Source organism: Pinus tabuliformis, chromosome 4_2 (genome assembly GCF_031772625.1).
Source record: "Pinus tabuliformis cultivar Carrire ecotype Pingquan chromosome 4_2, CPIR1, whole genome shotgun sequence".
NCBI classification, from domain to species: Eukaryota; Viridiplantae; Streptophyta; class Pinopsida; order Pinales; family Pinaceae; genus Pinus; species Pinus tabuliformis.
In genome coordinates, this window is record NC_142304.1 from 314,528,932 (window position 1) to 314,817,289 (window position 288,358).

Here is a 288,358-nt window from a genome sequence, read left to right on the forward strand (position 1 = left end):
CAAGTAGATTAGCTTCCTTCAAGTTAGCTTTCATCCATCAATTAAAAAGCTTCTTCTAAGAGCTCATAGAAGTTGGCTTAAGCTCCTAGCGGACTTGTGCTAGCTGACCAAGTGACAGCTGCGGCAAGAGCTAGTACTTGTGCATACAACACCGTCGCTTCCAAGTTTGTTATGAACTACCGGGTTGATAAAATTAAAGAAGGGAGTTCCAGGAGTTGTAGCATTATTGCTACAGTACAGGGGCCCACCAGTAGGTATTAGTTTTAGGCTCCACTTCCTTAAGTGGAGCTAGGACGTCAAATTAGGTCCTAGTGGTATATTATGTCACACATGCCTGGAGGGCTTGTAAAAGTCAGTAAATATGGGGTGGGGGGTTACAGATTGGTATCACGGCACGGTTCAAACAACTATGCTAAATGGGAAGAAAGTGTGTGTCAAGCATGCATGAAAATGTCTATGTGGTTGTTATGCATGTAGTTCCATATTTATGGTTTTCATGCATGATTTCATTATATGAAGATGGTGTTATCATGCACGATGTCGATATATTGATATCATTATATATATACATGTATCATGCTAATATGGATTGATTTTGTAGATGGGATACCCTCCCCTGAATTTCAATGAGGTATATTGATTGTGTTTATATTTGGTTTATCTGACGTGGTATGTTTGAAGGAAGAAGAGGATAAGAGATGATTAGCAAAATGGTGGATTATAGTTCATGAGACTCTCCTTATAGGTCAAATGAGAAACATAGAGATGGGTAAACTCTTGACATAACAAACACCTTGATAAGTGTAAAGGCAGATATCAGAAGTTGCGAAGAAGATAATGACAAGATCACTCAATTATAGGAAAGGCATACCAGGGAAAAACAAAAGCAAGAAAAGGTCAATGTGATTATCATTTATATTTTTTTAGACTTGTAGTGATAGGGAGATCCATGGATTTGTTATGGATAGGAGGAAAAGACTAATGGGGGATATGGTAGCAGGTCTCATGGAGGGCACATTTCAAACATGAAGGATGCACTCATAGGTAACAGGTTCTTAGATATACCTAATAGGAGAAGCAATGGTTTTTGGTTCTATTCTAGCTTTGGTTCAAATAGGTATCATGGTCATCATCACTATTATCCCAATAGGAGGAGTGAGAGGGGATACTTGCCCAACGAGTTTAAGAAATTGAAACCACCTACATTCAATGGAGAGTTGAATAAGTTAAAAGATTCATAGGCATGTTTATCTGGAATGAATAAGTTGTTTGAGTTGTATGACTTTACAGAGAAGATGAAGGTCAGGATAGACATTTTATGCCTAAAAGGGATAGTAGACATTTGGTGGGAATATGTGAAGCATGTCAGAGAAATTATGAGAAAGGATTTGAGTTGGCATGAATTCAGGAGAATCTTTGTGAAGAAATACATGTCCCTGAGATACTATGGTGAAAAGGATAAGAAATTCTATGAGTTGAATATGATATCTATGAAGGATGAGAACTACACAACTAAATTCCTATAGTTGTTGAGGTATGCTCCTTATCTTAAGGATGAGAAGACCAAAGTTTAGAGATTTATATTTTGACTTCCATTAGCCTTCAAGGATCACATTGAGTATAATGAGCCTCGGTCATTGGAGGATGTCATTAGGAAGTTGAAGCACTGTTATGAGTAATCAAAGCGTAAGAGTGAGTCTAAGTAGGGTTGGGAATGGAATGACAAGACTAAAGGTAAAAGGCTAGTGAAGCAAGGATGACCTGAAGATGTAGGTGAGAAATAGTGTTGGATTTATGGGGCCTGACCCAGGTTCAGCATTAGTTAGCCAAAAAAATCCCTACACTACTGGCTCTTTCGACATCAGTTCGCGGAGCGCAGACCGAAGTCTCACCCGAACCAGTATGCCGGGATGTTGGAACCAAGTTTCCACACCCTGAGATGGTAATGATTTCGGTTTATACCCTGTATTCCTACTTTCACCCATGTCACTAAGCTTTAGGGTTCTGATAGTCTACCCTTTATTCCACCCTTTAGTACCTTTGTGAAGGTGTACTATTGAGCTTTTCATAGCCTCAACCCATGATCCAACTACTTTCGCACTGCTATAGTAGCATATTGTATAGGTTCCCAAGTTATCTTAAGTGTTTTACTTATCTTACTGTTCAATCAGAGTTAGCACTATGTAAACATATATTCTTACTTGCATTCAATTAATCAATACAGTCACATACATTCATGCATCACATGAATACTATAAATTAAACCCAAAACACAATATAACCAGATGCATTAGCAGGAAATAAATACATAGAATTTGCAGAATACTTATCTTTATTGATATCTTCAAGTTAATACAGACTTTATACGCCCTGTGCACACAGCTGCAGGGTTCCTTGCACTCAGCTATGGACTTCCACCCTAGGCCTCTACGCACTCAATTGCAGAGCGTCTATCTACGCTAAGACCCAAAACACTTAGACTTCTCTACCAAGACTCTTGACTTCATTCTTCATTATCTTCTTAAACTCAAAAATTATCTAGAGCTTACTTACTTACCTCCTTTTTATACAATCCCATGGGTGGATCTTTACAGCCAACTTTACACTCTACAAAAAAATGGTGGACAACCCTTTATGACTCATGACACCTTTGCGCTCCGCGACACAAAATTCAGAGACTTGACAACTTTATTACAAAATTGACCCAAAACATGGGCTTTTAGCCCAAAAAATATCATTGGGGCATCCCATTCCCAACAAGCCCCAACAAAAACATGGTAGCTCGCCCTTGAGTCACTTTGTGGGCATAGAGATCTTGGTGTGAAGACCTCCTAGCTTGACCTGTATGACCACAACCTTGACAGTGCACTATGCGGCTGTCTGCTTTGCTTCTTCCACCAACTGCTCTATCACTGGTCCTGAACTCTCAGCCTGAAGCTTCTACTGAGTTGCTTGCAAATGAGCAAGCTTACCTTCAATAGAGGCTGTGACTGAATAAGCCTCATTTTTCTAGGGCTTCAATCGTGCCTTTAACACTACCTACTTGTGCTACGTGACATCTACCTGTTCTTTCAATTGCTTGGCCTCCTGTAGCTTCGCCAGTCTCTGGGTAAGAGTGATGGTTAGCACTATACCTTTTACTTTGTCATAGCGTTTCTGAAGTTCTCACTCTTCTGTCTCCTGCCGCTACATTAGGGTCCTCCTGTAGGCTCATTAAGACCTCGAACGTCTATTCAAAAAGTTGTGTGCAGTCTGCTACTGCACTGTCTACTGCTGCTATTGCCTCTGTGACAGAAGTCACATGCTGTTCCATTACTTTTGGCAGAGTTGAAGGCTGGGCATTCAACTTTGAATCTGCAATCTATAGGTTCAGCTCCAGCAGAATCCTAGTAATGTCTGTGTGAGCATTGCACACCCCTGTAGAAAGCTTGCAGACCCACACCTCAACCAGTTCTTCCTCATGAATGGCCAACTCTATGACCATTCAATATGCCTCCTCCGTGACCTAAACTATGTGCTTATTGTGGTTAGTTAGCTCAGTCATGACAGTAATGGTAGAGTCTCATTGTAGGGCCATATGTTCATTATTAATCCTCTATTTACTGATCACTTGCAAAGCACGGTGTTTGTAGGCCCTCAGCTCAATGATCGCTCCATCCTGTAATAGCTGGAGTAGCTCACTAGGGAGCGCTTCTAAGTTCAACCCAACTCCCTTGAGGGCACTTATAGTGGGCCTGTGATCTTCATTCTTTTTGGTTAGTGCTCCATCTAGCAGCATCTCGGCAGCTTCTGAAGTGCCAATAGCGAGGCTGGTGGGCACCGTGCTAGCTTGTGATGTGTGGGTCTGCAGCCCCTGCAGAACTATCTGGTTGGCCCCCAATAGTAGTTGCCGCTACTCAAACTGTTGTAGTGCCTCTGTGGTGACATCCCACACGGTGTCTCCAATGCCATGCAAATCACCCTCTCTGAGGCTGATTGGGTCTACCAATGCTTTAGTGGCCTTGGATTTCTTCATCAACCTCACCTTCTCTTGTTGCCTTAGATGCTTGATGTGGGCCAATGTTTCTTGTGGGTTCACGCCATGCTGCTCTGTTTTCTCGTCGATTTCTTCCTCTGTTTTGGGTGAAGGCAACCTCGTGCCTTTGTCAGAGCCTCGCTCTATTTTTCTTGTATGCTTTTCCTTCTTCTGGGCGGCATCACGCTCTGCCCAAGCCTTATCAATAGCCTCCTTCTTCCTCTTCTCAGCCAGTTATGCCATATTGAGCTTGTCCTCCTCCTTTTTGCACTATGTGACAGACTTGCTCGACCCCACTTCCAAGTCTGAGGTAGTGTGCCACTCTGTCGGCCAGCGATCAAGTACTGCATCAATTGCATCATCCATTTCCAAGTAAGGCAAGTCATACGATGTCTGCATAGGGTCCTTCTGTGCCCTAATTGACACATGGTGAAATTCTACCTTGAACTCCACATACCCCTGCAGGTTGGTAAACAAAGGAGGCTACAACCACAGTTTACGATTGATATCCATGCAGATTTTCATTTCCATCAAGATCCAGAAGATCTTGATATCTTTGATGTGCTGAGCTTCCTTGGTCACCCAATGCAAAGCGTACTTCACTACTTCTGGCAGGTCCAGCGAGATTGAGGGGAATTGACTGTCTTCCGGTAGCTGCCATGCTACGAGCATAATAGATAACAAGAGCCACACATAGTGGAAAGTCTTACTGAGCTCGTGTGCCTCATGACAGTTTGCAAGGAACTCACCACAGAGATAGTGTGCCCAACTGAAGTAGACTCCTTTAGCACATTGGGCTGCAAGAGTAACGATTGGTACCAGCACTTAATCTATGTGACACTTCCTCATAACCTTTCCTGCCAAAATCTGCATGGCCACCTTGATTGTAGGGTCACTCATACTTGAGATGGCATATCCTCGCGGCTTCTCCACGAGCTTGAATTTCTCCTTCATGGCCTCCACGAGGGCCTTCTCATCAACTTTTCCACCGAACACCATGGCCAGATTTTGTCCTTTGTAGGGAAACCTTGTGACCCAATGGATCAATCTGTCGATGATGGGTATTGGCTCCTCCAGCCATAGACACCCATCGTGCACCAAGCATAGTAGTTGCTTGATGACCAATACTGTAATAGGGGTGTGGCTGTAGTGAGGCACCCATAGTAGGTTGAGCAGATCTGCCTTGTCTACTCCTCTGAGCCACCTCTGTGGTTCCAATGTAATCATCCCGATGGTTGTGTCAATAATGCAGCACATTAGCTACTCTGTCTCTAAGTGCAGGAACTTTTCATGGTCAGCTAAGTCCCAATATTCCAATTTTAACAGAGGAACCTACCCCAAGTGTGGTCTTTCAAAGAAAATCTAGTCCGGTAGCAGAGGAGTTTGCAAAGGGACCTTACTCTCGTCAATGTCCTTTGGTACCTTGGTCTTGTCCTTGCGCGGAGGGATGTACTCAGGAAACTTAGTGATATGGTCAGCACCCTGGACTTCAAATTTCTCCATTTCTACCCCCAAGTCCTCATCATCCATCGAGATGTCCTTAATTATTCCTCCTTTAGCTCCAAGTTAATGGCTTTGCCCTTTTCTTGTGTGGTGGGCTTGTCTTTTGGTGGGTTTCTTCTTGGCGACACGCGCATCAGTATCATAACCTGCTTTCCATTTTTATCCTTCGAACTCTCCTTTGTTGTGGTTGGCTTCGGTCTAGGTGTTCATGGTGATTTGGGAAATTTAGGTAATACTTCTGCAACCTCTGGGGCAGCTCCCTCTACCTCCTTAACAACCTCCAGCACAACCCCCTTGGTTGTCACTACTTCGGTGTCCATAGCTTCTGTGGGTGTCGACATGATGCTATTCAACAGTTCTTGTGTTTCCTTTGGTAATTGCTCAAACTCCGAACTTGCTATCAGAGCTTCAAAGAATTCACGGTTCATGTGCACCTGAGAGCTCAGTACCTCAATTCTCAAAATGGCAAGTGTTTTTTGCTGAGCAACCACCTGTAATTTATACGGAATTTGGAATTCAAATCTGACTGTTCCCCCCACATTTGGTTCATTAATGCTGGATTGGTGGAATATTTCCAAGGATCTTACCCATAAAGTTCATCTTAGATGTTGACCACCCACTCCATTTGGCCACATTTTTGTCATCAAATCATGAACAGTGACTTTAACGGTCACTTTCTAGCTGACCTGTGTGAATTATCCTTGGGTAGTGCAACTCCCTTTGTGCTGTCGCAAACCCCATGAAATTTCCTCACTCCGCACAATCCTCTATTCATGTAGTTCCCTAACTCAGGCAGTGTAGTTTATAGTCCCGCATCTAATTTTAGCTACTTGGAGTGCTAAGAGTATGCTACGCTCATATAGTCACCTGGTTGGATCACTGGTGTATGGCTTCAATTGACTGCCATTCGCCTTTCTTGGGAAGGGATCTCCATTCAATTTAACCAGCTAGACTGCTCCACTGTCGGTAATCTCCTTGATGACATAGGGCGCTAATCAGTGCATTCTAAATTTCCATAGAAATTTTTCAAACTTTCTTTTATATAACAAAACCAGATCATTTACCTTAAAGGTGCATAGCTTAATGTGTCGACCATGCCATGCTTTTTCGAGCTACTTTTGGATATATTGGTGAAATAGAACTGGAAATCTCTCTTCCTCAAGCTCAGTAAGCTCCATGAGCCTCTCTTCTAGGGCTCTGCAATCCATCATACCCGTGATTGCTGCTATGTGTAGACTAAGCAGAATGTATTCCATGGGCATCACTACTTCAACGTCATATACCAGCCTAAAGGGTGTCTTTCCAGTCAACTTTTTGCATGTCATCCAATAGGCCCATAGAAATGCGAGTATGTGTAGGTCCTAATCATTTCACTGAGCAATGTAAACCTTGGTTAGTGCATTCTCCAGCACCTTATTGAATGCTTCCACTGTCCCATTAGCTTGTGGATGATGAGGCATGCTTTTCTAGTGATATACCTGAAATTACTTCGTAAGCGTGCTAATTGTTTCATTCAGAAAGTGCGTACCGCGATCACTCACCAAAATCTTTGGACATCTAAATCGTGTCAACACATACTCAAAGAGGAACATCGCAGCAGTCGGGCCTGCGCAATCCATCACAGGCTATGCCTCTGCCCATCAAGTCAAATACTCAGTCATAGTGATAATGTACCACGCTCATGTCTTCTTCCCTTAGGGCTAAATGGGTCCCACAAAATCTATCGCCCATTTCCCAAAAGGTTGTGGTATCATCTGTAGGTTCAGAGGAAACTCATCTCTCTATGATGATCTTCCAGTCCTTTGACACACATCACCCACCTTGCAGTAAGATTTTGAATCGTGATGGAGGGTTAGCCACCACAACCCTGTGTGTATAATCTCTTGCGTGGTTTCTCTTTCGGCATAATGGCCTCCCGTGGTGCCCCCATGAGCATCCTAGAGGATAATTCTCCTTTCAAACTCTGGTACATATCATCGTAATACTTCATCAGACCCCATTTTGTATAGATGCCCGACGATGACGGAAAAATTTTCCGTGTGCACCACTGACTCCTTCTTTTGTTGGACGGTGTAGCCTTCCAGGGAAGTTCCTATCATTAGGAAGTCTATGATATCTTCAAAGTGACCATCCGTGTCACACATTGCAAATAGATGCGTGTCAGGCAATCCCTCCTCCAAATTAGTGGGCTCCTCCGTTGTTTCGATGCACGACAGATGGTCTGGTCCCATGTTTAGTCGTCCAGGCTTCACAATGACCTCAAAATCATATTCCTGGAACAATAACAACCACCTACATATTATCCCCCCCAACATGGGCTTATAGATCAGATATTTCAACACAGAATGATCCGTATACATCTTAAAATGTCCACCCAGCAAATAGTTTCTAAAATTCTGGAGCGCGTATACCATGGATAACCCTTCGTGCTTGGTGGTGGAATAGTTCTTCTTAGACTTGGATAACCTCCTGCTTGCGGATGCTATAGGATTGTCCAATTCTCCTCCACCAACCTGTGTCAGTACTGCTCCCAGCTCTATACATGATGTGTCTACATGTATATGAAACTCGTTTTTCCAATCTGAGAAGACTAAAATCGGTGCAGTGACCATTTTCTCTTTCAATACATCCAAGTTTTTCTTACAGTCCGCATTCCAACAAAACATGACATCCTTTTTCAACCACTTCTCCATAGGAGTGGTGATCTGGGCATATCCCTTGATAAACTTCTGGTAATACCCAGTATGTCCTAGGGCTGCACGTAGCTGTTTTACAGTTCTTAGTGCTTCCAAGTTAAGTATCACTGCAATCTTCATGGGATCTACCATCAGTCCCTGTCTATAAACCACATGACCCAGTAAAGTCCCAAAAGGAACACACAACAGGCATTTCTTCTAATTGAGTGCAATCTGGTATCTTTGACAAGTATCTAGAATTAGGTGAAAACTTGCGACATGGAGTTTCACCAACCCAAACACAGTCCAGTCATCAAAGTACATGTTTAGAAACTCATGAATGAATTCTTTGATTGCAACAATGACTACGCGTGAAACAATCGCAGGCACATTCTTCAATCCAAAAGGCATTGTAGTGTATTGAAAACATCCCCACTCAGTCGTGAAGGTCATCTCGCTTCTATCCTGCAGAGAGATTTTGATTTGATGGTACTGAGAGAACCCATCAGTGAAGGAGTGTGCTTCCTGGCCACCTACATTATCCAATACCTCATCAGTGAATGGATTCGGGAAAGGATCATGTATGCAAGCATCATTGAACTTCTTGAGATCTACACCTATCCTTATTTCATCCTTTTGCTTCTTTTCTTGTACCACCATTGGGCTTACCTAATCAGATTCTTCTATGAGCTCAATGATTCTTGCCGCGAGCATCTTGTCTAGCTCTAAGCGGACCTTCTCCTTATACTTCAGATTGAGATGGTAAGGTCTTTGCTTAACTAGCTTCGCGTCAGGTTTTAATGTGATCTTTATAACGCCCAGGTCTCCTATTATCCTCTTCATCTCCATAAACTTGTTAGTGAACAAATCCTAGTATTTGCAGAGAAATTCGGCGAACTTATCCACCGTCACGTCATCCTAGTAATCTCTAATCTTCAGAAATTTGGGCTCTACCTTTGTACCAATATTTACCTGTTTCATTTTCAGTGGCGCGGTTATATTAGGATTCTCAATTTGTGGTCCCTCAACCTCGTAGTGACCCTCGATTTCATGGATAGTAATCTTTCATGGATCCTCATATTCTTCTTTAGCATTCACATTATAGCATTCCATCGCATGGCTCAGTTGAGTAGTCTAATATGGTTGAATCAAATCCAAAGGATGTTGCGGTATCCTAAATATTGCTGCTTTAACTTCTTGTAGCGCTTCGTCAATACAGTCAAACCCATCTTCGAAGTTGAACATCAGTATGAATCCTTCGCGTATAGTATCCCATTCACCTATGCCATGGCAGAGCTCTCTTTCCAACTACCAGTTCATCGGGATGACATCCATGGTGTGACAGAACAAGTGGGGGCTTCGTTCCATAAGCCTTAGCCCATTTGGCCAAGTGTGCATGCAAATCATCCTTTCTGTCATACTTGTCTGTCATTCATACCTTCGGCTTCCCAAAGCGTGTTCTCATCATCCTCCTACACTCATGCCAATCATGAAAGCTACCCTTATGTGCACCCCACCACCTTGTAGGCATACCATGCAGTGCCCAGTCCAGAGCCTGGAAGTGCTACTTTTCTGGTACCTCTTGCTCAAATGCATCCAAAAATACATCTACATCATGCAAGCCATCATAAGTGGGCAAATTTCTTACCTCTGATGATACACAGTGCAATGACCGGGTCATCATGTTATAGCTTAGCATCGTTACTTCATGTAGCCGATTCTACCAACGCTGTAATTGTTCGTCAGAGTCTGAGGTGTAGGAACTCTCGTGATCCCATGTAATCTATCCCTCTGTTGTCAGATTCACCCAATCTTGGTCTCGCACTATTATCTTATATATGCAGTCCAAATCACATCGCTTTCGTAATCATGGATTGGTTCAGTATAGCACGATCCTTTAGCAAGATCTAGGGGTACTATTATGAGGAGTAATTTCTTTTCAAATATCTTCTTTCGCTTCTTTAGGTTGATTACCCCATTCATGTCAGTAGCCCAATCAATATAAAGAAGCGCAAGGTAAGGGTTGCTATCATCCACAATTTCTATCACTTCGAAGTGATCCAATGCACTTGCATCCTCAATATCTATAGTTACTCCTTACAGCCATCCCATGGGGAAGATCTTCTTCTGATTTCCATCCTTAACTGAATCAGAGACCACTGCAGCGCGAGTCTCCCCATCCGCTCTCAAGTCTGCCTTGGTAAAACATTCACGTTTGACACCAAATCCAAAATAACTTGATCCATCTCATATTCTCCTATTCGTACGGTTAGTATATCTCTCGTCCTGTCCTTGCTTTATGCTTACCAATATTGTGTGCCACGAGCGGTTCACCCAGAGTGTTTTTGGTGCATCTATTTATAAGCTCATGTAACCCCTTCACAGCCTTACTATCATGTAACAACTTCATGCAGGTCTCTAGAAAGGTGATAAGCATAGAAGGGTCCATTTCATGATCAGGCTTATCCTTCCTCCCTTAGGTAAAGGCCTGAGTGAAGCTCTTCTTTGCTTCCATGAACATTTCATGTGTGTGCTCCAAATCAAATTCAGCTTGCTTCGCTGGAGCTTTGCGAACCCATGCACTGTCTTTGAGCTGTTTCCCATTATCATCGCCCATTGCAATTACACTTTGGAGCACTATATTCACATTCAGGTCTTCTTTGTGAGGCTCAAACCTCATCATCTACAGGATTTGAGTTAGCTAAGGTGGTAGCACCCCTTTGTCACGTATCCTTGCTATCAGCGTATGCCAGTCTTCTATCTCATGATCAAACTGAGTACAATATGTACATGATGATCATGTTGGGTTACTGCATTCACAGGCATAGTGTCCTAGTCCTCCATAGTTGTAGTAGATTAGCTATCCCCAACCTCTGCCAGGTCCTCCTCCACCTCAGGCTCGTCTGTGCCCCAAAATTATTGTTCACGTCATCCCAACACTCTGGTAATGGGGCCGCATTTCTGCCTGAACCCTATAGGCGAGTGTTTTTTCCATAAAAAATTCATAACTTATGTAGTTGTGCTCATCATGCCCTACCGACCTGCAAAAGTTTTCGAATAGTTGTTACGATGTTTGCACAAATTTCTGCAGCAAATGACAATTATCTGTCATATGTTCCTTGCTAACTGACATATAGCACACCACAATGCAGGCCCTGCACTCGGTCTTGCTTGGGCTCCTGACCTCAAAGGATTTGGTCCTCCTCTTGCAATATAGTTCGCAAAGACTGAGCAATGTTCTTTTTCATGCCCCTGACCTTTACATTTCAGGCACCACACCTCTTCACGCACCTTCAGTCAAACTGTTCTATCCTGCTTCAAACTTTTCATTTGAAGGTAAATATTTTGCAACTTGCCATGGATCTGTTGAAACCCCAGATTCAGCGCTTGCATTAGCATTTCATGTAGTCACATGGCAATATCAAAGGCCTCTACCTAAGTCATAATCTTTTGTTGTGACAGTGCAACCCTAAGGTGTGGTAGGAGCGAAGCCATGAACCGCTCGTGGTGATGTCCATCTCTTAAGTTCATATTAGCTTCGTAGATTTTACACTTCAACCTCTGATCCAATTCCCAAGGTGTCTTGCCTAGTTTCATCACAACTTCCTTGAACCCCACAAGCAACTGTGCCTCAGATTTAGGCCTACTGAACTCTTTATTTAGTGCAGTCTAGATGTTTGCTAACCCAGCATTTGGGTTATCGTTAGGGTACTTGATGTACCAAGTTAGAGTGGGATCCTGCGAAGCACTAACCAATGTCACCTTCTTCGTATGGTCATCTGTGATGCCCTAAGATTCCCATACAACTTTCGTAATGGACCAAAACTGATCCAGGTCCTCATTTCCCAAGCCCTTAAACAAAGGTTTCTTCACTGAATTTACCATTTTGAACTGCGGTGGAGGTGGCAGTGATGTGGGTGATGTTGCAGGTGATGGTGGTGAAGTTGGAGGTGGTGTAGATGGAGGTGGAAGTCGTGGGAATCCCTATTTCATTAACTGAACTGCACTTTGCAGAGAAGCTTGCACTACTCCCTCTTTGACACCCAGCAGAGGTTAAATCAGTGGGCTATATTGATGACCCTTTCTTCCTTCAATTCTATAAGTCTTTCCACTTTGCGTAGCTCCGAACATCATGGTAGCTGCATAACCTATTTTTCACACAATGACATCTTAATCCAGGTATTTAAAGACTTCAAGTACTTACCTCGTGGACCTTTGAAAAAATGTTGCTCCACATCGCTATAACTAAATGAGGTATCGACTGCGAATTCAGTAACAAATCCTCCTATCACGTGATCAAGCCAATGATCGACAACACAGGATATCTTATCCTTTGAGGCTTCCAATCTCTGTACGAGCTCCAGGGTCTAGAAAATAGGATCGTCAAGTGTCCATGTTCCTTGGCTATCTACTACTTTCATGATCCACTCGTATAACTCAATTGGAAAGGGACATAAAAAGATCTCATGGATTTCTGTATATAGGTACTTATCCGTGGATTTCTATTCTCCTGCACCGTGAATTCGTGGATCTTCCTATAGACCCAGTCTTTGACCTCTTTCTTAGTTGTATTCTAGTGATACAACATCACACATCTCTCATGCAGATTCTAGTCCCTAAAATGAAATGATTTTTTCGCTTTATGGGGCCTGACCAAGGTTCAACGTTAGTTAGGCAAACAAATCCGTACACAACTGATCCTTTTGGCATCAGCCCACGGAGCGTAGACCTAGGTCTCACCTAAATAAGTATGGGGAGATGTTGGAACCAAGTTTCCACACCCTGAGATGGTCGTGATGTCGGTTTATACCCTCTATTCCTACTTTCATGCAGGTCACTAAGCTTTAGGGCTCTAACAGTCTACCCTTTATGCCAACCTTTAGTACCTCCGTGAAGGTGTATGATTGACCTTCGTGCAGCCTCAACTCGTGATCCAGGTACTTTCACGCTTCTATGGCAGTGTATTGTATATGTTCCCAAGTTATATTAAGTGTTTTACTTATCTTACTGATCAATCACAGTTAGTGCCATGTAAATAGATATTATTACTTGCATTCAATTAATCAATACAATCACATACATTTTCACATCACATGAATACTGTAAATTAAACCCAAAACATAATATAGCCAGATGCATTAACAGGAAATAAACACACAGAATTTGCAGAATACTTCTCTTTATTGATATCTTCAAGTTAATACACACTCTATTTTCCCTGCGCACACAATTGTAGGGGTTTGCACACTCAGCTGTGGACTTCCGCCCTAGGCCTTTGTGCATTTAGCTACAGAGCCTCTACCTACACTAAGACACAAAACACTTAGACTTCTCTACCAAGACTCTTTACTTCATTCTTCATTATCTTATTAAACTCAAAAACTATCTATCTGAGCTTACTTACAACTCACTTCAGACTTTACAAAATAAGGGAAGACAACCCTTTATGACTCATGACACCTTTGCGCTCCGCGACCAAAAAATGCAGAGACTTTACAACTTTATTAGAAAATTGACCCAAAACATGGGATTTTTTCCCCAAAAATATCCTTGGGGGATCCTATTCCCAGCAGAGAGAGTGTTTCTCCCTACAAGAAGTTTAACGTACTTAAGAAGGGACACGGGTCACAATATGGAAAGCAGCATAATAGAGGTAGTATTCCTTTGCAGTGTTGGATATGTGGCAAGGATCATCACAAGAAGAATTGTTTCTAATATCAGGGTGGTAGGCCTCAGATCTATAGTTCTCAGGAGGCACATACATTCATGGATTTTGGATAGAGAATTCCTTAGATCTACAAAAATTTTGATAAAAAGTAGAGGGATCACCAAGAATCCATCATTGAGATGGAATGTAAGCTCTATGATTGAGTTATTTCCATTTTGATTGACCATGTTTATAATTATAGTTATGTTAATCCTGACTTGGTGGATAAGTGTGGTTTGAGAAAAGAAGTGCATGTATAGTATTGGTTGGTGTAGCTGGATACATGTACTAAGAAAATAGTTCATCATTGGTTAAGATCTTGTGCATTTGAGTTGAACGGTATGCCTACATCAACACATCTAAATGTGCTTCCATTGGGATCATACAATATGCTTCTTCGTATGGATTTGTTGTACCTTCATAGGACTAAGATGGATTATTATGACAGGGCTAGCAAGTGCTTTGATGATGATGGAGAAAAGAGAATCTTGCAAAGGTAAGAATAAGCCTACATTGGTGAGAATGGTTACAACTATGCAGGCAAAGCATGGTTGGAGGAAAGGGTGTGCATTGTTTGTAGTGCATGTTTCCAGTAATAAACCTAAGGATGTTGAGGATGCATAAGTATTCAAAAGGTATCTAATTTTACAATTGTTTCAATGTGTATTTCTAGTAGATACCGCAGGGATTCCTTCTCACAAGGAAGTGGAATTTTCTATTGAGTTGGTACTAGGAGCAACACCAACATCAAAGGCACCTTGTAGGATGAGCACTCTAGAATTAGTGGAATTGAAGTGGCAGTTGAAGGAAATATTTGACAAGGGATACATTAGGCTAAGTGTATCGCCTTGGGGTGCACTAGTGTTCTTTGTGAAGAATAAGGATGGTACTCTCATGTTTTTTATTGATTATAGGCAGCTAGAAAAAGTGACAACCAAGAATAGGTATCCATTTCCAAGGATTGATTATTTGTTAGATTTGTTCAAGGGAGTAGCAGTGTTCTCAAAGATTGATTTGAGATCAAGTTATCATCAGGTATGCATCAAAGAAGAGGACATATAGAAGACTAATTTCCAAACTATGTATGGCCATTATGATTTTGTTCTGGTTTCTTTTGGTTTGACTAATGCTCTAGCTACTTTCATGTGTTTGATGAATAGTGTGTTGTGTCCTTATCTGGACAATTTTTTGATACTATCCCTTGATGATATATTGATATATTCTAAGAATGAGGAAGACCATGTAGAACACCTAGAAACAATGTTAAGATTGTTGAGAGAGAATTAGTTGTAAGCCAAGCTTAATAACTATAGTTTCTTTCAGAAATAGGTACATTAATTGGGAGATGTTGTTTCCAAGGAAGGTATAAAAGCACTATAAAAGTGGACCTGGAAAAGATCAAAGCTATCATGGAATGGGAATATCATAGAAATGTGGATGAGGTCATATCATTAATGGGGTTATCATTTTATTATATGAGTTTGATCAAGAACTTCTCATGCATTTCCTATTAAATCACATATTTTCAGAGGAAAGGAAAGAAATTTGAATGGATAAAGGAATGTGCAACCAAATTTGAGTAGTTGAAGCAGTTGCTTAAAAATGCTCCAATTCTGAATATTGTAGATCTAGATGAAGATTTTGTGGTGTGAAGACTTTCTTGCAAGAGAGGAATTAGTGGAGGCCTAATGTAAGAGCAATGGGTGGTATGGTACGAGTCAAGGAAACTGAATGATCATGAAAGAATCATGTGAATCATGATCTTGAGTTGGAAACGATCATTCATGCATTGAAGATGTGGAGAGACTATCTTCTTGGTGGGATGTTTTTTTGGATGAGTGATCACAGTGGACTGAGATACTTGTTTGACCAACCTAATTGTAATTCCACGCAAGCTAGATAGTTAGCCACACTTAGTGAGTTTGACTTCAAGACTAAGTACATTAAGGGTAAAGATAACATGGTTGTAGATTCTCTTAGCATAAGAATTCTAGTAAATCACATAAAAACTATGAGTTCATATGGGACAAATTTACATGATCTTATCTTACAAGAAGGGAAATAGGATGACAGGTACCAAAAACTTAAGCACAGGTTATAGCAGTAGGGTACATGTGAATATGATGTGGATTATCATCTCGCGGTAGATGGTTTGGTGAGATTTAGGGACATGATCTATGTGCCAAACAAAATTGAATTGAAGAAGTTTACTTTTAGGTAATTTCATGTTAAGTCATATTTAGGTAATATGGGATATCAAAAGACTCTTACAACTATGAAGATGTTTCATTATTGACCAAATCTGAGGAAAGAGGTGGTTGAGTTTGTTGCAAGGTGTTTGGATTTTAAATAGGTGAAAGTAGAGTGCAAGCATCCAAGAGGCTTATTACCTCCATTTCCAATTCCATAATAAAAATGTGAGGTAATTTACATGAAACTCATTATAGGTTTTCCAATCACATCAAGACAACATGATTACATCATGGTTTTGGTTGATATGTTAACCAAGGTAACTCACTTCATTCTAGTGAAGTCTACTAATTCAGCTAGTGAGGTAGATTAGGTCTTCATCAGCAACATATTGGGATTGCATGGTATTACTAAGAAGATTGTATCCGACAAAGATGTCAAGTTTACCTCTAGGTTTTGGAAAGATTTATTTGTAGCTTTGTCTACATAGTTGGCCTTCAATACAACTTATCATCTATAGAAAGATGAACATACAAAAAGGGTCAACGTGATTCTGGAGGACATGTTGAGAATGTATGTCAGGCACTAACAGAGGATGTGGGAGGAGTATATTCCACTGGTTAAGTTTTCTTACAAAAATGGGTATCATGAGTCACTAAGGATGAGTCTATTTGAGGGACTTTATGGGTGAAGTTGTAACACTCCCATTAGTTGGAGTGATCTAGTGAACATGGCACTGATTGGACTAGATATGTTGTTAGAGATGTAATGGGAGATGCAGGGTATCAATAATAATCTAAAGGTAACACGGGATAGATAGAAGATCTATGGATATCATCATAGGGTGTTTAAGCAATTTCTAGTTGGGGAGCATGTGTATTTTTTCATCAAGCCCAAGAGGAGATCCTTCAAGGTTGGGTCATGTGCCAAAATTGTACCTCTGTATTGCAGGCCTTTCGAGATCCTTGAGAGGATTGGACCAGCGACATAAAAACTTGCGTTGGCTCCAACAGTGAATGTCCATGATGTTTTCCATGTTTCATTGCTTAAAATATATGTGAAGGATGTTGATCATGTGATTGATCAGTATGTATTGCAGGTGGATCATGAAGGATAATTCTAGTCATAACCTCAATGCATAGTGCAGCGGAAACAACTTGTTCTCTGGATCAAAGAAATTGAGCAAGTTAAAGAGCAATGAAAGAAAATTAGTCCTAAATAAGTTACATGGGAGATGGCTGATCAGATGCGGGCTATGTATCCTTCATAATTTTTCAATTGAGGAAAAGGAGTTTTTGTCTATGCACATATTTATGTATGGTTGTTATTATAAGTATTACATCAAGCTAAGTTATAAAGATCCATAGGAAATATGTTTTTGTTTTCAATGCTCTTGCTAGGTATAGATGTCATAAAACACCGAGAATAGTGTTCCCCTAAGGGGATGTGTTTGTAATAGCCCCGGGTTAAAAGTTCATGTAATAAAGTTAATAAATGAAAAATAATACCAAGGTCATCGGACACGTATTACAAGATGGATGTTTGGAAAAACATGCTAGTGGGTGTCATTTCAGTTTATTATGACTGAGGAAATTGGAAAAGGCACTGGCAAAGGAAAAGAGGCATTAATTGGCATTTTATTTATGAAAATAAAGGAAAATAGGAGAAAAGGGAGATGAAGGGTCACAGGTTTGCATGGCTAGAAAATTGAAGAAAAAATAGAGGAAATTGAAGATAATAGAGGCCTCAATGATAAAAAGGCTTATGAGGATCAATTCATAGTTCTTTGTAAGTTCTGTCTTTTGAATTAGTTTTAGAGAGAGAAGAGAACGAAGAGGAGAAAGAAAGCAAGCAAGCAAAGGAAGGATAAAGGAAGTAAAAGGAAAGAAAGGGACAAGGAAGGAAGATTGGATTAAGTAGCTTCAGCACAAGGATTTACAGGTAAAAGGTTGCATCTGTGATTTCCTATTTAGGGTGCGAATGCATGGTACATGCATTTCTTTAATTGGTTAATTTTTTGTCATTGACATGATTTTTTCCTAGTTTGATAATGGTTTCAGCCTTGCCTTGTCATGTTCATATAGCCATGGTTGTTGCCATTTTGGCACAGGTGTGGCGCTACGGTACAGGTGTTGTCCTTGATGGCAACTCTCTTTGATGACAGATCTCAGTCCAGACTACAAGAATGAAGAGAAATTTCATATACGTAGTTTCATTAAGCCCAAGTTGCATATACACGCTGGTACGCTATATACTAAGTCGCGGATACGTAGGCTCGCTATATACGAAGTCGCGTATACATGCAGTTTCATGAACAGAAAAGAGCGTACATGTCGAGAAGCTTCCCTTTGGTCCGTGGTAGTTAGTCCTCGGTACTTGAGCCTATGTTTTTGGACCAAGGTATCTCGACAGTCGTGTTGATCCCAAGTTTTGAAGTTGATGGTATTGTATTACTATGGTTTTGGACCGTGGTATTGAGAATGGCCTAAGACTATATAAGGAGAAGAAGATCATTAGGCAAAAGTATTGAAAAGGTCTTGAATATCTAATGAAGAAAGAGATCTAGTATGCAGGTTCTGGGTTGATGATACATTGCTTGATCTGAGCTAAGGAGAGATCACACCGGTTGATGGAAGATTAGATCTAAGGATAGATCAGGATCAAATTGTTTGAAATGAACTATCTTTATATGGTTGATTATGCATATTTTTTACTGACGCAATGTTATGTTCTGGGTATGACTGATGTCTGGTACAGTTGCGAAGTTTTAAGAAAATACTTTTAGATCTGTACGCATGTTGGCTTCGGTAAAAGCGCGTGTATACGCGGGTTTGTTTCATTGAAGTAGCGTATACCTTTTGAAGCTTAATTTTTGGGGTTGCAGTTGGGTCTGACTGTTATTGCAGAGTTCTGTAGTCTGCTCTGTGTTCTGGTGACTGAGTGTTGACAGGGTTTCAGTGGTTCAGTGATTCAAGGATTGATGATGCTAGTATTGGTTGTTTTGTGCTTCAATGATTTGTTATGAAAAGTGAATGAATTGTGGTCTTCAGATTGTAATGTTGTGCTTCAGGAGTATCCAGACTGAAAATTGATGAAAAGTGGTACCTGAAGGAAAGAAGATTGTAGGCCAGCACCTACGTACTAGTATCTTAGCTAGTACAAGATCAAAGGGGGTTGGAGCTCCCTTCCAGGAGAGTTTGGGAAACGAGAGAAGGTTGTAGCCTTATGCAGGTTGTAGCCTGCATACTGGTATAAGGCTGCACCAGTACAAAAGATTGTAAACTGACGTTTCTTATTAAAGAATGATAGAGACGACTTGCAGCAGGTGGTTTTCACCCACATTGGGTTTCCATCTTATATCATGGTGTTCATGTGTGTGGCTTTTGTGTGATGATCTGTTCTATTATACTGCACCTGTTTACTTTTAATATGGTTAATAATGTTCTAATGCATTTACTGAAGATAAACTAACTGAATCATAATATTTCTGGTTATACGCTGGTTGCTTTAGACACAGTAGCGTGTACACGCTGGTTAATTTAATTGAAGTAGCGTATATGTTTCTGAGTATTAAAAAGTTTTATTGATCTGATAATACTGATTCACCCCCCGCCCCCTCTCAGTATTATTTCCACCAATTGGTATCAGAGCAGGTCCTTTAGAGAAGCTTGATCGCTTGAAGGTAGATCGTTCATCATGAGCAACTACGAGAGAGAAGCATCAATCAGGCCACCGATTTTTGATGGGACAAACTTCAATTATTGGAAGGTAAGAGTTACTGCCTATCTTCAATCTCTTGGTACAGAAGTTTGGGACATTGTAGAGACAGGCTACACTTTTCCTTCAGCTACTCCTACAGATCCAGCCGAGAAAATGAAATATGAAACAAATGCGAAAGCAGTCAGTACTCTATTAGGATGTATATCCCAATCGGAATTCATGAAGGTAATGCATTATAAATCTGCAAAAGAAATATGGGACAAAATTGTCACGAGCTATGAAGGAGACGAACAGGTAAAACGTGCTAAACTTCAAACTCTCAGGATTAAGTATGAGACTCTCAGAATGTATAATGATGAAAGTGTGGCTAACTATTTCCTTAGGGTAGATGAGATTGTTAATTGCATGAAAAACTTGGGTGAAGAAATAAAAGAGGCTATTGTGGTTGAAAAGGTTCTAAGATCATTGTCCCCCAAATTTGAATCTAAAGTGTCTGCAATAGAAGAAAAGGAAAATCTACGAATTCTTACTATGTCTCAGCTTCACGGAATTCTAACTGCTTATGAAATTATAAAAGGAGGTCCATCAGACAGAAGAGAAGCTGCTTTCAAGGCTTCAGGCAAAGAAGATTATTATGAAGCAAGTCACGTGCCAGAAGATGAAGAAGAAGAATCAAATTTTGTCAGAAATCTTCAAAGGGGTTCTGGAAGGTTCAGAGGTAAGTTACCTTTTAAATGCTTTGCTTGTGGACGAGTAGGTCATTATGCTGCCAAATGTCCTCACAAAGATAAGAATGACAAGGGAAAGGAACCTGTTAAATGGAACAAGAAACATAATGAAAAGAAGAAAAGCTATTACACTCATGAAGATAGTGATGGTCTTTCAAATAGTGACGAAGATGAACAGGGTAATAGATATAAACTTTTAATGGCTTTTGAAGATGATCACTACATGGATGCTATAGATGTAGAAGGCTTTTGTGAAGAAATGAATATCTCAAAGTTTGCTTAGAAGAGAAAAATGCTATTATTGATTCTCTACAATGTCAACTGGCGGAAAAGGAAAAACATCTTGAAAAATTGGAATGTGAGATTGTTTGTCTTAGAAAGGAGATTGAGAAAACAAAAGCGATTAATCTTAAATTTGTTAAAGGATCTGAAACCTTGGATGAGATTATCAATGTGCAGCGTTCTCCTTTGATCAAGACAGCTCTGGGATATAATGGAGAAACATCTCAAGCTTCTACCTCTAAAGGTTATTTTGATGCAGCAAGGAGGAGCGAGCAAAGACCAAATAAAAAGCATCAAGTGAATCAGGGACAGTTTACCTCAAGAAAAAATAAAGACTATCAAGAAATTCGGGGACAAGCTGCCTTAAGGACAAACAAAAGCTACAATCAGCCACAGGTAAAATCTTCCCAATTTGCCCCAAGAATGGATGTCAATAGAAGCTAGAATCGGTTGGATGATAGATCTGATTATTGCATAATTTTCTTTAATGGCCAATGTTTTTCTTGCCATAACTTCGGTCACAAAGCAGCTTAATGTGTTGCCTACAAGACAATCATGACTAGAGAAGCTCAAAAGCAAAGAAGTATGACTGGAACCATGAAAAGGACTTATAACAACTTTTCGGTTCTTGAAAATGAAGTTGAATGCTCTATTTGTAATAAATTTGGTCATGAAGACTCTGAATGCAGGAGCAGGTTCTAGAAGACAACTCAGAAGGAACAAACCTCAAATGTCAGAACATGGAGAATAAAGGAACCGCAACCAGAAATATGTGGGATAACCTTTTATGCAGAAGGTCAAGAAAGTCTATGGTACATTGACAGCGGATGTTCGAAGCATATGACAGGGGACAAAGAAAAACTTGAATCATATACTGCATTAGAAAAGGGAAAGAAAGTTTCTTCTGGAAACGATATCTCTGCAGCCATAAAAGGAAAAGGCGTTGCTCCATTGAAAGAGAAGGTCAAAGCTGGAAATGTTTTGTATGTTGATGGATTGAAGCATAATCTTCTGAGTGTCAGTCAGATGTTCGATCAAGGAACAGATGTAATATTTAGATCAAATGGATGTTGTGTTCGTGATCTTGATACAGGTGAAACAGTTATCAAAGGAAGAAGGACTCCAAATAATCTATACATATTTGAAGAAAGACAACAACAATGCTATTTGAGCAAGGATGACAAACACTGGCTATGTCATCGGAGGTTGGGGCATCTAAGCTTTCCACAAATAATGAAAGCATGCAAATATCAGGCAATTCGTGATCTTCCAGATATCAAAATTCCAGACAACACCATATGCAAATCATGTCAGTTTGGAAAGCAAACCAGAAATAATTTTCCTGAGAAGGAAGGATCAGCTAGCATGCCTCTTGAGCTAGTACATACAGATACATGTGGTCCATTCAGAAAAAGAACACCTCGAGGAGAAGAATATTTGATATTATCCATTGACGATTTCTCCAGGTTTGTCTGGTTAGGACATATGAAGCACAAAGATGAAGCATTCGAAAAATTCAAATCCTTCAAAGCCTTGGCTGAAAATGAATCAGGACACAAAATTAAGTGCCTCAGATCTGACAGAGGTGGGGAGTTTACCTCGAATGAATTTTTCGATTTTTGTGAAGAACATGGGATAAGAAGAGAATTCTCTACAGCTAGAACTCCTCAGCAAAATGGAGTTGTGGAAAGAATGAACAGAACAGTCCAACAAATGGCTCGTGCTATGCTTGATGAATCAGGTACTCCCGTAACTTTCTGGGGTGAAGCTGCACATGCTGCGGTTATTATTCTCAATAAAACAAATGTCCGAGTAAACAACACTCAAACTCCTCATGAGGTCTGGTGTGGTAAGACTCCTTCGGTGAAGCACTTCAAAATCTTTGGGAGAAAATGTTATATTAAGAATACTGATGAGCAACTTGGCAAACTTGAACCAAGAGCAGATGAAGGAATTCTTCTTGGTTATTATCCACATAGCAAAGCATACAAGTGCTACAATAAAAGACTTGGCAGAATTGTTGACAGCATTGATGTTGTGGTTGATGAGAAGGGATACATTCCTAGGCAAGTTCATCATGAAGACATCGAAGAAGATGAAGGCTACCCTCAAAGACAGAATGATGAAGAAGAACCTCAAGAAGAAGTAGAGGAGCAGACAAGAATAGAAGAAAAGACTCCATCCAGATATGTTCAGAAGAATCATCCAGAATCTCAGATTGTGGGGCAGAAAGAAGCAGGAGTACAAACAAGAAGAACAATTGCAGAAGCTTCAAGCTATTTGGCATTACTCTCTTCCACTGAACCACAAAATGTGAAAGAGCTATGCAAAGATGAATGTTGGGTCAAAGCAATGGATGAAGAACTTGAGCAGATCGAAAAGAACAACACTTGGGAATTGGTTCCTAGACCAAAAGATAAGAATGTCATAGGGACAAAATGGGTCTTCAAAAATAAATTGAATGAAAATGGAGAAGTAATTAGAAACAAGGCCAGACTTGTTTGTAAAGGGTATGCGCAGCAAGAAGGAATAGATTTTGAAGAGACCTTTGCTCCTGTTGCAAGACTTGAGGCCATCCGAATGTTCCTTGCTCTCTCAAGCTTTCAAAACTTCAAGGTATTTCAAATGGACGTGAAATCAGCCTTTCTGAATGGAGACTTAGAAGAAGAAGTATATATTCAGCAGCCAGATGGTTTCATTCTTGGGAATGATCCAAACCTTGTATGCAGATTGAAAAAGGATCTCTATGGCCTCAAACAAGCTCCAAGGGCTTGGTACTATCGTTTGGACAAATATCTTCACCAACAAGGTTTTTCAAAAGGATCACCAGATAGCAATCTCTATATGAAAGTTGAAAATAACAAATTGCTAATACTTTTTGTGTATGTAGATGATATTATCTTTGGCAGCAATGAAGAGGCTATGAGTCAAAAATTTGCCTTGGTTATGCAGAAAGAATTTGAAATGTCATTACTTGGAGAATTGACATACTTTCTTGGATTGCAAATCCAACAAAATGAAGGAGGTATTTTCTTGTCTCAAACCAAGTACCTCAAGCAGATATTGAAGAAGTATGGCATGGAAGATTCAAAGCCAGTTTGTACCCCCATGGTTACAGGATGCAGCCTCAGTGCAAATGATGAATCAACAGCAGTTCACCAACCAACTTATAGATCCATGATTGGGAGTTTGCTTTATTTGACAGGTACCCGACCAGATATTATGCATGCAGTAGGAATTGTTGGAAGATTTCAAGCCAACCCAAAGGAAACTCATCTTCAGGCAGTCAAAAGAATCTTCAAGTATCTTCAAGGGACTCAAAACTATGGCTTATGGTATCCTAGAGATACAGATCTCACTCTTCATGCTTACACAGATGCAGATTGGGCCGGAAGTGTGTATGACAGGAAAAGCACGAGTGGTGGTGCTTTCTTCATGGGTTCCAGATTAGTATCTTGGTTCAGCAAGAAACAGAGTTCGATTGCTTTATCTACAGCTGAAGCAGAATATGTGGCTGTGGCATCTTGTTGGACACAACTTCTTTGGATGATGTAGACCTTGCAGGATTTTCAAATCACTTGCACTCCACCAGTCTCTATCTTATGTGATAATACAAGTGCAATCAACATTTCAAAGAATCCAGTCATGCATTCAAAGACCAAGCACATACCAATCAAGTATCACTTCCTCCGGGAACAAGTGCTTGAGCAAAAGGTCAAGTTGGAGTATGTTTCTTCTAAAGAACAAGTTGCTGATATTTTCACAAAACCACTGCCCAGGGAGACTTTTGAATATCTCAAACAATAGCTGGGAGTAGTTGATGCTTCATCCTGCTGTTGAAGCTTGTCTGTTCTAAAGAAACGTTGGTATACGCGAGTTGTGTAAGGGATATCCGCGTACATACGCCGATTTATGCAGGTGAAGTCGCGTATATGGAGTTCTGAACAACAAGGGCAGATTCTGGTTGGAGAAGGTCTGAGATGGGTATGCCAGAGTCCTTCAGGCACAGTTTCAGGGGGAGCAGTAGGCACAGTTTCAGGGGGAGCAGCTTAAAGCATTGTTGGCATTTAGATGCTTTTGGTTCTAGTTCACAACTGTTGTTGGTTTCAGGAGAAGGAAATCTTGGTTGCTGATCTAAAAGATGATTATCAGATGCTGCTAGTGACTTTCATAAGTCTTGGTCTAGAGTTTTAGTCTCTATGCCATGTATCTCTTTTGTGATATCTCTTCTCTGATGTCAAGGTCATGTAATGGCCTTTGTTGGTTTCCCCACTATGCCTGGGATGAATGATGTAACGTAATTGGTTTTTATATGTAAATTTCTGATGTATCCCCTCTTGGTTGGGAGTATGGATGTATATATTGGGTCTTTTGGTGATAGGAAGGTCCTTTATGATGTATAAGTCTTGGTTCTTTTTGAAGGACATCTTTTGCAGATCTTGCTTACAGTCAGGGGGAGCATGTTCAGCACAGCAGAGCAGAGATATCAGCATGTACTCAGGGGGAGCACAGCCCTTTGCCCTTGATGACAAAGGGGGAGAATGATTCTAAGGATCTTGAGGTTGCCATCAAGTCCAAAGGGGGAGATTGTTGGCATTTTGGCACAGGTGTGGCGCTACGGTACAGGTGTTGTCCTTGATGGCAAATCCCTTTGATGACAGATCTCAGTCCAGACTACAAGAATGAAGAGAAATTTCATATACGCAGGTTCATTAAGCCCAAGTTGCGTATACACGTTGGTACGCTATATACTAAGTCGCAGATACGCAGGCTTGCTATATACGAAGTCGCGTATACATGCAGTTTCATGAACAGAAAAGAGCGTACATGTCGAGAAGCTTCCCTTTGGTCCGTGGTAGTTGGTCCTCGATACTTGAGCCTATGTTTTTGGACCAAGGTATCTCGACAGTCGTGTTGATCCCGAGTTTTGAAGTTGATGGTATTGTATTACTATGGTTTTGGACTGTGGTATTGAGAATGGCCTAAGACTATATAAGGAGAAGAAGATCATTAGGCAAAAGTATTGAAAGGTCTTGAATATCTAATGAAGAAAGAGATCTAGTATGCAGGTTCTGGGTTGATGATACATTGCTTGATCTGAGATAAGGAGAGATCACACCGGTTGATGGAAGATTAGATCTAAGGATAGATCGGGATCAAATTGTTTGAAATGAACTATCTTTATATGGTTGATTATGCGTATTTTTTACTGACGCAATGTTATGTTCTGGGTATGACTGATGTCTGGTACAGCTGTGAAGTTTTAAGAAAATACTTTTAGATCTGTATGCATGTTGGCTTTGGTAAAAGCGCGTGTATACGCGGGTTTGTTTCATTGAAGTAGCGTATATCTTTTGAAGCTTAATTTTTGGGGTTGCAGTTGGGTCTGACTGTTATTGCAGAGTTCTGTAGTCTGCTCTGTGTTCTGGTGACTGAGTGTTGACAAGGTTTCAGTGGTTCAGTGATTCAAGGATTGATGATGCTAGTATTGGTTGTTTTGTGCTTCAATGATTTGTTATGAAAAGTGAATGAATTGTGGTCTTCAGATTGTAATGTTATGCTTCAGGAGTATCCAGTCTGAAAATTGATGAAAAGTGGTACCTGAAGGAAAGAAGATTATAGGCTAGCACCTACGTACTAGTATCTTAGCTAGTACAAGAGCAAAGGGGGTTGGAGCAACCTTCCAGGAGAGTTTGGAAAATGAGTGAAGGTTGTAGCCTTCTGCAGGTTGTAGCCTGTGTACTGGTATAAGGCTACACCAGTACAAAAGATTGTAAACTGAAGTTTCTTATTAAAGAAATATAGAGACGACTTGCAGCAGGTGGTTTTCACCCACATTGGGTTTCCACCTTATATCATGGTGTTCATGTCTGTGGCTTTTGTGTGATGATCTGTTCTGTTATACTGCACCTGTTTACTTTTAATATGGTTAATAATGTTCTGATGCATTTACTGAAGATAAACTAACTGAATCATAAGATTTCTGGTTATACGCTGGTTGCTTTAGTCACAGTAGCGTGTACACACTGGTTCATTTAACTGAAGTAGCGTATATGTTTCTGAGTATTAAAAAGTTTTATTGATCTGATAATACTGATTCACCCCCCCCTCTCAGTATTATTTCCAACAATTGGTATCAGAGCAGGTCCTTCAAAGAAGCTTGAATGCTTGAAGGTAGATCGTTCATCATGAGCAACTACGAGAGAGAAGAATCAATCAGGCCACCGGTTTTTGATGGGACAAACTTCAATTATTGGAAGGTAAGAGTTACTGCCTATCTTCAATCTCTTGGTACAGAAGTTTGGGACATCGTAGAGACAGGCTACACTTTTCCTTCAGCTACTCCTACAGATCCAGCCGAGAAAAAGAAATATGAAACAAATGCGAAAGCAGTCAGTACTCTATTAGGATGTATATCCCAATCGGAATTCATGAAGGTAATGCACTATAAATCTGCAAAAGAAATATGGGACAAAATTGTCACGAGCTATGAAGGAGACGAACAGGTAAAGCATGCTAAACTTCAAACTCTCAGGATTAAGTATGAGACTCTCAGAATGTATAATGATGAAAGTGTGGCTAACTATTTCCTTAGGGTAGATGAGATTGTTAATTGCATGAAAAACTTGGGTGAAGAAATAAAAGAGGCTATTGTGGTTGAAAAGGTTCTAAGATCATTGTCCCCCAAATTTGAATCTAAAGTGTCTGCAATAGAAGAAAAGGAAAATCTACGAATTCTTACTATGTCTCAGCTTCACAGAATTCTAACTGCTTATGAAATGAGAAAAGGAGGTCCATCAGACAGAAGAGAAGCTGCTTTCAAGGCATCAGGCAAAGAAGATTATTATGAAGCAAGTCACGTGCCAGAAGATGAAGAAGAAGAATCAAATTTTGTCAGAAATCTTTAAAGGGGTTCTGGAAGGTTCAGAGGTAAGTTACCTTTTAAATGCTTTGCTTGTGGAAGAGTATGTCATTATGTTGCCAAATGTCCTCACAAAGATAAGAATGACAAGGGAAAGGAACCTATTAAATGGACCAAGAAACAGAATGAAAAGAAGAAAAGCTATTACACTCATGAAGATAGTGATGGTCTTTCAAATAGTGATGAAGATGAACAGGGTAATAGATATAAACTTTTAATGGCTTTTGAAGATGATGACTACATGGACGCTATAGATGTAGAAGGCTTTTGTGAAGAAATGAATAATCTCAAAGTTTGCTTAGAAGAGAAAAATGCTATTATTGATTCTCTACAATGTTACCTGGCGGAAAAGGAAAAACATCTTGAAAAATTGGAATGTGAGATTGTTTGTCTTAGAAAGGAGATTGAGAAAACAAAAGCGATTAATCTTAAATTTGTTAAAGGATCTGAAACCTTGGATGAGATTATCAATGTGCAGCGTTCTCCTTTGATCAAGACAGGTCTGGGATATAATGGAGAAACATCTCAAGCTTCTACCTCTAAAAGTTATCTCGATGCAGCAAGGAGGAGCGAGCAAAGACCAAATAAAAGTCATCAGGTGAATCAGGGATAGTTTACCTCAAGAAGAAATAAAGACTATCAAGAAATTCGGGGAAAAGCTGCCTTAAGGACAAACAGAAGCTACAATCAGCCACAGGTAAAATCTTCCCAATTTGCCCCAAGAATGGATGTCAATAGAAGCTACAATCGGTTGGATGATAGATCTGATTATCGCAGAAATTTCTTTAATGGCCAATGTTTTTCTTGCCATAACTTCGGTCACAAAGGAGATCAATGTGTTTCCTACAAGACAATCATGACTAGAGAAGCTCAAAAGAAAATAAGTATGACTGGAACCATGAAAAGGACTTATAACAACTTTTCGATTCTTGAAAATGAAGTTGAATGCTCTATTTATAATAACTTTGGTTATGAAGACTCTGAATGCAGGAGCAGGTTCTGGAAGACAACTCAGAAGGAACAAACCTCAAATGTCAGAACATGGAGAATAAAGGAACCGCAACCAGAAAGATGTGGGATAGCATTTTATGCAGAAGGTAAAGAAAGTCTATGGTACATTGACAGTGGATGTTCGAAGCATATGACAGGGGACAAAGAAAAACTTGAATCATATACCGCATTAGAAAAGGGAAAGAAAGTTTCTTTTGGAAACGATATCTCTGCAGCCATAAAAGGAAAAGGCATTGCTCCGTTGAAAGAGAAGGTCAAAGCTGGAAATGTTTTGTATGTTGATGGATTGAAGCATAATCTTCTGAGTGTCAGTCAGATGTGCGATCAAGGAACAAAGGTAATATTTAGGTCAAATGGATGTCGTGTTAGTGATCTTGATACAGGTGAAACAGTGATCAAAGGAAGAAGGACTCCAAATAATCTATACATATTTGAAGAAAGACAACAACAATGCTATTTGAGCAAGGATGATGAACACTGGCTATGGCATCGGAGGTTGGGGCATTTAAGCTTTCCACAAATAAGAAAAGCATGCAAATATCAGGCAGTTCGTGATCTTCTAGATATCAAAATTCCAGACAACACCATATGAAAATCATGTCAGTTTGGAAAGCAAACCAGAATTAATTTTCCTGAGAAGGAAGGATCAGCTAGCATGCCTCTTGAGCTAGTACATACAGATACATGTGGTCCATTCAAAAAAAGAACACCTCGAGGAGAAGAATATTTGATATTATCCATTGACGATTTCTCCAGGTTTGTCTGGTTAGGACTTATGAAGCACAAAGATGAAGCATTTGAAAAATTCAAATCCTTCAAAGCCTTGGCTGAAAATGAATCAGGACACAAAATTAAGTGCCTCAGATCTGACAGAGGTTGGGAGTTTACCTCGAATGAATTTTTCGATTTCTGTGAAGAACATGGGATAAGAAGAGAATTCTCTACAGCTAGAACTCCTCAGCAAAATGGAGTTGTGGAAAGAATGAACAGAACAGTCCAACAAATGGCTTGTGCTATGCTTGATGAATCAGGTACTCCCGCAACTTTCTGGGGTGAAGCTGCACATGCTGCGGTTATTATTCTCAACAAAACAAATGTCCGAGTAAACATCACTCAAACTCCTCATGAGGTCTGGTGTGGTAAGACTCCTTTGGTGAAGCACTTCAAAATCTTTGGGAGCAAATGTTATATTCAGAATACTGATGAGCAACTGGGAAAACTTGAACCAAGAGCAGATGAAGGCATTCTTCTTGGTTATTCTCCACATAGCAAAGCATACAAGTGCTACAATAAAAGACTTGGCAGAATTGTTGACAGCATTGATGTTGTGGTTGATGAGAAGGGATACATTCCTAGGCAAGTTCATCATGAAGACATCGAAGAAGATGAAGGCTACCCTCAAAGACAAAATGATGAAGAAGAACCTCAAGAAGAACTAGAGGAGTAGACAAGAATAGAAGAAAAGACTCCATCCAGATATGTTCAGAAGAATAATCCAGAAGCTCAGATTGTGGGGCAGAAAGAAGCAGGAGTACAAACAAGAAGAACAATCGTAGAAGCTTCAAGCTATTTGGGATTACTCTCTTCCACTGAACCACAAAATGTGAAAGAGCCATGCAAAGATGAATGTTGGGTCAAAGCAATGGATGAAGAACTTGAGCAGATCGAAAAGAAAAACACTTGGGAATTGGTTCCTAGACCAAAAGATAAGAATGTCATAGGGACAAAATGGGTCTTCAAAAATAAATTGAATGAAAATGGAGAAGTAATTAGAAATAAGGCCAGACTTGTTTGTAAAGGGTATGCGCAGCAAGAGGGAATAGATTTTGAAGAGACCTTTGCTCCTGTTGCAAGACTTGAGGCCATCCGAATGTTCCTTGCTCTCTCAAGCTTTCAAAACTTCAAGGCATTTCAAATGGACGTGAAATCAGCCTTTCTGAATGGAGACTTAGAAGAAGAAGTATATATTGAGTAGCCAGATGGTTTCATTCTTGGGAATGATCCAAACCTTGTATGTAGATTGAAAAAGGATCTGTATGGCCTCAAACAAGCTCCAAGGGCTTGGTACTATCGTTTGGACAAATATCTTCACCAACAAGGTTTTTCAAAAGGATCACCAGATAGCAATCTCTATATGAAAGTTGAAAATAACAAATTGCTAATACTTGTTGTGTATGTAGATGATATTATCTTTGGCAGCAATGAAGAGGCTATGAGTCAAAACTTTGCCTTGGTTATGCATAAATAATTTGAAATGTCATTACTTGGAGAATTGACATACTTTCTTGGATTGCAAATCCAACAAAATGAAGGAGGTATTTTCTTGTCTCAAACCAAGTACCTCAAGCAGATCTTGAAGAAGTATGACATGGAAGATTCAAAGCTAGTTTGTACCCCCATGGTTACAGGATGCAGCCTCAGTGCAAATGATGAATCAGCAGCAGTTCACCAACCAACTTATAGATCCATGATTGGGAGTTTGCTTTATTTGACAGGTACCCGACCAGATATTATGCATGCAGTAGGAATTGTTGGAAGATTTCAAGCCAACCCAAAGGAATCTCATCTTCAGGCAGTCAAAAGAATCTTCAAGTATCTTCAAGGGACTCAAAACTATGGCTTATGGTATCCTAGAGATACAGATCTCACTCTTCATGCTTACACAGATGCAGATTGGAACGGAAGTGTGTATGACAGGAAAAGCACAAGTGGTGGTGCTTTCTTCATGGGTTCTAGATTAGTATCTTGGTTCAGCAAGAAACAGAGTTCGATTGCTTTATCTACAGCTGAAGCAGAATATGTGGCTGCGGCATCTTGTTGCACACAACTTCTTTGGATGATGCAGACCTTGCAGGATTTTCAAATCACTTGCACTCCACCAGTCTCTATCTTATGTGATAATACAAGTGCAATCAGCATTTCAAAGAATCCAGTCATGCATTCAAAGACCAAGCACATACCAATCAAGTATCACTTCCTCCGGGAACAAGTGCTTGAACAAAAGGTCAAGTTGGAGTATGTTTCTTCTAAAGAACAAGTTGCTGATATTTTCACAAAACCACTGCCCAGGGAGACTTTTGAATATCTCAGACAAAAGCTGGGAGTAGTTGATGCTTCATACTGCTGTTGAAGCTTGTCTGTTCTAAAGAAAAGTTGGTATACGCGAGTTGTGTAAGGGATATCCGCGTACATACGCCGATTTATGCAGGTGAAGTCGCGTATATGGAGTTCTGAACAGCAAGGGCAGATTCTGGTTGGAGAAGGTCTGAGATGGGTATGCCAGAGTCCTTCAGGCATAGTTTCAGGGGGAGCAGCAGGCACAGTTTCAGGGGGAGCAGCTTAAAGCATTGTTGGCATTTAGATGCTTTTGGTTCTAGTTCACAACTGTTGTTGGTTTCAAGAGAAGGAAATCTTGGTTGCTGATCTAAAAGATGATTATCAGATGCTGCTGGCGACTTTCATAAGTCTTGGTCTAGAGTTTTCGTCTCTATGTCATGTATCTCTTTTGTGATATCTCTTCTCTGATGTCAAGGTCATGTAACGGCCTTTGTTGGTTTCCCCACTATGCCTGGGATGAATGATGTAATGTAATTGGTTTTTATATGTAAATTTCGATGTATCCCCTCTTGGTTGGGAGTATGGATGTATATATTGAGTCTTTTGGTGACAGGAAGGTCCTTTATGATGTATAAGTCTTGGTTCTTTTTGAAGGACATCTTTTGCAGATCTTGCCTACAGTCAGGGGGAGCATGTTCAGCACAGCAAAGCAGACATATCAGCATGTACTTAGGGGGAGCACAGCCCTTTGCCCTTGATGACAAAGGGGGAGAATGATTCTAAGGATCTTGAGGTTGCCATCAAGTCCAAAGGGGGAGATTGTTGGCATTTCGGCATAGGTGTGGCGCTATGGTACAGGTGTTGTCCTTGATGGCAACTCTCTTTGATGACAGATCTCAGTCCAGACTACAAGAATGAAGAGAAATTTCATATACACAGGTTCATTAAGCCCAAGTTGCGTATACACGCTGGTACGCTATATACTAAGTCGCGGATACGCAGGCTCGCTATATACGAAGTCGCGTATACACGCAGTTTCATGAACAGAAAAGAGCGTACATGTCGAGAAGCTTCCCTTTGGTCCGTGGTAGTTAGTCCTCGGTACTTGAACCTATGTTTTTGGACCAAGGTATCTCGACAGTCGTGTTGATCCTGAGTTTTGAAGTTGATGGTATTGTATTACTATGGTTTTGGACCGTGGTATTGAGAATGGTCTAAGACTATATAAGGAGAAGAAGATCATTAGGCAAAAGTATTGAAAGGTCTTGAATATCTAATGAAGAAAGAGATCTAGTATGCAGGTTCTGGGTTGATGATACATTGCTTGATCTGAGCTAAGGAGAGATTACACTGGTTGATGGAAGATTAGATCTAAGGATAGATCGGGATCAAATTGTTTGAAATAAACTATCTTTATATGGTTGATTATACGTATTTTTTACTGACGCAATGTTATGTTCTGGGTATGACTGATGTCTGGTACAGTTGCGAAGTTTTAAGAAAATACTTTTAGATCTTTACACATTTTGGCTTCAGTAAAAGCGCGTGTATACGCGGGTTTGTTTCATTGAAGTAGCGTATATCTTTTGAAGCTTAATCTTTGGGGTTGCAGTTGGGTCTGACTGTTATTGCAGAGTTTTGTAGTCTTCTCTATTTTCTGGTGACTGAGTGTTGACAAGGTTTCAGTGGTTCAGTGATTCAACGATTGATGATGCTAGTATTGGTTGTTTTTTGCTTCAATGATTTTTTATGAAAAGTGAATGCATTGTGGTCTTCAGATTGTAATGTTGTGCTTCAGGAGTATCCAGTCTGAAAATTGATGAAAAGTGGTACCTGAAGGAAAGAAGATTGTAGGCCAGCACCTACGTACTAGTATCTTAGCTAGTACAAGAGCAAAGGGGGTTGGAGCTCCCTTCCAGGAGAGTTTGGAAAACGAGAGAAGGTTGTAGCCTTCTGCAGGTTGTAGCCTGTGTACTGGTGTAAGGCTGCACCAGTACAAAATATTGTAAACTAAAGTTTCTTATTAAAGAAAGATAGAGACGACTTGCAGCAGGTGGTTTTCACCCACATTGGGTTTCCACCTTATATCATGGTGTTCATGTGTGTGGCTTTTGTTTGATGATCTGTTCTGTTATACTGCACCTGTTTACTTTTAATATGGTTAATAATGTTCTGATGCATTTACTGAAGATAAACTAACTGAATCATAAGATTTCTGGTTATACGCTGGTTGCTTTAGACACAGTAGCGTGTACACGCTGGTTCATTTAACTGAAGTAGCGTATATGTTTCTGAGTATTAAAAAGTTTTATTGATCTGATAATACTGATTCAGCCCCCCCTCTCAGTATTATTTCCAACAATTGGTATCAGAGCAGGTCCTTTAGAGAAGCTTGATCGCTTGAAGGTAGATCGTTCATCATGAGCAACTACGAGAGAGAAGCATCAATCAGGCCACCGGTTTTTGATGGGACAAACTTCAATTATTGGAAGGTAAGAGTTACTGCCTATCTTCAGTCTCTTGGTACAGAAGTTTGGGACATCGTAGAGATAGGCTACACTTTTCCTTCAGCTACTCCTACAGATCCAGCCGAGAAAAAGAAATATGAAACAAATGCAAAAGCAGTCAGTACTCTATTAGGATGTATATCCCAATCGGAATTCATGAAGGTAATGCACTATAAATCTGCAAAAGAAATATGGGACAAAATTGTCACGAGCTATGAAGGAGACGAACAGGTAAAGCGTGCTAACCTTCAAACTCTCAGGATTAAGTATGAGACTCTCAGAATGTATAATGATGAAAGTGTGGCTAACTATTTCCTTAGGGTAGATGAGATTGTTAATTGCATGAAAAACTTGGGTGAAGAAATAAAAGACGCTATTGTGGTTGAAAAGGTTCTAAGATCATTGTCCCCCAAATTTGAATCTAAAGTGTCTGCAATAGAAGAAAAGGAAAATCTACGAATTCTTACTATGTCTCAGCTTCACGGAATTCTAACTGCTTATGAAATGAGAAAAGGAGGTCCATCAGACATAAGAGAAGCTGCTTTCAAGGCTTCAGGCAAAGAAGATTATTATGAAGCAAGTCACGTGCCAGAAGATGAAGAAGAAGAATCAAATTTTGTCAGAAATCTTCAAAGGGGTTCTGGAAGGTTCAGAGGTAAGTTACCTTTTAAATGCTTTGCTTGTGGAAGAGTAGGTCATTATGCTGCCAAATGTCCTCACAAAGATAAGAATGAAAAGGGAAAGGAACCTGTTAAATGGAACAAGAAACAAAATGAAAAGAAGAAAAGCTATTACACTCATGAAGATAGTGATGGTCTTTCAAATAGTGACGAAGATGAACAGGGTAATAGATATAAACTTTTAATGGCTTTTGAAGACGATGACTACATGGATGCTATAGATGTAGAAGGCTTTTGTGAAGAAATGAATAATCTCAAAGTTTGCTTAGAAGAGAAAAATGCTATTATTGATTCTCTACAATGTCAACTGGCGGAAAAGGAAAAACATCTTGAAAAATTGGAATGTGAGATTGTTTGTCTTAGAAAGGAGATTGAGAAAACAAAACCGATTAATCTTAAATTTTTTAAAGGATCTGAAATCTTGGATGATATTATCAATGTGCAGCGTTCTCCTTTGATCAAAACAGGTCTGGGATATAATGGAGAAACATCTCAAGCTTCTACCTCTAAAAGTTATCTTGATGCAGCAAGGAGGAGCGAGCAAAGACCAAATAAAAGTCATCAGGTAAATCAGGGACAGTTTACCTCAAGAACAAATAAAGACTATCAAGAAATTCGGGGACAAGCTGCCTTAAGGACAAACAGAAGCTACAATCAACCACAGGTAAAATCTTCCCAATTTGCCCCAAGAATGGATGTCAATAGAAGCTACAATCGGTTGGATGATAGATCTGATTATCGCAGAAATTTCTTTAATGGCCAATGTTTTTCTTGCCATAACTTCGGTCACAAAGGAGCTCAATGTGTTGCCTACAAGACAATCATGACTAGAGAAGCTCAAAAGGAAAGAAGTATGACTGGAACCATGAAAAGGACTTATAACAACTTTTCGGTTCTTGAAAATGAAGTTGAATGCTCTATTTGTAATAACTTTGGTCATGAAGACTCTGAATGCAGGAGCAGGTTTTGGAAGACAACTCAGAAGGAACAAACCTCAAATGTCAGAACATGGAGAATAAAGGAACCGCAACCAGAAAGATGTGGGATAGCCTTTTATGCAGAAGGTCAAGAAAGTCTATGGTACATTGACAGCGGATGTTCGAAGCATATGACAGGGGACAAAGAAAAACTTGAATCATATACCGCATTAGAAAAGGGAAAGAAAGTTTCTTTTGGAAACGATATCTCTGCAGCCATAAGAGGAAAAGGCGTTGCTCCGTTGAAAGAGAAGTTCAAAGCTGGAAATGTTTTGTATGTTGATGGATTGAAGCATAATCTTCTGAGTGTCAGTCAGATGTGCGATCAAGGAACATAGGTAATATTTAGATCAAATGGATGTTGTGTTCGTGATCTTGATACAGGTGAAACATTGATCAAAGGAAGAAGGACTCCAAATAATCTATACATATTTGAAGAAAGACAACAACAATGCTATTTGAGCAAGGATGATGAACACTGGCTATGGCATCGGAGGTTGGGGCATCTAAGCTTTCCAGAAATAAGGAAAGCATGCAAATATCAGGCAGTTCGTGATCTTCCAGATATCAAAATTCCAGACAACACCATATGCAAATCATGTCAGTTGGGAAAGCAAACCAGAACTAATTTTGCTAAGAAGGAAGGATCAGCTAGCATGCCTCTTGAGCTAGTACATACAGATACATGTGGTCCATTCAGAAAAAGAACACCTCGAGGAGAAGAATATTTGATATTATCCATTGACGATTTCTCCAGGTTTGTCTGGTTAGGACTTATGAAGCACAAAGATGAAGGATTCGAAAAATTCAAATCCTTCAAAGCCTTGGCTGAAAATGAATCAGGACACAAAATTAAGTGCCTCAGATCTGACAGAGGTGGGGAGTTTACCTCGAATGAATTTTTCGATTTCTGTGAAGAACATGGGATAAGAAGAGAATTCTCTACAGCTAGAACTCCTCAGCAAAATGGAGTTGTGGAAAGAATGAACAGAACAATCCAACAAATGGCTCGTGCTATGCTTGATGAATCAGGTACTCCCGCAACTTTCTGGGGTGAAGCTGCACATGCTGCGGTTATTATTCTCAACAAAACAAATGTCCGATAAACAACACTCAAACTCCTCATGAGGTCTGGTGTGGTAAGACTCCTTCGGTGAAGCACTTCAAAATCTTTGGGAGCAAATGTTATATTAAGAATACTGATGAGCAACTTGGCAAACTTGAACCAAGAGAAGATGAAGGCATTCTTCTTGGTTATTCTCCACATAGCAAAGCATACAAGTGCTACAATAAAAGACTTGGCAGAATTGTTGACAACATTGATGTTGTGGTTGATGAGAAGGGATACATTCCTAGGCAAGTTCATCATGAAGACATCGAAGAAGATGAAGGCTACCCTCATAGACAGAATGATGAAGAAGAACCTCAAGAAGAACCAGAGGAGCAGACAAGAATAGAAGAAAAGACTCCATCCAGATATGTTCAGAAGAATCATCCAGAATCTCAGATTGTGGGGCAGGAAGAAGCAGGAGTACAAACAAGAAGAACAATTGCAGAAGCTTCAAGCTATTTGGCATTACTCTCTTCCACTGAACCACAAAATGTGAAAGAGGCATGCAAAGATGAATGTTGGGTCAAAGCAATGTATGAAGAACTTGAGCAGATCGAAAAGAACAACACTTGGGAATTGGTTCCTAGACCAAAAGATAAGAATGTCATAGGGACAAAATGGGTCTTCAAAAATAAATTGAATGAAAATGGAGAAGTAATTAGAAACAAGGCCAGACTTGTTTGTAAAGGGTATGCGCAACAAGAAGGAATAGATTTTGAAGAGACCTTTGCTCCTGTTGCAAGACTTGAGGCCATCCAAATGTTCCTTGCTCTCTCAAGCTTTCAAAACTTCAAGGTATTTCAAATGGACATGAAATCAACATTTCTGAATGGAGACTTAGAAGAAGTAGTATATATTGAGCAGCCAGATGGTTTCATTCTTGGGAATGATCCAAACCTTGTATGCAGATTGAAAAAGACTCTCTATGGCCTCAAACAAGCTCCAAGGGCTTGGTACTATCGTTTGGACAAATATCTTCACCAACAAGGTTTTTCAAAAGGATCACCAGATAGCAATCTCTATATGAAAGTTGAAAATAACAAATTGCTAATACTTGTTGTGTATGTAGATGATATTATCTTTGGCAGCAATGAAGAGGCTATGAGTCAAAACTTTGCCTTGGTTATGCAGAAAGAATTTGAAATGTCATTACTTGGAGAATTGACATACTTACTTGGATTGCAAATCCAAAAAAATGAAGGAGGTATTTTCTTGTCTCAAACCAAGTACCTCAAGCAGATCTTGTAGAAGTATGGCATGGAAGATTTAAAGCCAGTTTGTACCCCCATGGTTACAGGATGCAACCTCAGTGCAAATGATGAATCAGCAGCAGTTCACCAACCAACTTATAGATCCATGATTGGGAGTTTGCTTTATTTGAGAGGTACCCGACCAGATATTATGCATGCAGTAGGAATTGTTGGAAGATTTCAAGCCAACCCAAAGGAAACTCATCTTCAGGAAATCAAAAGAATCTTCAAGTATCTTCAAGGGACTCAAAACTATGGCTTATGGTATCCTAGAGATACAGATCTCACTCTTCATGCTTACACAGATGCAGATTGGGCCGGAAGTGTGTATGACAGGAAAAGCACAAGTGGTGGTGCTTTCTTCATGGGTTCCAGATTAGTATCTTGGTTCAGCAAGAAACAGAGTTCGATTGCTTTATCTACAGCTGAAGCAGAATATGTGGCTGCGGCATCTTGTTGCACACAACTTCTTTGGATGATGCAGACTTTGCAGGATTTTCAAATCACTTGCACTCCACTAGTCTCTATCTTATGTGATAATACAAGTGCAATCAGCATTTCAAAGATTCCAGTCATGCATTCAAAGACCAAGCACATACCAATCAAGTATCACTTCCTCCGGGAACAAGTGCTTGAACAAAAGGTCAAGTTGGAGTATGTTTCTTCTAAAGAACAAGTTGCTGATATTTTCACAAAAGCACTGCCCAGGGAGACTTTTGAATATCTCAGACAATAGCTGGGAGTAGTTGATGCTTCATCCTGCTGTTGAAGCTTGTCTGTTCTAAAGAAAAGTTGGTATACGTGAGTTTTGTAAGGGATATCCGTGTACATACGCTGATTTATGTAGGTGAAGTCACGTATATGGAGTTCTGAACAGCAAGGGTAGATTCTGGTTGGAGAAGGTCTGAGATGGGTATGCCAGAGTCCTTCAGGCACAGTTTCAGGGGAAGCAACAGGCATAGTTTCAGGGGGAGAAGCTTAAAGCATTGTTGGCATTTAGATGCTTTTGGTTCTAGTTCACAACTATTGTTGGTTTCAGGAGAAGTAAATCTTGGTTGCTAATCTAAAAGATGATTATCAGATGCTACTGGTGACTTTCAGAAGTCTTGGTCTAGAGTTTTCGTCTCTATGTCATGTATCTCTTTTGTGATATCTCTTCTCTGATGTCAAGGTCATGTAACGGCCTTTGTTGGTTTCCCCACTATGCCTGGGATGAATGATGTAATGTAATTGGTTATTATATGTAAATTTCTTTTGTATCCCCTCTTGGTTGGGAGTATGGATGTATATATTGAGTCTTTTGGTGATAGGAAGGTCCTTTATGATGTATAAGTCTTGGTTCTTTTTGAAGGACATCTTTTGCAGATCTTGCCTACAGTCAGGGGGAGCATGTTCAGCACAGCAGAGCAGAGATATCAGCATGTACTCAGGGGGAGCACAGCCCTTTGCCCTTGATGACAAAGGGGGAGAATGATTCTAAGGATCTTGAGGTTGCCATCAAGTCCAAAGGGGGAGATTGTTGGCATTTTGGCACAGGTGTGGCGCTACGGTACAGGTGTTGTCCTTGATGGCAACTCTCTTTGATGACAGATATCAGTCCAGACTACAAGAATGAAGAAAAATTTCATATACACAGGTTCATTAAGCCCAAGTTGCGTATACACGCTGGTACGCTATATACTAAGTCGCGGATACGCATACTAAGTCACGGATACGCAGGCTGGCTATATACGAAGTCGCGTATACACGCATTTTCATGAACAGAAAATAGCGTACATGTCGAGAAGCTTCCCTTTGGTCCATGGTAGTTAGTCCTCGGTACTTGAGCCTATGTTTTTGGACCAAGGTATCTCGACAGTCATGTTGATCCCGAGTTTTGAAGTTGATGGTATTGTATTACTATGGTTTTGGACCGTGGTATTGAGAATGGCCTAAGACTATATAAGGAGAAGAAGATCATTAGGAAAAAGTATTGAAAGGTCTTGAATATCTAATGAAGAAAGAGATCTAGTATGCAGGTTCTGGGTTGATGATACATTGCTTGATCTGAGCTAAGGAGAGATCACACCGGTTGATGGAAGATTAGATCTAAGGATAGATCGAGATCAAATTGTTTGAAATGAACTATCTTTATATGGTTGATTATGTGTATTTTTTACTGACGCAATGTTATGTTCTGGGTATGACTGATGTCTGGTATAGCTGCGAAGTTTTAAGAAAATACTTTTAGATCTGTATGCATGTTGGCTTCGGTAAAAGCGCGTGTATACGCGGGTTTGTTTCATTGAAGTAGCGTATATCTTTTGAAGCTTAAATTTTGGGGTTGCAGTTGGGTTTGACTGTTATTGCAGAGTTCTGTAGGCTGCTCTGTGTTCTGGTGACTGAGTGTTGACAAGGTTTCAGTGGTTCAGTGATTCAAGGATTGATGATGCTAGTATTGGTTGTTTTGTGCTTCAATGATTTGTTATGAAAAGTGAATGAATTGTGGTCTTCAGATTGTAATGTTGTGCTTCAGGAGTATCGAGTCTGAAAATTGATGAAAAGTGGTACCTGAAGGAAAGAAGATTTTAGGCCAGCACCTACGTACTAGTATCTTAGCTAGTACAAGAGAAAAGGGGGTTGGAGCTCCCCTCCAGGAGAGTTTGGAAAATGAGAGAAGGTTGTAGCCTTCTACAGGTTGTAGCCTGCGTACTGCTATAAGGCTGCACGAGTACAAAAGATTGTAAACTGAAGTTTCTTATTAAAGAAAGATAGAGACGACTTGCAGCAGGTGGTTTTCACCCACATTGGGTTTCCACCTTATATCATGGTGTTCATGTGTGTGGCTTTTGTGTGATGATCTGTTCTGTTATACTGCACCTGTTTACTTTTAATATGGTTAATAATGTTCTGATGCATTTACTGAAGATAAACTAATTGAATCATAAGATTTCTAGTTATACGCTGGTTGCTTTGGACACAGTAGCGTGTACACGCTGGTTCATTTAACTGAAGTAGCGTATATGTTTCTGAGTATTAAAAAGTTTTATTGATCTGATAATACTGATTCACCCCCCCCTCTCAGTATTATTTCCAACAATGGTGTGATGTGATTCTCTTGTTTGGTTGAGCTTTGGATTACCAAAAGGTTTTGGAATTGGGTGAGGTGGTCTCAAGAAAGTTCCCAAGGGTTCGGTGTGGATGTGGTTTAATAGTTTGGAAGCCCTCAATAGGTGGGTGGAGACAGGAAAATTCCTCAAGATATTGTAGAAGAAACTCTGAGGCATCCACCCTTGTTTTGGGCACTCTAATCTCTTAACCAGTTTTGGCGGGATTGCGGTAGCTTGAGGGTGGAGGTGGTTTAATGTTCGATAAGTCTATTTGTTTATGTCTTGGTTTGGTTATGTGATCTGTTGTCCAGTTTTTGTGAGATTACAGGAGCATGAGGTGGAGGTGGTTTAATCAATGGGAGTCCATATTTGTTTATGTCTCGAGTTTCCACATTCATGTTTTGAGTATAGCGCGTGGGCGATTGGCTGAAAGAAATACTTGATTAAGCTCAATCTATGGCCGGGTGGTACATGGAAGTCCCTGAATTGATTGGATTTTGCATCAATTAACAAGAGCTATTTTCCTATTTTATTCTATTATTACTTGTAATTTTTATTATGTCACTTTTACAGTTGTTCTATCATGGTTATCATTCTAGTTATATGGTGGTTATAAGCATGGTTCCATAATAGGTTCTAGTTATGGATCTTGAAATGTTTTGATTATTTGATGAATAGTTAATGAATGCATGTGATAACAAATCTTATTGCATCTATTATGAGAGGAAATTATACCTTCTTGCTAAATATTAGGTAAGTTTCAGACTCCTATACTCATATATGCATTCATGACTTGTATATTACATGTTCATCATATGTTTGATGAAATGACATTAATGGTTAGGCCTGGTGAGGTCAAGTTTTTTTATTTAAGTTTATATGTTTACCCTTTACATTGAGTTTCTTATCATTCTACAAAGTCTCAAGAAGTTATACGTAGTGGTATGGAGGTGGGCCTGGAATTGTGGCTTAGATCATGGGACCGCATGCAATGAGCTCAGTAATTTGGGTCACAACCGCATGGAGCAAGGTTTGTAAGTGCGGTTTGAGGCCTTCGACCACATGCAGGTAGTGTTGACGGTCTGGTTGGGAGTCTAGGTTAATGGAATGAAGTTCTAGATCATGGAGTGACCACCTGGGATGTTTCTTCAACTCCTAGGTGATTTGCAGTCCCTGGTCTCAGTTGTAGGCCCCACTTCCTTAACTAGAGATACGAGGTCATGTTATAGTGTCACTTCATTTCACATTTACCAAAAGGGCTTGTAAAATTGGGTAAATGTAGGTGGGGGTTACACCTCCCTCTCTCTCTCCTCCTCCCCTCCTCTCTCAATATATCTCTTTGTCCTTCTCTCTCACCCTCCATCCATATGATCAAGAATTTCCCATTTGTTTAATCAATAATATATGTAATTTATAAAATAATATTACTGATAATGAAGAATATTATTGTTATAATATAAAGGAATATCAATAATCAATATTATTGATTATTATACCAATAATAATATATAAAGAAATAACTTGTTAAAGAACAATAATATGTCAACTTTATGTGATAGAGAAACCAATTTCTTGATCAAATTGGTAACTACATGACTTACATTTTATATTTCACATTTTACATTTTACATTTCGCATTACATTTTACATTACATTTTAGTTTTTACATTATATTTTACATTTTACATTACATTACATTTATATATGTTTTAATTTGAATATTAATTAACACATATGAAGGTGACATTTAATTTTGTTTTGTTTTTAATTTTCTATATATATTTTTCTTGACAATTAAAAAATATTGACATACCAACATTGTGTCTAACATCTAATCCCTATATTGTCACGTACTTTAAAAATCTAAGATAAGCTACTTCTTTCTTGTGAAATTTGAAATGTAAGATATAATGTAAATTGTAATATGTGAAATGTGAAATGTAATGTAAAATGTAAAATGCAAAATCTAAAATATAAGGAGAAATATTTTATTCTTATTTCCAAATGTAAAACATAATGTATAATGTAATGTAAAATGTAAAACATGAAATATACGTTAACAATGACTATTTGTTATTGATTGCATTATTAGTATTCACAATTTCTATCATTCAACACTATTACATTGTCTCTTTGCATTCAAAATTTGTATTCATAATTTTTCATCATTTACGCTATTAATTTTAACATCCCTTGATAACTCGCAGGAAAATACATGGAGTTAGGTATTTTTTACAACGTTTACGAATTTGTAAATTTGTAAATTACTTTCTATATTCCCTCAATTACCATTAGATAAACCATCATCATTACATAGAGAAACATTTAGTACAAGAATAGTGAGTTACACAACCATGAACTTCTATTGTTGTAGCATATTAACATAAACTTCTTAATGTAACCATGCATCAATTCCATTATTATTTTGACTTCATTAGTAAATAACATACTTGATAATATAAACATCATATGGCACAACAAACATTCACATCATTAGACACCGATATACCCTAGAAACCCCATAGTGTGAAAACCAACAAACATTTAGTTTTATTATTAGACCCTTGTGAAGGTGTTCACCTCTCACTCAATGGCTTGTAGGGGACTCCATCATCTAACCATTGTCATATAATATTACATAGAAATTATTCTTAAAATAGACATAACTAGTTATAAGTTATTACAATCATTATGACATAATTTACCAACAAATCCTTGAACATTAAGTCTTTGATATCTAGTTCTTCCCATTAGTGGATTATCCTGTTGCTGGCTTTCCTTCATGTGCATGTAACACTAGTTTATTTCCTAACACAATGTTAAGTACAATCCATCTTTCACATATGTCCCAGTCTTTTCTCCAACTGCTTCTGTCTGTAAACTTTGATATCATGATTAGATCAAATAATAATCAAGCCAATAATAATTCTTTATCACTGATGCTTCAACATCTATTCATGTGCATACATAAAACATAAACATAATATCATGCTATTCCTTCTTTAATATCACTCTACGAACATTAATAAAAAACATATAATATATCAAACACCACATTAATTGTTATTCCCCTCACACAAGCACACCTTCCTTTCCAAGAGGAAAACCACTGCCACTTTCCTTATTCTTCTGAAGTAAACTAGCATATTAGCTATGGTTTTTTAACACGAATACATAAAATTTCCACAATAGTTGTTAGTCCTACATATAGATACATAATATTTTCTCAAAAGGAGGCTAAAATACTCTTGCATGCAAATACATAATCTTTCTAGAAGTACGCTAAATTAATCTTATATGTACATGTCTAATATTTCGAGAGGATAGTTAATATAATCTTGTATGGAAATTCATAATATTTCCAAAGGAAAGCTAACATAACAAATGTTGTTTTTGTTCATAAAAATATTTATTTTTGTATCTCAATAGTTATTATCTTTATGCATGCAATTACATAAACTTTATCAATTATAGAACTAGCCCCCTTAGCTATTATTTTTGGTGAATGCAAATATGGAAACTAAAGCTAACACAATGGACAATTTTACTATGCATGAAAATCCATGTTCTTTCTAGCAACATCTTTTCCAAATGATAGTTATTCACAATAACTATTGTAAATTAAAGTACATGCTCTATTCCAAGTAAAGCTAACAAGATAATTATTATATTTTGTGTGTAGATACACGTACTTATCCGAAGGAAAGATAACATATTTATCGCATACATTTACATATTTCTTTTCAAAAAAACTAACTTAATAACTATATTCTCCTCTACATGCATATATATATATATATATATATATATATATATATATATATATATATATATATATATATATATATATATATATATATCCTTCATTCCATGAAAGATGTCATAGTGACTTATCCTTTTCATGCAAGATCAATATAAATAACTGAGCACAAAGCAATACATTCTATTTGAATAACACTAACACATTATCTATCTCTATATGTACATAAAAAAGTATTCTTATCGTGCTAACAAATCAAATGGAAACATTCTATTTTACTATGTTTTTCCTATTTTATTCATCAACTTTGGGCACTGTTTTTGAACATCTCGAAACAAGTTTTTGAAAACAAAATGTTTTTTTTTGTTGGGAACAGAATTGTCTCAGTTTTTACACAATTTTCATGGTTTGGAATACTTGAATGAATCACTGGAGGCCATTTTTCTAGATCTAAATATTAAATAAGTTTTTGTTTTAGACATAAACTTTGGGTGCAGTTTTCGAGAGGTTGAAAGCAAATTTTTCAAATTTGAAAGAGGATTTTGTCAAAAGCTGGCTCATTTACAAAAAGTTGTTTCCGTTTTTACAAAAATATAATGGTTTGAGAGGTAAGAAGGAATATATGGACCCTATTTTTCAATAACCCATGCAAATATTTTCCAAGATTAGTCTAATTAAATTATCTTCGTTTTTCAATAATTCATGCAATATTTCTGAGAAATCGAACCTCTAGATGTGTGGAAGCTATGTTTTTAATGCAGATATATGATTCTTTTCATGATAGCTATTTTTCATACATGAAACCATATACTTTTTTGCACAATAGATATTTTTATGCACGCAAAAATTTACTTCTTTTCTAAAAGAAATCTAACATAACATATATTAATCTCATGCATATGCAATTTATTTTTTAAGAGAAAGCTAATATATTAGATATTAATCTCACACATATGCAAATTATTTTAGTAAATTGATGCATAGATAAATTATCTTTTAAATTCTTGGAATCCTTCAGGCCAACAACATTCCTCACACAATATTCTATGTCGAATTGATAATTTCTGCCACACTACTATAGCCAACATTGGCTAGGTGAGAGACGAAGCAGTCCTGCATTTATTTCTCCATAGGAACAAACTTTAGTCTACAAATTTTGTGAATACAATTATTCAAAAACAATTTTTCCTTTCTTTTGGCCCGATTCTACATGCATTTGGCCATTAGTTCTCATTGCCCATAGGTTTTCAATAAGTAAAGTTAAGGAAATGAAATAGATTTTATAAATACTAAAAGAACTCCATAAATAATCCATAAATGGTATTTTTATAAATTCTAAAATCACTCAATAAATCATCCATAAATCACTCCATAAATAACATTTCTAAATTCTAAAATCATTCATGATTTTTTAGTGTAGATTTGCTTTTGTTTTATGTACAAAATATCACCTATCCATAGTTATTATAAAACTATGATTCATTAACTCGAAAACCCATAAAATATACCAACTTGGAAAATACAATTGCTTTACATAGAAGAATATAAATTATTCTCAATATAATAATTAAGAATTACTTCTTGTAAAGTTCTTGTAATTAAGAATTAGAAGAATTTTCTTCTGGTAATATCAATATAAGAATTAATAATATTCAATTATTCTAGAAAGCTCATTTTAAGAGAGTTTTTATGGTAGGTTACACCAAGGATATTACATACTCCCCCACTTTAAAGAGAAGACCATCCCCGGTGTTCTTCTCTCATTGGAACTTTAACTTTTACACATGATGTAAGAATCTAAACAACCCAAAAGTGAATCTTTCCACTTTAAAATGAAGAATTTTATTTCCAAGAAATGCTCGTACAAATACTCATTTACAACTACAAATATGCAACATATAATTTTAACTACTTAGCCATTATTACTAATCATAGAAACAAAATAGAATCTCTATACTAACTTACCATTACTCTTGGAATTCATGGTAGCTATATGAAATTTCTTTTTGTACTATAGGTGGTTTCTCAATTGTGGTAAGCACTTTAAAAGTGGTTTGAAATCCCAACAAAAAACACCTAGGGTGGTTTGCACAACCTTCATGGAAGCACCCGACAAGGTATGATGAACAAATCTAACATGGTCACATTAGTCACAATCACATTACTTGTATTCATGGAATTTTCAATCAAAGGAAACACTTTTAACTATAAATCATTCATGTAGTGTCGGTGATATTTTAGTCTCCATACTTCTATAAGTACTTAGAGATCACTTAGCTCTCTAATCATAAAAGTGATAAATCATTGCACTGAAGGTGCACTGTATTAGCCCCCACTAAAGACATCCACATAATACATTTACAAGTAATCAGATAGCATCTAGCTCTCTAATCATAAGAATGAATAATAGTTTCATAAAGTGCATATTTTTGTAGCCCCTGCTAATGACATTTACAACATTGGTAATACAGTAGAGGAAATTACATTTCCAGTAATTCCTTTCTGAGCACTAGGCTCCTTTCTTGTCAATATGTACATAAAATGCTTACACAAATATATATAAAATCAACCTTTATCACAACATTTATCTGATTAATGAACTTGTTCTACTATGACAACTACATCAGGAAAAATACTCAGGAATCAAGCTTGTTATTCCCATCCATAGACTGCTTCTACAAGCCCCCGTTGAGCTAAGATTTACTTGCTACTAGAAACAACAACCTCCTTGATTCCTTGGTGGTTTATTTAATAATTTTTTCCCTTCCTAAGATATTTTAGCAGTGTCCCACTTTTGGGTCTACCAAACCTTTTTCCTAGGCCTTTTTTTTTTTATTTAAAAAAAAGTTTCTTTGCTTTTTCCTTAAAGCCTTCCTTTTTCTCCTGCAGTGGCTTTAATTAACCTATACTTTGTATCTTTGTCCAACTAAGTGATTTAATATGATATTTCTCTCCCATCATATTAAATCCATTTATTTCTACTTATATTTTCCTAGGGATTTTTAGCATATTTTTAGGGAAGGTCCATCTTGGACTTGACCACCAACCACTACAAGAAAATGACCTTCTAGTGGGGGTTTTTGTGGAGGCCCCTATAGAAATAGCCCAAAAATACATTTTTAGCAGAGGTCACTAACAAAGGTGGGTAGGTAGATATTTTAGCATATGTTACTTTGATGGTGCATCTCAATTACTAAAATCCAACAGTGCTTTCTTATTAATGCATGCATCAGAGTTGCATATAACATGGTGCACCGTAGATTTAATTTTTGAAAAATAGAAAACTGTAGTCCTATAAATACCCTAATGCACATATGCTTGAATATTCACTAGCACCAAACTCCTTAATATAATAAAACATATTGGCGCTATTAAAAAATTGAGGTCCTGGTGTGGTAAACATAGAACAATGCCCAGGGGAGTGATACAAATCATACCAATAGATGATTTCTAATTTCTAAAAAAAGACCAGTGCTATTGTAGAACCACAACACCAGTGAGTTACAAGTAAATTAAAGCCTCTTTGCCTGTTGATAAAGCACCAAGGTAATTTTAAATTTACAAAAAACATGATGCTTTTGGATATAGCTCGCCCTAATGCACTTTGAGACACACACCAAAGGAGGGTTAGATAAAAAAACGCTCCCGACTGTAACTTTCATTTTTACCATCTACAATGTAGGAGAGATTTGAAGCCCCAGTGCCACTCTTACCATGTGGAAGCACCTTGGTTTCGATTCTTATCTTTCTCACCACCTTTCAGTACTGTGCTCATTGTTTGAGTTTCCAATTTTTTCTAACGGTGTGAAAATTTGCTTTTCTCCATTATGTGTCCACAATTCCTCCCCGATAACCAAATGTGCAAGTAATCTCTATGTTTATTTATAATTTAATATTTTATCATATTATAATTGTAGTTATTTTGAATTCATCATTTTTTTTGCAAAAAAATTAATTGACACGCAGTGCACTTGAACTGTTTAGCTCGCACCGGCATTGGTGCGCCCTGTAAATTTACACGGTGCATCACGTTTCAGTGCATGAACATAATGAACTACCATTGTGGTGGTGCATTTTTTAAATATAAATGCACTGGGAATGATACGAAGTGAGTACCAATGCACAACTATGCCACACCACTACAAAAAGTTAAATTCTTGAAATACCTGCAATGCATCATACTTATGTGGGCACTGTCACATGTACAATTAAAGTTTAAAATGCACCCGAGCTGATAATATTTTTCCCTTTTTTTAGATTGGAAGTTATGTTTCCATATTTATAAATACATGTTTCATTTAGTTAAAAAATGTATTTTTTGTATGAGGCTGATTTATTTTATATGTTAATCATGTAGTAGAGATGTCAATGTAGGGAGAGGCAGTAGCAAGAGGAAGACCCATAAAATATGTCCCGACCATGGTAGGCTAGAGAGAGGGAGAGGGAATTATACTCACACTCTATTACTGTAGTGACCTAATGCTCTTGAGGAATGTAGGCCCCCTCAAGTACTATGAGGAAAATATATCCCTAAAGGCACACTCAGTCATATTGGCACATCTGATTCGCCAATGGAATGTCTAGCAATGGGCTTTCCATGCTGGTCCTGAGTTTTGGTATAGGTCCACTGAGGAGGATATGTACTTTATCACTCTACTATAAAGGAGAGGGAAGGATTTTCCCAGTTCCATCATGTCCCCCATGGTGTTGCAACTGAGAGTCATATTGCATACACTTTGTGATATGTCAGGCTTCATGCGGTCCGTCCAACATATTTTCAAGTCTATTGTGGAAAGCTACGTATATTATCTTTTTCTACAGAGGAGGTTAAGTATCTCTCATTATTAGTTAGCATCATTTCCCATTCTTGTGGTGATGGGTAACACATTAGTTCACCTCTTTTATATTATCTTGATTCTTTAATTTATGTGCTATGTTGCATCAAATGGTCTAAAAAAATTTGATGCAGTTTTGGACGACTTAAAATAGATGTCATGCATTTTCGAGACATGGGAGGGAGACCTTCCCTTTTTCTTTTGAGCGCTTTTGTTTAATTTTTGAGAGTTTTTTGAATATGAGACCTACATTTGATTGTCATCCTCCTAGGCTGATCATTGAGGCTTGGATGCATATGTGGGAGAAGACGATGCCAAAGAGGGGCATGCTAGAGTTTTCGGCTAGGATTTTGAATAAGGCACTAAAACTATTGGCCGGTGTAGATGAAAATGCATTTGTCATGTTGAGGTATTTGTACGTGGGGATTGATTGGAGAGGGTGTGCCAACATCTCCTTCACAACAGATGAGCCTGCAAATGATAGACATAATATTAATGTTTTATTTAAATTAATCTAGTTTCATTTTCTTGTTTTAATGAATGAAAATAAAATTTATTCTAGCACATCCTTTAACTTGTTTAATTAAATTGTTTAATGAAATTGTATAATTATTTTCTCGTGCTATATATTTTGTAGACATTGATACATTTGATGCGGACATGCCTCCTCCTCGAATATATGTCTTAGGAGATGAGGAGATGGGAGAGGCCCAAGAGGGTGAGGGTGAAGCACATCCTCATGGGGGCATGTGAATCTAGGGGTAGAGGGTTGCTATGCAATTTTGAATGGAGGATTGTGATAGATTAGTTAGAGTTTTGGTTTGGAAGGGAGTCTACCCTGCAAGGCCTCAAGATATTAGCATGAATTTGATGTTCGTGGATCTCCACATGACCTGTCTGTGGGATTTGATGTCTCTTATGAGGCATATCATTGGAGCTAGTAGGATGCTAGAAGCGATGAGGGCTGCAGGGAATCATGCAGAAGCACATCCATCAGATGATGAGAGTGGTCATGATGATGATGAGGGTGATGATGATGATGATGATGATGATGATGATGATGAGGGTGATTATCATGATCACGATGATAAGGTTGGTGATGAGGATTCTTCTAGTGGCCATGCCACCCCATCGTATCATGGTCGTAAGGGTTTTGGTGATCATTCTGGTAGTATAGTTTCTCTTTAGTCACCTGACGATGTCGAGATTTTAGAGCTAGAGGATGTGCTATATATTTATCCTGATAAAGAAGACTGACCATCTTCTTCTGCACACCAACCATCTCTTAGTCCTCCACCTTTTTGAAGCCTCAAAAATCATTGTGACAACATAGGGGAAAACCACCTGGTCCGAACCTTGAAAGCAACTCCTTTTCCATTTGGTATAGTGGCTCTGACTAGGGATAATGGGACTAGTTTCCTAGAAAATATTTGGTAGCGTTAGTGGGATGATATATGATGTAATAGGAAATGATTAAGCTAGCTGTAATCTATTATAACTAATAAACACATGCATATATCCTAGTTTAACACTATTTAGCTATAAGTATACCCCGAGAATCAAATACAATATGCGATCTACAATGATGTCTTACAACAATTGGTAATAAAGATCATTCAAATGCAACAAGAAATTAAATCATTTAACAATAATTGTTTTGGATAAATAGTTAGACAAAATGTTTTGAGAAAAATATATTGCATATAAAATCATTCATATATTCAAAACATAATCAGAGCTAACATCATATAGAAGTGCAATAATGCTAGACTATAATTTAGACTTTCATACATGAAACAATTTAAAGAATAAGTATTGCTTAATACATAAATATAAAATAATCATACGATAAAAGTACCATATATGATAAGTCCTGCTCATGTGCTTCAACAATATTGACCAAATTTCAGTCAACCCAACACATTCTAAGAGTATAGAAGTGCATTTCAGTAGAGCATGCTATATATTTAAAAGAAAATAGATCTTGTTCAATTCATTTCATCAAAGCCTATTCAAAAGTACAGAAGTGCAATGCTTTGAAAAGCTTTTTTGATAAAATTTTTGGACCTCTCTCTAAATTCATGAGAGGGTTTTAAATACTAAATTATATGTCTTAAAAGAGATTATTACAAAAATATATGAGGAGGTTTCAAACAACCTTCCTCAGAATATGCAAAAATAAAACTAAGAAAAAAATAAATTAATGACTAACTCCTTTGAACTTTATCTCTAAGGTCTCAAATATCGGGAATTTTCCTGAGATAAGGTGGTTGGCTGACTATAGATTTTAACTGCCCAACAAATATGGCATCTGTTAGTGCTAGCACCATATTTTGTGTAGAGGTTGTTAAACACCTCAGAGTCATCCACTAGCTTTGTGGTTTCACTAAAAACTACCATTATGCTTCCCAATTCAGCCTGTTTAACTATTTGATTGCCTCGTCCTTTTCCTGTGCTACCTGTTTCCATTGTTGCTCTAGTTGTTTGAAATTCAGAAGAAATCACGGTACACATTCCTTGACAATATTGGTGCCATGAAGATTTTAATTAATGGATTTTATTATGCTGTTTGTTGTTGTCATTGCTATCATTGTTGTCATTTCCGTCTGTTTCAACCGAGAATCCCAATTTGTGAATAAAATATCTTTATGAACCTCTTCCAAATTTGGTAGATTGAACTTTCTTCCATCCTCTGATTCTTGCCAGGTGATAAATTTAAAAATCCTTTTACGGATTTCATCGTACTCAAAGCTCATATCAATAACTTGGTTTGTTAATTTATCGGTGGTCTCGCAATAAGGATTATTTGTGAGATTTTTTGGAAAAGTACTTCCTTTTGTTGCATTAGTAGGGAATTGAGGCTGAGTGCTTCATTTATGAATTTGTCAATTTGTGTATTATCTTTAAATTTATCTATCATGGCTTGTATCCGTGAATCCTTTTCTGCTAAGCTGGCTTGGTGTTGTATTCTCATCTGTTTGAATTCCTTTTGGAGCTGGGCTACTTGTAATTTTGCTTGCTGATTAGATTTTTCATGGGCTAATTGTTGTTCTAGAAGCAAAATTCTCTGTTCCTTTTCCTTGAGCAGCATTTGGATCTCTGTCGCCTCATCAATAGTTGTGTGGCATAAGCTCCTGTGAATTGCAATAAATTTGTGAGATTCTCAGATGGGTCGATAGGCGAGTCATTCCATACGATGTCCATTGGTTCCTTTTCCGAAGTCGTAATAGCCACTTCATCCAGTTTTCTTTTCTTCCTTTCTCTCTTGACTATAGCTTTGTGGGTAGGACTATAAAATACATCTAGATGAGGTATTTCCTCAATTCTTAAAACAATTTATGAAGTAGGAGTAGCAGGAATGATCTAAACATCCTGAGTTCTTGTAGCTCCTTCCCCTGTTGTTTCTGGATTTGACTTATGTTAGGTTTCTTTAGGATTTTTCATTCCAGATGTTTGCTTAGGGTTTGTATCTACGTGGCGATTTTTGTTGAACTGTTCCCAATCTCGTTCTAGGTCAATAATTGCAGTTTTACGTGATTGAGTTGAAGTAGAGGAAACCTTTGCTTATTTCTTTGATAAGGCTTGCTTGACCATCTCCTCTATAGTTCTAGCTATGTCTTTTTCAGATTCTTTATTTGTCTTTCCTCCCCCATTCTAAGACTGCTACTCTGAGTGCTCTGACTCATGTGTAGATCTGTATTGGGTTTCTTCTTCAGAGTTTTCTTTGGAGCTGCCCTCCAAACTTATGCTAGGATTTGGCTCAATTATTGGTTCAATCAATAGTTGTTCCAATGGGACCTTTAATAATCTCTTTTTCTTGTACACATGAAAAGCCTTCACATCTTCCGGGGTCAAAAATAGTGATGTCATATGCAAAACTTGTGAAAATTTTCTGCCTATAGGAAGAGGTCATCAAACGCGTCCTCTTCATGGGTGAACTGTTTTACTTTTACCATGGTGGTAAATTACTTCACAGTTCTATTTGGGTTGTATTTCTTTCCCAGAACTATAGCTAATTTCAGATACTTACTAATATCTTCTTCTTTTAATGCATGTCCATAATCATGTAGTGAAAAGGAACCACATTGTAATGGGAATGTAGGCGAAATTTCCTTCTTCTGCTCTTTTAGTCTCCTGCTTAATCCACCTTCCCCTATTGTTTGGTAGGCTATTTCTCTGGCCATTATTTTGTTGAGGACATAATATGGGAGGACATGCAGGGAAGTAGTTCTCCAAAAAACTCTGATGTAGGTGAATCTCTCTTCTCTAAACCATCTGGATCCTGGCAAGATATCTACTTTGGCCTCTTTAGAAAACCTAGGGGTGGATTTCTCGTACCCTAAATGGGTAGCATAAACCCTTGATATATTTTATAAAAATGGGGGTGGAATTGAGATTCCCACAAAAATTTATGGTATATATGGATGGAAAGCGGGTTTTGTACAATCCATTTCCATCCCATATTGGGAAATTGAGAAAAACACCAGATTGCATCCATAACAAAAGCACTCATGAAGAAAGGGGGCAAAATCCTTAAAGAAGAACTTCTTTTCCTTCTATATTCTATAATGGCCTTCGCCAAATTATTTGATAAAATTTGGGCCAAGTTCATTATTGTTACATTCACTGTTGAATCTATTAACGAGAGCCATTCCATGGAAAATTTGGTGCTATTGGGTCTATCGAATAACTTTCATACCATTTCTCCTGTGAAACTATGAGGGGGAGAAATGTATACCATTGATTGCATACCAATTTTATCCTGTTTGAGCTTTCCTTCACTTGATTCTAGGTCTACGTGACGTCTGACAGGTCCTCATTTTCTTTGGTAAATTGCTCAAGGAACTATTTGTTGTAAAGCTTTTGAGGCTCTGGTAACTGGTACATTCGTAGTAGGTTGTCTGTTGAGAAATACCCCATGATCTCTTGCCTGTGATTATTGAAGGTTCTCTCTGTGATATCTACCTCGTCAATTACACATTTCACCATATTCATATATGTGATTATCTTTGGTCTCCCAACTATGCGATGTAGGAACAAACATGTTGTTTCGAAATAGGAGGCGTCAAATGACTCCTGAGCATCTGTCATGGCCTTTGTTACCAGGGGCCTATGCTGTTCTTCTTCTAACAAGTTATACATAGCCTCCCACATCAAAGATCCTCCATCCTTGTTGCATGTGGTATCAGAGAAAAGAGGCACCATTTCTGATTTCTCAGATGCAGTCGACTTTCCCTTCTTTCCCATTGTTTCTAATGACGTTCTCTGTGGAGATTTCCTAAAGAGGAGCATAATGGAAGTTATCGAATAAACACAAGCGAGAATGACAGTGAGAATAAATGATACAGTTAACCTCAAAAAGGTGACAAGAAAGGATCTTTTAATCAAAATGTAGATGAAAAGATATTGTATCACGTCAAGCTACTCTTTAACATCAATGCCATTAAATTTATTAAATAGCCTCTAAGATCTGTTATTGATGTCTTTATTACTCATTAAAGTACCGCATCGCAAACGGGAAGGAATAAAATTTAAGGTGGCGGGTTTAAACTGTGAAAATGCCAATTTTGCAATTGTGATGCAATATCACAAATCACATTATCACATATTTGATTGTGCGTTTTCTCAAAGTTCTTTAGAATTCTGAAGGGTGCGAGATAAGTGGCATATCCTTTATCATTTAGAGGATAGTTTTCCTAAAGCAGTAATTACTTCATAAAGTGCTTTTCACTACATGACAAACTTAACTTGCAATTTATAACATTTTCTTTTATTGGGTCCAAGTTTTATCGCACTTCACAATCTCGCGCAATTCATAGATTTGGATTTTAAGTAAATTGACGTGATGTGATAAGGTTGACTCATTTTATCGTAGTATTAATTTTCTCATATTTCGACATGCTTTTGCGAGTTGCATCCTTAAATGTGTACCTTAAATGATGTTTATGTTTGTTAGATGATTATCGTTATGATGTTTATTTTATGAAAGAATGTTTATTATACATTATATATTGGTGAATTTATAGCAAACTTGTATATATGAAATCACGTGTAAAATGAGTTACTTTATAAAAAATGCAAAGATATTTTTATAAATTACAAAGTTTAGTATGGTTGAAACTATGATTTTAAAATTACCATAAATATTTTTATGTTTCTTAGATAATTCATTGATATTGAATCTAAGTTAATTAGTAAGATATTTACTACTGACAATGATAAATTAATTTAGTTAGTTCTTAAAAAGATGAAAATGTGTAACTTGTTCAATGTTTAATATAAAATATTATTAATAATAGATTATTCAAAAACACAATGTAACTAATTCAATATTGGTTTATAAAATTCAATCTATTTTTAAATTTAAAAAACTTAAGTCAATTTTTTTTTTACGACCTACAGCTTAGATCCATCTTAAATCTGGATCTACCAAATGCCGAGAGGTATCAAATCTCTTGAGATCCAAACATGTTTTGGAGTGAAAAGAGATTTGATCCCTCTAGGAACTAGGTGGATCAAGGCAACTAGTATATTAATATATATGTTAGCTGACGTTGAAATATTTTATTTATAATTCACGTTCTCCATATTAAAATTCTGAAATATGCCCCTCATATTTTTTTATTTATTTTTAATATATCTATACATTTAATTATTATTATTATTATTATTATTATTTTCTAAATTAATATTACATATCAAATCCATATTAAACATTGAAAAATATACAAATATCCCTCATACATTGAATTAGAAAGCAATTATTAATGGAATAATAATTCTCTCGATCTTTCTTACTAAAGTGAAAATATATGGAAATTTTCAATTTAAATTACTTCTCTAAAATATCTATAAAATTATGTTATTTAATCTCGACATATTTTTTTGTTATAAATATGTTTTTGTTTTAAATAATACATGTAAATGGAACATAGAATGAATTACACATAATCTAATATTAATAATGCTATTTCTTGTCATGTGAAAAAATTGCATTGTTTCCTTGTAGTAAAAAGTAAATTATATTTTTTTACTCATTTCATTTCTTCCTCATAATGAAAGCTAAATTGAAGTATTGTAATTATGGCCGACATTAATTTCTTTTCTTATTACTATTTTTAATTTGTTAATTTCAATTATTATTTTACTATTTTTAAATGTAATGTTATGTGACAACATGTCTCCCATAAGTTGTAGAGCGCCTCTTGATGCAATTACTTTAGATTTAATATAACTTAAAAAATTCTATTTTATAGAATTTATTTTATTACTAAAGTAATGAGATTTTCAAGCAATTTAAATTTAATCTTTATAGAAACTCTTACCAATTTAAATTAAAATTTTCTCTCTCTAAAGATGAGGATAAAGAAATGTAAAATAAGGCTTGTGATCAAGTTACTTGTAGTTGGTGGTTTTCTCTATTGGAAGTTCTCCCTTAAAGAGACAAGTAAATTTTTTTCTAGTAATAAAGATATAAAATTTTGATGCTATTTTGGTTCTTTATTTCCTATTATACTTGATTAAATTTAACTCTTTTTAATAATAAATACAATTTAAATAATACAAATTAAATTATCACAAGATATTCACTAAAATGAATGTTTTTCACATTTCCCCTAGCTAATATTACATCATGTTCACAGTGATAAATACATGTCTACTTTAAATAATTTAGTTACAAATACATTTTATATATATATATATATATATATATATATATATATATATATATATATATATATATATATATATATATATTGATTTATTTATTTATTGATTGATTTGACATAATTTAAATAGGAAAAAATTTTATTTATTTATTTATTTTTTTTTTGAATTATTCTTACATTTTTATTTTTTATCCGTTATATAACCTCTAACCAACTATAATTATTTTATTTTATTTCCAATCCCTATTTCCTCTTTTTATTGGAATATTTAATTTATTTATTCTTTGGTTCTAATTTATTTATTTCTAATTAATTTGTTTACATATTTATATATTATAAGAGATGGTCCCTTACGTAACTACTTCCCTTTAGTTTTACCTAACTAATGTTACCATTTATATTTTATTATTTTTTATTTTATTTTTCATTTATATATTTATATATTTATTTATTTATTTACTTTTTACCTAATATAACTAAATTTGACCTTGCTCCTTAAGTCAACTTTTTAGGTAACCGTTGGTGTCTCTGCTCTAGCTATTTAAACAGGCTAAGCTGGATCTGTTTTTCAACTTGTCCTGACGATGAACCACACTGGTTGGTTCGAAACGCATCGACAAATGGTTTCTCATGTGATTTTCGCCGAAAAATCTATCATTAACTTGTTATGGATCACAGAAGCCTCAACTCTACAAAGGAAAAAAATGCATCACCAAGTCTATTTGAAACTCAAACAAATACCTCTTAATCACCATCACAAATGCGGTGCGCTTGGTATGTTCTACTCACACGAGTTCTATATTATTTACCTAACGCACTGTTTAAATAATATTTAAAAATATATCTATATATCAGTGCGTTAGATAATGTGAAAGTTCCATCCCAGTGAAAAAGCATTATATGTGCGCACTAGTGCATAAGTGTGATGCACCACTATGTAAATTTAAAGTTGTGAACCAACATTAGTGCATCATAGGTAAGTCTGCACTCTGTATGGTGCCGCTATGTTTGACAAGACACCAGATCTAATGCATGACTGTTGTTTTTGTGCACTGATTTTTTTCTCTTTTTAAGTTTGAAATTTATGTTTCGATATTAATAAATACATTTTTCATTTAATAAAAAAGTTGTATTTTATGTATGAGGTTGATCTATTTTATATGTCAATCATGTACCAGAGACATCAGCATAAGTAGCAATAACAAGAGTAGGAGAAAATGGTGAACCCATATAATATGGTCTGACCATGGGAGGCCAGAGAGGGTGAGAACACCTAATTGTTATCCTATGATACACACTCTAGGTGTCTTACCTGGATCTCAGAGGTTTCTGTTATAAACCACCATGGATTTCAGAAAGGGAACTGTGAAAACATTATACTTTGTTAGATATTGCTAATGAAAATGGTAAAATAAGAGTGAAATTAGAAGGAATTTTTACGGAGAAAATGTATCAGATTAGGGTTTCATGGGTTTTATCAATCACACAACAAACACCAGGAAAAATTGCGGGTGTACCTTTCATGTCATTGTTGTATCGTACAATTGAGGTCCTTCAAACCAACGACGTGATGTATATGGCTTAGGCTCATGACTTTCAATGACATGATGTATATGGCCTGGACTCATGACCTTCAATGATCATTTTTGGCAGGATAGATTTTAATAATATTTCACTTGCAACACCTTGTGATGTAGCCTTATCACTTTTTATTACCAAACTTATAATGACATGTCTACTTTAACTAATTTACTTATAAATACGTAAAAATAGATATTTATTTGATATAATCTAAATAGAAAATAAAAATGCATCACCAAGTATATTTGAAAGTCAAACAAATGCCTCGTAATCACCATCACATTATTTATCATTTAATTCTCAGCCATCAAAGATTTATTAATTCAACTTTTATTTATAATTACCATTGAAAAGAAAAGTAAAAACTATTCCATTATCCATGAGGAAAAAATTAAAACCTCTCATGCAATCATATAAGCCCATTTGTTTCTCTTATAGTTCATAAAAATATGTAATCAACATTTTATGCATGCATAAGAACTCCTTTTAGTTTACAGTGGTGCATCATAAGGTATGTGTGCACCATCTCTGGTGCGGTTTTATTTTATAGATCATCAAAGCCGGTGCATGACTGTGTTTTTGGTGCACTGATAATGATATATTTTTTCTGATTGAAAGTTATGTTTCCATATTAATAAATACATTTTTCATTTAATAAAGGAAATGTATTTTATGTATGAAGTTGATATATTTTATATGTCAATCATGTAGCAGAGACATCAGTAGAGTGAGAAGCATCAATTGGAAATATTTAGGAAAATAATGAAGAAAAAAATATACAACAATTGTATAAATGATGAAATAACATAAGTACATATCACTCTCCATTCTCATCACCTTGAGTATCTTCGTCGACGCTTGGTATGATAACAATGTTATTCTAAAAAAAAAATTGATCTAGGTTCGTGTCTCCATACAAACCACCAAACCCTATCTAACACATATGGGTAAAAAAACACCTGGTTGTAGTGTTTTGGGAAAATGTGATATCCTTCTGCTACTGGAAGTATTAGTATTATTATTGTGTTACTAAAACTGAGCTATGATGACAGAAAAGTCATGAAATGTGATGACATAATTATGTAAATAAATGTTTTATTAATAAATAAATGATAAATTGGAAACACTTGAAAATTAGACACTTGAAGATGAGATTCTATATAAGATAAATTTTCCATGATAAGAATTATGGAAAGAATTCTAGAAAAACTTAATGGATGGGAGAGAAAGATCCATTAAGTACTTAGCTGGAGATAAATGCTTAGCTTGGATTGGAATAAAGCATCACTGGAGATAAAAGTGAGCTTTTGTGAAAAAGAGCCTAGGCCAGTGGTGTAAGAAATGACTAAAGCGATACGTCGCTAGAGGAAAATAACCTCATGGAAGGAAGGCATAAAATTCCTATTACAAGGATCAACATGGGTTGTTGATTCCTTGGAAAATGAATCTCTTTTTGGGGGTGAACTAAGGAGAAACAATTCTATGGTTGGGAGGAAAAAATGTATATTTTTGAGAGTGTCATATCTCCATACTTATTGGTTAGTTTGTTATTTGTTACTGTTAAAAAAATTTCTTACTTTTCTATGCACTTAGAATCTGTAATGGCATGTTGAAACTTTTATTTTCATGATGATTGGAGTTAAGTCTGCATTTGTGGCACAAGAATGTTCTAGATCTACTCTAGAATATCTTGGAAAATAGTAATTCATGAAGATTATTACAATTATGGTAATCTATGTTAAGTTTAGTACTATTGTATACAATGATATAAAACTCACGCAGAAATTATTATACAAGGAACTACACAGTGCCAGTGGAATTAGTACAGGGGTAGCGCAGAAGAAAAATTACTCATCAATCCAACTATCCTATATGCCAATCAAATCTCAATGTACAATGTAATATCAGAAAGAATGAGAAAACTAGTACATAATTGATAAGATGGCCCAATAAACCAATGATAGAAGAATTTTACTCTAGAACCCATGAACATAACAGAGCTGTAGAAAATGAACACCTGGTAAAGACCATTTCCATTAAATAAGTGAAATATATAGATAGCCAGTAAGTTGTCTAACTCATATCATACATACATTTTAAATCCAATTATATAAACTGAAACGCAGTAATTTGTAGAGAAAAAAATCTATTGAAATTAGATACCAGCTCATTAAGCTTATATTCACAATTAACAAAAAGGATTTTCCAATTAAATACAAGTTATAGCAAAGCTATTTTCTTTCTACGATGATCCATCGAAGGAACAATGTTCCATGAAAGGAGACATAGCATCTTGCATCACTGCCACAGATGAAATTCAGGAAACTATCACATATATTTCAATGCCTAAGTCCCATCAAAGTGGAGGAGTTTCAACCAACCTGGAGATTGACACAAAAGTGAAACCAGTTAATATAATAATGAAATATTGTCAGCACTAGAATCGAACCATAGTCAAAAGATTCTCAAGGTGCCTGTGATAAGGAAAAAGAAAGAGCAAAGACCCAAAATTAGTAGTGATAAAGTATGTTGGTTGAATAGCCCTTGAATAAAAGAAACTGAGATTTAATGGCCAAAATTTACCTATTGATTCAATGGGAAATGGAGATTAAGCCCGAGTACCAACATCAAGCGAGAAAAGAGTAAGGAAGAGAGAGTAAATATAAAACCTTTGTCCTAGGGTGAAATTTCATTAGAGAAGCCACAAGAACCATAAATTGTTTACCCAAAGACACTTAGCACAAATTTAATGTCAAACTTGAGAAATTTGGTGAAAGGACGTTGTAGAAGGGTACTCATGAACTTGAAAATCCTACAGACCACAACAGAAATTTGAACATTTATACCTGTACATGGAGAAACAAAGAATGTCAAATAAAAAGGCAACCTAGTATAAACCTTAAAGGGAGCAAAGCCTAGGTAGGGAAAATGAATTACTTGAAGCTGCTTGTCACGCCTTGACACTATGTCGCAATGGGAAGAAGTATCCCCAAGAAATGTCACACCTACACACATGGTACCAAATTAAAAATTAAACTTTAACCTAGGAAGAGTAGAAAACTAGATACATAGGTATACCCTGTAAATTTCAGAAATGCGTGCATATGAAATTAGACAATAGATGAAGGAGTTACCTGTGAGAAGCAAGTCATGCCAGATGTTGTTGTGGTCGCACTAAATGGACAACACACGATGATTTGGGAAGGTTTCAAGCCCGGTTCTTTTAGGAATCAGGAAGAGGAACTCTGGAAACCCTCCAGACCCTATATGTGGGGGAAAATATGATTGAATGAGAGTTAGGTTTGGGAAAAAATATATGGCTTGAGTCAAGTAGATCTTACCATTGATCCCTCAGTGGGCCATCACCACTGTTAAACACAAACAAAAATCATGAACCCATCACGTGAACACTCCTCAACTCATCACGTAAAGAGAGTGATGTGCCAATGTTGGAATGGCGTGTTTTGTAAATCCAAGCATGACAGGAAGAGGTCCATTAATGAGCATTAGGCATAGGGTACATAGAGATAAACCATATGACCATTGTGGTGCATAGACATAGATAACACTATTATAGCCAGCCTTTAGTGCCCTCTCCTAATAAGATTAAACAAGGTGTCCTTAGGTATGGATGATTAAAATATGAAGGAGTTCGAAACTTATACCGTGTATGTATAAATAGGTATTAAGGATGTGCCTAAAACACATAAATACAATCAATGCATCAAGGTCATAGTGCTAACATGTAGTTATAGGAACACACATTGATCCAAGGTAAATGTTAGGAAATTATATCAACACTAACAATATTCTAGAAACCTAATCCAAAAATCATGTTGTGGTACCAAACTATAGACGGTGCATAATGTATCGATGCCAAGCATATGGTGATATGAAAAATATTAGAAGAGGGTGTTTATTGTGGTTACAGTAGTATAATTGTTGCTAGGGATGATCTTATTTCTATCTAATTGATAACTTTGAAGGAAGTAAGTTAGACTCCGTTCAAAAAAAAAAATGTTTTCCTTGTTACTTTTACAATGGTAGATATGACATAAAACATAAGGCTCCCTAGTTTCCTGCCACATCTTTCTAGAGTTTATAGATATAAGCACACTATTGTGATTTTCCTTTACATTATTCCAATCAAAGGTGTCCCAACACTTGCAGCTAAAAATAACACACTAGAATGAAGAGAAGTCCACTTGAATGATCTCTTGTATCTTTCCAACGTAACCTAATGTCCCATTCATTAGGTTTTAATGGTGGAAGGTAGCATAACTACATTGGTAGAACATGACTTCCACTCCACAATCATGTTTCATGCATCCATCATTAGCATCCACCGTGCAACAATGATGTCCATATGCCCACATAGATGGGAAAAAATGCACCAATAAGAAAGTGAAAAAATCACAGTGTCATGTGTCTAATAACCCAAAGATAATAAAAAAATATAAATATATATAGATGTTAAAATTGAAAGGTGAAATAAGAAGTTAAAATTATACATAAAGAGATTATAATTTTTGAGTTACTGCACCCAATCCCTATGTTTAGTGCATCCTCTACAGCATGTTGATAATGACTAGATGCATTGCATTTCTCTATGACTTGATCAGCAATACAACTATTATGACATGTCATTGTCATATTTTCTTTTAAATGATTAGGATAAGGAATGCTTCTACCATTCAACCATTTGAATTCTTTCTTATCACTCTCCCATTTCCTCCTCCTCTCTTCGTACAATGTGACCCATGGTTGTGTCACTTCCATATTGAAATAACAAATTCGTTGATGGCTTCAATCGATGAATTTACTGATGAAATCAAACCAACATATATACATATCTCTCTCTCTCTCTCTCTCTCTCTCTCTATATATATATATATATATATATATATATATAGAGATATATAGATATAGTAAGTATGAGATCAAAATATGCATTAATATGAAGTTCAATGTGAATATTTATTGTGTAGTAATTTGAAAGATGATAAGCCTTCACTTACTCTTTATCATGCACCTATTTCCATTCGTTTCTAGAAGCTTCCCTTCTCTTTTGTCTTCATCCCTTTCTTCGTCCCAAATCACCACACCTGGTGTGTTATTGATGTGCTTGATGTACTCACTAACATAATATAAAGACTCATATGATATATACACCTCTTCCATATATCCCTCAAGTTTTTCCCTTTTTCGAATAAAACCTTTCAGTTTCTTAATGTACCTGTCTAAGAATAACATCCAATGATAAGAAACGACCCCAAATAATTCAACCTCATCTACTAGGTGTATTAGTAGATTAACCACAAGTCCATGAAACTCATCGATAATTCCTTCTCAAACATACAAACAATCTCAACTATCTTTTGACGACACTATGCAATGCTAGCTAGATGGATCTCCTTTGATGTGATCCAATGTACAAATGCATATAATTTAGATATGGCACATTGTAGGTCTTGGTGGAGGTCATGGTTTACACACCCACACACAAGAAGAGGATAATGACACTACACCGTAGATTGTACATTATACAAATACTAATTATAAAATATCCCATTATATAAAAATAAAATAAAAATAAAAAATCATGTTTTTGACATACATACTCTTCTAAGGTTCAAATAGTCATTTGAATTGAACATTGAAAAAAGGTCATCCATAGTGAGGAACAATGTAAACTTTGAAACGGGAACTGATACGATTACTCGTTTCATTGAGCTAGCAAAAAAGTCAACCGATTTTGAAAATTGGTGATGCAGAATACATATATTTTTTTTGAGAGCATATTTTTGACACTTTAAATTTTCTTATGTATCAAATATAAATATTTGTTTTTAAATGTTAGTGATTTTCATGTTGATTTTGAAACATGTTGCTACAACATCAACCCCTTTTTTTAGAGGGCTTATTTTCGACACTTTATATTTTCTAATATAATAAATGTGGATATCTTTTCTTAAATGTTACAATTTTTAATACTTTAAAGTTTTTTATGTCCAATTTTTTTTAAATGTTGAATACTTAACAAATTTTGTAGTTGTCTTATTTCTTCTTTTTTAAATGTTGATTACATAAAAAATGAAATATAAAAACATATATAAATAAAGACAAAAAAAACATAAAAAATGTAATTTTTTTTTTCTTTTTTGAAATCTTGGAAACGATAACTTTTATTTTTTATCTTTTATTTTTTAACTATATAAAAAAATACAACAATTTTAAAAGACTATTAAAAAAAATAAAAACAACCTTGATTTAAAAAAGAAAAAGAAAAAAAAGAAATAAACTAGAAAATCGATACCAATTTTTTTTTAAGAATTTTAAATAATTTAAAAAGAATAATACAAACTAACTAACAAAAGTTAAAAAAACTATTAAAATTAAATTTTAAAATTTTAGGAAACATAAAAAAAAAAGAAAAAAGAAAAGAAAAGAAAAGAAAACACACACACACACACATAATTAATTAAAAATTTTAGAACATTAATGTTAAAATTTTAGAAAAAAAATTATGAAAAAAACGTAAAAATAAAATAAAACTGTAAGGTGAGGTTGAAATCTGATTCTCAAAATCGGATTTCAGCCCCACCCGCTTAAAAAAAAAAAATTAACAAAAAAAATATTTTTGTTTGTTTGTTTATATATATATATATATATATATATATATATATATATAAGTGGATGGGGCTGAAATCTGATTATGGGAATGAGATTTCAACCCCACCCACTTAAAAAAAATAAAAATTAAATACATTTTTTTTTGGTTAATAACTTTCTTTTTAAGTGGCCTGGTTTTTTTTTTTCAATAATTTTTCTTTTCCTAAAATTTTTATATGAATGTTCTAAGTTTTTTCATTAAATATGTTTTTTTTTCAATTTTTCTGTCATTTTGTTTGTTTGTTTGTTTGTTTTTTTTTTTTTTTTTTTCCCTTTTTTCTTTTAATTTAAAATTAAATTTTAATAGTTTTTTTATTTTTGTTAGTTTGTTTTTAAATTATTTAAAATTGTTTTAATTTTTTTTGTTTAACTTTTTTTTTTTTGATTTGAGTTTTTTTAATATTTTTTTTTTGAAGTTGTGCTATTTTTATTTATTTATTTTTATAGTTTTTATTAAAAAAAGTCAACTTTAATCATTTACAAGAAAGATTTCTTTTTACATTTTTTTATTTTTATTTTTTAGAAAGCATGTTTTGTTATTGTTTATTTGTTTGTATTTTTTTCACTTTGTTTTTCCTTTTAACATTTTTATGATTGAATTTTTTTTATGTTTGATTTTGTTTTTTCTTTTTTTTATGTATTTGATTTTTTTTGTCTTTTTTTTAAAAAAAAAAATTTTTAAATATATATTTTTATTTAATTTTTTTTTATTGCTTTTACTTTTTCTTTTATTTTTAAATTTATGTTCTCATTATTCTTTTGAAATTTTAATGTTTTATGGAGTCATGATAAAATTTTTACTCCATTTTTTCAAAATGTTGAAAATTTATCATGAAAAAGAAGGGAGACGTTATTTCAACATCAACACATCAACACTTTTCATTTTCAGGGTGTTTTTTGAACAGTTTTTGCACAAAAAATTAGTTTTCATTGCCATTTTTAAAACATGTCGAAAATTTACCCTAGAAAAAAAAAAGTGTTATTCTAGCATCAACACTTTTATATTTCGAATTGATTTTTCATGTTTTTGGGGGATTTTTTGGCTAGAGTTCCTGTTTTGAGTATATATTTCTCATTTCAAAGTTTACATTGTTGAGGCAGAATTGTAGTGAAGACCCATATAAATAAGGCACCCTCACATTCATTATAACTTCCTTTGCCAAATAAAGATCATATTTGTTTCAAATCCATGGGACAACACCTTCTTTGAAAGACCAAGAGGGGCTAGCCTCTCCTCTAGTTTCTTCTCTTGGCCAACTTTACCTTTTATTTTTTGAATAAATGAGATCTCTCTTAGCAACCAATGTGTTACTTTATTTCGATGATATCTTCCGCCATAAAGAAGATGAAACATTTTTAAATATATGCATGGGATCTAGTAAGTAGGAAATATTAAGATGATCCCAATATGGGAGCTCATAAAACAAATATTTCGTTTTCATCCCAATGGTAAATTTCTCATCATAGGCATTGAATAAATCTGGATAATCAAATATAGGCTCCCCATTTGAATTGAACATTTCTCCAAACTCCTTGTTCTCTATCTCATATGATCTATGCCACCAAACAAGTGTCATTATTGCAAGACTTTGGGTTCTCTCTGGTTTACCATTGAAATTAGTTATTTTTCTTCTGTAGGGGTGTTCTTACGGGAGGAATACCCTAGAGAATTCATGCACTAGATTTCATAGGTGTTTGGACCACCTAGCCTTTAGAGAAGGTCAACAAAATTTACATCCATGATACCCTTTTATTACAAGACTTATGAAATTATAATATACAGGTTGACATGTTAATGACCATGAAGATATGAACAATTGAAACAAATTAAATTAATATGCGAAACATTATTGTTACTAAATAAATCAATAACAATGTAATTTACCAGAGAAAACACTTAAGCCTAGATAAGCATGTATGGTGTAAGCACATATGCCATACAAAGTAAAACTCCTCTCTATTGCGATGGGTCTCGATACATTGGACACATGTATCCCTTCCAATGTTCCCTTAATTTCATTTAACAATGGTTGTAAGTAGACATCCATATTCTTCACTTGTCTTTTACTAGGGACAATGAGAGCTAACATAAGATGTTCATTCTTCATGAGCAACCATTGGGGGATATTGTTATTGATCACTACTACAGGAAAAAATAAATAGTTGGTGATTTGGAGGTTATATGGGTTGACCCCATCCATGGCTATGCTGAGTCATAGACTTCGTACTTCATTCTTTAATTTTTCACGCCATGTTTCATCTATATGCTTTGCGACTATTGAAACTGTTGGGATTCACATAACTCCTAAATCACTTCTGTGTGAGGCATGCCATCTCTGTAACATAGCTAATTCTTTGCAATGAAAGAATCTTTGAATCCTTGGGATTATATGTATTTACTCACTATCTTATGAGGAGTACCATGTGATTTACCTATTTTTTAATTATGGCACCTTCCATAACCACATTTCGAACATATCTCTTTTTCTACATATTCTCCTCTATATAGAATACAATCATTCAAACATGCATGATATGATATGTACTCAACACCCAACAATTTCAAAAACTATGTTTCCTCTTCGAAGCTACTGACAAGACATCATCCCTCGAAAGAACCTTATGTTTGAATATCTTGCAGTTGGTGGGGAATATAATTGTACAATGTCAATATTTAACATTCATAAAATTGACCATTTTTAAAAGTGATTATGTGACAAAATGATGCAGGAGCATCCACACTTAGCCAACAATGTGATTGCATGTTCACATGTTGTGGCTAACAAGAGATCAATTTCATTGAACTGAGTGGTCAAAATCAATTCTTAGTATAAAGGGTTGGATCTCTCGAAAATTATATTTACTCCAATTATTGTAATAACTAGAATATTGTATTAGTTTTAGAATAGGAGATAAGTTGTTAGGATAGGTGTGTATCAGAGCTCGAGAATAGGGATTTAATAGTTGAGCTGATAAAAATAGATATTGAGTTACGAATGTTGTTAGGATAGGATTTGATCCATAAAAGAGGAAAGAATGTAATGACATAGAGATTAAATGATTGAGAATAGATTGAGTAAGCGAGGGTTTGAGTGAGATATAGGGTTTGAGATTGAAACATAGGTCAGAAAAACTGTTGTAATCGAGGCAAGAGGGCCAAGACTCCGTAATTTCCATTTTGTTGAATAATTGATTGAAGTGTGGTGTGGATGGACTGTTCTGGTGCAGAAATTCATTTGTAGCTTTGTATCGGCGTTCTGGAACCTAATCGGGTATTTTTCTCTGTTTAAACACTTTATTTATAAATCACAGTTGATTAGTGTTAAGGGTTAATATTGTACTTAAGCATTGAACCTTTCCTTAAGAACCTTTCTTAAAATATGTATTAAGAACGTGGGTAGTATTTAGAAAGAGGTAAGCGGTATCTCATGCGGCATGAAATCTGTAAATGGTATTTCTATATTTCATGTGATTAAACTTAGTGGACAAAACATAGCACGAGAAAACCACTTTTATTGTGCCCTCTCGACGTGATATTGGTTGTGATAGCTGTTTGATTGGACGGGTCACATCGACAGTGCAGATCATCTGGGCTAGTTGGCGAGTGGACGACACGATATCCATTAGATCTGAAGGAGAGAAATAAAAGGTGCAGATTGAAGCACTTGACAAAAGGGAAAGTCAAAGAAAGCATCGATAATGATTGGTCAGGTAAGTGGGACCCTCAGGAGGAAATACACGTACAGAATCTGATTAAAGCACAACTGATTGGTTCTAAAGTTAACCAGTAGTCTAATTCCAGACTACCACCCCATTTTCATCAGCCTCCTACATCACAAAATATAAGGAACTTGATCAATCATGAAATTCAATTACCTCAATATTTCCTATAAGCATGAATTTGACATGACAAACTTTGCTTTCACATTGTACAACAACATTGTTGTCCCCAACTGAGCAGATTTTGACTTACCACCAGCTCCAAAGAGAGTGGTGGTGGAAGTAGATTTTAGGCTTTTGGATAATGTATTAGTGATACAAGCATCATCACCTAGCTCATCGTTGTAGAATGAATCTAATAACATTGCCTCCATGGTAGTCATATACCATAAGTCATCATCCATAGCAACATCCATTTGATTGCCTCCATTTGCATATTTTGATGAAGAACTACTATTTTTGTAGTCATTCCTAGTTGGTGAATATGGATGTAGTGGGAATTGAATAGGTGGCAACCATTCTTTGTATGCTTCCTCTCTGATTCTTTCTCTTAATGCAACGTTCTCTCAATTTCATGTTGTAGTGGAGTGCATTAGAAGATGGTAGGTGGGTTGCTCATCATCACTAGAATCCTAATTTGAAAAAATATTGAACATCATTAATATAGTATCGATGATATTAGTTAGAATAATAGCGCAATTGGTTTGTTGAAATTTCAGTATACCAAACAATTATTATCATCATTGATCTAGGATTGTGGCTGGAAGATGCCATGTTCCAATTGACAGGGTGAATAGTTTGTCCATTTTCATCTTTCAACTGCTTGCGATATGCTGCTCCTAATAGGAGCTTCCGACATTTTTGAAAATAATATGGAGTAATATTTTCTACTTGTGAACTCTATTTTGAATTAGGATCCTAAAAATAATTTGCATGAATTTTTATTCAAATTGTTATGGATTAAAAAATATGAATTTAATTAGATAATTGAAATATAAATCAAATTTGAACTTACTCAAGATGGAAAGGGAGAACTCCGCAGATGACTTTGATCAACAATACGAATGAGCTAGAATTTGAAGAATTGGCTATTTGACATTATTGATATCTTTTCATTGTATTTGAGAAAAATCATGAATATTTTTTTTGTGAATATATAAAATTAATCTTGAGAACTATATAGCCACAATCTAAATTTCAAGATAATTTCAAAACATTTTTCAAGAACAAGGCGACTTTAAGCAGAAAATGTATACTATGAACTATTGTAATTCATGTGGATATGTCTTAAAGAATATTTTGAGATTAATATGTAATTTTATGTGAAAAATAAAATTTTGGATAACTTTTAAACCCCACTGGTGCACTAATTAGAATAAACTGCATTGGTATGTTTAAATAATAAGCACACCAATGCATTTAAATAATACGTGCACTGGTTTCCAACATTCCAAAAAAATAAAAAATAAGTTATCATACAAGTGCTATTTCAGATAAAAATGCATCGTTACGCAGCTATTTCCTGAATTTAGAAAATAAAACAAATTACACCATCTCGGTGCACTTTTAAATATAGACCACATTGTTGCGTTAAAAAAAATAATCGCACCATTTCAGGATTTTGAAAAAAATAAATTAATCATGTTGATGCATTGAAAAAATATGGTGCCCCGGAAATGTTCGTCAAATTTTTATATAAACAGACCAGTGCACTTTAATATCAAATGCACGGAAGTGTGGAGAAATTGAATAAGAAAGGGCAATTATTTTTCCTTTTTCTAATTTAAAAAATGAACAGCAATTGATTTTTCGAAGTCTAATTTCAAAAAGTCTTTTAAATAGTAAAATTTATTCACCATTTCATTATTTTATCCAAAATTTCAAGGGAGTGATTTGGAATATAGATATACTAGGGGAATTGTGGAACAACAATAGAATACTTTGGAGCAGCAGAATTATTCAGAATATCAAAAGCTAAAAGGTATGGCGATTCACTCAAAAACTTGCATAGTAAGTTTTAAATTTTATTTTTTATTTTACTAATAAAAAAAAATTACACTTTTATGTTAGAGTTTAATTAAAAGAGATATTATTTACAGGACAAGATCATATGAGAGCTACAAAATGTTTTGGATCCACCTAAAAAGTTGAAAGATATGGTGATTCACTCAAAACACTCAATAGAAAGAATCTTAAATTTTACTGTTAAAATATTTTACGATTTTTGTTAGATTTATTCACCATTTAAAAAATAGACACTACAACAAAAAGGACATTGGTGAGGGTAAAAAAATGTCACCATAAGCTCACTGGTGATGGTCAAAAGAGCTTGTGTCACCCAAAATTGAACCTCACCAAAGGTATAAGTGTTGTGGTGACATTCAAGGTCTGTCACCAATAATGATTTATAATGATGGAAAGTGACTGTCACCATTTCATATGAGCAAAAGTGACAAACCTTAGCCTCCATCACCAAAAAATGTGAACGCCACCAAAGGTGGAATTGCCAAAATTATAGGTGTTGTGGTGAAATTCATGTTCTATCAGAAATGATGATTATGATGACAGAGAGTGATTGTCACCATTTCATAAGGAAAAAAATGATTTATTGTGATGGACCTATCATGGCTATCACTATTGATGCATATATATGGTGACATTCATTGACCATCACCATTTCATATTTATATGTGTCAAGAAGTGTCACCATAAGCTAATTGGTGATGGTCAAAGGAGTATTTATCACCAAAAAGTGAACGTCACCAAAGTCCACATTGCCAAAAGTATAGGTGTTGTGGTGACGTTGAAGGTTCGTTAGGAATAATAATTACAATGACACATAGTGGTCATCACCATTTCATATCAAAAACGATTTATGGTGATGGACCTTTCACTAACATCACTATTGATGTATATATATGGTGGCATTCATTGACCATTACCATTTCATATTTTGGTGAGGGTCAAAAAATGTTGCCATAAGCTCATTGGTGATGGTCAAAAGAGCCATCATTGCCAAAAAATGATCGCCGCCATTCCATACGAATATCAGGGGGCACGATGGAATCTATCCACCAACCCTCTTCTTGTAAAGCAGGTGTTCTTCCATTAAGCTAGCACCCTTTAAAGAAAGACTTTAAAAAGTTAGATATTGAAACTTTATAAATTGTAAATTATACAAATTTCAATAAATTATAAAGCTTTGTAAAGTGTTGGAAAATCTTTTTCTAAACAAGAAAAAGAGCATCAAAGTTGCAAGTCCCTACCTAATGGTTATGGAAGTTATGAAAAGTGGGTGGAAGGAAAAATAGTTACGTATAAGATACTCAATATGTTCATTTGAATACAAGATTAGAAGAGAAACTTTGAAAACATTTATATCCTATAAATGACCTGGAATTATCAAACCTAAAATCTACAATTACACCAAAGATAGATTTCTCGCCTTCTGAATCATATAAATATGTTGTGACAACATAAAAATCTACCTCTAAAAAATTGATTTGCATGCCAAAAGGAAAAGAAATGAGTATGTATGATGCAATTATGAATAATGAACTACATGGTTGAATCCTACTAGATATGGGGTCTATAAATCTAATTGGGAGTGCTTCTCACTATTAATTAATTCAATACGTCAAAATACAATGATCAAAGACATTGATCCTGAAATGTGACCTCTAAACAAATGTTAAAATTGTAAGCACAAAGTTTAGCTAATATCCATTACACCAAAAAAGTATCCAAGCGGCATTCAAACACTTCCAAATCCACACCAAGAACAAGTATCCAAAGATTCAATTGCATGGATTCAAGGAAGGCACTATCTGTTTCTCAATGATAATTATGTCCTCCTACAAGTACTTCAACCAGCAAAGGGGTGTGAAGACAAGAACCTCAAAGCAAAATGAACTACACAATGCAAAAATATATTTCATGCCCCCTCTACCTTTATAGAATAGATACAAGGGAATAACGAAAGGATCCATAAATAATAGGATTAGTGTAGGCTAAATAAAGATGATAGGAAAGAAAAAACCCACAATGAAATCTACCAATTTGAACATGTGTCCACATGTACTCAAAGATTAGAGGAAACAAAAGAACCCGACACGGTTGATTATGCACTTGATAAAGTGGCATTTACTTATTTAGTAAAAAAGAAGAAAATCTTAGCCTCTTTTTTATTATCCTCTAGAATAAATCCTCTATGTATGGCATTGGGGTATTGTGCTACACTCTATGCTTACTCTACAACATTAAAACAAGAGAAACTAGTGTAGTGGTAGTTCTTGCTGACATGCAATTTTAGTATTGTGAAACAATTTGCAATCTTAAAATTGTAGAGATTTATTTGTTAACAATTGGACTTTAGTCCAATGGAAGTAGCAATTTTGGTACTATGACAAAATTTGCAATCTTAAACTTGTCATAAGAGAATTTTATGCTACCATGAAAGAAATTCTCGTTGCATCCCAAGATTGTCTGGAATTCTGGTTGCATCCCAAGATTGTTAGGAAAGGAAATCAACTACTTAAGAAACCAAAGTGAAGACGAAACTTGCTACAACCACACTGATTTTCTAGAAATGCACATATGTTGTAGTTGGAAAGAAAATTACAAGTTTTCAAATGAAAATTTCTATATTATGAACAATTCTATTTAACATATTATTCTAGACATTCCTACAAGAAACCCTAAAATATTTCAAAATGTTTTAAGAACAACGCCAAAATATAATAGGAAAATAATTTTACTAGATCGAGAGATAATATCTATTGGAAGAACAATTGCCTCCTGCATCATATATTATATTTCCATATATGATATTTCAATCCTATAAGATTTATAAGAATGTGGAGTCTGCAACTCTGTAAGACTTGAATTCCTCCAGTATAATTATGATCCCATTAGTTCCCCTATGCATGGAAGGAAAGGGAGGACGCTACTAGTAAATGCAATAGATCAATCACAAATAGCCTCAAATGTGAATAAACTCAAGGAAGAAAATCAATTTTCCTATACATTTTAAAGATTTTAAGGTTCGCAATAAGAAGCTCAAAAAATGATGTAAAAACTAAACATGGATGTTGTTATTTTCCTTTCTATTCTCATGGTTGGATAGTGGTTATGTTGAGCAGGGTAATTCAAGTCCATTTCTTGAAATGAGTGAGGAAAAAACAAATTACTAGTCATAGTAATCCTATTCTAAACAATCAATATCAGAAAATATGTTATTCTTTTAAAATTATGAAACAAACCTTAGAACAATTACTACTAATAGATTTTTAAACTTGCATTTAAATGACCACTTAGCTTCCATTATAACCTTCCTTAGATTCTATGTATGTTCCTGCTACATATTCATTATTATATAATTTGCAATTGATTTAATATTAAAATGAATAGTTACAATTCCTTATTTCTTACTAATATCAAACGTTACTAGCCGAAAACAGAGGCACACTCTTAACTCAAATCAATACCTTCGACTCTTGAGTGCCATGAAAAATCATGCATTCTGAGGTAGAACAAAAACAAATATTGCCGAAAATATGTCTTCTTAGTGTTATCCTCAATAAAATATATCTAAGTCCAAATTCGATTATTTATTTATTATTATCTAATTTGCAATCAGAATAAATATTGAAATGAACAGGTGAAATTACTTATTTCTTGTTAATATCCAACGTTACCATCCAAAAATAGAGATACAACCTTAACTCAATTCAGTATCTTTGACTCGAGTGCCATGAAAAATCATGCGTTCTGAAGAAAAGCCATACAAATACTACCCAAAATATGTCTTCTTATTGTTATTATGCTCAATAAAATATATCTAAGTCCAAATTTAGTAATATCATTTTGTTTTACAATAGTGTTTATCATTTTTTGGAAAAGTAGTTAACAGATCCTAGTCATGACCCATGACTTAATAAGTGTACCTCTCAATTTATGCGAAAAATGAACAATCTTTATGGCCTTATCCAGTTCCTAGTCATGACCCATGACTTAATAAGTGTAACTTCACATTTATGCAAAAAATAAACAATATGTATGACCTTATCTAGGAAGGTTCAAGTTATCCACAACAATATTTCATGGGTTCTACCTTTCCTGCAATAGTCAATTTGGATTGCACGGTTGTTGCTCCCTTGTGGAAATCAATTCTAAGGGCTTCACTTCCAGCAAGATAAGGTTGCAAGCACTTTACTTCTCTCAAAAGTAGATTGCAAAGTCACTATAATTGGTCAATTATGGGATTTTGTGGACTTCCAACCAGATCAAGTGGCATGCTCAAAATCATAGTTATCTCTAACCAAAACCAAAGTTGACCCTGTTTTAACTCCGTAGGGACAGCAAATGACTTTATTTCAACTTCAACCAAATTATCGCGATGAAGAATGACCAATATGCATTATTTGAAGTGTGACTCTTGTGTGTTACTCTATAATTACCAAGAAATGAACTCCGTAGACAAATCAATAGAATCTAAAACTAGGGTTCAACACAAAAGAATTCTAGCACAAGCTTAGGGCAACACAGAATGATGACCAGTATTTGATTGAAAATACATAGGCCATAAATAAGATGCATCTCAAAAGTTTTGAAAAACACAAACATCAATATGTTGGGCCACCCCACAAGAAGAAATTCTAGAGGAAAGAATGTAAGCACCTAACCCAGGTTAAAATTTCAAGAAAATTCCAGTTGTCACCATCAAGGTAATATCCAGATTCTTCACTCAAATAAGGAAATATTAAGGAAGTGTAAACCATAGATGCATTTATGCTAGTATTCTATATGTTATTTTCATATAGATTACTGTCTTTTTTATGTAAAATGTTTGATATACATTATGAATCATGATGTATAAGATTTGTATATCTAGGAACCAAAGAGTGGTCAAGCAAGAGCCCCCTACCATCATAAGAATGGATAACTAGCATATCATATTTGGCTATCCAGGTTGTAAATAAATAATTTTTGGGGGTAAATTGTAAGAAAATAACGTATTTTTTGGTAACCCAACTCAGTCATGCTCATCATGTGTACACTACTATTATATTACATGAATATTTTACTCGTTGCTACTAATACATTTCGTAGTTGCACATGGTTCTTAATTCTAGTTATGTAGTGCTAAAGTTGTTCATATAACTTTATTATAGGTCTTAATCTTGTAAGGCATTGCAAGGTTTCCCTCTAGTTTCATAAGGTAGCACTTAGTTAGAGCATATCCTATATCCTTGGACACTCTTCTTCATGCTCATATAACTTCATTCTTATGAATTGATGTAGCTTGGTCCCTTTATTATGCAAGTTACTAGTGTCTTGCTTATATTTCTTGTGGATTCACATTTAGAATCCACCATGCTCCAAGAGATGTATTTCTTGGTATTAGAGATTTATTGCATTGTAACATACCCAGTCTCCACAAGTGTCGGTCACACTTCCACAAACTAACTCTGAACACCTTGATTTTGCATTTCTTCTTACAGCTGTCTCTTATTTCCTTTTTTAAACAACAACTCAGATAATTTTCTTAAATTATTCCCTGCACATGAAGAACATGTACGCCTAACAATCTACAAATTCATGAATAACAATTAATAACATGGATAACCATATTTGCACATTGTAGCAGAATTATACACAAAAATTACACATAATAGATAACACCATAGAACACACATAATCATAAAACATTTATGCTTAATGAATTCCATGAATTGGCTGCTGAATAAGGTTGTTCCTCCCCACCTTAGGCATTTATGTTCTAGGTATTTCAACAATAGGCTCACCCCTAAGTTGGCTCTATGACATTATGTCACTCAGTCCAATACCCTTTGGTCCTAAGTTTTCTCCAACACTCAGCTATACCTATCACCAGCTCTCGTTTTCTCCTCAGTCCACACAACCCTAGACGAGATTCCCCTTCTTTGCAACTATGGTCCATCAGGTTAACTCTCTCTTCTAGGGCTTTAGTGCATACCGGCCAGGAAAATATTTATGTTGGGATACCAGGGATGCTTCTATGGCAGTTATACTTATATTTTTCCTATAAATTATCTCTCTATGATGCCCCCATTACTAAGGTTGGACAACCATGCAAAATTGGTTAGAAAGAATATGCAAGAATGACCTTCAACTCACAAAGACAAAGGTTAAGTATGCATGTTTCCATCTTGACACTCGGCATAAAGAGAAGTCTTTATCCATACACTTTTACACAAATCCCAAGGATGATCTTCTTATGGTTAAGGTACTTTAGATAGGATTAAAAAATCATTAATTAAGGATTTCGCAGTGTTATTCATCATTAGTTTGAACATTTTGGGCATCCTGAAAGGCACCCTTTGGGATCAGGAATACTAGATGTATACTTGATTGTAGCTGCATTTGATGGGAAACAAAAAATTAGTGTTCATGAGGACAAGGTCATTGTTTGAGTACCAAGGTCATAGTAGGATCTTGAATCTGTGGAGATGCTTTCCATTAAAACTTTAAGATGCTGGGTAACTCGCTACATTATACATTTGAAATTTCATATCTTGAGTGTGCATTTCCATGTGCAAGGAACATTTGACACCATGCATTATTGAATCTACAAGCTAAACTTATCTTCTCTTTAGCACCACCTATGACATGAGAGTTTCCAAAAATTTGGTTTGTGATTTTTTAGTCTCAAACCCTCAATATTCTGTAATGGAAGTACTACATAGATCTGGAACACCTGCTACAAGGAACTCAAGGGCTCACCTAGAATATGGTGCTGGTGCTAATGCTTCAAAATTTGAGGAAGAAGCTTCCCATCTAGCCTATGGTGGCATTGTTGGATAGGACGTGTATGACCTATGTGATCTACATCTAGTGTGAGCTATGAAGAATGTTAGACGTAAATTTCTCCTTAGAGCTGTGAAACTGGTGAAACATATTCCAACAGTAACAATAAACATTTGTCAAGTGGGATGTGACATGCCTAATAAGGTTGCATATATTGGTGATTCTAAGTTCTTGCAACTAAATTCTTCATTAGTTGAAGGGTAGCTGTCTAAAAAATGAACATGTGCAATGGCTATAATAGAGATGAGAATGCCCAAAATGTTACAGGGGATCAAAAGAGCAAGGATCAACACTATATATTTGAAATTTAGATCTTGAGCGTGCAATTCCATGTGCAAGTAACATTTGCCACCATGGATTCTTGAATCTACAAGCTAAAATTATCCGCTCTTAGGGACCTCCTGTCACATGAGGGTTTCGTAAAATTTGGTTTGCGATATGCCCCTCTCAAAACATTAATGTGTAGTGGAAGTACCGCATAGATATGGAACACATACTACGAGGAACTCAAGGGCTCCCTCAAAATATGGTGTTGGTGCTGGTGCTAGTGCTTCACAGTTTGATGAAAGAGGCTTCCCATCTAGCCTGCGATGGCACTGTTGGATAGGATTTGTATGGCTTATGTGATGGACACTATTCAAGTGTGAGGTATGGATAATGTCATACATACATTTCTCCTTGGGGCACTGAACTTGGTGGAAAATATTCCAGCGATAACAATAAACATTTCTCAAGTGGGATGTGACATGCCTAATAAGGTTGCGTATATTGGTCATTCTAAGTTGTTGCAACAAAATTCTTCATTAGTTGAAGGGTATGTGTCTAGAAATGAACATGTTCACTCACTATAATAGAGATAAGAATCGCTAGAATGTTGCAGGGGATCACAAGAGAAAGGATCAACATTATATATTTGAAATTTAAGATCTTCAGCATGAAATTCCACGTGCAAGGAACATCTGACACCATGTATTATTGAATCTACAAGCTAAAATTATCTGCTCTTAAGGACTACCTGTCACATGAGAGTTTCAAAAAAATTCATTTGCAATTTTCCCCTCTCGAGACATCAATATTTTGCAGTGGAAGTACCACATAGATATGGAACCCCTGCTACAAGGCACTCAAGGGCTCACTCAGATTATGGTGTTGGTGATGGTGCTAGTGTTTCAAAATTTGAGGGAAGAAGCTTCCCATATAGCCTATGGTCGCAATCTTGGATAGGACTTGTATGACTTATGTGATGGACATTATTCTAGTGTGAGCTATGGAGAATTCATATGTACATTTCTCCTTGGGGCAATGGAGCTGGTGAAACATATTCTAGCAGTAACAATAAACATTTTTCAAGTCGAATGTGACATACCTAATAAGGTTGCATATATTGTTGATTTGGATGTATTGCAACAAGTTTCTTCATTTGTTGAATAGTAGGTGTCTATAAACGAACATGTTCAGTAGCTATAATAGAGATGAGAATCCCTAGAATGTTGCAAGGGATCACAAGAGCAAGTATGAACAATATAGAATCGAAGTTTTAGATCTTGAGCGTGAAATTCCATGTGCAAGGAACATTTGACACCGTTGGATTATTGAATCTACAAGATAAAATTATCTTCTCATTAGGATCAACTATCACATGAGAGTTTCCAAAATTTTGTTTTGTAATTTTCCCCTATCAAAACATCAATATTCTACAGTGGAAGTATCACATAGATGTGGAACACCTGCTACAAGGAACTCAAGGGCTCACTCAGAATATGTTGTTGGTGCTGGTGCTAGTGCTTCATAGTTTGAGGGAAGAAGTTTCCCATCTAGCCCATGATGGCAGTGTTGGATTAGGATTTGTATGGCTTATGTGATGGACACTATTCTAGTGTGAGCTATGGAGAATGTCATACATTCATTTATCCTTAGGGTAGTGAAGTTGGTGGAACATATTCCAGTAGTAACAATAAACATTTGTCAATTGGGATGTGACATGCCTAATAAGGTTGCATATATTGGATTTTCTAATTTCTTGCAACAAAATTCTTCAATAGTTGAAGGGTAGGTTTTTATAAATAAACATGTTCACTAGTTATCATATAGATGACCATCCCCAGAATATTGCAAGGGATCACAAGAGGAAGGATCAACATTATATATTTGAAATTTTAAATCTTGAGCATGCAAGGAACATTTGACACCATGGATTATTTAATCTACAAGCTAAAATTATCTACTCTTAAGGACCACCTGTCACATGAGAGTTTGCAAAAATTTTGTTTGCGATTTTCCCCTCTCAAAATGTGAATATTATCTAGTGGAAGTACTGCATAGATATGCGACACCTGCTACAAGGAACTCAAGGGTTCTCTCAGAATATGGTGTTGGTGCCAGTGCTTCACAGTTTGAGGGAATAAGCTTCCCATCTACCCTATGGTGGCACTGTTGGATAAGACTTTTATGGCTTATGTGATGGACACTATTGTAGTGTGAGCTATGGAGAATGTCATACGTAGATTTCTCCTTGGGGCAGTGAAGCTAGTGAAACATAATCTAGCAGTAACAATAAAAACTCAACAAGTGGGATGTGACATGCCTAATAAGGTTGCATATATTGGAAATTATAAGTTCTTGCAACAAAATTCTTTGTTAGTTGAAGGGTAGGTGTCTATAAATGAACATGTGCACTAGATATAATAGAGATGAGAATCCCAGAGTCTTGCAGGGGATCACAAGAGGAAGGATCAACATTATAGATTTGAAATTTTAGGTCTTGAGCATGCAATTCCATGTGCAAGGAACATTTGACACCGTGGATGATTAAATCTACAAGTTAAAATTATCTGCGCTTAAGGAACACCTGTCCCATGAGAGTTTCCAAAAAAATGGTTTGAGATTTTCCCCTCTCAAAACATCAATACTATAGAGTGGAAGTATCGCATAGATATGGAACCCATAATACAAGGAAAATCAAGGGCTCACTCAGAATATGGTGCTGGTACTTGTGCTAGTGCTTCACAATTTAAGGGAAGAAGCTTACCATCTAGCGTATGGTGGCACTTTTGGATAGGATCTGTATGGCTTATGTGATGGACACTATTCAAGTGTGAGCTATGGAGAATGTCATACATACATTTTTCCTTGGGGCAGTAAAGCTGGTTGAAAATATTCTAGTAGTAACAATAAACATTTGTCAACTAGGATGTGAAATGCCTAGTAAGGTTGCATATATTGGTGATTCTAAGTTCTTGCAACAAAATTCTTCATTAGTTGAATAATAGGTGTCTAGAAATGAACATGTGCACCGACTATAATAGAGATGAGAATCCCCAGAATGTTGTAGGGATCATAAGAGCAAGGATCAGCATTATAGATTTCAAATTTTAGATCTTGAATGTGTAATTCCATGTGAAAGGAACATTTGACACCATGGATTATTGAATCTAGAAGCTAAAATTATCTGCTCTTAAGGGCTACTTGTCACATGAGAGTTTCAAAAAATTTGGTTTTCTATTTGCCCCTCTCAAAACATCAATATTTTGTAGTGGGAGTATCGCATAGATATGGAACACCTGCTACAAGGAGCTCAAGGGCTCACTCAGAATATGGTGTTGGTGATGGTGCTAGTGTTTCACAGTTTGAGGGAAGAAGCTTCTCATCTAGCCTATGGAGATACTATTGGGTAGGACTTGTATGACTTATTTGATGGAAACTATTATAATGTAAACTATGGATAATTCCATACATACATTTCTCCTTGGGGTAGTGAGGCTGGTGAAACATATTTAGTAACAATAAATTATTTTCAAGTGGTATTTTACATAACTAATAGGGTTTCATATACTGTTGACTCTAAGTTCTTGCAACAAGATTCTTCATTAGTTGAAGGGTATGTGTCTACAAATGAACATGTGCACTAGCTATAATAGAGATAAGAATCCCTACAATGTTGCAGGGATCACAAGAGCAAGGATCAACAGTATAGATTTGAAATTTTAGATCTTGACCATGAAATTCCATGTGAAGGGAACATTTGACACCATGGATTATTGAATCTACAAGGTAAAATTATCTTCTCGTTAGGACCTGCTTTCACATGAGAGTTTCCAAAATTTTGGTTTTTGATTTGCACCTCTCAAAACTTCAATATTCTACAGTGGAAGTATTACATAGATGTGAAACACCTGCTACAAGGAACTCAAGGGCTCACTCAAAGTATGTTGCTGGTGTTGGTGCTAGTACTTCACAGTTTGAGGGCATAAGTTTCCCATTTAGCCTATGATGGCATTGTTGGATAGCATTTGTGTGGCTTATGTTATGGACACTATTCTAGTGTGAGCTATGGAGAATGTCATATGTACATTTCTCCTTGGGGCAGTGAAGTTGGCGTAACATATTCAAACAGTAACAATAAACATTTGTCAAGTGGGATGTGTCATGCCTAATAAGGTTGCATGTATTAGCAATTCTAAGTTCTTGCACAAAAGTTTTCAATAGTTGAAGGGTAGGAATCTATAAATAAACATGTGCACTAGCTATAATATAGATGAGAATCCACAGAATGTTGCAGGGGATCACAGGAGGAAGGATCGACATTATAGATTTGAAATTTCAGATGTTGAGCATGCAAGGAACATTTGAAACCATGGATTATTGAATTTACAACCTAAATTATCTGCTCTTAAGGACCACCTGTCACATGAGAGTTTCCAAAGATTTGGTTTTCTATTTTCCCCTCTCAAAACATGAATATTCTACAGTAGAACTACCACATAGAGATGGAACACCTACTACAAGGAACTAAAGGGCTCCCTCAGAATATGGTGCTATTTCTAGTGCTTCAAATTTCGATGGAATAAGCTTCCCATATAGCCTATGTTGGCACTGTTGGAAACTATTCTAGTGTGAGCTATGGAGAATATCATACATACATTTTTCCTTGGGGTAGTGAAGCTCGTGAAACATAATCAAGTAGTAACAATACAAATTTTTCAAGTGGGACATGACATGCCTAATAAGGTTTCATATATTGGTAATTCTAAGTTCTTGCAACAAAATTATTCATTAGTTGAAGGGTAGGTGTCTAGAAATGAACATATGCACTGGCTATAATAGAGATGAGAATCCCTAAAATCTTGTAGGGGATCACAAGAGCATGGACGATCATTATATATTTGAAATGTTAGACATTGGGTGTGCAATTGCATGTGCAAGTAACATTTCACACCATGGATTATTAAATCTACAAGCTAAAATTATGTGCTCTTAGGTAACACCTGTCACATGAAAGTTTCCAAAGATTTGGTTTGCGATTAACCCCTCTCAAAACGTCAATATTCTGTAGTGGAAGTATCGCATAGATATGGAATACATGCTACAAGGAACTCAGGGGATCACTCAGAATATGGTGCTGGTGCTGGTACTTGTGCTTCACAGTTTGAGAGAAGAAGCTTCCCATTTATCCTATGGTGGAATTGTGGGATAGGACTTGTATGGCTTATGTGATGGACACTATTCTAGTATGAGTTATGGAGAATGTCTTACGTACATTTCTCCTTGGGGCAGTGAAGCTGGTGGAACATATTCCACCAGTAACAATAAACATTTGTCAAGATGGATGTGACATGCCTAATAAGGTTGCATATATTGGTGATTCTATGTTCTTGCAAAAATATTCTTCATTAGTTGAAGGGTAGGTGTCTAGAAATGAACATGTGCATTGGCTATAATAGAGACGCGAATCGCTAGAATGTTGCAGGGGATGATAAGGGCAAGGATCAACATTATAGATTTGAAATTTCAAATCTTGAGCATGCAAGGAACATTTGACGCCATGGATTATTGAATATACAAGCTAAAATTATTTGCTCTTAAGGACCACCTATCACATGAGGGTTTCAAAAAATTTGGTTTGTGATCTGCCCCTCTCAAAACGTGAATATTCTGCAGTGGAAGTATCACATAGATATGGATCACCTACTACAAGGAACTCAAGGGCTCATTTAGAATATGGTACTGGTGCTATCGCTTCACAATTTGAGGGAATAAGTTTCCCATATAACCTATGGTGGAATTGTTGGATAAGACTTGTATGGCTTATGTGATGGACACTATTCTAGTGTGAGCTATGGAGATGGTCATACGTACATTTCTCCTTGCGGAAGTGAAGTTGGTGAAACATATTCCAAAAATAACAATAAAGATTTTTCAAGTGGGATGTGACATTCCTAATAAGGTTGCATATTTTGGTGATTCTAAGTTCTTGCAACAAAACTCTTCATTAGTTGAAGGGTAGGTGTCTAGAAATGAACATGTGCACTGGCTACAATAGAGATGAGAATCCCCAGAACGTTATAGGGGCTAACAAGAGCAAGGATTCACATTATAGATTTGAAATTTTAGATCTTGAGTGTGCAATTGCATGTTCAAGGAACATTTGACACCATGTATTATTGAATCTACAAGCTAAAATTATCTGCTCTTATGGACCACCTGTCACATGAGTTTGGAAAAATTTGGTTTTTGATTTTCCCCTCTCAAAACATCAATATTCTTTAGTGGAATTACCGCATAGATATGGAACACCTCCTACAAGGAACTCAAGGGATCACTCAGAATATTGTCCTGGTGCTAGTGCTAGTGCTTTACAGTTTGAGGGAAGAGGCTTCCAATCTAGACGATGGTGGCACTATTGGATAGGATTTGTATGGCTTATGTGATGGATATTATTCTAGTGTAAGCTATGGAGAATGGCATACGTACATTTCTCCTTGGGGTAGTGAAGATGGTGGAACATATTCTAGCAATAACAATAAACATTTGTCAAATGGGATGTGACATGCTTAATAAGGTTACATATATTTGTGATTCTGAGTTCTTGCAACAAATTTCTTCATTAGTTGAAGGGTAGGTGCCTAGAAATGAACATGTGCACTAGCTATAATAGAGATGAGAATCCACAAAATGTTGTAGGGGATCACAAGAGCAAGGATCAATAAGTGATGAGCAATGCATTAACTATGGGTGGTGGAAATGAAACCTGGAAAGGGAAAAATGAGAGTTGTTTACTCATAGCAGAGATAACATACAAGAAATTAGCATGGATTGTTTGTAAACTATTCAAACTATGCTTGGAGGTTGGTAGGCTATTAGATAAGAATTTTATTTTTATAAAATAATGTACATTTTTTAAAATTCTAATCAAGGATATAACTGAAAGGAAATTTAAAAACTCATGGAATTACAACACCAAAACAATTCAATGTGAAAACCAACTACAGTCTATTCAGTTGGCTCCAACGAATATGACGTGATTTGGTTAACTTATGTGTTTTTTGTTGCTAATTCCACAATGAAATGTGGTTAGGTGCATGTTGATAAAAATTTAGTGATTAGTACTAACTTGTAAGTCTTCAAAATACATATATCTGGTACAATCTATGACAACATGATGTCATTTAGTAAGATATATTTTTCTTACAACATTTCAAATAACAAATGTTGTTGTCAAATATTGTTGCAAAAGTATCATTGAAAAAATAAATTAATATTCAGAGGACATTCCAAGCATAGGGTAATATTATTCATGTATTTGAGAGAAGTTGTGAAGGTATTTATCTACTATCTAATTTCTTACTTGATTCTTCAATCCATAGCCTCAATTCTTGCATGCTTGCAACAATATCATGTCCATGTTCATTTCCTATTCTATTTTGTGAAATTTCAGACCTTGAACTAATATTACTTCTTGAATTTTCAGATATTGAGATTCCATCAAAGAGAAAAAATCGTTGTCCCATTAATCATGCCAAAATACAAAGCTTTCAAAGAAATGGCACATTCTCACCCCCAAAAAAGAAAGGAATAAGCGCCTCCTTAAGGCCAAAAAAAATCTAACTACTCTATGTTAAGTATGGCAATAATTCAAGAAAATCCTTCAACAGGCGACATACAAGTACTATGAAGCAATTTGATTTATGCTTTTTACATACATCATTATATGTATTTTTTTTTTACATATATCACTATATGTTTTTTTCATAGAAATCTAATTGTCTAATTTGAAAGAGTTAGCATAGAAGTCTAATTTTCCAAGGAAGTTTAATTTGTAAAGGATTCAATTTAGCAAATTTAGAGAGCTAGAAAATTCTCTGCTTGCATGTTGCATATTCAGGTCACATATTTTGTGGCAATGACATGTAAGTTTGTGGGCTTTGATTGATCCTCCAACACTACACATTATTCATTCTCCAACACTATGCATGAACTTGTGAATATTATTCCCGCAAAATGGAAACACACTCACCATCTCCATGAAAACGCTCCATGGTCAAAGGAAAGACAACTCGTGGTCATTTTTGCTAAAGCACAAGCTAGAGAAGACCTTCTCTTGCTACAATTTTCAACAGTTCCCTCTAAGACTAATAATTTACTTGTTTCTTCCACCCCATTTAAAACAAACATTTTGTGTTTCCTATTTTAAATGATCCCTTCAACAATTGGAAGAAAAATACTATAATTAAGATGTTGTTGCAACAAATCAATGTACGATGCAATGACAAATGAAGTGAAGAGAAATACATAATCTATTCACTAAATGTCAAACTCAAGGTGGAAAATTTATCATCAAGATTCTATTCTTAGGTCTAATAGACAAAGAATGAGTAGTTCACACTGTAGCATAAATGGATTTCTAGCTCACAAACAAATGCCAAAAACAAGTTATGAGCTAAATGTAGGAAATCCTTGAAGAAATGGGACAGTTAAAACAATGAGTTATTCTTTTGGTGTATCTAAGGATGAGCAAAAGGACCTATGCCACTCTCAAACTAAGTAATTTCATTGTTGCCTACAAATTGTAAGGGGATTTAGAGGAATTGATATTAAAAGGCATCTCAATTACCTTCATGCAACAATTATGAATTTATTTTGTCATGTTACAATACCCTGTTTTGATATTATATATATTGAAACATTTCTATGTAGTAGTTACATTAAGAATCATCTAGGTGGTGGCCACCCAATTTTGCAGTATGGGAGCTCATGTGCCAAGGACCCATTAAGTGTGGTGCATATAACTATTTTTAATGACATGTTCAATATTATGTTCTACGTCACCTAGTTTGTGTTCGTGTTTGAGTTTGACAATAGCAAAAAAAAAAAAAATAGTGGGCTCGGGAAAACTCTCAAACTAAATAATTATAGATAAAATTATAAAAAATAATTTTATATGGAATGATTAATCACTAATGGACAATGAAACATATTCAAAATTTAAATGGGTGAACCACTGCTTCTCATGATTAAATGAGAATGAAATGATACATGCAAACATCAATCTCTAACGTGAAATAAAATAATTATATTAGATGCATAAATAATTCATGATTCAAAAATTATAATAGAAACATCAATACTTCTACTTGCAAAGTGAAGAATCGGGGATTCTTGTTTTAAATTTTTACGATTTGCAGTATGCTATTTCTTTTGCATCCTTTCTTATAGAGATAAATTTATAATGATTTTTAATACAAAAGAAATGCAGCAGAGTGGTTGCAAGACATTGAACTAGAATTCATTTAGTAGGTTGGTCCCATGTAAACATCAACTCAATCCTAGATGCAAATAATTCTAGTTTGTGGGATTTGATGGTGGAGTCCAGTAACCATGTCTATTTGTTTGTTACATGATATGAACAATTGAAAATTATAGCATTACATAGAAATTTGGAATACAAGAATACACCCGCGAAACAAAACATATCAATATAAAGAAGTGAATCCAAAAGGGTGAAATGATAAATGTGCATCCAAGAAACATAAAATGTAATGCATATCTGAAAATCAACTTAAGGTTAATGTAACAAACAACAAACTAAACATGGGAAAAAACGTGGTACCTGATACTCAACTTTTTCTACTAGCAACTGCAAGACTTTACCGATCTCACATAAAACAAGGAGTGTTAGATGTGTGTCCAATTTAACTGCTTCAATTTCTTCTTGAATGCAAGAAATAAACCTTGAGATTTTCTCTTGTGATGGGATACTCCCTCGATTGGACATTGGAACAAATTATTGACAAGATCTGAAAGGTTGCTCAGACAATGTGCCAAATAAGCTATCTGGAAAGATTCTATAGTAGCTAGCATTTGATTTTTCCCTTCTGTCTTGACAGCTGGAAGGACACCCTTAACATTGATGTCTCGCAAAATTCTCTCAATCAGATTCTCTACCATGGACAAAAATTTTTGATAACCCAAGACAAGTATCTCTTTTACAAAACTTGATGTTGTGAATGTAGATTTCATTTGACTTGCAAAATCCTTGACAAGCACATCCCAAACTTGATCTGTCAACATTGGATCACCTTCCTATATAGTCATGACAATATTTATGTAAATAGATTGACCAAGCTAAAATTGTGAGAATAATCATCACATGACTATATACTACAACACATAAAGAAAAAGGCCATGTAGCATTCAATGCTTTAGAGGCAAAAAAATTGCAAACAAAATCAGGGGGCATTGCTTACTTCAATGCTAAATTAGTTGATAAGTTATGCAACGTGTTAATGACAACATTAGATGCAATAAGAGGATTTCTTAAGAAATCCATAACCTTACGAAATTGTATAAATTAGATATTTAAATGAAATATTTATAGAGAGGAATTAAAAGGGATAATGCAGTTCAAAAATAAGTATTTGAGAACTGAAGACAATATGCATAAACAAATGACAGCTAAGAAAAAAAACTTAAAAATAAAACTGACACAATTTCATTCATATCTTTACTCAATTACATCATGCTTATATAGGAATAACACCTAACTAATTCCTAACTACTCACAACCGATTCCTGTTCAACTGCTCATAACTACTTCTATTTCAACTGCTTCATAACTAACCATTTCTGCATTAGCATTATTCTCACATCCTCCCTTAATGGAGAAATGGATTTTCTACCATGCCTAACTGACTTCTAGAACTTGTACTTTGAACATCTGCTGTATTCTCGGATTTTCTACCATACCTAACTGACTTCTAGAACTTGTACTTTGAACATCTGCTGTATTCTCTAGATTGATCTAACTACTGCATTAACAGAGGGTAGTTGGGATTAATACCTTTCTACCACTCCCCCTTAATTCCAACTATATAACAAACTATATATTCTTAATGATGACGACTTAAACTTTAACTTGCCTGCTGGTCTAAGTCTCAGCTAGGCTTACAACAAAACATTTCATTTTTGTCTTCTTATTAAAAGGTCCATGCTTGTTCCTTTTCCATTGCTGGTGCAGTTTCATCTTCACCTTTTTGGATTTCCTGATGAAATTCCTTTGCTCCTTGCTTACATACTTAAGGTCAACAACCTCTTTTGGATTGAGAGGCAATGCAAGATCTCGAACAAGGTAATTTAATTCATGTTCTCCCCACTTTCCATGAGGAACCAACGAAGGAGTCACCAGAATGCAGTCATCTTTGAACATGAGCGGTCTTCGAAGAACATCCATGGTAGTATCCTCCAAAGTAGATTCAATAAAACTTCTAACAACCGGGCAAGTTTGAATCTCAGTGATTTCTTCAACAGCGTGATCCTCAACAACATGAGTGATTTCTTCAGGGACATGATCTTCAACAACATGAGTGATTTCTTCAGGGACATGATCTTCAACAACATGAAACTCTTTGTCAATGAACTCAAAAACACTGCTAATCCCAAATGGGTTCATGAGAAATTGATCATTAAAAAGATCATTGTCTAAAAAGTCTAAAATAATAGACATATCAGTTAGCTTTATCACACTTCAAACAAAACGCCTTTTCTACTGCCTCTCTCTGATCTCCTTGGCCCTCCGGGCTCCTCCAATCAGACCCACTGTCACAAACGGTGCTCACTAACAACACTCTCTTGAACAAGACCTACTTACACGATTTTTGCAACAAAACAAAGAAAACCGGGCCGACTGAAAAAGAATATGACCACGGTGCAATGAATCACAGCAGTTTGTTCCGTTAATAAAACCAAGAATCACAGCAGTTTCTGCAAAGACCTTCACGCAGCACTCAACTGCTTTTCGAGGGTTTGGCACAACAGTCAATATGACACCAGAACTCCACGGCACAACAGTTTCTAAAATACCACCACACCCAAATTTCGCTAGCGGCAACGGACTTTCTGACGGATTTCAGCGGCTCTGTTTTTTTATCTTCACAAAGATTTTGCCTCACTTCACTTCACAACTTTTAAAAAACAGCGATCACAGAAACTTCATAACTTCTGAATGGCGGCTACTTCCACGGCAAAAGGTTGCTCCTTTTATCTGCACAACAGGCTAGGTGGCTACCTCTGTGGCTTGCTTACCCAGACTTTCTTCACAAAGACAACTCAACAAATTCGATTGTTGCCTTCTCCAACGACAGTAGTCACAGTGGCAGACTACTCCAACAGACTTCAGCGGACTCCCTTTCACTTTCGACTTTAACCAACAGGCAGACAGACTTCAATCAAGAAAGCGGTTCGGTCTCTAGCTCCAATACCACTGGTTCTTCCACAACGGCCTCCTCTTCCCAGACTTCCTTTCTCAGTGGCAACAACAGCAACCTCCTCTTTCAACTGGTTCTTCACTTAAACAGTGAACAATGGTCCTCCCAACACCACAGCGGGGATCATTCAAATGCAGACAGACTTCAATCAAGAAAGCGGTTCGGTCTCTAGCTCCAATACCACTGGTTCTTCCACAACGGCCTCCTCTTCCCAGACTTCCTTTCTCAGTGGCAACAGCAGCAACCTCCTCTTTCAACTGGTTCTTCACTTAAACAGTGAACAATGGTCCTCCCAACACCACAGCGGGGATCATTCAAATGGCACGTTCAAGTGGCACACCTCCACGCAGCTCTCTGCACAACGGGTTCACCACTAACACAACACGGATACCAACGGCTTCTACACGCACAACGGCTCTCATTACGCAGCAACACAACTCCGCCTCACAGCTCTCACGCTGCACCAACACACAGCAACACGCAGCTCCGCCTCACGGCTCTCACGCTGCACCACGAACTGGCCTCACACCACGCTGCACCAACACACAGCAACACGCAGCTCCGCCTCACGGCTCTCACGCTGCACCACGAACTGGCCTCACACAGCAAAAAAAAAAGCACTACACAACCTCTCACGGATCTTCACGCAGGCTTTACACAGCCTCTCACGCCTTCAACGCACAACGCCCTCAGGAACTGGGGTTCACCACGCCAACTCGGGTACACACACAGCAAGTCTGGCCTCACGCAGGTCTCAGGGAGCCGGATCTTCCACACCTGCGCTCTCACCCAAGCTCAGACCCTGAGCTCTGATACCAAATTAAAAATAAAACTGACACAATTTCATTCATATCTTTACTCAATTACATCATGCTTATATAGGAATAACACCTAACTAATTCCTAACTACTCACAACCGATTCCTGTTCAACTGCTCATAACTACTTCTATTTCAACTGCTTCATAACTAACCATTTCTGCATTAGCATTATTCTCACAAAAAAAATATGGGTCTCTTAATTTTGTTGATGAGAAATATCTTTACATCCTGTATGAGGAACATGCATGTTTCAATAATCCGGAGAGAATGCAAACTGAGCAAGGCTCAAATCCACTACAACAAAGCTCATCATATCACTTGCATGAATTGAACCTAGGTGGGGACAATAAAAATTATTTCCCCCAACTACTTGAGATAAACCCAATTGACATGTGTCTTTTATTTTATTCATATAAACATAATCAATAAAATAAAATAATAATATTAAATTGACCGTTATCAGAAAAGGAGGCACAAATTTACGAAGGTCAACTTGATGATGAGTGTTTTGGTCAAGTGCAATGTTCTAGAATACCAACAACAAATCAATTTAAAGTTGAAACAATTTCAAGATCGCAAATATATCTGCAAATTTTGAGAGGTTGTGGAAAAGATAGAACACTGCTCAAAGAAATTACAATGAACCTTTCACAATATTTCATAAATAGTCATAATAGGATGCATTCACTATCTGTAGCAAGGATGTGTTCACTATATCAAACTGTCGACAACCTATATATATATATATATATATATATATATATATATATATATATATATATATATAGATATATATAGATATATAGATATATAGATATATATAGCTATAGATATAGATATAGATATATAAATATATAGAATGAGTCCTTGTATTGTTTGTTACAATTTAGTGACAAAATTACCATGCCCTGATTCCTAAAGTTTAGAATCGACCAATCTAGTGTTATCATTTTCCAATTAGATTTAACATAGTTGAAGTATTGTTCTTCTAGTTTGAAAGTTAGACTTCCCATAATTGAACATAAAATAATCCATTCAATTGAAACCTTGTAGCAGTTATTTGATAAATTTAATTTTGAGCATGAATCCTTCTTATGACATCAGACAACTCAGGATAAATGTTTTGAACTTGGTATAATTAAAGTAGATTGTTTCTCTTCTTTTCAATTCCATTTTATAGTTTATGTTTTATCAATTTAAACAGTTTATATATTTCTGTAAATATGGAAATCCATAACGTGGCTACTTTATTTCATTATAATTTCGGAGACTCGCATCCCACAATATTTTCTTTATTGATTAAAAGTACATTTCCTTGGAGAAAATTGGTTGAAACATTTATGGATCATCAACAGAACATATATTCTCGTTCACATTCACATTGGTCTGTTTTCTGTGTATTAAGATTTATGTAGTCTAAGAAATTTCATACTTGTGCAATGAATTGTTCCTTATAGAGATTATGGCTCATATCATCAAGAAGAAATTCAACAAGGAGAACATGAAGAGGAATATGTTGTTGCATACAGATGGAAATATGAACTCTACCATGATCAAGATGTGCAAGCTAAATAGTAAGCTCATCCAATTGATCAATGTGAACAAAAATTCTTGACTCATAACTTGGGCAAGAGGAGGAACCAACAATCACATCCAACACAAGCATGGGAACATACAGTTGCAGATGAACATGATATATTACCTTCTCTTCAAGTTGGGCATCAAGTGACTGAAAGGCATAGGCAAGGAGTATGAAGGATTTTCGTGATTTGTAGGCTAGAAATCTCAGGTGGAAAACATCTCCAAGTAGAAAACCAGAATGCTTAGTCCTATGTTTTTTTTTGGCCTTCTGGTATTGATATCATATATAGTCTACTAGAAAACAACCAGGTAGTATGTAGAAGCAGAAAATTGATCTCATTTTATCAGATGTTGGCAATAGAGATCATAGTTTGTGTAGTGAACATTGGGAGAATGTTTTTGTTATGTGTGTCAAACAAAGAAATTCTAAATTATAGGGTTGATCATATGAAGGGATTTGTTATGAAAGGTTTGAATAGGAGGCACAACCAATAATGGTATCAAGTAGATTTTATCAAAAAATTGAATATGAAGGATAATTTGTAGTCAGTTTATATGGCTCAAGTGATATTTTTTATTAAAATCCCTGTGACATCCCATGAAAATTAATAGTATATATATATATATATATATATATATATATATATATATATATATATATATATATATATATATATCGATAATATATATATATATATATATTCACCAAAACAAGTGCTAGTTATAAAGATTGTAAATTGCAGATCAAGAAATCAATGGTAGCATTTACTTACAAGTACATACCTACATTACTTGCATTACTTCTTCAAGAAACAAAGAATACATGAAAGGATCCCTTTTCTTCGATGACACCCTTTGCAAATGCCACACTATAATGATAGTCAAATGCAACTGGTCCATACAAGATCCCATCCTCTACCAAAATCCCTACTTTTCCTTCAAAGTTTAGACTGCCTCCGATATGTGGTGTGCCACTCTTCTGAATCCCATGCAATCCAAAGCCCAAACCAAAACTAACCAATATGGCCTTCATGTCCAATACCCAACTCACAAGCTTCACAACTTAGGACCTATATTTACTAATCATGGCCTCCATAATGGACCTCAATTCCCCCATGTTGTAATACAGTTGCAAGGCACTTCCTACTTTAGCCTAGTTCAAAGCCTCCATTCCTCTCTCAAAAACCTTCATCGCCTCTGATTGCAATAAGTTCCTTGCTTCCATTAACCAGGGTATCTCCTCATCCACAACCTCGATGCCTAGAACATCCCCTTCCTTTCTAAGGGTTTCAATTTAATTATACATTTGAGAATATTTCATGAGGTCTAACTTGCTTCTAGAACCTTTAGAATCCATCAATTCTCTCAGCTTTCTCACCTGTCTTATAACCCTAATAGTGGTTTGCAAAATCTCAATAGTCTCATGGAGGTGTGAAAGTTGTTGGGAATTTCAACTAATTGGTTTGTAGGGATCTGCAATCTCGGACACAACTCTATGCACCAGTCTTGTAAACTACTAAAATGAGATTTAACTACGTTGAAAACCCCTCGTCATCCTGTAAGCTCTAAAGAAGTTGAATTAGCTTGTCATGGTGTGAATAGGCTTCACTTCTTAGCTGGTTTTAGAGCAAGTGAATCCCTTAAAATATCTTATCTAGATCACCATGGTATGAATAGGCTTCATTTCTTAGTTTCTTTTAGAGCAAGTGAATCCCTTCAACTTGCTTATCTGTGCACGAGACCACGGATCCACTATTGAGGGCCTAGCTAGAAAATTTCATCAAGATGAAACCATTAGAGAGAAATTTGCTGAAGATGGGATCATTCGTGAATTTTTCTTCGAGAGGTCCATCATTCAAATACCACCATAGAAATTTCAAACTATTCTATCAGTGGGTCGAAGAGGATATAAGTGAGGTGATGTGGTGCAAGGGGGAGGATAGAGTGTTGTTTGGAGGTGATAGTAACCCATCTCCTCTATGAAATGTATTGATGGACCTCACCATTTTATTTTCACTTTTATTCAGAAGAATCCACATTGTAGAATTGTAGCGATAAGCAAGAATACATACCCAGTGAATGGGAATATGAATTCAAGGTGATATGGTGCATATCCAGAAGCCCGTAGGTATGAAATGGATTGAAGAGTGCGCCAATGAATATCTTGTGAGAATTTAGAAAATGGAAATGTCTGAAGAGAAAGGAAACAAAATTCGAATTACCTAATATGGGAGAGGTGTGAATGTTTACATGTTGATGTTTAATGCTTAGGAATTCTGGTTGACTATGACTCCCAGGTGTTGAATTCCTTCCGCGGTAATGCCCACAAACTTTTACCTCTAACTCATGTTGATAATTAACCTATGACTAAATTTCGTAGTCATTTCTTGTATATAAGGTTGAATTTTTAATATTAGCATGGATACTACCTTAAAATGTCTCCATGTCAAATTTTGGTGAGTAATTTTGATATTTTGTTAGGATTTTCAATTTCAAATTTGGTTGAAACACCTAATTTTCAAAATGATTTGACAAAATATTAATATTTTAATTTAAGAATAAAAATTAAAGAGTATATTGAACCTTCATTATATTAATCGTTGGGTTGGAATTAAATTTTTCCAGGCTCGAACCATTGTAACCTTTGTTTTCTAGCAATGAGATTCCTTCCCTTCCAGAGGCGGAAACCCTCTTCTTAGAGATGTGCCTCCGAGGGGTGGTTTTCCTTACAGATGTGGTGGTGTCTGGTGCCATAGAACCCCTGCTTCAAACTTTCTCCCTTTCATGCCCTTGCCTCCCTCATTTCCTCTTTCGACTTGGACTGGAGATGTAAAATCTTGGTGATTCGAAGGGCTCTCAGGGGAGGCCTCTACACTTTCTAAAATAGATAATATAGAGAATGTGCAGGAATTTCTTGTAGGGAAACAATGAATAGGCCTCAAATTGCCCCATTCCTTGTATTAGCAACTCTATATTCATTCTCAAGATCTTTAGAGCTACCCACGTACTTAGAGAGGCAATCTATGAGAGCCCCTTCTAGATCTCAATAAAAATGTTGTTTGGAGACTCTCTCCTTTTTTAGATGAGATCTAAATATCTAATAAGGGACTCCAAACTCTCATAGGAGCTCAAATCAAGGATTCCCTGTTGGATTCAACGTCTCTTTCTTCAAGGTAATCAATTAGAAGATCATCTTCCCATATTTGATTATAATAGTTGCGAGGATGTTATTGTGCTCTTGATTCTTCACTTATGAGAGGGTGCCTTGGAGATGCCATCGTCTTCCCAGGATTTCTCATATAAAGGCATAGTTTGTAATCAGGCTCCCTAAGGTCTTGTTCCTCCTTCAACTCATTCTTATCCTTTAGGTAAAGAAACCCCTTCCAAGGTTGTTCCTAGTCCATTTATAGTGGAAAAATCTGAGGATATTCCCTTTGTTGAAATTTCCCATTCATATCTAGAAGATTTTCATGAGCTACTCTCACAGAGGACATTTGGATATGTTGCTTCAATGGTTTGTGGCCTCATACAACAGATCTTTATCAATGGATCTACTCTAAATGTACAAAATCCTATAGGGTTCTCCTTTGTTCTAAGCACTTCTTCACAGTTCTACTTATTAATCAGAAAGATTATCAAAGTGCTCTTTAGTGTAGGGAAAAAGAGCCCAATTTGTTGAATTATTTATAGGAATAACTTGCAATATTAAAATGTGCCTCTCAAAAAACCAATGATGAACAATTATAACCAATGGGTGAAATCCTCCTTAGTTGTCCAACCATTATGATCATCTACAACCTCTCTATCTCTTCACCAAGGACATCCAATTCCTCTTTCACCGTGTTGATTTTGATCATCTTCATATTTATGGTTAATTAGTAGTAGAAGAGAATGTACCAAGCACTACAACTATTAGCCCTTTTTTTTTAATGCCTGAAATGCACCTTGAAATTACTTATGAAAACATGATTTCAACTTATTCTGTGACTTTATTATCAGCCCATATTTTAAATAGGGGTCGGAAATTAGGTTGATAATAAGGTTGAAAAGTATTTAGCCAAAAAGGCCAATATAATATATGTCAAAATCCCATCAAAATCTAGGTCAAAACTATTTATAAAAAGCACAATATCAGATTGAAAAAAATTGTTGACAATGGATATTACAAATGCGATTTAAAAATGATTTAATGGTCGTCATTTATTACACAAATATTATTAATGAGGTGTAAATTTATTTTTAAAGTTCAATAGGAGGTATATGTTGAATATTTTATTAAATTTTTTTTTTCTTAATCATGATCTCAAAGATAATCCTAGTCATAATCGCAGATCAAATCCTAATCCTACACTCACTTCTTACTCTTAAGCTTTTTTTGTCGAGCCTCACAACTAGCTAAGTCTAAATCATAGCCTAAGTAGCTATATTCAACTTTGGATTGATAAGCTTGACAATTATTTATAAATATGTTATGTTTTTATACTTTACATTTAGATAAATGCTTGAATCTCTCTCCATTATTAATACCAGTTACAACAATCTAATTCAATTTCATAGCATAGCCTAATGAAAAATTATGGTTGTTGTTGGACTTCATAGTGTTAAATGAATGCTTATGGAATGTTACTTGAATGAACTACATCACAACATGATAACTTCACTATGTAGAGATCCCCACCTCTCCAACACCTTGGTAAAACTCCTCAAGTGAGACCTTCCTTACATTAGGAATTGATAATGTCAATGATAGACTAGTACAATGTTTTCTAGAAACTCAAGTGGACCCTAGATTACGAATTAGAGCCAAGAAATGGTTATGTTGTTGGGACCACAACATCATTTTGTGGCCTTATAAAAATGAAGAAAATACAGGCTAAACCACAAGTGGAAGATTGTTTTGATGACATAATGAAATATTTGCTAGCGAGGAAGGCCCAATGCTTTGTTGGAGAATGTAAAAATTCAAGGAGACATTCATCTATGAAGAAATCTTTGAAATGTTATGGATAGAGTTTTATAGCGAGTTTTTGTGAATGGTTGTATGTGCTTGATGAAGCCCAACATCACCATTGAGGAGATAGGAAGACAAGAAAGTCAAATCTTAAATCCAATAATGTTGAAGCATTACAATCACTTGGTTAATCTAGGAATAGACGTTTGGGGGGAGAAGACAATGGAAGGATACATTATATCTAGTTTGTAGTAGAATTGTATTGATTGTACTCAAAATCTAAGGACCAAATTCACAAGGAGTTTTAAGAGAGATTGTTGAACACAAACCTATAAGGATAGAAATGTTGTTGGTGAAGGAAAAGTTGTTTCCTACTAACCCACTGAGCATGGTGGTGTAAAACCTTGCATTAAGGAATCGGTTACAATGGAGTTGGAAAATATGAGAGCTCAAAGGACCAAATGACCATGGAGGGCACAAAATAGTAAGTTGAACAAGATTTTAGGAAGTAGATATAACTAAGCAGTGGTGGTTGAACTAGATGTTAGCAAATGAAGAAGTGTTAAAATTGGCAACTAGGGAAAAACATCATGTGGGTAATCTTATTCATGGCTGATAATATTTTTATTAGATTTCTCTCATCGAGAGGTGTAAGATTGATATAAATATCATCCGATTCTAATAAGTATTCATGGAGATATGAATTTATTTTGATTATGGAATTATTATCAAGGCAACCTACAACTCATGTAGGCTCAGAAGCCCAACAGTCACATCTATTCAAACACCAACATTGTGTATAAATATAAGAGGAATTTTCCTCATTTGGACTCAATTATCTCATCACATCTCTCTCTCTCTCTACTGCACAGAAACAAGTGTCTTCTCTACTGCGCGGAAAAGGGTCTCTCTCTCACACATGTGAAGCCGAAAGCTGTTGAACCTGAAGCTGCAACTGCAGATCCAAAGTTTGACTAGAATTGACCATTAGATATCCTCCTTAGAACTGCACTATAGGTCCATATATATCTCCTCTGAAAGCCGCAACTTTTGGTGGTGGAATGAAGTCAATCCGACAGATGGTTTTCAAGATATCGATTGCCCTAGTTTGAAGCCAGAAGCTGCAGAAACTGAAGCTGCAACTGCAGAAGTAAAGATTGACTTGCATGGACTAGAAGATCTCCTCATCTGAACTGTGCTGAAGGTTCATTTGAACCTCCTCTAGACGCTGCAACGTTTGGTGGTGGAATCAAGTCGATCCGATGGTCGGTGTGTGAGATATCGTCTGCCCTAGTTTGATGATGAAGCTGCTAATGCTGATGCTGCTAATCTAGGGTTTGCTACTGCTGATATAAATCAGATTTATTGTACTATTTCTCTCTACTGAATTATTAAAGATAAAAGAAGATTTGATCAAAGAGTTTCCCCACAAATTGTGGGGTTTGTCCCTAGCTAGCCACCACATCTTGTGTCTCTCATCTTGGCTTCTTTTCTGTCGATCATTTAATGTTCTATCTACACTTTAATTTATGTACATGTGATTGCTAATCTGTGGAATATAATAAGAAAATGAAGTAAACTGTTATAAGAATAGAACATACCATAACTTAACATGGTATCACAGCTGAGGTGAAGACAAAGCCCAAGAAAGAGCAAGAGCAATCACCGAAGAGAAGATTGGCAAAGCTATCCTAAAAGAACAATGGGGTCCTCAACATTATTTCCTACCGAAGACAAGCTCCGTGAGAAAGCTGACTATCACAGATGGAAGATGTCTATCGATCTAACCCTTGAGGATCAAGGAGTGTTGGAGAGAGGAAACATTGTTGAACCTCCATTAAATGCACCTCCTGCTGCCAGGAACAAATGGAAGAATGGAGAAATTAAAGCAAAGAAGATCATCCAAGACTCTATCGAGAAGCGCTTGGTGGTGTACATCTTTGATCTAGACACCTCCAAGGAAATCTACGATAGACTGGTGAATTTATTTAAAGTTAATGATGCAAATCAAGTTTTATTTCTTAGAAATAAGCTGAGGGAAATCAAGAAGGGTAAATATGAGAGTATGCAAGCATACTTCTTAAGAATGACTAAGATCAAGAATGATCTCCTATATATTGGGGAGACTATTACTGACATAGAAATTGCACTCACAACTCTTGGAGGATTACCATCCGAATGGTATGTGTTCAAGACTACTCTTCTGAACAATAATGTAATTCCTAGTTTCGAGGAATTAATGGCTAGATGCATTCAAGAAGAAATAAGGGTAGAAGAGCAAGAAATTCCCTTGCCTAAAAGTCCTCCTGCTGCATTTTCTTCTCATGCTAAGAAAAGAAATAATTCTGGGTCTAAATCGAAAATAAAGGCTAGATCTAAGGGTGGAAGAAAAGGACGATGTTTCATTTGCAATAAAGCAGGTCACTATGCAAGGGAATGCCCTGATATAAAGGACTCTCACTGTGACAATGATCAAAATCCCTCTCATGGTAATCGAAGGAATGGAAAATTCAACAGCAAAGGTAAAAGGAATGCTAGAAATCAAGGAAGAGGGAAACCATTCAAGAAGGCTAGAAATTCCAGGTATGAATCTAACGTTGTTGACAATAAGCAGGCTGAATATTATCTACCAGCTACTCTATCTACCTCCACTCTTTCAGACTCAATGGGAATTTGTCTCATTGATAGTGGTGCCTCAAGACACTTCACTAGTTACAAAGAAGTACTCCATAATTTGGTAGAGAAAGAAACTAACGTGGAAATTGTCCTTGGAGATGACATGAAATACCCCGTGAAAGGTGTAGGCAATGTTTCTCTCAAATTGAATCTAGGTAATACGATTCACTTACAAGATGTATTATATGTACCGATCTCAAAAGTAACCTGGTATCCATCTTGGCAATGGAAGACAAAGGCTACAAAGTAACCTTCAGTGATGGCAAGGTACGTATATGGAAAAGTAATGTTAGAGATGCTTTCACTCTTGGGTTTTGAGTTGATTCTTTATATCAGGTTGGTGGAAGTCCGCTAGGTGTCATGTCTTGTGACGCAACTCTTTAGTCTAAACTTTGGCATCAGAGGTTTGCCCACCTTCATTACAAAGCTCTACCCGATGTAAGACAAATGGTAACAGGGATGCCTGAATTCCAAGTAGAGAAAGAAGGTGTACGTATGGGATGTGCCGAAGGAAAGATCAAAAGGGGACCATTCCCTTCAAGTCAAAGCTAGACCTCTGATATATTACAACTAATTCACTCAGACATATCTGGTATGATGCCTGTGAACTCCTTGGGAGGATATTCATATTATCTCACTTTTACTGATGACTATTCTCGAAAGACCTGGATATACTTCTTGAAAATGAAGGATGAAGTGTTCTCTTGGTTTCGACACTTCAAAGCCCTAATCAAGAATCAAAACAACAAGAAGATCAAGATCTTAAGAACTAATAATGGGACTGAATATGAATCTAATGACTTCCATGATTTTTGTAAAGAGGCTGGCATCAAGAGGGACAATACTACACCATATACTCCTGAACAGAATGGTGTGGCAGAAAGAAAGAACAACACAATTCCGGAAGCAGTTGTTGAGCGATAAAAGGTGTCTTTTTAACTCCTAATTATCCTCACATTAATTGTCAACCCGGGGACGATTTTTATTTCAAGAGTGTACTCTGTCTGAGGTGGCTATTTACTCAAGAGTAATGTTTTGTAGTATATTTCTTAAAATCCAAAAGTAAATGAATGCTGGAAACAAAATCTAATCTGAACAGTAAGAAACTGAAATGTTCTCAACTAAATCATTCACTCAAACAACCATCAATCGAGGACTCAGTAATGATAACTCTCTCCCCTGTAAACTGATGCAAATGAAAATCAATCATAGGCAAGATCTCCAATCTGAGAACTTAGGCATCGATAGCCAATGTCCTTTACAATTGTTGATCTTTTAATCCACAAAAAAACAATTAACTGGAAATGATAAATCAATAATGCTGCTAACAGAAATGGAATAAACACGCTCACTGCAATAATACTTAAAAGCAAAACCAAATACTTGCAGAAAAGAAATGAACAACAACGCTTATTTAGTAGGAATGAACAACAAAGCTATTTTAATAGAAATGAACCGCAATATGTAGTAAACATCAAAGTATGAATATGAACAGCACAACATTATACTTAAATGAACAACATAACAATATAAGTTTAAAAGGATAATAATCTATGTTATGATGGAAAGGAATGACCACGTGATCCAATCACAGCTATGCAATAAAACAATTTCATAAAATATTAGAACAGCACGTTGTAAAAACATGAAACTGTAAAGCAATATGATTCAAAGAAATAAGAATTAAATCAAACCATCACACTGTAGAAATCGTAAAGATACAATACAAAGCAGTAGCTTAATCCACCAGGGCCCTTAGCCGCCAGTGGATGCCACTGGGCTACTTCAGATAAGGTGAATGAATAGAAACCCTTTTACTTATTAATCATCAAACTGTGAAATCATTACAACAAAAAAAGCTTTGAGAATTACAATGGTAATGCAATGATCTCCTTTTCCTCCTATCCTATCCCATCATGAATCATGAATCTTTAACTCCGAATCCCTCCTTCTGAATCACTAATTCTCCATCCCCTTCTCTGATCTCTGTTTTCATTTAAATACAAAGAGAGTAGAGAGCAGTTACAACATACATGATTACAATATCATTCTCATTACAAAATTGGATTGTTCTCAACAAATTGATAAGCAAGATCATATCCGCAATATCTCTCCATCAATCATTCAACAAAAACAGGTTGAATTTGGCATTGCAACTGGGATAATTTGGAAAACGGCCACACAACGAATCTCAGAAAAATGTCTTCAGAGAACCTTCTGTTTCTCTCAATACAGACCGAATTTGGGAAAAATGCTCTGCGCAAAACTAACTTGGTCTGTTGTGGACAAAACCCATGTTTCGGATTTTCCATATTCTTCTCCATTTGCCCAAAACATTCAATACAAAATCGTCACTTCTTATTCCAACGAATTTCTGAGTTGGCACATTTAATGATCAAATCTTCAATTTGAAAATTATCTTGGAGGCTAAAAATAGTGAGTAATGTTACAACCAATTTATTAATAAACCATCATTGATAAAATCATGCATAATCATCCATTTATTAAAAATGAAGGAGAATAAATAATATTTATTCATTAGAGCATAAATAATCATAAAATAGAATTATATGATAAATTATGATAAATGATGTGATAAAGAAGAGTAGAAATGGGTGAAATAAGCATTCAAAAGTGATAATAATAATGACATATTAACGACTCAACACACCCCCACAATGAATATATTGCATGTCCTCATGCAACAAAAAGTTGAATATATTGCATGTCCCCATGCAACCTAAAGACAAAACCCATGTGTTAACCAAGCAATAAAAAATTTGTTCATCCCAGCTCATGAAATGGATAGAACAAATGAATTCTTCCTTAATCAATGAATATTCAATTTTAGAAATCTTGATGAAGGCATAACAATTTTTACACTGATGTTCAAGTTATGTGTATATGAAGTTGTGGCAAAATATGATATAAGTAACAGCAAACTTCATTAACCATTTTCTAAAAAAATACAAACTAGATTTTGCTGAAATTTTGCAAGTAGATTTCCACTATATTAATGCTTATATGATCCAAAAACCAGATCATTTTGATGCACGGATCATGAGATATAAACAAAATGGTTGTAGGTGATAGTGCATGATTTCTGAAATTTTACGAACTAATTTAACTTGAAATTATCTGGGTTTGTGTATTTTAATGACACGTTTATGTTATCTAGAAATCACAAAAATTGAGTTCATAGTTTTAAAAATATATGGAAATCAATTTCTACACTGAAATTATATGCCTTAAATGAGAAAGGAAGTAGAAAACATCCATCATGCGTAGCAATTCCTCCCCCACTCTGAAGAATTAGCATGCCCTCATGCAATGCTAGAAAACAAATTGATGTAGTGGCAACCATCTGTTGAATTCTATGCTTGGTGTAAAACAACATGGAATAAGGGAGGTGTTGAGAATGAATAAGAATAACAATGGATGATAAAGAATATTAATGAAATGGTCATAAGAAAGAAATGAATGAAAGCAACACTCTCCCAAACTGAAAGATGATATGCCGTTGAAAAATAGGAAGTGGTAAAGATGTGGAATGAAGGAGGATGAATAATGCTCCAAATGGATTTTCATTAAATTTTCCTAAATATGGAATAAATTAGAAAATTATGCTAATTTACCTCAAGTTTTACCTCCAAAAAGAAAAATGTGGAATGACATATAGGTACTGGAATTTGTTGAAGCTGATGTAGGTAGAGTGGGTGTTGAAAGTGATGCAAAAGGTGGAATCTAGGCAAGCACATCATGTCTAAAGAATTGTTCACATTAGCGAGTTTCTCAAACCTCTTCTGTTAGTTCCGATAGTGTGGTCATGCTATGAATAGAGTGTCTCCCCATACTTGTTGTTCTCCTGTCAACAAATCACTATTTTGCATACAATGTTCTTGAATCCATAGTGTTAGTTTTGAATAGCAACAGATAAGATGCATGCAAAAATTTCAATTAGAAAAACTTTTGTATACATGCAATACTAATATTTTGTCAAATCAACAAGTTATGACAGAGTGCAGTAATCATATCGCATGCTATCCCATAATGCATACATTCCCCCTCCAATTAGAAAATGATTTCCATGACCATAAAGCATATGAAAGGTGTTGTGCTCACGACAAGGCAAGAGAATGAACAATACAACGGTAAATGAAGCAGAGTACACATATCAATGATAGGACGGCAAGGGTTATGGTTATAATGAGAGCAGAGTGTATAAAGATAGTTATGAATAAAAGATAGGACACTTTGGATTGATGATAAGTTATGCGAAAAGGAAAAACGATAGCAATATTCCAAAAAGATGCTTTATTGACAGTATTCTAGCTGAAAAATGATGTGATTGATCATAAAATAATTTCCCATGCGTAAAAGTTCAAAACAAGGAAAAAATTAAGGAAATAACTTTTCCGATAAAAATAAAAAATTAGAAAAGGGTATTATAGTAATAATTGATGATAGGATATAACTTCAATACCATAAGCAGAGCCTCTACTGCCAGCATGCGTCCATAGCCTCGGTAGGGTTTCTTTTTAACTCATATGAGCGAGGATCCTCAATTTATAAATGGAGAGTTCCAGTGTTGTTCTACAGAAGAGATCAGTGTGCTGGCGTCGTATCTAGATAACCACACTGCCATTCACTGGGATGTAGCAAAAGTGATCAGGCCAGCTCGTGATGAGACCTCCTGTTCCAAGGATAATTTGGCTATCCCATGGATCATAATCCTGGTGTGGTGGCCACAATGGGAATGTCACTCTGTTACAGCCTTCTGAACATGGTAGGCTGGCTCGTAATGAGACCCCCTATCCTCCATATGCGAAAGTTTTTTTGTTTTTATTACACATTTTTATGATAAAAAGAGGGAGGCTCAGTATTCCTTAAGAGCAGGGATGGTGGAAGAAGTTGAACATGTCAATAGAAAGAAATATACCCATAATCTCATATATTACAGAAAGAGAAAATTATAACCAAGAAGGGTGGAACTAGCATGGTATTAAGATGATCAATCAGTATCATGTACAACAGAAAATAATGCAATAAATTAGTATATAAATAATTGTATCCCTTTTTGAAAATAATCTATAATCAAGGAGCTGTCCTGTTAAAGATCATAACGTGAATGGTATTAACTCCCTTCAATAGAATCCATAATTCTTGTCTTCATAATAGTGTACTTCATGCCATGAAAGGAAATCAGTAAAATGTGGTTGAGATGAACTGGCAATAATCCCACAAGACGAAGGAAGGGTTGTTCTTGAAAATACTTTCAAAGTGTTGCTCCTTTAAAGGAACAACAAAAACACTTGAAAAAATGTTGTTCCGTGTAGAGAACAACAAAGAAAATGCACACCAAAAAACAAAAATACACACGAAAAAGTGTTGTTCCCTGTAGGGAATAGCAAAAAAAATGCATGTGAAAAAAGTGTTGTTCCTTAAGTGGAACAACAAAAAATGCGAAGACGTTGTTCTTTGGGAAAGAAACAACAAAAATGTGAAAGTGCAGAAGTGTTGTTCCTTTGGAAAGGAACAACAAAAATGTGAAAGTGCAGAAGTGTTGTTCCTTTAAAAAGGAACAACAAAAATGTGAAAGTACAGAAGTGTTGTTCCTTCGGAAAGGAACAACAAAAATGTGAAAGTGCAAAAGTGTTGTTCCCTTCGGAAAGGAACAACAAAAATGTGAAAGTGCAAAAGTGTTGTTCCTTTGAAAGAGAATAGCAAAATGTGGAAAAACGCAGAAGTGTTATTCCTTTAGAAAGGAACAGCAAAATGCAGAAGTGTTGTTCCTTTGAAAATGAACAAAAAAATGTGAAAGTGCAGAAGTGTTGTTCCTTCGGAAAGGAACAAAAAAATGTGAAAGTAGAGAACTGTTGTTCCTTTTAAAAATGAATAAAAAAAATGTGAAAGTGCAAAAGTGTTTCCTTTAAAAAGTAACAACAAAAATGTGAAAGTGCAGAAGTGTTGTTCCTTCAGAAAGGAACAACAAGAATGTGAAAATGCAGAACTGTTGTTCCTTTAAAAAGGAACAACAAAAATGCGAGAGTGAAGAAGTGTTGTTCCTTTAAAAAGGAACAACAAAATGTGGAAGTGGAAAGGAACAACAAAATGCGGAAGTTCTGTTCTTTTAAAAAGGAACAACAAAATGTGGAAATGTTGTTCCTTTAGAAAGGAACAACAAAATGCACAATCATAAAATGCAAGCACGCAAAAAACAAATTAGCTATTCACGGCATTGATGCTGAGGATGGTTTACAATTTGAAGGAAGCAACACCTGAAACACAAAACATAAGAGAAATTAGAAAAGAAACAACATTTTATTTAAAAACAGTATGTAAATAAATAAATTAAGTTACAACAGCTTTGATATTATGTAAAACAAATGATCTCTTCAAAAAATGTTTTGGGAGCAGTGACAAGACATGAACCTTCAAATGGAAATCAATTCTTCATTTGGTTTTTTATGAATCCATTGGGTAATGAGTTGGATGAAATTCTGTTGTTTCATTAAAATTTCATTCAAGAATCGCTCATCCATAAATTGACTTTCTTTATTCTCCTAGGACCTGTAAAAAACGAGTGTCTACCTGCAATAAAATATTAAATCATTGAGAAAAAAAGGTGATCGGGCTCCCCTAATCTAATAATTATGAAAAAAAATAAAAAATAGTTACTCTGTATAACAAATCCACTGAGAAAATAACAAAATAAAATTTATTTGTCACCTGCGGGAGAGCAGTGGTCGGCCATACTAACCAGTAGTGTTTTAATCACAACTTCTTCTTTTTTTCTTCCAGTGATTCCAAAGCCAGATGAGAGCTAATCCAAAGGTGTATCTCCAATAGAAACAAGTTTTAAAAATTCAATGATATGATATGTCAATTTTAGTTAGAACAACCTACATAACAGAGTCATTTTCGATTACCCTACTTGGAACAACTGTGAATGTTTTAAGCATAGATTCTTCGTTTGATGTTGGATTCAAATGATTCAAATTGGAAATGAAAGTATATTCATTTGTTTATCTCTAATAAAAATATTTTTTGAATACAAGAAGAATTGATAGGTCAAATACTCTAAGGAACAGCCAGAAAAATAGAGTTTTAAGAGTGCTGATTTACAATAGATAGTCAGTATTTTGATCATAACTTACTCATATGACATCCAAAATGAGTGATTAAAACTGTGTTGTGAACTGGATTAATAGGGTAATCTACCACAGAAATTTGTTTTAAAAATATGGTCTTTTAGACCTCCAAAAACCGGCCGTCCCAACTCTGTTCCTGAGCTGCCTGCTAGACACCCTATCAATGTTTTGGTTCTAACGTTTTTGTTTCAAATCCAAATTGAGTGATTCAAATTGGGTTGAAAATTATATAGAAACGGTTAATTAGAATAGAAACAAATTTTAAAAATATTCCGTTTTCGTCCCTCAAAACATGGCTATCCCGACTGTGTTTTTAGAATTTTCATCAAGCCCGCATGCCAAAAAAATATGATATTCAAGCATTTTTTCAAATCGGTAATAAAAATGAATATAAGTTTTTGTAGAAATATTATTTCCATTATAATTCATCTACGTACACAAATGAATTAAAAAAAAATTATCACCGATGCATGATTTCCATAACATATTGCAACAAAAAACAACTAGTTTTACATAAAACAAAATGTATTTATTTATGTCCTTATTTATTTATTTATTTTATTTTTTACAATAACCTACTTTGATTTGAAAAATGAATATGATTACATATATGAATACCTCCAATGGAACCATTTTCGAAATAAAACTTCAAATATGCACATACCCAAATTTAAAAAATGCATATTAATGAATATTAGGGTATGAGAAGCCAACTTCCCTTGAAAATATGGTGTCAAAAATTGTTGAAGTATGGAGTGATGCTGCAAACAAATGATGGAGTGAAACCAATATTCAATATATCCTTTACTTTCTTGATTTCCCATAGCCATCATATCACGAAGTTCTTGAGCTTTTAAAATGACTTGTTGATGCATACTAAAATAAACCTCATTTTATTCCATAGCTTCTACAATTTTTGAATTTGAAACATTCTGAATCTCATTGTAAGTTTTTTAAAATGCCAGATGTGAGATAGAATGGGTGGTAAGGGTGGGTAAATTTTATAGTTCAACACTATAAGCATGTTGTACTGGTTTATTATGGTGAGGGTGTGGAACGAGTTGAGCAGGAAATTGTGTACAGAATGGAGCATTTTCATGATGTGGTTGACTGGGTTGAGTGGATGATTTTGATGGGCAAGAAAGATGTTGTGGAAGACCTGGTGAAGAATATGGAGAATGTGTTTGTGCTACAAGATGAGGGAGAGTAGTCATGCAATCATAAGGTGAACCATGCCAAACTTGTAGACAAGATTGGTGGTGGTTATATTGAGATTGACATGGCTACCCTAACACATTAGTATTCCATAATGGATTATGCAAGTAAGAGAATGGAGAAGAAGTGTTTTGAACCATACTTGTAGGCCATGATTTCCATGGTTTTGACCTTGTTGCAGCTTCCTCATCTCTTTGATATGATACTTCCATCCTAGATAAGGAAGAGTGAGTATCTATGAGATGCTCCTTTCGGTCATGAGGGCAAAACACTTCATCAAATTCTTGATTTTTCTAAACCTGCAAAACATTCAATTTTGAATTTAAAGAGATAATAAAATGAATTTTAAAATGTTCAAATAAATCATTGATTTCAGCTCTTATATCTCCTGTTCTTGTAGCAGATTTGGAAAATAAAAAACAAACGTCTCTAGAATTCTTACCAGCCTTGGAGATTCCTCTTGAGTAACTTATCCACAATTCACAAACATCATCATATGATAATTAAAAAACATCACCTTTTCCTATCAGATTTAAGAGTTCTAGAAATTCATGTTTGATTCCTTTGAGTAGGAGTGTTTTTAAGATCTCTTTTTCCAAATACTTATGCTTTGATTTTTGAAGGTTATATTGAAATCGCTCTACATAGTCCTCCAAGATTTCATCTTCCCCTTGTACCATATTGAAAATATTTTCATTGTCCTTGCAATAGCTCTGGTACTTCTTCAAGAATATGTTCTTGATGTCCTCCCATGTTTGGATGCAGTTCCCACCAAGGCTCATGAACCATCAGAGAGCTACTTCTTTTAGAGTAAGAGGAAACACTTTCAAACTTTGATCATTAGTACAATAATCATATCATATACAAATTATTTCGAACTCAAATAAAACTGTATTTGGATCTTCATTTGTCAAACCATGAAAATTTGGTAGAGAGGATGGGGGAATTATATGCATTTGTGTTACTCCACCTAGATCTTTGATAGGGAATTCAAAAGATGCAATATGGGACATTTCTTACCATAATAGAAGATGCTCTTCATGTTTTTCTTTGAGGCTCCTCCTTAAAATATTCTTGTCAATCAGTTAGTGAAATGGGTGGTGCTTACATCACCACTTAAGTGAAATCATGAGATTTGTTTTTCAAAATTTCTATTTTTTTTGTTTTTTTAGTCATTCACATAGAAATCCAAACATTTATTTCTACCCTAAGTTCTTTAACAATTCTGCTGGAAAGCAGGTGGGAGAGCAGGGCTTTTACATGCTCCATACGCAGGTTCTTACCTTCCGTTTTTAATACCCAATTCTTTCCTAACAGACACTCATCACATGCAAACTACTCTTTAGAAATGGCTACACTCTCCCTGGCAACGATGCCAAAATGTTGAGTGATAAAAGGTGTCTTTTTAACTCCTAATTATCTTCACATTAATTATCAACCTAGGGACGATTTTTTATTTCAAGAGTGTACTCAGTCTGAGGCGGCTATTTACTCAAGAGTAATGTTTTGCAGTATAGTGCTTAAAATCGAAAGTAAATGAACATTGGAAACAAAATCTAATCGGAACAACAGGAAGCTAAAATGTTATGAACTAAATCATTCACTCAAACAACCATCATTCGATGACTCAGTAATGATAACTCTCTCCCCTATAAACTGATGCAAATGAAAATCAATCATAGGCAAGATCTCCAATCTGAGAACTTAGGCATCGATAGCCAATGTCCTTTACAGTTGTTTATCTTTCAATCCACACTAAAGAAATTAACTGGAAATGATAAATCAATAATGTTGCTAACAGAAATGGAATAAATACGCTCATTGTAATAATACTTAAAGGAAAAACCAAATACTTGCAGAAAAGAAATGAACAACAACGCTTATTTAGTAGGAATGAACACAAAGCTATTTTAACAGAAATGAACTGCAATATGTAGTAAACATCAAAGTCTGAATATGAATAGCACAACATTATATTTGAAATGAAAAACATAACAATATAAGTTGAACAGTATAATAATCTCTGTTATGATGGAAAGGAACAACCACGCGATCCAATCATAACTATGCAATAAAACAATTTCATAAAATATTATAATAGCACGCTGTAAAAACATGAAACTGTAAAGCAATACGATTCAAAGAAATAAGAATTAAATCAAACCATCACACTGTAGAAATCGTAAAGATATAATACAAAGCAGCAGCTTAATCCACCAGCGGCTGGGCCCTTAACCGCCAGCGGATGCTGCTGGGCTACTTCAGATAAGGCGAATGAACATCAACCCTTTTACTTATTAATCATCAAACTATGAAATCATTACAACAACAAAAGCTTTGAGAATTACAATGGTAATGCAACAATCTCCTTTTCATCCTATCCTATCCCATTATGAATCATGAATCTTAAATTCTGAATCCCTCCTTCTAAATCCCTAATTCTCCATCCCTTTCTCTGATATATGTTTTCATTCAAATACAGAGAGAGTAGAGAGCAGTTACAACATACATGATTAAAATATCATTCTCATTACAAAATTGGATTTTTCTAAACAAATTGATAAGCAAGATCATATCTGGAATATCTGTCCATCAATCATTCAACAAGAACAGGTTGAATTTGGCATTGCAACTGGGATAATTTGGAAAACGACCACACAACGAATCTGAGAAAAACATCTTCAGAGAACCTTCCATTTCTCTCAATACGGACCGAATTTGTGAAAAGTTCTCATTTCAAAACTAATTTGGTCCGTTCTAGACAAAACCCATGTTTCGGATTTTCCAGATTCTTCTCCATTTTCCCAAAACATTCAATACAAAATCATCACTTCTTATTCCAGCGAATTTCTAAGTTGGCACATTTAATGATCAAATCTTCAATCTAGAAATTATCTTGGAGGCTAAAAATGGTGAGTAATGTTACAACCAATTTATTAATAAACCATCATTGATAAAATCATGCATAATCATCAATTTATTAAAAATAAAGGAGAATAAATAATATTTATTCATTAGAGCATAAATAATCATATATGATAAATTATGATAAATGACGTGATAAAGAAGAGTAGAAATGGGTGGAATAAGGGTTAAAAAGTGATAATAATAATGACATATTAATGGCCCAACCATTGTCCGGGCCATGCTACATGATTAAAGACTTCCAAAGTTTCTATGGGCTGAAGCTGCAAAAACTGTCGTATATGTACAAAATCGATGCCCTCATCAAGCATTGGGTTCCAAGACTCCTGAATAAAAGTTCACCGGTAAGAAACCTAATGTTTCTCATTTTAGAATTTTTGGAAGCGCTGTATATTTTCACGTACTGAAAGAGAAAAGAAATAAATTGGGTGCATCTGGAAAAAAGGGAATTTTCGTGGGCTATGGTGAAAATACTAAAGGCTATAGAATCTATAGAGCCGGTCAAAGGGAAGTCATAATTAGTCATGATGTCACCTTTGACGAAGATATGGCTCTCAATAAGGTGAACAATCTTTCGACTTTGAGGAGCTCTCAAGAAGCCGACACCAGGGAACTGAAAGAAAATGATGATGAATCAATGCCTGATGTAGAAGAACCCATGGATCCGATCGATCCTCATCCACATGAGCCTTCCTCTTCTAGGAAGAGGCCTTATGGCTTAGGGGGCTACTTGATGATGCTGAAGGACATGCTGCACCCCGAGGAAGCTTTCGTGAATGTAAGAAACCTAATAGGTATCAAGGATACCTGACCATCATGAGCACGATCATACAAAATGAGCCTTCATCATTCTCAAATTCTGTCAAGCATCAAGTATGGAAAGATGCTATGACCAAAGAATATGAGTCTATCATGAAGAATGACCTCTGGGAAGTAGTTCCTAGACCTAAGGACAAGACAGTTGTTACTTCCTAATGGTTTTACAAGATAAAGCATGCAGTAGATGGAAGTACGGAAAAGTATAAGGCTCGTTTTGTTGCTCGTGGTTTCCCCGAGAAGGAAGGTAGAGACTATGATGAGATATTTGCACCTGTTGCCAGATATACGACCATTCTCTTGATCATAGCCCTTGATGCTTCACAAGGATGGAACCTACATCAGATGGATGTCAAGACTGTGTTCTTGCATGGCTCGATCAAGGAAGAGGTCTATGTGGAGCAACCCGAAGGATTTAAAATTTATGATTGGAAATCTCATGTATGCAGGTTGAAGAAGGCTCTCTATGGGTTGAAGCAAGCACCCCCAGCATGTTGTGAGAGGATCGAAAGCTACTTGATGATGCTGGGATTCACTAGGAGTGAAGCTGATCCTAACCTTTACTTTAAGTTTGAAGATGATAAACCTCTCATACTGGTGTTGTATGTGGATGATCTCTTTCTAACAGTTGCAGACCCTCTCAGTCTCAAATGTAAGAGGGAGTTGGCTCTGAATTTGAAATGAAGGACCTAGGACTGATGCACTGTTTCCTAGGACTTGAAGTGTGGCAAAAGCCAGGAGAAGCTTTCCTATCTCAAGGAAAATATTTGGTGAAGATATTGGAAAGATTCGGTATGGTGGAGTGCAAGCCTGTAACTACCTCGATGGAGCTTGACTTCAAGAAGTTAAGTGGTAGTGTTGCTGGACCTGTTTTACGAAATGCTACCGAGTATCGGCAACTTGTCAGAGCATTAATGTTCTTAGTGAACTCCCATCTAGATATATGCTTCACAGTCAACATATGGTTGAACCCCACCACATACATTGGATTGGTGCTAATAATCTGCTGAGATATTTTCATGGCACTATCTCTTATGGGTTAAACTACCGAAGATGTGAGACTATTTGGATACACAGATGTTGACTGGGCAAGCAATGTGGAGGACCGTAAGAGCACCTCCGTGTGTTGTTTCTCCTTGAGATCTACTTTGATATCCTGGATGAGAAGGAAGCATAAGTCGGTGGCCTTGAGCACCACCAAAGCAGAGTATATTGCTACCAACATGGCTTCCTTTGAGGCAGTTTGGTTGCGAAAGCTCTTCAGTGAACTGTTTGGATTTACAATGGATACCACCATGACCCTTCGTGATAACCAGAGTGGGATTCGTTTGTCAGAGAATCCAGTATTTCATGATTACTGCAAGCATATCGATATCAGATACCACTATATTCGAGATATGGTGTAGCGGGGAGCTATAAGGCTCCAACATATCGGTACAGATGAACAGGTTGCCGACATTCTGAGAAAACCCCTTACGAAAGTAAAATTTCTGACTTTCCGAGAACAACTTGGAGTTGTTGAAAGACCCTCCGATGAGGCTCATGTAGGATGCATTGAGCTCTGGGAGCTCCAGAGGGTGCAGGGTGCTTCTTGGAGCAGCATATGACCACAGGATGATTCATTATCCCCTGGTGGTATACATATACACCCCACAGTGACACTAACAGGATTCATGTGTTGTCCTGTGAGGCCTGGATTGATGTGTTCTCCATGGTGGCTATAGCAGGATTGATGTATTCTCCTGTGAGGATAGGATTGATTAGTTCTCCTATCGAGGCATCTTACCCATGCAATCTGGGACTCATGGGAAGTACCTCTCATATGATCAATGAGCAGGGAAATGAAGTTAGGGACCATAGTAGTACCGATGGATGCATCGTTGTATCTACCATACTCCCTATGCTAGGATGACCTCCATTGATTTGGGTTCAATGATACTACTTTGGGACCAGTGGTAGGAGTTGTACCATACTATGACACTGACTTCGAGTCGGTTGAGATTGGTTTGGGACCAATGATACATACTCTGAGACTGACTTCGTGTTACAGTGAGAGTGGTACATACTACGACGCTAACTTCGGGTTGGTTGAGACTGGTCTAGGACCAGTGGTACACTCTTTAAGACTGCGATACTAGTCTGGGACCAGTGGTACACACTCTAAGACTGACTTTGAGTCAGTGGATGATGATATTGGTCTGGGACTAGTGGTGTTATACTCACTATGACGCTGACTTTGGGTTGGTTGCGACTGGTCTAGGACCAGTGGTACATACTATGAGACTGAATTTGAGTTAGTATGATACATCCTCGATCATTTCTTCTTCTTCATAATTCGGACAAAAGCATAGCAAAACAAAACAATGCAAGAGCAGAGCAGAACAAAGCAAAACAATACAGATCAATACAAGGCAGAACAAGACAAAGCAGAATAGGAAAAATAGAGCAAAGCAGGACAAGGGACAGGCTATACAAGGCAGTGAATTTGATGGATGAATAGTAACGACCAATAGACAGATTGCATATGAAGTTCTCCCTAGTTGAGAAGGAGTGTTAAAATTGGAAACTAGGGAAAAACTTCATGTGGGTCATCTTATTCATGGCTGATAACATTTTTATTATATTCCTCTCATATAAAGATCATCTGATTCCGCTAAGTATTCATGGAGATAAGAATTTATTTTGATTATGGAATTATTATCAAGCCGACCTACAACTCATGTAGGCTTAGAAGCCTAACAGTCGCATCTATTCAAACACCAACATTGTGTATAAATATAAGAGGAATTTTCCTCATTTGGACTCACTCATCTCATCACATCTCTCTCTCTACTACGCAGAAATGAGTCTCTTCTCTACTGCGTAGAAAAGGGTCTCTCTCTCACACATGTGAAGTCGGAAGCTATTGAACCTGAAGCTGCAACTGCAGATCCAAAGTTTGACTAGCGTTGACCATCATATATCCTCCTTAGAATTGCACTGTAGGTCCATTTGGATCTCCTTTGAAAGCCGCAACTTTTGGGTGGTGGAATGAAGTCAATCCGATGGACGGTTTGCAAGATATCGACTGCCCTAGTTTGAAGCCAGAAACTGCCAAAACTGAAGCTGCAACTGCAAAAGTAAAGATTGACCTACGTAGACTAGAATATCTCCTCATCTGAACTACACTATAGGTTCATTTGAAACTCCTCTCGAAGCCGCAACTTTTGGTGGTGGAATCAAGCCGATCTGATGGTCGGTTTGTGAGATATCGTCTACCCTAGTTTAATGATGAAGCTGCTAATGCTGATGCTGTTGATCTAGGGTTTGCTACTGCTGATATAAATCAGATTTATTGTACTATTTCTCTCTGCTGAATTATTGAAGATAAAATAAGATTTGATGAAAGGGTTTCCCCACACATTGTGGGGTTTGTCCCTGGCTAGCCGCCACATCTTGTTTCTCTTGTCTTGGCTTGTTTTCTATCGATCGTTTAATGTTCTATCCACACTTTACTTTATGTACATGTGATTGCTAATATGTGGAATATAATAAGAAAAAGAAGTAAACTGTTATAATCATTGAACATACCATAACTTAACAAGAAGGAAAGGAGGGGTTGCAAAAGGATATTAGTGACGAAGGGAGCAATAAAGTGAGGATGAGTGAGTTGTATAATTTGAATGGGAAAGGTGAGTTGGCTAGCGAATGGTTGCAAAACAAAGGGTTGATTATAAAATATAGCTCAATAAGGAGTAGTAGTCAAGGCACCTCAATGAGGTCTGGTGAACACATTGGAGTGGGGTTGTGAGATATATGTGATTAGAAAGTGGCAGGTTGAATGCAATGTAGAATGAAGAATTGGGTTCATAAAAAATTCTGCAAATCCAAATCTCTACATCAAGGTGGTGAAAAACGAACTAGTCATTATACTACTTTATGTATATGATTTGTTTATTACAGGTGTGGAGGACATAATACAAGAATGTAAGAAGATGTTGGTATTTGAATTCAAAGTGAAATATCTGGGACTTATGCACTATTACTTGGGTTTGGAAGTTTGGCAAAAACATGGGGAAATATATCTAGTACAAGGTAAATACATAATAAAGATATTACAGAGATTCAGTATGATGGATTCCAAACCTATGACTACTCCCATGATCACTAATCTCAAGAAGCTAAGAAGCACTAACTCCTGTCTCGTCCATCCTAATAGCTATATTAAGTTGGTGGGCTCTCTAATGTACCTGGTAAATACAATAACTGATATATTTTTTGTTGTAAATATTCTTAGTCAGTTTTAGTTGGAGCCTCATCACATGACCATTGGATAGTTTTTAAGAATATTATGACATATCTTCATGGCATTATACATCGCTGCCTAAAGTATTATGGAAAGGAAGTTAGAAAAAACATAAATCCTTGTCAATTAAGCTTTCTTTCATAAATGGTCAGCAAAGTTATCATGCCATGTGTGCATAATAGAAGTAATTGAGCCATATAGATGCAGGATACGTCATCCATGAAGAGGGTAGAATCTAGGTCCACAAAAAATATTTCTTCTTTAATTGTTAGAATTCTTTGGGAATGAGCTGCATTTGCCTCAATAGTTTTATTATGGAGATTGTGCAGTTAAAAGAATTTGCATCGAGTGATGTCTGAGCATATTTTTCTTACTAATAATTTGTTATGTGAGTGCAACATCACTGAAAAAGTGTGTTCTTGTTGAAATTGGTTGGAATCATCTTAGAGATTCCCATTGTGATATTTTTCATTTGTGGGTTGATTATCTATGATAACATCGGTTTTGGCCAAGTAAAAAGCTCTGGAATGTTGACATGTTTATAATTTGTTACTAAATTTTCTTTGTGCTTATAAAATAAATGTTTTTGAGACCTCACATTATTATTTGTTATAATAAAGTTATAAACACCAAAATCACTCGCAATGAGTACATAATGAAAATCAGTGGTTTTTAATTCAAAAATAATATTTATTAATCATTATATTACTCAACAATCAGTTATTTATATCTTTTTTAGAACCTTTGGACTACTAACAAGCATGGTTACAGAGTACTCTTAATGGTATAACTCACATTAAAAGATAAGAATGGTGACAGAGTACTGCTAACGGTCTAAATCACATTAGAAGATAAGGACTATTCCTATGGTATACCTCACATTAGAAATAAAATATTTACCAAGAAAACAATACCCATATTTAACATCCAGACATGGAACCTAAGCCAACGAAAGTCCTTCGTGGGCAAGTTTCTTGCAACAATTCATATTATTAAATAATAAACCTATAGTTAAATAACAAAAAATAAAATGCAGTTAGCGATCCCTTGAGTGGGTTTAGTAGCCTCTGGAATCTTCTCCTTTGGCACAGAGACTCAATCATTCTTGTTTGAGTCCACGTCCACCTCCTTGTCCAATTTATTTACTTTGGGACTCTTGCAAGCCTAGACTGCAGGCCAATCCTAGGCCCTTTTTGGGTCTCTGGCATTTTTAGGGACCACCAGATCATCACAATCCATTTGTTCCAGAGAATTTGGCTGGTGATCTCCATTTGCTATGGTATCAGGACATTTTATTTACTTGTTGAAATCAACGTATTATCGCTCTATTTTCGCTTATTTTCTTCGCCGATTTTGGGGTTGCGAAGGCACCTGTTGTCTTCATTGCTGCAACCATTAATGCCCATGCCTTTGGCTTCATCTTCCTCTATTGAATCCTGAATATATAGCCTCTTAAGTGCCTAAGACCAGGAGCGTGAGGAATCTTCTGCAAATTCCTTATATGAAAGGAAATCACCAAAATTTTAGGTACTGATGATTGAATTTCTTGACTCAATCAGATGTATCAAATCATACCCACCATAATATGGTTACGCCCTTATCCTTCCAAGGGATTGTTAGATGTTCTAGGTGTTATGGCATGTCAAGATGTAAACTATGTTTCTTAGTTGTTTTATGGCCATGGTTGGAAGTGAGCCTTGACTTGGTAACTTGTTAAGTGGGATGAGTTAATATTGAACATGAGTAGCCTAAGATGAGTTATAGGTCATTATTAGGTGAAAAGGGAATAGTCTAGTTGTAGTAAATGTAACTTGGTCATGCTATTATAGTCAAGGCAAGACTTGGTTGGGTTCCCAAGTCTTAAAAAAAAGGGTAGTTATGAGGGCATGATAGCTAAGGAGTGTTAGGGCATGCCATGGAATAAACATGCATGCTAACACATGCCAGATAGTTTCATTGGATAACGAGGAGTGTTAGTGAGTGTCAGAGCATCACAAGGGATAACTAAGTCAAAGTGCATGGAAACAAAGGAATAAGAGTGTCTTCCAGGGAGCATTAGTGAATTCCAAGTGTCTCGTGGATGAAGTGTGTTAGGAGAATTTCATAATAAGTCTTGTAGGAGGCAAGCCTGTGATTCCGATAAGGGGATGGACCAAGACGTTTTAGACAAAGGGAGACTTTGGACTAGGCACAACACTATCTTTTCAATTACCTGGTTAGGTTCCCAAATCGCAAAAAATGTAAGGCTATTTATGAGGGCATGACAACTAGGGTGTTCTAAGGCATGCTATGAATTCCAGGAAGTTCTAATACATGATAAAAAAATTCAGATGTATGTTAGGCATTCGAAGACATGCCAAGTGATAAGGCATGCCAAGATGTGTTAAGTGCTAGGGTGTGGCGCCAATGCATGCTAGGGAGTGCTAGGGAAATAGAAGGGAGGACTAGTTTCAATTGCATGGAAATGAATCAATAATAGTGTGTGATAGGGATTTTTAGCAAGTTCTAGGTGTGTTGAGGATGGAGTGACGAGGTATGATAAGCATTTTTAAGACATGGTAGAGTGCTAGGAAAGCATTCCAAGATGTGTCAAGTTCCAAGGTGTTCCAATGTGTGCGAAGGAGTGTTAGGGAGTGTTAGGGAAACAAAAAGGAGAATTAGATCATACTCGGCCCTCTAACTCGGCTTACTTAGGACTACATCTCTCCTCGCTTGCTTGATCAAATGAGATCCTTCTCACTTAATGTTTTTGAGTTCATACTAAGGCCTCCTTAAGTATATTTTCCTAGATAGGCATCTTAATAACCCTATATAACTTATGAATTTTATCCACTTAGACATTTGGAAATATTAATTTTCCTTTTTAATTTTCTTTTAGAATTTAAAGCCCATATTGGGTACAAAGCCCCTTCGCTTATTTTCCCACAAATACTTTTGTGACCAAAGTCACACAAACCCATATCACTATGCTTGTGGAGTGCCTCCCAAGCTACATAATTCAACAACATAGTCTAGTTATAGTAACTATAAATTTGTCAAGCTCTTGTAGTCAAGCAAGAACATGGTTGGGTTGCCAAATTACAAAATTAAGTAAGGGTAGTTGTGAGGGCATGATAGCTAGGGAGGGTTAGGGCATGCAAAGGGATGGAAAGGCATGCTAACACATGCTAGATAATTTCAATGCATGTTGAGGAGTGTTAGGGAGTGTCGAGGCATCAAAAGGGAAAATATTTCAAAATGGATGGAAATGAACAAATAAGAGTGTGTGCCAGGGAGTTTCAGTGAATTCAAGTGTGTCAAGGACGATGTGTGTTAGAAGAAGTTTATAATATGATTTGTAGGAGGTAATCATATGGTTCCAATAAGGGTCTCAACATAGAAATTCTATACAAATAGAGACTCTGCATTGGGCACAACATTGCTTTTCCTTTATCTATTATTTTTATATGACATGTGGCACACTTTGGTCAAATGCTTATGTTTTAAGCTATTTTAGACAATTGCATATTGTACATTGTTGTGTATAAGTTTTGTGACACTCAGCATGTGCCATATTGTATCTTGTGTGTCTTGTGCATCTTGTGGTTATTGAAAATTCTTAGTTAATTCTCAATTGTTTATATGAATGGGAAATACATGTGAAATATTTCCTATGTAGGCTCTGTTGACTAGTTGTTTTATGGCCATGGCTAGATGTGATCCTTGTCTTAGTAAGTTCTTAAGTGGGACAAGTTGACATTGGAAATGAGTGTCCTAAGATGAGTTATAGGCAGTTATTAAGTGAACAGGGCACAATCTACTTGTAGTAGGTGCAATTGGTCAATTTGTTGCCACTGAAGGAGGAAAATATCACATGAACTATAGTAGCTAAGGACTTGATTGGGTTCCCAAGTCGTGAAAACATGTAAGGCAACTTGTGAGGGCATGAGTGTGAAGGTGTGCTACGGAATGCTAACATGTGCCAGATAGTTTGAAGGCATCTCAAATATGCTTATATGTGTCAAGTGTTAAGGCATGCGAAGATGTGAAAGGCTGTGACAATATGTGTCAGGGAATGTCAAGGCAACACAAAGGAGAAACAAATTAAACTACAAGGAAATGAACACAAAATAGGGTTAATAAGTCGCAATTTATGTTTTCAAGTAGGGGCATGCTAGGCACACCAACAATATGTGCCAATAGGTGCGAAGTGCCAAGTTTTAATGCATTCTAAGTGCCAAATATTCCTCTGTTACTTCTCATCTACTTTCCAATAATTGATCTTAAATAACTCTAATATTAAACCATGCAAAAACATACAAAGGCATCTCAATGAATGCTAGACATGATAAGACTTTCCAAGCGCCAACATGTGCCAAGTGTCAATGTGGGTTAGGGAGTGATAAACATGTATGAAGTGGAATGGAATGTCGAAGAGTTCTAAGGTGTGCCAAAGAGTACAAATTTGTCTTAGGGAGCGCTAAACATGCTATGAAGTGGTAGGGAATGTCGAAGCATGCTAAGGTGTGCTAGAGAGTGCCAACACATGATGAGGAGTGTTATGGAGTACTAGGGAAACACAAGGGAGCACTAGGTCAAAATGCATGGAAGTGAAAGAATATGAGGGTGTGGCAAGGAGTGACAATGGGTGCTAGTTGGCATGTCAAGGATGGAGTGACAAGGTATGTAAAGCACTGGGGAATATCAAGGCATGTCAATAAGTGCCAAAGTGTGCTAGAGATTTCCAGTGTGTGTTAACATGTTGCAAATAGTGCCAAGGCAAGCCAAGATATGCCATATGATAATGAATGCTAAGATGTGTAGGGTGATAGGGTATGCCAATATGTTTAAGTATTGTCAAGGAAAAAAAAGGAAGAACCAATCTAAAATCCAAGGAAAAAGGCATAATAGGGTTAATAAGTTAGGACTTTATCTTCTTCAAAAGGGGCATGCTAGGCACACTAATAATAAGTTCCAATACATGCTAAGTGCCAATGTGTGCCAAGCGGTAATGTATGTTAATGCATTACAAAGTGTTTTAGCCCATGTTAGGGACTACAGGGCATGTACATGCTAGGATAGTGGTATGCTATGCTAGGGCTTGCCAACATGTGCTTAGGTTTCCTAGTCATGGCAAGATGTTCTAGGTACAAAGATGTTCCAAGACATGTGAGGTGCCAAGGAATGTTAGTGTGTGCAAAAGCATGTTAAGGTGTGCCAAGAGTGTTTAGGAGTGATATGTCTCTCTCATTAATAGAATTGATAGAGCTTGATTGTGTATTAAATAATATAGTTCCTACAAACACTAGTGGAACTTTATCCAAAAGGATTTTGTTATATAATAAACCTAATAGACATGAATCACGTATTGACTCAAAGGAAAACCATATTCTCATTACTCTAAGGAAATGATACACACTAATTAATTCTTAAGAAATTGACCGAATATAACCACTATGGCCTTGGACAGATAATGAAAAATACTCCACAACAATGGTCTTAAATTTTTATCTATTGACAAAAAATATAGTAACATGCACATAACATCATAAAAAACTCATTGGAATGATCAATGATGATGAATGCTTTTTTACCATCAAAAAAAGTAACCAAAAAGAGCATTGGTGTGGATCAATAAAAGATCATCACTAGAAGCGTCACGGAAGAGAGAATTAGTGACGGGACTTTAACATCCCTCACCAAAAGTGTAACATAATATTTTTTTGGTGAGAAAATTTAAAGTAACATCACTAAATGCACTTACAACAATGTTTTCTCAAGGATCGTCACGATATGTGACATTGGTGATGGACCTTAAAGGTCCGTCATAGGCATGACCCTCACCAATGACCTTTTTTGTTGTAGCGAAAATTAAAGACCCTGTATAATAAAAAATTTACTATAGCTTTAATAGTAAATTTTTTACTATCTTTATTCCTTTTTAAATTTAATTAAAATAAAATAAAAAAAGTTCAATACTTACCTTAAACCAATGCTTCTTCCTGCAAAATTTCATGTTAGGATTTAACTTTCTCTACCACTACACAATTAGGGATTTTCAATTTAGGAACATTAGATTTAATGGGTTTGTGTACTTACTATATATAGGTCGTTTAAAATATAAAGTAGGGGAATCACTTATTGAATTATATCCAAACCTTGTCGGTACTCTCCTCTTTATTTTAAAATGGCTATATGTTGCGCGGTGCACCATATGCAATGTAATGCACCGGTTCTACCTGAGTAATACAATGCACTGGTAAATTATAACACTTTTGATTCTGTCTAGTCTTTTTGTTGTTGCTCTTGGTGCAATATAACACATGGACGCGCCTCTTTGTTATAACACCATTATATCTTTGTGGTGCGTTGATCCTTACAAATCACACCATTAACCCTCTTCGATCTTACGAAACAACCATATGTTTCACATGGTCTCCTATGTAACATAACACACTAGGGCCACTTGAGTAACACAACACACCAATATATTATAACACTTTGGATTCTATCCAATAGTTTCCTAATAGCAACGTTAAATCATTCTGTTGAGTTTAACTTTACAAATTTCACTGTTAGCCCTCTCCTTTTTTTTAAAAACTACTATATATTTCGTGGTTCACCCTCTATAATATAACGCATCGGGCCTATTAGCGAATTTCAATGCACCAGCATATTATAACACTTTTGATTCTGTCCAGTTTGTTCATCATTGCTCCCAGTGTAATAATTCACTTATGCGTCTGTTCCTAATAGCAATGTTAAATCAATGTGGTGTGTTTAGCCTTACAAATTGCACCATCCTACTTTAAAATTATTTTTAAAAATTATTTTTCCATGACAGTGCTGAATAATTAAAATATTAGTGTGTTTAATCTTATAAATGCACCGGTGCATTTATTAAGATAAACACACTGGTTACTAGATATTATACTTTTTAAAAATTATTTGATTTATTTGTAAAATATATCTAGTGGATTTTTTATTTAATGTTCTAATTTGTATGTTGATAAAAAACTATTATAAGGTCTCAAGTAAGAAAAGTATTGATCGACACAATGACAACACATGAAAAAAATCATAGAAGGAAAGTTCTTTATAAATTCTTTACAAAATTAAGATTTTTCAGCTATATCTAAGTTTAACTAATATGTATTAGTTGACATGTGTCATGTAGAGCCACAAATTTAAGAAGTTAGATAATATTATTTCTAATCTAAGTGCAGAAGAGCATAAAAGGCTAATATAAAAAGTGTAGAATGATGAATCAGATGAATGAGAAAATACTATCCAATATGATTTTTTTTTTTAATTTTCATTAATAATATACTTCAAGGTATTATATAAGATGTTTCAAACAATATATTAATTCATATATGTTTAATGCTCTGCAAGGAGAAACAATGGAGGAAAATATCAATGTAGTTCTAAGAAAAAAGTAATTATGGAACATGTAAATCACAATGAATTCATCCTTAACTCATCCGGAGTGGTGCTGGATGTTATTGAAAGGGTTTGTTCTTTTACAGAACTATGAGGGATCTAGTGGAATGAACATATATATGTACTTTCCTCTTACAATAAAAAAATATGTGCAATGATTTTACTAATAAAATTATATCTAAAATACAGGAAGTGTTTCTAGAGCAATGGTTAATGAGACATGTCAAAACTGCAAAAGCAAAAAAATACAACAACAAAAAGGAATAATTCAAAAGGTATTAGTCCTAATTGTATAAAATGATTTTCTAGAATTGTATGTATATATTACATTAAACAATTAATTTATTAATATCGATTTTGTTAAATTTAACTTTCATATATCATTATAAAAATAATCTTTTAATTTTTTTAGGAAGATTACGAAAGTCCCAAATGATCAACGGGCTAATATACGAATCATGCCAGTAGGAATGTCGAAAATATTGTATAAGGAGATGGTTAAAGAAATGAAGATAATTGCATCACAAGAGGAGCCATCTCAACAACAATATGCTTCAAATGTATGTAATCATGATTGAATTTATACATATAAAAAATAAATTAGCATTAAATATTAATTTTCAAGTATTTTCTTGCAAAAAAAAAAAACAAGATGGAACTCATTCAACACATAAAACATGACAACAAGGAAGAAAAGGGTTGATTTCAAAGTGTGTGAGTAATTGTTAATATTTCCTTATAACAACTCAAGGTTTCATTTATGAATATTTTAAGTTGTTTAACAACAACCATCCTTGAATGTCTTCAAATAGGTGCTAACATAAAAAGAAGAGCCATTGGAAGAATTAATTGACATTGGTTTAAATAATAGTTGTGAGTATATAATGGAATATCAAAAATTAATTGTGGAATTTGTAAGTATCTATGTTATTTGACTTCTCTTAGTTTATAACTAATAGAACAAAAAAATACTTTATATTAAATATATGATTTATAATGGGGTTTAAAAAATGCAAGAAACAATATATGGAACTATGCCAGTAGAATACTTGTTGTAAAAGGGCATGAGATGTGGTTTTGAAAGCATGTGAAATTTTTTTTAGTCACAACTTGCTATGGTACATTTCTTCAATTTACATTGATGCATATTATTTATTTCAATTTTTATTATTCTCAGTAATGTAGATACACTCACTACACTTTAATTTTATGTTTGCAGATGAAACAAGATCAAGAAGAAGAAAACAATCAATGCAATCAACAAAAAATTCCTCCAGATAACCCAAGTCATGGAAGTAGCTTGATCACTGATAGCAGTTCCAATGAAGAATGATGATATGTTTGGATATTAATGGAAGCAGTTGTATTTTGGGTTATCCTATTTTGTGGAGGATGACCCCTTAAGAGTATCAACTTTATCAAAAGAGACAATTTCAACACTAGTTCATTGAGACCCAAATTAGTTAATTCCAACTCAACACTTCTTTCCAAGTCGATATCAGGAAACACATCCTTTTTTTGCCTTGGTGACTAAAACATCTAAGGCAAGTGTGGTCAAAATGTTTGGCATGTGTCATGCTTTAGGACATTTTCTAGTGTGTCACATGTCTGAAGCACAGGATACAAACATAGGGCCCTCGAGTGATGTGCCTGATTATTAAAGTTTAGGGTTATCCTATTTTGGCTAGAGAATAATTATTGTCCTCAACTGTCCGATTTTGCAACAAATTTTGTACTACAAAATTTAAATGTATATTTTTTGCAAATATAAAATGAATAAAATCTAATGGGAAATTTTCAAAATCATCCCTCTCACCACCATGGTAGATCCATAGTTAAGATGGATCTCATCTGGTCATAAAAAACAATTAAAGTGAAATATAGATCCAACAAACCTAAACATTTTCATAAATTTACAATTCGACCGATACTAATTTTTCATGGGAAAAATAATAAAAATGGGGAAGCTCGCTAACAAATGGATGTGATTTCCTAATTTGGAAATCTAATCATGCATGATGAACAAATGATAATGTAATAAAATTGAAAATTAGCTATGCTTCATGTCCGTGAAAATGTGTGTAATATCCCTATCGAAACTCATGTAATTACATAATATTATTATTTAACTTGTTGATGAGTGAAATGAAGAAGTAGTTATGGAACGAATTATAACTACCATTGTTGGTTTAGAGGAAATTATTGAGAGTGGGTGGAATGGTTTGGTTTTTTTTCCTTCGAGTGAATTGAGGTCTATAACCCTACAATCAAACTACAAGCGGTTTTTTGGCCATAGATTTTTCCATGCATTTTAGAGAGGCTCACGCATGGTCCTATCTATACATTTGGACATTTATTTCTTTCAAATATTAGTAATGTGACTCAGTGTGGTGAAGGGTTAGTTTTTTAGGTTGATTTCATGCTAATTCACCTCAGTTCTCATATTAGTAGCGTGATTAAATGTGGTGAAGGGTTAGTTTGTTCGGTTTATTTCTTGCTAATTCATCTTAGCCTTATCCATTTCAGTTTGCAGGGTGAGCTGTTGGATCAAATCTTGTTTACAACGATTATTATTTCGTTGAGGACATGGATGAACTGGAGACACCAAGACCAAGCTCGACAAGCAACGATGACAAGGGCCTGAATTGGAGAATTTTGTCATTAATATTCACCCTTTTTCCTTGATACTCTTCTCTAGCCTCAGTCTCCTCTTCATAGTGGGTCAAGAAAGAGTTGCCAATCATAATCATGGACTATTGAAAGGCACGATGTTTTTATCTGGTCTACAAGATATTATCCAGATATATTTTACTAAGAGATAAGTAACTACATTCCTTATTGAGAAGAATAAGTTGTTTTTGAGATTCTTTTGGAAATATCATTTTGTTGTGCTTAGTTATATATGTCATTCTTGCACGGAAAGATTAAGAAATTATGATAGATTTCAGGAAAACCAATATATATATATATATATATGCATGCATTAAAAAGAAAATATATTACTACATGTAGATAAAGATTTCTATTATATATTTCTCTTAGTAAAGAAAATATATAACTACAACATTAGAAGATAAGTAACCTTGTTGGTCTTTATATAGTATTTCAGATGCCTTTTATATAATAAAATATAGGATGCATGCTCTTTTCTTAATAAGGGATTTCCTACTAGTGTATGAAATAATAACAAATCCAAATTATTTTCGTCGAAGTGAATATAGATTAAAGAGGGTAATTTGTGAAACATTTTCATGGGTGGTGAAAAATAAGAGAGTAAAGCTAATTTGCTTATTTTTCCTGGAAAGTGGGATTTCCTTTCAAATGTGTAGTTTTAATAACTACCTTATGCATTTATAAGACATAAGTCTTTGTTGAATAAAAAAGGTAACTATGACCTTTTGGTTAATTAGAATAAATAAATCTTTTGGTCTTCCTGGAAAAGATACGATGGTTCTTTCCTTAGTCATCGTACAATATTTACATAGTGTTGGAAAGGATTAGTTATTTAATAAATCCATGGAAAATATTCCCATGGATTCTCATGGGTAAGAGGGTTCTTTTGAAAAAAAGAATACATATTTATGAGAAAATATAATAAGCTATCCATAGATCAAATGCACAGAGGCAATATAATTCATAGGAATCTTCTTTAGAAAGAATATGTTTTTCTTATGGGTGAAAGATAAGCCAATGGTGTTAATTCCTTTGCAAGAGATTTTAAATGCTACATGTCTTGGTGGGTAAAAAAATAAATGATTTGTGTGTTGTATATTGGATAGTTTAATTTAATTACATTTGTTAATGCATAAAAGGTTAACATTATTATTATATTATTTATTATGCCCAAAAGAAAGGTTGATTATGCTACTTTCTTGAAAACAGATGCATGAGCATCAAAAATTTTTACATTAAAATATAGAGAATCTATGTCGGGTTCTTGAAAGTAAGTATGTGAAAGGAACACATATGCAGGAGCATAGAAATAATAGCTGATTACTTGTATGAAAATAGAACTATTGTGTTAGATATTTTAAAGAGAAACATGGATCTGTGTGCATAAAATAATAGGTATTATGTTAGATCCTAGAAAGTAAAATATGCAATTACATGCAATAAATGCACTAGATTTACTTTGTAAAATACATATATCTGCACGCAAGAGATAATGACTAACACATTAGTTTTGTTTTAGAACAACACATGTCTTTGTGCATACAATATATTTTGTAAATAGCTCTATCTTGGGAAATATGTTTTTCGAAAATGGACTTGCATTTTCTTGCACGATAATGACATCTATCATGTTAGGCTTCCCTTAGAATTGGCCATGTATTTTTATGTATTATAATATTACTTAGTTACATGCACAAAGAAGAAGCTAAGGGGCTAGCTCTCTTTAAATAAGCTTTTGTCTAATTACATGCACAGAAAAAAAAGATAATTTTCTAGTATCCTTTAAATGAAATCAATGGTTACAATGGTTTCCTTTGGATATGAATGTGTGCTGGTGTGAGAAATTATTTTGACAAGCTTGATAATTATTTGTGTATACATGAACAATGTTTTTGGAAGAAGCATGTTGTGATATTATATTTACATCTCATGTATGCACATGAATAGATGTTTAAATATCATTTTAAAGACTAATTGTTGATTGATTAATAATCTACCTAATCATGTTAGCAAAGCTTGTTGACAACAACAATGACAGTAAAGGATGGTGATTTGTGCCAAAGACAAATTATGTTTAACAATGTGGCATAGAAGAACTAATGATCCATGCTAGTGAGTAGAAGTTGTAGGATGGTCATGTGATGGAACAATCATGCCATAAGGATATAGAGAGTGGTGATCTGTGGGTAAATGGTCTCATGATGATTGTAATAGCTTTTAGCTAGGTATGTTGTATTTTAATTATATTTCTTTATAATATTTTTTAAAAATGGATGACAGATGGACTCCCTTAGAAGCCATTTAGTGAGGGGTGAACACCCTCACGAGTGTTTAATAATAAAATTAAACGTTTTTTGGTTTTCACCCTATGGGGTTTCCAAGGTATATTGGTGTTCAATGATGTGATTGACTAATGTGTCAGTTTGATGATGTTGATTCCTTGCCTGATGTGATGTTCATAATATAAAGCATGTTATTAATTAATCTAGTTTAGGGAATCATGAAATGGATGTAAGGTTCATAATACAACTTACGTTAATATACTAGAACAATTTTTGTTAATGGTTATGCAACTTAATATTCCTCTATTGAGAGTTTCTCTATGTAATTATGAATATTCTATCTAATGGTTAATGATGAATCTGGATTAGTAATTTGGATAGTTACCTATGGATAAATTGTGAATTTTTATTAACTCCATGCATTTTTATGTGAGGTTACCAGGGTATGTTACAAGTGATATCAGAGATAAAGGTTGTGACACTGTTGCCTTTGGGGAATTGTTAAGGAGAAACAAAATTGAGGTATTCTACTAGTGGGCATTAGCTTAGGTACAATCTATATATTGATAAATGCAGCAGAATACTTTGAATTGAGATGTATGGTGCATGTTTATAACTACATTGAAGGGTAATAAGTAATAAGTTTGTTGCAAAACTATATTCATGATATTTGAATTCTGATGAGGATAAAGACTAATAAAACCACTATTACACGCATGAACAATCTTGAACACTCACTAGTGAAAGTGAAATTTGACTACACACATTTGCAAATATGGAAATATGAATGATACATTCAATGAACATGACTAAAGTTACAATGCACTACTTTTAATGAGTGAATGCATGAATGTAAAATATCGGGAGGTTCCTTGAATAAGACAGTAGGATGTTTTAAAAAGGGCATTGGAAGAATCCCATTTAAATAATGAGCCAAGTAGTGAGACTTGACTGTAATAACTAATTGTTGATTAATTCTTGGCTGCATGAAGATGGTTGGTAGTTGTGATTGCTTAGTGTTGCATGACTAACTAGTAAAACTTATAATCATGAATTTAATTTGAATTAATCTTAATACAATATGTAACTAAGTTATTATGGTAGTTACTTCATGTATTGGTATGTTGATGACAATACATAGTGGGAAATTGGAAATGTTTAGGTTGTTACCTTAACTATTATTGACATTTACACATTGATGAGTATTTGCATATATTTTTATGCATGAAAAATATTGTATACATGAAACTAAAATAATTTGGAAAGTGAATAACTGTTAAATGATGCATATGTATGACTAACATTGATGATGGGATTAAGTAGTGGTAGCTCAATGGCAACGAGAAAACCTTTCAAGGTAAAATGTTGCAATGTTAATTGCAATTGTAAATGAGAAAGTATAATATTATATGATAGGCATGATTGCGTTACTTGGAAAATTAGAATGCATACAACATGTATGTCAATTATGTTTCCTATCAATCTAGATATTAGGGACCCATGTTGAGGGTTAAGTATAAATGCATGGTGTACATGAATGTTTCTTTTGTTAATGATAATGTGAATATGGTTCGTTATATCAATTATGGTGGGAAAGAGTTCTAAAATATAAATTTAACATGCCATATAGTTGTGGATAGTTGTGAAAGGCTAGAAGGCCTTGGGTTAATGGTGGTTTCGTGCCCAAAGGGGTTGATGGAACTTTCCTACCAAGATTTCCTGTCCTTAGAGACAAAAGATATCAGTAAGGGAAAAGAGTTAGCCAAGATGGTGAAGAGTGTAAAAGGATTGAAGAAACTCTGTTAATTTGGATCCGGTTGGAAGAGGCCCAAAATTCCTCATAGACAGGACATTGTGAGAGGAATAGGTAGGACACTTCCAAGAGGAATATTGTATTCAACACTATGTGGTCATTGGAATTCTGGAGTTGGTTGCCTAGTGTAACTCCATACTAGACCTAGTATGGTCTGTGTTAGAGAATTTTTTGGATATGGAAATGACTCGATCTGGCTATGTAAACTAGCTCCCATGGGTTGGGATGAGCATTATTTTTCCATTGTGGTTCTCATAGTAGAACAAATTAACTAATAAGTTATGTGTTACATTAAAAATGAATTTTCTATATAATTTTGTAAATATTTTATGGACATTAGACTGGAAATATAAGTTCCTTTATTGTATTACTAATCTTTTAATTGTCTTAGAAGGAGTTAGGACATTGTGCACTTGTTGCATTTATTGATAATTTCAATGATTGGAGAGCTAGGTGCTCTCTAAGTACTTTTATAATTATTGTGTGGATGTCTTTAGTGGGAGATAAGACATAAGATAGTTCGCACATGGTGCAATGATTTATCATTTTGGTTATTAGAGTGTTGGTTCTCTCTAAGTAGTTGTAGAAGTACTGTGATTGAAATGTCACTTAACATTTCATGAATGATTGATAGTTAAGAGTATTTTATTTAGTTGAAAATATTGTGACTAATATGATTACACTGGATTTGTTAGTCATTTATTACAGGGTGTTTTCCATGGAGTGTAGACGGGTTTTCAATCCATTATTAGAGAACTTTCATAAAAGTGACCATGACTTTCAAGAGTAATGGGTAAGTAATGGTAAGATGGTAAACAATTTTTTTTTTTATTCTATGAATTTTAATAATGGACATGTGATGGAAAGTATAATTTGGTTATTTTTATAGTCGTAATTGATTATGATTATTGATAAAACATATTTTTTTTCTTATGAGTCTATATTGGAAATAAAATTATTCATTTTGAAGGTGAAGTACCACCTTTTGATTGTTTTAATTGTGATATTGTGAGTAAAAGATAACGATAAACACCAAGGACGGTGTTTACTTTGAGGGGGGAAGTAGGTAATATCCATACCAAAACTCGTGTAATTACATAATATTATTGTTTAACTTGTGGATGTTTGGAATCAAGACGTATTTATGGAACGACTTGTAACTACCATTGTGATTTCAAAGGAAACCATTTGGAGTGGGTGGATTGGTTTGGTTTTTTTCCTTCGAGTGGATTAAGTTCTATAACACTACACTCAAACTACATGCATTTTTTTGGCCATAGGTTTGTGCATGTGTTTTAGAGAGGCTCGAGCATGGTCCTATCTATACATTTGGACAATTATTTGTCTCTCATATCAGTAGCACAGTTCAGTGTGGTGAAAGGTTAGTTTGTTAGGTTGATTTCATGCTAATTCACCTTATCCATATCCCTTTCAGTTTGCATTTGGTGAGTTGTTGGATCAAATCTCATTTACAACGATTATTATTTGGTTGAGGACATGGATGTAGTGGAGACACCATGATCAAGTTCGACAGGAAATGATGTTAAGGGCACGAATTAGAGAGTGCAACATTTAATATTCACCCTTTTTCCTTGATACTCTTCGCTATGCTCAGGCTCCTCTTCATAGTGGGTCAAGAAAGAGTTTCCAATCATAATCATGGACTACTAAGAGGCACGGTTTGTTTCTATGGTCTACAAGAGATTATCCATATATATTTTACTAAGAGATAAGCAACTGCATTCCTTATTTAGAAGAATAAGTTGGTTTTGAGATTCTTCGGAAAATATCATGTCGTTGTAGTTATTTATATATGTCATTCTTGCATGGAATGATTAATAAATTATAATAGATTTCGGGAAAAGAAATATATATACATTCATGCAGTAAAAATAAAATATATTACTACATGTAGATAAAGATTGTTATTATATATTTTTCTTGGTTAAGAAAATATATTACTACATGTAGATAAATATTGTTATTATATATTTTTCTTGGTAAAGAAAATATATTACTACATGTAGATAAAGATTGTTATTATATATTTTTCTTGGTAAAGAAAATATATTACTACATGTAGATAAAGATTGATATTTTATATTTTTGTTAGTAAAGAAAATATATTACTACATATAGATAGATATTGTTATTATATAATTGCACCACTAGAAGATAAGTAATCTTGCTTGCCTTTATATAACATTGCATATGCCTTTTATGTAAGAAAATATAAGATGTGTGCTCTTTTCTTGAAAAGGGATTTCGTAATGGTGTATGAAATAATAACAAATCCAAGTTATTTTCTTGCAAGTGAATATAGATTAAAGAGGGTAATTTGTGAAATATTTTCATGGGTGGTGAAAAATAAAAGAGAAAATATAATTAGATTATTTTTCTTGGGAAGTGGGATTTCCTTTGAAATGTGTAGTTTTAATAACTACCTTATGGGTTTATAAGGCATAAGTGTTTTTTCAGAAAAAAATAAGTAACTATGACCTTTGGGTTAATTAGAATAAATAAATATTATGATGTTCTTGAAAAAAAACACAATGATTTTGTGATTAGTCATGGTACAATATTTCCATAGTGTTGGAAAATATTCCCATGGATTATCATGGGTAAGAGAGTTTTGAGAGAGTTATTTTGAAAAAAAGAATACATAGTTATGAGAAAATATAATAACCTATGCATAGATCAAATGCACAGACATAATATAAGTCATAGGAATTTTCTTTGGAAGGAATATTCTTTTCTTATGGGTGAAAGAGAAGTCAATGTTGTTAATTCCTTTGTAAGAGTTTGCAAAAGTTACATGTTTTGGTGGGTAAAAAGATAATTGATTTTTGTATTGTATATTGGATAGTTTGATTTAATTGCATGGTTTAAAATTATTATTATGTTAGCTCTTATGCCCAAAATAAAGGTTTATTATGATACTTTCTTGAAAACATATGCATGAGAACTTTGTTATGACACTTTCTTCGAAACAAATTCATAAGAAATTTGTACATTAAAAGATAGCGAAACTATGTTGGGTTCTTGAAAATAACTATGTGAAAATAACACATTTGTAGGAGCATAGAAATAATAGTTGATTACATGCATGAAAATAGAAACATTGTGTTATATATTTTAAAAAGAAATATGGATTCGTAGAGCTATTGTCTTAGACATTTTAAAGAGAAACATGGATTTGTGCGCAGAAAAGAATAAGTATTATGTTAGATCCTTTTTAAGATACATATATCTACATGCAAGAAATAATGGCTAACACATTAGTTTTGCTTTAGAGAAACACATGTCTTTTTGCATAAAATATATTTTGTAAATAGCTCTATGTTGGGAAAGATGCTTTTCAAAAAGGGACTTGCATTTGCTTTCAAGGTAATGATGACGATCATGTTAGCCTTCCCTTAGAAGTGGCCATGTATCTTTATGTATTATAATAATGTCTATTGTATTGGAAAGATTACTTAGTTACATGCACAAAGAAGACGTTAAGGGGCTAGCTCTCATGAATAAGTTTTTATCTTTTTACATGCATGGAAAAAAATATAAGTTGCTAGTATCCTTTAAATGCAATGAATGGTTATATTGGTTTCCTTTCTATATGAATGTGTGCTAGTGTGAGAATGATCATAGTAACATGGTAACTATTTTGACATGCTTGACAATTATTTGTTTATACATGCACAATGTTGTTAGAAGAAGCATTTTTTGATTTATATTTACATCTCACGTATGCACATGAATAGATGATAAAAGATCAGTTTTAAAGACTGATTATTTATTGATTAATACTCTACCTAATCATGTTACCAAAGCTTTTGGACAACAACAATGATAGGAAAGGATGGTGATTTGTGGTGAAGACAAGTTATGTTAACATTGTGGCAGATAAGAACTAGTGATCCATGCTGATGAGTACAAGCTACAGGATGGTCTACTGATGGAACAATTATGCCATAAGGATATAGAGAGTGGTGATTGTGGGTAAATGGTTTCATAATGATTTTAATAGCTTTTATCTAGGTATGATGTATTGTAATGATATTTATTTGTAATATATTTTAACAATGCATAAGGGTTGGACTCCCTTATAAACCATTGAGTGAGGGGTGAACACCCTTAGTAGCGTTTAATAATAAAATTAAACATTTGCTAGTTTTCACCCTATGGGGTTTCCAATGTATATTGGTGTTCAATGATGTGATTGACTAATGTGTCAGTTTGATGATGTTGATTCCTTTCCTGATGTGATGCTCATTATTTAAAGCAGGTGATTAATTAATCTAGTTAAGGGAATCATGAAATGGATGCAAGGTTCCTCATACACCTTTAGGTAGTGAGATTAATATGTCAACATCTCCTCATAATATAAACTATTACAAGTACAGACACTTACAATTCCTAAGTGCTCTCTTTGTAATTAAAATACATTTTTTCCCATTGGATTTCTTAAAATATTTGCAAGCTGATCTTTGGACCCACAAAAAACATGTATTATGTTCCCATCATTTCCAAGCTCACAAATGAAATGAAAATGTGTGTCAATGTGCTTGCTCTTTTTGTGGAAAAAATTCTTTTTCGATAAAGAAATTTCTAAACTTTTATCGCAGTAAGTAGGAGTTGGCTCCTTCTGAATATTTGATAGATCTTTTAACAATCTTCTCAACGACATCACTTGACAAGCTGTTGAATTTGCTGCTACATATTTCTCCTTTGTAGAAGATATTGAAATGATTGATTGTTTCTTGGATTCCCGTGAAATTAGTTTGATTCCAAGATGACAAGCATACCATGAAGTGTTTTTTTATCATCTAAACTCCTTGGATAATCACTATCTGTATGATATGAAAGTGAACAATTTTCAGAATGTGTATAGAACAAACCATAGTGTATGGTCCTTGTAACATACCTTAAGATACTTTTTTCAACCTTCCAGTATAAATGTTAGGTGATTGCATAAACCTAAATATAGAAATTCCTGCAAGCATGATATCAGGTCTAGTTGTAGTGAGATACAACAAAATACCAACTAGATTTTTATACAATGTGGGATCAACTAGTGGTTCTATATATTATTTTCTTAGCTTGGTGCCTTCAGTAATTGGTGTATCAACTCGTTTACAATTTGTCATTCGGAAATTTTGGATGATATCAGTGGCATGTTGTTTTTTACCAACAAAAATTTGATTAGCATGCTGGTGAATTTTGATGCCTAAGAAGTATTGCATGACCCCTAGATCTGTCATATCAAACTTTGTTTGCATTTCTACTTTGAAGTCTTCTAATATGATATTGTGAGTATAAATAATATCATCTACATAAAGGCATATGATAAGAGTTTTACCTTCATGACCTTTGTTATGCAAAGTTGGCTCATGGTTGCTTCTCCAAAATCCACTTTTGATTAGATAGGTATTGATGCAACTGTACCAAGCTCTTAGAGCTTGTTTAAAGCCATACAATGCTTTCTTCAATATATATACCTTATAACACATATTTTATTAAATTTGGAATTAAATAGTGGATATAGAATTTCAAAATAACCAAAAAACTCAATTCTAGTGATGTCCTTGTAATAAAAAAGTTCAAATTTTAATGAAATATGTGTTTTATGCTATTCTCCTGGAACTTCAAAACTAGGAGGCTTCTCTACATAAACCTCTTCCTGCAATATACCATTTAGGAAGGAATATTTTACATCATGCTAATAGACTTTCCATTTGTGTTGCGTTGTTGTGGATAAGATGGTTCTAACAATGTCTAACCTTGCTACTAGAGAAATGGTTTTAGCATAGTTGACACCAAATTGTTGCGAGAATCCTTTGGTAACCAACCTTAACTTATGTTTCTCAATTTCTCCTTTTTTATTCAACTTGGTCTTACATAGAAATTTTACAACAATTTTGGTTTTGTCTCTTGGGATATCAACTAATTCCCAAGTCTGGTTATTCTCTATGGCAACAATTTCTTGGTTCATTGTATCAATCCAATGCTTTGATTTAACTGCTTCTTCAAAATGGGTTGCTTGAGATGAACGAAATGAAAATAAATTTTGCTGGTTAAACTCATGCTCCTACTCATATATTTCTCTAATTCTTCTTTTTTTCTAATTATCTTTTGAAGATGTTGAATCACCAGTGGATTCACTGCTTGAAAATGTACCATTTTTAGAATGGTATGGCTCTTCTTGAACTTGCAATCTTGGTTGTTTTACTGGATAAAAAGTCTAATTTAAATCTTCATCAACATGATCAGACCAAGATTTATTTTCAAAAAAATTAACATCTATTCTTAAAAAAACTTCTTGGTAACTGGAATATAAATTTTGTAGGCCTTTGACTTCTCACTATAGGCTACGAAAATATATATTTCACTCCTATCATCAAGATTCTTTCTTAGCTTCCGAGGAACATGTGAAAATGTTATTACTCCAAAAATTCTAATCCGAGATACATTTACCTTTTTACCATCCCATGGTTTTTGAGGTACTATATCTTTTAGATTGGTTGTTGGATATTTGTTGATAACAGACACTATTATTGAAACTACTTCATCCCAATAGTTATTTGACAACTTCTTCTCATGAAACATACATCTCATCGTGTTCATGATCGACAGATTTTTCCTTTCTAGTACTCTGTTTTGTTGTGGAGTATATCTTGCATGATGATTTCTTGTTTTTGAAAAAAATATTTGAAGTCATTGGAGCTATATTTTCCTCTTCTCTCAGACTTGAATACTTTCAAAGACTTTCCACTATGCTTTTTTTCTTCTTCCTTGAACTCTTTAAATCTCGAGAAAGTAGCTAATATATTTTTGATAAAAAGACACCCATATCTTCATGTCATAATCATCAATGGATGTTAGAAAATAAATACTACCACCAATGGACTCTGTCTGCATTGGGCCACATATATCTGCATGGACTAGCTCTAAAGGCTCTTTTTCTTTAAAGGAAGATGTTGGAAAGCTATCTCTTTTATGCTCATATAAAACGCAAATTTCACAATTAGAATACTTTTCATTCATAATAGGGAGACAAATGATGATTGAGTGTTTCTAAAGAAGACTTGGACTCTTGAATGTGATGTGGCCATATAAATGCCATAGATGAGACTCATCTATTATTGACACATTGTGGACTTAATACTATGAGATATTTCTACTTCTAAGAGTCAATGGAAGCATCCCATTCTTGGTTTTTTCAACCTTTTCTATTAGTCTTCTATTAGGATGTTTTTCATAGATATAACATGTTTTCCCTTGAGGTACTAGAGAATGAAAAAATGCGCTCTGAGGCGATACGCTAGAGGACAACAAAAAACCTAGCCGCCATTTTTCGACCTGCCATCGATTCTGCAGGTCTCTCCATTGACGGCCGCAAATGATACCAGACGCAGGAGGGGAGAGCTCTGCCTCCCCTCCACGGGACACACATATGACTGACAACAAGCAAAAGCCTGTGATCCAGCCCACTGCAGACACAGGTTTAAACACAGAAGAAAACCAGCAAAGGACGCAGACAGAACAGCAGCATGCAGCCCAGAATGCAGAGGACACAGAAAACAAGGACAAATACACCAATGCGGAATCATCCAAGACCAAAGCGACTTCCAGGACCTGCATACCCAAAGCGGCAGAATCAATCAAGGTGGATCTTCCCAGCCACCGTATCAATAGCGAAATACAATACATGCAGGACTACGCTCTCATTGGAAAGTTTCTGGGATTTTGGCCCACAGAGAAAGCCTTACAAGGCTGGATAGCTTCCAAATGGAAGCCAAAAGGACAAGTGACGTTGCAGCTTGGCCCAAAGGGTTTCTTCACAGCTATTTTCAACTGTCTCGAAGATAAAACGAAAGTATTTGAAGGTGGCCCGTACTTCTTCAACTCCTCCGGTCTGTATCTAACTGAATGGAAGCCAAGATTCAATCCGGATAAAGAAGACTTCAGCTGGGCCCCTGTTTGGATTCGAATGTATTCACTTCCTGTGGAATATTGGAAAGAAGAGACACTGGCTGATATAGGCAACAAGCTGGGGACATTTATCAAAGTTGCTACCGAAACAAAATCTCGCAAATACACCTCCTATGCCAGGATATGCGTCAAGATGCACCTAACCAAGACGCTTGCAGACACGGTAAGTCTCTTTCACGATGATTATGAATGGAAGCAGTCTTTAGATTATGAACATATCCCCTTTCGCTGTAGAAAATGTCATGAGCACGGCCATCTCTTCCGTGACTGCCCCTTAAATGTTCAGCCATCTATTCCTTCGAATGAGACAAATAAGGATCAAGATGGCTATACCAAAGTCCCCACTCGTCGCCGGCATGCCAAGAAAAACCAGGCCATTCCTGATCCAGGACCCAAGGTGAACCTCCAGAACCGATTCACGGTTCTTGCCTCTCAGGACTCACCAAATCCATCCCACTCTGAAATCCAGGTCCATCAAATCCCCATTGAACCCCCCCCAACCGATCCATCTCCTTATCTCCTTCGGATCCCACCATCTCCAAACCTGCAGATGCTTCCCCTCTGATGCTCACCAAATCTGTCTCAGATCTCGACCCCCCTTTACCCTCCAAAGGGAAATCCAAATTGAATGAAAATCAAATAGCTTCAGATATGGATCTTGATGCCGCTCTCGCCTTAAGTCTTCATGATAATATTGAGGAAATGGAGCAAAACATTCCGATCACTATGGAGGAAGACAGAGCAGATGTAAACTTAGAAGAGTTTGATATCTCCAAGCTGGATATCTCCAAATTGGAGAATGCATGCAAACAAAAAGAATATGAATCAATCCCCCTCTGGCAAATAGATAAAATTGAAGGAGTCTTGTCGCGAGTACATCACCACAAGAGTCTGGGCATTCAAGGTGGTAGTCACTGGGATGGAAAAAAAATCATGAAAGAAACAAAGAAAAGAGGCCGGAAAACAGACCTTCAAAGAACAATAACAATTGGGGAGACATTAATGGATTCGGGGTTATTTCCCAAGCTGACAAAGTTCTTCAAACCCTCAACGCAATCTCCATGAAGCTCACATCCTGGAATGTCAGAGGACTCAACAGTCCCTCAAAACACAGAATGATAAAAAACTTGATTATGCAAGAACAACCAGCAGTAGTCTTTCTCCAAGAAACTAAAAGCAGTAGCACAATGATAGATAAACTTGGCAGCAAAATATGGGCAGGCAGTAGGTCAATTTCTGTCGACGCTTCAGGAGCGTCAGGCGGCTTGGCTATTTTATGGAATCCGCAGATAGTTACGTTGGACAATTTCCATGCCACTCTCCATCTCATTCAAGCCACTTTCCATCTTATAGGCACCAACATTCATGGGCACCTCACCAATGTATATTTCCCTCAGTCGATTCAGCAAAAATTGGACCTCTTGGACACGATCTCTCTCCTTAATACAAATAGACGTTTCCCCTTGTGGATTGGGGGGGGAGATTTCAATATCATAAAATCAATGGAGGAAAAACAAGGAGGCAGAGTGCGGCTCGACAGCGACAGTTCGGGCTTCAAGCAATTCATCCAGAACAATCAGCTCATGGACATTCCTACCTCCAATGGTATTTTTACTTGGTCCAACAAGCGCAAAGGAGCACACCATATAGCCTCAAGGTTGGATCGTTTTCTTATATCTGACAATGCGATCCACCTGGGAGGAGACTTCAGCACCTCAATAATTCCACAAAGTGGCTCGGATCATTGGCCCATTCTGCTTCACTGGTCAAGACCAGGTCATGGCTGCAACAGACCCTTTCGCTTTGAAGCCTTCTGGCTACAACATAGCAAATTAAAGGACATAGTAACTCAAGCTTGGACATCATATTCACCACCAGCGGGAGCCAAGATGTATCAGTTTCAGGAAAAGTTAAAACATCTGAAACAAGTATTAAAAAGATGGAACCGTACCCATTTTGGCAACATACAGGAAAGCAAACAGAAGCTGGAGCAGCAAATGAAAGAACTTCAACAAAATTTCATTCTTGCAGGACGCACCGAAGAACAAATTCAACAAGAGCAGAGCCTATGGAGACAGATAGAAGAACGCCAACAACAAGAGGAAATTTTATGGAAACAAAAATCCCGAATCAGTTGGCTGAAAGAAGGGGAAAAAAACACTAAGTTCTTTCACAAAACTACAATTCAAAGGCGTATGCACAACAAAATAACCTTTGTCAATAACCAACAGGGTGATAGAATTGAAGTTCATGAAGAAATGGAAAAAGAATTCACAGACTACTTCAAGGACATTCTAAAGGAACCTGAAGTCAATCGAGATGAAGCAATCCGCGCCATCACACAGCACATTCCCAAATTAATCAATGAGGAACACAACAATCAGCTTCTCCAACCTGTTTCGCTGAAGGAAGTCGAAGAAGCCATGGCCCAACTTAAAGATGGCAAGGCACCTGGGCCAGACGGATTTACAGCCAACTTCTTTCATGAATTTTGGGAGCTCATCAAAGTTGAAGTATGGAATCTAGTGGATGAATCTCGTTGCATGCACTGGGTCCTCCCAGCCCTCAACACAACTTTCATAGCCTTGGTACCCAAAGAAGCAGCCTCCAGCAAACCTGAGAAATTCAGACCAATAGCGTTATGCAATGTGATCTACAAACTCATTTCAAAGGTCATTGCAAATCGTCTCAAACCTCTTCTACCTATACTAATCTCTCCAGAGCAAACAGGGTATGTCGAGGGAAGACAAATCATGGATGGTATAATACTCTCAAATGAAGTCATACATTCTCTAAAGCTCCTAAAAAAACCAGGTATGCTTCTCAAGCTTGACCTCTCAAAGGCCTTCGACAAACTTAGCTGGAATTATATACGTAAAATGCTCTTAGCTTTTGGTTTTAACGCAACTTGGACCAGATGGATCATGAGCCTCATTACTTCTCCAAGTTTTTCAGTCTTATTGAACGGATCTCCCTCTCCTCCCTTCAAATCCTCTCGGGGCATAAGGCAAGGGGATCCTCTCTCGCCTTTTCTCTTTGTCCTCATGGCCGAAGGATTAAGTAGGCTACTCAAATCAGCCGTTTCATCCCAAGCGCTCAAAGGTTTATCTCTCCACGGCCGCCCTCCACAGTCCCATCAACAATTTGTTGATGACACTCTGCTCTTCGGGCATCCCTCTGTAAAAGAAGCCGCCGCATTCAAAACCCTTCTAAATATCTTTGCTGAAGCTTCTGGTACCTCCATTAACGCCTCCAAATCCCAGCTCTTTTTCTTCAATACCCCCCCCACCACGCAAAGATCCATTGCCAGATCTCTGGGATTCACCATCTCCCATTTACCTGCAAAATATCTAGGCGCCCCTCTTTCCGATTCTGCGATCAAACAGGTGTCCTGGAGAGCACTTCTGGACAAACTTGAATCAAAGCTTTCCTCATGGACCTACAGGGCTCTTAATCTAGCTGGTAGGCTTGTTCTCATTAAATCTGTCCTGCAAGCAATGCCGCTCTATCTCTTCTCCATCCTGGCAGCTCCAAAAGGGATTCTGAAGGCTATTCGCACTCTGCAACGCAACTTCCTCTGGGGTTCCACTGCTTTAAACAGGAAATGGGCTCTAGTCAAATGGACAGAGGTGTGCAAAACCAAGTCAGAAGGAGGGTTAGGACTTCGGGATCCGTTACATAGCAATAATACAATGGGTGCCAGAATATGGTGGAACTGGGTTTCCAAACCGAACTCCCCATGGGCTCAACTATGGCAAGCAAAATATGCCAGAGGCAGCAGTTGGAGTGATCTCATCAGAATCAACCCAACGGTGCAAGGTTCACTCATCTGGAACAATGCAAAAAAGCAAAGCCGTTTCATTCAAGAACACAACTTTTGGGAAATACACTCAGGGACGGATGCCAGATTTTGGGAGGACTCTTGGCAACAGCTCCCAAAACTCGCAAATTTGTTCCACAAACCTCTTGGGCAGGCACACATGAAGCAAATAGGTCACACCCAGGTTCACCAGTTCTGGCAGACTTCCTCAAATCACGATCTTCATATATGGAAACCCGCGCAACAATGGCAAACAGATTGGCAAGGAGAAACATATACAGAAATAGAACAGGAACTCCAAGAAAGGAGAATTCGTCTCTCAAACCAGCAGGACAAATTACGTTGGGGATACACAACCAGGGGCACCTTCACCACCAAAGAAGCTCACAATCTGCATTATTCCAATCTCCAAGAAGAAAGAGACCAAATTTGGAAGCAAGTCTGGCACAAAGGACTATGGCCCAAGATCTCCACCTTCATCTGGCTCTTAAGTAAAAGGCGCATCCTTACTTGGGACAATCTACTAAAAAGAGGATTCATAGGGCCCTCCCGATGCCCAAACTGCAATGCCAATAATGAAACCATCAGTCATCTAATGGAAGACTGCCCACTCGCAAAACAAATTTGGAAGAAAGTTGAAAACTGTCATATGAGAGCAATTCCCAGACAGATGGACGTTACGGAAAACATAAGAAACTGGGTCAAAAATCCATTTAAGAGTCAAATTCTAAACTCTCTATGGAATATCATTCCCGGATTCCTGTACTGGACTCTGTGGAAAGAGCGTAACCATCGGATCTTCAACAATACATACCGTTCCATGGATGATCTTTGGCTCATTCTCAAGCAAAATATCCAAGAAACCCTGGCCATCCGAATCTGGAATGACACAGACTGGCCCGATCTTCCTCAAGAATGCAGAATAATGAAGGCATGGGATCTAGATCTCAAGCCCCTGGTCAAAGCAAAAACGGCTCCCAGCTCCATATCGGCTTCTCCTTCATCATGGTCCCCTCCAGCCTTAAATTCCTACAAGATCAACTTCGATGGAGCAGCCAAAGGCAATCCCGGCCCTGCAGGTTTCGGAGGAGTCATAAGAAATCACTCAGGAGAGGTGAAACTCTTATACTATGGCTCTCTAGGCAAAAATACCAATAACGTGGCAGAGCTGGAAGGACTTTGGAAAGGAATATGTTTGGCCGAGCAATATAACCTCTCTCCCCTTGAAGTTGAAGGGGACTCGCTCATACTAATAGAGGCAGCCAAACGAATACAAGCAGGGGCCAGAGCAGTCAAAATTGCAAAAAGTTGGAGGCTGCTAAGCCGTATGGAATCCTTGGAGGAACAGCTACTCACTCCCCACAACATAACCTTCAAGCATGTCAGAAGATCAGCAAACCAGGTAGCAGATCGATTGGCTAATCAAGGAGCGACTCAGTCGACATCGTATTTCTCGGGGGCCATGGATTTGGTAGAAGATGATCAACTTAAGAAAGATTGCATCTCTCTGGTGCAAAAAGATCTCCTTCTCCCGGATGCGGGTGACATCACTGTCCATGCCGCGAGTTAGAACAGTTATGAGGCATGTGGCTTGTCACATGGGCCTCTGTCAACCCGGACAAGCCACGCCAAGCCAAGGAGCAGGCTCCTTAAATTCGCCGGAAGGCGATGCAATCAGCAAATTCGCAATGTTTTGCGTGGAGAGGAATGTAGTTAGGCTGTCTAGTCTGGAGCAGGGGAACGACGGGGGAATGTACAGGAGGTTGCTGGCGCCATTCAATGCGCTGCAACAACCGAGGAGCATGGGAGCTATTAAGGTTGCCTCCCTGACCTCTCTGCCGCATTCCAAGCCGTTTGAGTGGGTTATTGCTTGGAACAAGGTTTCTGGAGGAATTATAGGTGAGGGAAGCCATCGCCAAATGCCAAGGGAGAGGCTCAGGATGAGCAGTCGTAGAGGAATGGCTAGAGGGCATTCTGCCTCTCAGAGGCCTGAGATTTCTCCAACGTCCTCAGTTGAATTTACCTCTGAGCAAAACAGGCCTCCAGGCCGCAATGCTAGAGGCAATTGGGGCATTCCGGAGTGTGGTCACTCGGAACATCCGGCCATTCGATATAGAATTCCCTGTGCTTTTGCTAATAACACTCTGATAGTGTCGGTTACTGTGGAGCATTGTAGCAGTGCTCGTGGGCGCTTGGATACGGTGACTGTCCCGCGGGTCGACATGGAGACTCCCACTGTAGACTTCACGCGTCCGGTTCAGACGGATGAAGCTGGCCCCAGCGAACCTGTTCAGAGAAGCTCGTGCCAGGGTAAGGAACCTGCTCAAAGGAGCTCGTGCCAGGGTAAGGAAGCAGCGGAAAAGCTCAAGGGTCCAGCATCTGATGAACCTCACACCACGGATGACGATTAACTCAGCAGTTGCCAAGTCTGGGCAGCAAGGAATGAATTTCTCTGACCTTTTCATTTTCATGATTTTGTACATCTATTATGGAGTTTATGTCTGTAATTTCGGTTCATAGTCTCAGCCCACGCGTCGTTCAACATGTTCACCATGTCGTTTTCCATACGCAGCGTGTCGATTTGTGTTCACCTTGTCCAGTAATGCATCCATCGTGTCAGTTTCGGTACTCACCGTGTCATGTAATGAATCCACCGTGTCGATTACTGTATGCTACGTGTCGCTCTTCTATGCAAGGTAGCAATGACTGATATCTTCTCTGAAGGTACAGGGCTTTGGCCCAGATGTAATTTTTGTAATATTTTTGACTTTTTGTAATATAAATAGATCAGTGTTATCGAGAAAAAAAAAAAAACATGTTTTCCCTTGAAATATTACATCATAACCATGTTCCATCAATTTTCCTACACTAATAAGGTTATGCTTCAAATGCAGAACATGATAAACATCAGGTATGTATTTGTGTTGATTTTGTTTAGTGAGAATAAGGACAATGCCTTTCCTTTCATATTTAATACAAGAATGATCTCCAAGATTAATTTTTTATGTTATGGAAGCATGAAGATAAGAAAACATATTTTTCTACCTGTCATATGATTGTTACGGCCACTATCCATCAACCAAAGGTCCTTGTTTTGAGTGTCTTCAGAGAGATGGTACGAAAGAAAAATTATTTTAGAGGATTTTCCTTCATTCTTGGATAGATGGACACTACCTCTTTATTGACCAGACTGTTTCTTTCTACATTTATGTCCATAATGCCCACATTTCTTGCAGTTGAACATTAGATTTTCTCCATTTTTTTTTTCTTTGAGTTTGCTTTTATGGAGGTCTCCACTGCCCTACTGCATGATGGTGTCCTGATATGCCTCTGCCTCACTTGCTTCCACCTTTATATCCTTTGCCTTTTCCTCTAGGAAAAGAGAGTTATTCTTTGAAAGCTTGTTCCATGGAGTCTTCTGCCAAGTTGAGTATTGTTTCATGTGCCAGAAGTGATCCAATCAACCGTTCTACTCAGAAAGTTGTAAAATCTTTGGATTCAAGGTTATTACAATCATGTCGTATTTCTTGGGAATCTTTAAAGTAATTTTTCAATAATCTTCTGATATGTAATTTTTTCACAAATGATTTTGATCTGATTGACTATTCCCATGACTCTAGTCATGAACTGATCAACATTCTCCGTGTCTATCATCCTTAGGGGTTCAAACTATGCTCTTAATGTTTGCAATTTATCTATCTTCACTCTAGCATTACCTTGATATGCAACATTCAAAATATCACAAGCTTCTTTTGTTGTTGATGCATTAGTTATGTTGTCGAAGATAGAGTCATTCAATGAGTTTTCTATCCAACATTTGGCTTTGTGCTCATTTCTCTTAGTTTTGTAGTGGCATTCCTCTGATTATTGTTCATGGGTACTGATTGTTCTTGGGTCAGTTCTACATAACCATTTGGTAGGGCATCCAAACATTCTTGGATTAGCAAGAAAGTCTTCATTCTTAAAGACCATAATTTTTTCCATGCAGAGTCAGAGTCCATGGTGAGGCACTAAAAAAAGGCATTTTTTACTATAAATGTGTCCCTTCTTTTAAAAACAAAATCCCCCCTTTTTTAAAACAATGAATCAAACACCACATCCTTTAAAAAATATCTTTTCTAAATGGAATGAGGTCCACTCTAAAATATCTTTAAACAAAACTTTTGAGATTTCAAATATGATGTCTGACAAAAGCGAGAATGAGGATATTTCAAAGTTATGTTTGACAAGGTAGTTAATAGTGGAATTCACCTAAAATTGAATAAATGAATGTCCACGTATTAGTCACGGAGTCTTCTGATTAAATTAGAATTGAGTTATTTCACGTGTTGTGGTGGTCCACCTATTATCCACTGAGTCTCGTGAGTAAATTAGAGGTGATCTATTCCAGGTGATATGGTAACTTTGTGCAGATAGATGTACATGTGTCATTCCAACCATCATCAACAACTTTCTATTAATGTAACTTACTATCATTGTATTTCACCCCTTTTATCTTGTTAGTTTAATGTTGTTTTTCTCTAAAATACCATTTAAAATAGTTAAGGAATTAATACCCATGGTCGTCAAGATCAGATTCCTACATTCATATCTCAATTCATGCTATAGTATAAACACGTTGGGAAAATGGAAATACATCGAGATGATAGTCAACCACTAATAAATACTCTTCTAACTTTCAAAGTAATACAATGAAGCAATTTAAAATTTTAAAAAAGATTATTTAGTAAGACCTAGCCCAACACTATACCAAAGAATTTGGAATAACTATTTCAAAATTGAACCCTTGAATGTGAATTTGAATCAAAACCCTGGTCCTGGAAATAATCACAAAACCTTGAAACTAATGGTAGAAGGGTTTTTCTAGCACTAATTTGTTTCCATGAGTCCAATGGCACTAATATTTTAGTGATGTGGGCCTTGGTTTTACTTTTATCATAAAACTCACAAACAAAAGGCATCTAGAGACACATAACAAAGTGGTGTTGAGAAAATATGACATAATAAAATAATGTCACGTCAACATCTTCAATGTTGTGTTTTCATCTAGCATTACATGAACACGCGTTTCATAGTCATTTACTTCGACAATTTCCAAATTCAATACATTTTGTCTTCTCTTTGAAAGAAAAGACCTATTTTGAAGAATATTCATAAAAGTAAGAAAAATGAACCATGAGACTTATAGGATAACATAAACCCTAGCATTAATCCATTGTCACAAGTCAAATCAAATTGATATTTCAATCATTTTATGGGTACATTTTTTTATTGCTTCTTCAACAAATAAGACTACAAGTAAAACAATGAAGAGAACACCATGTCAGCCCGTAAAAATGAATTAAACAAATAACGGCTCATACAAATAACACAACAGCTCAATTGCTCATGTTGGCCCAAATACAGGGTAAAACCACTATAAATAGGCATGTAATGTTCATAATTATAGTCAGATAATTTCGGATATCTATGAAACATAAGAGGTGCAGGAACTCACATTCCTCTGTGATCTCAGATGGGTACAGGACCAAGTTTATTCATATAACAGTAAGGATCAGACTTTGGATGGACAGCCTCATAGCAATCGCGTATGGGTGCTTCTGAAATGGTTAGAGTCTAGGCATAGGTAAAATGATAAGAGTATGTCTCAACATGCTAGAGAGTATCATGAAGGATTCGGTATAGGAATAAAAGGCAGTCAAAAAATCTCAGCATAACGAGTGATGAAAAGACTCTCACGGATCACACAATAACATACATAGTCTCAGCATAAGTATGATAGAAGGATCTCACAGTGATTCACTTATCTTGACATATATTAAGGTGCGGTCATGATCCTATCACAGTCATGATCTCCTTCTTGATGGAGACATAGTCACAAAGGCTATGATCTAAGTGAAGGTACAGTTATGATGAGACTGTCATGAAATTGGTGGATCTAGAGGTAGCTCTCCTATACATATCACACTATGAGGATCTCATTGATGAAGACCTTGATGATGGTGCAACAATGCTGATGATATCATTAGTAAAAAAGGAAGAGGATTGGTGTCTTGGTCTTGTAATGGCATATAGGGTCAAGTATAATGGTCTTGGTGCTCATCAATTAGAATCACTATAAGAATAATTATGTGTGGGTTTTCCTCTCCAAGAGGGAGAAGTTTTTTGCCCTAGCAGGATGCCAACTTCTTGTGTTTTTGTCTCTTTGTTTTGGTAGAAGTTTGATAAAGTAAGCACACACACTCATAATAAGAAGAAGATAAAGATAAGATAAATAGTAAAATCATTACATAAATTGTTAACAAGTATAGAAGAATCTATCTAATTCTAATTACTCTAGATTGTTCAACATGGTATTAAAGCTAACGTACAGAAGTCAAGGGAAGGGCAGAAAAAGAGACATACAAGGATAATCGCTCAATAAGGGCATTAAATTAAGGTTAAGGGTTTTGTCAAGAATAAAGTATCAAGTCTACAACAAGTAGTCTACATCAGCAAAGAATTTTCCACTGTCATCATCAAAATGGTCACCAAGAACCTTATCAATATGACTACAAAGAAAGATAAATGAAAGTCAAATATTATCATCTTGGAGAAGGTTGAAAATCTGAGAAGTAGTCCTAATATACATTACAACAAAAGGAAAACATGGTACCTTTCATAATCTTGGTGGTAGCATAGAAATTTTGGTGTCATTACAACCCATGTCATACCAAAACAATCTTAATGACTTAAGCACTTTCAATGATTGGTATCGAACAATGCTCGAATGCCACAAAGATATTTTCTCATGCTAAGTCAACTCAAGAAAGGTTCTACTCCAATAAGGAGCATTGTAACAAGGTTACAAAGATATACAGTCACAACATAGATTACAACAATATCACTTTAGAAGGACAACACAATGACACATCTCGGGTGGTCATCATGACAACTCTCTCAAAATTCTTGATTTTGATTCATACCCTCATAGTCAAGGAATGAAATAATCTCAACATATCATAAAAGGAAGTAGTGCTTGGTGATGAACAATGTTAGGAAGTCTCAAGAAATGTTCTAGAACTCTATTGTACCAAGAAGCTCAAGCAAGAATCTCAATGAAGGAGATCATTCAAGAAAGCATCATGGTGATGATTTCATCTTCACATGACAAATAAGTATCTTTTCATTATATATTCAAGTTTGGTTAAATGACTTCATGATTGCAATGATATCTAGAATTGGATGAGTTATCAAGATTCCTTGCATGAAGAAGGAGAATAGACATATTCCACGAAGTAGATGAAATCATCAGACTGTCTCCTCTCAATTTATGAAAAGGAATATTTATGAAAGATTCCCTCACATAGAAAAATTAGAGAGATCAAAGTGATATATATTATAAACTCATTCTCTTAAGGGGAAATAAATAAGGTCAACTGAAATATGATCTACGTGAAAGTAAAAAGGCATCAAAGGATGTAGGATATATTCATAAGGTCTTATATATAAGATTTAGGAATGGAGATAACCAACATTGGTCCACTGGCAAGGTAACAAATATCCATGAACCAGAAGGTTACCTCATTCAGCAACTTGTAGTCTCTATGTAAGATAGAGAAGGACAAGCTGATGGAAAAAATGTTGAAGGTTAAAAGAACTCAACCATGTGCAAAAAACGAAGGTAAGGTTGGTCCTCATGTAAGACTAAATAAGTATAGTTAAGATTTAATGCTATAGAAATATTTTGTAAGCTGATATCACTGAAAGATGGATGAAGATAAAGAAAAGGAGCAAGGAAAGAGGGAGCAACAAATATCTCTAATTAGTAATATAGTATCCCTCACAAAAAGGTCATATCATAAGCTCCTAGATCTTGTGATTATGATAGTAAGATGCATCATTTCATCATGGAAGCATTAGAGGCAAGAGCTCAAGACATAACCATGGGAATCATGAAGGAAAAAATGGACAAAATCCATGGCAGTCAAACATGAAGGATATAACTCTTGGGAATCTCATTGAACATTGAAGGAAAGACAAATGTCATGCAAGACAATACACATCATACATCAAAGCAAAAAGGAAACATGTGCCAGATGGGGATATGCAAGATTCTTTGATGGGATCCTCATCAGAGGGATCACTAATATAGAGAGGAAGCAAGTGTTTTATTAGGAACTCCAACTTACAAAATTCATGGGATGATGGTGTGATGACATGAGGCAAATGAAGGGATTGAATATCTTTTCAAACAAGGAAGCTGTTGGAAGAAGCCAAGATGACTTGAAGGTAAAATGAGGTATGCATCCTCATATTTAATATTATAATTTCATGTCATATGGTTGTAGGTAACATGGATCATTACTTCTATCTTGAGAAGCATGATCAAGAGAGAAATAATCTTCTCCTATGAAAGAATGCAGGAAGTCATAAGTCACAGTAGATGAAATCAACATAATATGTCCTCATATGAAGTATGAGTTATTTGAATAAGAAAATATGATTGAAATATCCTAGAAATGTATTATGTGAGGAAGGAAGAAACTATGAGATATTCAACCATGATTAAGGCAATCAACATCCAAAAGATCAAGAATATTTGACTAGGAAATCTCCTGGAAAGATATGAAGACTCTGATGAAAGTCTGAAAAATATGAATACCCTTGACCATGAATATATTTGTGAGATGTGTCAACATGTATGCATGATGTTCATACCTATAGGAAGATGTCATGATGAAGATTCGTCTCGAAAGGGACAATTAGATTTAATGTTATGTTTTGGTTTCTTGAATAATATCTAGATGAGTTCATGCAAGGCTACTAGCACAAGAGTTGTAAGCACAAGTACATCTATCATTCATGTAGTGGATGGAAATTCGTGAAAGAAAAATGATGAGGAAGAAGTAGCCATATGAAGAAGGCTCCAGATATGTACCAAGAAGGCCACTTTCAATGAATAATGGAATGACAAGACAGAATAAGAAGGAAAGTGATCGATGGTTGTTTCCCTACGAGGAAGAAGCTCAACTAGATTTCATGACACCAAGAAGAGAAGTTGATCAAGCAGCTGAAGGATCCACAAAGAAAAAAATTTTGATATATGGAAGAGTCCCTAGGTAATAGGGAGCTATGACAGGTCCTTGATAAAGAGGGAGTTTGAATTAAGATCACCCCTGATTACAGCCAAGTGTCAATTGTGTTTTTCCATGTCATGTGTCATGCACTAGACCAGGACTAACAACTGTAAGTCTAGATGAAGGCCATGAATGGAAATGTAGACACATGATAGACACAAAATTATTGTCCTCACTTGGGAAGAAATAATGGGAGGATTGGGTAATCATCTGGCATTTGATACTCTTTGAGGATGTGGTGGGGATCCGAGATACGAGTAGGAAAGAGGACCAATATTCTTTGAGGGATGGGAACCTGAGATAAGAATGTTCCTAGAAGGTCATACTTAATGAACACCCAGGTGGGTATGTACCTTGAGAGATAACGATGAAGGTGTCTATAAATAATTGGTCTCACCAACATTGTAGCTCACAGTCTTGTGGAGAGATGGAGTTTTTAGTCAAGGCCTTGCACTATGATAATGCTAATTAATATTATGTTATATAGATGGTTTATCAATTTGATTCTTCTTATGGGTAATTATTCATATTGAGAATAACCAAGTAACATTGTAAATACCTCCCTATTTAAGAGGGAGCGTTGAAGAAAAGTTTAACTAGGTTCGGTATTTGTCAATGTAATTTTGATCTTTGTACTTGTCAAGAAAAAAAAAATACTACTTTTATAAAATTATATGAATGAGTTTCTTTCTCATTCCATACGTTTAGGAAAGTTAAAGAGTGAAGATTATGTTAAAGCTCTCTTTATGAGAATTTATATAATGTACATGGGTCACCCTAGTGTCAAGAAGCCCTCCAAGATAGGCACCATTCTTCAACAAAGAAGATTACAAGCAAAACAATGAAGAGAACATCATGTTGTCTTGAAAAAATGAATTTAAAAAATAAAATATGACATTTCAGGTCATATAAATGACACAAAAGTTCACTTGGTCATGCCAGCTCAAATGCAAGGTCAAACCACTATAAATAGGCGTGTAAAGTTCAAAATTAGAGTCAGACAATTAGATATCGCTGCAACTTTGGAGGTGTAGGAACTCATATTCCTCTATGATATTGGATGGGAACAAGACTAAGTTTATTCATATAACAATAAGGATCAAAATTCAAATGGAAAACCTTACAGTAATCTCGGATGCGTCCAACTGAAATGGTTATGGTCTCAACATAGGTAGAATGAGAAGCGTTTGTCTCAAGATGCTAGACAGTATCATGAAGGCCTTAGTATAGGAAGAAAATGCAGTCACAAGGATCTCATAGTGATTCACTTATCTCGACATACATTATGGTGTAGTCATGATCCTATCACAGTCATGATCTCGTCCTTGATGGAGACATAGTCACAAAGGCTATGATCTTAGTGGAGGTATAGTTATAATGAGACTGTCTTGATATTAGTGGATCTATATCCAGCTCTCCTATATATATCACATTATGAAGATCCCATTCATGAAGACCTCAGTGATTTGCAACAATGATGATGATATCAGTAGTAACAAAGGAAGAGGATTGGAGTCTTGGTCTTGGAGTGGCATGGAGGGTTAAGTATACTAGTCTTGATATTCACTGATTAGAATCTCTATAAGAAGAATTATGTGCGGGTTTTCCTCTCCAAAACGGAAAGGTTTTGGCCTTCACAAAATTACAAGTTCTTGTATTCTTGTCTCTTTGTTTTGGTAGCATTTTGATGAAGTAAACACACACAGTCATAATAAGAAGAAGATCAAGATAAGATAAATAGTAAAAGCATTTAACAAAATATTATCAGGTATAGAAGAATCTGTCTAATGCTAATTACCCTAGATTCTTCAACATAACGCTTATGGAATTTCAATTTGATGATCAATATTATTTTTGTTTCTTCCCTTTTAATTAAATTTATTATTAATAATAAAATGTCATTGAGCCGAGAGACTCATTTTACAATCCACTATGAGGGGAATGTGTAATTTTTTCGACGCTCAACTTTGAGTTGACAAGTATCCCTTAGAAAAAAACTTTCAAGGAAAAAACATTCTTGGCTATAAGCAGTATAGATCCATCTTAACCATATATCTAACAAGATTGAAGAGGAATCAAATCTCATTATATGCAAACCTCTGTTTATAATGAAAAACTTGAAGAGATATTTACACGTCAAGAGATTCAATCCCTTTTAGTGCTTGATAAATCCATGATAAAGATATATCGATAGTGGTTTTTTCTCTCTCTATATATAAACCATGTGTAATTTTTCATTGTTTAAATTATATATTTTAATAATTATATATTTTAATATTTTATATTAAAGATTAAATGCGTTACACATTTTCCTCTTACTAACATGATTTATGGATTTTAGCCATGTGGTATTACTAAGTCATGTTATTGGTTCATCGTACCATAACAAAGTCTAATTATAGGTGAAAAATCTCCATGATTAAGAATTTTATTATATGTTTTTTAAATGTATATATGTTTAACTCAAAACCTAGCACAACTTTATGAATTAAATGGCTAGTAAAGGCCAATAGGCATAAAAAGACTTATCTCATGAAATATATCACATTTCCAAAGATTAAAAAGTCATAAAAATTATAATGAGTGGGATATGGAGGTTTGGTCTACTCCTTTGGGGCTAGGGTTTCTCTAGTAACCTGCCTCACTAATTAGCCCTCAATTAGTCGACTCTATAGAGCCATCTCTTGAGTTAAGGGGGAAAACCCAATTGGTATTTTGGCTAATAGCCTTGAAACTATTCAATGCTCATTTTCATAAGCTAAGGAAAATTTGCCACCACCTTGTTTTGATTGCCAGATCTGTGCTCGTATACTCATTCACCACTTGTGGTTTGGCAATTGAGCTTCCCAACTTGCAGCAATTATTTGGGTTCTCGGGTTGTTTTTTTGGTTGTGTCCTTTAATGTAGGGATAATGAGAACCCCAAATAATTTTGTGAATAAGGTAAAATAAAACCCTTCTTTGGATCTGGGGTTTTCTAGCTCAGCGAAAAGAATTTGGTTCTTTTAAAGGAAAAAAGGGTTAATGCGAAAGTTCACCATCCATAGCCATGTTATGAAGGTATTGAAGAATACGTTTTTTACCAATAGGAAATTCATGAACCCTGAAGAATTTACTATTGTGGAAATGGGTATTATGTATTTCTCTTTGTGTTATGAAACCAACTCACAAAAAGATAGAAAAGAGAGATCAACGCCTTAGAATTCAGCCTCTTCGAGGGTGCAATCTCCTTTACATTACACAAATGAACAATTCTTGGATGATTCAAATGAAGAAACCTCCTTTCTATATATAGGAGTCTAAGGAGTCACAATATAACCCAACCGACCTAACAATAATAATATAAAGCCACAAAAATAAAAATAGAGAGATACTATGTTGGAAATAATACTGAGAGGGGGGGGGGGGTGAATCAGTATTATTAAATCAATATAAATTTTTCATGTCCATATTAAGATTCATATACGCTACTTCATTTAAGGAAAACTGCGTGTATACGCAATTGTGTGTAATGTAATAAACGTATATCCAGTAAACTTATGATTCAGTTAGTTGATCCTTAATGAGTGCATTAGAACATTATTAACCATATGAACAGTAAAAAGGAGCAGTAAAAAAGAATATATCATCACACACAAGAAGCACACATGAACGCCATGATGTAAGGTGGAAACCCAATGTGGACGAAAACCACCTGCCACAAGTCTTATCAATCTTTTTCTTAATAAGAAACTTCTTTTACAATGGTTCTGTACTGGTGCAGTCTTATACTAGTACACAAGCTTCTACCTGCAAAAGGCTACAACCTTCCCTCATTCTCTAGACTCTCCTGGAAGGGAGCTACGACCCCCTTAGCTCTTGTACTAGTCGATCCATTTACTAGTACGTAGGTGCCGGCCTACTGAAATGCTCCAACCTTTACTCGTTTTCCAACTTCTACTGGAAGGGAGCTATCACCCCCTTAGCTCTGGTACTAGCTGATGTACTATTACGTAGGTGCCAACCTAAAAAATGCTACAACCTTCTCTTTATTCCTCCAGGTACCACATTTCATAAATTTTCAGACTAGATACTCATGGACCATAACATCATAATCTAAAGGCCACTTTTCATCTAATTTTCATACTGGACCCATCAATATCATTGAAGCACACAATCAATCAACACTAGCATCATCAATCTCTGAATCACCCAATACTGAATCACTAAAATCCTGTCAACAAAATGCAGTCACCAGAACAAAGAGCAGAACACTGAACTCTGCAACAATATATAGAACCAACTGTATCATAAAAAATCATGCATCCGAGTGCATACGCTACTTGGAAGTGTCGAACCAGTGTGTATACGCAACTTCACCAAGGCGAACCAGCGTATATGTCACTAATTACTTACTTATAACTTCGCTCTACTTCTTGACTTCAGACATACCCAGATAATTACATATACAAAGACAATATGTATGTTAGCAACCATATCTAGTTCATTGGATTACATAAAGATAAGTCATTCTGATCCTGATCCATTATAGATCTCAATCATCAATACTGAAGCTAAACATAATCAACCAATCTGAATATGCAAAATACTGACACCAGTAAATAGTCATCAGAACTCATCAACAACCAAAAACACCTGTAACTTCAAACATCATAGCTGATATGGTATATGCTACTTAGATGTATCTAACCTACGTATGTATGCTCTTTTATCATAGTCAACCAGCGTATACATCTGTAAATATTCATTCATGATTTGCAGCTATTCCAAACTTGAGTTATACCCAGATCATAACATTTATAGAACATTACATGCGTCAGTATACAAATCTAGACTAAATAAGATCAAACTATATAGAGATGATTCATTCCAAGCCATTAGATCCCAATGTATCCTTAGATCTTGTTCTCCATCAACTGTTGAGATTCCTTCTTAGCTTAAATCAAGCAATGCATCATGAACCCATAACCTGCATACTGGATCTCATACTTCATCAGATATTCAAGAATTTCTCAATGCATTTACTTAATGATCTTCTTCTCCTTTTATAGCCTTAGGCCTTACTCAATACCATGGTCCAAAACCATTGAGAACCAATACTAGGGACCCAATACTTAGGTTCAACACTTCAGACACAATACCAAGGACCAAAACCATAGGTCTAAATACCATGGACCCAAAAATAAGATTTCTGACATGTACGCGCTTTTCCGTGCATGAAAGTGCATGCATATGCATAAGCGACATTTGATCAGCAATCCCACTTGTATACCCGCCTTTGTATATAGTGAACCTGCGTATATATGCGACTTGGTACATAGTGAACCTGTGTATTACCTGCATATGTACGCGACTTGGTATATAGTGAACATGCATATATACTCTTCTTTCCTCATTCTTTGTAGTCTGATCATCAACTCTTTGCTATTGACCTACTGCACTATGATCTGTCATCTATGTGATTTGCCATCAAGGACAACAGTTGTATCATAATGCCAATAATCTCCCCCTTTGGACTTGATGGCAAAGCTAACTTTTCGTACTGAGAACTATCATCTGATTCCTTTGAGTTTTCCTACATCCCATGTATTATGTCGTATCTGATATCCCTTCTGTAGATTCATCTAGTATATATATAAGTGAGTTGTTCTTCTATGAGTGGGTTGCCATCAAGTACAACACATGCATCATAATGCCAACAATCTCCCCCTGTGGACTTGATGGCCACAACAACAAATCACTCTCCCACTTTGACATCAAGGGCAAAGGGCGGACCAAGATATTCTCTTTCCTTAATAAACATTCCACTATCCATACTCCCCCTGAGCACCTGATGAAATCTCTGAATGAGCTGCCCCTTTGTATATGCCAAGGTGTACCAATCTATCCATGCTCTGTCTGAGAACATGCTGAAATCTCTGCTCTGCTGAAGTGTGCTATTCATGCTCCCCTTGACTATAAACAAGGTCTGCAAAAAGATGTTCTACAAGAAGAGCATGACTCTATCATAAATGACCTTCCTATTACCAAGGACTCATACGTAGATCCAATATACCAATATTGACTCATCCACCCAATGAAGTGGCGATATGCCAGATACCAAATGTTTGTACATGACTGAAATATTACATCATCCTTCCCATGCATAGTGCGGGTACAAATTACATCATATGACCAAAAGGGATTCATCAAGTGACTACAATAGATAGGGACAAGCTATTACATCATCATTCTTGATATGACATTTATAACATAGACCAACAACAACAATCCTCAGCAACAACAAAAATCCCTATCCACTTGAGCGGCAAGAACTATAGGAATCCTGCATCATAACTGTATTATATGATCTTTATACATATGACGACAGCAACATATGAGTGAATCATCATCAAGTAATGAAGATGTGTATTCAAGCTTTGTACTTCTCCTTATCCTTATGAAGATCACCATCTAAAAACCATATATGCATCATTAGAGAATCAACCACAAATCCGATCTGAACATCAACTATGTAACCCCAAGAATCATATGATATTTTTTCATGCATTATCATATCATAGCAAGATATATCATTTAGCCATATAAGCATCATCAATGAGGACTACTAACCATAATGCCAACAATGCATTATTAAGAGCATATGCTCCCCCTGAACCTGTGCCATCTTGCTTACTGTCAGATCTGATCATGCATATATCAGAAACAAGTATCAAGGCATCATCATCATTAATTTAGGATCAAAACACTTTTAAAACATCTTACAAGTATCAAGAAATTTTCACACATCATCAGCAGATTGTAACCATTATGAAACAGAGAAAATAATGGACTGAATCATATTATATCCTTTTTCCTGAGTCTGTCCCACTACTTTTCCTCAAACTAACATATATGTGATTGTGCAGTGTCTAACTCGCGTATATATGTGACTTCCCTTTATGAGACCCGCGTATGAGATTTAGGATATTGAAGTTTTACACTTTTAGATCCCTCTGAGTCTATTATGTCTCTACATTGTGATGTGCCACATTTTCCTAACTGTACTTCCTTCTTCTTCCATATCTTCAAGTGTGATGATGTTTTCTCCTTTCGGTATGGTGCCCATACTTTGTTCCTACATTCCTTAGCTATATGTCCAAGCTTTTTACATGCATAACATCTCACATGTTTCATATTCCTTCTGTAGAAATCAACAACTCTGTGACCAAACATATAGCAAGCAAAGAAATATCCCTTAAAGTACCGGGAATGTGATGGTCTTTCTGTGTAATGGTCTTGAACCATTCTTCTTCTACATCTAGCTGCAACATGTCCAAGATTATGACATATATAACATTCAACATTATTGATTAGAGGAGTAGAGGATTTTTTTTGAAGAATTTCTTTCCTTGGCTGTTGATGGGGTTGTCCTCTCATCTCCCTGTTGATTATTTTAGATTTCTCATTAGAATTCCCTGCCTCTCCTTGTGAGCTAGATTCATCTTCAACAGATTCATAAAAACCAAGGCCAGTTTTGATAGTAGGAGACCTTTGACTACTAAGAATATCCTCCAAGATCTTAGTACTATCTTGAAATTGTAAGAGCTTATCCTTTTCTTCTAAGTTATCTTTTAGAATATTTACCTCAATTTGATGCTCCTCCTCCTTTTCATGATACCGCTTATTCATGTTTTCTTCAACTTTTCTTCCTTCTTCTAACAGATGTCTTAGTTCAAGAACTTCGTTTTCTTGTTTTTCAAGAGCTTGGAGTAGTTCTTTATTCTGCTTATTTGATTCTTCAAGGTCTTCTTTTAACGAGAGGATCGTAGCTTCAAGACTTTCATAGTAACTGGATCGATCTCTAAGTTTCTTGATTGTTGTGCTCCTTTCATTGACTTCATTTCTTAATGATGTCACTTGATCCTGAAAACTTTTGACATTGATCTTCCTTGTCCTTGAATAACTTACTTACATTGTTTCATTCCTCTAGTTGAGCTTTTAATTTGGTATCTTCTTCTTTGAAGTCATATTCCCCTTTGCTCAATAGATCTTGTTGATCTCTAATTTTGTCTGTAAGCCTTTTAAATTCTGCCTCTATTTGATATCTTTATTGCTCACCCATAAGAGAAAATTCAGTTGTTTCGTTGTCACTTTCATCATCTTCAAATGGACGGATAAATGTATCACCAGAGTATAACAAATTCATACCTCCTATTTCTTTTTCTTGTTCATCTTCATTCTGAAGTGATTCTGAATCTAAGGTGCTTCTTCCACATATTCCCCAGTCGATTCTCCCACTATCATAGCTCTTCTGAGATCTCTTCTTCTTCTTAGGTGCTTTCTTCTTAAGCTTCTTTCCCATTGATCTACGGATCTCCTTCAAGTGATCAAGCTTCTACCAAAGGACCTGCTCTAATACCAATTGTTGTAAATAATACTGAGAGGGGGGGGTGAATCAGTATTATTAAGTCAATATAACTTTTTCATTTCCATATTAAGATTCATATACGCTACTTCAGTTAAGGAAAATCGCTTCTATATGCAACTGTGTGTAATGTAACAAGCGTATATCCAGTAAACTTATGATTCAATTAGTTGATCCTTAATGAGTGCATTAGAACATTATTAACCATATGAATAGTAAATAGGAGCAGTAAAGTAGAATAGATCATCACACACAAGAAGCACACATGAACACCATGATGTAAGGTGGAAACCCAATGTGGCTGAAAACCACCTGCTGCAAGTCATCTCAATCTTCTTTTTAATAAGAAACTTCTTTTACAATGGTTCTGTAATGGTGTAGTCTTATACCAGTACACGAGTTTCTACCTGCAAAAGGCTACAACCTTCTCTCGTTCTCCGGACTCTCCTGGAATGGAGCTACAACCCCCTTAGCTCTTGTACTAGCTGATCCATTTACTAGTACGTAGGTGTCGGCCTACTAAAATGCTCCAACATTTACTCGTTTTCTAGTTGGTACTGGAAGGGAGCTATCAACCCCTTAGCTCTTGTACTAGCCGATGTACTAGTACATAGGTGCCGACCTACAGAAGGCTACAACCTTCTCTTTCTTCCTCCAGGTACCACGTTTCATAAATTTTGAGACGGGATACTCATGGACCACAACATCATAATCTGAAGGCCACTTTTCATCTAATTTTCATATTGGACCCATCAATATCATTGAAGCACACAATCAATCAACACTAGCATCATCAATCTCTGAATCGCCCAATACTGAATCACTGAAACCCTGTCAACAAAATGCAGTCACCAAAACACAAAGTAGAACATTGAACTCTGCAACAATATTCATAGCCAACTGTATCATCAAAAATCATGCATCATAGTGCATACGCTACATGGAAGGGCTAAACCAGTGTGTATATGAAACTTCACCAAGGAGAACCAGCGCATATGTCATTAATTACTTACTTATAACTTCTCTCCACTTCGCTCCACTTCTTGACTTTAGACATACCCAAATCATTACATATACAAAGACAATATGTATGTTAGAAACCAGATCTAGTTCATCAGATCACATAAAGATAAGTCATTCTGATCCTGATGTATTATAGATCTTATCCATCAATACTGAAGCTAAACATAATCAACCAATCTGAATATGTAGAATACTGACACCAGTAAACAATCATCAGAACTCATCAACAACCAGAAACACCTGTAACTTCAAACATCATAGCTCATATGGTATATTCTACTTAGATGTATCTAACCTACGTATGTACGCTCTTTTGTCATAGTCAACCAGCGTATACATCTGTAAATATTCATTCATGATTTGCAGCAATTCCAAACATGAGTTACACCCAGATCATAACATTTACAGAACATTACATGCGTCAGTATACAGATCTAGACTAAACATGATCAAACCACATAGAGATGATTATTTCCAAGCCATTAGATCCCGATCTATCCTTAGATCTTGTTCTCCATCAACCGTTGAGATTCCTTCTTAGCTTAGATCAAGCAATGCATCATTTACCCATAACCTGCATACTGGATCTCATACTTCATCAGATATCCAAGACTTTCTCAATGCATTTACCTAATGATCTTCTTCTCCTTTTATAGTCTTAGGCCTTACTCAATACCATGGTCCAAAACCATTGAGAACCAATACTAGGGACCCAATACATGGGATCAACATTTCAAACGCAATACCAAGGACCAAAACCATAGGTCTAAATACCACGGACCCAAAAATAATCTTTCCCACATGAACGCACTTTTCCGTGCATGGAAGTGCGTGCATACGCATATGTGACTTTTGATCAGCAATCCCATGTGTATACGTGCATTTGTATATAGTGAACCTATGTGTATAACCTGCGTGTATACCCTACTTGGTATATAGCGAACCTACGTATATATGCGAATTGGTACATAGTGAACTTGGGTATAACCTGCGTATGTACGGGACTTGGTATATAGTGAACCTGTGTATATACTCTTCTTTCTTCATTCTTTGTAGTCTGATCATCAACTCTTTGCTACTGACCTGCTGCACTATGATCTGTCATCTGTGTGAGTTGCCATCAAGGACAACACTTGTATCATAATGCCAACAATCTCCCACTTTGGACTTGATGGCGAAGCTAGCTTGTCGTACTGAAAACTGTTGTCTAATTACTTTGAGTTGTCTTGCAACCCATTTATTATGTCACATCTGATATCTCTTCTGTAGATTCATCTAGTTATATATAAGTGAGTTGTTCTTCTACGAGTGGGTCGCCATCAAGTACAACACATGCATCATAATGCCAACAATCTCCCCCTTTGGACTTGATGGCAACAACACCAAATCACTCTCCCCTTTAACATCAAGGGCAAAGGGCGGACCAAGATATTCTCTTTCCTTGATAAAAATTTCGTTGTCCATACTCCCCCTGAGTACCTGCTGAAATCTTGGAATGAGCTACCCCTTTGTATATGCCAAGGTGTACCAATCTGTCCATGCTCCCTCTAAGTACATGCTGAAATCTCTGCTCTGCTCAAGTGTGTTGTTCATGCTCCCCCTGACCATAAACAAGGTCTGCAAAAAGATTTTCTACAATAAGAGCATGTCTCTATCATAAATGACCTTCCTATCACCAAGGAATCATACATACATCCATCTCCCAACCCAGTGGGGATACACCAATATTGACTCATCCACCCAACCAAGTGGGGATACACTAGATACCAAATGTCTGTACATGATTGAAATATTACATCATCCTTCTCATGCATAGTGCGGGTACAAATTACATCATATGACCAAAAGGGATTCATCAAATGACCACAATAGATATGGACAAACTATTACATCATCAGTCTTGATATGACATTTATAACAGAGACCAACAACAACAGTCCTCATCCATGTGAGCGCTAAGAACTATAGGAATCCTGCACCATAATTGTATTATATGATCTTTAGGCATAATATGAAAACAGCATATGAATGATTGATCATCAAGTAATGAAGATGTGCACTCAAGCTTTGTACTTCTCCTTATCCTTATGAAGATCACCATGTAAACACCATATATGCATCATCAGAGAATCAACCAAAAATCTGATCTGAACATCAACTATGTAACCCCAAGAACCATATGAGATTTTGTCATGGACACTCATATCATAGCAAGATATATAATTTAGCAATATAAGCATCATCACCAAGCACTACTAACCATAATGCCAACAATGCATTATTAAGAGCATATGCTCCCCTTCAACCTGTGCCATCTTGCTTACTGTCAGATCTGATCATGCATATATCAACAAGAAGTATCAAGGCATCATCATCATTAATTTAGGATCAAAACACTTTTAAAACATCTTACATTATCAAGACATTTTCACACATTATCAATAGATTGTAACCATTATCAAACAGAGCAAATAATGGATTGAATCATATTAGACCCTTTTTCCTGAGTCTGTCCCACTACTTTTCCTCAAACTAACATATACGCGACTGTGCAGTGTCTAACTCGTGTATATACGCGACTTCCCTTTATGAAACTTGCGTATGAGGTTTAGGATACTTAAGTTTTACACTTTCAGCTCCCTCTGAGTCTGGTATGTCTATACATTGTGCTGTGCCACATTTTCTTGACTGTACTTCCTTCTTCTTCCATATCTTCAAGTGTGATGATGTTTTCTCCTTTTGGTATGGTGCCCATACATTGTTCCTGCATTCCTTAGCTATATGTCCAAGCTTGTTACATGCATAACATCTCACATGTTTCATATTCCTTCTGTAGCAATCAACAGCTCTATGACCAAACATATTGCAAGCAAAGGAATATCCCTTAAAGTACCTGGAATGTGATGGTATATCTATGTGATTGTCTTGAACCATTCTACTTCTGCATCTAGCTGCAACATGTCCAAGATTATGACATACATAACATTCAACATTATTCATCAGACGAGTAAAAGATTTTCTTTGAAGAATTTCTTTCCTTGGCTATTGATGGGGTTGTCCTCTCATCTCCCTGTTCATTATTTTAGATTTCTCATTAGAATTCCTTGCCTCTCCTTGTGAGCTAGATTCATCTTCAACAGATTCATAAAAACCAAGGCCAGTTTTGATAGCAGGAGACCTTTGACTACTAAGAATATCATCCAAGATCTTAGTACTATCTTGAAATCGCAAGAGCTTATCCTTTTCTTCTAAGTTATTTTTTAGAATATTTACCTCAATCTGATGTTGCTCCTCCTTTTCGATACTGCTTCTTCATTTTTTCTTCAGCTTTTCTTCCTTCTTCCAACTAATGTCTTAGTTCAAGAACTTCTCTTGTTTTTCAAGAGCTTGGAGTAGTTCTTTATTTTGCTTATTTGATTCTTCAAGATCTTCTTTTAGCGAGAGGATCATAGCTTCAAGACTTTCATAGTAACTGGATCTATCTTTGAGTTTCTTGATTGTTGTGCTCCTTTTATTGACTTCATTTCTTAATGATGTCACTTCATCCTGTAACTTTTGACATTGATCTTCCTTGTCTTTGAATAACTTCCTTACCTTCTTTCCTTCCTCTAGTTACGCTTTTAATTTGGTAGCTTCTTCTTTGAAGGCATATTCCCTTTTGTTCAATAGATCTTGTTGATCTCTAATTTTTTCTGTAAGCCTTTTAAATTCTGCCTCTATTTGATATCTTTCTTGCTCACCCATAAGAGAAAATTCAGTTGTTTCGCTATCACTTTCACCATCTTCAAATGAATGGATAGATGTGTCACGACAGTATAACAAATTCATACCTGCTAGTTCTTTTGCTTGTTCATCTTTATTCTGAAGTGATTCTGGACCTGAGGTGCTTCTTCCACATATTCCCCAATCGATTCTCCCACTATCATAGCTCTTCTGAGATGTCTTCTTCTTCTTAGGTGCTTTCTTCTTAAGCTTCTTTCCCATTGATCTAGGGATCTCCTTCAAGCGATCAAGCTTCTAGCAAAGGATCTGCTCTGATACCAATTGCTGGAAATAATACTGAGAGCGGGGGGGGGGGTGGGGTGAATCAGTATTATTAAATCCATATAACTTTTTCATTTCCATATTAATATTCATATACGCTAGTTCAGTTAAGGAAAACCACGCGTATACGCAACTGTGTGTAATGTAACAAGCATATATCCAGTAAACTTATGATTCAGTTAGTTGATCGTTAATAACTGTATCATGTTATTAACCGATCCATTAACTAGTACGTAGGTGCCGGTCTACTGAAATGCTCCAACCTTTACTTGTTTTCTAGCTACGACTGGAAGGGAGCTATCACCTCCTTAGCTCTTGTACTAGCTGATGTACAAGTACGTAGGTGCCAACCTACAAAAGGCTACAACCTTCTCTTTCTTCCTCTAGGTACCACGTTTCATAAATTTTTAGACTTGATACTCATGGACCACAACATCATAATCTGAAGGCCACCTTTCATCTAATTTTCATACTAGACCCATCAATATAATTGAAGCACACAATCAATCAACACTAGTATCATCAATCTCTGAATCACCCAATACTGAATCACTGAAATCCTGTCAACAAAATGCAATCACGAGAACACAAAGTAGAACACTGAACTCTGCAACAATATTCAGAACCAAAATTTATCATAAAAAATCATGCATCAGAGTGCATACGCTACTTAGAAGTGTCGAAGCAATGTGTATACGAAACTTCAACAGGGTGAACGAGTGTATATGTCATTAATTACTTACTTATAACTTCGCTCCACTTCCTGACTTTAGACATACCCAGATCATTACATATACAAAGACAATATGTATGTTAGCAACCAGATCTAGTTCATCAGATCACATAAAGATAAGTCATTCTGATCCCGATCCATTATAGATCTCATCCATCAATACTGAAGCTAATCATAATCAACCAATCTGAATATGCAGAATACTGACACCAGTAAATAGTCATCAGAACTCATCAACAACCAGAAACACCTGTAGCTTCAAACATCATAGCTCATATGGTATACGCTACTTAGATGTATCTAACCTATGTATGTACGCTCTTTTATCATAGTCAATCAGCGTATACATTTGTAAATATTCATTCATTATTTGCAGCTATTCCAAACATGAGTTATACCCAGATCATAACATTTACAGAACATTACATGCATCAGTATACAGATCTATACTAAACAAGATCAAACCGTATAGAGATGATTCATTCCAAGCCATTAGATCCCGATCTATCCTTAGATCTTGTTCTCCATCAACCATTGAGATTCCTTCTTAGGTTAGATCAAGAAATGCATCATGAACCCATAACCTACATACTGGATCTCATACTTCATTACATATTCAATACTTTCTCAATGCATTTACCTAATGATCTTCTTCTCCTTTTATACTCTTAGGCCTTACTCAATACCATGGTCTAAAACCATTGAGAACCAATACTAGGGACCCAATACCTGGGTTCAACACTTTGGACGCAATACCAACGACCAAAACCATAGGTTTAAATACCACGGACCCAAAAATAAGCTTTCCCACATGTACGTGCTTTTCCGTGCATTAAAGTGCATGCATATGCATACGCGACTTTTGATCAGCAATCCCGCGTGTATACACGCCTTTGTATATAGTCAACCTGCGTGTATAACCTGCATATATACCCTACTTGGTATATAGCAAACCTGCGTATATACGCGACTGGGTACATAGTGAACCCACGTATAACCTGCATATGTACATGACTTGGTATATAGTGAACCTACGTATATACTCTTCTTTCCTCATTCTTTGTAGTCTGATCATCAACTATTTTCTACTGACCTGCTGCACTACGATTTGTCATTAGTGTGAGTTGCTATCAAGGACAACACTTGTATCATAATGCCAATAATCTCCCTCTTTGGACTTGATGGCAAAGCTAACTTGTCGTATTGAGAACTATCATCTGATTCCTTTGAGATATCCTGCATCCCATGTATTATGTCACATCTGATATCTCTTCTGTAGATTCATCTAGTTATATATAAGTGAGTTGTTCTTCTATGAGTGGGTTGCCATCAAGTACAACACATGAATCATAATTCCAACAATCTTCCCCTTGGACTTGATTGCAACAACACCAAATCACTCTCCCCTTTGACATCAAGGGCAAAGGGCGAACGAAGATATTCTATTTCCTTGATAAACATTCCACTGTCCATACTCCCCCTGAGTACTTGCTGAAATCTCTAAGTGAGCTACCCCTTTGTATATGCCAAGGTGTACCAATCTGTCCATTCTCCCTCTGAGTACATGCTCAAATCTCTGCTCTCCTGAAGTGTGCTATTCATGCTCCCGCTGACTGCGAACAAGGTCTGCAAAAATATGTTCTACAAGAAGAGCATGACTCTATCATAAATGACCTTCCTATCACTAAGGACTCATACAGACATCCATCTCCCAACCCAGTGGGGATATACCAATATTGACTCATCCACCCAACCATGTGGGGATACGCCAGATACCAAATGTTTGTACATGACTGATATATTACATCATCCTTCCCATGCATAGTGGGGGTACAAATTACATCATATGACCAAAAGGGATTCATCAAGTGACTACAATAGATAGAGACAAACAATTACATCATCAGTCTTGATATGACATTTATAACAAAGACAAATAGCAACAATCCTCAGCAACAGTAACAATCCTCATCCATATGAGCGCCAAGAACTATAGGAATCTTGCATCATAACTGTATTATATTATCTTTATGCATATGACGACATCAAGTAATGAAGAAGTGTATTCAAGCTTTGTACTTCTCCTTATCCTTATGAAGATCACCATGTAAACACCATATATGCATCATCAGAGAATCAACCACAAATCTGATCTAAACATCAACTATGTAACCCCAAGAATCATATGAGATTTTGTCATGGACACTCATATCATAGCAAGATATATCATTTAGCCATATAAGCATCATCACCAAGGACTACTAACCATAATGCCACAAATGCATTATTAAGAGCATATGCTCCCCCTAAACCTATGCCATCTTGCTTACTGTCAGATCTAATCATGCATATATCAGCAAGAAGTATCAAGGCATCATCATCATCATTTTAGGATCAAAACACTTTTAAAACATCTTACAAGTATCAAGAAATTTTCACACATCATCAGTAGATTTTAACCATTATCAAACAAAGCAAATAATGGACTGAATCATATTAGACCATTTTTCCTGAGTCTGTCCCACTGCCTTTCCTCAAACTAACATATACGCGACTATTCAGTGTCTAATTCGCGTATATACGTGACTTCCCTTTATGAAACTTGTGTATGAGATTTAGGATACTAAAGTTTTACACTTTCAGCTCCCTTTGAGTCTCTTATGTCTGTACATTGTGTTGTGCCACATTTTCATAACTGTACTTCCTTCTTCTTCCATATCTTCAAGTGTGACGATGATTTCTCCTATCGATATGGTGCCCGTACTTTGTTCCCACATTCTTTAGCTATATTTCCAATCCATTTACATGCATAACATCTCACATGTTTCATATTCTTTCTGTAGTAATCAATATCTCTGTGACCAAACATATTGCAAGCAAAGCAATATCCCTTAAAGTATCTGGAATGTGATGGTCTTTCTGTGTGATGGTCTTGAACCATTCTTCTTCTACATCTGGCTGCAACATGTCCAAGATTATTACATACATAACATTCAACATTATTCATCGGAGGAGTAAAATATTTTCTTTGAAGAATTTCTTTCCTTGGCTATTGATGGGGTTGTCCTCTCATCTCCTTGTTGATTATTTTAGATTTCTCATTAGAATTTCTTGCCTCTCCTTGTGAGCTAGATTCATCTTCAATAGATTCATAAAAACCAAGGCCAGTTTTGATAGCAGGAGACCTTTCATTACTAAGAATATCATCCAAGATCTTAGTACTATCTTGAAATAATAAGAGCTTATCCTTATCTTCTAAGTTATTTTTTAGAATATTTACCTCAATATGATGTTGCTCCTCCTTTTCATGATATTGCTTCTTCATGTTTTCTTCAGCTTTTCTTCCTTCTTCCAACTGATGTCTTAGTTCAAGAACTTCATTTTCTTGTTTTTCAAGAGCTTGGAGTATTTCTTTATTCTACTTATTTGATTCTTCGAGATCTTCCTTTAGCGAGAGGATCGTAGCTTCAAGAATTTCATAGTAATTGGATCTATCTCTGAGTTTCTTGATTGTTGTGCTCCTTTCATTGACTTCATTTCTTAATGATGCCACTTCATCCTGCAACTTTTGACATTGATCTTCCTTGTCCTTGAATAACTTCCTTACCTTGTTTCCTTCCTCTAGTTGAGCTTTTAATTTGGTAGCTTCTTCTTTGAAGGCATATTCCCTTTTTTTCAATAGATCTTGTTGATCTCTAATTTTTTTTGTAAGCCTTTTAAATTCTGCCTCTATTTGATATCCTTCTTTCTCACCCATAAGAGAAAATTTAGTTGTTTCACTATCACTTTCATAATCTTCAAATGGATGGATGAATGTATCACCAGAGTATAACAAATTCATACTTGCTAGTTCTTTTGCTTGTTCATCTTCATTCTCAAGTGATTCTGAATCTGAGGTGCTTCTTCCACATATTCCCCAATCGATTCTCCCACTATCATAGCTCTTCTGAGATGTCTTCTTCTTCTTAGGTGCTTTCTTCTTAAGCTTCTTTTCCATTGATCTAGGGATCTCCTTCAAGCGATCAAGCTTCTAGCAAAGGACTTGCTCTGATACCAATTGTTGGAAATAATACTAAGAGTGGGGGGAGTAAATAAGTATTATTAAATCAATATAAATTTTTCATTTCCATATTAAGATTCATATACACTACTTCAATTAAGGAAACCCACGTGTATATGAAACTGTGTGTAATGTAACAAGCGTATATCTAGTAAACTTATGATTCAGTTAGTTGATCCCTAATGAGTGCATCAGAACATTATTAACGTTATGAACAATAAACAGGAGAAATAAAATAGAATAGATCATCACACACAAGAAGCACACCTGAACACCATGATGTAAGGTGGAAACCCAATGTGGGTGAAAACCACCTGCTGCAAGTCGTCTCAATCTTCTTTTTAATAAGAAACTTCTTTTACAACAGTTATGTACTAGTGCAGTATTATACCAGTACAGAGGCTTCTACCTACAGAAGGCTACAACCTTCTCTCATTCTCTAGACTCTCCTGGAAGGGAGCTACAACCCCCTTAGCTCTTGTACTAGCTGATCCATTTACTAGTACGTAGGTGCCGACCTACTAAAGTGCTCCAAAATTTACTCGTTTTCCAGCTGCTACTGGAAGGGAGATATCACCCCCTTAGCTCTTGTACTAGCTGATGTACTAGTATGTAGGTGCCGACCTACATAAGGCTACAACCTTCTCTTTCTTCCTCCACGTACCACGTTTCATAACTTTTCAGACTGGATACTCATTGACCACAACATCATAATCTGAAGGACTCTTTTCATCTAATTTTCATAGTAGACCCATCAATATCAATGAAGCACACAATCAATCAACACTAGCATCATCAATCTCTGAATCACCCAATACTGAGTCACTGAAACCCTGTCAACAAAATGTAGTCACCAGAACACAGAGCAGAACACTGAACTCTGCAACAATACTCAGAACCAACTGTATCATCAAAAATCATGCATCAGAGTGCATACGCTACTTGGAAGCGCCGAACCAGCATGTATACGCAACTTCACCAAAGCAAACCAGCGTATATGTCATTAATTACTCACTTATATCTTCGCTCAACTTCCTGACTTCAGACATACCCAGATCATTACATATACAAAGACAATATGTATGTTAGCAAACAGATCTAGTTCATCAGGTCGCATAAAGATAAGTCATTCTAATCCTGATCCATTATAGATCTCATCCATCAATACTGAAGCTAAACATAATCAACCAATCTGAATATGCAGAACACTGACACCAATAAACAGTCATCAGAACTCATCAACAACCAGAAACACCTGTAACTTCAAACATCATAGCTCATATGGTATACGCTACTTAGATGTATCTAACCTGTGTATGGACGCTCTTTTATCATAGTCAACCAGCGTATACATCTGTAAATATTCATTCATGATTTGCAGTGATTCCATACATGAGTTATACCTAGATCATAACATTTACAGAACATTACATGCGTCAGTATATAGATCTAGACTAAACAAGATCAAACCACACAGAGATGATTCATTCCAGGCCATTAGATCTCGATCTATCCTTAGATCTTTTTCTTCATCAACCATTAAGATTCCTTCTTAACTTAGATCAAGCAATGCATCATGAAACCATAACCTGCATACTGGATCTCATACTTCATTAGATATTCAAGACTTTCTCAATGCATTTACCTAATGATCTTCTTCTCGTTTTATAGTCTTAGGCCTTACTCAATACCATGGTCCAAAACCATTGAGAACCAATACTAGGGACCCAATACCTAGTTTCAACACTTCAGACGCAATACCAATGACAAAAACCATAGGTCTAAATACCGCAGACCCAAAAATAAGCTTTCCCACATGTACGCGCTTTTCCGTGCATGAAAGTGTGTGCATACACATGTGCGACTTTTGATCAGCAATCCTGCATGTATTCGCGCCTTTGTATATAGCGAACCTGTGTGTATAACCTACGTGTATACCCCTACTTGGTATATAGTGAACCTGTGTATATAGGCGACTTGGTACATAGTGAACCTACGTATAACCTGCATATGTACGGGACTTGGTTTATAGTGAACCTGGGTATATACTCTTCTTTCTTCATTCTTTGTAGTCTGATCATCAACTCTTTGCTACTGACCTGCTGCACTATGATCTATCATCTGTGTGAGTTGCCATCAAGGACAACACTTGTATCATAATGCCAACAATCTCCCCCTTTGGACTTGATGGAAAAGCTAACTTGTCATACTAAGAACTGTCATTTGATTCCTTTGAGTTGTCTTGCATCCCATGTATTCTGTCACATCTAATATCTCTTTTGTAGATTCACCTAGTTATATATATGTTAGTTGTTCTTCTATGAGTGGGTTGCCATCAAGCACAACACATGCATCATAATTCCAACATTCTATGGGGAATAGTAATAACAATATGGGGACAATAGGGGCACAAAACTATTAATAAGGGATACAACTACAATAGTAATGGGGTAATCACTAGTGTTATAGGGACCGAACATGCCCCTCTCCTTCAAAAAAGTGTTGTCCTCAACACTTGAGTAGTTCTGGATGCTTCTGTATAAAATTCTCATCCTCCCATGTGGAATATTCAGTGGATAAGTTCTTCCACTTGATAAGATACTTCGAAATTGATCGATTTCGTAACTGTCGAGTTCTTGTTTCTGTGACTGCTTCTGGTTCCAATATAGTTTTTCCTTCCTCGTCAAGTTCTAGCAATATTGTGTGAACTGGGAGCTTGTCGCCTGTAACCTTCTTTAAACATGAAACATGGAAAACTGGGTGCAATCGAGAAGCTGCAGGAAGCTCCAATTTGTATACCATACTACCAATCTTTTGCAACACCTTGTACGAACCATAATACTTTGGTGATAATTTATTATCCTTATTAGCTTGCTTGAGGGACATTTTCTTATATGGTTGTAGCCGCAGGAATACCCAACCACCTACATCAAAACTTCTTTCGCTGTGATGTTGATATGCCTGTTGTTTCATTCTATTTTGTGCCAACATGAGGTTATCCTTTAAGAGTTGGAGGACTTGTTCTTGATGTTCGATGTGATGTTCCACTACTTGATCCTTAGAATTTTCTCTTAACTATGATGTGATGGACGGTGGCTGATATCCATAAAGTTCCATAAATGGGGTCATTTTTGTTGCTGTATCGAAGGAAGTGTTATACCACCATTCAGCGAGAGGCAACCATTTGACCCACTGTGTCTATTTATCAGATACAAAGCAACGGAGATATCCTTCCAAACATTTGTTTACTATCTCAATTTGCCCATCAGATTTAGGATGATAAGATGAGCTATGAGCTAAGTGAGTACCAAGACAAGAAAATAATTCTGTCCAAAAATTTCCAGTGAAAATGGGATCTCTGTCACTTACAATAATCTTTGGGTTTCCATGTAGCTTTTGAATTGTTTCCATAAATGCAATAGAAACTGTATTGGCTTTAAATGGATGTGATAATGCACAAAAGTGTGCATACTTGGTAATTCTATCAACTACCACCATGATGAAACTCTTTCCCTCAAACTTGGGTAAACCTATGATAAAATCCATTGAAACCTCCTCCTAACATTGGCTTGGAATGGATAAAGGTTGTAATAGATTCAGTGTCTTAATTGTTTCAACTTTATTTTGTTGGTAAACCAAACATTCCACCACAAACTTTTGAATATCTGACTTAAGGCCCTCCCAAAAAAATTCATTCTTAATCCTGTGGTAAGTTTTTAAAAATCCTGAGTGCCCTCCTAAGGGAGAAGTGCGCAATTCCATAAGAATCTTTTGTTTTAGCTGGGAATTCTTACAGAGGTATAAGCGATCTTTGTACCATAACGAATCATTTTTCCAGCTAAATGTATCAGACGTACTAGAGTCTTGTTGTAACTTTCGAATAAGTGCCCACACTTCTTCGTCATTCTTCCATTCCTCCCTTGCTTCGTTTATCCAATTTGGTTAGATAATAGAAATGATGCACAACAATGCTTCCACATCCTCATCCTTTCTTGAAAGTGCATCTGCCACCACATTTTGCTTCCTTTTTTTTTAGATGATTTCAAAGTCATAACCCAACATCTTTGTGACCCACTTTTGTTGCTCTTCAGAGGATAATCTTTGTTCTAAAAAATATTTAAGGATATCATGATCCGTTTTTACCTTGAAGTGTCTTCCCATTAGGTAGGATCACCATTTCTTAAGTGCATGGAGTATTGCCAACATTTCCTTCTCATAAATAGCTTTGTGTAAAAGCTTTCCCTTGATTGGACAACTTTCAAAAGTAATGGTTCTTTCATCTTGCATTAAAACAACACCAATTCCATTTCCTGAAGCATCACATTCCACATTGAAGGTTTTTGTGAAATCCGGTGTAGCGAAGACCAGTGCTTGGCACATTGCCTCTTTAATATTCTCAAAGGCCTTTGTTGCTTCCGGAGTCCATGAAAATGCATCTTTCTTCAATAATGTTGTTAGGGGTTCTGCTATTCTCCCATAATTATTAACAAACTTGCGATAATACCCTGTCAACCTGAGAAATCATCGTAGATGCTTTATGGATGTGTGGATTTTCCATTCCTTAATGGCTTTAATTTTGCTAGGGTCTGCCTTAACTCCTTCATGAGATACAATATGACCCAGATATTCCACCTCTTGCACTCCAAAGAAACATTTGGATTCTTTTCCATATAATTGTTTCTCCTCCAATAGTTGTAGCACCCTGTCAACATGTTCAATATGATCCTTCCAAGACTTGTTATAGATTAGTATATCATCAAAAAATACTAACACACATTTTCTAAGGAATGGTTTGAAAATGGAATTCATCAAACCTTGAAATGTTCAAGGTGCATTGGTAAGGCCAAAAGGCATGAACAAAAATTCATAATGACCCTCATGAGTTCTAAATGTTGTTTTCGGAATGTCTTCAATCTTCATTCTCATTTGATGATATCCTGAATGAGGATCCAACTTCGTGAAGTAAATTGATTCATGCAGTTCATCAAATAATTCATTAATGACAGGAATGGGAAACTTATCTTTAATAGTGAGCTTGTTGAGCTCCCTATAATCCAAACATATGTGCCATGATCCATCCTTATTGTTCACCAATACTACTGGAGTAGAGACATAACTTTGACTCGATTGAATTATACCAGCCTCTAGCATTTCTGCAACCATATGTTCAATTTTACTCTTTTGGGCATAGGGATATCTGTACGGTCTGATGTTTGGAAGAACACTTCCTAGAATCAGATGAATAGCATGATCATGATCATGAATAGGTGGGAGACCTTTGGGAGTCTCAAATACCTTGGAATGATTGTCCAAGACTTTTTGGAGATCTGGAGAAATAGATGATTCTAACATGGAAACATCTAGCGAACATAATTGTGCAAATACACCTCTTTGTTCCTTTTTTAGAAGATTTGTCATACCATTAGAGCTGATTATCTTTCCCGGCTTCTCTGCAATACCCCTTAATTCAACTTCCTTTCCTTCCATAGAAAATTTCATGAAAATTTCTTGAAAATTAAAAGCTATAGTACCCAAGGATTGTAGCCATTGGACTCCTAGTACAACATCAGCACCTCCCATTGGAATGGAAAGCATTGGGCTAGTGAATACATATTCTCCCATGGATAGCTTGATATTATGGCACTTCCCAAAGCAGTTTATTATTCCTCCATTTGCAACCATCACTTGACACTCTGGTGCTGGATATAAGAAGCAATTCAATTCTTTTACTACCTTACAATGAATAAAATTGTGGGTACGTCCTGAATCAATCAACACTATTACATTTTTCTTCTTGATTTGTACTTCTATCTTGATGGTTTGAGGAGTGGTAATTCCCACCAATGCATTACCAGATATGGCCGGATTCATTTCTTCTTTATCTAGGCTTTGTTCCTAGAGTATATCCTTTTCTTTTGACCTTTATTACTCATTTTCTTCTTCCTTTTCACAATCTATGTAGAATAATTTCTTCTCAACACACTTATGACCTTGAGTGTATTTACTCTCACAATTGTAACAAAGCCCTTTTGATCTTTCTTCTTCCAATTGTTGTGGTGTCAATCTTATAGGTTGTGGAAGACTAGGAGCAAAGCCACTTCCATCTTTATAGTTGTGAGTGGTATGCTTCCCGGTTGCAATAATTTTGCTTTCCGTTTTTCTTGCTAACCTGAATGCCTTTCCTAATGAATTAGGTTCCCAAAGGCGAACATCATGTTCGCTATTATCCTTTAAAGTCCCTATGAACACATCAATCCTATGCTCCTCTGGAATATTTTCTACCCTTATGTTCAATTTTTGGAACTCCTCAATGTGCTCCATTATTGAACCCTTTTGTTTGAGACTTATCAATTGGCTAAAAAAAGTGTTGCTTTTTGTATCCTCATAATATGCTGTCAATTCTTCCATAAAAATTGCCCAAGTGATAATTTGTTTACGAGAGCAAATCCGTTGATACCATACAAATTGATTTGGTTCCAAATATAAACTTGTAATACGTAGCTTTTGTGTGTTTTGCACATTATTGAGATCGAAAAATTGCTCCATCTGTAATATCCATGTTGCGGGATCCTTGCCATCAAACTTGCTCATATCCATTTTTGGAATATGGTGGGTCTTTGATCCAACATTAGAGTCTACGGAATCATGATTAACATTTCTTTTGTTCTCATAATTAGTTTCCTTTACTACCTTTTCACCATTAGTGACCATTTCTTGTAGCAACCTATTCATATTTATCTTCAATTCTTCCATCTTATCATCCATGCCATCAATTTTAGTGTCCATGCCATTCATCTTAGATTCCATGCCATCCATCTTAGCTTCTACGCCTTTCTTTAAACAATCCATCTTAGCTTCTACACCTTTCTTTAAACCATCCATCTTAGCTTCTACATCTTTGCTTAAACCATCCATCTTAGATTCTGTTGCTTTTTGTGCAAGTGACACTTGTTGCACTTGGTCTCGTAATTTTGATATATCATGTTGCATTTCTTCCTCTTCCTCATGAGTCATGCTAGAGCTTTCAATTTGCTTACTAGGTGTTTGCATTTTCTTTCCTAGGGGCATCAATTACCGATTCAAACTATTTTTTCAAACCAAGCTTATGCAAAAATTTAAAAAAAAACTACACACCTCTTTTCACTTTGTAGAAGCTTGATATTGAATCCGATGTATCTCTGTAATTCAGATCATCCAGTTCTAAAATTGCGATCTATAGTAGCCCTCTGTGTCCTCTTTCCAATGCCACCAGTCTGATCCAAATTGGATTCTCCAAGGAAAAGTTATGCACAATCTCTCAAGATGACCTAATTATAGACTAGTTCAGTAGAGCGAACTTGTACAACGTACCACGAGTCACTGTTTCGACCTTTGGCTCTGAAAAATATATAAAAGAAACTACAGTCCGTGCTCTTTCTCTACCTTCTTACGAAATTTCAATCCGATGCTCAGAGATAAAGTTATGACGATTTTCCCCAGGTCACCTATTTGGAATGTAATTCAAGAGTCTGCAAAAAGACCAACTTCCTCAGATCATATCTCCGCAAATATAGCACGAAAAGATCTGAAATTCGTACATGAGATTCAGAGCAATTTTTTCTCAAATGGGTTTTCTTTTAGCTTATGAAACGTTGCAAAAACAAGTTATAGAGAAAATTCCATGATGACCTGTTTGGAGCAGCGAAACCCTAGAATCCAAAGCTCTGATACCAAATGTTATGAAACCAGCTCACAAAAGGATATAAAAGAGAGATCAACGCCTTAGAATTCAGCTTCTTTGAGGGGGAAACCTCCTTTACATTACACAAATGAACAATTCTTGGATGATTCAAATGACAAAACCTCCTTTCTATATATAGGAGTCTAAGGCGTCAAAATATAGCCCAGCTGACCTAATAATAATAATATAAAGCCACAAAAATAACAATAGAGGGATTCTATGGGGCATAGTAATAACAATATGGGGATAATAGGGGCACAACAATATTAATAAGGGATACAACTACAATAGTAATGGGGTAATCAGTAGTATTATAGGGACCCAACACTCTGAAAATGAGGAAGACAGAGACAAAATCTATAAGTTGTGTCCCTATTTCATGTGAATCAAAGGTTTTCTTCTAACTCATTGGGTCTTTTGAATTTAATACTATGATGGATATATCATCTCCTCTTACATGGATTAAATTTCCTTTTATCCTTTTTCTTTGTTCAGGTCAAGGAATTTTTAAGGTAATAGGAGATTTATTTCTAGTGATGTGGAAGAAGGGAAAATTTTTTGTGTCCTCGAATTTATGTTAAAATTATTTTCTCAAAACGCTTCCCTAAGGTTATTCAACTAAAGCTAGATGGTTGGTCTCATCTCGATGATCTAAATTACAAGAAAATTCCTTTCAAATGTTATTTTTGCCACAAGGTCGACAAATTGTGAAAAGTTATCCAAAAACTTCAAATTATCGAAATTATCCAAGGCCTCCTCTTAACAAAGAGCAAGGAGGAACGAAAAAAGGATTGATTCCAGTTAAATGTAAACATAAAAATCATGGAATTAAAAAGAAGTAGAAATATAATGTTGAATCTAAACATCGTCTAATTCCATAGATAACTTTAAGTGTTGAATGCTTCACAAGGCGAAGGTGAGAATCTCGAGGTCTAAGAGGATTATCCAAACAATCATCTTCTTAAGGCTCCTCCCAATTCGATTGATGAAAGAGAACCAAATCAAGAACCTTGAAGGAAATATCTTGTGGTGGGAAATATTTCCTAAAACCTCTTATGCATTAAATGATGAATAAGCTGGCAAGGTCAATGAGAAGAATTCATCCTCTTCTCCCCCTTCCCATTCAGATGCGTTTAAAGCACAACATTTCTTTGCACTGGTAAAAAGAAGCAAGAAAGATCATAGAAGAAAGAACTCTGGTCCTGAATCCCATGGGTCAAGTGGTGGGCCATCTACTAATAATTTATAGAAATTTTATTTTTTTCATTATTTTGTGAACGCAATTTGTTAAAATATACTCCTACTCTTCTGAAGTAATAGGTGAAAAAACATGACTTAGTTTAGGAACTTTTCCCTCCCTACTCTTATTGAAAGGAGGTTGGGTTCTTAGTTTTTTTTGTAAACGTGTCATTAGCCAAAGCTAGTCAAAGGAACTCACAAGAAGAATGTATTGTAACTCATTTTACAAGTAACTTTGCACCCGAAGTCATATTTTAATATAAATTGTAGTCTTTTTTGTTAAAAAAGTCATAAAAAATTAACTAAAATAAATATTATATGAGTTAACAAATCTATATTTAAAATAAAACATGTAACAAGATTCTTAACTATGAAGATTCATCTCCACTTTAATATGGAGATTATTATCTTGTAAATAGACTTCTTTACAAAACCATGGACCAATACCATGGGTTACTAATACCACATGTCAAAAAAATCATAAATCATGTTCATATGACACATGTTCATATGCCTTTTTTTTTATTAATCAATTTAATTAAAAATGACAAAATGGATTTTATAACTATTTTGACAAAAATCTAAACCTTTACTCTATGAGTACTACAATGAATATTGTGTAACATTCTTTGAAAGAGTGAATATCCATTGTTAAAAATCTTGTTGCATGAGGGATTCAACCTCCATGGAATATTCTTAGTAGCATATGCAAATGAAAGGTTGAGATTTATCTCCAAAGAACTTATGCCATTTTTTCCGTTTTAATTAAATTGATTCATTAAAGCAAATGTCATATGAACAAGTGCCATATGAAGTGAGTTACGGTTTTTTGGGCCTGTGGTCACTAAGAAACCATGGTATTGTAGCAAAGACTATTTTACAAATTATGAATATCCATGGTAAAGTGAGGGTAAATCTAAATGGATAAGAATTGTCGTGCATGTTTTTTAAGTTATATATTAATTCTTTCTATAATTAATAATTTCCCCAAGTGACGCTCTCTAGCCCAATATGGAAGAGATGTTGTAATGTCTTGTTATGTCATATTATTTTATATATTGTTATGTAATGTAATCTAATGTTATGTCATGCATAATGGGTTGAATAATTAGAATTATTAAAGAAATGATTATCATTAATTATTAATGTCAGCTCGATAATTGACATTAAAAAATAAAATTTGGAAGGTAAAGAGATTTGGTCCCTCTTGAGGCTTGATAGATCTGGGATCTAGGCTAGTACTAATTGTGCTGAGAGGCACTCTCCAACCCAATATGGAAGATACGTTGCAATGTCATGTTGCATCTTGTTATGTTATATAATGTTATGCAATGTAATTTTATGTACCATTGGCTTGATAATTAAAAATAAAAAATAAAAATAAAATTAGAGTGGTCAAAAGTTTCATTCCTTTCGATGCTTTGAGAAATATGGGGTTAAGATGGATCTACGGTTGCAATAATTTAAAATAAATTTATAATTTAGTTAATTTTTATGATTTTTTGAATTTTAGTGATGTGAGACTTTTTATGGAGTGTTTTGATGCTTATTATGGATTGATGATTATTTGTCTATACTGGTCATTTAGTTTATATGGTTGCACTTGTAGTAGTTGCTAATTGAAGGTTGAGATTCATCTAAAAAGTAGCTATCCAAATTTTATTCTTTTAATTAAATTGATTAATTACAAAAATATCATATAAACATGATTTATGGCTTTGGACATGTTGTATTAGTAATCCATGGTATTGGCACATGCTATTGTAACAAATACTATTCACCACTTAGGAATATCCATGGTAAATAAAGGGTGAATCTCCATGGTTGCATCAAGAGCTGCTCTCCGACCCAATATGGTAGAGGTGCTGTAATGTCATGTTTAATATTTTGACCTAGTCAATATAAGATAAAATAAAATACATCAATTAATAATTTAATTATAATAAATTATAATAAATAACTAAACCATTTTAGATCCATATTAACTAAGGATTTACGAAGTGTCGAGAGAAGCCATCTCCCACACAATCAAAATAGGATCAAATCTCTTGAGATGCAAAACTCTTTTAGATTGAAAAGATAGTTGGTCCCTCTCAACGCTTGGTAGATCAGGAGTTAAGATGGATCTAGGCTAGTTAAGAAACTTGTTACATGTTATTTTAAATTTGTATGTGTTTAAGCGATATATATTAAGTTTTTTTGCTGTTTATGAGCCATTTAATTTATATGGTTACACTAGTATTGGTAATAGTCACAAATAAAACCTTGCACTTTATCTCAAAAGTAGTTCTTTCTACCTTTTTGATCAAATTAATTAATTAAAAAAATATGTCATACGAACATGAATTATGGTTTTTTGGACACATGGTATTAGTAAGCCATGACATTGGCCCATGGTATTGTAACGAAACTTATTCACAAGTTAAGTATGTCTATGGTAAAGTGAGGGCAAATATCCATGGTTAAAAATATTGTTATGTGCTTAAAAGCCTTACTTCCTATTCCTCTATAATTAATAATGTTCAATATTATATAATACTATACACCATCTATATTTGTCTTTGCATGTCTGTTTCTTTTTCCCCCTTTCCCACTCCTCCATCTCTGTGTCTATCTCCATCCCTCTCTCCTTCTCTCTCACCCTCCCTCTCTCTTTCATCAATCTCTTCCCCCTCCCTCTCTCCCCCAAATATCTCTTTTTCTACACCTCTCTCTTCCTCTTTATGTACCTATCTTCTTCCCTTTCTCTCCCTTTCTCTCTCATTTCTCTATCCCACAGCCCTAAACACACATTATCTCTCTCTCTCTCTCTCTCTCTCTCTCTCTCTCTCTCTCTCTCTCCATATTTGTCTATCTCTCCCTCACTAAATCTCTTTGTCTCTATCTTCTTCCTTGTCTTCCCCCTCCACGTATATCTCTATATCCCATCATCTCTCCTTATATGTTTGTCTATCTCACCCCCAAAACACAGACACACACAATCCCCATATTTATCTATCTCTCTATCCCTACATCTTCATCTTCCTCTCTCTCTATCTCTTCCCCTTATCTCTCTCTCTCTCTCTCTCTCTCTCTCTCTCCCTCTATATCTCTCCCTTGTCACTACTTATCTCTCTCTAGCATTATTTCTATATATCTTTGTTCTTCCCTCCCTCTTTCTCCCCCTCCAACTCCATATATATTTTCCTCCCTCTCTCCTTCTCTCTCTCTCAAGTCCTCTCTCTCTTCCTTCTCCTCTCTCCCTTTCTCTCCCACCTCCCTTTGTCTCTACCCCCCATCACTCTATTCCACCTTTCCACTCTCCAACTCTATCACTATGTCCCACCCTTTCTCCTTCTCTCTCCCTCATCCATATATTTGTCTCCCTCCATCTCTCTCTTTATCTCTCTCCTTCATCTCTCCCTCTCTCTCTCCTTTACTTCTCTCTCTCACCCCGCTCTCCTTGTCTCCCTCCCTTCTTCTCTCTCTCTCTCTCACCCCCATTTCTCTCCCTCTCTCTCTCTCCCCCCAACTTCATCATTACCTTTCCTCCCTCCGTCTCCCTTCCGCTCTTCTTCACACACACTCTCTCTCTCGCTCCCCCATCACACCCCTCTCTCTCTGCCGTCCAACTTTGTCACTATCTCACTCCCTCACTCCTTCTCTCCCCCTCTCCTCCTCCCCCTCCATCTCTCTCTCTCTCCGCCTCTCTCTATCTCTCCCTTTTTCCTTCTCTCTGCCCTTCCATCCATATGATCGAGAATTGTCACTCTATATAGTCAACGATATATGTAATGTCTAATATAATAATACATATAATGGAGATGATTATTATTATAATACATTTGAGTAATAATAATCAATACTATTGATTAATATACTTATAATAATATAGAAGGAAATTCCTTGTTAAAGAATAATGGTATGTCAACTTTAGAGAGACCAATTTCTTCTCATCAAATTTGTAGCTCCGTGCCTTACATTTTACATCACATTTATATTTTATATTTTACTTTTTACAATACATTACATTTTGCATTTTAGATTATAGTACATTACATTACATTTATATATGTTTTAATTTAAGTACTGTTAAATCTTTTCTTTAATAGTCTCTATCATCTTAACAAACTCAATTTAAATTAAAATGACTCGATTCATATTAGACATATTTAACATATGCCTAGGTTCATCTTAACCCTTGATCTATCAAGCTATCAAAAGTGAAAATGCAAACATTTGCTAAAAAAAGATTTGTGTTATTAAGAAAAATAATATTTTCAAAATTAATATCATACCCTATCACAAAATTAATAGAAATAACAATTAAGTTATTTGTATAACTTGTCAAGATAATTAAAAATAACCAAAATGTATATTCATTATCAATAAATATTCATTATTATTTATTAGTACAGTGAACTTCACTTACATATTTGTTAAATAAAAATAAAAAAACACACCACTTGGCAGAATCAAATCACACATCACCCTGCCTACCTCGACAATAGAATGGATAACATGCAACGCAATCAAAATTTTCGAGATATTTTCAAATCCTACTATCAAAATAAATAAGGATCCCAGGAAACGAGTGTGCTTCTCTAAATCGACTATCTTAACATAGATTGTGGACAAGTGATAACTAATCTTCCGTCCAATCAAAAGTTGGCAATTTTCTTGCCTCAGTCACAACCGTGCTTGCTAATGTTGGCAATCCTTCTTTCTCCAGACGTGCTTGTTAATGTTGGCAATCTTTCTTTCTCCAGCCTTTGGTCACGACTAGGCTTGCTAGACAGCAAATGACTGGCATTTTTTGCACTCAAAAGTTGACAATGTTAAATGTCTGATACATTTCCATTATTAGATTGAGTCACATTATTAAATGAATATAATGTTTGCATTATATCAGGCTTGGCAAGTCTGTCACATGCCTAGCTCAGGAGTCATTTTTATGCATATTGTGCATTCAGAAAATCTGATGGATATCATTAAAATCAATTACTATCGCTGAATTTACAATTTAGTTAAATTTACATAAATTTAATTAAAAATTATATTTACCGATTTCAGGGTTTGGATATCATTAAAATCAATTACTATCGCTGAATTTACAATTTAGTTAAATTTACATAAATTTAATTAAAAATTATATTTACCGATTTCAGGGTTTTGTGATTTATAAGGAAAAAAAAAAAATTAAGAAATCACATAAGACCACGAAAAAAATTAACCGTAATTTTTAAAACAAACTAATAATTTATTATAGAGCAAAAATTTCTCTTATATAATTTTCATCAAAAATATTTTTATTAAAAATATATATTCATTTAAAAAACATTGCAATTAACCGTGAAAGCGATTGAAATGTGCATGCATCTCCAATCCGCTGTTAAACACAAAGAAGAAGAATAGAAATGTGCCTCTGCTCTCCGGATTCATGGGTAGGTCTTACAAGGTCAAGAAAAGGTCGTGCAAAGTCAAGAACCGCACGGTTTGGATTTAATGGAAAATGAAAAGGAAGATCCTGAATAGACCAGAAAACCTTGAGTGTGATGGTTAAATGGGACGTTACACCGATGTAGAAGGCGATTTCCGATTTGATATTTACATGAGTAAATGAGATGGGTTTGGATGAGAGTTCAAATGCTTTGGGTAAAAAATCCTTAGAGGGGATAGCGCCAAATTTTCTTTTAGTATGGCCATCGACCATAATCTGACCTCAGCGACCAGATCGTCACATTCCTCTCCGTACTGGTTGGACCCGCTACCTGTACACTCCAACGCTGACAGTAGTGAAGGGAGATAGAGTTCGAAGGACTCTGGAGATCTCACATGAATCTGCGAACAAAACAAGTCGGGCGATCTTGAACATTTATTATTCCTGGACTTTACCAAAATTATTTCATCTGTCAGAAATAGAGGCAAATCGAGCGAGGACATACATGGGCCGAGTTCCAGTTTCCGCAAATAACTGAACGAAGCTCCATCTTTGTCGATAAAAGTTGCCAGATGGTCATGCATGCCCTTCTGTCTGTGCTAGTACTCTGTCATCTCCATCTCCATCACCTAATAACCCTGACCAAGTTTCACAGCAGAAGTTGTAAATGGTGAGAACAAAATTTTCGGGTTGGCCTCTCCAAAATACAATATTATACATTTGCATCTATTAAACTTATCTTTATTGCCGATTCCAAAAATACCATGTATCTATAATCACAGATTTCGAAGGTGATGTCAGGCTTTAGTGCTCAGAGACTTAAACATAGATATAAAATACTGAGTGACTTATCGAAATAAAGATAAAATGCTTATAATTCAAATGAATAAAAAATGGGTTATAAGTAAACACTTAATTTTAGTGTGAGATTTTATGGTCAGTTTTTGGGGTGTAATTTTTCAAAAATTTCGTAGAAATTTATTGAAATCATAAATTTGATGAGTAATCTCGTGCAATCCAAGTATTTTAAGGGTTTTCAAAGGTGCTGAATTCATATATATAATTGAGAAAAACTAGTTTAAATAACACAAGTCAAGTCAAGATTTCACCTCAAAATTTTCCACCTAACACTGATAAGTCTAAAAAATCATATAAAAAACAATTCCATAATTAAAAAGCATTAAACCTCTTTTATACCTAAAATATTGATTTGTTACAAAAAGAACTTATAATTACTTGAAATCAGTGTTAAATAAACCGTTAAACTAATTGGAGGTGTATCATTAATGGTTGATTTTAAACTTTTAGGTTATGGAGCACTTTTTTCTTGGAAAAAGGAGGAAACGTATATTTGTAATAGTATAATGAAAAGAGTACATTTATAAATATGCTTTTACAATATTTGCTGCAACGATGTATATTACAAAATAAATGTGTATATATATGTAAATATTAATTTACCTCTTTAAGATAAACTATTTAAAAAAAAATTGTTAATAAGATATCAACGACTCTTATTATTTAATAATCACCGATTAAAAATAATTTATCAATAAATAAAATAAAAATTAAAGCATGTTGTAAAACTTTGTCAATATTTTTAATAATAAAAATATTACACATTTGATTTCCCCATCCTTAACTTTTTATAGGTTAAAAAAAAATATTAAAAAAACCTACTTAAAATGTGAAAAAAAAAGAAAAGAAAAAGAAGAAATAAGTAGAAACTGTAGGAATTTACAGGGTAAGTTTCTCAGAAAGAACACCAAAAGGACACCGCTCACAACCAGATCTCAAATCAATACACCAGTATTTTTGACGTGGTTAAAACTCTCAAAGAGGGAAATAATCCACGGCCTGTGCCAACGTGGCTACTACAGACAATTTATTAATCAAAGAATGAAAATTTACATAAGCTTCTCTCATGCATGGATTATCCGAACAATGACCCTCCATGCGCTTTAAATAGAACTCATGGACCATTCGGGTGTCAAGCCACGGATCAAGTGTCGGTAATACCGAGGAGAGAGTGAACCGTCGGATCACTACATATCGTGACCATCGGATTGTAAGTTACAAAATGTACAACGGTAAAGAAACACACTTTACCTAACTCTATAGCTAACTCTATACTAGACCAAGTTGAACTTAACTATTTCCTATGTGTCGGAATATCCTAACATCCCCCCTTAAGAACAACTTGGGATAGGATTGAAGGATTTACAAATATGACACAATAGGAGAAGGAAGGAGGCACTAGAGCCTATCCCCCCTTAGTGACAACTTCCTGAACTCCAAGCATATATCGAAGTTTAGTGAACTTCGCCTCTGTGAGAGCCTTTGTGAAGATGTCTGCAACGTGATCATCTGTTGAACAATATTGCACTTCAAGAACATGATCATCTGTTGAACAATATTGCACTTCAAGAACATGGTCATGAATGAGCTTTCTGATGAAGTGCATGTGTAGTTCAATGTGTTTGCTGTGCTGATGCTGGATTGGATCTTTGCATAGCTGAATGGCACTTTGATTATCACACCAAAGTGTGGTGGGATGCTGCTGCTCAAAGCCAAACTCTGATAGGATCTAACGAAGCCACAAGGCTTCCTTACTAGCTTCCACGGCACCACGATACTCTGCTTCTGCTGGCGAAAGAGAAATGGCAGCCTGTTTCTTACAAGCCCATGTAATAGGTCCTGAACCAAGAGTGGAGACATAACCGGCAGTAGACTTCCGATCATCAGGGTCACCAGCCCAATCAGAATCAGTGAAACCAACTAATAGAGGAGCTCCTTTGGCACTGTAATGAATCCCAAACTGTACTGTACCTCGAACATAACGAAGTATTCTTTTAGCTGCTTTCCAATGACTTTCACGGGGGTTTTGCATAAAACGAGCAACAAGGCCAACAATAAAGGAAAGGTCAGGACGAGTATGGGTTAAATACAAGAGTTTTCCTACAAGTTGACAGTATAAGGTAGCATTAACTTCAGGAGAAGTACAAGAGACTGAAAGTTTGACTCCAGACTGAAAGGGAGAAGGGGCTGGCTTACAGTCTTCCATGTGAAAATGACGAAGAATATCACAAGCATACTTGGACTGGGAAAGGGAAATACCCTCCTTGGATTGCAAGACTTGAGACCGAGAAAATAGTGTAAGTGTCCTATGTCTGTCATTTCAAATTTCTTTGTAAGGCTAGACTTCACATGGTTTATAAGTTTGGGATCACTACCAGTAAGAATAAGATCATCAACATAAAGAACAAGGATGATAAGAGAGTTGCCCACTTTCTTGGTGTAGACAGTATTGTCAGAATAACACCTAGAAAAGCTAGATTCTAAAATAAAGCTATCCATTTTGGCATACCAAGCCCGAGGAGCTTGCTTGAGACCATAAAGAGATTTCTTAAGTCGACATACAAGGCTGGAGTCTGTTTGGATGAAGCCAATGGGTTGTTCCATATAGATTTCTTCATGCAAGTCCCCATGCAAGAAGGCAGATTTAACATCCATCTGATCGACTTCCCATTTTAAAGAGGCAGCAAGGGAAAGAACAAGGCAGATAGAGTTCATTTTGGCAACAGGGGAGAAGGTTTCAGTGTAGTCAATGCCTTCAACCTGTGAAAAGCCCTTAGCAACAAGACGAACTTTATGTTTATCAACTTTCCCATCTGGTCCATACTTGGTTCTGTAAACCCATTTACATCTAACAAGTTTGCATCCCTTTGGTAGAGGAACAAGATCCCATGTATCATTTGCCAACAATGAATGATATTCTTCATTCATAGCTGCTTCCCAATGTGGATGCCCTGAAGCTTCTGCAAAAGTGTCAGGATCATGATTTACTGGAGCTTGAGCCATTAAAGAAGAGGCTCTTTCAAACTGAGAATGTGTACGTCGCTGATCTGTAGGATCACCAGCAAGATCACCTGCTGCATCCCGAGTAGCACGGACCCATCTTCGAAGTTGAGGATCCTGAGAAGGTGGGGGAGTATTGTCATCCTCACTTTCATCATCTGAAGAAGAAATGTTTTCAAAAGTAGAAGAGATAGGAAGAGGTGGCACATCCGCCGGACTAGGCTCGCAGGTCGATTTATTTTCATCAAATTTTACATCTCTTCTAATGATAACATTTTTGGACTTAAATGGAATAAGTCTATAACCTTTTACATCTTCAGAATATCCAACAAAAGTACATTTCTCACTCTTAGGTTCTAAAGCTTTATGCTTTTCATCTGGAATATGGGCCCATGCTTCACTTCCAAAAACATGAAAGTGACTTACATCTGGTTTAATGGAACTCCAAGCTTCTTCTGGAGTGATATTCTTTAGAACCTTAGTAGGAGTGCGATTTATTATATAATTTGCACAATTAATTGCTTCGGCCCAAAAACTAAGACTGAGTCCTTTAGATTGCAGCATACAATTAGCCATTTCCTTTAAGGTGCGATTTTTCCTTTCAGCTACACCATTTTGTTGTGGAGTGTATGGAACAGTATGTTGCATTTGAATTCCATTTTCGGTGCAAAAGTTGATGAATGTGTTTTTAACATATTCTCCACCATTATCACTTCTTAGCTTAAGAATTTGATGTCCAGATTGTTTTTCAACAAAGGCTTTGAAGGCCAAAAATGTGTTAAATACTTCGCTCTTGAGTTTTAAGAAGTATATCCAAGTGTGTCTGGAGAAATCATCAATGAAAGTTAAGAAATACTTGCAGCCAGAGAATGAAGCAACAGGAAGTGGACCGCATAAATCACTGTGCACAAGCTGTAAAGGGGCTGAGGCGTGCCAAGAGGCACGTTTTTCAAAACTGTCCCGACGATGTTTTCCGAGTACACATCTGGAACAAACACCATCTCTGCAAGATACCATAGGAAGACCTGTCACCATATTTTCTTTACATAGATGCTGAAGGGAGCGATAGTTTAAGTGACCAAATTGCTCATGCCAAAGTTTGCTCACTTCGTCATTATGAGCAACAAATACTGAGGGAAGATTTGATGACCCAAAGTTGTGAAACATATACAACCTTGTGGAATCATCAGCAATACCAGTAGCTAGAATCTGTTTAGGATCTCTTAGATCCTTGATTACAACATCATGAGGTGAAAATTCAACAATTTTACCTTCACCTGAATGAGTTATCTGATATACAGATAGAAGGTTGCAGGATAAGGTTGGAACACATAATACATCATTAAACTGACCATTGTCTAGATGAACAGTTCCAGTCCCTACAACATTAAGAGATCTATCATCACCAACATATATATTTTTGGTGTTACAATCATTTAAAGAAGAAAACATGGCTTTGTTTTTGGCCATGTGATAAGGGGCTCCAGAATCAATGAGCCAATCATGAGAATGAGAAGAAGAAGATACATTTAATGCATAACCAGACTGAGATGATTGACAATGACATGCAGAAAGTGCCATTCCTGAAGATGAAGTTGAAGTTGAAGTTGAAGAGTGCTCCACATGGATGTTATGTTTCTTCATTGCGGCTTCCAAGGCTTCCATCTTCTTAAAGCATTTAGATTCTAAGTGGCCATCTCGATTACAAAAGTTACAATGCCTATCATTCTTCTTCCATTTGTTTTTATTGATCTTATCATTTTTCTGAAATGATCTTTCATTTTGAGGGTGAGTTTGCTTAGGACCCTTGTTTGGTTTAGGACCATTCTTTTTAGGATATGACTTCTTAGGATTCTTTGAATTTGGTTGCTGCTCGGCGGCTAATGCTTTCTTGGAAGATTTTCCAAGATTAAGAAGACCAAGGTGTAAGAGTTTTTCTTGTTCTCTTATTAAAGAATCACAAAAAGAGTCAAAGTAAGGGGCCTTGTAGTCTTTTCCTTGACAAATGAAAGCTTCCCTTGTAGAATGGAAGGTGGAAACAAATACAGAGTAGGCTGGTCCCAACTTAGTAAGGATGGAATAAATAAGGTTACTATCTTCTTTCTTAACCTTAACACCTTCCAAGAGATATCTAAGGGTCTTGAATTTGGACAAGAAATCTTCAATGCAAGAAAAATTATTAGGATCATGTAAGCAACTCATTTTCAAGTTGATGGGCTCTAATTTCATTTTTAATCCCAAAAACTTTAGTGATTTGTTCGAATGCTTCATGAGGAGTCTCAAGTTCTGCAATATGGAATCTAAGATCAGGAGAAATAGACATCCCTATCAAACCACGTGCTTGATCTTGTCTATTTTCCCATTTTGTAGCCTTGTCTTCATCTTTTGGTTTCTTCTCTTGGCCTGTGGCTATTCTGTAGAGACCTTTACTTCTAAGTAAATCTTCCATGTAGGCTATCCATTGGAAGTAGTTAGTGCTGTCAAGAATGACTTGGCATGGACTTTCCATTTTTTTTTTTTTTAAATGAAGCTGAAGATGCTGAAAGTAAGTGTTCCAATGGATAGATCTCGAAAAATTAGGCTGTTTTGAAAAAACGGCTCTGAAAAAGGCTTCCGGATGAAGAAGTTATGGCCTTTTGAAAAAAAATTGTTGAAGTTGCCGGCAAAGTGCGCGAATGTGCGGAAATGAAAAAATCCGCCCCCACAAAATGGAGACTTGAACCCAAGACGTCTGCTCTCCTAAAATAGCTTTGAACCAATTGATCTATACAAAAAATTTGAGAGAGAGAGAGAGAGAGAGAGAGAGAGGGGGGGGGGGGGCCTTGGTTTGCGTGCTTGCCTTGAGAAAGCTCTTTTTCCCTACAAAACACAAAACACAAAACCCAACACGGACATGCAAAGAAAACGAACCTTATGGCTCGAAGTTAGCTTTAGCCAAAAAACTAGATATTTTAAAAAATGAACCTTGCGGCTCAAAGTTAGCTTTAGCCGAAAAACTAAATATTTTTCTCAATGTTTCTGATTTTCCGAGATCACACTAAGGTGCAGGGAAAAGAGCATACGCATGAGAAAAATCCTTCCTTTCTGTTTCTGATTTTCCCAGATCGCACAGAGTCGCAGGGCAAAGAGCATACGCAGAAATGAAAGGTATAGATCCGGTTAAAAAAAAAGGCTAAATAAACCGAAACCGAAATAAGCAGAGAGAAAATAACAGCAAACTGCAAATAAAGACTGTATACCTCCAGATCTTAAAAATGACGCAGCTAGGGCTACCGTAAACCTTTTCCCGTGAAACGAAAGGGGTTCCTCACTGGAACAGATGCTCCGAACACAACAGAGCAGTCCTCTCGGCCCGAAAGCACTCAGAAACAACAGATCTAGGAAACGGCAGTCAGACGCAGTTCTACCGGCTTCAGATTTGGATCACCAACAGATGCGGCCTTCAAATAGCTCTGATACCATGTAGGAATTTACATGGTAAGTTCCTTAGAAAGAACACCAAAAGGACACCACTCACAACCAGATCTCAAATCAATACACCAGTATTTTTGACGTGGTTAAAACCGTCAAAGAGGGAAACAGTCCACGGCCTGTGCCAACGTGGCTACTACAGGCAATTTATTAATCAAAGAATGAAAATTTACATAAGCTTATCTCATGCACGGATTACCCGAACAATGACCCTCCATGCGCTTTAAATAGAACTCATGGACCAATCGGGTGTCAAGCCACGGATCAAGTGTCGGTAATACCGAGGAGAGAGTGAACCGTCGGATCACTACATATCGTGACCGTCGGATTGTAAGTTACAAAATGTACAACGGTAAAGAAACACACTTTACCTAACTCTATACCTAACTCTATACTAGACCAAGTTGAACTTAACTATTTCCTATGTGTCGGAATATCCTAACAGAAACCTACTACTTGAAAGACTATTCCATATTCCATTCATATCATTTTATGGCTCTACTTCATATTTATCCACATTGTCCTCATTATCAAGATTAGGGACATAATGGGCCACTTCTACAACATGTTCTGATTTTAGGACACAATGATCCATTTTGCCTTATAACTATTAAAGGCTAATGAGTTAAATAGAGATATAGGACCTTGAAGTAGATTCAACCCTTGCGGTGTGGATCAAAGGAAAATGACTTAAAAAATAATGCCAAGATTGCTACATATCTATTTCTCTATGTGCCTAATTTAAGTTATAGAGTATAAAATAATTTTCTTAGCTAATATATTGATCAGTAATGATACCAATTTGTAACTTATATGCCTATTAAGTAAGTCCAATATTTTTTTTTATCTTAATCAACCATTTCCAAAAAATTCACATGAAATATATTAATTAGAGAACTTAATCACTCTTTTTGATATGATATAGAATCTCTATAAAATTTAACACAAAAAAATAAAACAACTTTGGATTATTCTTAGCCACCACTACATGGCTTCTATAAAATATACTATTAATGATCCATAACATTACTATAAATCCAATATCTTGTAATTTATTTTGATTATTCTTAGCGAACACTACATGGCTTCTATAAAATATACTATTAGTGATCCATAACATTACTATAAATACAATATCTTGTAAATTACATATTAGATACTTTTAGTTTTTGGTGTGCATGGTCAAATAAATGTAAAAATTTTATAACAAAATTGACATTGATCTTAATAATCAATTCTAAACTATTGCATAAACAAAACCTATAGAATTTATGCGACAGTTCCTACGAAATTCATAACAAATCCTACAAATTATACAACATCACCTATAGATTTAATAAATAACATATAACTTTGAAAGTAAAAACTAGTTATCCAATATTTTTGAGAAGTTTAAAGAGCTTTTTCATTTAAATATAAGGTTCAAATCTACCAAGATTCATCATTACCTAGATCATATATATTAATTTATAATTAAATAAAATTCCATATGATCTATACCAACATCTACATGATTTCTCACTGATTTGAAATGACTATAAACTAAAAACTGATGTAGAATTGATTAGCCATTAATGAGTTTGAATGTTAACTGAAAACACAAAAATCGAGGAGAACCGCTTAAATTGATCACTTTACGACAGCTTATAAACCATAAGTAAGATGGAAAACAAAAGTGAAAACAAAGAATACACAGATATAACAGACAACAAGATTGATTATGGAGTTCGTCCCTAATGGACTACGTCTCTGGGTCCACTTTCAAGATGGGCGATCATTTTGATTAGGAATGAGAAGAAAGGAGTCGACTACACAGTGATTTGGACATACTGAACTTGCACACGAGAAGTTCTGACCTCCGTCATCAAATATCTCTCTAAACCATATTTCCAATGCCACTTATGGTTTCCAATTCCGACTCCGGATGCTCTTGAAACACTAAAAACAAAATTTCCCCTAACCTCTAGACCCTACATACAAAAGCTGAAAACCACTCTAATGTCTTCAAAGAAGAAAGTCTACCTTAAAAAGGTCTGCAGGTACATAATAACCTCCATGGGCTGATTACAAGATGAATTGGTTGCTCCATGATGAGTTTGGGAACTCTGTCTTATGGTTTCGTGACACCTAGGGTCATAGTCATGGTCATTGAATTAGTTTTTAAAACCAACTAACAATCAAAACCCAAAAATACATTATATTAAGATATAATCGTTGGCGGTCATCTTAACTATGCACGCTGGCTAACTGTTTGCATATAAACAGGTCCTCTCTCTCGGCGGTCGTCTGTTGGACTAACAAAAAATGGTTTATCCACCCAGTGGTTACGGCTACTGTCACGGTGACAGTTGCATGTGCCTAGCTTGTTGTGGTTCTGAAGTCCTGGAGGTTACCTCCTAACCCCGTTATTAAACTCCGATGGACTACATAACATGTTCACATGTCAACCGCGGCTTTAGACCCCGATGCAGTTTACTGGTTACCTCGACGGCTTTTCAACGTTGTTCACATGTCATCACCGCCTCACTGTTATGGCTCTCTGCCCGCCACGGTTATAACCTTCACCCGTTAACTTTGATCCCATGATCCTACTGCGGTTTAGGGATGCCGCACGATTAGGATGTGTCTTTTTATTTTTTTTATTTTTTTATAATGTTTAAACATTGAAATAGGCCGAGGGTTAGGTGATAGGTTCATTAATAGGTATTTTTTAGAATAGGTTATGCATTTTATGTATTTTTAATACATAGGTGTGATTAGAACTTAGGACTATGGTCTTAGGTAAGTATATGGTCTTAGGTAAGTATTTGTACATGGTTAGAAATCCATCTCTTTCCATCTTGACCTGACGATGTACCAATACATGATGCGATCAATCACCTACATGTGATGATGACCCTCATGATGTTGACCATGATACCTTTCAATTTGGTGACCTGTTTCTTCCATCCGTAGTATGAACAACTTGCGATGATGGGAAAACAACCTGTTATCAACATGGCAATTGAATTATTTCCACAAAGAATGATGAGTTAGTGATTCAAAAACATCTTTCAAAACAGTATTTGTAGAAATTTGTTCAATATATCTGATGGGTATGAACAATATACTTTCCAGAATAACTAAAATATTCAAAGACTCCTTTTATTTTGACTTCACATCAATTACTTGACTTGATTTACTTTCCTGTTGACTGATTACTAAGTGAATTTACTACACATGACTCCTCCAGCTGTGATGAAAAGACTACTGCAACTTAGTTTGACTTTGGGAATATCTAAGTAATTGTTGATTTACTTGAATCATTGTTTCTTCGTCTATTAACTGATATTTCCATTGACTAACATTTTCACTTAATGCATTAGTTTTCAAATCTTGGTAAGGAAACTTTATATTTGCTTTCTAAAATTCTTTGTCATGAAAACTTATAAACTTCCTCTCCACTTTAAAAGAGGCTTCATTAATTTTAAAGCATGAAATGATGATGCAATACCAAAGAAATGTAACATTGACTTTCCCCAATACTAACCTACACCCCTAAAACTAAAAATAAACATACCATCTGAAACAAGTCTCTGATTAGACTCACATATACCATTCCCTGCAATATGCTGCTGATGATGATAGTTTCTAGCATTCAATTGAATGAATGAATTGAAATTCATTCTGTCTTTAAGAATATTTTCATAAGACATTAAATGTATGTCATGTTGCTTGTCCTGTTCATGAATAATATTTATTGGAAAGGAATTAACCACCTTGGCCAATTGATCTATAAACTGAATCTCACATCTTGAAGAATCATCCTTATGTTGCTCCTTAATAAACATGAGTACATATTTAATTGAATTTATTAACTGCTTAACTTGATTTTTAACAATTAAATCCAAGTTTGATTTGACTTTATGTGCCCTAACAATAAATTCAACCCCTTCTTTCTTTAGGTGATATTTTTTTTGTCTTCTGTAAGACACTGCATCTCTATCATAAAGATAAGGACTTCCTAATACAACTCCACATATGTCTAGTGGGACGACATCTAACTCCACTTCATAAATGTACTTAGATGTAATTGCAAATTTTAATTGACACTACTTTGTGACATGTATCTGAGTTGATTTATTAATCCAACCTAATGGGTATGGTCTTGGATGATTTTGTGTCTCCAATCCCAATTGATTAACTATATGTTCAAACATTAAATTTTCTTGTCATCCACTGTCAAACATTGTGTCAATATTTGTATGCTTAGAAGTTATCCTTATGTGGAGGATTTATGTTTGAAGAAGATACGTTAGTTTTCAAACTTGAACCAGTATCAGAAGTTTTACCTGTCGTAACCATGGCGATTATCCTCCTTTCGTCACCTAAACCTGAACCTAGATCTAGCTAGACTGCTATAATGGCCTTCTTTTCATCCTTCGTCTTAAGGAACTTTTTGGGCTTAAGTTCTGGATGAAGTTTCCAGCACTTTGGTTCATCATGACCGATTCTCTAGCAATGAGAACAAGTAGGTATTTCCTTCTGAACGATCTCTGATTTCTTTCTCTTTGAAATGTTCTTCCCATTACTATCTCTGGAATCTTTAGCTTCCAACTCTTTGGATGACTAAGATGACAACTCAAATGGTCTGCCACCTGATTCATTATGTATGGCCTAAACACACACCTTTTCAAAATCATCAGGATTAAACATCAATAAAGTATGTTGCAAATATGAATGTAAATTGCCAATGTATTTTAACAAAGCTTCATGTGTATCCAATGAAATACCAAGTACCAATGCTTTCTTTCTGAACTCCTCAGTAAACTCTTAAAAAAATTGGCCTTTACCTTGCCTTAGATGCTCCCAATAAATAACAACTTGCTGCATGTATCCTAAAGGATAGAATTGTTTCTGAAGAGCTTTCAAAAACTTAGACCATGAAGAGATGACTTTTCCTTTACGCTTGACATCTAGCTGAGTTTTAATTTCCCACCAGATTAAAGTTGTTCCTGCCATTCTAAGTGTAGCTAACTAAATTTTAGTTTTACCTCTAGAAATGTTATGAATTCCACAATACACTTCTAACTGGTTTATCCAGTTATCTAGCTTTTCAGGATTCATTTCACCATCATAAATAGGTAACTCAAATTTAACATCAAGTTTCAAAAGAGATGATTTCTTAGGTTTCTTTTCTGTTTCAGATTCTGCACTAAAAGAAGAAGAAGAAGAAGAATAAGAAGAAGAAGAAGAAGAGGATGATGGAGATGATGGAGGTGATGGAGGTTTATCATCCTTCCATTTACCTTTGTCCTTCTTTGATGCCTTTGAAGAAGAAGCATCTCTCACCTTCTTGTCTTCATACAATTCTCCCAACATATGTTGCATAGTTAAGAACACCTGCTGAAATTTTTCCTCACTTATCTTTGTTTCAATCTTTTCACCTACATTAGGTCCTAACATGGTCAATTTCTAAATGACTCGTCGCTTTCCAATCCCTGGATCGATTTGCTCAAGGATTCCTTCTCCTCATTGCGACTTTGATCTGGTTAACATTCAATGGCACATTCTACAAATGAAACCTGCTCTGATACCAAATTATATGATTTGAAATGACCATATACTAAAAACTGATGTAGAATTGATTAACCATTAATGAGTTTGAATGTTAACTGAAAGCACAGAAATTGAGGAAAACTGCTTGAATTGATCACTTTACGACAGATGATAAACCATAAGTAAGATGCAAAATAGAAGTGAAAATAGTGAATACACTGATATACCAAATAACAAGATTGATTACGAAGTTTGTCCCTAATGGACTACGTCTCTGGGCCTGCTTTCAAGATGGCTAACCGTTTTTATTAGGAATGAGAATAAAAGAGTTGATTACACAGTGATTTGGATAGACTGAGCTTGCACACAGGAAATTCTAACCTTTTTCATCTAATAGCTCTCTGAACCAGCTTTCTAACGTCTCTTATGGTGTACAATTCCGACTCTGGATGCTCCCAAAACACTGAAAACAAAATCGCGTCTAACATCCAGAACCTGCATACAAAGATGAAACCACTCCAATGTCTTCAAAGAAGCAAATATGCCTTAAAAAGGCCTGCAGGTACATAATAAACTCCATGGGCTGATTACAAGATGACTTTGTTACTCCATGATGAGTTTGGGAACTCAGTCTTATGGTTTTGTGACACCTAGGGTCATAATCATGGTCACCGAATTAGTTTTTAAAACCAACTAACAATAAAAACCCAAAAATACATTATATTAAGAGATAACTACTGGCAATCATCTTAACTATGTGCACTAGCTAACTGTTTGCATATGAACAAGTCCTATCTCCTGGCAGTCGACTGTTGGACTAACAACAAATGACTTATCCACCCAACTGTTACGGCTACTATCATGGTGACAATTGCATGTGCCCAACCTGTTGCGGTTCTGAAGTCCTAGCAGTTACTTCCTAACCTTGTTATTAATCTCTGATGGTCTACATAATGTGTTCACATATCAACCATGGCTTTAGACCCCGATGTGGTTTACTGCTTACCCTGGCGGCTTTTCAACGTTGTTCACATGTCATCACCACCTCACTGTTATGGTTATCTGCCTGCCACGGTTATAACCTCCGCCCGTTAACTTTGATCACATCATCCTGTTGCGTTTTAGGGACCCTACGTGGTTAGGCTGTGTTTTTTTAATTGTTTTGTTTATTTGTAATGTTTAAGTGATAGGTTCATTGATAGGTTTTCTTTAGCATAGGTTAATGCATTTTATGTATTTTTAATACATAGGTGTGATTAGATCTTAGGACTAGGATCTTATGTAAGGATTTGTACATGGTTTTGATACATGGCTTTAGAAATTAGGGAATGGTGTTTAGCATAGAATTAGGGTTTGTAGAACTTAGGCTTATGGTAACATAGGATTAATACATAGATTAGGATTTATTTTAAAAACCCATATGTACAAATTTATCACAATGTGACGTTCGCGAAATTCGTCACATGATGACAACAAACACATGTCGATCATTGAAAAATTGACGATATCGATCCTCTACCACGATGACAACCCATGCGCATCCTTGACTCCAGCTATCTTTGCAATGAAAACTTAGATGATGAATCTATGCTACTAATGACACTAATGTCAACACATCAAACCTGCAAAGTTGAACGACAAAACACATGTCGTTGACAAATCCTGGTGGAATTGTCGATGAACATATGTCGACAACCATGTATAACAACACATCAATCAAATGCCACGAAACCATAAAATTACTTGAACAACTTGATCCACAACCAACACTGTCGATCTTTCAAAACTGAACTAAAGCGATGATGACACTGAGCGACACCCATGAACACTAATGACAACACTTGGAACATCTATACAATTGGATCGATGGATCCTCTTGGATCAGTCACCAATCACAATACCTAGAGATATAATAAATGACTTACGACATTGAATCTAAAAAATAGGTATTAAATATTTATTTTTAAATATCATTCATATAAATATAAAGTTCAAGTCTACCAAAACTCATCACTACTTATATCATATTTTTTGCGTTGTAATTAAATGAAATTCCACATGCATTTTGCAACACCACTACATATCTAATAAATGAGCTTTAATTCTCAAAATAAAAAGTGGGTGTTTGTGATATTTTTGGTGTTTGTGTCGATTTCCATATGAACCTTTCAACTACCAAAAATTACATTGACTTAGATGGTAATTATTTAGAAAAAATGACATCATTGTATCATGAAATGGTTGTAACACGCACTTAAAGAAATCTAAAACTTAGGAAGGTAAATCCTTCTTGTATACTAATAAACTCCATAGATCATGATGAAACTCATCTAATATGGATTCTTAATTAATAATAACCATCATAGTAATAAAAAATTACTCTTGTATGTATTTTCCATTATAAGAGTAAAAATTGTCAATTTTTTTTTTACTAAAACATTTGTTTGTGGGAAAAGATGTTTTAGCGTAACTTATAACGGAACTTTATCACAACTGAAAAAATATGGGCAACCAAGGTTTTAGCAGATGTTATTTTTTTCGGTGCACTTTATGGAACAAGAAACCAAACCCATCAGACTTCATACATAATTAAAATCATCGAGGCATTTAATTGAAAGAACACGAGAACCTGAAATGTATACAATGTCGGTGCCTACAACAAAAAATTTCCCGTGTGTTCAACTCAAAGAGCACTGGAACTTGAAACATATACTACATCAGGGCTTAAATAATAAAATCCCTAGTCGTTCTTTGATGAAGGAGAGACTCCGAGCAATGAAAAAATTAATTACAGTTCGAGTGCTGTCGTTTAAACATGTAGCACTAGAATACCTTGTTTACAAAAATACACCGGCATGTTTGTAATATAGAGCATTCGGTGATGTTAATTTTAATAATGCACTGGGAATGGAAATAATATTTTGTAGAAGGAGTGTTAGTTCTAGGAAAGAAATTGTGCATTAAGAGTTACGATGCATAAGGGAATTAATTAAAAATAATACCAATTCTTGAAGACCTTAAAGCCTTGGTGTTGTCATTTTCTGAAAAAGAACCAACTATGTTAAAAGATGGCGTCAATGTGATTTTATTTAAAGTACAGAAGTGGGGCGTTTTTATGTCATCGACACACCAGTGTTTTTGTATGAGATTTTATCTTTTTTGGAGACATCGACCTAAGATAGTGCAATTATTGTTACTTTTAAAATTCATTATTCATTGAGAAATTGACATATATATCTTATAACAATATTCGTATAAATTAATATCTTATTAGTGTATTGGTATAAGATCTTTGTATTAATTTGTTATATTATCAAATTTCACATCTCTTCATGATAACATTTAATCATCCATATATTTAACCAGTGATGTAACATTTCACAACATTATTGGATAACATAATAGAATAAATTAAAATGTATTTTATTATATATCAATAAGAGGCTCTTTGTTAGAACAAATGGGATTGTTATTGGTAAGCCCTTGTCTTTCAATTGGGACACTATGTCCATGTTTCCATTAAACAAAATGTTTCATTTTCACAAATAATTATTTCAAAAAATACAAAAGGTTGCATCGATATCCACATAGATCATCATTCTTTGTTGGAACTGTTGCCAGTTCCTGAGCTACTTCTATGACTTGTGTTATTTGGAGGAATTTTTTATTGATTACACTGATTGTTTTCATATTCTTGATTTTGTTCCATCTACATACATAAAAAGAAAGTGTAATACATTGGTGAAAATAATGAAATCTAAAATAAATAAGATATACCAATGTAAATAGAATAACAATGTACCATAGCAAGAAGTGACTCATAAATTGTGCACATGTTTTCAAAACCAAGTCTCATGCATTGTTGCAAAAGTCTTCTGCTAGCACAATTCCATACTTTGTTTCCTGAATGTTCTAAACCCCATTATAAATCATAGATTTAATATAAATAGCTTTTTTGTTCTATTAATTCGAAACTGGAAGAACAAAAACAACATAGATACTTACAAATTCCACAATTAATTTTTTATATGCCAACATATAGTCACAATTGTTATTTAAGCTAATGTCAATGAATTCTTCAGATGACTCTTCTTTATATGTGAGCACCTATTTGAATAAATTGAAGGATGGTTGCCATAAAACAATTTAAAATATTAAAAAATGAAACAATGATTTGTTATAAGGAAATGTTGGAGAGGTAAATCCCCTCTACAGATAGAGGCGATCCCTACTAGCCCAGAATGGGTCTAGCAACAATCAATCAATGCTACTGTGCAAGTTCCTAATTGCAATTAAACAAGAGGAAAAGAACACCTACTTGGATTCCCATGCTATTGTTTGATGAAGAGATGCCGCTCTCGCTCCTTCGCTCTGGCCGGTCACGATCTTCCACGATCTCCGTGAATAGATACCTGCACACACGAAGAGACAGACAAACACAAGCGTGAAATCTAATAAAAGCAATTATACATCAGTCAGAAAGGATGTAATTCACATTAACCATTGCAACGACAAATGAGAATGGAACCATAACAGTAGTCATCTATTATTAAATCCATAACAGAGAAAGGTACAACCAATGTTCTGACGCTGAGTCCTTCTCTTGAGGGTCCAGCCAGCAAGTCTCTCAAGCATTCACCCTTGGAGGTAGATTCTCCCAACACAAAAGCTCTCTATCACACAAGCAATACTCACAACCTTCCTTGAGCTTCCTCTAACAAAACCACACTTGTCACACCAACTACCTACTAGCAACAATCCAAGCACTATGAATTCCACACTATCCAAAAACTATTCCAACTAAAAACTAGCTGCTCATGGCAATGGTGGCGGTTTAAATAGGAGAAGGAGTCTCCATGAATGGTGGGAGGATGAGCTTATCCCCAAGGAAGGTGGCTCGAATGACGAACAGACATGCCATAAATGGTAGGACGAAATTCACAAGGCCAACAACCAGGTCTGGAGTCATCTGGAAGGACGGATGTTAGAACAAACTCGCCCAAACAGGATCAGCGTGGGTGCATAACTGGACTGGAGCGTTGACATCGCATCTTAATAATAGAGCAGGCTATGTCATCGCGACTTAATACAAACATAGGATGCGCTGGCTCATGAAATTCGATCAGCGCAGAAAACACATGTGCTTCCACGCTGACAGCGCATTCAATCTGTTATGTAGCGCCCATCAGTGCGGTTATTTGGCCAAAAGTCGCGCTGATAGCAAAAAATTTGGCAAAGTGGGTCATTTGGCCAGATTAGAGCGCATGAGCATGATTGATTTGAATTCATGACATAGTAGGGAGACTGACAGGGAGACAGTGACAAATTACTGTGTAACAGATGCCCCCTAAAGCATGAAGCCCGAGAGAGTGGGAGGGGTGAAATGCTTTACAAAACTGCTGAACTGGGACACCATCAGGAAGAACCTGCATGTATGTACACCTGATATCTCGATTACATGTAGTCTAGGCATGGGCACAACCATCCAAAAGACATACGAAGAAGGTCTGTGGTATGGACGCAGCCACCCAGCTGAAGAGACCATGATGATAAGAAGGTATGGTCGCAGCCATCCCAAAGACTCAGGTATGGGCGCAGCCATCCATCAATGAGTCATGTAATAACAATCCACAAAATCGCAGCCTGGTCCACAACAGACAAAAACCAGGGTCTTGCGCTCCATCCCAACCCGAACAAAGTACAAGTCCAAGCATGTGAATACATGAGCTGAAGTCGAACATGCATGAACATCGTCTTATTACCAGCCAATAATGAAAACTGTTAACAGACGCGAGAGGTACCACCAATAATGACAATGGTCCTCAAGGTACTTAGAGGTACAATCCGCGGCGTGTGAATCAATGAGCTGGTGTCGAACACCCGCAGAATCATCCGAGCGGAGGCCAATGATGAAAACCTCACGTCGAACACAAAGAACTTGCCATTGAGGCATGCAGGCTCTAAGGCACCTGAAGGGAGTCTCTAGGTCACTTTCCTGGATAATGAGCTGAAGTCGACAGGAAGTAACCTCGATCGAAGGTGGGCCATAATGTTTCCCACATCATCGACACGAGACAGAGAAGGATAAAAATTTTTGTGTGAGACATCAGAGGGAGGTGGTAAGCTTGCAGAGGCCAACTTCTCTTGAACATATCGGCGGCACGACAGCGGATTTGGTAGTATCTGACATCAAATGAGCAGAGGTCATCGTGACAAGGCAATGAGCAGATGAGAAGTCAAATAGGATAACCCAAACCCACAGAGGCTAGTGTAAAACAAGATGAGAGATTCCCACCCAGACACGAATGCAGACGAGTGCCATGTTCAAGAGCAACATACTGCCGACATGACCATTATTACTGTTTCATTTTCTCCACCATTTCTGGCAGGTACCCCGATTATTTTTGGCGGACAAGCTTGATAGGGATAGCATATTCTTGGAAGGCGTCATTTCGACGGTGTCCGATGTCATTAAGTTTTAACGAGCCTGACAAAGGAAGAAATCCGCGTCTTTTTTTGTTTAGAGAGTTTGAAAAGACAACGGAAAAGAAAACTCTAGGGGGGTCCTTTTTCATAAAGTTGTGTCTCCCGAGCCCGAAAAAGTATAAAACAATGCTCGAAAGAATCGCTCGACCAGTATGATCGAGGAGTACTTTTCGTAAGTAGTGACTTCGACCCGAAAAAGTAAAAAAGCGGTCAGAAGTACGTCGTTTTGGAGCCAATAACGAGTGCGAAACGACAAACACCCGGCAATCATTTTTAGTTTAAACGGTCGAAAAAAGAGCTTTAAAGGCGACCGCCTCTCGTTCCTTTTAACGAGCCGAGAGGGGGACTCGGCAATCTTTTCGTCTTTAAACGGTCAGAAAAGAGCTGAAAGCAGACCTCCATTTTTATTCTCTTTAACGAGTCAAAAAGGGAAAAATACTCGGCAATCTTTTCATATTTTACGAGTCAGAAAAGAGCTTAAAGGCGACTCGTCCTAGAGGAACGAGTGGTATAAAAGGTAGCAACTGGTTCCGGTAATGGTGGAACTGCTCAAAACATGTAATGGTCAAGAGGCTGGCTAACAAAACCACTCATCGCTGCAGTTCCTCAGGAAAGGATAAACAACCAAAGTGAGAGCATATGATCGGCCAAGGAGATGGTAGCAATGGAATGAAACAACCAAAGCTCATCTAGCAGAATTTAGCGGATAAAGATAGCAATCACGAGATGTAAATCGGGTATGGGTTCATTTTTACACAAGCTTGAACCATGGAGAACTCTGCTTGGATTCGGTTTCATTTTTACACAAGCTTGAAACGAAAAACTATGCTTGTTATAAGTTCGCATGCCCCCAAAATAATAACGCAAATCGAGGTACATGCCCCCCAAGCTTCATTGCATGCAACAAAGTGGATGGAATGAAGGTTCACTCTCGAGATCGATGAAAGACTCGACTTGTATTTTACGAGATCTTAATCAAAAGACTCGATTTTGAAAGGGAGGTGTTTCATTTTTTATTGAGGTTGACACAGTAAAAGAACTATCGTCATAACCCTTGTTTCATTTTTTAACGAGCTTGACACAAGATCAGGAACTATGCTCCACTAGACCCAGTTTCATTTTTTAAAGGAGCTTGACACCGGAAAGGAACTATGCTCCACCAGACCCAATTTCATTTTTTAGGGAGCTTGACATAGGAACGTGAACTATGCTCTGACCAGACCCAGTTTCATTTTTTTAAGGAGCTTGACATAGGAAAGTGAACTATGCTCCACCCGAACCTCATCATAATGAATAGAAAGTCGGGGCTTCCAAGATTTCCACTGCCGGTGGAAGGGAAACATCTTGGAAGTCAGGGCCCAATGCCCCCAGGACACTATGCACGATGGCAGCATCACTGGATCCAGGCACAGGGTAGGTGGCCACGTAGTTGATCTGCGGTGGGGCAGATACAACTGGTGGATAAAAACTAGGAGGGGGTGACAACTGCGCAGGAGGCATCGGGGGACTAATGAACGACAATTGATCGATAGTCACAGTTCTTCCTTCGTGTGGAAAGCAAACCACACGGAAAAGCGAAGAAACAAGGGCCCCCATGGTGTAAACATAGTCGCGACCAAGGAGAAGACTAAAGTCTAAAACACCTTGGGTAACCAGGACGTCTATATAGATGGTTTTGCTTCCCAAAGTAATAGGGAACTTCGGGAGAACTCCTAGAGATGGACAGGCTCCTCCGTCGAAAGCCAACAGATTCTGAGTGACTGGCCCAAGCTGCGGGGAACCTAAAGCTTGCCAAGTAGTGTACGACATAAGACTGACCGACGCACCTTCATCCAAAAGAGTGCCAGGTACTGCCTTATCACAGGCAAGTACTGTAACCTGGAAAGGCACGTGGGATGGAAGGCGACCGGTGATCAGGCGATTCCAATCAAAGGAAGCGACCAGACTACTTGGTGGGGGAATCATATGATTGCCCCCAGGTGCTAAAGGGAACGAAGGAGAACCTTCGGGAGCAGCTGGGTTAGGAGAGTCATATCGGGACTCCGGAGAATCTAAAGAGATGAGAAGAACGTGAGCATGATTCTCTTCCAAAACAGAGTGAACGAGCGGCAGACTCGAGTCGACACTCTTTCCGACCAATGGTTGGTCTGGAATAGGCTGGACAGAGCCAGGTTCGGGAAGAGGGGCTTGGACAAGAGAAGAATGTGGACCAATCTCATTGTCGGGAGGCGGATGATCCGCAGCTGCAGAAAGACGTTGATATCCAATGGGAAGTTGGGGTGAGGGAGCTGGGAGACTTTCCAAGACACTAGAGGCTTTATCCATGAGTGGACAAAGGTGAAGGGGATGATTACCTTCACAAAGTCTACAAGGGATTCGAATCTTCCCTTTCCCTTTACCATTCCCAACTAATAAGGTAGCATCGCTGTGAGTTCCAGAGGACGATGAGGGGTGGGCCGGATCGTAAGACCATATTTCTAATACCCTGGGAATGCCAGGACAACCGCGAAGAAGATGGTCCTCCTTGCATAATCGACAAGGAAACTTAACCTTCCGCGGAGGAGCAGAAGGGGGCCCGACTTCAGGTGTACTCGAGGGAGTAAAAACTATACTTGTAGCCTCTCCCTTAGGAGACTTCTTCTTCTTCTTCTTAGCCACCTGGTTACTTGAAACGAGGCCTTCACCAGGCGAAGTAGAAGATGAGGATGTAGAAGTAGGGGTCGAAGGGGAGAGGTCCACCTTAGGATCAACATGATTTTGTTCATGTGGAGGGACTGATGGACTAACAGCCGAGACGGCAGGGACCAAAGAGGTTGAAAACAACCAAACAGGCAACCCGACAGTTAACCCTGGAAGGGATAACGTTGCCATATAAGGAGCACCAACATTCCCGAGAGGAGGGAAATGACCAGGGTTCCCGTCAGGAGGGGAACTTGGGTTGGTGAACCCCGGAAAAGTTGCCATGGCAAACAAAAAGAAACCTACTCAAGCTAACGCACACAAGATCTAACCAGGTAACGTTAATCGTGGCCAAATAAATTTTTAAGACACAGGAACTGAACTTGACCTTTTCATGTTTCAAGAGTCGAGAAAAGGACGAAAAGATGACTCTAGTCTCCTTCGAATGTTTAATGAGCACGAAGTGACAAGACGCTCACTATCACCTTTTCTTTTAGGGAGTCCAAAAAGGATCAAAAGTGACTACTCTGGAGACTCTAGGCAAAGGGTTTACCAAGCAATCCATAAAACTGCTTATACACCTTGGCAATCGTATGAGAACCAAGGACTTTCCGTACTACAGTCAATCTTCCCGAATGCTGTGTTTGGTGCATTACGGTTCGCAGGGCGGCAGACTCGGCTTCCTATGGATCAAGGATAAAAGCCTAGTGGGGTCTCCCTATATACGCGACGGTACGTGGGAGCACAATCCGTGTTAGACCACTATCGAGTCACAGAAGGAGGAATCACCCAACCGTAACGTGAAACAATAGTGACTATGTTTAAAGACGCCGGAACATGTCTCTAGCCTAGACCTCTAGATGTTTGCATTAAGTTCCAATGTGTTTTTAGGTTTATTCTGTTTATTTTATGGTTGATCTTGAATTAAGTTTCGGGTTCAGGCCTTATCGTATGATCTCTCACAATTTCCTAGATGCAAACTACATGCCAAAGAATACCATTTTGTTCGATGAATTCTAACTTATGAGAAGGTTAAGAGCTTTCAATCAAACAAAATGAACTCAAAAAATCAAACAATCTAATGCAGCTAATGACAAAGAAATAAAATTTTCCTTTTGAGAACACAAATCAGAGATGCTCTTCTTTTCATTAACTATTGGATGCAAAAGATACTAGTTTGATTTCTCTTTCAATGGCACTATGCACTTTTAAAATGAATTTTGAGAGATAGCAACACTGAGCAAAAAGAATTAAAATCACTCAATGAAAAGCACAACAGGCGTGAAAAGAGTCGATTGAACCCTAGCAACTGTGATCTGTGCCTGGGTAGTGAAACAATCGAAGGATTGATTCAACAACAATCAGCTCAACCAAACAAGCAAAGAAGGAAAAAAGAGGAAGGTTTCCGCAGTAGCAAAGGCAAGCAGCAACGAACGTTTGCGAACAAGTGAACAAGCGGACAAAACGAGGTCAGTCCAGTGGAAACTGGATGATGGCACTAGGTCACGAGACACAAAAACGAAATTCGTCCAACAAGACTTTGCAAACAAGTGTGTAACGGTTCAAACAATAAATATCAAGTCATAAACCAAGTAGAAAACGCTGGAGATAGGCAAACCAACAAGCTCAGGAGGCAAAATTGAAATAAATTCAATTTTACAGGATCAGCGTGGCTAGTGCTCAGCAACTGTGCGCTGACAAGAGGTCACGCGTAGCAACTTGGCGCTGTCAGCGCGGAAGGACATAGATTAAGCGCGCTGGTTCGATTTCAGAACCGTCGCGACTGTTTTATGTACAAGCGCGATGACAGCAGGTTTAAAGAAACAGATATGCGCTGTCAGCGCAACTGTTTTGATATAAACCGCGCTGAGGTTAAAAAAGAGGCAAAATCAAGCCAAAAACTCCCAAACCAAGGCCAGAACTCTCTAAACAATTAAGACACTTCCCAGACTGAACAAGGAGGGTTAAAAGCAGAGAACTAATCCCCAATTTCAAAAAGAGAGAACAATCAAATTCAAACACAAGGATGGACAAAAGAGACAAAAAGCCAGCTCCCCAGTGGAGTCGCCAAATTGTTAGAGAGGTAAATCCCCTCTATGGATAGAGGCGATCCCTACTAGCCCAGAATGGGTCTAGCAACAATCAATCAATGCTACTATGCAAGTTCCTAATTGCAATTAAACAAGAGGCAAAGAACACCTACTTGGATTCCCACGCTAATGTTTGATGAAGAGATGCCACTCTCGCTCCTTCGCTCTGGCCGGTCACGATCTTCCACAATCTCTGTGAATAGATACCTGCACACACGAAGAGGCAGACAAACACAAGCGTGAAATCTAATAAAAGCAATTATACATCAGTCAGAAAGGATGTAATTCACATTAACCATTGCAACGACAAATGAGAATGGAACCATAACAATAGTCATCTATTATTAAATCAATAACAGAGAAAGGTACAACGAATGTTCTGACGCTGAGTCCTTCTCTTGAGGGTCCAGCCAGCAAGTCTCTCAAGCATTCACCCTTGGAGGTAGATTCTCCCAACACAAAAGCTCTCTCTCACACAAGCAATACTCACAACCTTCCTTGAGCTTCCTCTAACAAAACCACACTTGTCACACCAACTACCTACTAGTAGCAATCCAAGCACTATGAATTCCACACTATCCAAAAACTATTCCAACTAAAAACTAGCTGCTCATGGCAATGGTGGCGGTTTAAATAGGAGAAGGAGTCTCCATGAATGGTGGGAGGATGAGCTTATCTCCAAGGAAGGTGGCTCAAATGACGAACATACATGCCATAGATGGTAGGGTGACATTCACAAGGCCAACAACCAGGTCTGGAGTCATCTGGAAGGCCGGCTGTTAGAACAAACTCGCCCAAACAGGATCAGCGCGGGTGCATAACTGGACTGGAGCACTGACATCGCATCTTAATAACAGAGCAGGTTGTGTCAGCGCGACTTAATACAAACATAGGATGTGCTGGCTCATGAAATTCGATCAGCGCGGAAAACACGTGTGCTTCCGCGCTGACAGCGCATTCGGTCTGTTATTGAGCGCCCATCAGTGCGGTTATTTGGCCAAAAGTCGCGCTGATAGCAAAAACTTTGGCAAAGTGGGTCATTTGGCTAGATTAGAGCGCATGAGCATGATTGATTTGAATTCATGACATATTAGGGAGACTGACAGGGAGACAGTGACAAATTACTGTGTAACAGGAAATATTAACAATTACTAACAAACTTTGAAATCAACCTTTTTCTTCCATGTCATCCTATTTTTTGTGTTGAATGAGTTCCATCTTCTTTTCCTTTATGCAAGAAAATACTTGAAAATTAATATTTAATTGTAAATTATTTTTTTATATGTACAAAGTAGATCATTATTACATACATTTCAAGCACATTTTTTGTTGAGATGTCCCCTCCTTCGATGAAATTATGTCCGTTTGTTTCACCATCTCTTTATACACTTTTTTGGACATTCCTACTGGAATGTTTCATATATTAGCATGTTGGTCATTTAGGATTTTAATAATCTTCCTGAAAAAGTAATAAACTATTTTTATAATGATATACGAAAACTAAATATAAGAAATCAATATTAATAAATTAATGCTTTGTAGTAATATATACATATAATTTTAGAAAATAATTTTATAAAATTAGGAATATTACCTTTCGAATGATTTTTCTTTGGTGTTGTATGTGTTTTCTATTGCAAGTCTGACATGTCTCATTGACCATTACTCTAGAAATTGTTCCTGTAGTTTAGTTATAATTTCATTCTTAGAATCATTGCATTGATTTTTGTAATGTAAGTGGAAAGTACATATGTATGTTCTTTCCACTAGATCCCTCATCATTATGTAAAAATAATTCCCCCTTTCATTAACCTCAAACACCAACCCAAATGATCTAAGGACCAATTCATCATCATTTACATATTCCATAATTTTCTTTTCTTAGAACAACATTGATCTTTTCCTGCATTGTTTCTCCCTATCGAACATTAAACATATATACATGAACAAATTGTTTGAAGCATGTATATATATATATATATATATATATATATATATATTGTAATCTTGGTGGGAGTGCATCTTCATCATGTCCAATATATCACCATAATCAAGGAGGGGAATTGAATCTTTGACTTCACATTAAGGAGTGTCTTAACTTAACAACTGATCACTACCTATCCAGGACCCATCAACATATTATATTCTTAAGTATATTATATATGAAAAAAAACCTTATATTGAATATTATTTTCTCATTCACGTTATTCATCACTCTGCAATTTTTCTATTAGGATTTTACACTTTTCTACACTTAGATTAGAAAAAATATTATCCACCTTCTTCATTTTGTGCCTTTGCATGATACATATTAGTTAAAATTACATATAGGTCAAACATATTAATTTTGTAAATAATTTACAACGAACTTGCCTTCTTTGATTTTTTTGATGTCCTATCATTGTGTCGATGAGTACTTTTGTTACTTAAGACCTTCTGAGACCTTTTCTTTATCAATATACAACCTGTACCATTCAATACAGAAGCCACTATCTATATTTTAAAAATAAATCAAATAATTTTCAGGAAAAAACCTCTGGTAGCTAGTGTGTTTATCTGAATAAACGCAACCATGTGTTTATAGTATTAAACGCACCAAGATTTTAATTATTTAACACTTTCATGCAAAGTTATTTTTTAAAAATAATTTTAAATTAGGATAGCAGGATTTGTAAGGAAAAATGTGCTGCACTAATTCAACGATGCTATTACGAATAGATGTGTTGATGTGTATATTACACCAGGAGTAACAATGAACAAACTAGACATAATCAAAAGTGTTATAATATATTATTGCATTGAAATAATCAAGTAATCCCAATATGTTATATTACATAGGGTGTGCCACGCAACATAAAGTCAATTTTAAAAATAAATGAGAGGCTAATGATGCTATTTGTGTGGCTAAACGTAGCAGAATGATTTAACTGTACGATTAGGAACATGTGCATTGATGTGTTATATTACACTGGGAGCAACAATGAAGATAATGGAGAGAATCCAAAGTGTTATAATATACCGTGAGTTGTGTTAGTGCGTTATGTTACATAGGATGCAGTGTGAAACATATAGTGGTTTCTCAAAATCAGAGAGGGTTGACAGTACAATTTGTAAGGCTCAACGCACCACAATGATTTAACGATATTATTACGAAAAGGTGCATCAATGTGTTATATTACACAGGGAGAAATGATGAAAAGAGTAGATAGAATCAAAAGTGTTATAATTTACCGGCGCATTGTATTACTCCTACAACATCAGTGTGTTATGTTACAGATGGCACACCACATAACGTATAATCATTTTAAAAAAGAACAGAGGGCCAAAAAGTTTTGGATCTGATCTAATAAGTGATTCCCCTAGTTTATATGTCAAATGCCCTATATATAGTAAGTACACAAACCCATTAAATCTAAAATGCGTAAACTGTAAAACCTTAATTGTGAAGTGGTAGAGAAAGTTAAAAAATAAGGTGAAATTTTGCAAGAAGAAGCAAGGGTTTAAGGTAAGTATTGCTTTCTTTTTGTTTTTTATCTAAATTTTAATTAAATTTATATAGGAACAAAGATCGTAAAAAAAATTACAAGTAAAATCTATAGTATTTTTTTTATTACACTAGGTCTTTTTTTTTTCCTCAATTGTGAATAAATCTAACAAAAATTGTAAAATATATTAACAATATAATTTAAGATAATTGTTGTCCAAGGTTTTGAGTGAATCACCATACCTTTTAGCTTTTGATATTTTGAATAGTTCTACTACTCTAGAGTATCATGTTTTTGCTACATTGTCCTCCTAGTATATCTCTCTTGCAAATCACTCCCTTCAAAATTTGGGTAAAATAATGAATTGGTTAATAACTTTTTACTATTTAAAAGACTTTATGGAATTTGATTTCAAAAAATAAAACGTTGCTTATTTTTAAATTTAAAAGAAAAGAAAAGGATTCATGTTTTTCTTATTCAATTTCTCCGCACCTTGGTGCGTTCGATAGTCAAGTGCATTGGTGCAGTTATATAAAAGTGCACTGACATTTATGGGGCATCATCTTTTTTCAAAGCACCGAACTAATTCATTTTTTTTCATAGAAATCCTAAAACGTTGTGGTTATTGTTTTAATGCAACAATGTGGTATATATTTAAAAGATCACTGAGATGGTTGAATTCCTTTTTATTTTCTAAATTTCGTAAATAGTTGTGTACTGGCATTATTTTATATTTAAATGTAACGATGGATTTTTATGTGAAAGAGAATTGATATTATAAGTTATTTTTTATTTTTTTTAAATTCTAGAAACTGGTGTGGGTATTATTTAAACTCCCTTGTAATCTTATTATTTGAACGAACCGGTGAAGTTTATTTTGATTAGCACACCAGTAAGGTTTAAAAACTATCTGAAATTTTATTTGCGCATAAGAGGGCATATTAATATGAAATTATCATTTAGGACACATCCACATGAATTACAGTATTTCATTGTGTACATTTTGTGCTTAAAGTTGCCTTGTTCTTGAAGAATGGTTTCAAACTATATTGAAATTCAAATAGTGATTATATGGTTCTCGAGATTAATTTTAGATATTTACATAAAATTTTATTTCTTATTTTTCCCAAATATAGGGACAAAATATCAATAATATCAAATGGGTACTTTTTCGAATTCCAGCTCATTCCACATTATTGATCAAAGTCCTTTGTGTAGTTACCTCTTTCCATCTCAGGTAAGTTGAGATTTTATATATATTTGGATTACCTAATTGAATTTATTTGTGTTAATCCATGTCAATTTGAAGAAAAATGTATGACAATTATTTGCAGGATCCAGAATCAAAATCAAGCTTAGATGCAAAAAAGATTACTCCATATTATTTTCAAAAACATAAAAAACTATTATTAGGAGCAACATATCGTAGGCCGTTGGTAGATGAAAATGGACAACCTCTTCACCCTTCCAATTGGAACATGGCATATTCTAGTTGAAATCTTCGATCGACGATGGTAATAATCATTTGATATACGGAAATTTCAACAAACGAATTGTATTATCGTTCTTACTAATATCATTGATATTGTACTAATGAAGCACTCTATTTTTTGAATTAGGATTCTAGTGATGATGAGAAACCCACCTACCATCTTCTACTAGTCCCCAATACAACATCAAATCAACAGAAAGCTACATTAAGAGCAAGACTCGAAAAGGAAGCATATAATGAATGGTTGAATCAACCACCTATTTAATTCCCACTACTTCCAAATTCACCAATTAGGAATTACTACCACAATAGTAGTTCTTCATCACAATTTGGCAATGGAGTCAATCAAATTGAGGTAGGTATGGATGATTACATACGGGATACGAATGCCATAGAGGAAATGTTGTTAGATGAATTTCAGAATAATGAGATAGGAGGTGATGCTACTATCACTAATACCTTATTCGAAAGCCGAAGATCTACTTCCACCACCACACTCTTTTGACCTGGCGGAATGTCAAAGTCTACTCAACTTGGGACAATGATGTTGTACAACGTGAAAGAAAAGGTTGGCAGGTTGAATGCATGTTTCTCGATAATATTGAGTTAATTGAATTGTAGTGTTAATCAAGTTCCTTATATTTAGTCACACAACCAAATTTAAAAATGGTCAATTTTATGAATGTTAAATATTTACATTGTACAATTATATTCCACACCAAATGTGGGATATTCAAATATAACATTCTTCTGAGTGATAATTTCTTGATGGATAGATGCGAAGAGGCAAAGTAATTGTTGAAAATGTTGGGTGTTTGGTACATATGATATCATGAATATCAAAATGATTGTATTCTATAGAGAGGAGAATATGCAGACAAAGAGATATGTCTAAAATGTGGGCGTGATAGCTACGCAATTAAAAAATATGGCTAAATCACATGGTCCTCCTCATAACATATTGAGGCACATGCCTATAATCCCAAGGATTCAAAGAATCTTTCATCGCAAAGAATAAACTATGTTGCAGGGATGGCATGCCTCACTCAGAAGTGATTCGGGAGTTATGTGAATCCCATCATATTTAATAGCCATGAAGCATATAGAGGATACATGGCTTGAAAAGTTAAAGGATGAAGTAGAAAGTCTACGACTCTGCATAACCATGGATGGCGTCAACCCATATTCCTTTGAAAACACCAACTATTCTATTTGGCCTATAGTAATGATCAATAACAACATACTCCCATGGTTTTTCATGAAGAATGAACGTCTTATGTTGGCTCTCATAGTTCTTGGTAGAATACAAGTTAAGAATACAGATGTCTACTTACAACCATTAGTACACGAATTTAAGGAATTATGGGAAGGGATACATGTGTACAATATATCAAGATCCATCACAATAGACAAGAGTTTTACTTTTTATGGCATATGTTCTTATACCATACATGATTATCCAAGCTTAGAAGCTTTCTCTCGTAAATTAAATTCTTCTTGATTTGTTTAGTGACAATATTTTTTTCATATTAATTTAATTCATTGCAATTGTTTAAATATTCATGGTCTCTAATGTGCCAACCCGTGCACAATAATTTTGTAGGTCCTATACTAAAAGTGTATCATGGATGTAAATATTTTGGACCTTGTCCAAAGGCTAGGTAGCGTGACCACCTATGAAAGCCAGTGTATGATTACCCCAGGGTATTCCTCCTAGGATAACACCCTTATAGAAGAGAAACATCTGCTTTCAATGGTAAACGAGATAGATCCCAGAGGACTATAATAATGACACTCGCTAGGTGGACTAGATCATATGAGATAAATAACAAGAAGGATTTTTCGTAAATGTTCAATTCAAATATGGAGTCTATGTTCAATGATCCATATTTCTCTAACACCTATGTTGAGAAATTACCCATTCCGATGAAAATGAAATTTTTCTTTTATGAGTTCCAATATTGGGAGCATATTAGGATTTCCCACTTACTAGATCCCAAGCATATATTTAAAAATGTTTCATCTTCTTTGTGGAGGCACATATCATGTAAATAAAGTGATATATTGGTTGTTAGGACATATCTTGCTTCTTCAAAAACTAAAAATAAACATTGGCCAAGAGAAGAAACTAGGGGAGAGGTTGGCCCGTCTTGGTCTTTCAAAGTAGGTGATTTTGCATGGATTTTAAATAAAGATGATATTTCTTTTGAAAAGGAAGTTATAATTAATGTGAGGGTTCCCTCTTTATATGGGTCTCCACTATGGTGCTTCTTCACTATGGATGATCACTTGTCAGGGATGAAATCGCATGACTCTTTCAACCTTCCAAGATTATGTATGTCAAAAAAATGGTTTTATTATTCTTTTTCTTATGTAATGGCATATTTTATAATCAATTTTTGTATAATGTACTATTTACTATGTAGTGTAATTATCCTCAACTTGTGCATGGGTGGACGTGATCGATGACTTCTCCCAAGACCTACAACACGCCATATCTAAATTGTATGTATTTGTACATTAGATCAAATCACAAGAAATTCATATGGCTAGCACTCGACAGGGCCATCAAGAGATAGAAGACATTATTTGTATGCTTGAGAAAGAATTTCCAAGAAGTTTCATGGACTTGTACTTTCATCGTCTAATTCACCTAGTAGATGAGGTTGAATTAGTTGGGATCGCTTCTTGTATTTGGATGTTCTTCTTAGAGAGGCACATGAATAAATTGAATGGATTTTTTCAAAAAAGGGAAAAATTGAACGATCTATGGAAAATGGATATATATCGTACGAATTGTTCTATTATTCTAGTGAGTAATATCAAGTATATTGACAACAAACCATGTGAAATCATTTGGGACGATGAAAGGGATGAAGGAAAAAGAGAAGGGGAGGTTCCAGAAATGAATGGAGAGAGGCACATGATAAAGAGTAAGTGCGATATTATCATTTTCCAAATTACTACACAATAACTATTCACACTAAACTTCATATTAATGCATATTTTTATCTCATACATACCATATATATATTGGTTTGATTTCATCAGCAAATTCATAAATTGAAGCCATCAACAAATTCATTCTTTACAATATGGAAGTGACACAATTGTGGGTCTTATTGTACAAAGAGAAGAGGAGGAAATGGGACAATGGCATGAAATGATTTAAATGTTTAAATGGTAGAAGCATGCCTTATCCTGATCACGTAAAAGAAAATATGCTAATGACATGTACTAACAATTGGGTTTCCTGATCAACTTAAAGAGAAGTATGGTGCATCTGGTCATTACTCGTGTGCTGAAGAGGATGTGCTAATCATAGGGATTGGGTGTAGCAACTCGGCAATTGTAATCTCATTCTTTAAAATTTAAAATTCATATTGCACCTTTGAATTATAACATCAATTTATATTTTGTATTTTTAATTATGTTTGGGTTATTAGACACATGTCACTATGATTTTTTCACTTTTTTTTATAAGTGCATTTTTTCCCATCTATGTGGGCATATGGGCATGAGTTTCACACGGACGATTTCAATGATGGATGCATGACACAAGACTACGGAGTAGATGTCTAGTTCAACCAGTCTAGTCATTCTAGTAACCGCGATGAAAAGCTAATGCAGGGGGCATTCGATTACACTCGAAAGATACAAGAGATCATTCAAATAGACTTATCTTCATTCTATTGTGTTATTTTGGGTGTAATTGGTGGGACACCTTTGATAATAATAATGTAAAGGAATATCATGATAGTGGATTGATATCTATCAACTCTAAAAAGATGTGGCATGAAGCTAGGGGGCCTTATTTTTTCCCAAAACATTGCAACTAGGAGCTTTTCTACCCATATGTGTCAGATAGGGATTGGGGTTCATATTAAGACCCAACCCTATATCAAAACATATTTTTTAGAACAATAGTGTTACCATGCCAAGTGCCAAGGAAGATAATCAAGGTGATGATGATCGACAATGATATTTACTTGTGCTGTTTCATCATTTATACTATTGTTGTATGTTTTCATTTTCATTTTTTCACTAAGTATTTCCAATTTTTGTTGATACCCCTCCTATTATCTCTGCTACATGATTGACATATAAAATACATCAGCCTCACACATCAAATACATTTTTTTTATTAAATTAAAAATGTACTTATTAATATGTAAACATAACTTCCAAGTAAGAAAAAAAACCAAAAATATAGTCATGCACCGACTTCGGTGCTCTGTAAAACACAACCACACTATAGATGGTGCGCACATAACTACGACACATTGCTGTAAACTAAATAGAGGTATTATGGATGTATAAAATGTTAATTACAATTTTGAATGTACCATAAGAGAAACAAATTGGCTTACATGGATGCATGAGAGGTTTAAACTTTTTCTTCATGTATAATGGACCAGTTTTGACTTTTCTATTCAATGGCAATTATAAATAAAAGTTCAATTAATAAATATTTTATGGATAAGAAGTAAATGAGAAATAATGTGATGGTGATTAAGAGACATTTGTTTGACTTTAAAATAGAATTGGTGATGTATTTTTCTCTCCTATTTATATTATTTAAACTAAATATCTATTTTTATGTATTTACAAGTAAATTATTTAAAGTAGGCATGCATTTATAAGTTCAGTAATAGTAAGTGATAAGGCTACATAATAAGGTGTTGCATGTGATATATTATTAAAATCTATCTTGCACAAAATGATCATTGAAGGTCACAACCCCAATCCATATACATCATGTCATTGAAGGTCACGATCCTAAGCCATATACATCATGTTGTTGGTTTGACAGACATCAATTGTATGATACGGAAGGGATGTGAAAGGAACACTTGCAAGTTTTCACGATGTTTCGTGTGTGACTAATAAGACCCATGAAACCCTAATATAATATCTTTTATCTAAACCGCTACCTTCTATTTTCACTCTTATTTTACCATTTGAACTGATAATGTTTAAAAATGTATAAACTTTTCTAAGATTGGACCATATTGTATGGGTCTCCTACTTGCTCCTGATCCTATTCTTTCTCCCTTTGCTAACATATTTGCTACATCATTGACATATAAGATACATTAGCCTCATACATATTTTTTTTATTAAATGAAAAATGTATGTACTAATATGGAAACATAACGTAAAAGAACAAAATTCATCAATGCGCTAAAACCACAGTCGTACACCAGCTCTGATGCATTGTGAAACACAACCACACCATAGATGGTGTGCATATACCTATGATGCACCACTATTGGTTCAAAAATTTAAATTTTTGTAGTGGTGCATCACAAGTATGCACTGATGTGTAGATATAACATTTTCACACTCGAACGAAATGGTCACATTATCTAATGCATCGATATATAGCTATATTTTTAAATACTATTTAGGTTATGGGTTGGGTAAATATGATAGCATCAACGCAATGAAAACATACCAAGCACACTGCACTCTTGATTGTGAATAAGAGGCATTTGTTTTAGTTTCAAATAGACATGGTGATGCATTTTTTTCCTATTTAGATTATGTAAAATAAATAACTATTTTTTATGTATTTATAACTAAATAATTTAATGTAGACATGTCTTTATCATTGTGAACATGATGTAATATTAGCTAGGAGAAATGTGAAAGAATATCTCATGATAGTTTGATTTGTATTTTTTAAACTATATTATTGAACTCATATTTATTATGAAAACAAGTTAAATTTAGATTAGCACAATAGTAAATAAATAACCAAAATAGCATCAAAATTTTGTATCTTTATTATTGTAGAGAAGTTCCCTTGCCTCTTTAAGGCAGAACTTCCAATAAAACAAACCCCCAACTATAGGTAGCTTGATCACAAGCTTTGTTTTACATTTCCTTATCATTATCATTAAGGAGATAAAATTTTAATTTAAATTCGTAAGAGTTGCCATAAAGGTTAAATTTAAATTTCTTGAAAATCTCATAACTTTAGTAATAAAACAAATTTCATAAAAACATAATACTTTAAGTTGTATTATATATAAATTAATTTCACTTAAAAGCGCTCTACAACTCAGTATGAGAGAGATTTTGTCAGGGCCTCGATTTGGGCAAGCATCTGTGATGACCACTGAGTAGTGAGAGAGATGAAAACTCAACAATGTGGGTACGAGCACGACTGAGTTGTTTGATGTACGTGCGGTCATAGTGATGGGTGCATTGTAGCAAATGGCACCCATGTTTGTTTAAAGGTGAGTCTTGCTTGGTTAAAGGAGCGTGCAGAAAAGTTAGGTTAAAGGTGTGTAGATGTCGAGTTCGGTTAAAGGTGTATGGATCGACAAGTAGACGAACACGTGGACAGACGTGCAAATGATTAGTATGATTGGGCATGTGGACTGATGAATTCATGTGAGGGAATTGGAGGGCATCCTCCTGAATGCACATGCGAGGTTATGTGAGGGTGTCCAATCAAACAAGTCACACAGGTTCATCAGACAGTCGATTGGACAAGTTGAGGACATTTGAAGGTCTCTAACCAAATGAGTCACACGGGTTGACTAGGTGGAGCGCATGAGTCACACGGGTTGGCCGGGTGTAGCACACGGGTCGAACAGATGTGTTAGCTCATAAATTGTTTGGGAAACAAGAATATATATGGAATGAAAGAAAAATCGTTCGAGGATCATCATTTGATCAGAATAGAAAATGGCATCAACCGATGGTATTCATCCACCCATGTTATTCATCAACCTATGGAATTTACCCATGGTATTGTAAGTGGCATCCACCCATGGTATTTATCCACCCATGGTATTCATTCACCCATGGTATTTCCCCATGGTATTATGACATCCACCCATGGTATTCATTCACCCATGGAATTGATCTATGGTATTGTGACATCCACCCATGGTATTCATTCACCCATGGAATTGACTTGTGGTATTGTGACATCCACCCATGGTATTCATTCACCCATGGAATTGACCTATCGTATTGTAATTGAAAAACACTATAACTAATAATTCACATTTTTTAAAAGGACAATTTTGTCCGCCACGATGTAGCTTTTACATTTATTCTTCTAAAAAATTCTTTTTGGTTTTGTTTACTGGGCATTCTCTTCTCTTTCCTCTGGCAATTCAATTTTTTAGATGTTTGGGGCCTCTCCCCTGAGATCCATTTCAATTTTTAAGATCTAAAAAATGGAAATGGATCTTGGGGAGAGAGGCCCCCAAGATATGAAAAATTGAATTGCCAGAAGAAAGAGAAGACAATGCCCAGAAAACAAAACCATAAGGATTTTTTTTATTAAAATGAAGAATAACTGTAAAAGCTACATTGTGGCAGACAAAACTGTCCTTGTACAAAATGTGACTTGTTACTTATAGTATTTTTCAGTTACAATACCACAGTTCAATTCCATGGGTGGATGTCACAATACCATAGGTCAATTTCATGGGTGAATGAATACTGTGGGTGGATGTCACAATACCATGGGAAAATACCATGGGTGAATGAATACCATGGGTGGATGTCACTTACAATACCATGGGGGGACACCACTTACAATACCATGGGTAAATTCCATGGATGAATGAATAACATGGGTGGATGAATACCATGGGTTGATGCCATTTTCTATTCGAATCATCATCTCAATGATAATTCACATAACGCATCTAGTGTAGAGCGAAGGAAAACGAGTCTGAAAAGTTCAAGTGGCCCTAATGAGCCACACAACCCGGGCAGGCTAAATGAGATTCTTGAATGAGTTTGGGAAAAAAAAATTTGAATGAGTTTTGACACACAAAATTCTTGAATGAGTTTCTACACATGGAATTCCTGAATGAGTTTGTGAACACAAATTTTTTTAATGCATTTAGCACACATATTTTCTACACAGGTTTAGAAATGAGTTGCTGAGTGAAATTTTGAGATGGGCCTATCAAATGAAGTTCTTGTATGACCTGGGTGGACTGCACAATTTGAGCGGCCTACACAACATGGGAAACTTGAACGAAATTGTGCATGGGCTGCACGACAGGTTTAGGATTCATGTGAACAGTGCTAAGGGTTGCACGACAAGGGTAGATAGGTGGGTAGGACTGCAAGGTAGGCTGCATGGACTCATGTGTCGGGGTATATTTCCACACAATTGTAAAAAATTGTAAAGTTGTAAAATAACTTGCATATTTTTATAAGTATATTGGGCGTATTGTTCGGGAGTTGCCCCTCCCTTCATCATCTTGTGTAAACTTTCATACTATTTTTTTGGATGAATTTGTACATATTACGAAGTAGATGTTAATGAACATTAAATGAATGTATTTCCTTTGCATTTATATGAAGAAGTAAACACTTAATGAAAAATAAACTAAGTGTTGGAGATAGTTGTAGTTTATGAACTATAGTATTGTTTGAACAAAAAGGTTGGGAGGTGTCACAACTTGCCCATAAGTGGAAATTAAGTCACCACTAGTGTGGGGGCATGCTAGATGGTATCAAAGCCCGATTTGTTGAAATAGGGCTCTGTTGAAATTGCGAAGGAATGATACATCATCCACTTTGTGATAGATGCTCTCAGAGCTTGGCTCGGGGTGGATCAAGATGATTTGAATTTTTGAAGATTGGCAGATGCACACCATGGGGCCGAGTCAAGCTGAGAAACTCCCATTGGAATAATTGGGAGATACTAGATTTAGATTGATGGAATTGGAGGAAGAATTCCATGTGAGAGAAGAGGCTCTTCGTGCATTCGCTAATCGGGGGGATCATGGTCAATATTCAGTGTTTATACTCAGCAGATCAGATCTACAATGCTCCTATCAGCAAAGGAAGAACAACCTGCATTCAACATTGTTCAACCCATTTTCCTTGATGTCAAAGGGGGAGAGAAGCTTGAAGCTTGGTGTTTGATAAACTTGGTATATCTAGATATGTGTTTACAAGTATCTAGGGGTGGTGGTGACAAAACACAAAGGTGATTACCATTAAGTTCAAAGGGGGATATTGTTGAAATTATGACAAATATGTTGTCCTTAATGGAAACCTACTTAATAAAGATGTCAACCTGATAATAGAAGGATAACTATTAAGGACAGTGTAAATGTGACAGAAAGCTTGGGCAAAGTAATATAACTTCAGAGACATATGAATGATAAAGATAAATTTTGAAGAAGTATACAGAGGTTCTATGAACAAAATTCATGTACATATCTGAGTATGTTGAAGAGAAGTCACATACAACTTTTACACCATAGTATTCTTAATATGAGGGGTCTTTACCATAGTATTGTTAGATAGTAATGAGTGCAATAATGGATATTTGATCCTATCAAAGAATACCATCAACATAACTATGAAATTGGTCTAAGGTATTCTCTCAGGCCTCATCTATATAAGGAGATGGAGACGAAAGTGTTAAGGGTGAATGATTTTGTTTGTTGATGAATTGTTTGATCTAAAGCAAGTCTGTAGCCAAGAGTGTGATGATGGATCAAATCTTATAGATCCGAAATGACTACACATTGAATAATCTGCTTATGGTTTGATAGATTTATGATGGTGACGTTATGATGTGTGTCTTTTATAGTATGTGTCGATATTTGGGTTTGATTGATGATATATTGATAAATGAAGGTATTATTCAACAGTTACATATCTATACGTATTTTTTCTTCAAAAATATCGCGTACATATGTGGATTGGATTTTTCATAGTAACATATTGATTTTCTAGTATGGGAAAATTTGTATGTGGGCATGCTTCTTCAAAGGCATGTACATACGTGAAAGTGTCCTATAATGGTCACGTACATATGCTAGGGTTTTTTTGTATATGATGTCTGATCGATCTTGTTGTGTTTGTTGTTATTTGTCGATGAACTCTTCCGTGATGATTTGTGTTTGGCAATGTTGATTCAAGTTGAACTAATTATGTTATGAAATCTTAAATAGTGTTGATGTTGTTATGATATGATATGGATTTTCTTTAGAGATCCGTGAAAAGGTCGGTGTGTGTTTCATTGATTGATTTCAGTAGTGCAGTCATTCAGTTTCAACGTTCAGTGTTTTGAGATCTGTACTGGGGTTATCTGAAGATAAAGCACGTATATATGCAGGTATGTCTCATAATAATAGTGTATATATTCTGAGATAAGTTTCACCATCGTTTTCATTGGTAGGATTTGGTTTATGTGATGAATAATAGGTGCTCTGATATTACAATTAAGAGTATATAGTGAATTAAATGATCTAGTTGCTTTTCTTATTTGAGATACAATATTTTATTTATTCAATGATTTGGTGATTAAGTTGGTTTAGTTATTTGATACAGTGTTGGTTTCAATATTCTCTGATATTTGGAATGGATATAATTTGATATGTTCTAAAAAGTGATCCACAAAGACCAGAGGATGATAGGGTTGTAGATCACTTCCAATAGAAGTTGGAAAACAAGAGAAGGTAGTAACCTTCTACAGATATGATCCTGCGTACTAGTATGAGTTTGTGCCAGTACAAGTATTGTAAGAAAATTCTCTTTATAATAGAATAAGAAGACAGAGACAACAATAGCGGTGGTTTTTTCCCACATTGGGTGTCCACCTTAAAATGTTGGTGTTCATGTGTTTCTTGTGTGTGATGACTTATTCTATTCTTATTGCACATGATTATTGTTTAATTAATGTTTAATAAAGCACTGATATATTGGTTCAAGTTTGAGAGATGAAAAATGAACTAATAAACATAGTGAACCAGATATAAGTTACTTTCCTACATCACAGTCATGTACATAAATATGAATAACTAAATATAATTTTAAGTAGTCTAAAATACTAATTCACCCTCCCCCCCACCCACCTCTCAATAGTTTTCTAACATTACCAAATTCTTGAGCAAGTACTACCATAAACGAAATCAAAACCATAGCTACCAAAATCATGTACAAAGTGCCATTCAAATTCTCATATAGTAATAATAGATATTCCATGTGGATAAAAAAGAGTATAGACCTAGTTTGAACATTCTTTCCAATCCTATATGGGAATCACATGCTTTGTGTAAAAATTACAAAGAATAATATTAAGCGTATTTTTGCATCTAAATGTAATGAATTTTTTTGGTGTGATAAAGAATTAGAGGAAAACATAAAATTAAGATAATATAAGAAGATTCATCAATCTTCATCTAGAATAGAAAATTTCTTTTATCTTTGACTAGCATACTGAAGAAAATCAACATTTCCAAAATATGGAAAATTCTCACAAACTCCATAGTGAAGCAAGGTGTTGGAAAATTCTTAACATGTCATGAACGGAAAGAATTTGTCATCTTTGTGATACTAAGAGGGTTGAAGATGAAAAAAAATGTTAGATTTCCCTACATATACCCACATTTGATCATGATGGTAGAGCTATGATTACATTGAGAGTATGTATGAATTAGTGTAATGGGAATATTTTAATAAACTTAAATAATTTTGTAATCTATCATAGTTGAGAACATAATAATGAATTAATGTATAAAACCATCACATAAGAACATGAGAACACCAAATATACATGGAAAACCTTGTGAGAGAGAAGAACAAATATATTATCTTCTTCAATAATTTAATTACATCAATTTGCAGGCACCAACCCACAAAATTAGTTTCCATGAACCAATCTACTAGAGGAAACGACCCACAAAATTGATGTGTAGACACCAACATACTAGAGGGACTAACCCCAAAATATATAGAAGCTCCAACTTGTTGTACGATCCAACTTGATTAGGGCACCAACCTATGAAATATATATGATCCAAATTGATTAAGGCTCCAACATCCTTCACCAAATCATAGTTGATAAATTTCCTCAATATTTCATACTATATCTGCAAGATCAAAACACAAAAACTTACCCTTACAAGTCTAATCATATCATTACAACTTCAACATGTTCTTCAATCATTAATTTGTGGCATCTTCTTTATACCAAGAAAAAACACTTTTATAAACTCTATAATATTTCGACAATAAGAAAATAAATGTAGCCTCTTGTTCTTTTAAATATTTCTTCATTAATTTTTATATCACCTTTTCAGATCAAAAATATATTCTAGTCATTTTCCCTTTCCTGAGTAATTAATTTGGGCCTCAAGATGACCCACAAAACATTATAAAGATTAAATGTTGAATAGAATGAACTTATTGAATAAAAAAAACTATACCTTTCATGTTTGTTGTCTACAAAACACACCTTTCCATTTTCACTTTGAAAAACATACCTACCAGTTAGATAAAACAAACCAATCTGATTCAACAAAAACTATTTTTTTAATGGATAGTTTCCAAATGTCAAAATTGTTCAACCTTAAACTCAAACCCATGATCACTACAAACTAAATTGGCGCTAGTACCAATTTAGTTGTGTGTTATTTTTTACATCCATTGTTTGCGATATATATATATATATATAGCGAGAGAGAGAGAGAGAGAGAGAGAGAGAGAGAGAGAGAGAGGCATGCATACATATATGTATGCATGTATTGTTAATGCTCAACACACTGTTGACCAGACCTAAGCCTGTGACCATCATAGATTGAGACGAGCTCAGTACTAACTGGGCTATTTTAGGTAGCCAAGCCTTGTGATGTTGAATACCAAAACATGAGCCCTTCATTTAAACCATGGACCAAACCTCCCACTTGAACTAGACCACAAAATTACAACTCAACGTGTAAACACAGAGCCATTCCTCTAGCTCATTCAAAAATCCATAGAGATACAACATAACATTAAACCATAGAGCCATGATTCCAACTTAATCATGAAACCATAGAGATACAAATCAATATTTAACAACAAATTCATGCTTCCAAGTAGATCAAAGATACAACTTAATATTCAACCATAGAGCCATGTTTCCAATTCAATCACAAGACCACAAAGATACATAAAATTTATGTTTCTTGTTTGTGCATACTCATTATACTCAAAACTTTTATGAGGGTGTTTATATATATATATATATATATATATATATATATATATATATATATATATATATATATTAAGTGTTGAGGCAACCACTATTGGGTCGATGAGACAATTCATTCATAAAATGCCATGCTAACTACATGATCTTCGACCCATGCAACAATGACATGAACAAGTGAGCATTGAGGACTATGGGGCTAAAATTTATTTTCCATATGACCTCAACAAGTGACTAAAATATTAGCTATTGATGGGCAACTTATTTTTGACATAAACATGATGTCATCTTTTCTGTTTGGCACCATTTGGATGGTGCCACATGTCACCCAAAATCAGCCTCACTGGCCATCCAAAAATTTGTATCTAACATGCCACATGTCATCTCACCGACGGTGCCACATGTCATGGTTATACCACATCCGTCATTTCTGCTAGTGCCACGTAAACCAACTCTACCACATTATCCATCTCTGACATGTCAACAATATCTATTTTTTCCATGTTAACCAACTCTGTTATATTATCCATCTCTTCCAAAGTAACTATCTTTTCTTCCACCACATCAATTGATTCTACCACATCAGCCATATCTACAACGTAAATTTCACAAATCTGTTATATTGGACCTACCAAGTGTCTTGATTTTTCAACTCCAACTATTTCTGCTTATACCATGTTAACCAAATGATACATCGGGCTTGCCACAGACCTGGTGATGCCTCGAAAATCGTTGCAACAACAATGGGGGATAACCACCCAGTCTAGACCTTAAAGCAGCTCATTTTCCGTTTGGTGTGGTGGCTCCGATTGGTTTAACTAGGTCAAGTTACCTTCTCCATAGCACTATTGGTTTATGATGTATATTTAACTACCAATACACAGGGATATCATATCACTTCTTCTTGCTGATCAGGAAATAGAATGACCCTTACGCTGATTTGGGTTCAGCCAAGCCATAACTAAAATTTTTCCTCTTTGAGAAGAGAACTTAAAAGAATGTAGAACTTAATCTAAATGCAAATTTATTCTATGATGCAAGCAAAAGAAACTATCTAAATCTTATCTCAATTAGGGAGATATACATCTAACCCAACCAAGAGAAAGATATTTAAAGTATTGAGTTTTAAACATGTCTTGTTTATAATGAATATCAAGTTAATGAAGTAGTTCAATTAACTGACATTATGGATACCAAAACACATCCTATTGAGACCTATTAACTGAAATAATAAACCAACAACATTCCAGGAAGTAATTCACAAAAATGATATTGATTATCAAATCAATAAATCCAATAATTAAATAATAATATGTAGAAATAGTTCACAACACATTACTATTTAATAAATTAGTTTTATAAGACAAATTTTTGAGTAAATAGTTACTCAGAAATCAGAATTTAATCCATAAGAGTAGAGATACATAATAACAATACTGAGACAAATTACCCATATTGACAAAACTTCACAAACATGAATAAAATGACGCATTCTTGTTATCATAAAAATGGAACTGATATTTGAAACAGTAGTATTAGAAATACCAATTTATTGAATCCATTTTTCTGACCTTGGTCTCCAACAGTTCTTTACATTGCTTGAACTTCTGCTTTCAAAACTAAAGCCACAAGAGTGCAAACTTTGCGCATCGTGCATAATTCAATGTACAAAAGAAAATTCCTCAATAATCTCCAGATCTAAGATTTTCTCTACTCCCTCCCACAACTCTAAATTCTTATTACATAAGTGCTTTTAGAAGTAAAAAATTATAGATGAGAGCAACCATTTATTACATTCTGAAATCTATTAGTTTTAATATTTCCAGAAGTATTTTGAGACGAGAGTTTGTTGAAGAAAAAATCTGCTCAATCTAATTTTATTTGCTCAAAAATTCCAATCTTTAATTGTTGGAGCATTCTCATTGATTGAGATCATTTTCTCCATATCTCTTCTACTGTTTTCCTGTAAAAAGAAATCAATAGTGAATTGAGATGCCATAATAAAATCAAAATATCATTTCTGGCATTAAAACAAATCCAATCAAATGCAATTAATTAAATAATTGAAAATAAAATATAAGCTCTCTATTGATGCCGGGGATGGTTTAATTGGCCAAGGATATCATTGATGAATGAAACTGCATTGAGAAAAGGCTTGGACAAATGAAAATGCAAAAAATAAAACTCAGAAAATTGATTTTGTTTTGAAAATTCGAAGCTTGATATTCTGCCTGATTTTCAACCCAATAAATGACCAAATCTATTAGTGAAACATTCTCAGAAATGTTCTCCTTGATTTTATCTTTCCAATGAGCTGTCCTGGACCTCATTTGGCCAAGTAAAACTCAATCTATGATCTTCCACAGTTGATGAGTCAAATGTGGCACAATTCTTGAATTTCTGTTGCTAGGCTAAAAAAATCAAAATTAAAAATTTAATCATAAATTAGAATTCTAATTATCTAATAATTAGTTCTAATTTAATTGTTAATTATGAACTAAGCTAACTAATTAATAAACTATTATTAATTAATCTTAATCTAACTTATTAATATAACTAACTATTTATAACTAATTAATATTAATCTAAATAATATTTAAATTTAAACTTAATTATATTAATTAATTTTAATTAATTTAAAATTTATTATTAAATATTTAAACTCTTTTAACATTATCCTACCCCTACCTTACTTCACTCATTCACTCATTCGTATGAGTGAATTTTCAAACAAATGAATTATAACGTTTCATTACGATGCTTTTCCTTGACATCTTATGTCCCTTTGACTTTTGTTTAATCGGGAGATCGGAGTCGCGGAGGATGTCTTTTTGCAATCGAGAGATCGGGGATTTTAAGGTCTTCGGGGTTTTTTAAAATGTTCCAATCAAAAGCTCTGATGTGATCAAATTGTTTTTTTGTTATTATATATATATATATATATATATATATATATATTATGTATTAAATTTTAATTTAATTAAATTGATTATATTTTATATATCAATTAATTTAATTAATTTAAAATTTAATATTGAACATTAATTTTTATTTTGGTTTTATTTTCATGAAATTTAGTTTCTAAACTACACCCACTTCGATGTTCTGGGTTTTTAAGATTAGTAATTTATTTGAAATATTGGAGTGAGTTACTAAAGTCTTGTTGCTTCATGATTTGGCTGTATAAGTAAAAAAATGAAAAATGTTAGTAATAACTAACTAGGGGTTAATATTTAAAAAAATGCATTATGGAACTAATTGACCAATGAGGCAAAGCAAGTGTCAATGGGAAGCTTATAAAAAATAGATTTCAACAAAGCAATCAAAACCATAATCCAAAGAAAATAAAAAATTAACAAAAGCATAGGATAATCAACTAAATAAAAATCCTAAAAGGTGTTTAGCCAAAATTTTCATAGAAAGGGTCTCCATTACTTGAAGTGAACACATCAATAATGCGGGGGTTGTGTTTTTACCACAACAATGGCAACACACGGGAGAAGAACCAGTTATCTATGTCTGGTATGAATGCGATTTTCCTAAAATTAAAGTAAAAATAATTAAAGAAGAGAAAATTATTTTTGGATTGCTTGACTATGTGTTCATTAATCTGAATAAAAGCAAGAATCATCTAACTGTAATTTTTCTTAAAATTCCTCATAAATTAAAATATTTCAAAACTCTATATCAGTCCTTAATTAGTTGTAGAGATAAAGCAAGGGTCACTTTACAGCTTAGCTTTTAAAATGTACTCATTTTCCATACGTAGAGCCATTCCTGCCAGCAAAAATCTATAGTCTCCATAGGGTTACCTTTTAATTATCAATGATTTAGAATCCCATCTATTTAAGAATTATTGACCTACAGATAAATCCATTTATATATGTTTATTTTTTATTTTTTAGTTCTTAAAAGCCATTGTCCTGGTCTGGTAGCCAGAGAGTTGATAATGCCATTCACCGGTTATAATTGGACTGAACAAGCTGACTTGTGATGAGACCCCTTGTCTTATAATTGTTTGCAATCATAAGCCATTACCCTAGTTTGTTTAGCAGTATTGGTAATGTCAGCCTATTTTTCCCCTATGATCATGGTAAGCAGGCTCATGATGAGACCTCTTATATTTTAAGTTTAAATATATTTCTGGATTATACTCTAGAAAAATAAGACTCTTCGGAACAGGGAGAATCATTGACTCCTTAAGAGTTAAGAATGATAATTTTAGAGTTAAAGGTGTTGTGTTGTAAAGTGTCTTTACTTGGTTAAAAATAAATTTTCTTGAGTGATAACAGAACTTTGAAAGATCTTAATAAAATATCGAAATCTCAAAATGGTTACAATTTTGATGAAAATTAATCTCTTCATATTTTATGATACTTTGTCAACATCTCTTGTTTTGTAATCTCTTCCTTAGGTATGTCTACCTTTATAATAAGAAAAACAAATTTTATTAAGAGATTTAAAGAAAAAGCTAATAGGTGACTATTCATAATTTTTTCTCCATGTATGTCAACTATTGTTAAGTAACAAGAAGGCCTTCCATATAAATCATGGCAAATTCATCAAAATCAAAACTGAAAACCAAAGGAAAAGAATTCTTAAACCGAAGTGAGAAAAGAAATTAGCAAACAAAAATAAAAATGAAGAAATTTGAAATTTGAAAGGAAAATCCAAGTTTCGGAAGATAAACTCCAACAAGAATGTTTATACCAATGTCTCAACAATATGAAGAAAAAAGAAAATAATCATGTAATCATTCCTTTTGATGTCAAGATTTAGAAAAATCATACCTTGCAGGGTTGTAAGTGTTTTATGCTTTTTGGATAACAATGATGATAAAATTCAGCCACAATGAAAACTTTCTGTCTGATATCAATATTCTTGTTCCAAAGCATCCTCTTAATCATTTTCTAATAAAAGGAATACTTAAAGAAAGAAATTAAAGGTTCAGAAACTTCCTGGTGTAGTTGTTTCGATGAAGATTATCGTTGCTTTTTGAAATAAAACCAGGAGAAGAGTATAGGACTTCCAAAATATGATTCGACAGAGGATTGAAAGCTTCAAATGGAGAACTGCAAAACATATTTTTTATATCAACATACTTTAAAAACAAAACTAAAGTAATGAAATGGAAATTAATGAAAGTGGGTACATGGATCTTACCATTGGATAATTGCATTTGATCTTACCTGAAATGTATCAGTTTCTCCAATACTCGTTGATTTCTTATTTCAATCAACATTAAAAACATGAAGAAGGAAAATTAACCAAAATCCTATAACCCAAAATCATTATTTATTTTACTTAACCTAAAGCAAGCAGTAAAATCTAAGAATGGAATGCTTAGTGTGCGAGGGAAAACAAATGCATCAGAAATGAGAATGAGAATTTGCAATAATGAATGTTTCTCAAAATATTATTAGTTTCATATAGACTCCATGATTTTATAAATTGTTCAGAATGAAGACCAAATCAAAGATAATAAAATTAAAATATGAATATAGAGAGGTCTTGAATTGCATATTTAATTATGGAATTATATATTTAAAACTGAAATATATGAGAAATCGAAGTGATTTTGATATGCTGCAAATTTGTCATCAACTTCTTTCTTACCATAGTGGCTATGCAAGCTTGCTTTTAAAATAACACATCGCCGTATCAGATGACTCGCATCACATGTTTCTTCACCATGCTTCAAGTTTAATATACATGACTTCACCTTTGTTGCTATGCCATATATTGATTAAATATTAATGGCTTAGAGACATGCATTGGAAGCTATCACATCGGAGGTTGTAATAGCAAATTGCCGATATGAAAACATGTAATGAGAAGATGTGCAATGAGATGGAGCATGTTAGTGTCAGTCTTTGAAGCCTTCCACTAGTGATCAAACATGCTCTTATAAAGTGGTCTTAGGGTGTCAAAGTCAAATTTTGTCATTTCAGTGAGTCTTCAAGTAAAATTTGATCACTATGTCTTAGGTCTAGGATTTGCTTTCCAAAGTTTTCCAAGTGTCGATCCATGTCACCATTCGGATGAGTGTACCATCATTCAAAAAGTTGTCATCATCATTTTAGATTCCAATGGGTGATTTTACACCATGTTCGTGCTTCCGTTGTACTTGGGTAAGGCCCATTTCCCTCTCCTAGGGTTTTGAAGGTAATTTCTCTTGGATGACCAAATGATCAACCAAACTTGTGTCCTGATGTTCATACACCTTCCCGTATCCTTAATATATCTTCTTAAACAATTCCCATCACTGATATCCCTCAAATTCATAATTTTCCCACAAACCCTATGTTGTTGCTACAATTTGACAATTTTCTAGGTTAGGCATGTGTTTTTCCCTTTTAGACTCCTTCCCCTCACTCAATATTTGAAATTCCATTTTCCCCTAATTCCTAATATCCCTCACTACTTCCTAAAATTTTCTCAAGAATTTATAAACCCCTCATCTCCTTCATTTCCCTTCATTTCTACAAATCCCCTGATCCACATATCGGGATACGTTTCCCTCAAACTATTTTTCTAAGCAAAAACAGATGAATTTGACAAAAGTGAGAGAGGTTTTTTTCCATTATTTACCTAAGAAGAAAAAATTCCTTCAGTTTTTACACAGGTTTCATGGTTTGGGAGAAATGTAGAAAACATCATTGCCCTCAGAAGGATTGATGCACCTATTGAGAAACCTTGGGAAAATCAATATTTCACCTAGCTGAGATATTTAAGTGACTTTCTTGATGATTTAAATGATAGACATAGAGAGCTCTCCAATGAGCTATCATGAGATCAATTTGGAGTTGAGGAAGACCTTCAAAAGTTGACTGCAATAGCACTCTGCATTTAGGCAACCTCATTTTGCACATTTTGACCAGTCTCGAGAGATTTCATTTTTGATAGGGAAAATTAACACCAAATTGAAAAATTCAAGATGTTCTAGAAAGTAGACATGACAAGATTTTCAACGAGCTATCACACACCCAATTTCAAGATCAGGAAGGCAATTAAAACTCGCCTTGAAGTTGGTGCTATGCATAGGAATAGTGGCGCTATGCATTGGGAGGCTGGTGCTGCATATCAGAGCCAAACTTCCTTCAGAAGAATACACTAGTGCTGCGCATCAAGGAGGCACTACGCATTGGGTTGGTGGCACAGTGCATTGGGCTGTGAAGCTTCCAAACCTCTAAAACTCATCTTCACTCATTGCTATTGCTTCATTCACCTCTGTTCAAGTAAGTATACCCTATCCTTCAGTTTAAGCTAGGGTTTTCATGCATGTTTAATGGTTTATGCCTCTTAAATATAAAACCCTATTTTTTCTCTAAACTACCCCATACACTACAAACTAGAGTTTCTTATTCCATATTTCCTAACTGCATTTGCCCAAAACCTATCTCCTAATCCCTTCCCTAACTCCATAGGCATTATTCCCTTAATCTATTTTTTCCAATCCCCAAACCCGAATCCCTACATCCCACTATTCCCAAACCCTATTCTACATAAGACCCTAACCCTCCACATACAAAACCTATTCTACCTACTCCCCTACAAACCTTACCTATTCTCCTAAAAACCCTACCCTCTCTCCTAAATCCCGTTCACATTCCCTAAACTCTATTTACATCTCATACATTCACATACCCCTCCATACACTGTCCACTTCATTCCTCCACTTTGTTTTCACTTCAAATTGTCTATACAACCACAAGTGTTCATAGCCATAAGAATGGAGAGAGATTTTGACCTTGTTGACCATGAGGAGACACAAAGAGTTAATGTCATTGACTTGGATGCTCAAGATCGAAGGATTGTCAAAGACATGATCATTAAGAAGCAAGAGGAGAAGATACCAGCTTTGTCAGTTAATTTAGAGAGGGCTAAGTGGATCATGAGAGAGAGATATGGCTTGAAAAGGTAAACATCCACTTTGAGGGGCTTCTAAAGAAATAAAATAGAGACAACAAGATGCTAACGCATATGGCCCACCATTATTTGACCCAGAATAGAATATGCAACAAGAGGATCAAACACCTTAGGCAAGATTAAGGAGGGCCTTAAAAGGCAAAAAGAAGGATGAAAAGCTAAAAATTTTGGCTTATGTGACTCTAGCCCAACAAATTAACCCATGATGCAGCTTTGAGCCAAAATTGGGCAAATTTTGAGACAATTTTGTCATTTTCAAATTTTTGAATTAGGAAACATAGGAAATTTCAGCTAATGTGCAGTGCCACCGGCGTTGCGCATTGAATTGGTGCATCCACTTGACAAATGGCTTATAGATTTGGATTCAACATCAAAAAATAAGCAAACCTAGAAAATTTCATCAATTTTGGAGAAGATTTGGGTCACCTAAAGGGAAAAAAACACCCAAACATTGCTCTCTACCACGTTTTGGACACACAAGAAACAGTCTTGGGAGAATCCACTTTTGAATGGGAAAATCAACTCCAAATCAGGAAATTAAAGATGTTTCGGAATCTAGACAGGTAGAGATTTCTAACAAGCTATATTGGGTCTGATTTGGATGAGTGGAAGGCCTCCAAAAGTAGCCTTGAGGCGACGCTGCGCATCAGGCAAATTTTTGTCTATTTTGCCTAAAAGTCAAATTTTGCCTAGTTTCTTTAGCAGTTGACTTGTTCTTCTTTTCTTGGTAAATTTTGCATGGTAAATGATGTAATATGATGTAAATATTGATGGAAAACACTTGATGGGGTAGATACATCAAATGAAAAGTGGTTTTGAACTGAATGTATCAATTTCCTTAGTTTTAAAGGCGATGTTCCACTGCCTATTTTCATGTTCCTAGTTTAGATGCTATTGAAACACCTCCTTGGCTCATGGATTCGACCCCTAATGACTAGCATGAGTTGTTTGATGCCTATATTATGTTTTCTCTTAGTAATTTGTAAAGGTTGCACTCTTATGGAAGCTTTGAGCTCTATTGTACATCCCTACCGCAGTTGGCAAGGAATAAAAGAGGGTTCCACAGATATTTTTGTGGGATTCTTGTGATATTGAGTTTATGTATTGTTTATTCTTTGTAATGAGTTCTTCTTAAGTTTTATATGTATCCAAATCTCTCTCTCTCTTCTAAACTAAATGAATCAAGGTGAATAGACAAAATACAATAATTTATAGTGTTTTGTATTGGGAATGCGTTTGGTTTCCTATGTTTTTCAACAGTTTGAAGAGGATTCATGCTCCCCATGCCCTTTTCAACCGCTCGGCAATCTAAATCTACCATCTTAACCAATTTCTAACACATAAATCCTTTGGCTACCTGACCCCACAAAACATGATTGTATCCCTGAGTTAATTTCCCAGACCCAATCTGCCTTCTCCAATTGATCCAGCAACCAAAACCTAAAAATCAAACCAGAAACCTTGAGCTACTATACCTAGCCTAAAATCTACATTAAATTTAGTCATCTCAAGCCCTAATTGCCAATATCCTAATTGATATTGACAAGGAGAGAGCTATCTCCCGACCTGGTAGGGCTAGCTACTAGGTTAAGCATGGTTTGATGTTACCCTAGACCTATCTTCCTTCAGCCTCAGGTAGATCCACACCCTAACATAGTGGTGACCATACTAGGCAACGTAGTTTTATGTTCCTCAGCAAAATGTAATCAAGTTCAGATCTGATTGTTGATGGTGAACAATGATCAGACACAACGAGGCTAAATCATTCCCTTTGTGATTCCAAATTAGTTTTGAGATCAAATCCAAGGACTCCACTGGAGGATGAACCTAACTAGCAAAAACATGAAAGGACAATATGGAAAGATGAGGTGTTCAAGTTGGAATTTCATCCAAGACATTATGTTATTTATTATAAATTATTTTTTCTCTTTTTTGGAGAATTCCAAGAAAGCTTTACAAAGTATATTGTATTCGAGGAAAGATCCTAGACCTGCATTTGATTCTTTCCCTTTGAAGATTGTGGATACAAAATATGTGCATGCCTTCGATCTTTTTCAAGACCCTTCTTCTGAATTTTATGATGATCGTCTTCAAATTGATGAGCCTCAAGAGACAAACACTGATTTTACACCTTCTGTACATATTCCTATACCTTGTAAAATTCTAGATAGATACAAGCCTCTGATTTTACCTCCTATATCTCATGCCTTCCCTAAAATCATTACCTATATCTACCAATATTTGATGGTGAATGTGACAACATCACTGTTGAGAGAGATGTACTGAATTTTGAGTCTTTTCTTGACCTTTTTGAAGTTGATGAAGAGGATGTCAGTATTAGGCTTTTTTATCTTTCTTTACAAGGAAAAGTCAAGAGTTGGTTCAAAACTCTACCTGATGCGAGCATTTCAGATTTCCAGCAATTCGTCAAAGTTTTCCTCAACAAGTGGGTCGTCGACAAAACCCTTTCTTGATTATACAAGATTATAACCAGCTGAAAATATTGCCAGGGGAGACACTACAATAGTTTTCTGCTAGGTTTAACCAAGTCTATTTTTCAATGCTGGTTAATATAAGACCTCCTCCTGGATCCACTCTCTTACACCACCCAGATGCCTTTGATCCAAAAATGGAGTTTCAACTAAGAGAAAGGAACCTTGCAACACTTGAAGAGATGCAGAACAATGCAGTAGATGTAGAGGCTAATTTGCTAATAAGAAGGGAAACGTTGAAGAAAGAAGAGATAAAGACCATAGATCCAGAGGAATCAACATATTTAGAGGTAAAGCTCGACATTTTGGTAAGTGCACTGGAAGAGATGATGTAAAGGATCACCACAAGGTAGAGATGTATTCATGGGTAGAGGTATTGCTGCAAGAATTTTTTTTATTTAAAAACAGAAGCAAAAATTAAAAATTTTCCAATGAGAAGAAAATGTTTCACTGAAAATGTATATGATATGAGTTGATTGCTTTGCTTTATTTTTTAATCTACAAAATTGTTGAAATAAATTAACTACATTAATTCTACTTCCTATTCTAACCATATACATGAAAATGACTAGGTATAGTCATATTTCTAATGTAGCCATTCTTTCATTCTAATTCCTGTATGTATGTACAATTCAACGATTAATAATAAAAATACAAATCTAATTGAACTAAGAAAATTAAATCTGTAGGTATAATACACAGTTATTGTTAGCAACTTAATTAAAATCTCCTCTTGAAATTTCTTTTCCAATTGAATACCAATTGGATCATAGAAATCTGGGTGGATTTCTATTAATAATTGAGAAATGTTCAAAAGAGGAGATGAAAGGCCAGATTGTGGATATGAACTTTTACATTCAAAGGCCTGAACAAAATTTTTAGTGCTACGTACAAATGTTAAATTATTAACAATCTTCCTTGAAGGAAAAATTTCCAAACAGTTTTCAAATAAGCTAATGAAAAATAGATGCAAATCTTTCAAATAAAAGAGAAAATTATTAATTGGATTGGATTGCTTGCTAGATTGTAAAAATACATTCTCTTGTTGACATTTCCTTTAAGAAGGTAGAAACAATTGATAAGAAGTGAACATCGATTGAAATTGAAATATTAATAGCTTTGGATGTTCATGATTATAATATGAAACTTCAATTTCCCAATTGGGAAATGCATCAATTGAGTGTTCACTATTAAAGTGTTCAATATGCTAGCGTAAAGTGTCAAAAATCTGAAAAATAAAATTAGAAATAAAATCTGCTTTTATACAAAAGGTGTGAGGAAAAAAAAAAAAATGGAAATCACTATTGTTACAACTAATGTTATAGCACATTTGGGATCGTTTTCAATTAATTTTTTTTTTACAAGGATTGCCTAGAATTATGAAATTTGAGTATTTTCCAATTCCAACTTGTGAATTAGAAAACAAATTATGATTATGAGTAGGAATGAGAACTTGATCATGATATGAATGATAAATTGGAATGTTTTCTTGAATAGTGAAATCATGAAGATAATATGTTGCTCTAGAATGAGGAATGGTTGGAATAATTTCTAAATTGAAACGTTCCTCATTCTCATATGTTATTTGAATCTCCTCATGAATATAGTAATCAACATCTTCAATGTCAGAGTAATTATCATAAATGACTTCACAATATTTTCTAGAATTTCCTTCGATTTCGTCCAATATATCAAAATAAGGAGGAACAAAAATTTGATGTTCATTAATTTCAGAAGAATGATCAATAATTGTTTCTCTATCTTGATAAAAGCTTATTGGTAATTCATTTAGATCACCCTCTTTATTTTATGAAATATCATTTATACTGAGAGAGGAAAAATTACCATCACCAAAAATATCAGGATAAAGGGGAAAATGCGAATATGAAATAATGCATTTAAAAATGTCTCTGTTTGAAAATTCTTGTGCATTATGCTCATTGTAAATTTCAGATTGCAGATCATTCCTTTGCATACTCATGCTTTCTTGAAGAATATTGCTTTGCTGGTGTGATTTCGTCATTTGTTCATCATGGAAAAATTCAGAAATTTGTACAACAGTTTCCATTTTATTATTTACTTTGATTGTTTCTTGTACTTGATGATTTGCAATCTGATCTTCTAAATTTACCGCAAAGTAACTTTTGGATTTCAAGGCAGCTCTTTCTCCAAAATTGTTGCTATTACCTTCTTGCATTTTAATAGAAATATTTTCCAAGCTTTGTGAGACCACTTCATCATAATGTATTTGCACATCCATATTGGAATTCTCATTTATGTTGGAACCGGATGAGGCAAAGATTGAATTAATCTCATATCAATTGGGAATGGGAGGAAGAGAGCAAATATATTCAAACCAATCTAGTGATTCTTCTTCCATATATTTATCTTCGAAATTTAAATCATAAACAATTCAAATGAAATCGAATGTTAAAATCAATGCCAGACTCATTTTCAAACCTTCGTAGATATTCAATTTCATCACATACATGCTCATAATCATAGCTGTCAAATTTATAAATCAAAATTGTAACAAATTGATCCCAGCTGCGAATTGAGGCAACTGGAAGAGTTTTACACCAGTTTCTGGCTTTTGCCGCAAATGTGAGAGTAAAAATTCTGCATAACATGCCTTCATCAATTCCTTGAAAATCATAATTTGAAACATTTTGAATAAACTGAAAGACATGATTAAAAGCAGAAGAATTTATCTTACCATTAAACTTTACCTGAGATAAGAGTCTTACTACTTCGAGTGGAATATTGGAAGATGCACGTCCATGGATACAACTCCAAATTGGATGTTTAAAAGGAGCCATCGTAATTAAATAAAATGTTAAAATTGAAAAAAATCCAATAGACAACAAGTTTTAGGCCCTCCTTCTAGCGCCAAAAATGTTGATGCCTCGAAAATCACTGCAACAACAATGGGGGATAACCACCCGGTCCGGACCTTAAAGCAACTCCTTTTCTGTTTGGTGTGGTGGCTTCGACTAGTTTAACTAAGTCCAGTTACCTTCTCCCTATCACTATTGGTTTATGATGTATCTTTAACTACCAATAGACAGGGATATCAAATCACTTATTCTTGTTGATCAGGCAAGAGAATGACCCTTAAGATGATTTGGGTTCAACCAAGCCAAAAGTAAAATTGTGCCTCTTTGTTTAGAGGACTTAAAATAATGTAGGACTTAATCTAAATGCAAACTTATTCTATGATGCAAGCAAAAGAAACTATCTAAATCTTATCTCAATTAAGCAGATATAGATCTAACCCAACCAAGACCAAGATATTTAAAATATTGAGATTTAAACATGTCTTGTTTATAATGAATATCAAGTTAATGAAGTAGTCCAATTAACTGACATTATGGATACCAAAACACATCCTATTGAGACCTATTAGCTGAAATAATAATCCAACAACATTCCAGGAAGTAATTCACAAAAATGATATTGATTATCAAATCAGTAAATCCAATAATTAAACAGTAATATGTAAAAATAGTTCACAACACATTACTATTTAATAAATTAGTTTTATAAAAAAGATTTATGAGTAAATAGTTATTCAGAAATCAGAATTTAATCCATAAGAGCAGAGATACATAATAACAATATTGATGCAAATTACCCATATTGACAAAAGTGCACAAACATGAATAAAATGACGCATTCTTGTTATAATAAAAATGAAACTGATATTTGAAATAATAGTATCAGAAATACCAATTTATTGAATCCATTTCTCTAACCTTGGTCTCCAACAGTCCTTTGCATTGCTTGAACTTCTCCTTTCAAAACTAAAGCCACAATAGTGCAAACTTTTCCCATCATGCGTAATTCAAGGTACAAAAGAAAAGTCCTCAATAATCCCCAAATTTGATATTTTCTCTACTCCCTCCCATAACTCTAAATTCTTATTACAGAAGTGCTTTTAGAAGTCCAAAATTGCAGAGGAGAGCAGCCCTTTATTACATTCTGCAATCTATTATTTATAATATTTCCAAAAGTATTTTGAGAGGAGAGTTTGTTGAAGAAAAAATCTGCCCAATCCAATTTTATTTGCTAAAAAATTCTAATCTTTAATTGTCGGAGAATTCTCATTAATTGAGATCCTTTTCTCCGTATCTCTTCTTTTGTTTCCCTGTAAAAAGAAATAAAAAATGAATTAAGATGCAACAATAAAATCAAAATATTATTTCTGGCATTAAAACAAATCCAATCAAATGCAATTGATTAAATTATTGAAAATAAAATATAAGCTCTCTATTGATGCTTGGGATAGTTTAATTGACCAAGGACATCATTGATGAATGGATCTGCATTGAGAAAAGACTTGGACAAATGAAAATGCAAAAGATAAAACTCAGAAAATTGAATTTGTTTTGAAAATTCGGAGCTTGATATTCTACCTGATTTTTGAGCCAATAAATGACCAAATCTATAAGTGAAACCTCCTCAGAAATGTTTTTCTTGATTTTATCTTTCCAATGAGCCATCCTGAGACTCATTTGGCCAAGTAAAACTCAATCTATGAGCTTCCACAGTTGATGAGTCAAATATGGCACAATTTTGGAATTTCTGTCACTGGACTAAAAAAATTAGAATTAAAAATTTAATCCTAAATTAGAATTCTAATTATCCAATAATTAATTCTAATTTAATTGTTAATTATGAACTAAGCTAATTAATCAATAAACTATTATTAATTAATATTAATTAATATTAATCTAACTAATTAATATAATTAACTATTTATAACTAATCAATATTAATCTAAATAATATTTAAATTTTAATTTAGTTATATTAATTAAATTCTATATATTAATTAATTTTAATTAATTTAAAATTTATCATTAAATATTTAAACTATTTTAATAGTATCCTGCCCCTACCTTACTTCACTCATTCACTCATTCGTATGAGCGAATTTTCAAACAAATGAACTATAACGTTTCGTTATGATACTTTGCCTTGACGTCTTATGTCCCTTTGAATTTTGTTTAATTGGGAGATCACAGTCGAGGAAGGATGTCTTTTCGCAATCGGGAGATTGGAGATTTTAAGGTCTTCCTGGTTTTTTAAAAAGTTCTGATCAAAAGCCTTGATGCGACCAATTGTTTTCTTGTTATTATTTTTTTTTATTTTATATATATTTTGTATTAAATTTTAATTTAATTGAATTGATTATATTTTATATAACAATTAATTTAATTAATTTAAAATTTAATATTAAACATTATTTTGTATTTAAGTTGTTCTTGGCTTTTAAGATTAATAATTTATTTGAAATATTGGAGTGAGTTACTAAAATCCGCTTGCTTCATGATTTGGCTGTATCAGTAAAAAAACGAAAAATGTTAGTAATAACTAACTAGGGGTTAATATTTAAAACAAATGCATTATTGAACTAATTTATTTACAAAAATGGAATATTGTACATTTTATGCATTTTTAACCTAGGCAACAAATGATTAAATCTCAAAGGAGTGTCATTTACAAACCAGTTGACAAAATGAGGCAAAATAAGTGTCAATGGAAAGCTTATAAAAAATCGATTTCAATAGAGCAATCAAAACAAGAATCCAAAGAAAATGAAAAATTAACAAAATCATAGGATAATCAACTCAATAGAAATCCTAGAAGGTGTTTAGCCAAAATTTTGATAGAAAGGTCCCCATTATTTGAAGTGAACACATCAATAATGGGGGGGTTGAGTTTTACGACAAGAAGACCACATAGGAGTTGCAATGGATCTTCCATGTCATACTAGTGTTGGACACATTGTAAGGTTACACATGTCCCTATAAACCACCCCAACACATATTCATTTATTCATGGGGTATGGGTTCAGGCCCTTATTAGTTCCCACGTAGAACCATGACAACATTAAAAATATCCTATTATTAAACATCATCAATCTTGTACCTCTGCAACCATTAGTTGACCAAGATAGGCACTAACCACTTGATTCACCATCAAATACGCACATTGGATAACAAAATAGGAGTTTGACCACTTTTATTCCATTATAAACATATCTAACTTCAAATAAATGTTTCTCCTTATCCAATGGGATTTTGACCAAGTGTCATATATCAACCGAAAGGTATCAAATATAACTATCCAACCAAATTGTTTGTGAGTATTTTCGATCAAAACTATTTAATAACTCCTCATAAAATTCAAGCTATTATTTCTTGGGTGTCATGTTCAAACTAGTCTTTCTTCCTATTCTAGAGGAGTTTGACGAAGTGTAGTATACCATTGGAAAATTATCGACAACAACCATCCATCCAAAATTTCTACATACTTATTCAATTTTCATAAATTCAACAAAATCTTAATAATATTAAATCAATATTTGATGTCACCAATGTGTGATATTTCAAGCCATCATGTCTTTAAGACATCATACTTCCTTTGACATCAATGAAATCTAGACACTATATCCATCAATATCCTTTCTTTGACATATTATTTGACATGAGTGACATTGGTTTTCATAAATGATAACATTATTCCCAAAAATCTCCTACTTTTTCATTGATCAAAACATCACCATATATTGATGGTCATTAATGATAATGGACTGAACTCCCCTTTTCTAGCTACTAGTTCATAATCTACTTTGTCTTGCATTAGTAAGTGTCTTATTTCTCTCCTTACGTGATATTAATGGGAGAGGGACCCATTGAAGATATATTTTTTTATTGTTACTGGACATTGCTTACTATGTTGCCAATGATAAAAAAAAATCAATTTATCTTCCTATGGACATAGTACCCTTATGAGTGAGGTCTCCTCATATCACTAACCTCCCCTCTTGTGAAATATTCTTGCTATGGTCATAATACCCTTATTAGAAGGATGGTGTTCCTCCATATAATCCATTTGTACAACAAAATAGTCAAATAAAAGTTCCTTGATATCCAATACAAGTTTCCTAGACTATGCAACTACTCTTTCTAACACTACAACAAAAAAAGGTCGCTATGAGGCTCATGCCTATGATGGACCTTTAAGGTCCGTCACCAATGTCGTGTATGGTGACGGTCCTTAAAAAATCGTTTTTGTAAGTTCATATAGTGATGGTCCTTTAAGGTTTGTCACCAAAGCCATTTTTAGTGACACTTTTGGTGAGGGTTGTTAAAGGCTCATCACTAGTTCTCTCTTTGGTGACAATTCGAGTGATGATCTTTTATTGACCCTCACAAATTCTCTTTTTGGTTAATTTTGGTGACAATAAAAAAATGTTCGTTGTCATTGATTATTCCAATTAGTTTTTGATGATGCAATGTGCACGCTACTATATTTTTTGTCAAAATATAATGATTTAATACATTTGTTGTGGAGTATTTTTCATTATGTGTCCAAGTCCATAGTGGTTAGAGTCAGCCAATTTGTTAAGAAGTAATTAGTTTGTATCTTTTCCCTTAGGTAATTAGAATATAATTTTCCTATGAGTCAACACATGATTCATCTCTATTAGGTTTATTATTTAACAAATCCCCTTTAGATAAAGTTCCACTAGTGTGTGCAGGAACTATATTATTTAATTCATAATCAAGCTCTATAAATCATATTAATGAGAGAGACCTAACAGTCCTCAACACTCTTGGCATATCATAACATGCTTTGGCACACAGTAACATTCCTTGGCACCTTGCATGTCTTGGAACATCTTTGTACCTAGAACATATTTCCATGGCTATAACACCCAATAAAATTTTGGCAGGCCCTAGCATACCATGATACTCTCCTAGGATGTGTTGGAATGCATTTTAGTCCCTCGCATGCCCTGGAACACTTTGGAATACATTAACATACATTAGCACTTTGCATGTATTGGAACCTACTATTAGTGTGCCTAGCATGCCCCTTTTGAAAAAGATAAAGTCCTAACTTATTGACCCTCTTATATGTTAATTTCCATGCATTTTAGCTTGGTTCTTCCTTATGTTTTCTTGACACTTCTTGACACATATTGGCATACCCTAAGACCTTGGACATCCTAGCATGCCTTAGCATATGTAATGTATTGGCATGACTTGGCACTATTTGGAACATGTTAACAGACACTGGAACTCCCTAATACACTCTAACACTTCTTGACATGCACTATTATTCCCTAGCATGCCTTACCAATGCTTATCATACCTTGTCACTCCCTCCTTGGCATGCCAGCTAACACTCGTTGAAACTCCCTTACACACCCTCATATTCATTCACTTCCATGAATTTTGACCTAGTTATCCCTTATGTTTCCCTAGTACTGCCTAACACTCATCAATATGCATTAGCACTCTTTGGCACACCTTAGCACTCTTTGACATGCCCTGCCACTTCATAACTTGTGTATCACTCCCTAACACACATTGGAACTTGGCACGTGTTGGCGCTTGGCAAGTCTTAGCATGTATACCATTCACTGAGATGCCTTGGTATGATTTGGCATTGTTTAATATTAAAGTTATTTGAGATAAAATATTGGAAATTCGATGAAAAGTAACAAAGGAATATTTGGCATTGAGAATGCACTAACACTTGGCACTTAGCCCCGATTGGCACCTAGTGTTGGTGTTCCTAACATGACTGTCTTGGAAAAGGTAAATTGATGACTTATTAACCCTCTTATGTGTTCATTTCCTTGTTGTTTAACTTGTTTCTCCTTTTTGTTGCCTTGACAACCCCTGACACATATTGTGACACCCTTGCACATCTTGGCATGCCTTAGCACTTGGCACATATTAGCATATTTGACATTCCTTCACACTATCTAATACATGTTAGCATTCCCTAGCACACCTACACTCACACCCTCGCAACTAGCCTTAAATTTTTGCACGACTTGGGAACGAAATCAAGTCCTTATCTACTGAGGTTCATGTGAAATTGGCTTGCTTTAGCTACAATAACTTAACCAATTGAACCTATTACAAGTAGATTATGTATTTTTCACCTAAGAACTGCCAATAACTCATCTTAGGCCACTCATTTTCAAACTCAACTTGTCCCACTTAAGAACTTACCACGACAGGGATCACATCTAGCCTTGGCCATAAAACAACTAAGAAAATATAGCTTACACAGACAATATTTCACATGTATGGACAATTCATATAAACAATAGAGAATTAACTAAGAGTTTGTAAGAACAAAAAGATGCACAAGACACACATGATACAAGTCGACACAATCCAAGTGCAGAAAAACTTATACATAACAATGTACAATATGCAATTATCTAAAATAGTTTAAAACATGAGAATTTGGCCAAAATGTGCCACATGTCATATAAAAATAATACCTAAAGGAAAAATAGTTTTCTACTTAGCACAAAGTCTCCCTTTGTCTAAAACTACTCTCCCAAACCCCTTATCACAATCGTAGGCTTTCCTCTTGCAAATCCTGTTATGAACTTCTCCTAAACACTTCCCCCTTGGAACACTTGAATTCACTGACACTCACTGTCACACACTCTTATTTGTCCATTTCAATGTATTTTTACCTAGTTCACCCTTATGATGCCTCGACACTCCCTAACACTCCTCAGCTAGCATTGATATTATCCAACATGTGTTAGAGCACTTTTTCATTCCTTGTCATTCCCTCACAACTACCCTTACTTAATTTGCAACTTAGGAACCCAACTAAGTCCTCGTTTGACTACAAGAGCTTCAACAAGTTACGATTACTAAAACTAGACTATGTTGTTGAACTGTGTAGCTTGGGAGGTACTTCACAAGCCTAGTGACATGGGTTTTTATGAGTTTGGCCGCAAAATCCTATGTGGGAGAAGAACCCAAGAGAAGGAGTTTTGGACCTAAGAAGGGGTTTAAAATCTAAAAGAAAAGTGAAAATGAAAATAAATATTTTCTAAGGTCTAAGTGGATAAAAATCGTAATTTCTAGAGGGTTCCTAAGAAGCCTAGCTAGGAAAATCTATTTAAGGAGGCATTAGTATGAAAGCAAGAACATCAAGTGAGAAGGAGTTGATTTGATCAAAGAGGTCAGGAGAGATGTATTCATAAATTTGTTTGATTTAGATGGTTGAGTAAGGGTTTCTGAAGGGAAGCCATGATCATCCACCAATAGAAATATCATCCTAGGAGGTTTCACAAGAATGTCGTATACCTTAATGGATTCTAGCTAGGAAGTAGGATGGCATACTATTGGTTCTCGTATGGTAGATCGAGCTAAAGGGAGGTGACTCATGAGAATTTGGGCATGTGCTTTAGTGGTGTTTTTTGTGTGAAGGACACATCAAATTTTGAAATAGTAGAAAGGGTTGAGACCTTGTCTTATGGTGGTTAGTAGGTTGCAAGGTATGTGATAAATACCAACACAAATGGAGGAGGGCCTACACAAGAATTTAGATCCAGAATATATGTAGCCATAGGTGTAATATTGATTGAGGTAACTGTAGTTTGAGGGTCATAGACATCTAAATTTCAGATCAAGATTTAGTAAAATAAATGGCCAGATTCTAAGGATCCATATGAGCTAGGTCGAGTCTATTATGGAGGAAAGAGTTGTTGTTTTTGATATGGGTGTACAAGATTTTTTGTAAAGTAGTTATAATATAAGTATAATTCCATAGTTAGGCATTTTCATAGAATTTTCAGTCCATAAGGTATGGCCTTAATGTTGCGAAAAATCTGCTTAGAAGAGGGGTCATGACCCTTAGAGCAAGGTTTATCTCTGTAATACATATCACATATCTCGAAGATGGTTTGCAGAAGTATGTCTAGAGAAAACAAACCTAAAGCAGGGTGGAACCTGAGTAGAAGATTGGATAGAAGAAATGTTCCATATGAGGAATGGATTGACATGAAGAGGAGTTGATTTTGGTGGACTATCCATAGAGTTTTGGACAAATATATGAAGAAATCTTTAAACAATTAGTCAATGGATTGTTAGTGAATGATTTGCGACCCTAGTTCACTCATCTATAGATTTTTAGAAGAATGATAAGAAGAGTAGTTTATATTTGTTCATAGATTGGACAATAAATAAATTGGTACACAAGAATAATGATTTTGAGAGGACTCGAATCACTATTAGGTGGTATATTTGAAGACCCCTAAGTGAGGCCAAGTTTGTGTGCCCTAGATTAGTAAAAGAATTGAATATGGTTGGGAAAATAGGTGGCAGCCCTAGTAGAGTTGGAGGGTTGTTAAGTGACTATCAAAGAATATCCCTAAGTCCTATACTTTTCAAGGACTAAAGTAGTAGTTAAGTGGGCTAGCCAACTAGCCCTAGTTCATAGTATTACATAGGATTGAGTTAATGAGAATATGGGTGACATCCATAGCCATAGACTTGTCATATTAGAGTTGCAAAATGGAAAAAATGGGCAAACCAAAGAAATGTGCAAAAACGGAGTTGTTAACAGTTGATCAAAGACCCTAAGTGTTACATACCTTGAAGGAAAAAGGAGGTAGCTAAAGGGATTTTTTTTTTAGTCGAGTTTAGTAACCTAAAGGAGTTTAGTTCATTGATAGAGGGAAATTGAGGAGTTACAGAATGGGAAGAAAGAGGACCTTCCAAATGTGTTCAGGAAATGTGGACTGAAAGCGTTGTACGTGGCCACCATCACCAAGTAGGTCAAGTGTTCTCCTTTTCAAGGTAGATTGGTTGTCAAAGGACTAACAGCAAGCCCTAATTGTATTCCTTGTATCAATATGATTGTAGAGGGCCATGATCCCTCGTACATGAGCGTTAGCTTGTTTTATTATAGTTTTTAATATAACAAAGAAGGCTTTGTAAAAGTTAAAAAGTGTCATGTGCAATAGTTTATTCCCTGATGTGTGTCGATTTCATTGTGCAAAGTATATTTGTTGTGGTAGTTGAGTGTGTTTGCATCAAATATACTAAGACATTACCTAGATTATCACATGCCATGGAAATTTAACATACGCATATTTCACCTAAGAACTACTTGTAACTCATCTTAGGCTACTCGTGTCCCATATCAAGTCACCCCACTTAAAAATTTACCAAGAGAATGCTCATCAAATCCAACCATGGCCATAAAACAACTAAGCAACACAGTTTACATCTTGACATGCCATAGCACCTGACATGTCTTAGAATGCCTTAGCACCATGTGGCATGCCTTAGCATTCCCTACATTCCTTGGCATGCTTTGACACTCCCTAGCACACCCTAACACTTATTGACACACCTTGGTAGTTTAGCATACCTTGTCACTACCTAGCATACAACCTTGTCACTCCCTCCTTAACACACTAGAACTTATTGACACTCCTTGTCACACAATCATATTCATTAGTTTCCATGAATTTTGACCTAGTTCTCCCTTGTGTTTCCCTGAAACTCCTTAACACTCCCTAGCACAGATTGTCACACCCTAGCACTTGACACATCTTGGCATGTCGCCCTAGTATTATAGCATTCCTTAGCACTACCTAGCATACATTAACACTCTATCCATAGCACACTTAGAGCTTGTTGACAGTCCTGGTCACAAACTCTCGTTCATTCATGTCCATGCATTTTGACCTAGTGCTCCCTTGTGTTTCCCTAACACTCCTTAACACTCCTTGGCATGTGTTGGTACACCCTAGCACTTAGGACATCTTGGCATGTCTCCCTCGCCTCTAGCATGCCTTAACATGACCTAGCATACCTTGTCACTCCCTCATTTACACATCTAGATCTCACTGACACTTTCAATCACAACACTCTTATTTTTTTGTTTCCATGCATTTTGACACAGTGCTCCCTTGTGTTTCCTTGGCAATCCCATTTAACACTTGCACGCGTTGGCACATCTTGGTCGCATGTCACCCTAACACTCTAGAATTCGTTAGCACTACCAAACATGCCTTGTCACTCCTCCTTAGCACACTCAAAACTCTTTGACACTACCTATCACACACTCATATTCATTCATTTCCATGCATTATGACCTAGTGCTCCCTTGTGTTTCCCTAGCAGTCCCTAACACTCCTTCGCACACATTGGCACACAGTGGAACTTGGCACATCTCAGCATGCTTTACTAGCACTCTCTCATACCTTGACACTGCTTAGCATACCTTGTCACTCCCTCCTTGGAAAACCTATAATTTTATAACATCCCCTATCACACACTCTTATTCATTCATTTCCATGTAATTGAAACTAGTCCTCCCTTGTGTTTCCATGACAATCCCTATCATGCATTGGCGCCACATCCTATAACCTAACACATCTTGACATGCCTTAGCACTTGGCATGTCTAACATGCCTTGGAGCTTTCTATCATGTGTTATCACTTCCTGTCATTCCTTCCACCCCTTAGCAATTCCTAGTTGTCATGCCCTCATAGATAGCCTTACTTTTTTTGCGACTTGGGAACCCAACTAAGTCATTGAAAAAATAGTGGTGTGCCTAGCCCAAAGTCTCCCTTTGTGTGAAACTGCTTTTTCCATCATCTTATCGCAATTATAAGATTTCCTCCTGCAAGTCCTATTATGAAATTATCATAACACAGTTCGTCCATGGGACACCTGGAATTCACTGACACTCCCTAGCAGAATCTCTTATTCATTCATTTCCATGCACTTTGTCCTAGTTATCCCTTATGATTCCCTAACACTCCTAAACATTCCCCAACATGCATTGGCACTATCTAGCATGTGTTAGCATGCCTTTTCATTGCTTGGCATACCCTGAAACTCCTTAGTCATCATTCCTTCATAACTACCCTTATTGTTTTAAAACATGGGAACCTGTTGTAGCAGCCACAACTACCCTCCAAAATTTTGGCCTGCAACCAATTTCGGAGCCTCCGTTGGGAGTTTCTCTTAAGATAATGGAAACGAGCCCATTGCATCAGGTGGGAGTCCCACACCAAACAGTGTGAGGTCTAGTTGGGACTTCATACCGAGGTGATCCCCTGAATGTTGGTGGATCTAGCACCGTCAACATTTCTAACACTGGAAGGAGGGCATCCACTTGTATATGACTGAATATCCACTCACACTTATTCATCAACCATCTGGTCCATGAAATAACTCGCACTTCCTCTGACCTACATGCGACTCTGCACTTGGTTACTCCTCACCTTCTAGGATTGAACATGAGATTTTGTATCATCAACTTTGCTCCATTCGTCCCATCACTCGCCAGTTCACAAAAGAAATTAGACTGATCAGATGCATACATCATCTTCCATACACATTAAGAAAGAAAAAATCCACTCGTATAGGAGTTGATGTATCATTCGTGTAAGAAGCGGTCCTTGCGACACTTCAAGGTCTTGCAGAAGCTATTGAAGACAGAGAGCAACATTCGGTCTTCCAGCAAGGTGATAAAGACACTCTTGTGACCTTGAGATCAAACTCTAGTACATAAGGCAGAGGGTAAGGTAGCCGAGGAGGCGGAGGAGGAGATGAACCAACGAACTCATATCCAAAACCATCAAACTTTGAAAGAGAGGAGGAGGAAAAAGAAGAAGAAGATATGGTTGACCTAAATCTAGAATGGATTACTCATGGACCATTGGATCTCCTGGCTATTTTGCACAAGATGTCAAAGTGGGTAGAGAGAATGAACATCAAGTTCAACCCTGACAGCACGACAAAGGTAGAAGACCATTTGGATAAATTATACCTACAACTACAAATCCTTGAGGTATGGCATGACGATGTAGCTTCTATATTGTTCCCATGCACCTTGGTCAGTCGCACAACTGCATGGTATCACAACCTTCCACCAAACTCCATACAAAATTGGGGTGCATTCAAACACATGTTCCTTGAATGTTTTGATAATGAAAAGTCCCCAACTATGTTACTGAAAGAATTGGGAAGCCTAAAGATGGATGGGAAAGGAAAGGTAAAAGACTTTAACCAGAGGTTTAGATGCATATTGAACAAATTTTCAGCGGACACCAAACCTCATGACTCCATGACTATTGATTACTACATGTCTGCACTGTCGACCAACATTGCACAGTTTGTCAAGTGAGCTGTGAAACCAACACTTTTGTTAAACTGCAAAGAGGCTATTTCTATAGAGAAAGACCTGCGTGCGATTGGAGTTATCAAGGATGATGAACCAACAAAAGACTCCAAATATGCAAGAAGGTGTTAATCTAGGTTGTCATTGATGTCAATATAGCAGTGTTTGTGATGGAAAATTCTTTGATACATGATTTCCCATTAATGCCCATTGATCATAATGCTCAAAGTTTGATATATGATGATATGATGAGATGAAGGGCTGAAGTGGATTGAACAACAGGAGGTCAATTGAACAACAAGTGACGCGTCAGTTGAACAACAATTGAACAACAATTGAACAATAATTGAACAAAAATTGAACAAAAATTGAATAGCAATTGAACAACAATTGAATAGAAAATGACACAGGACATCAATTGAACGTCAATTGAATAGCAAATGACGTGGTAGATCCAGTAAAGCAATAGGAGCAAGAAGCCAAAGAGTAAGATGAAGATTTTATCGAAAGCCATCAAAGAAACAAGTCATAGGAGCAACAATTATCGGAAGAGTAGGGGTAGGAAAGTACAGACTTCCCAGATCGTGGTTGAAGTCCCGCACTCAATCCTAGATGTCGATCTCATAGTCAACCCTCAGATCACGGTCAACTATAGCGGTTAAGGCCATTTTTAATCCATATGCCAGTCAAAGTCCTATAAACCTTCATTTGTGATATGTAATACGGACCCAATAGTTCCATTACATACACCTTAATATGATATCACATCCGCCACATTGCAAGTCTCTTTAAAGCCTTGCCACATTGAAATCCACTAATTGTGATATGTATGTGCACCTGTTGCCCCATTATAAGATTCCCTAAAGAAATATCACATCCGTCGCATATTGCAAGTCTTGAAGAAATTTAACGATGGTAAACTCCAATTGTGATAAGACTTGTGGACCCAACAAACCACTGATTGCGATGGAGCTATGGACCCGATGGATCTATTGATGACTTCTTAATATTATATAGCATCAATTTCATCGGCAATATGAATATTGGTGATGTTAAGAGTTGTGATTGTGATTGATGACGTGGATGTGGGACCTCATTGGGTATGGTCTCTCCTATGAAATCCTCCATAAATAATGAGTCTATTGTATGAATATTAAAAAACAGGTCTCTTTGATATAATTTTTATATGCAACATCTATTGTAATTTGGCCTCTCTTCCAAATGAACGTGCTTTTTAAGTATTGGTGAACTCGAAGAGATAGAGGAAGCCAAAGAACGGGAAGCCAAAGGTCAAGTGACCAAAGAAGGAAGCTGAAAGGTTGAGTGAGCACAGAGGAAGCTGAAGATTAAGCGAGTGAAGAAGGTCGAGTGAGCGCGGAGGAAGCCGAAGATCAAGTGATCAAAGAAGGAAGCTGAAAGGTCCAGCAGAAGAAGAAAGGATTCCAAAGTGCGAGCGAATAAGGAAGCCAAAGGGGCTGATGGAAGAAGAAGCAAACCGAACATCAAACAATCTATTGAATGGGTTATTTATTGAAAAGCTTGGACTTATGTTTTGCAATGATTTCAAATAACAGTTCAAAAGGACACTCTGCAGATCTAAGAAGATTACCTAAGTATGAACAAAGGAGGGTTGTTTTTTTTAATTGAACGCACAATATGAAACTGTGACAGTCACTCCTTTGAAGAAGTCATTCTTGAAGTAATTACTCCTGAAGCCTCACTCCTAAAGTAGTTATTGTGACACTAACAAAAAAGGGTTGAAACAGAGTTGTTTTGAAAAGACATTGAGCCCTAGCGCATATATCTTGTTGATAAGTATCAGCAGATCCTGGAGACATTATTGGAGATCATGATGGCTATTTGAAATCAACATGAGGTAACTTTTCAGACTCTGTGTGGGAAATATGAAGAGTTGTGAAGACTGATTCATGTGAAGACAGGTTTTCATTGATGATGTAGCATGGAGACTACAATGAATCTGTAGATTGACAGAATTCAGTGAAGAAGATTTTGGGAGAAGATAATCACTACCAAACATATCTAGACAAAATATAGCAGTGGGTTGGAGCCCAGAGGGTTGATTCCCTGAAGGTTGGATCCTCAAACAAACAAGGTTAGTGCCTTGAAAAGATATGGTTGGAGCCCTTGGGCTTGGTGCCTCAGAATTGGAAGGATTGGTGTCCTTGGAGTTGGTGCTCCTAAACACAAGGTTGGTGTCTTGAGAAGATAGGATTGGTGCCCTAGAGGTTGGAGCCTCACAAAATACCAAGTTGGTTCTTGGCAACAGATTGGAGCCTTATATGTATTATAACTGATTTATTGTAAAGATTATCTTAATAAAATAATTTATTCCTATTGTTCAATTTGTGTTCTAAATATAAATGATTTAACTGGTAAAAATAACAATTGAAAAGCAATACTGATTCACCCACCCCAGTATTCCAACAATTGGTATCAGAGCTAGTGCCTTCACTCAAATCCTAACAACTTGAAGGTTAATCATTAGAACAAAAATGGTGAAGCAAAGGAAGAAAGTCTCTGATCCTCCTAAAGATGTGTCTCCCTCTACCAATGAAATAGAAGTCAATCAATTTGTGGAGGCTCCATGGTTCAATGGAAACTTTGATATATGGGAGGCAAGAATGAGGAATTTATTAAAGACTCAAGGCATTGAAATATGGGAATCAATAATTACAGATAACATGATGAATGGAGAATCCAAGGAGCACAATGCAAAAGTGATGAAGGCAATCTTGAATGGGCTACTAGATTCTATAAAGAGAAATTTATGAAAATGTTCATCAGCGAAGGGTATATGGGACAAACTTCATGATCTTCACTCAAAAGGAGCATTGGCAATGATCTCTAGTCAAGAAAATGATGGAAAACAAGAAGAAAATCCAAAGCCCATCAATGAAGCTGAAGATAATATTGATGACATGAAGGCTAAAGAAGACCTAGAAAATCAAGAGAATGAAAACAACTTTGTAGAATATCTCCTCACTAGACTTATGGCTACCATGGAAGAGATTATCAATTTGAGAAATGAAAATAAGGAATTTAATAAGAAAGCACTAGCTGGTGACCAAGACCGAAAAAGGAAGAAATTGGACCTTGTCAGGCTTCAAGTACAAGAAAGGGATGAATAGCTTGCCAAGCTTAAGAAGGAATTTAATCAAAGCAAAAGAAAGCATTTTGAAGAAGTCATATCCATAACAAATAAATTGGATAAAGCAAAGAAATGGGAAGATACCTTGTCAAGTCAACTTGAACAAAGGCACAAGATCTGGAACAAACTTGAAGAAGAGATTCATTAGTACAAGGTAGAGGTCTCCTCTCTCAAATCTCAACTACAAGAAGAAAAAAAGTTAGCACAAGGAGCTGAGAAGACAATGGAAGCATTGGAAATCATAGAAGGACAAGTTGATGAAGCAGAAAAGGAGAGAAACACCATGATATGTCAACTAAAAGCAAAGAATGGAGAAATCTTCAAATTAAAATCTAACATCAACCTTCTCAAGGCTGCAACATGTAAAGCGATAAGGATCAAGGAAGAAATGGAGAGCAGTCTAGCAAAGGAAAATGAAGAAATATTCAAAATGAAGTCAGATATCATCTCCCTTAAATTAGAAGAAAATGAAGAAATATGTATTAAGGAAGAGATTGAGAAACAACTTGCGAAGAATGATAATGATTGTGAAAACTTGGAAGAAAGGATCGTCTCCCTCAAGGAAAAGGTTGAATGGATGGACAAAACCTTGAAGAACTCTCAAGCGTTGGATCAAATGCTCAACCATAAAAGATGTCCATTTGATAAATCAGGTCTCGGGTATGTAGGTGAATCCTCAAGAAAGAATGATAATGCTTCAAATAACAAATATATGAGGAAGTCATAAAGAAATGTTGATGCTCCCAATTTTAGCAAAGGTAAAGATAAGAGTCAAGGCGATAATGAAGGAAGTCTTGTTCCAAGAAGAAATGAAAATGTTGTCAATGATGTGAGAAGCAATAATTATCATCAAAGGATCTCAAGGCAGAAAGGCTTCCAAAGTACATGAAGTAAATCTCCATCTCCCAGGTACCAAAGTTTATTTTTTGGTTATTGTTATTCTTGTACAAACTTTGGACACACGGAAAAATATTGTAGGGCTTATAATGATCCCCATCAATCTCTGAGAAGCAATTTCATAAGAAGAAGTCATGAACTCTTATTCGTGAACATCATAGAATGCTTCAAGTGTCATAACATTGGTCATATGGCACGTAATTGTAACTTGATTTGGGCACCTTCTCAAGATAGAACCATGCCAAAAAAGAAATTTGCAAAAGTATGGAGAAGAAAGCAAATATAATCTGAAAAATCTCCTGAACCCTCTAGCTAACAACACATGTTGTTGACTTGATGAAGACATTCTTGATATTTCAAGTATTTTATGATGGGATTCTGCCAAAAAGAGACCATGCATATAGTTGTGGGGAACTTGTGATTCTTGATCATTATTGCAGGAGCTATTCATGAAAGAGTCCTTATAAAATCCTTGTTGAGCTATATTAACAATCATCCTTCGATAAAGATCATTTCTTAGGAGAACCACAACAGGGGGAGTAACATGCCCATAAATATATACTATTCATAAAGAATAGAAGCAATTCGATAGGGGGAGTCCTTGTGCACTCCTTTTCCAATGATGTCAAAGGGGGAGAGAAGAAGAATATTGTCATTAATTACAATGGGGGAGATTGTTAATCTAGGTTGTCATTGATGTGAATATAGCAGTGTTTGTGATGGAAAATCCTTTGATACATGATTTGCCATTGATGCTCATTGATCCTAATTCTCAAAGTTTGATATATGATGATATGATGAGATGGAGGACCCAAGTGGATTGAACAATAGGAGGTCAATTGAACAGCAAATGACACATCAATTGAACAGCAATTGAATAGCAATTAAACAACAATTGAACAACAATTGAACAACATTTGAATAGTAATTGAATAGAAATTGAACATCAATTGAACATCAAATGATGCAGGAGGTCAATTGATCAGCAATTGAACAACAATTGAACAACAAATGATGTAGTAGATCCAGTAAAGCAATAGGAGCAAGAAGCCAAAGAGTAAGATGAAGAGTTTATCAAAAGCCATCAAAGAAACAAGTCACAGGAGCAACAACTATCAGAAGAGTGGGGGTAGGAAAGTACTGACTTCCTTTATCATGGTTGAAGTCTTGTACTCAATCGTAGTCATCAATCTCATATTCAACCATTTGATCATGGTCAACTGTGGGGGTTAAGGCAATTTTTAATCCATGTGCTAGTCAGAGTCCCGCAAACCCTCGATTTCGATATGTAATATGGACCCGATAGTTCCATTACATGCGCCTCAAGATGATATTACATCTGCCACATTGCAAGTCTCTTTAAAGCCTTGCCACGTTGAAATCTGTTGATTACGATATGTATGCAGACCGCAGCACCATTATAATATGTCCTAAAGAAATATTGCATCCATCACATATAACAAGTCTTGAAGAAATGTAATGATGGTAAACTGCGATTGCAATAGAACTTGTGGACCCGACAGACCACCGATTGAGATGGGGCTATGGACCTGACGGATATATTGATGACTATTTAATATTATATCATGTCCATTTCATCGGTAGTATGAATATCGACCATGTTACATTGGTGATGTTAAGAGTTGCGATTGCGATTGATGACGTGGATGTGGGACCTCATTGGGTGTGGTCTCTCCTATGAAATCCTCCGTAAATAATGAGTCTATTGTATTAATATTAAAAAAAGGGCCTCTCTGATATAATATTAATATGCAACATCTATTGTAATTCGACCTCTCTTCTAAATGAATGTGTCTTTTTCGTATTGGTGAACTCGAAGAGATAGAGGAAGCTGAAGATCGGGAAGCCAAAGGTCGAGCGAGCAAAGAAGGAATCCGAAAGGTCCAACAGAAGAAGAAATGAAGCTAAAGCAAGAGCAAAGAAGGAAGCTGAAGGGTCCAGCAGAATAAGAAGGAAACCAAACATCAAACATTTTGTTGACAGGTTTATTTGTTGAAAAGATCGGACCTATGTTTTGCAGTGATTTCAGATAACAGTTCAAAAGGACGCTCTGTGGATCTAAGAAGATTATTTGAGTATGAACAGCCGAGGGTTTTTTTTTATAATTGAATGCACAATATGAAACTGCAACAGTCATTCCTTTGAAGAGATCATCCTTGAAGCAGTTGCTCTTGAAGCCTCACTCCCAAAGCAGATACTATGACAGTAAGAATAGAGGGTTGAAACATAATTGTTTTGAACCATTGGCCTTCACAGAACTCGTGTTTGGCAACTACCTCTTGGAAACAACGTTGGGGTGTTATCCTACACGACCAACTTCAACCACATCTGACACACAGTTGAGCCTCCTTCCTTTCCGAACTGACAGAAATGAAACATGTATAGCACATTGTAACATTATTATTAGTAGCAGCAGTACAAGCATGTCAAACGATCTGTGTACAGACAAGCTGTGGGCCATGGATTTTAACGAATCAAAGACACATGATGGCTCAAGGACTGGGTGTATCTTAGTAGCCCAAAATAATAGAAAATGCATGATTTCAATCTGCTTGAAGTTCGAGTGCACAAACAACATTGCTGAGTATGAAGCACTTGTGTTGAGCTTACAAAGGACCATCAGCCTCAACGTGGTTGCATTCAAAGTGATACTACACCCTGCAGACAATGTTGATGCTTTCAAAGACATAAAAATTGATGAAGGTGAGCACAAGAATCCCCTAGAAACTACAGTTGATGGTAGGAAAAGCAACCCCATCCCTAAGGGTGTGGTTTCTCTTGACCAACTCTATAATTTGTAGAACTTTTTTCATGGGAAGAGAAACCGCAGAACACATAGGCCCACCACTATGAATGAACAGAGCAACCTAGGAACCAATCACGATCCAAATATGGCCAATATCGGTACAAACCATACACCATATCAATGGCAAGTATTTGGTTGCTTAATCAAACAGTACTAGGATGTGCCCGCATGGGCTGATGATGACCTGAGTTCACACGACACACAAATAATCCAACGCGGGATTCCAGGTAAAGGAGGAGCCAAGCCATTGCAGCAAAATCTAGGTAAAACACACATGTCATTTGAACTCCTCATGCAAAAAAAATTGACTAAGATTTTTGATGATTGGATTACTTGCAAAGTTTGTGATCATATTTGGGTTTCTAATTTAAATCCTGCACGTAAGAAATATAGGAAAAACTACCTATGCATTGATTTCAGGAACTTGAACTGCTCCCAGAATAAAACAACTACCCTATGCCATCATCTGAGCCTTTGATGCATGCAGTATATGAATTAGTGGTGTCATCTTCACTTAATGGTCTTTCGGAATACCATCAAGTTGTGGTAGCGGAGCCCGGTGGACTTACACTAGTCCATGAGAAACTTGGCACGCACACATGCAGTTTGAAATCACTTGAAGGGGATTGACAACCTTCCTATCAATGGCCAAGATATCAAGGATTACTTTCAGTAGGTCGGGTAACGCCCATGCCATGTACATAGTCTGCTAGCTGCTTGTTGTTTCACCTTGTTTTATTTTCTTATTATCATTGTTTTTACTTTTCTTGTTTTTCTTACTATTTTTTTATGTTTCTTTTGTTCTCTTGGTATATTACTATTTTTTTTTTCAGAAATAAGTGTTTCCAACTACTACATTCCAGCTTTTGAATAGAGTATGTGGCTGAAATTTGAAGAGACTTGTGACATTGCAACACTTGGCCAATCTTGTGGTTGTCTTCTTTGTGCTTAGTTACAACCTTCGGCCGATGAAGTCTTGATGGAAAATACGAACCATCTACAAGGGGAGTTTTGGTCCAACCATGAGCTCGTGTCCACACTGCGAATCCCTCATGCATGCACTCGGCCTTCTGCTCTGTGTGTTCAAGCTCATCCCATGAGTAGAAACAAAGAAGGGGGAAATCTAAACAAGCAAGCCTATGTCAGAGGCCTTACATGCTTCTTTGAAGGAACAACCTCTTCTTCTCCCAATAAGTCAGGATCCCTCTTCTTCCCCAAAAAATAAATAAGTGCCTATGCACAGTCCTCTTGAAAAATACAAAGTCGAAAGAAGAGAAAGGCTTCCTGCGGAGAGAGATGAAGCATGCAACTCCACCGGGGTACTAACCAGGCTCATTGGTAGTGGATCAATGTGTGTGTTTCTGTGTGACTCCACTTGGGTATTGTCTAGGCTTGCTGGCAATGGAGAAAAATAGAGATGAAAACTTATACTCTTAAAAACTTCAACTCACGAGCTAAACTACCCTTCCCAAATTCAAAACATTGTGATCCAACTGAACTTTTGATTTTGTTTTGAGTAAGTTCGAAAAAGGAAAACCATGTATATCCATGGGTAAGTGGGGTAGCCAAATTAACCAGCACAGTGATTCAATACTCCTCGAAAAACGAAGCCCTTATGCTATCAATTAACCAAAACAGAGAAGCTAGAGCTCTACTAGTGTGTCGCCAGGTGTTGTAGCGACTACAACCACCCTCCAAACTTTTGGCCTACAACCAATTTCAGAGCCTCCCTTAAGAGTTTCACTTGATGGCTGCACACACTCCGGTTCACTTCGTGAGCTCATGTGGGTCTTCGTATCCACCTTGCTTGTTCATTTAACCCAAGTGTTTGCATGTTGATGTCAAAGTCATGCTTGCAACCATGTTCTGGTCATGCTATAAGTCTTCGCTTCATGTATACTCATTGTGTTAACTATGAAAACATCTGTTGTACTCACACACAGAGTCACAGTCACTGTCGTGCAAGCGTCATCACGGTCGATCAATGATCAATCACAAGTGTCGCGCTTATCTCTCACACTGTCAGTTAGTCTTGTTGATCATGTGTGTCTAGATGGTTTTAGTCGTCTTGTCGTCAAGTCATGTTGGTGTGTGCTTGTAAGACCACATTTGCATCTCTAACTTGTTCACAAACTTAGTCTTTTTGATGAAGTTATGTTGATAGGACTCCCCTCTGATAGCCGGACCATCACCCTGTCATTAAATCGATCGACTGTAACCCGGAACAGCAAAGAAGCACCAAGAAAGTCATTTCAAGCTGTGCTTCCCATAAGAAATTCAAACAACCTTCATGCTGACCATCTAGAGAGTTTGACTCGACATCCACCCTGGGACTAACTCCCCTGAAAAATTGTGCAAATACTATTGACCTTACGTACTCTATTGACTAAGAAAATTGTGTAGACAAGCCATACAGACACCTAGTGCTCGTCCCTGTCTCCCTCGTCAAATTTCACAATTTTCCAGTCAATCCTCTTAACAATCTATCAATTTCTCACCCAAAAAATTGTGTAGTTTTCATGAGAAAGCCCTCCGCTACCCAGCAGTCCGCTTAGCTCAGAAATTGCGTAGAGGTGATCGATAGGAGAGCCTCCCAGCGTCAGCAAAATTTTCCCCGCCAACATCTCCCAGCAGCAGATTTCTAGTTGCCTCGAGGAATTTCGTAGTTTCTTCTGCCAAGCCCTAGTAGATGACTACAAATTCTCTCCACAAATTGCATAGTTTTGGCTACCGGTGACCTAGCAACAAACTACTAGTTCCCTCCACGAATTGTGTAGATTTAGCATCCAAGCTCCCATCCTGCTCCTCCAAAAAATTGTGCAATATTTGCCTACTGATCCTCATTGCAACCCCGCATGTTCCTCCTGAAAATATCATAAATTCTGCTATCGAACCCGCACTACCCGCTCGTTCTAGAAAATGAGCAGATTCTGTCTACCCTTCCTTTCTGCAGCCTAGACTATTCCTCTGAAAATTTAAGCAGTTTTTACTTCTAGTCGAGCCAGACCTCATGGAGAGTCACTGTCATCTTAGATTGCCCATCTTCATCACCCAGTGACTCTTGCACAATTTTCATCAGTAGTACCCAGAGCCATCATCCCGCCTCGCAACATTGTTGCCTCTCCTGGTCACCTACGTCCAAAATGATCATGTGTCATGGTAGACTTAGAGGTTTTTGCATTTGATGTCATCTCGTCATGAGTGACTGCAAATGAACGTACACCAACAAACGTGGCACGACAATGAATGCGATGAAAAAGGGAGCAGATGCAAAAGGATAGGTTCACCAATGGACGAATTAATGATTGATGCGAAGAGATGTGCTCACAAATGGATGATCATGCAAAGATGTGTTTGCGGATGGAGGGACAAGGAAACATGCAAGATGTGCTCACGGATGGATGAATGAATGAGCATGCACCTTTCACAAACACATGAGCCTATCAAGACTTCCAACATAAAAGCAAGGAGAAACATGCCAAAGCAACATCAAGTGAAGCAATGACCATCGAAGACTCCTCACTTTGCCATGTAGAGGTGAAGCTATGACACACCATCAAGACATCCATCACCCAACAACACTACAGCTCGACATGCACTCCAGTGGCAGCATGAATGTACAAGAACTATCATGTCGAGTCATGTCATGGGTCATGTCCTACACATCTCTACTATGGGCCATGTTGTCAATCAATGTAATGTAACGTGGAAGTCCAAGAGACCCACTTGTTTTAGCAAGAGTCATGTAGAGTCAAAGAGTCATGGAAGTCGAATAGTGGTGAGGGTAGTCGAACAACAACAAGGGGTCAGTTTTACCCTTGGCTATAAATACCCCCTCATTTGTATGTGGAAAAGACTTTTCACCTCAGCTCCTCCCACATAGCCAAGAGAGTCTGTAATATTTTCTTTGAGGAGTAAGCAGTGGCTCCAACACCCCTCACACGGGGTTAGTGATGTATGGTATAATGATGTGTCTTGGAAATTTTGCTTGATTCACAAGTTATCTAATAGGCCATCACATTTTCACACATGTATTGTAATTATTGTAAGGTTAATATTTAACACTTTTGATGCATGTTTCTTAAACCCATGTTCTACATTTGAACTATTTCACTTGTTGTAATGAATAATCTATTAATGGAAATCTGCTGTATATGTTGTTAATGTTGTCTTGCCCATGTAGACTACTCTCTCAGAAATCAGATAGACCTTGCACATAAAACTTGCTATAAACAACCGTCTCACTCATGTGGACTAATCCGCTGAGTGTTATATGTGTATCTTCCCTTGTGCGTTGTGGCTTCCGCATTCATGTGGACTACTCTGCCGAAAGTTGTGTATGTCTCATTGTCTTGTGTGTTCCTAGGAGTGTAGGGACTACTCCCAATTGACTTGGAAGTCACCCTCACCCTCTCCCTCGACAATGAAAGAACCATTGATACAAGTGACACTTACACTAACCAAACATGTGAACCTCGCTTCTTGAAGACAAAGCATACCACTCTCTTGTGTTGACAAGAAAGGGTTGAGGAAAATCCTTAAGATAATGGCAATTGGGCCATTGTATCGGATGGGACTCCCACAGCAAACAGTGTTACATCTAGTTGGGACTTGATACTGAGGTGATCCCCTAAATTTTTGTGGATCCAGCACCGTCAATAGAACCCAACCAAGTTTTTCTTTGACTACAACAAATTGACCAAGTTACATTTACTACAAATATAGTATTTCTTTCTCACCAATTAATGGCCTATAACTCATGTTAGGCTTCTCATGTACAATCTTAACTCATCCCACTTAACAATTTTCCAAGTAAAGGCTCACATCCAATTATGGCCATAAAAAACTAAGCAACATAGTTTACATCTTGACAAGCCATAGCACCTTGTGCATCTAACAATTCCTTGGCACTACATGGCATGTGCTAGCATCCTTTACATTAGTTGGCATGCTTTGGCACTCCCTAACACACCCTACCACTCCTTAACATGCCCTCTCACTCTATCATGCCTTGACACTGCCTAGCATAAACCCTGTCACTCCCTTCTTAACACAATTGGAACTCATTGATATTACAAACTCTTATATGTTCATTTCCATGCATTTTGAACTAGTTATCCCTTATGTTCCCATGGCACTCCCTAACACTCCCTAGCACTCATTGGAACACCCTGGGAATTGGCACATCTTGGCATGTCACCCTGTCACTCTAGAATTCCTTGGCACTACCTAAAATACCTTGTCACTCCATCCTTATAACACCTAGAACTCACTGACAATCCTTGTTAGATACTCTTATTCATTCATTTCCATCGATTTGAAACTAGTGCTCGAGTGTTTTTCCCTGCAACTCCATAACTCCCCCTGGAATGCATTGGCACACCCTAGCATTTGACACACCTTGACATGTTTCCTTGGCCTCTAACATGCCTTAGAGTTGCCTAGCATACTTTCTCACTCCCTCCTTAGCACACCTAGAACTCATTAACACTTCTTGTCAAAAACTCTTAATCCTTCATTTGCATGAATTGTTTTCACCTAGTGCTCCCTTGTGTTTACATAGCACTCCCTAACACTTCCTAGCACTTATTGGCACATCTTGGTCGCATGCTTCTCAGGCACGCTAGAATGACTTAGCACTACTTAGCATACCATATCACTCCTCTCTTACAACACTTGGAACTCACTGACACTCCCTGTCACACACACTTTTTCATTCATTTCCATGCATTTTGATCTAATGCTCCCTTGTGTTTCCCTAGCACTCACTAATACTCAACAAGCATTGGCACACCTTGGAACATGGAACATCTTGGTATGGTTCCCTAACACTCTATCATATATTGGAACTGCATAACATATCTTTTCACTCCCTCCTTAGCACACTTGGACCTCATTGACACTTCATTTTCGTCAATTTGAAACTAGTGCTCCCTTGTGTTTCTCTGACACTTGGCCCTAACACTCCCTAGCATGTGTTCACACCACACCCTAACACTTGGCACATCTCGGTAGGCCTTAGAAATTGACATGTTTTGGCATGCCTAACATGCCTTGGAAATATATAGCATGTATTATTACTTCTTGGCATTCCTTGACACACCTTGGCACTTTGTAGTTATCATGCCCTCATGGATAGCCTTACTTTTTTTCGGCTTGGGAATCCAACCAAGGCATTGGAAAAACAATGTTGTGCTTAACCCAAACTCTCCCTTTATTTGAAACTAATTTCTCTAGCCCCTTATCATAACCATAGGCTTGCCTCCTGCAAGTATTATTATGAACATCTCCTAGCACATTTCATCCTCGGGACACCTAGAATTCATGAACATTCTTTGGCACACAGTCTTATTTGTTCATTTCCACTCATTTTGACCTAGTTATCCCTTGTGATTCCCTAGTACTCCATAACACTCCTTAGTATGAATTGACAGTTTTTGGAATGTGTTAGCATGTATTTTCATTCCTTGGCATGCCTTCGCACTCTTTAGCCATAAGTCCCTCATAACTACCCTTACTTTTTTTGGGACTTGGGAACCCAACCAAGTCCTTCCTCGACTATAATAACTTGACCAAGTTACAGTTACTATAACTATATTATGCGTTGTTCACTTAAAAACTAACTATAAATCATCTTATGCTACTCATTTAAAATTTCAACTTATCCCACTTAACAACTTACAATTTTCAAGTCAAGGCTCACATTCAACAGTGGCCATAAAAGAACTAAGCAACATAGTTTACATCCTGACATGCGATAACACCTTGCATGTCTAACAATCTCTTGGAACTATGTGGTGTGTATTAACACCCCCTGCATTCCTTAGCATGATTTGGTACTCCTTAGCACACCCTACCACTCCCTGACATGCCCTGGAAAGTACAACCCCTCTTCTCCTAAGGTGAAAGAGAAAGGTTTTGTCTTGACGATGACGACTCCTCCCTTCCTTTCTGCAACTACTCGATTGCCCCTACTATATTGATGACTCCAACTCCGAACCTCACTATGACTAGTTCTATGATCGTTGATGGGGATTCCATAGAGAATATACCTGATCAACCACAACCCCACTTAGCCACTATTGGATGACGCCAACCTTAGTTACTCTCTCTTCATTTGTTTCTTTATCTTCTATTGTTAGCTTCATTTTGGATTTAGGGAAGGATTGGAATACAGTAGAACATGCACTCCCCGTATATATGCTATTGTAATAGCTTATAAATTTGTGTGGCTAGGGTTATGTGGTAGGTATCAACTTCTTCAATGAGTCCTTGAAGTCACATCCCTTGGGTAGGCGACTTCAAGAACAAACAAATTCTACTTTCCATTGTAGGTAATAATTGGCCATGGTTAGCTTGATAAGAAAAAAGGTATTGTAGGAATGTCTTATGAATTTTTCATAGAATGATTAGATCCATAGAGAAAATTTCATTTGTACATGTTTATTTATAACTTTGATGGTGATGATAAAAAGCTCTTGAGGTCAAAAGTTAAAAAGTGTATTGAGCTTAGTTAACCCAATATGGGAGTGCCATAATTTTTCTAAAGTTCATGATTCTAACAAATAAAAGGAAACGTATGAATATCCAAGATGAATGAGGAATCCATAATTTGAAGATGTATATAAGGACACCAAGTATGTTCATGAACCTAGAGAAATATGTAGGGAAAATGTTTTAGTCACATGTACCATTATCTTTTGTTGAGTATTGTAGCCTTGCAATGAAACTTTATTTGATTTAAAGGGCATTCTTGGGTTTGCTTGATATGGTGTGTTGTAGCTAAAAGGAAAATATAACAAGAGGTTGTATCTCCTCCAGTTGTTCATTGATTAAATGTTGTTTAATGAATTGGTGTCATAAGTCCTTATATTAGTAGGTATAGAGTGCAAGACCAATTTGGATGCATTCTATCTCTATAACATTTTCCTAGAGAAATAGTGGGAACATTATTTGGGTACATAGGTGTCTCGATATATGGAACTATGTTCATAAAATGCACTTTTGTTCAATGTTTATTATTAGGTTGATGTTAGACCCTATAGTACAATAAGTTCCTAATGATTTTTTGTATTCCCAATGTTTGGCCAAAATGTTTGATTGGTCTCCAATTCATATGTTTTTTGAGATGACAATCCTATAAGTAAATCATAATGGAGGAGCATATATGACGAATTTGTCTTAGAGATGCTAGAATTTTTCTATAATGAATAACTAGTGGTCGATTATTATAATGGTGAAATATGAATTGAAGCTCTATCCTTTTACGCCCAGTGTTAATGGTAAATATTTCTTAGTTAGAATTATGGTTTTTCAACATGCAGGAGATAATGATGTTGTAGACATGATAAAGACTTTTTGGAATTTCATCCAAAAGCATGGCAATGATATCCTTGTGGTAGCAATGGAGATTGGTTGGAGATGGATAAAGAAGGTAGACCTTTTATTATTTTGATTCAAAACCAAGACCATGTGGAAAGATAAATCAAATATTATATTTTGAGGAAGTTTAACATGTTGTGTGTAGATTATTTATATTGGTCATTGATGTTTTGATCTTGATCTTAGCTAGAGGTTGTACTTGGGAGGAGTATTGTAATATCATGTGACATTATAAAAGCTTTTACTTATTTCCTGCATCATATGGAGCATGTAAATAGTATGTAACGATATCTATATATGTATTATGTAAATGGTGTATCATTGTATGACTCTTGTAAGAAGGCATACCCATTATCCATTTGTCCTTCATGATCAGGATAACTTGTTTAATATAGTGCACAACCTCTAATAGAGTATGGGCCATGTTCCAATTGAATTCTCTATGAGTGGATTGTGTTGGTTGTAAACTCTATGGGGCATGATAGGTCTAAAAAACTGAAGTTTCCTATAGATTCAGGTGGAGTTCGTTGATAATATGAATAAGCCATGTGCTTGAAGGAGATCTTAGTGGGATAGTAGTTGCAATAGTTAGGAAACCATGTATTTTGGTGGATTTCCACTCCCTTATGTGGATTCTAACAATTTGGTAATGTCTACATGACCAAGCAATGAGATGAAAATGTTGAGTTAGATAATATATATACTTTATTGATCAAGAGTGTCTATGATGCATTGAACCAATGGAATATGATGAAGAACACTTGCCTAACAAAGATAAACACATGTACAACTCACTAAGGGTGAATGTTGGGATTATTAACTCCTACCTTTTATATAGAATATTATGTGATGCTCATGATCATACATGAAAGGGTTGTGGTTTGTTAATGTATTGATCATTGTGATGTAGAGTTAGTCTCAACATGTGTATTCTGTTGGCATTATGATTCAAGTGTTGTCCTTGATGGCAACTCACTCAGAGGTTGGTACAGATGCTCAGAAGTTGGTACAGGTAATGGCAACTTAATCAGAAGACAGATCCTAGTACAGCTTACCAAGGAAGTTCATACACGCAGGTTTGTTAAGCCCAAGTCGCGTGTACACGCAGTTTGGCTTCAGAAAAAGCGCGTGTATGTGGAAAAGTACCTTTGGTCCATGGCGGTTAGTCCTTGGAAGTTGTGCCTATGGTTTCGGACCATTGTGTCTCGACGGGCGTGTCGATCCCTAGTTTTGAAGTTGATGGTATTGTGTTTCTATGGTTTTGGCTCTTGGTATTGAACAAGGCCTAAGGCTATATAAGGAAAAGATCAATAGGCAAAGAGAGGTGTGTGGGTGTCTGACGCAGTGAGAGGATCTGGTATTGCTGGTTATCTGTACGGGACGCTTGGCAAGGGTCGGATCTGACAGCAAAGGCAGAAGTAATCATTTCTAGATCTGCACGCGGGTTGCCTTTGGAGAAAGCGCGTATACACGCGGTTTTGGTACAGTGAAGTAGCGTATGCATGATAAGGGTTGATATTTCAGGTTGTTGCTGATTCTGGTGGTTGTTGCAGAGTTCTAGATTCTGGTTTGGGTTCTGTGTTCTTGATGACAGGGTTTCAGTGATTCGGTATTGGGTTGTTTAATGAATTATGATGCAAGTATAAGTTGATGATTGTATTGCGGTAATGTTTGCTTTGTACTCTTGGATCCAGTCTGAAAATTGATGAAACGTGGTCCCTGAAGGTTGTAGGGTCAGCACCTACGTACTAGTAAATGGATCAGCTAGTACAAGAGCTGAGGGAGTTGTAGCTCCCTTCCAGAAGTAGTTGGAAAACGAAAGAGAGGGTTGTAGCCCTCTGCAGGTTGTAGCCTGCATACTGGTAAAGGACTGCACCAGTATATTGTAAAAGAAGTTTCTCATTAAAGAAGAAAGAGACGAATTGCAGCAGGTGGTTTTCACCCACATTGGGTTTCCACCTTATATCATGGTGTTCATGTGTGTGGCTCTTGTGTGATGTTCTGTTCTGTTATACTGCACCTGTTTACTGTTAAATTGCTTAATAATGTTCTGATGCATTTACTGAAGATAAGATTAACTGAATTATAAGATATCTGCATATACGCTAGTTGCTTTAGACACAGTCGCGTGTACACGCGGATTCACTTAACTGAAGTCGCGTATATGTTTCTGAGTATGAAATTGAAAAGGTTTTATTGATCTGATAATACTGATTCACCCCCCCTCTCAGTATTATTTCCAACATATTCTTCTTATGTGTTTTTAGGAGTTTCTTGGATCATGTCTCAATGAAAGATTTTGGTCAACAATTTTTTTTAGTTAGTGAATAATTGAAATTTCCTCGACAAGTTTCTAATCTATGAAGAAAACATGTCTATCTCAAAACAGACTCTTATGTATTTATATATGTACTATTACATTGTTAAAAAAAATGAACACACACAATTTGGTCTATAAAATATGTTCACTTTTTTTTTATTTAGATTAAAATTTCAAATATTAAAAGATTTATTTTTTTATTTTTGAATATATATAAAGTAAAAAAGGACAAATTAATCTTACATGGACTGCATTCTATCACATGCGTCCATAGGTTACTCATCCATAGTACCTATGCAAACCCATCAAAAATGAACACTATGGTTTGGTATATCATGATCGAAACAATTTTCCTCATTACTACTCAAAGAAACAATGTTGGGAGAAATAAGTGGGAAACAATTAGGGTAGGTCCACAGTCCTCATGGATCCATATGTTTATCGAGTAGGTTCACTTTAACATATTGATGTCACTTTTAGAGATGATGTATCAATAACCTTCTATAAAATAGATATTAAAAATTTAACCACCCATAGCTTGAGGTGAAAAAGTTCTTTAGGCATCATCCATTCAGTCAACAACTTCATAGGAAATGAAGAAGGGAACCAAAGGGCATGAGCCCATAGGTTAGGTGAAGAAAAGGAAACTTCTGTCGGTGAGCCATGTAGGAAACTTGTTCAAGTGAAGTCGTTCAGATAACTCATTTAGGTGAAGTCATGCATAAAACTCATTTTCCACCATTTTGGAGATTGTCCTCATTGGCTCATATCATTTGTCCTCATTGGAATTTATAAATTGGGCCAATTTATAAATGCCCTCCCCAAGTTTTCTACTATGGTCAATGAGGAAGAAAATAATATATTGGTGAGGCCAATTACAAAAGAAGAGGTTCTAAAGCTCTTGAAAGCTTTAACAATGGAAAAGCGTCGAGGACCAGATGGATGGTCAATGGATCTCTTTCTTCATTTCCAAGATGTTATGATAGTGGAGATTTATGCAAAAGTTGAGGAATATTATCAATTATGCTCGGTCTTGGGATCAATAAATGATATGTCCTTAACACTTATCCCTAAGGTCATGAAGCCTACTACATTTTCATAATATCACCATATTTCACTCTACAATACTGTTTAAAAATTGATTTCCAAAATAATAGCTAACAAGATAAAACCACCTGGCTCCTACAGCCAGTTGTCCTCATTGGTGTTTATAAATTGGCCTCATTGATTCATTTAGAAATCATCCATTCAGTCAACAACCAGAGAGCAAATGAAGAAGGGAAATGAAATACATGAGTATGTAGGTTGGGCGAGGGAAAGGAAACTCATGTCAGGTGAGTTCTACATGAAACTAATTTCGGTGAAGTCATGCAGAAAACTAATTTGGGTAAAGTCATGCAGAAAAATCATTTGGGTGAAGTTGTGCAAGAAATTTGTGTTAGGTGATTCATGCAAAAATCTCATTTGGGTCGTTTAGGTCAGGTCATACACACAGGCCATGCGAATTCGTTTAGGTTGGGTCACGTAAATAGGTCATGTGAAGGCATCAAGGTGAGGTTGTCCTGATAGGTCATGTGAAGGTGTTCGAGTTAGTTCATGCAGAAAGACCCGTGTGAAGTCATTAAGGTCGTGTCGTGCAGGCAGAATCTAGGTCGTGCAGGTAGGGTCATGCAGAGTTGAGTAAGGTGTGTTAGGGCACAACAACGTGTCTAGGTAGAGCAAGATAAAAAACCTCTTGGGCGAAGTGTTTTTCGAACATAAGTTTGGGGTTTCAGTAGAACGATGTCGATGGGTACATGTTGCATGATTGTTGCACAAATTCGGCAAGGTTGGGAAGGCCAGTTAAGAAGGTTGCCCAGGTTGTAAAATTATGGTACTTATGAATTCAAATATTTTTATAAGTGTATTGGGCAGACTTGTTTGGGAGCTTCCCCTCCCTTCATGAATGGGAATAATTAATGATAATGTCGTTTATGAAGTATAATTGATAAAAGTTAAATGAATGTATTTATGTCGCATTTATATGAACAAAGTGAACACTTAATGAAAAATAATATAAGTGTTGGTGATAGGCATAGTTCATGAACCATAGTAGTAAGAAAATGAAAAGGCTAGTCAGTGTTGCACACTACCCATAAGTGGAAATTGAGTCACCACTAGTGTGGGGGCGTGACGAATAAATTATAGCTAATTTACAAATTCGTGTTTATAAATGACACCAATTTATAAACGCCTTTCCAAAGTTTCCTACTATGGTTAATGAGGAGGAAAATGATATATTGGGGAGTCTGATTACAAAATAAGAGGTTCTAGAGGTCTTGAAATCTTTAGCAAGGGAAAAGAGTCTAGGACGAAATGGATTGTCAATGGAGCTCTTTCTTCCTTTCCAAGATGTAATGATAGAGGAGCTTTCTATGATGGTTAAGGAATCTCATCAACTATGCTTGATCTTGGGATCCATAAATGCTACATTCCTAACACTTATCCGTAATACGGTGAAGCCTCATTCATTTTTAGACTATCACCCTATTTCACTCTGCAATATTTTTTATAAATTGATTTCCAAAATCATAGCTAAGAAGATAGAACCCACTCTATCTAGGCATATTTGCTCTGAGAAATTTGGGTTTTTATATCTAATACAGATCCATGAAACAATAGTTATAACTCAAGAGTGCATTCATTCAATTAAAACCCATCAGTCGGAGGTATGCCTTATGAGGATATATTTGATCAAAGCATACAATTATGTGGATTGGGAACTACTAAGGTTGATCCTACACAAGATTGGTTTTGGAACAAAGTTAGTAGATTGGATCATGGTGTGTATTTCAACTATTAGTTATCTTGTCATTATTAATGGGATTCCAACAATTTTTTTAGACCATCTCAAGGCCTTATAAAAGGTTTTGCTCTATCTCCACTTTTATTTTTTTATTGTCATTGATGGTTTAAGTAGAAGGATCAAGGAGGGCTGCTCTAAGGGCATTATTTTTGGTTTTAGGATGACAAGAAAATTTTCTCTAACTCATCTTATGTTCATAGAAGATGTTCTTATGATATGATAAGCTATCAAAATGAAATGGCTCACTTATCATTATATTCTTACTAGCTTTGGGGAAGATTCAAGCTTAATTATTAGCAAGGTAAAGTTTGCCTTGATCTCAACTAATCACAAGGATGTAGAGATTTTTGAGATCGCAAAAATATTTGAATTTTAGTTGATCCCAATGGACATAGGGTTTACATATTTAGGGTTTTTTGAAGCTCAGTAAATATGAGATAATGGACTAGCCTTGGATTATATGGAAATTTGAATTTTTTTTGTCACAATGGTCCTACAAATGGTTATCGCAGGGAGGGAGACTTTTCTTGATAAAATCAGTTCTATAAAGAAATTCCATTTACTGGATTCATATCTATAAGTTTCCAAAAGATACAATTGAAATAATCAATTCAAATATTGCTAAATTTATGTGGGATGCTCCTGACAATGTACAAAAAAAAGAGCCTATCAAGGTTTAGGAAGATGCAGTGTAATCGGTAATAGCAACAAAAGATGTGACACAACAATTTCTCTCGTGTCCATATGCAATTTTAGTATGGATAGGGGTTTTCCAAGTGATTAATTTAAGATCCAACTGGGATTGGTCCTCCATTAGGGATTTTCTATCATAGAGGTTCATGGAGTATAAATAATACAAAGCTCTGCCCTTCTATATCATGTGGGACATACAAAGAACCACGAATGCAAGGATTTTTTTATCATGATGTGCCATTTGAGGGGTACTTTTGTGAAGTTATCAACTTATTTTCAGGAGATAGGCCCTACCAAGTATAAGTTATCTAATAAATAATGTCAGATTAAGGATTTTTGGGCTAAATATCCAATTGGTATTCTTGAGGGAGTTTCATCATTTAAGGCATGTGAGAGTGGGGCAGACATAGATTTGAAGCCTGAAGAGTTCTTCTATTTTAACTAATATAGTGGAGTGGGAACTAACAATAGAGTGGAGGTATTAGCACTATGGGGAGTTTTATTTTGTGCTAAATGGCTAGCTATTGATAAGATTGACATCTTTGGACACTCTAAAGTGACCATTGAATGGGTTAAAATGAGATTGACATTAGAGTTTTGAGTGTTGACAAATTAGACGAAGATGATTAAAATGTTGATTAAAAGTTAGATGAAGATGATTAAAATGCTAATTGGGACTCTCAAGAAGTTATAGATCGAGAAAAATCATGTGGATGATGGATTTTTTCAAGAGATAGATGCAACATTGATCTAGGCATGATCAAATTTTCCATTTTTTATCTCAGATAAATTATCAATGATATGAAATGCTATTTTTTGTCTTTTGATAAAGTGTCAATGGTCTGAGAATCTGTTTTTGTTTGATTAAATATATTTTGTATAAAATACATATGAAGGCAAGAGAGCAGTGATAAGTGATAGTGACTAGGAGCGGTAAGGGTAGAAGAGACCAAAAGAGATAAGAAATCCAAACAAATGTAACTTTAAGTATGTTTTTTTTCTTTGAAAAAAAATGTGAGGGTATTTTAGAGGACCAAAATGATAGTGAGGGTAACTTCTTTCCCAATTTAATGCATCGAGGAAACTTTTGGGTGCAGTATCATTTCCCAGTTGATCGATTCTAAAAGCTCCAAGGGATATCATACTATGCAATAGTTTCCTCTCTAGTGCATCTTCTCGTGCTTCTGTTTTTGTTTATTTATGTTTGACATAAAAGGAAGGCACCCTTTAATATTTTAATTATGATGATCTTGTGGGATTTGAAACCTTGATGTATTTTTTCATATGTTCAGTTGTTTTTGTGAAGCTAATCAATTTGATTTTGCCCATTTTGATCCGACTATCCAGTGCAAATGGTGGAACAGTTTACCGAGAATCAGGTCACAAAGTTCAAGGAGGCTTTCAGTATGTTTGACAAAGATGGCAATGGTAAGAAAGATTTCTCAGCGTTCATGCATAACAATATTTGAGACTTGAATTCTTTGTTTAATGAAATTGTCATTTTCATTGCATTTTTCTCTTTTGGTTTATTTCACCCTCAAGTTTTCATATTTTGTAATAGGTTTAAACATTTCCCCTTTCTTTAAGATGTTTTTGCCATATTTTGTTTAGAGTTAGCTCTTGTTTCCTTGAGAAGATATTCCCTTGCTATGTGATATGCTTGTGCAAGATTTTATTTGTAATTTTTAAAGAAAAGGTTTGTATTATAGTCTCCTTCGAACTATAGTCTCACATTTCACTACATCTGCCTAGAGCATGGTGTTATGCAAATCCTCTTCCAAAAAAGTGTGGACCTTTCCAGCCTGCTTGCAAGAATTCAACTCTTTCCGCTTGCGAGCAATCAATCGACCCCATCCTCGCATTAATTTTACTATCATAAAAAGGGCCACATCACACCAAATCATCCACCCTATGTCTCTTTGAGGCTGAGGGAGAGATTCTAAATCCGATGAGCTAAAGTTGTAAAATCTAGAGACTGCATATGAAAAATATTTAGTTTGAAGTGGAGCGAAGGAGCTTAATCATCCTAGTGCCCAAAAGAAACTATCGTCTTAATGCACACGTCATGAAAAGCAATCGTATCCATTAACACATCAGTTGAGCAGAGCTCACCAGAGACACCACACGATACGCCAACCTAAGGTTCTTAAAAACGATCCAACTGTGCCTGCATTCTCTCTCTTCCCTGCCGTAAGTTACACCACATCAACCATCCTCCATAGTTTGAATCCTTTTGCCTCCAATTAGGATAAAAAACTATCAATCAGTCTTACACCAAGACCATGCATTCTTTGCCATACTAGAGATAACACTGCCAGAACCATGCTTTACTATTATGTATTCATTTTGTTGTAAAAGAGCTTGTTATTAACCTATTGGATTGATTCAGTGAGCGTTGGTTTTCCTTTTTATGCCATTTTTTCCATCGAAGAAAAGTTTTGATTGGATCCATACTCTGTAAATGGAATTTAACAAGTAGGGGGGCTATTGGGTTATTTTTCTGTATGCATCATTAGTGTTGACGTGTTTCCATAGGGTCATTTCCCACTAGTTGTTTAATAAAAAAAAAATTGTTTGAGGTCAATTATTTATTTTCAGAGTGGGTAGGATTCAAGTCAGGAGCCTGCATACAGCTGGAAGTCTTCTTTAATATTGATCTATGTATCCCTTGCATGGTAGGTAACCTCTACTAGTTTGTTGAGAAGGTGTGGATTACTACCCCTGATAACCCAACATCAATTATGGATCCCTACCTCTGACAACCCAAATTCAATTCATAATTTCATTCAAGCCTCTAACCACTGACATTTGGTTATGACAATGTTGGTAATTTGATGGGCTAGGATTGAACCCAGGACCTACCCCTCTCTGGCAGGCCATTCCACCTAGTTTCATCATACTTGTCTGAATCTGTGCCCTTTTAAATTAACTCCTTTCGAGGAAACGAAACCTATCCAACTCCTCGAAGTCTTATATAACCCTAAGTCATACTTGTAATTTTTATTTTTGTGTATGACTCATAGTTACCAGTGAAATGTGGCTTGAGTGAGATTGAGTAACTATCTTGCGAGATTGGCTTGGTTGTTTGCCTATGAAAGTTGCTGTAAAAATGAAAAAATACCCATTTAGCATCTTTTTTATCTGATTTTAAGTAGACAACCAACATCATTGTTAACTGTCCAAAATCCATGCCGATTTGTAATATGTAATACAATTTACAGATTTTGAAATGAGCCATTATTGAAAAATTGCATTATATGGACATCACAAACACTCTTATTATTCCAAGGGGGTAGAATATGTCATCTGTAGACTTTCTAGACTTTATCAATCAAATTGTTGTTCAGAAGAGGGTTTCTTGTCACACAAAAAAGAGGTCACATACATCAATTTTTTGTCTGGCTTGACCATTACCTAAAAATTACGTTATTATTATTATAACTTTTTTCCTAATTTGTGATTTCTTTAAAAAATAAATCTGAGCGCTCTCAAGTTTTTCCGACTCTAGTGACTTTGGTTTTACCATCAAGCTTTCAACCACCATTGAATGATCGACATAGCTTCATTGATTCTATTACAAGTTGTGAATTGGTACCTTGAACATCTTTGGAATCATGCTTATATGGAATAATGTTTTTGTTGCTCAGGACAACAGCCTCTAATTTGAATGAAGTTGGCTAATGAAAGCATTAAAATCAGGCAGAAAGTTACAGATACATAATCAGTGGTTTTGGGTTTAGTGAGATGTACATTTTTATGCAGTTCATGACAGATGTTAGATGTACATGATAGATCATGTCCTAAAATGCTGCAATAAATGTGTTGGGTGCATCCCGTTCCATAGGATATTTTCCAAGAATGGATCGTGATAGCCTCCACTAGCTAAGGAATATTTGAGGTAGGCATTGCCAAATTCGAAACTAGATCCGATCTAGGCATCCGTGTTTTGTCCTGGCCTGTCAGGTGGATCCGGTGACATAGGATAAATGACTTTTCAAGTGAAACTTATGCAAATATATCCATTTCTATATTCTAAAGTTATATTGGTTTAATTAATTGAACTATTCTAAATTTTTGGGGTCAAAATATGGGAGAGAGCTCCATGAGATTTAAATTAAAAAATATTTAGTTCACGTCATATTTAATTTAGACAATCTGCTTACCATGATTTTATGTAGGTTGTGTTAGTGTTAGTCTTTTCAGCCTTCCTCCAATGATCAAATATGCTCTTACAAAGTGATTTTAAGGTGTCGAGGTCAAATTTTGTCATTTCAGTGAGTCTTCAAGCAAAATTTTGTCACTAGGCATTAGGTCTAGGGTTTGCTTTTACTCCTGTCAAAGTTGTCCAAATGTTGGTCCATGTCACCATTCAGCTGAGTGTACCATCATTCAGAGGGTTGTCATTATCATGTCAAGTTCCACTGGGTCATTTTACACCTTGTTCATGCTTCAGTTGTGCCTAGGTAAGGTTCATTTCCCAGTCCTAGGGTTTTGAAGGCAATTTTTCTTTGATGGTCAAACCATCAACAAAAATTGTATCCTGATGTTCATATGCCTTCCCCTATCCTTAATGTACCTTATTAAACACTTCCCATCACTGAGATCTCCCAAATTTCTCATTTTCGCACAAACCTTAGTTTCTTGCTACAACTTGACAATTTTTTAGGTTGGGCCTGTGTTTAGCCCTTTTGGACCCCTTCCCCTCACTCAATCTTTGAAATTCTACTTTCCCCTACCTCCTAACATCCCTCCCTACTTTCTAAATTTTTTTCAAGAATTTAGAAGCCCTTTATCCCCTTCATTTCACTTCATTTCGACAAATCCCCTGTTCCACAAAGCAGGGTAGGTTTTACTCCAATGATGTTTATGAGAATGAAAAGATGAATTTGGAAAACATAAGGGATATTTTTTTCCACAATATGCTAAGGAAGAAAAACCTCCTTCACTTTTTACATAGGTGTCATGGTTTTAGAGAAATATCAAAAATACAGTTGCTTCAGGAGAATTGATGCACCTCTGAAGTGACCTTCGGAAAATCAAGGTTTATCCAATCTTGGTTAGCCAAATGAATTTGTTGATGAGTTAAATGATAATTCGACACAAATATCTTTCCAATGAGCTATCAATTGCTCAATTTTGAGTTGAGAAAGACCTTCAAAAGTTGACTGCAACATCACTCTGCCTTGAGGCAGCCTCATTTTGCACATTTTCACCAGTCTTGGGAGATTTTCTATTTTTCAAGAAAAACTAACTCCAAATTGAAAAATTCTAGTTGAGTTGGAAAGTAGACTAAAATACCTTTCCAACGAGCTATCCCGTGCTCAATTTGGACATCACGAAGGCCTCCAACAGTCATATGTAAAAATGCGTGGTGCACTTAGTGGTCCGCACCTTTAACACAGAGAAAGTGTGGTTAGGCCTGCTGGATACATGAGCATTAGGTGCGGGACCGCAAGAAATACTCACAAAAAGTGTGGACCTAGAAATTTTTGAGAAAAAATAGGCTTTTCTGCCTAATGCGCCATGCCACTTGGCGTGCTCTTATAATTGGGAGACCCTCTGGAGGAAAACTTTACATTTTTGGATTTGTCATAAAAAATTATGCATGCTTAGGAATGGTCGAGAGTTTTCATCAAGTTTTGGGTAGCCTAAAGGGTCAAAAACACCTTGCAAATGGGCTTTCTGCCAATTTTTCCACACACAGGAAGTAGTCTTTGGAGATTGGATATTTGGAGGGCAAATGGACACCAAATCTAGAAATTCCACTTGAGTTGGAAGGTAGACGGGCAAGGCTTTCCAATGAGCTATCATGAGCTCAATTTGGACTTCAGAAAGTGCCTCAAAATGAGCTTCAAAGTGGCACGATCCATAGAGAATTTGGGCACGGCTCATAGAGAAATTTGGCCTCATTTTTCACTGTTCAGCTCAGAAATTCACCCAATTTTGACCAGTTTTTCTTTTTGATGTTACTCTTGACCGTTTATGATGTAATTTGATAACTGTGATGTAATATTGGCACATTTTTACTTGTTCTAGAGGATTCATTGACTAAAAAGTGAAAATTAAATGAATGAATTAGTTTCTTAGCATATAGGGGTAAGTTGTTTGACTACCTAGATTTCAGTTTCTTGTTAAGAATTGGTTCAAACAGATCCTAGAATGATGAGCTCAACCCCTAGAGGCATGGGAAGGAGTTAGGCTTGTCTATATCATGTAATTTCTTAGTCATTTTCATGGTTGGACACTTGGGATTGCTTGGCACTCTATTGTACATTTCATTTATGCAATTTTGGCAAAGTAAAGACTAGGGTTTTGCAGCACTTGTTGGGATCCATGTGGCTCTATGTTTTGATGGTTTGTTTCTCTATGTATTTGTAAGTTCATTGATGTTATTGTGTATCATTTTCCATTCTCTTGTCTTCTGTAATTAAACAAATGAGAGATTAAGGTAGAATTCATGGACTACTATCCTGTCCCTGGATATTTTGTTTAATTCTTCATGTTTTCATCTGTTTGAGGAGGAATCTTGAGACCTTCTTTATCTCCTTGGCCCCTCACCGGTCTGATCCACCCATTCATTCAATTCAGAGCATCAAAAAAATTGCCTTCCTTGCCCCAATCAGAACTCTGCTGTTGGAAATAATACTGAGGGGGGGGGGGTGAATCAGTATTATTAATTTCTTTTTCAATAAACCATCCAGATTTATGCTTTAAGACATTCTTCCGAAATTGATAATTAACTTGTATGTCAGTACCATAAAATGATGAACAAGAACACGTAAAAGTAAGCTACAACCTACAGAGAGCTACAACCCTCTCTCATTTTCCAGTCTCTCCTGGAAGGGAGCTACAACCCCCTACTTCATTCAAGGACCACGTTTCATTAATTTTCAGACTGGATCCAAGAAGATCGAATGGTCATCAAGTATAAACAAATCTTCAGAATTACCCAGGCATCAGATCAACATATATATTCTTAGATCTTTCAAAATCACCCAAGTGCCACCCGAGCACTAGATCAAAATATAAAAAAATATCTGATCTGGTCACCTATTAATAACACAGGTTGTTTACAATGCAGAGGATATACATATAACAGTGCACCAGGAGGCTAGACACAAAACAAACCCAATATGCGCACCCAAAACCTGAACTGCAATACACCCGTAGCAATGTGATTTCTCTCGAAGAAATGTCTGAACTTTAAGCCTGCGATCCTTTTCTCTGTTCTGCGCGCATTCTCCTTAATTCAGATTCAGTAATTGCTCCTTTACCGGTCACAAGAATGCCAATCAAATAATCAATTCTCCCTTGAGATCTTCCATTCGTGATCGATACTTTGCCGCAGGATCCCCTTTTCTTTATATATTCACGCTTTTGATAATACCAAGAATCGAAACCAGAGGATCCGAAAACCTGGGGTGCAACTGTTTTGACCGATTTCTTAAGAAAAGAGCTTAAGCGGGAAAACAATGAAAATGGTCCAAACGGGCGAAGAGGCGGACTTTTAATTGAATGCACTCATATCAATAATATATCAGGTCCGCTCTTTATTGCTATTGATGATTAGATGAGGGAGGCTTTTATAAAATGGGCGACTACCATGGATGCGATATTAATATATGATGCCTTTAATCCCTCTATCGGGTTCACCCCCTCTTATCGTAATCGGAGGATTGGGGTGGGTGACCCTTTATGTATTGCGATACACTGCGGATGCGATATTGTTATAAACCATGTTTGATTCCACCATCGGGTCCGCTCGCAATTGGAAGTTTCAACGAAGTCACATAGCCAAACCCCCGACGCGCATATATGCCGAACTGCGGATGCAATATTATTATAAGCCAAATTTGATATGCCACCGGGTCCGCTCGCAATCAGAGGTTTCAATGGAGTCACATAGCCGAACCCCCGACGCGCATATATGCCGAAATACGGATTCGATATTATTATAAACCAAATTTGATATGCCATCGGTTCTGCTCGCAATCAGAGGTTTCAACGGTGTTACATACCCGAACCCCCGATGCCCATATATGCCGATATATATGTATTAACACATATAACTATGTTTATCCGCCGAAAGGGGGAAATGCTATTGTTTATTATATAATACATATATATATGAGTTTTAAGCACCCAAACACCTCCCGATAATATTAATGCTTGCATATGTGGGTTTTAATAAGCCCAATACCTCCCGATAAGCATATATATGAGAAGGATCCTCTATTGCTCCGATAAGCTCCCAATGGCTCAATGGTTCCGATAAACATATGTAAATGGCCCCTCTTCTCTCCTCTTGGCTCTTCTTGTCCGAATCAAGATGTATATAAGAGAAATGTCCATATGTGAGAGGGTTGCCATCAAGTTCAACACATGTCCATAATGCCATAACGCCAACATCTGCAAAAATCTTGCCTCATCCCCGGACCCAAAATTTTCCTGTCCCTTTTTTCCAACAAAACCCCCAAAAACTCAAATCAAATCCTTGCACTTCATTCCTAACCTAAGATTAGCTTTTATTACAGTCATCTCGAGCCCCATCGATCATCTTTCACTGAGATTAACCTGGAGAGAGCCCTCTCGCTGAGTGTGGTTTGATGTGGACCTAGAACCTTGTCTTTTTAGCCTGAGGCAAATCTAGGCTCTAACATAGTGGTGACCATACTGGGGAAGAAAATGGTTTGCTTGTTGATGTCATTTGTTTTATAGCTACATACGGAGCCTGAAATTATGCCAGGTAGCCTTTGAAACGCTTTTTCTTTGCATTAGCGGAAGTAGATAAACGCTGCTTTAGTTAATCTCCGGTCTAGCATCTAAACGTGACATTTAACTTGTTAATTACCCCAGTACATGTATCAAGTTCAGATCTGATTGTTGATGGTGGACAACGATCAAACATAAGAAGGCTGAAATCATTCACCTAGTGACTCCATTCACTGCAAAATCCAGAAATCAATGCTTCATGGTGACTCCACTGCAGGAAGATCAGTAGATTTAAGGTTTTCAAGATGGAACAGGTTGTAAGAAGATATGCTCCCATGAGCCGAGATCACATTCTAGGTTTTCCAAATAAATTCCCAAGGTAGATTGGCAAAGGAATTTGCCTATGTTTAAAGATGATGATAGGAAGGATGCTGCCTTATCTCTGGTTAGATTTCCCATACATATTCGCAAGTTGAAGGTTGATTTTCTTGAAGATTGCTTGATGAAGATATTCATGGCCAATCTTGAAGGTGAAGCCCGATCTTGGTATGAAAGTTTGCCGCCTACTTGTATTTACTGTTTGAAGGATTTTCATGCCATGTTCTTTGAAAGGTGTAAAGAATATTATCCATCATTGAATTTAGTTCAAGACTGTTGTAGCCATGTTCATAGTTTTATTGAAAATCTTGAAAAAGTTTATGAAGATGATGACTTCATGGACAATGAGATCATGGAAGCCCTATATGAAAATCCATTTCAGTAGCCTAAAGAGAGTGATACCTATCAAGATGCTCAGGAAACTTTGCAGCAGGACCAAGATTTTAGCACAATGGAAAATGATGAAAGAGAAGGTTTTATTTCAGATCTGTCCATAGAAGAAGATAGTATGCCGGGAAGTCAAGTTTCAATTTCAGAATGTGATAAAGTCAAGTCAGCTATTTTAGATCTAGATTCAGATCGTGGTGATGAAGACAACCTTGTTCTGAATCCCATGAAGGAGAGCTCTACTGTTGAGATCCTTCTCAGTGCATTAGAACACAGGCTTCATGAGGAGGTAATCCAGTCAGTCCATGAAAAACAAAATGAGATCTTTGTCCGAGTAAGTGATAAATATTCTTTCAGTAATTCAGTGATAAATGATAATCTGATTTCCATGTCATATGAAAACAATTACTGTTTGAGCAAAAGAAAACAAAAATGTTATCTCCTTTTTCTAAAAATGAGATAGATCAACTCTTGAAAGGTCATGTTACAGCCAAAGCTAAAGCAGATTTGCAGTGCACACGTGGTCAAGAAAGTGTTGGTGAAACTTCTTCCTCTTTTGAAAATGATGACGGTCTTGTAATCAGTTTTGTAGATCAGCAAACAGATAATATTTTCTTTCACAAAGATGATAAGGCTATCATGTTTGGTAATCTTGAAGATTGTTTTTTGTTTAAGAATGACCTAGACCATGAAGTTGAGGAATATGACCTTGAGGGAGACAATATGCCAGGATTTCTCATGGTCAAGAAACCTACAGCTAACACTCAGATGGCAGAAGCACATACCTCTCTGTGCATTCCTATCCTTCCGAAATCAATTGTTCTTTCAGATCAAAATGGAGGGAGTACTTGTATATTTGCAGCTGGATCTCGAGATAAGCCAGTGCTTCAGCATTTTCAAGATCCCTTTGGAATTCTTCCGCAAGCATTAGAAAAGATAAATATTGCCTAGTTTATTATCATAAGCTTTGGTTTCAGTGGTTATTGTGAGTTGCCTATAGGTTCATCGTTCAGCCTACTCGAGAAAAGTGAGAGTAGAGATTTGGTATGTAGCCATATGCTGGATTGGTTACATTGGAAGGCCCACTTCACATGATTGTACATATTTCATTAGTAAGTAGGTAGTCGTTGTCATGATTTGAGGCCCTCAAATCTCGATGGACTGCGGCCCTTTGAAAGCTTCATAAGTTCTTGTTTTAGTTAAGTCAGTCATGAGTCATTTGTGAGTCAGTTTTCAGTCTTTTTTTTAAGTTAGTTTGAGTCAAATTTTCAGACAATAAATGAGTCAAGAGTCTTGTTTTAACGTCTTGTGTTAATTTACTGAAGTTATGGACTCCATTGCCGAATGGACGAAGGCATTGTCTATCTCTCCCAGAGATCTGCCGTTCTTGGAACCTCCAAGGAGCTACCATCCCCATTGGAGCCAATGTTAGTGTTACTCTTTGTAGCCTTCCTCCAGTGATCAAATATGCTCTTACAATGTGATTTTAAGGTGTCAAGGTCAAATTTTGTCATTTCAGTGAGTCTTCAAGCAAAATTTGGTCACTAGGCATTAGGTCTAGGGTTTGCTTTTAGTCCTGTCAAAGTTGTCCAAATGTCAGTCCATGTCACCGTTCATCTAAGTGTACCATCATTCAGAGTTTTGTCATTATCATGTCAAGTTCCACTGGGTCATTTTACACCTTGTTCATGCTTCAGTTGTGCCTAGGTAAGGTTCATTTCCCTCTCCTAAGGTTTTGAAGGCAATTTCTCTTGGATGGTCAAACCATAAACAAAAATTGTATCCTGATTTTCATACACCTTCCCCTATCCTTAATGTACCTTATTAAACACTTCCTGTCACTAATATCTCCCAAATTCCTCATTTTCACACAAACCCTAGTTTCTTGCTACAACTTGATAATTTTTTAGGTTGGGCATGTGTTTAGCCCTTTTGGACCCCTTCCCCGCACTCAATATTTTAAATTCCACTTTCCCCTACCTCCTAACATCCCTCCCTATTTTCAAAAATTTTCTCAAGAATGTAGAAGCCCTTTATCCCCTTCATTTCACTTCATTTCGACAAATCCCCTGTTCCACACATCGGGGTAGGTTTTACTCCAATGATGTTTCTGAGCAAGAAAATATGAATTTTGGAAACCTGATGGACGTATTTTTCCACAATATTCCAAGGAAGAAAAACCTCCTTCACTTTTTACACAGGTGTCACGGTTTTAGATAAACGTCAAAAATAAGTTGCCTCAGGAGAATTGATGCACGTATGAAGTGACCTTGGGAAAATCAATGTTTATCCTAGCTTGGTTGGCCAAATGAATTTCTTGATGAGTTAAATGATAAGTAGACATAAATATATTTCCAATGAGCTATCATGCGCTCACTTTGGATTTCAGTAAGACCTTCAAAAGTCGACCGCAACATCACTCTCCCTTGAGGCAGCCTCATTTTGCACATTTAGACAGTCTTGGGAGATTTGATCTTTTATAGGGAAAATGAACTCCAAATTGAAAAATTCTAGTTGGGTTGGAAAGTAGACTCAAGGAGCTTTCCAACGCGCTATCCCATGCCCAATTTGGATATCAGAAAGGCCTCCAAAAGTCATCTGCAATAAGGCACGACGCACTTGGATAGTGGCACGGCGCACTCAGTGGTCCACACCTTTAACATAGAGAAAGTGTGGTTAGGTCCGATGGATACATGAGCATTAGGTGCGGGACCATAGGAAATACTCACAAAAAGTGTGGACCTAGAAATTTGTGAGCAAAAATAGGCTTTTCTGCCCAATGCGCCGCACACTTGGTGCACGATTATAATTGGGATACCCTCTGGAGGAAAACTTTACATTTTTGGATTTGTCATCAAAAATTATGCATGCTTAGGAATGGCCGAGAGATTTCATCGGGTTCTGGGTGGCCTAAAGGGTCAAAAACACCTTAAAAATGGCCTTTCTGCCACTTTCTCCACACACAAGAAGAAGTCTTGGTAGATTGGGTATTTGAAGTGGCAAATGGACACCAAATCTAGAAATTCCACTTGGGTTAGAAAGTAGACTGGCAGTGGTTTCCAATGAGCTATCATAAGCTCAATTTGAACTTTGGGAAGTGCCTCAAAATCAGCTTCAAAGTGGCATGACGCATAGAGAATTTGGGCACGGCGCATAGAGAAATTTGGCCTCATTTTTCACTGTTCAGTTAAGAAATTCACCCAGTTTTGACCAGTTTTGCTTTTTGATGTTACTCTTGACCTTTTATGAGGTAATTTGATAACTAAGATGTAATATTCGCACATTTTTACTTGTTCTAGAGGATTCATTCACTAAAAAGTGAAAATTAAATGAATAAATCAGTTTCCTAGCATATAGGGGTAAGTTGTTTGACTACCTAGATTTCAGTTCCTTGTTTAGAATTGGTTGAAACAGATCCTAGAATGGTGAGCTCGACCCCTAGAGGCATGAAAAGGAGTTAGGCTTGGCTATATCAAGTAATTTCTTAGTCATTTTCATGGTTGGACACTTGGGATTTCTTGGCACTCTATTCTACTTTTATTTCTGCAATTTTGGCAAAGGAAAGACTAGGGTTTTGCAACACTTGTTGGAATCCATGTGGCTCTATGTTTTGATGGTGTGTTTCTCTATGTATTTGTAAGTTCAATGATGTTATATTGTATCATTTTCCCTTCTCTTGTCTTATGCAATTAAGCAAATGAGAGATTAAGGTAGAATTCATGGACTGCTATGCTCTGCCTGGATATTTTGTTTAATTCTTTATGTTTTCATATGTTTGAGGAGGACTCTTGAGACCTTCTTGCCATCCTTCGCCCCTCACCGGTCTGATCCACCCATTCATTCAATTCAAAGCATCAAAAAGATTTCCTTCCTTGCCCCAATCAGAACTCTGTAAAAATCTGGCCTCATCCCCGGACCCTAAATTTGCCTGTCCCTTTTTTCCAACAAAACCCCCAAAAACTCAAATCTAATCCTTCCACTTCATACCTAGCCTAAGATTAGATTTTATTACAATAATCTCAAGCCCCATCGATCATCTTTCACTAAGATTGACTTGGAGAGATCCCTCTCCTTTCCTCGTAGGGCTAGCTACGAGGCAGAGCGTGGTTTGATGTGGACCTAGAACCTTGTCTTTTCAGCCTGAGGCAAATCTAGGCTCTAACATAGTGGCGACCATACTGGGGAAGAGAATGGTTTTCTTGTTGATGTCATTTGTTTTATAGCTACAGATGGAGCCTGAAGTTATGCCAGGGAGCCTTCGAAACACTTTTGCTTTGCATTAGAGGAAGTAGATAAACGCTGCTTCAGTCAATCTCTGATCTAGCTTGTAAATGTGACATTTAACTTGTTAATTGCCCCAGTACATGTATCAAGTTCAGATCTGATTGTTGATGGTGGACAACGATCAAACGTAAGAAGACTGAAATCATTCACCTGAAGACTCCATTCACTGAAAAATCTAGAAATCAATGCTTCATGGTGACTCCACTATAGGAAGATCAGGAGCTTTAATAGTTTCAAGATGGAACGGGTTGCAAGAAGATACGCTCCCATGAGCGGAGATCACATTCCAGGTTTTCCAAATAAAATTCCCAAGGTAGATTGGCAAAGGAATTTTCCTATGTTTAAAGATGATGATAGGAAGGATGTTGCCTTATATCTGGTTATATTTCACATACATATTCGCAAGTTGAAGGTTGATTTTCCTCAAGATTGCTTGATGATGATATTCATGGCCACTTTGGAAGGTGAAGCCCGATCTTGGTATGAAATTTTGTTGCCTACTTGTATTTATCTTTTGAAGGATTTCATGGCATGTTCTTTGAAGAGTATAAAGAATATTATCCATGATTGAATTTAGTTCAGTACTGTTGTAGCCATGTTCATAGTTTTATTGAAAATCTTGAAAAAGTTTATGAAGATGATGACTTCATGGACGATGTGATCATGGAAGCCCTATATGAAAATCCATTTCAATAGCCTAAAGAGAGTGATACCTATCAAGATGCTCAGGAAACTTTGCAGCAGGATCAAGATTTTAGC

General features: G+C 36.0%; 1 protein-coding gene and 1 pseudogene across 1 annotated transcript; one reads left to right on the top strand and one right to left on the bottom strand.

Annotated features, from left to right (window-relative positions):
• Positions 1-5,724: 5,724 nt before the first annotated feature.
• On the bottom strand, positions 5,725-139,042 carry LOC149169234 (conserved oligomeric Golgi complex subunit 5-like; annotated as a pseudogene).
• Positions 139,043-140,834: 1,792 nt separating this feature from the next.
• LOC149169235 (uncharacterized) lies at positions 140,835-141,729 on the top strand. Its single transcript, XM_089425124.1, has 2 exons — positions 140,835-141,575; positions 141,679-141,729. Exons 1-2 carry the CDS (start codon positions 140,835-140,837, stop codon positions 141,727-141,729), a joined length of 792 nt encoding a protein of 263 aa, XP_089281250.1.
• Positions 141,730-288,358: the final 146,629 nt, after the last annotated feature.

Bases quoted from the DNA above. Each gene is read 5' to 3' on its own strand.
- LOC149169235 (XM_089425124.1), top strand. From the start codon at position 140,835: ATGATAGATAAACTTGGCAGCAAAATATGGGCAGGCAGTAGGTCAATT. The intron at 141,576-141,678 runs GTATTAAAAAGA...TCATTCTTGCAG, and splicing joins AGTTAAAACATCTGAAACAA to GACGCACCGAAGAACAAATT.